The sequence below is a fragment of the Bombus bifarius genome, unplaced genomic scaffold, assembly GCF_011952205.1.
Source record: "Bombus bifarius isolate JDL3187 unplaced genomic scaffold, Bbif_JDL3187 scf7180000008014, whole genome shotgun sequence".
Taxonomy (NCBI): domain Eukaryota; kingdom Metazoa; phylum Arthropoda; class Insecta; order Hymenoptera; family Apidae; genus Bombus; species Bombus bifarius.
Genome location: NW_022884390.1, coordinates 1,209,032 through 1,458,103, shown reverse-complemented (window position 1 = coordinate 1,458,103; position 249,072 = coordinate 1,209,032). Strand labels below are relative to the sequence as shown.

The window sequence follows — 249,072 nt, the reverse complement described above, 5'->3', positions numbered from 1 at the left end:
TTACTATATTTTATATCTTTGAATCTTTTAAAATGCTAATTGTCGACTCATAGCTAGTTGATAATTAGCCAATTTCGATCATAATTATCTGTGAGTAGAGGAAAATTAAAAGACAGGAGTGTTACTGTATTTTATATCTTTGAATCTTTTAAAATGCTAATTGTTAACTCATAGTCAATTGATAATTAGCCAATTTCGATCATAATTATCTGTGAGTAGAGGAAGAAATTAGAAGACAGGAGTGTTACTATATTTTATATCTTTGAATCTTTTAAAATGCTAATTGTCGACTCATAGCTAGTTGATAATTAGCCAATTTCGATCATAATTATCTGTGAGTAGAGGAAATTTAAAAGATAGGAGTGTTACTGTATTTTATATCTTTGAATCTTTTAAAATGCTAATTGTTAACTCATAGTCAGTTAATAAATTAGCCAATTTCAATTTCATCAATCTATGAGTAAAGGAAGAAATTGAAAAACAGGAGTGTTCTTATATTTTATATCTTTGAATCTTCTAAAATGCTAATTGTTAACTCATAGTCAGTTGATAATTAGCCAATTTCGATCATAATTATCTGTGAGTAGAGGAAAATTAAAAGACAGGAATGTTACTGTATTTTGTATCTTTGAATCTTTTAAAATGTTAATTGTCGACTCATAACCAGTTGACAATTAGCCAATTTCAATAATCATTATCTATGAGCAAAGGAAGAAATTGAAAAACAGGAGTGTTACTATATTTTATATCTTTGAATCTTTCAAAATGCTAATTGTCGACTCATAACCAGTTGACAATTAGCCAATTTCAATTTCATTATCTATGAGCAAAGGAAGAAATTGAAAAACAGGAGTGTTACTATATTTTATATCTTTGAATCTTTCAAAATGCTAATTGTCGACTCATAACCAGTTGACAATTAGCCAATTTCAATTTCATTATCTATGAGCAAAGGAAGAAATTGAAAAACAGGAGTGTTACTATATTTTATATCTTTGAATCTTTCAAAATGCTAATTGTCGACTCATAACCAGTTGACAATTAGCCAATTTCAATAATCATTATCTATGAGCAAAGGAAGAAATTGAAAGACAGGAGTGTTACTATATTTTATATCGTTGAAAATGATGATTGAATGTGAGGTGTGAGTTTGTCAGAGATGTTGAGCACTAAGAGTGTTAATTTATGGCTGGAATATTGCATCATGGTTGCAGGTGAGGATATTGCTAGGAGGAAAGAACGGAGAAAAAGATTTCATAACGAGTAAGATTTGAATGGCAAAGAGATGAGAATATATTCATAGGGAATATGAATATTTAAATAGTAGCTTTTTTTATTATTCAGGAGACAAAGGTGTCCGTACCGGCCTTAAACTCTGCATGCATTTGTCTAGTTAAGCGAAATGAATTCTCTTTCGCGGATAACTTAAATTCCTCCCGCTCCAATTCTCTTCAAATTTTGTTTCATGTATACAAGATTCAATTTCTCCACTCTGAATCGAACAATTAAAAGCAAGCGCAATTTTTTTAATCTTTCGAATATATACAGACAGATGAAGCTTTATCTTTTAAAGGAGTTGAGTACCGGTTTTCAGAAAGTTCGAATCGCAGCAGATAAAATTTCAACAGCTGCGACTTAACTCTGACAACTCAGATTTCAAACAATCGAATTCCAAGCGTGGAAAATTCGAGCATTCTCAATTGTGAACACTCAAACTTCAAACATTGAAACTTTAGACATCCGACGTCTGAATTCCAAAACTTCGATCATACTACTTCAAACATACTTTTCTAGTAGTTCACTAGAATCTTCAAATATTCATATTTCATTTTATCTAACAGAATAAAAGATGCTTCACAGTTTCCTTTTCCAACTTTTGAGCAGTTAAACTTAAGATATCCGAGATTGAACCTTCCAAAACCTGAGTCTCACATTTAATGAGTATATTCTTATACTTCAATTTTTGAATCATTGTAGTACTGCAAATATACCAAAACAGGAACAAAAATGCTCAAACGTACCATTCTCATCAAACGAAGCAAAACCTCTCTACACAAAATCTAACAAACAATGAGAAAGACTTCCAATCTCTACTTCCTCAAATTTTCCCTGAAAAACGTTCTAAATACGCAAAGATTTGCAGAACTAGTATTAGTATCAGGTACAGTACACTTTTGAAAATATCTCAAGAACACTGTACCAAGCATTCTCAGCAGTATCATTGACTCTCACTCCTCAAACTTTCCAAGTCTCAACATATCAAAAACCAGAAACCTGCTCAAACAAGATCGTGTTCGAAATCCGAGGAGCCAAACAAACGCGTCATCCGTCTGCGATCATCGGCGCGAGTAAGCAATCTTCGAAAGGCTCTTTACCAAAAAAAAAAAAAAAAAAAAAATATAATCGACTTCGAAATGCGCTAAAAAGTATAAAATGATCTCAATTTTATTTCCATTATACTCAAACACATACGACGATTCAGATGATTCATTCGCTTACTGAACAGCATATCAAATTACATTGCAAGCTGGTCGAAGGCGGCGCGAAATTAAAAATACTAAAAATAAAAATAAAAATAAATTTTGTCGATACCATCTGACGACAAAATCCGTAACCACTTAGTTGTCAACCGAATATTTTCATTTCTAATTCAGATATGTTCCAACACTTCCAAAGCCGCTATAAAAATTCCAACCTTGTAAATCGAACAATGGGAAAAATCATCGATCTCAGCTCTTCTTTCTCAAATTTCTCCGCACTTCGCTTCCAACCCGTCTCCTCCTTTCCAGTCTTCTGCTCCGCCGTGGAAAAGCATTCTAAGTACGCGTCGAGTTTCTGCATGAGCGACGTTACCCTCGCGTTCCTCAAAAGAATCGTCTCGAAGGGAATGAAAGTATCGAGTGAAACTGCGAGGGTATCGTATCTCTGCTCTGCTGGCTGCTTTCCACCGCGTGTGTCCTTTTTATCGAGCGAATCGGAAGGCAGCAAGCCCTGAGGAATGGCGGGCATCGACGCTCGGCAAACACACCCACGTAAAAATTGGAAAAAAGGAAACTTTTTCGAAAGCGTGTTTCGTTCAAAGGGCTGAAGATTAATTGGCCCGCGAGCGAGGAAATTATGAAAGCCGACAGAAGTTTTAAAGGGAAGCTTGACCGCGATCAAAGAGAGATTTATCACGTTGTTAATACTTTTTTTTTTTTTTTTGTACCGTGCATGATGCTTCGTGCAGATGTGAAAGGTTCTGAAACGTTGGTAAAGCTTCGTGATTTTTCGTAACTTTCTTTCGTTCGTTTATACAGCACGAAGGTTTTTTATATTTTAGTTTAGATTTGATTTATTTTAGCATTGCTGGACACGGTTGGACTCGTGCAATTGTCGATAAAATAATCGAAAGCGTGTTTACTCGTGTTTTGATACGATATCTTATAATACAATGAAATTGTATTGCCACGTCTGGTTGTTTTAGTTTAGTTTCTAGTTTATTTGTTATGTCAATTTTAGACAGTTGAAGTTTTCTTTAATTTTTGGTAAATTTCAAAATTTCGTGTACTCTTATCTTTTATTTCATTCGTTGGAAATTAAATTGGCAAAATTCGCCGTAGAAAAACTATTTCTCGGTCGACATTCATTTCCAGGATGAAGCAAACGTTTCGAAACTTACAATTAGAAGTTTCAACGTAACGATAGAACAATTGGCAATAATTCACGTCGCCCGATAGAATTTCATCCCTTGCCATTAAAAGAAAAGCAGAGAGGGAAAGCGCGAGGAAAGGAAGAAAAAGGGGAAGAGAAAGGAAGGGAAATAAGAAAGAAAAGGAAACACGATCGACAAGTTTCTTGGTGCTAGATACTGGCAAAACGAAAAATCGAAGAAAAGAAGAAAGCGAAGAAAGAAGAAAAATAAGAAAAGGAAGCAAGATCTACGTGTCTTAGTCTTGGATTGTAGTTGGCAAAGAAAGAGATAGAAGGATGTAGAAAAGAAAAGGAAAGAGAGAAAGAAAGGGAAGAGCAACGTTTTTTAGCATTTTAGTAAAACAAAAGAAAAAGGAAAACAGCGAAACAGCAAAGCAGAAAAAGTCAAGTAAGACAGCAAAGAAAGATCGACGTGTCTTAGTCCTCCATTGTAAATGGCAAAGAAAGAAGAAAAAGAAGATAAAGAAATTTGTGCGTTTTGGTAAAACAAATAAAATGTAGAAATTTAAACAAATGTAGGCAAAATGTTTTTATCGCATATGCTCGATGTTATTATTACGTAATAATACAATATTATTAATTAACAATGCCTGAGTGGAAAAATTAGTTTCTTCTCTTTAGTACATATTTAAATAAGAATTATTTTTTCTATATTTTTTATATTTATATATCTAGTTCTTTACTTTTTAATCTTCAACTGGTATCCTACGATATAGTACATCGAATCCTGTTGCGGGATAGACAGATTTTTCAGATTTCTTCAGATTTCTTCAGATTTCACGTCAGCTAATCAGACGATTATTTCCCACGATAAAATCGTCGATTTTTTTCAAAATTACGTCGTATTTCATCGGAAATGAGCACGTGCCCCGGATTTCAGTTTTCTACCTGGCGGGGCAGTGGGTGAAATTTCGCTTAGAGATTTCCACGATCAGACAAACGGAAAAGCGAGTTTACATAAAAACTATCGACTAAAGAGGAGAAAAGGGAAGAAAGGGGAGAACGAAAAGAAAAATGAGAACGTTTCTTCTTCTGAATTCTAGTAGACAAAAGAAGAAAAAAGAAGAAAAAGAAAAAGTAGGATGAAAGAAAAGGAAAATCGACTGGTCTCGAATTCTACATAGTAAAACAAGACGGAAAAGGGAAAAAGAGGAGGAAGAAAAGAGGAAAAAGGGTAGATGAAGATTTCTTGGCTGCGGATGGTGGTTGTTGCAGGCACAACTGGAGCGTTCGCTCGCTCCCGTTTTCGCGTATGGGTGCCACGACGCATTCCTGACAAAGTAGTCATCACGCATTCCTGGGACGCAATCGTGAGCTTCCACCCTCGTTAACGAAAGATGGATTCGTGCGCGCCAGCCTGAAGAGGACGCGTTATTACATTTTATCCGGGGCCGACCAGCGTGGAATGTCCGCCTAAGACCGTCACGAGGGTTGAACAAGCCTGAGGACATGTGCCACGTTAGAATAGGTCGCTTTTGACTGTCAGACGTTGCTCCTCTAACTCAAAAACACTTTCATATTTCAATTCTTTACTTTTCATCTGAATCTTGATCTTTACCTTTTGTATCCCCATCTCTTACCTTCGACCTCGATACTTAGCTCTTCATCTTTATTCCGGACTGCGAGTGTTTTAGTCTACGTTAACCGATTACTAATCACGATAAGGGACAAATATATTTATATACCATTTGTAGTATCTAACGTACTTAGTACGCATGTTCCTACGTATGATAGTATAGAGATCAGAATTATAGTGATCTATTTATTTACTATATAGATTTATCTATTGTCACTGAAACAGAGAACTATAACTATTTAATTAGAACTTAATGTAGGAAAGTGTAAAAAGTAAATCTGTTTTACTACTCGACTTACAATTTACAGCTAACAACTTGCAACTCACAACGACTCAACAACTCATGAGCAACGACCAATTCGCAACTATTCGCAGCGTACTCGTAAGTGCAACTAGTTACAGCTTACTCGTAACTGCAATTAGTCACAGCCTGCTCGTAAGTGAAGCTAGTCGCAGCTTACTCGTAACTGCAATTAGTCGCAACTCAATCGTAAACTCCAACAACAACTATCGACTACTAACCACCTGCGACGTACCGCTTTTTCCACTATAAGACGTGCCCATTATACCAGAGTTCTCGGTACTCCTACGATGAATACGTGAATCGCAACTGTTGACTTAAAATGGTCACATACACCTTTTTCAATTGCCCAATGTTCTAAATGTGCATGACCCATCGGGATTTCGCGGCCTTCCCAACTCCTCATCGCTTTTCTCTTCTACCTATAGTTCACCGGGATTTTCTAATGATTCTTTCACGATACCACGATACCACAAGTGCGATGCCAAAGACCTCGACTATCTTTCGAAGAATATTTTCACAATTGTGTTCAAATTTCTCCGAGCGACCGATATTCTTCGCAATTCAATCACGCGTGCTGGAAAATTACGATCTTGAAGTTCTCTGACCTCGAAGGTAGTAAAGCACCGTATGGAAATTACAGTATGCAAATTAATAGGAAGATACGATCCGATAGACAAAGAGGAACGCGCGTTTCTTCTCATACGGAGTATCATACCGCGAATAAAGACAAAAGCAGGACGAATATACTACGCGTTAATGATGCGACCACTGAAACAACCCCTAACTGGAAATCATTCGCAACAAGTGTCCCACTGGTATATTCCACCCAACATAATATTCCTAATAATATGATTAATTTGAAAAAAGGCGGTATAATTTTAACAACCCTTTATCGATTTTTCTGTGATCGACCTGTACCATACTCGTCGCATAATTTATAACGAATGACGGTAATTTAAAATTCGATCCACCCTTTCGTGAATCCCGATGCCGCAACTGGGCCCAAGAATCTTCGACGCGTATTACGATGCGGGGCACCCTTTTGTGCGTAACCAAAGGGTGCTAGGACAGCCACGTGCAGAAAACTTGTGAAAAAGTTGATCGAGGGTGGTCCTCCACTTTCCATCTCTTTCCTCTTCAGCTTTGTCAGTACACTACACTTTTTTTTAAAGGAATTTATAATACACGTTCTACGCTCGCGTTATTAAAGCAAAATGATAAGCATCAGGAAAATATGCAAGCTGGAAATTTCCATTTTATTGAATCGATAAAGTCCATCTTTTCCCTCTTGGTTGACCTGTTTAATGGAAAATTGTCCCGAGAATTAACATTTTTCGCGGAGAGACAGCGGACAGTTTGGCTGGAAGTGTTTAAAATGAAATTTAATTCTTCAGTCTGTTATTAGCTTCATGATATTTGTAAATATTGCTTTCGTGCCGGTTTTATACTAATCGCAATTATTGATCAGCGAGGTTGAAATTTATTTATCGTTTATGATTCGTAATTATATCTTCCCTTGCAATTCGCAGTTAAAATTCTACATGAAGTTACTCAAAGGTTTGATCGTCGTTGCCACAGATTTCCAGGGTTTTACCTTATAACGAGAAACTAAAGAATGCAACGAAAAGAATTTTTATTTCAATTCGATAATAAAATTCGCTTAAGCGATAAAATCGTTTATACAGGGTGGTTGGTAACTGGTGGTACACAAGCGAAAAAAGAAGTCGAAAATATAGAATAAATATATTTTTTTTTAATTTTTACCAGCGAAAATTCAAAGTCGATTTTCTCGAAAACAAAGCCTCAAACGAAAAATTTTTATTCTATATTTTCGACTTCTTTTTTCTTGTACCACCAGTTACCAACCACCCTGTATATAGTTTGATAAAATAACACACATGATAAACGTCAAATATCTACGCAACTGCCTGAATCAACCGAGTTTCAATAAAAATTTATTAAAGAAATCACTAAACAAAAAGAATATAAACAGCGCAAGAAAAATATCTCCCAAGAAAGATATGTTACACGTAAGAGAAGAAGCCTGTCGAAGTAACGTTACCAGGCAGAAGAAAAGGGGTGAAACAAGAAACAAAACTCGAGCATCCCCAATAGCCGTGATAGTCGACATTTAGCACGGTCTTATGTGGAGCATAATAGAAATTAGGGAAACCTAGTGATCCTCGCGATTTCACGGCGCATAAAGGCACAAAAGTCGATGCTCCGCGTCCGGATGAAATATGGTTCCTTGCAGGTGCATCCACCCCATTCTAACATTCTCCTATTCTCTATCGTCCTCTCCCTGGTCATTGTTCAGGATATGTGACACTAACGCCGTCCGTGTAATTATGCCGATACGGTTCCAGCGTTGTTTCGTGACAGGGGGTGCAAACCATCCCCTAAGCACCCTTTGGTCACGCATCACGGGGGTGCTTTTGCATCGTAACACATCACCGCCGATTTTTCTTGGTATCCTGCAAACAGGGGATTTTGATATTGAGAAAATTTGGAATTTCCATTAGGAAGGATTGTTACGTTTAGTAAGCGAAAAATTTGGGATTGAAATTAGAAAGAGTTAAATTTTGTAAACAGGGCATTTTAAGGTGGGGTAAATTTGGAATTTAAATTAGGAAGAATTATTATGGTTCGTGAGCGGAAAATTTCGAACTGAATATAGAAAGAGTTAAATTTTGTAAACTGGTGATTTTGAGGTTTTGAAAATTTGGAATTCCAATTACGAGGAATTGTTACGTTTTGTAAGCGGAAAATTTGGAACTGAAAGTAGAAAGAGTCAAATGTTGTAAACAGGAGTTTTTGAGGTTGGGAAAATTTGGAATTTAAATTAGGAAGAATTATTATGGTTCGTAAGCGGAAAATTTCGAACTGAATATAGAAAGAGTTAAATTTTGTAAACAGGGGATTTTGAGGTTAGGAAAATTTGGAATTTAAATTAGGGAGGATTATTATGGTTCGTAAGCGGAAAATTTGGAACTGAAAGTAGAAAGAGTGAAATTTTGTAAACTGGTGATTTTGAGGTTTTGAAAATTTGGAATTCCAATTACGAGGAATTGTTACGTTTTGTAAGCGGAAAATTTGGAACTGAAAGTAGAAAGAGTCAAATGTTGTAAACAGGAGTTTTTGAGGTTGGGAAAATTTGGAATTTAAATTAGGAAGAATTATTATGGTTCGTAAGCGGAAAATTTCGAACTGAATATAGAAAGAGTTAAATTTTGTAAACAGGGGATTTTGAGGTTAGGAAAATTTGGAATTTAAATTAGGGAGGATTATTATGGTTCGTAAGCGGAAAATTTGGAACTGAAAGTAGAAAGAGTGAAATTTTGTAAACTGGTGATTTTGAGGTTTTGAAAATTTGGAATTCCAATTACGAGGAATTGTTACGTTTTGTAAGCGGAAAATTTGGAACTGAAAGTAGAAAGAGTCAAATGTTGTAAACAGGAGTTTTTGAGGTTGGGAAAATTTGGAATTTAAATTAGGAAGGATTATTATGGTTCGTAAGCGGAAAATTTGGAACTGAAAGTAGAAAGAGTCAAATGTCGATCGCAAAGTCATGATTGGATTTAGAAAATTAACTACTGAAGTAGAAGAGAAAAGGGAGAGGAAAGGACAAAGGAAATGGCTAAATTTCCAATTATCAAAACATTCTGAATTTTGCAGTTATTAACATTATCGTTATCATTAACGTAATAATGTAATTAACGTATTAACGTAATTATGATAAGCACATGTCGTTTCTCGAAATTTTTTTCCATTAATTACCAAGATAATAGAGTGATAGGTAAAAAAAATAGATTAAAATAATTATTGATTAATTTATTTAATATTCGTAATTTCATCTAATTATCATCTGCAATAAAATCTGCCTTCTTTGGTTAAAAGAGACTTTAAAATTTATACATCATAAATTTTAGTTCTCTTATTAAATGTAAATCCATTTTGCAAAATTATGATGTCTTTCGTACTTATCGTTTTATAAACTTCCTTCTGTCCATCACTGTAGCTCTGAGAAATGATATCTATGGAAATTTATGGTCATCGTAATGACATTATAATATACTTTTTACAGCTTTCCTGTTCTTTGTTATTTGAGCAGGGGCACGATTGCTTGTGGTAGGCTAATCGAGAATAGTTGGAAGCCAGACGGACCAGAACCTTGAAGAATTGGCATATTGACCGTAGAGAGGTGTTTGCCTGTTCATTGTCTATATAGAAATTATATTTGACAAATAAGCCACTGGGGGTTCCTTTTGTTTCTTCTTCCTGGATCGGGTAATCCCTCCTAAATCTTCTGACGTTTCTACGAAAGCTGGTGGCCAATTCGAAAATTGATTGATTGATTGATTTTCGATATCTCAAAAATGAATTCTGATTTAACGGAAGTCGTAACAGTGTTTTGGAATAGAAGAAGAACTATAAAAGTATTATGTATAGAATAATAGAAAGAAGAAGCCACTCTCGAAGACAGCATTTTATATCCAAAGATCAAGTTCTGTTGTAAATTAAAAAAAGAGTTTTTTTTAGAAGAAAATAAAACAACAAAAATTATGTTCCCGCTTCTGTTCTCAATAAAGAAAACTTCTATTCCGAGGAGCCACGAAACAAGAACTGAAATTAACTATATGTACACTACAAAACCAAAATGTCAAGCTAAGGAAACGAGAAACAATTATTCTTCTCAAGAAAAAAAGCACATGTATAAGATACATGTTCTTCAGAGAAGAACACCATGAAGAAAGAAAAGAAAACGTCGAGCCGCGCCAGGCAATATTGCTGCGTTAGAGATATACTTGCCAAGAAGAAGAAGAGAAAGAGCAAGATGCAAAAGTTACACGTCCTGTATCGAAAGAAGTACATCGTGGAGAAATCAAGTCCGTTGGTCAATCTGCCTAAGAAGACAACTACGCATATTAAAGCATTAGAAAAGGAAGAAAGTAGAAATAAAATCAACTTTCTCTTCTTCCTCCCCTCTTTTCAACCAACGATGCTTTCAAAAAACCAAAAACAGAGGAAAGGAAAAGACCGGAAGATAAACCTAATCCTGTTCTCTTCTATCAAGAAAATCTTCTGCCGAAGCAAGCAAAATAAGAAGAAGAAGAAAGAAGAGAAAATGCAAAACGATACAAGTCCGTCCCATCTTCTATCGAGAAAACTTTCGTTCGAAGAAACCGGAGAAGAGAAAATGCGAGAGACACGCGTCTAGCCTCGTCGATCCTCCTCGAAGAAAATTTCCATACGAATTGTACGAGAAAGAAAAGAGGAAAATGCAACGATCCAGAAGACACGTGTCATCCCTCGCAGAGGGAACATAACGAAGAAACGAAGAGCAGAATTGCCTGTGCAATATCGCCAGACTCGAAAGATGTGCCGTGTATTTTGAAAGTACGAGGCGACGTCGTATCGAGTATTTGGCCGTTTGTCAGTCCGCGTAAATACGCGACAATGCCCGCCCTTTGTGCGGCCCGTCTATCGTCGATGTTTGCCAAATAAAAGCCTATATACGAGAGCCCTCTTTGTCTCTGTGTGTTTCGGCTACGCTCTCTCCCCCATCGCCACGAATGATACGCCTTGTTGCCTATGAAACTGCCGGCCGTGACCCCTTCGTTCCTCGTTGCACTGCTACAAAAGGGCATCCAGTCGAAAGAGGGAGAGAGAAGCTAATGATGATGCAAAGTATTTCACGATGGAACACGTGCGTACGCAACGACGACGACGGCGACGACGACGGCGACGGCCACGATGATCAACTAGGGGGTTGAATCGAAACCGACAGCCAACATACGCTTATTTGGGGTGGCTGGTGCGTTTGCGGGACGAATTGCTTGGAATTGTTCGACTTGGAAATGTTCCTCTTGACCAGCAAGTGATCGTGCGCGAGAAGACACTCTGAATGCTATCTTTGTGCTACTTTTAGTCTTTTCTGATTTTTATGACTTTTGACAAGTACGTGAGAAAGAATACATTTCTGTTTTTTTTTTTTTTTTTTGGGGTGGTTTAGGTTGTTGGTTTTATTTTTATCATATTTTGCGTGAATTGAAAGTGACTACTTTAAACTGCAATGGCATGCTGTGGTTCTTTTTCGCAATGTGCAATACCATCGATCTCATCGATAAAGCCACCCTCGATTAGTCCAAGAATTCTGAAATGACAACTCGTAATCTTTAACTATCACTGGGATATCTAACTCGAAGCTTTATCATTTGATTCGAATCATTAATCGAATTCTATCTCGATGTTCTTAATACGATCGTCGATCAGCAAATCCTCAAAAGTTCTAAATTTCAAGATTCGATTAGGGGCGATTCTAAACGTTCAATCGACATTGTCGAGACAGGTAAATCTTAACAATATCGCCACAATAAACCACAAATTGAAGCTCATTTCAAACATTCTGGAAACCTCAAATTCTATCAAATTCCATCTAACGAAATGAAAATTACCAGTCGAATTCTACCTCGATATTCCTTATACTATCGATCACCAAACAAGGATTCCAAATTCAAGATAGCAAGTTCAAGATCGCTCAAATCCTAACAATGCCGCCTTTCTATAAAATACGAAAAACCACGGATCGAGTGCTTTCTCAGCATCTCGGGAACGACACCATCGCCACTTCTCAATTGAAAACAAATCGAAACCCTCAAACTAATAGAACGTACACCACCGATCGGACCTCGTCTCAATATTCCTCACATCGCTGTCAAATCATCGAATCCTCAGAAATTCCTAATTCTGGATAGCAACGCCGAACTCCCAACCAACATCCCCAAAACAGCTAAATTTTAACATTAGCACACCGCCGCTCTGTAAGTTACTCAAACCACCAATTCAACCCTCTCTAAACATCCTGAAAACCACGCTCATCGTCAAATTGCCTAATTGGAAATTGAAAATAAATTGAAAGTAACAACGCCGAACTAAGAGAATCTAAACAAGCGGTCGAGCCCTGTCTCGGCATCCTCGAAACAGCACTTGCCATCAAATGCTCGACTGGAAATTGAAAACAAATTCAAGGTAACCACCCCGTGTGTTGCACGAGCAGTGTACGTCACTGTCGTGCGATATTGATCTTCGGAAGCGTCACGCATCCGGTTGAGCACCACGGTCAACATTCACCCTTTCCACTTCTCTACGTTCAGAGGCGGGTCCAGCATGAACCAATCGTCTTTGTTCCTCGGTCTCCCTTAGTTTGCTCGAAACGTCCCGCCTTCGACCCTTACCCTTCAGTCGATGGTCTACGACCGATAGGTGGGGATGATTTTCACTGTCGATGCGGTGGCTGGAGTCAAAAAAGCCTGAGAGTCTGGCTCGTTAATACGTTGGAGCAGTCATCGCCTGAACGTGATAGCAACGAGTCTCGTCGACCTATTAATACAAGAAAACCACCCTTGAACACGGTGGTCTAAAAACAGGAAGATAACACAGAAGCCGAAGATGGTATCAGCCACGAAATCCAACTTCCATCGATGTTGCAAATCCGTGAGAATGTCTGGCATCGCTCACAGGATCTTTTCTTGAGACCTATCGCCGCGTCGAAGGACGGGAGAGGGTTGATCAATCGGACGATCGGACGACGTGAAGCTTTTGTGAATTTGGATTTTTCTCTTTGTGACTCGAGAACGTTCTTTTAGAGGGAACTATCAACTTCGACGGACGTGGAGTCCAAGGACTTAGAAGTTTGACATTGTTTTTAGACAGGACACGTTCGTTGTTTCGCGGTTTTTACGTAAAGTGACTGAATTTCGTTGGTTCTTCTTTCCGGAGAGTGATATCGAATGAAAAGAGGAATCGATAAGGAGGGATAATCGAAGGAAGAGAAGGAAAAAGAGATTGTCAGGAAGTGTTGCTTGTGAAAAAAGTGGTGGGGAGGGGTTGAGAAATTGACAGCTCGAGGGCACGAGGAACCATGTTGGAATTCTACCCTCCGCTTCCTAGTAGCTTGAACCGGCAGAGTGAGTCGGGCCCACCAACTATGGGCTCCGCTGCACCACCGATTCCCTTTCGACCTACCAACGACAATAACAATGCAGGTGAGAATGAACTTTCTTCCTCTATGTTTCCGTCTAACGACATTGATTTTCACAATGACAGTCGAAAGAGAGTATAGTATACACCTTACGAAAATCACTTTCGTGTAATGTTCACCTATCTACTCACTTACCTATGGATTTTCATTGTTAATTCGTATCTCTTAACGGGATCTCTATTCGTCGTGTCTTTCCAATCGATTTTTAGTTTTGTTGTAGGTGTAAGAATTTTTGTAGAAATTTCGTCGATTTGGGTATATACGTTTTTCTACACAGTGTCATCATACGTGTTTTTTTTTTTTTTTTTTTTTTTTTTGATAGAGCAGGGTCGTTTATAACGCGGGAAATCGTACGAATTTCACGTTAGACGAAACCCACGAAGCCAAAACTAAACTAAATTCTTTCTTGAAGCAACGCAGCTAATTCTCTATAGACAATACGTAAATTTTTCCTTATTTGAATTTCCTTTTATGAATTCAGAAACGATCGAGTCAAATTTGCACCGAAGCATAAGACAGCGAAACAATTGCAAATCTTATTTGTTTACCTGGCGTGTTTCAGGCAAACAGACGTTGCATCTGTGAAATTTATTGTCACACACGCTTATTTTTAAGCAACTTTTACTTTCTATATAATTCTGCGATATACAGGGTGGTTGGTAACTGGTGATACAAGTGGAAAGGAAGTGATTCTAAGCGAAAAAAGAAGTCGAAAATATAGAGTAAAATTTTTTTTTTTAATTTTTCCATCGAGATAACGATCTACAGTGAGATCCATTATAACGAGACGCGATAAAGTGCACGCGTACCGAGCCAAAATTCAAAGTCGATTTTCTCGAAAACAAAGCCTCGAACGAAAAATGTTTATTCTATATTTTCGACTTCTTTTTTCGCGTAGAATCACCCCCGTTCCGCTTGTACCACCAGTTACCAACCACCCTGTATATAGAATGCGGTGTAGCAAACTTTTGGTCTCGTTATACGGGTCCTATTGTGCAGTAATTAAAAGTAATTATCCTACGTATAGTAAGTAAGACGAGATTGATTATTTTATTAAAAAAATTTTCCCTCAAACTAATTTATTAATCCTCGTTTGGGATCGTAGGAATCCTTTGCGATTTTTATAAAATCGTCGTTAATGCAGATTATACTAATGCGATAGAGTAATCGAAGATACAGGAGGAAAAACGTACAGAACAATTTTTCTTGATTTTGTAATTTCGCTTTAGTGTCGCTTGGTAGCTGCACTGGTCATAGCAACAGCTTTCGAGAATATTCGTAGCGAATACACGAGGAAAATGTAACAAATTAATTTCTGTTGGTTTTTCCATTCTAATGTCACTGGATGCCCATGATCCAAAGATACGAGTCTCCTAATGAAAGAAAAATTTTAAGAACGTGGAATTGAATGTTGAAATCGCTCATCGTATGTAACGAGTCTAAGTTTTTGATTTTGAGTTACAGCTGAGTGGTAGTTGAGGTAAACAGCAAGTTATTGTACCGCGTTCTGCCCTGCTCTGGCTTTATCACTATCGACAATCGATAAGCGACGGGACAAATTTCATGGGACTCGCGATATTGCTCTGCTCCAGAACGCTATCACATTTCTCAGTCCGACAGCCATATCATTCGGCATAACTCCCTGCGTATTTATTTCTTTCGCGATAAAAACGATCCGCCAGAAAAATTTCATATTCTCACCTCGATTCCTACGATTCTGTATATTTGATTGACAGATCGAAATTCTCTCATCAGGAATACTAATTTACATCTAATCTGCGTAACGATGTATTTCAATTTATTATATGTTACGTTCAAGACGATAATTTATTGCATACAACATCCATTCGCAAAGATCTTATTCGATTTTACGTAAAATATATATATATAGATCCATTTAATGTTTTATAAAATACGTGTAAAATAATTCGTAAGAGTTCACTCTTTTAGTTGATTTATAAATATTAAAGATACTATAAATGCTATAAATAAATAAATTGATAGTTCGGTTTTGTGTAATCAGAATTTTATTTAGTTATGAAATTATGAAAAAAAGAGAAGATTAGTATAATAGATACATACCAATCATTTGATAGTAACATGGTGAAAATACGAATGTAGAAAAATGCGATAGCACGTTGATAAGCAAGTAAAGTAAGCTCCGAAACATATGGACGTATGGATATGTGACTTGTAAGTCCCTGTCGTTATCTAGGATTAACAACAAAGCACGGTGAATTTTCTAGATATCAAATTCATCTAACAATAAGTAGTTCTGGACTGTGTCAGTTCATAAACATTGTTGTTGCTCAATTATATAGCTATATATATCATTGTAGACAGCCATAAGTATTTAATAAACCGGCGATATTTAGTATAAATTGAACGCTCATTGTTTTATCGTAAATTTGTTATTCCAGTCACAGTACATTCGTATGTGTCTAAATTAAAATCTGTTAGAATTTTCTAATAAACGTAACCAATATAAATTTCTAATAATTGTGCATTGCAGTGTTAATTTCACAAGTTTGCTTTTTACTGGAAAATTAGTTACGTGGTAAAAGGAAAAAGGAAAGTTAGAAAAATTATTTGAAGAATGCAAAGACACGTGTATCTGTATTTCTCACGAAAGATATTATATATTTATTGTTAAATGTGATATATGATATGTTTATTAGTAAAAGAGGAGAAATAATTTACTCCTTGATTAGTTAAGATTTAATAATAATTTAATAATAATATTTATTGTCACAATGAATGTATTAAAATGATTTTATTAGAAATTATTTAAACAATGTTATGGTACATTCATCTGAATATTTTTATTAGACACATATATGTATAGTGAAACAGGATAAATAATTTAGTCCTTGACTCTCTCGATACATTTTACTTAATAACATTATGTAATAAAGGAGCCTTCAGGATCAATATTATCGTCAATATTTCAGAGCTGTCAACATTATACGGACTCTCGGACGATCAACATATCTTGTCAACATAATAACGTCAATATTATCGAACATTGAGAGAACAGATTGACGTATCAATGTTCGAAATGCTGACGAGGTGGTTTGATGAAAAATGTACTCTGTGTCTTACGAGCTTAGCTCATACCCTTTTCTTCTTGGGTCTTTTTTATTTATAATGTTCATATAATGGTTGCTCAAGCTTTTTATTTTTTGGTTAGACATCGTTGAACGAACGCTAACTCGAAGCTGATTGTGTCGTTAGTAACATAGAACGTATGAGGAAAATGCAGTTTGTCAATAAATACTGACAATTAGACGATCGATATACAGTGTGTAACAGAACATGTCGAACCCATTTTGGCAGCTGATTATACACCGAAAGCAATGAGGAAATTTCACGTAAACATACGCAGCACCTATCTTCGTGTGTGAGATACAATGAATTCCGTGTGTATGCAACGTCTATTAAAAATATCGAAATACTAAGCTTCAGAATAGAACAAGCTTTTATTGGGTTGGCAACTAAATGATTGCGGATTTTATCATTAGGTGGTATCGACAAAATCCGCAATCACTTAGTCGCCAACGCTATATACAGGGTGGTTGGTAACTGGTGGTACAAGCGGAAGGGGGGTGATTCTACGCGAAAAAAGAAGTCGAAAATATAGAATACAAATTTTTCGTTCGAGGCTTTGTTTTCGAGAAAATCGACTTTGAATTTTCGCTCGGTACGCGTGCGGTACGTTATAACGGATCTCACTGTAGATCGTTGTCTCGATGGAAAAATTAAAAAAAAAGGATTCTTTTTTATTCTATAATATTATAATATAATATAATGTAATATATAATATAATATAATATAATATAAATATAATACAGTGAGATCCGTTATAACATACTGCACGCGTACCGAGCGAATATTCAAAGTCGATTATCTCGAAAACAAAGCCTCAAACGAAAAATTTTTATTCTATATTTTCGACTTCTTTTTTCGCGTAGAATCATCCCCTTTCCGCTTGTACCACCAGTTACCAACCACCCTGTATACTAATACTAATACTAATAATAATAACCATCCAGAGTGTAAACGGATGCATAAAAAGATACGTAAGATTACAGGCTTGTCTTGAAATGCAAAATAATCATTTTAAGCATCTTCTGTGAAAACCTAATTATCTAATTAGACAACACAAAATCAAAACAGAAGGTTCGTTTATACGAAACTTTTTCATTGTTCTTAGGTGTATAATCAGTTGCCGAAGCGAGTTGCACGTGTTCTAATTGTATCCTGTGTATTGTGAATAGAATATTGAGAATTCTGAATATTATAAACAGAATGTAAGAACCCTATAATATTGGCGATACATACTGATCGTCTGGATGTTCCATAATGTTTATCCTATTACATTCTAAATCTTAGGATGTCCTCGGACGATCGGTAATATTGTTCTTAACATTGCGATTTATCAATAGACATTGACACAACACTGACAATACATATTCACATTTATTCAATATTTATTGGCAATTTGATAACAGTTTAGACGTAACGTTTGTTTAACGTTGTCTAGACAAAAGAAAGCCCGTGCAGCCATTCTTTTAGCGCTGTGAATAAAGAAACTAACGATACAGAGTGTGGGTTAAGCAGTAACATTTAAGAAGAGATATATTTTCACATGTAAATTCGTGGAACGAAACTTGGATATTCGCTGGGAAAGATTTTCAAATTTATTTTAATTAGAGTATCATATACTTCGAAGAATACCGACAATACGTATCGATCGACGTTAAAAATCTTGGAATATTGAATATTGATTCTGAGGGTTCCTGACGTTTCTCTAGTGTTAGAAGAAGAAGAAAAAGTGGCGATTGTGATGATTTCAGAGCCGTCAGTTTCAGTGAAAACGGAGTCCGGCCTGCTGGAGACGATATGTGCCGGTTGCGGTCGTACGATAGTCGACAAGTACGTTATGCAAGTTTCTGGAAGGAACTACCACGAGGAATGTCTTTCGTGTGCCGCGTGTGCGACACCGCTTACGCATTCATGTTTCATCCGTGAGCTAAAACTCTACTGTCGAAACGACTACGAGCGGATCTTCGGTGTGAAGTGTGCACGTTGCATGGAGAAGATCAGCTGCTCGGATTTCGTATTAAGGGCGCCGGGTTTGGTGTTTCACGTGGAGTGTTTCGCGTGTTGCATGTGCGGCCAACCATTACTTCCTGGCACCCAGTATTTCCTCCGCCAGGGACAACCCATCTGTCGAAGGGACTACGAACACGAGTTGTACCTGAACAGTCCTCAAGGTTAGTGACAATCGTCGTCTTTCAAGTTTCAGTCGATCTCTTTCGTTATTTTTCTTTTCTCAATATCTTTTTATAGCACGATAATCATCAGGTTCAACTATAACTTCGTTGAATTTTGGGTATTTCTTATAGGGGAGGATCCTGAGTAACATGCACCTCGTCGTGGTTCAAAAGTTACGACAAGATTATTCTTCTATGGGGTTACTTGTTACGTTACATTGTAAATTGAAATTGTTAAAAATGAAATTACAAATGCATTTTTATAGGATTGCGATCCTAATAGTGGGAAGGTACGGTTAGCCTAAATTCTTTCTTTTACGTTAAAGAAAGAAGAATCAGGTTCGATTGCGTGGGTTGCTGCGGGCCTAACTTTTGAACCACGATCGTCCTACACCTCGAGTAAAATGCTTATAAAAAGTTACTCCATTTTTTCAGCTTAATTAGCTTCTTTAATATTTGTTTTATTTTATTAAAATTTTTTTTTATAACTTTCCTTCTCTCTTCGATATTTTCGTTTGGCGAGTTATTCTCCAATTTTTGGATTAGAATCAAAGTCAAGATATTTAGTTTTATCGATGTCTTCTATTTCTTCGATGCCAATTTCACGTTCTCCAGCTGTTTAGTATTTTTCTTTGGAATCTTACTTCTCTAATTTTTCTCAATTAAAATAGGGATAAACGACGCCTTCCATTTCTTCAGTACTGTTCATTCTTTGTTGGGGGTGTGTTGTGGGTGTTGTTTATGGGGGTTGTTTATGTTTGTCTTATTAAAGCATATCAGCTTCTCCATCATCGCGTATATGCGCTTTTTTATATTTTTGTTTCATTTCGTTTCACAACTCTCAGTTTCAAATAGATAGATCGCAGCCAGTTGTTCTTAACGCTTTGATATTAACACTAGAACTACCATACCAGTCAAATTGGCTGGTTTTACAATTTTATTTTAAAATTCCTACTTCATGTTACATTTTCATTCCGCGATGATGTAATGACTTTCGCAACGATAACCAAAGGAATAATACGATGAATTTTATTTTGCTTTTTATGTATTCAAACTGAAAATAATTTTGCATCAAGGCTACTTATACCAATATCAGTCAAAATGACTGGTGCTTGTCAAAGTGTAAAAGGATCCTGCAATCTGTTTATCGAACCCCAATTAACCACGTTTTCTACAACTTCCCACAGGTTTTTCAAATTTTTACTGCCTATCATTCGATATCAGTTATCAGGAAAATTCCGGATCGATCGCTAGATCGCTAGATGCTAACACTAGAAATACCACAGCAGTGAAAATGACTGGTTCTACAATTTTATAAACGTTCCAACCCTCGTTTAGGGATCATGGTCGCAGATGGATTAATAATACCAAAAATGTACCACATAACATGGAACTGCTTCTGTAAGAAAGTGATAAATCAATAAATATAAAAATATTCTATTGTTAGGTATTTTTTAAAGACCAGTCAGTTTGACTGGTTTTGCTAGAAATAGTTTCGCGTTAACTATCGGTAGTTCTAGTGTTAAATCGTAAATCTTTAATTTCCTAGGACCCTAAGGAACTTTTATAATTCACTAAAAATATTATCTTATTCATGAAGATTCTTTCTGCATGCTCCTCTCCATACATGTGCGTGCCATTTTCTACGGCTAAATGTAAAAATTCTGGTCACCGTTTTCTAAATATTACCAAACGAAGCAAACTATGAAAATCCACCGTTTTGATACCGTATACGATAACGTGAATTTACAGGTGTAAAGCGATATAGTATCCCCGTGGAATCGGAACATTCGACAGCAAACTGCTCGACTATCACGATTTCTGTTTATTATCGATTTCGCTAGTACCGAGATTGGCGGTCCGTTCAGGACAATATATATCGACTGACGTTACTTTAAACGAAAAAATTGTCCAAATAATGGTTTTACGTAGTTTCGTTCATACAGATTTTATCTCAAACTCGCGCTTATATTCGACGAGTCGATTTGTCTTCCAAAAAAAAAAAAAAAAAAAAAATAGTAACAAAATAGTAAAAAGTACAAAATAGTAATGAACGAACGATAGAATGAAAAGCAGTAATAATAGACGAATAGATGGTAAAATTAGCGATAATAATAATAATAAAAGATGAGGAAAAGACGAATTAGACGGATCGTTAGAGAAATAAAAATAAGAACAGAAAAATTGACAAACGAGATGAAATAATCGACGAAACGTACGAGAACGTATTGTACATACCTTGTTGCATTGTTCGCAGGTTGTACTACTACTATCTAAAGACATCCAAAGTAAAAGCCTGCGGGAATTTTGAATCAAGGCTGTCTCTCTTTTCAAGGTAAATACACTTAAACCAAGCGTAATTAGAAACGATTCTTCCATGAATTGGACAGAGAAAAATAATGGAGAATAGAAGAACGTCAATCTAGAAACGAGAATAGAAGGATTAGTATTCATGATTTCTCTGACAGATCATTTTTTCAAGTTCTTTCGTAAATACGTGGGATTTGGTTTGCGATTGCTTTGAAGGAAACTTATGGTGAAATCGATGGAAGAGCAGTTTGTTAGTCACAACTTTGTTGGAATTATTTTTTAAATCTGTCTTTTGCGAAGAGTTTCGCGAGGAAAAGTTCGATTGCACTGCGATTGTGTTATTAACGTGATTTCATTCTTGGGAAATGTTCGAGTCTCTTTGATGTTTCTGTCTTTGTAATTGTAGTATTATCATGCGTTAAATAATCTCAGGTCAATCGAAACTTCTTAACATAATCCGTTGTTGCAAACAAACGTTATCAACATACTTTTTCCGACAGTGTCTCCTCTCAGTTCTAAATATATCTTAGCTATCGGTTTTTCTTCTTTTCTTCGTTTCCTCCACGTATATTTATATTCACGTGTAATTGTACGTACATTCAATAGCATAGACTTTTTAAAAGTTCAACTTCCATTCCATTATCAATTTTTCTCCTTTTTTTAAATACTATCAGTATACTCTTTTCCATATGTATACCTCTAAATCTGAATTTCTCGTCATTGAAATCTCTTCCCGTATAATTCTACCCTAGTCTTTTTCATTCAGTCGAAAGTTGCACTTCCACTGATCAGTTCTTTTTCTATCTTTTTCTATCATCGTCAACATCCACTTGTCACATCTTCGTTACATCACCGTCCTATGAAACTATTCTTGACGAATCTTCGATATCCAGATTCCATGTTACCAGAAAGTAATTCCACCTCTAACGAACGATAAATTTCAGGCAACAATTTTACTTCACCTACGCTTGTTACGTTTGATCCTCAGACGTATTCAAAATTCAATGAACTAATTAATTCAGAGAAAAATTTGAAGAAACCAACTTAATTTACAGACGATGATTTACTGGACGAAAATCGGCCCCGCGATGGTCGTCGGGGTCCCAAACGACCGCGGACGATCCTCACGTCGGCGCAGAGGCGCCAGTTCAAAGCGGCGTTCGAGGTCTCACCGAAACCCTGTCGAAAGGTTCGAGAGGCCCTAGCAAAAGAGACGGGCCTCAGCGTGCGCGTGGTTCAAGTCTGGTTCCAGAACCAGCGGGCGAAGATGAAGAAGTTGCAGAGGAAAGCGAAAACCGAGCCTGGATCCGACAAGGAGCCGAAGGAGGAACGTCGAACGGAGAGTCCTCATAGCGATCACAGTAAGGACTTTCTTATTCGTTATTCAATCTCCTTACTAAAGCTTCTTATTCTTTTTTTGAATCGTCCTCAATTTATTCTTATCGATTTATTATCACCGAGTTTTTACTCGAGTCGCTTCTTTGTTTTTGATAAAATATCTGTCATTATTATTATTATTATTATTATTATTGTTGTTATTATTATTGTGTTAAACTTTCGTCTATCAGAAGCTTAAGTAATACACGGGTTACGAATGTTTTCGATCGAATTATTTTTTATACGATCGCATGAAAATTTGTGCACGGTGATTCAAATAAAAACAGAAAGTGATCGATAGTTTAGCGAATAGAATTATTGGCATGGATTGGATCTGACTTAACGGGGATTCAGAATCTCAAAGAATTCTGCGAGTTGCAAAAATTATATGCATCGATATCTTTCTGATTGCCTGTGGTTTTCTATATTCCACGATATACAGGGTGGTTGGTAATTGGTGGTACACGCGGAAAGGGGGGGATTCTACGCGAAAAAAGAAGTCGAAAATATAGAATAAAAATGTTTTTTTTAATTTTTCTATCGAGACAACGATCTACAGTGAGATCCGTTATAACGAGACGCGATAAAGTGCACGCGTACCGAGCCAAAATTCAAAGTCGATTTTCTCGGAAACAAAGCCTCGAACGAAAAATTTTTACTCTATATTTTCGACTTCTTTTTTCGCGTAGAATCACCCCTTTTCCGCTTGTACCGCCAGTTACCAACTACCCTGTGTAATTCATTTTCTATGACATACAGCAGCGATTTATGCAAAAGGCCCGTTGCATCCTCCGAATCCATTTCAATAGCTCTATCGACTGCACTATCAAAGTTTAAAATAAAATGAAAGAGGAATAACTAAATTATATACAAGGTGTCCCACTTTTTTCCTGCCAAACTTTGTTAGTATATTCTATAGACCAAGATAGGAAAAAGGTATCATATGAACATACGTCATCGTATAATTTCATAGATGTATTTATCATGTAACGCTCTAACGTAACCAAAAATGTACTCAGAAAATATCGATGTGTTCTTTATTAATTTTGTACAGCCGTGTAAACCTCATCCGAAGGTTCGACTAAGATCAATTAAAAGACAAAGACATTGTTAAAGTGTTGCAGGAAAAAAGAAATATACGTACGAAATGAGCGATAACGAACGTGTATTACTACGGTTCAATGTATCAATAGATCAGGAAAACTTGAAGAAGTAATAAATTCAATCTTTTGCCGATCATTTTGAACATCATCTTGTTTTTATAAGTATTTAACAATGCTTGCAACGTCATATGTTTAGAATATACTGACAACGTATCACTGGAAAGATACTGGGACATTCTGTATGTTTCTGTTTAAATAGACTTAATTATTTATAAATATTATTACTGAATTATTTTATAAATAATTGAAAAATAAATATAGGGTGTGTTAAGTGACTGGAACAAACTATATCATAGCCCTGAAACAATAGAAGATAGAAAAGAAATTCATTAAGGAAAATTGATTTTGTCCTATTTCGCTCTAGTTTCGTCAATGTTTCTAATTTCTATCGTGACTTTCTATCGTTGTCTAACGTTTCGCGAAGACTGGTTAATGGGGCTTCGATAAATGTGTTGTCGGTACAATGCCAATCGTTTGATCTCGTTCGCAGGTCATTACTTGAACGCCATGAACATGCGCGACGGGGAATCTTCTAGCTTCCCCTCAAGCACCCAACCGCTCAACCCCAATAACCCGTACTCGCCTGACGGTAAGTCTCTTCTAGCCGTACAAAATCATTAAATAATCTACCACGGATAGTAATTGGATTGTTCAAATTTTTTGGAAATTCAAAGCGTCCAAAAGTCTACTTGAAAGAATTCTCTCTTACAAGCTTCAGAAACTTTCTTCTCCCAAATTTGCAAACGACATCTTTGAAGCTTCGTCGAAATTCTGTCAAAAGTATAATGTTTTTAACTATTACGATTAATTCTTCAAAAAAATTCGACAGCAATTCCAGGACTGTCAAACCATCGAACTTACAAAATTCTCAAAGTTTTCTTTTACAAAACAAAAGAACGAAAACTCGTGAACGTTCAAAGGACATCTTGGAAAGTCCATCAAAGCTCTCCATCAAAGAGTACATACTTTTAACTATTAGAAATAATTCCTCAAAATTTCCAAAACATTTCCACAACTGTCAAACCTCTTGGATAACCTAGATTGCGCTCATTAACCCTCTCTATGGTTCACCAATCTCTAATCAACGCGATCAACCGTTAATTTCAGACGCTTATCCAGGCCACTCAGGCGAGAGCTTCTGCAGCAGCGATCTGTCGTTGGATGGTACGGAGGCTGGCTTCGACATAGGCGAGAACGAGGGTGGCGGCGGCCAGGAGGGTGGCCATCAGGCTGGCAGCCACTCCCACCACGGGCCAACGTCCCACGAGGCGCCCCCGTTGTCCCAGAGTTTACACGCGACGATTCACAATCCCATCGACAAACTTTTTATGATGCAGAGTAGTTACTTCAGTGGTGACCACGCGTAATCCGCGAAAAAAAAAGAAGAAAAACGGAGAAGACGAGGAAAAAGGATGGAAAAGAAGAAATGAAACGATGTTCTGCTCTTTTTCTCGCGACTGGTTCTCTCCTGCCTCGTCGACATAGCTGGCACCTGTGCGATGTGTCCTTCTTGTCTTCTGGTTCGCCAATCGAAGTAAACGGAGAACGCCGTACAGTATCGTTCTCTGACAGTCATTACTTTCTTCCTCTTGTTTACTTATTTATTGTTTATAATTGCCTTTTTAAATTATTTGTTCAACGCAGTATTTATTTCATTTATTTATTTAAATATCGTCGGAAGTTTAGCTTTATTGGTATATTTTAATTAGGTTGTTTTCTCTGTCTAATTTTTTATCTTACAATGTTATATCGTCATATTTGTTGGATAGTATAATTCTACGTACGGTTGTTTAATTAATTCATTTATTTAACTGTGAGTGGACATTTAATTTATTGGGATTTCTCAATTCTTGTCTATTCCTTATTGTTCCTATTCAGCTTCTAATCTTTCTACGTTTAGGATTGAGAAGATTTTTCTATTTTTCAATAGTTGGACTTTTTAATCGTTTCTTTATTTCTGTTTTCGATAGGGTTTATTATTTTTACTTCTGTTCCGCGTTCCATTTATTAAATTTCATTTATGCTTTCATTGTTTTATTCTTGAAAGATTAAATATTTTGCTTCTCTTTTTGTTGCTTGCATTTTAATTTCTTCAACGATATTCGTATTTTCGCAAAGAAGAGAATTGTACAGAATATTCGATATTTTCAGATTACAAATTTCTGAATTTCTTTTTAAATTTCCAAGCATGTCTGCATTCTGAAAATCAATTTATCTTGTTATATTAACCTCTTTCCCTATTTTCTTTTTTTTTTTTTTTTTGACAATTGGAAGAAAATACTGTACGGCAGATTTTCCTTTATCATCGCTGCACGATTATCGTTCTCAGTGCTACCATTTAATTAAGATGATTCTCGTGGTGAGGACATTGAAGCGTAAGGAATATCGCAATTCGATTTAATATTAAACGATGACGATGTACCCCTCGGTTTCCAGCGAAATTATACAAATCTAAATTATATAAATCTAAATATCGACGTACGTTCGTTCCTCATTGCTGCCTCGGCAGATTGTTGTTAACAAACGTGATTCGTCGATTCCGAATTGAGATTTTTCTATGTCGGCGTTTTTTTGCAATGTGTCAAAGTAATTCCGTTGACCCTCTCTGAATAAAATGAAACCAAAAAAAAAACATTTAGGCATTTAAATTAAATCTTGAACTATCCAATGTTTGGATATTTTAATGGATTAATGTTCGAGGAATATTAAACAATTAGTTGAAATATTCGAGAAATTCATAATGAAATTTAAGAAAAGATTTAAACGAATGAATTAATTAGTAGGAATTAAGACGATAATAACATTAAGTAATGAAACTTGTCGTTAATTGTGGAAAGATTTCAGTACGCGTAATGATCAATTTCTGAAATAAATTTTACAAATTATTTGACTGCATTCTATTTTAAAGAAGAAGAAATATAGTAAGAAAGGTAAAATATTTCTCGATTTTTAAAAAGTAGGAAGAATATGACACATGTTTATATGAATTAAAATTGATTCAGAAAGGGTCGACTTGCAGATCGTAGCATTGCAGTATGAGTTACAAGAAAATTAATAGCCGAACTATTAGGTTCGACAAGAACCATTTACTAGGAATCATGTGAATTAGTTAAAATTACAATACATTGTATAAAAAAGAAAAGGTGTTTTCTTGGCTAAACAATCATTGCTTTATATCCTCTTTTCATCTTTTTTCTTATTTTTCACCGGTCGTATGATAACGACGATTATATTAAAAAGTTCGATATCCATTCAATTGGATATATTAGGTTATAAGTTTATTCATTTGATAATTATTATAATAAATCGATAAAGCAATTTATTGTAGCTGTTAGAAATAATCGAAGTGATAGAGAAAGAAGAAAAATATGAAGACAGAATTTTACAATATTTTATATGACAAATTATGTCGTTAAACATCAGACATCATTAAATAATTATTAATTGATGCAAGAGTAAGGATTATTAGTTACTAAGTATGTTTGAGAGAAATGAACATCGAGTCTCTGTTTGAATAATAAATGTTTAATTTTCCTTTACGGTCCGGAATATTTAAATATTATTTTAAATGAACTTAAAAGTAATTAGTTATAAGAAGTTTATTTGTTGTAATAGCTAATAGTTAAAACCACTTATTTCAAAAAGATTTGGAAAATTTATGTTTATACATATATTCTTCAGATTTTCTTGATTACCGTTTATATACACATTTAATTAGAAAATTCTTAAGGGTTAATTAGGTATTTCTTCAGTTCTTTTTTATTCATTTATGTATCTAAACAATTTATGTATTTCTTTTGGCTAAAAAATACTTTTTGTTCGAAATGGAAACTTTCATAAATCTCACTACATCTATCAAAAGTTCTTAACAATAAAAAAAATCTATATTAATGTTTCTTTTGTCCAAGCTAAAAAATATTTTACTATACCCAAGATATATAATAATCTTTTCAGCAAAAATTACTATTAAAGTTTTAAAATATATCTAATCATACACACGTATCTCGAAGGTCGCAGGAGAAAGGCTCGAAATAAGTCAGACAGGCCGGGTAAGAATAGAGAGTTTATTATATCAGAAATATAGTGACCAAAAACAAACAAAAAAAGAAAACTTCAGATTTAAAATATACGCGAAAAATGCAGATCTTTTAAGAAAAAATCTTTAGAAACATACAACTCTTGACGATCGTTTCCTGACTTAAAAGTCGGCGCAGTCGGCAAATAACGATTAAAAACGCTTCGTAGACGCGAAGTTAATTGCACCAATCGTTACCGTAATCGTGAGAAATCCATAAGTACGATTTTCGATTTTCATTTTTGCCCTTCGAAAATTTTCAACAGGAACCATTAACAATATACGTATTATAATACACGTCTAATGCAACGAGCAATATCGCCTTTGCAATTCTTTCTCAGTTTACTACAGTTCTCATTCCAACGTGCAACTCTATATACTATAATATCATTATTCCTAACCATTCAATATTTAATTAACATATGATTATTAACAACGATATTACAACATTTATTTATTACGAAATACTTAACAAAGCAACGAACGTTAAAATGCTACTGAAATGAGAGGGAAGTATTTCTAACCTCTTCGGTATGATAGTCATTTTAGTACAATTACTTTTTTGTAACACGTGTTTTTTTAATAAAACATAATTGTTCTGTGTAGAGTTTTCTATTTGTTTTGAATAAATAGAAAAATATATTAAAAACAGGAATAATGCAAAAGAAAATATTATCTTACTCATATAATTATGACACTATAGACGAGGTTAGTCATATTATTGTCACTATATAAGTATGATTATATCTGATAGCTAAAGTCAACGATCGCACCGAAGAGGTTAATATCAGACTGTTGCATAACAAATAAATGTCACTTTACTTTGAACTCTTATTTCGGCTATTTCGAAATCATAAAACATTCAACAACTGTTTTTGTGTACGTATTACCTTGTTCAAATGACTTCAGTCTGCTTTCCTCCACTGGTTTGACGATATTTTTAAAATAATTCATTTTAGTGTTTTCAAGAGTACTGTATGCAGTACAAAGATATGAATTTGTTTAAATTATCTTGAAACATCATTCACTATGCAACAACCTAATAGTAAAAGAATATTTAATATTTTTCTATTCTTTATAATTAAATAATTGAAAAGAATCTTTAATAATAATACTTAAAAAAACGTTTAATACCAGCAACAGTGTCATCTGTAACAGTTTCATCGATCAACGATATTGCCCAGAGTAATCGAAGAAAACGAATCGATAGTAGCTACCATCGACAATGGCGGATCGAGAGGTGAGCGATAGGGGCGTCCCCTAAGAGTAATAAAATGTAAGAATATTGTGTCAGATTCTGAAAATTTGTTAAGTATACAATTAATGTAAATTTAGTTATTTAGTTTATAGTATCAGATAGAGATATTAACATATAAATTACAAACAGATCTTAAACCTTGCAAAAGAAGATTCAAAAATATACTCGTGTACTTTTAAGCAATCCCTTCCCCCAGAAAAGTTTTTAGATCCGCCACTGACGATCGATTAATATCGAAAAGAAGCAAACCGAGCGAAATTTCGTTTTCGGTAAGCGTCCCAGAGGCGGCGAACGAAAATCGAACGGAAGGTCGTAAATACGATTGTGCGATCGTCGATTGTATGTAGCCCCGTCGAAAGCGCGAAGGAGTGGAGAGGATGATTCGAGCGAATCCGTGTGGCGTCGGGACTTTTCGTGTCGGTCCCGCGTGAATGTCGAACGAGATGTCGTTTCTCGCGGATCGTTCAACGAGGAGGTCGTGACCGGTCTTTCAATTTCACTCGTGTGTTATTTAACGTGTCATTGTGTGTGTATGTCATCACGACGCGCGATGACCCGAGCTAGTTCTCGGCAGTGACGGTGGTACAGAAGTAGCGGTGCGTCTCGTTTTCACGGTACGTTTGTTCATTATTAAACTTTGATCTTTGATTCAGCCTGCTTGGTTCGCAGCCGCAAGTATCATGCATTATACAAACGCCACGAACGAATAGAAAATAAGGCATTAACGATGAGCTACGGTTTTCATTGCTGGCGTCAGCCGGCTTATAGGTTAGACCTTCCTTCTTTTATTTATTATTGTTGGCCGTTTGTGTCTCGTTGTTTTTCTTCGTCCTAGCGTACGATCATGGCACACAAGTGATTCAAACGTTGACAGGATTCTCTGTCTCTATATTTCTGTAGAATAATTAGATTGCGAATTTTTATGTAATTTCACATATTTATAAAGAGAACTAAAGAAGCTCAAGGCATGGCAATTTGTTCGTCCACTGAAAATTATGACGCGTACTCAAATTTGAATACTTTATGTATATTATATGCATTCTGCGAATTTCTTCACTTAAAATTTATCATAAATGCATAAAAATCCGCAATCTAACGCAATTTGCGTGTAAAATCTTATTCTCAGTTATCGCTCAACAATTACTTAATCTTCTTTTTTGTTTGAAGAGAGTACATAATTGTTTATGGTTGGGCAAATTCGAGATGATTAGAATTTGCTAGTTTTTGGCTCGGATTGGAGATAATCGATTCGTGCAGTCGATATAGGTTAAACTTTGCTTTCACCGTGGAGAAAGATCATTATTTCACACGTGGTTTCAGACATGGTATTACTATCACTTTTCTCATCACAAAGAAAGTTTGTTTGAATCTCTACATATATGTTCATATGATGTCGATCCTTAGGAAGAGCAAGATACGATATCATAGTTTAACTACCTATTTTACACCCTGTTTATATAACAGATTATTATAAAATGATATAAAATGGAAACTTTTCTTCGTAATCAATAATTATAAGTCTTATAGTCGTAATTATAAATACCATTATTTCCAACAAAAATGTTTCTCTGGCCTAGATCGTATAGTCGATAAAAGTATAGGATTCCTCACTTTATAGTCGTGACTGTAAATTATTTTATATAAAAAATTAAATTTTTTGGCTCGGTTGACATAGACTTCGTGACTATACCAGTCTTTCTCCTATTTTCAACTTTGTCAACTTAAAACTCCTTTCGGTTAAAAATACGAATTTCGATAATGCCTATAGTCAGTGACTACACACTGTTTTCCTGATTTTTAGTTACCAGCATCCTCGTAAGTAATATCAACTCAAGTTCGTATGTTTTTTCTCGCCAATGTGTGTAATCAATGACTATACGTTACTTTCTCGATATTTATAGTCACTTCTTCGGTAATACTAGTACTAATTCTTGCACGTTTTCCCAATCTTGTGCTTTCTCAAATGAGAGATATAAGGAATCCAATTTTTTCGTCAACATTTGAATCACATTCGAATGAACGTAAGTACTCGTATCATCGAGAACGAAAGAAAAGCTCTTGAACGAAATACAAAAACATATCTCGGTTTCGTGGTTGAAGAACAATTAACACCCGTATGTACGTTTGTAAACTCGTTCAACGACGACAATCAACAATTCGGTAGAAATGCAACGTCCGTTCCTCTATAAAATCTTCGATCACAGGTTTTCGTTTATCGCGACGGTTCTTCCACATTTTTTTTTATAATTTTCCTATTTTTTTTTTTTTTTTTGTTTCTTTTTCCTCCGAAGAGCGCTCTATGTTCAGTGTTAGGCATCGTATGATTCTACCTAACAATCGCTTGATATTATGAAACTGTTCCAAAAGTAATCAAATTGCATGTGTAGTTCTTTTTAGAAATAACATTTTCAAGAGTTTGTGGAAAAGATTTTTTTTTTTAATACAGAGATGGAATACAATCTTACAGGATTTATTTCTTTAAAATAATTGGAAACATATTTCTCGAAGATATTTCTGTTTATAAATTTGAATTACAGATCAACGATCTTTTCTGAAAGTATAGTTACCGAAATTTCCGAGAAAAAGAATTTCCAAAAATACGGAAACAGATTACGTAGTTTATCAGACAAGGATTGATCTCTTTAAATGGTTAAAAAATTACCTTGAAAATATTTTTCTGCAAAAATTCGAATTAGGAACCAAATTAATTGTATTAGAAATAAAATGCAATGTTCTTGGAAATTTGTTTGAACTGGTTTGAAAAGTTCGAGATATTCTTCCAAAAGCAAATCTAAATTACGAATGAAGCAACGTCGTTACTTTTGAAACAGACCACGTATAAAATTGCACACAAAATGGAAGTCGAATGGTTGAACATTTCAAATTCAATTTCATAAACAATCGTTAATAATTGTACCTTTGAATTAGAATTGGCTTGTAAAATTACGCGTCTTAATCATCTACGACGTTAAATCTTACAGATCGTCTACTTGGCTTTCTACGTGTAATTAATTCAGATACTTTCGGATTATAAGAGCAATTGAAAGAACACGTTTGTTCTGTTTAATATGCTCTCAGGCAGTGCAACTAAAGTGTGCTAGGTATTAATCATTTACATAGGCACCGTGTTACTGGGGCACTCTTCTTTGTGTGTATTATTTAAATGGACGATATTCGTTTGACCTAATATACTTCTAATTCGAAAGGGAAGCTTTTCCATCGATATAGCTGTGAATACTATGATTTTGTTTATAACGATCAGATTTGTTGAAAACTTTGCATATAAGTCGTGTCCCTGTGTAAGGCTCTGTTCATTTTTTATATTTATGATTAGTTGATTATCTTGATCTTTGTTTCTGCGAGCAATTTTTTAATTGATAGATCAATACTTCTACGGTAATTTTTCGATCTGCATATGTGAAACATTCCTTCTCATTACTTATACAATTAATCGCCTTACAGAAGAATAGTAAGATAGTCGAAGTCTTGCTACTTTTATCAACAGATTTATAAATCAATGTTTGCTCGATAGTTTCATGATCTATATAAAAAATCCGATTATTATATCGGAAGCTTAGAAGCTGTTCAGAGGCCTTTTGAACAATAATGTGGAATTTTCAAATTCATCAACGACTATGTTTGACTGGAATGATATATCTGCGCTTTTCTCCATTCCAAACTAGGCCAAATTGCACGCGTTAAGAGCACACGGCTAAACTCTGAAACCTGAAATTCGATATACCCATTACGATATACCAATAATCCTGGTACCCGTTTCTTTGGAAGTTCGTAGCCTAATTGAAAACAAACATTTAAATATAGTATATTCTATAGAATATTCAGGGTGGTTGGTAACTGGTGGTACAAGCGAAAAGGGGGTGATTCTACGCGAAAAAAGAAGTCGAAAATATAGAATAAAATTCTTTTTTTTTTTAATTTTTCCATCGAGACAACGATCTACAGTGAGATCCGTTATAACGAGACGCGATAAAGTGCACGCGTACCGAGCGAAAATTCAAGGTCGATTTTCTCGAAAACAAAGCCTCGAACGAAAAATTGTTGTTCTATATTTTCGACTTCTTTTTTCGCGTAGAATCACCCCCTTTCCGCTTGTGCCAACAGTTACCCCTGTATATTAGAATTCTATCAAATTAGAGACTCGGACGAAAGGTTCTTCAAGTTACAAAATTTCCAACTCGAAAATATCATACGAGAGATAGAATGAAACATTAATATAAAAGAACCTTTTAAACAAAAGTAAGAATCTATAAATTACTTTCTATATTCATCTGATCATTTCTAGAGAATGTCTCTCGAACAATTCCCTTCCGATTTCGCTCCTCCCCCAATACACAATATACGTTATAGTAACATGAGAAATTCTACAAACATTCGCCACGATTCGAACCTAAAACCCTTAACAATCAGCTAAACGGAACGTGCGGTATAATCTCGCATTAAGTTGATAAATACGTAGATTAATGCTCCGCGAGATTCCATCAGCAACCGCCAATTCCAATTAAACTCGAAAGAACGTCGAAGAGCCCCATCGACTTCCACGATATTTCTTTAACCCAACACTGAACGACTCTTCGCCGTTAACTCTTAATAAAACATCTAAACTTGGCCTAAGTGCTCTAACAATGGCGGCGATCACGCGGGACGAGAAGCATTTCCGGAATGCATTGCTCGCGAATGTTTTCACTAAGAACGACTCCCAGCCGCATTGGAGATAACCTGTCTACCTAAAAGGCGCCGTTCATTAAGCTATAAAACTTGTAACGAAGCCGTGACTTCGTCCTCGATACTCGAGCAAGCTCGTTCCCAAACTCTTCGTCTCTTTGCCTCTCTTTCTCTTTTGCTTTTCCTACCTCTTCACCAAACTGTCTGCCTTCCTTCGATCGTTCCTGCCTAAATATCGCTCGCGAACTTCACTTGAATGACCTTATTATCTCGACGATGCTGACGTACGTGCCGATCACGAGGCCCAAGAGACCGAATACGATCAGAAATATGTTTTTGATGAACATGATCATGCAAGGCCCGAAGTCTCGGTTCGGCCAGAGCACGCAGATCTCGATGATCGCTGGGAACGCGATGCCAAGGGCGGACAGACAGAGAGCACCGAACAGGGAGATGAAGAGGGCCAATCTGGGAACTGTGATGGCCAAAGTGACTGCAAAAAGAATATTTTTGATTGTTAATTTTCACGATGATCGGATAACACACGCTCGCAAATTGATAAATGTCAGCACACCTTTCGTATAAAATATCGATGGCTTACTACGCGATCGTCGTATGTCCACTTTTAGCGTTTCAGCGAGGAAAATATTATAGTTGAAGGGTATGTTGCAATTAGATAATTTGCGTCGTATTATCTTTATCAAATTATAAAATTCAGTACGAATTGTACATTGATTTCTGGGAATATAAGATAAAGGTGAATTATGATTCTTGAAACGATACAATGTATAAAAACGTACTGCAAAATTGTACAACAAACTGTAAACCTCGCTCCTGTGTCGCTAATACGACAAGTGGCTTATGCGACGTTCAATAATTGAAACGAAACGAAGACAAAAAGGAACGGAAATATTATTTTCGACGAATTTGTGAAGTAGATATAAATGTGATTTTTATACGGCACAAAGAAACAGTCGAGAATTATTTGTTGCGTATAAAAGTTCTTTGCGCAGTAATCCATCGGCTTACGTATTTAGGGTATTTAGGGTTTTCATTAATGTTACTAATAAAAATTAATCTCGATATTAACCCCTTAACCTACAACTAGTACAATAATCGAGCCAAACGTAACCATTACGGGCGTAGCCCGTAGTACAAGGATCAGGTCAAATATAATATTTCATATAATATACAGGGTGGTTGGTAACTGGTGGTACAAGCGAAAAGGGGGTGATTCTACGCGAAAAAAGAAGTCGAAAATATAGAATAAAAATTTTTTTTTTAATTTTTCCATCGAAACAACGATCTACAGTGAGTCCGTTATAACGAGACGCGATAAAGTGCACGCGTACCGAGCTAAAATTCAAAGTCGATTTTCTCGAAAACAAAGTCTCGAACGAAAAACTTTTATTCTATATTTTCGACTTCTTTTTTCGCGTAGAATCACCCCCTTTCCGCTTGTACCACCAGTTACCAACCACCCTGTATAATAGCTTGTTTACGTTTTCGGCCCAAAATTCTCGAATATAAATCGTAGGTTAAGAGATTAAAATCTCGCCTGTTTTCTTACATTTTATATACGGAATAATTTTCCTTTTATAATTCTTCGAGCTCTGATCGTGTTTTTGTTAGTATTACTAATACTGTATATTAATTAATGAAAGTAACAGCGATAAAAATACGATTAAAACTCGAACCGCGGAATTCCCTTGGTAAACTTACACGTGGCTAAAGTGATAACAGTCCGACAGACGTACTCCCAGAAGATCTTCCTCTTCTGTATCTTTTGATCGAGATAAGTGTTCCAGATAATATCAACTGGAACGTATCCTTGAAGGGCGTGCGTGATAAAAATGGCGATGGCGAACATTATTTTGATACTTTGCGCCATCCTGTAAGAATGAAAATCAAATATCATGGTAACTTTAAAAAAATAGTAGTATCACGAAAGGTAACGTAAAACAAAATTCACTTACACTTCATCCGCGGGTAGATTAAAAGTAACGCTACCACTGGCGCTAGATCCGTATTTTATATAACCGAAAAACCCTATAAGAATATACAGGGCCACGATCACCGTCATTCCTATGTTCAAAACGCCAAAATATCCTCCGAAATATTGTGGAGTCTTCATATTGTTCTCCAGTGCGATTATCTGCAATGGAAAAGTATCTCTTACGTGGTTGTTTTCTTTTAAGAAAAATTCTAACTCTGAAAATACTCTATTCATGGTGTCACAGTAATTTGAACAATACACATTCAGTTTATTTTGTTCTTATTACGATATTCAACAGTTAAACAGGGATGCTTTGGAATTATCATTCTTTTTTAAAACGATTTTTTATTAGCACGTGCTTTTTTTACATCTAAATTATTCAAATAGTACTTAGTCGTACATTATTTGTCGAAAAATATCTCTAAACAATTCCTAGTCGACGTTAGATCATAAACGAATTCACGGTATTCATACTCCATGACTTATTTGTATGGAAATCTTGATTAAATTAAATTAATGTTTTAATTAAATGAGAAGATCTGCATTTTCGTAACTTTCATAAGCGAGTTTTCATAATCTTGGTAACTGAATTTTCATAATCCTCGCAGTCTGCATTTTCGTGATCAAAAACGATCTGAATGCGTCGAATAGAATCTGAGAGTCACTGTGATCCTCGCTAGAGGCTGAGAACATCTGAGAAATAATAGCAGGGATTGCATTGACGCACTGATGATCTGATCACGACAATCTCAAAGTTGTTCCATAAGTGGCCAGTTATTTGTTTATTAACGATACAGCGGCGCCGTTGATCTATTCTAAGCGCTGGCTACTCGTTTCTGCCCAACAGTCACAGGGAATGATCGACGAGGCCAAATGATAGATCGATCGAGGGTACGTATGGTAAAATTGAAAAAGCCACGCGTCGAGCGATATATTGTTCTAAATTGCGTGTCTTCGTCGTAGTAGAAAATATTCTATTCACGTTTCTTTCGATCACGTGTACGTGTTTCTATGAATGATTATTTAATGCTTAGGATTTTTAAAACGATCTTTCTGTTCTACGATTTGAGAAATTGAAAATCGAAAGAAGAGATTTCGAGGAAAATAGCTTCACTTAATCGTGGAATTTTTTAATGTCGATTTAGGGAAAGCTTTGTAAATTGTTCATAGGGGTGGTTTTAATAGTTGAATTATTCGATAAATTATAGCGTGATTTACGATAACAAGGAGACTATAAAATTAAATTTAAAACAAAAATTCTATACAATTTTCTAGATTACTATTCGATTTCAAGCTAAATTCTTTACGATATCGGTTAAAAAGAATTAGTCGACGTCCACTCCGTAACTTTCGAGAGAAAATAAATTTAAAAAGAGGAAGCTAACGAAGAAGCAAAATAAAAATCAATCGTACTGAAGAAAAATTTAATTTTACGTGTAGAAACGATCAAAACTTGGAACATCCGACAGACAATAAAAAAGGAAGACTTAAAAATGAATTTAAACTAAATGCTTTACGTAAAAACAACGAAACGATTAAACATCGATCGACATAGAAGAAGGGGAAGAAGACAGAGGGTAGGGAGAAACGAAACGCGAATTAAACTTACCACACCGACAGCTTCCAGAGCGAATAACGTGGTGCCGAAGTAAAGTGAGAAATTTTTCAGTGAACCGAACATTTCTCTTTCGCTGATCGACGGTAGATCGTCAAACATGTACACTAGGATCATCGCCAGTCCAACGAACGTGATTGCGTTCGCCAAGGTGGAGAACGGTGCCAGTAATTTGAGGTTCCTAACGTAATTGATCAAAATCAGCGGTAGCAATAAAATCAGCATATGGGTTTTAACATCCAAAGGTTCCCAGTACTGGTCTGCCACCTACATTTATCAACAGAAGAACGAAAGACAAGGATATCAATGAATTTCGAACGGTTATGCCAATCAAAGAATTATCTTTTTCCATTTTTCCTTTCTTTTTCTTATTAATTAACTCTTTCATTTTACATCACGATAAATTACATTTACGTGAATATATTATTCGATTATTTAATTATAGAGATTAATTTTTAACTTTTTTTTTTTTGTTTGTTTTATTATACGCTGGTTCGTTGTTTGGTTGGTCGGTTGGTATTTTTCCTTGTTTCTGCGATTTTTATTCTTCTTCTTTTCGTTATCTAGCTTCTTATTTTCTAAGAGGAAGGATTTATAAATTGCTACTCCGCCATCGTTTTGGCGAGCAGAGTTGTTCTATGGCACCAGCTATTTACCTGCTTGATATTCGACGCTACAAATACGATATAAACGCAGCATATTCCCAATTGATACACAATCATGAACCCGTCTACGAGTCCTCTGCAAATATAATAGCAACTTTCATGTTATAGTTGAAAAAAGATTGTCGTGCCGCTTGATGAGATGATTTTGTGCGTGCATCGTGTGCTTATGAGTGAAGGAAGAATTCTTTCTTTTTCCTTGATTGCAGATTAATAATGACGACTGTACATTGTTGATGCGATGTATTAATATTACAGATATCCCGCGTATAACACGGTAATAAGATATCGAAAAAATGCCGTGTTTTGCGAAAAATGTCAAAGTTATCAATAATTGACTTAACTTATTACATTCTAATACTATTTATCTTTATGAGAAAAGCTTCCCTATAGCGAAAAAAATGTCTTGTGCAGGAGTTTAATACTCGAAGAACTAAAAATGGATTAAAAATTTCAATGTTCAGAAATTCCGTACAATAATCTGAGACAATACACCACGATTGCTCGACTAAGAAACATCCGACAAAATTTTCATTACGTTCCCTTTTCTACAATTTCGCCGATTCTTAAACCGTGTTAGAGCGAGTTCATGTTGTGAGAATACCGTGTTTTATGCGGGGGATATCTGTATATGATATCAGTATATTATAATAATATTAGTACGAATTCACTGAAATTATAGTGTGTATTATAGAGATGTCGATCATTATATGAAAAATGGAACGAATTAATTTTGCATGCGAGCGAGAAAGGAATTTTAAATTCCTGAAGCATGGAATTACGCTATTCGAAGTCTTTTGTAAAACAATCTCCTTTCTTGTTTGTACACATAATACATTAAGAAAAATAAAGAATATATACAGGGTGGTTGGTAACTGGTGGTACAAGCGGAAAGGGGGTGATTCTACGCGAAAAAAGAAGTCGAAAATATAGAATAAACATTTTTCGTTCGAGGCTTTGTTCTCGAGAAAATCGACTTTAAATTTTGGCTCGGTACGCGTGCACTTTATCGCGTCTCGTTATAACGGATCTCACCGTAGATCGTTGTCTCGATGGAAAAATTAAAAAAAAAAATTTTATTCTATATTTTCGACTTCTCTTTTCGCGTAGAATCACCCCCTTTCCGCTTGTACCACCAATTACCAACCACCCTGTATATATATGTATTGTAGAATGAAATAATGTTCGTTATTTACTTCGAGAAATCTTTTAAATTGATTTTTGTTAAATTTAAATTTTACCTGTTCGGTCGTTAGACACACAAACAAAAATACAGTTTACAGAGTCGTCTTTTCCAAAATACGTCAATACTGCAATAAATTCCTTTGATTTATAATTATTATTCAATCGTTCGAGGTTGCCTGAAACTGCACGGAATACGCAGCAAGTAGAATCGATCGGCTATGATCAGACAAAGACTACGCCTCGGACTACGATCGGACTATCAAATTCTCTTTCCTATTTCGAAACACAATTTTGTTGAGTCGGCCAAAAAGATTCTTCACAATTTCCGAAGAATTATACCGGGTAACTACCCTTAGAAAATTCTCGAAACAATTAAACCGTTTTGTTATCCTAAATCCAATCAACAAATGCAAATATCAAAAACATGAAACCAATGACATTTTCTAATTGAAATGTTAATCCGTAGCAATCGGTGGATCGTAAATGAGAATCCACACCTCGTATTAATTTCATTCAGCAACCTAAGCAAATATCAATTATCATCTCTATGGAACCGGCTAAAAATTTGTCGCATCGAATGGAAACTTATTTCTTAACGCTATAAAGACCGGAACAGAGTAATCGGTTTTTACTCTTCCGTAAAAGTTTCCAACATTTTCGATGCACTTTTAGAAACACACAAATAATATTTCCTATATTAAAAACTGTTCTTCTCATTTATATATTTATTCCCATATACGTGTACATTTACCCTTCACTGTATATTTTTCATTTCGGTTACTTTGGTATAAGTCAATTGGCATCTCCAATGTTGACAAATTAAACTTTCAAAGGTTAGAAGTTGCATGATGAAGAAGATTCGTAAATGATAACTGTGCGTTATGTATATGGGTGAATGAGTATATGTATGAGTGTCTGCACACGTGAGTGAAACTAACGTGGGTACTTACGGCGCGTAGGGTGCGAACCATCGGACACACCAAGGCCCTTGGTCTAGAGCGTGCTTCATACTCAGTGGATAACTCAATATAGGAACTCTTAACCGTTTACACAGTCTGTACTGAGCTTTCACTAGTACGTGCAAACAATAAGTGCACAACACCCCTATGATCACTGTGGATATAACACCAGTCACGAGGCCGCTGTTGCAGAACGCGTTTGGCATCGCGAGTATTCCGGTGCCCAGGCTTCCTTTTAATAAATGTATCAAAGTCTCCGCGTTTCTAAAAATTAAAAAACATCCAAAGGATGCGATATTACCAATTTTGTATCTGGTCTTTTTTTTTTTAGAACAAAATCTGTCAAACTAATTCTAACCGAACCAATACATCACCAAACATGAATTGTGAATTATTTGAATTTAAGTTGTCACTTGCTTAAAGTCTGTGTTGAAATAAATTTAAGATCGAAAGGGTGTATTTTTTGTTTTGAAGAAAGGCAGATTGTTGCAAGCTAATTTTGGTAAATGTAAGCAATTGGAAACTTGAAATGCTGTGCATGTAATTTCTTAGCATGGTTATTAACTTGAAAGAGGTGAAATTCATTGGAATTTTCACGTAGCAGTGTGCTTGACGATGTTGAATCAGGTTTGAATGCGTTTGATATAAGAAGGTCGCAGATTGTGAGAGCATATTATGAATATTTAAAGATACTAAATTATGACTAAATGACTGATACGTATACGAAATATAAGGTAGCCTATTTTGTTCCGAAATGTTTGGAATAAAAAGCTGTATCTTCCTCGAAATTCCTGTACAAGGTAGACATTTGATAAAACTATTGGCAAATATTTGAAATACTCACGATGTCGGATTTGGCCTATTTCGATGTTTGTGAGGGTCGTAATCTTCTGGGCTTGTGGTCGGCGATATTGGAACTTCCGATGCATTTATACCACTTCCGGCGATTTCATTATTAACTCTGCAACCGTATCAATTCGCAAATGCAATCCACGTCCCCGTACTTTTATTTATCGAATTTTCAAACGTTACATGTCGCGAATTCTAAATACTATTTTCATAGCACACAATTAAATTAAAAGCAATAGAGAAGAGACACCGAATAACGTGAAAATATCATGCACTTTTGCAATACATTTTATTGTCAATTTGAATAAATTCTTCTGGGTTTTTGGTACAGAAACTTTGAAGTAGAATCAGACGTACTTGTACGGACTCTCGGAACCGATCAGCTGCATGTTTATCGTCTCCTCCTTGGCGTTCTCCATTTTCTCTTTGTCGATTAGTCTCTCGTGCCGCTTCTAAATTTTTCACAGAAAAATCACGGAAAATTTTATTAAATCAAATGTATATAGAAATCGATGAAAAGAAACGATAGTTATCAGAATTAAAAGTTACTATCTGTAAAGGTCAGCTGGTTATGTCTGGACACATTGACTTGAGAAGTTTCTCTATTTTTCTTTTAGAAATTTTTTATGTATATATTATACAAAACACTTTCAAGTATATGTATATGTATAATGAAATTTGATAAGTTCGTTCAGCGCTCAAAGATGGCATAGATGATGGTAAATTCTAAAGGAACGATACGATATTTAGCTGAGCTAATTTGGATAAAGAGTATCCTGTATTTTTTGCCCTTTAAATAGGTTGTTGTTAATAAACGACGAAATAGAAATTTCACGAAGCATGGTCGTCGTTAATGATCACGTATAAACAGATCATTCGCGTGTTATGCTTATGTGTTTGTCTACATTTTGTTATTTCTACTTATCGTCGTATATTATTTCAATAATAATAGTATTTTCATACGAGTCGTTAACTTCAGTTTCTGAAATTTTTGAAATTCTAGTGCCCAAGTATTTTGCGATTCATGCTGACTTCGTTATAATTTCATCAATTTTTTTATTTCTATTATTAAATTATACACAAAATACTTCTTTCTTGTTACGTGAATCTTTGATTGTTTGATTGATAAGATACAGGATCAGCATCCTGTTCACGGAAACTGATACATGAAACGCGTCAGGATGAAAGGTACGACCCAGATCTGCTGCATTAAAGCTCCTAATCAATTTGCCGATATGGAACAAGACGACGTACATATTTACATGCGATAAAAATGGCAATTCATCATCGCGAATCTGTTCGGATCCGCGGACGATGCGCGTAGCTTTAGCACATTCTTTCGCGAACTGATTGCTCTTAATTATTGCATTGAGGTCAAATGTGTAGTTAACTTACTGAAGGTTATATAGCAACCGCGCGTTCTCACTTCGCCGTTTGCTACGCGGACAATTGATCCACGTTCGGCACGAACGTCGTCTCAGACCAATATCAAAAGGTTTTCTACGCGATTGCACAGAATTTTTCGATGTGAACAGCTTACAGAGGATGGCTCTTATTTACACTGTATGAAAATCTTTTTTTAATGTTTCTTTCGCGACAACTCATCGTGCCCTGGTCCCTTGAACATTAAAAACAGTTATCTAATGAGTATCTTCTAAGTTATCGATTATGTCAAAAAACAAACGTCGAACAAAAGTTGTAGATCTGGACAAGAAGCAGCTTTTATCTTCTATTGCTTTTTTTCGTGCAATGAACGTTTCTCAAAAAAAATGGGAAGAAGGTCTGGAAGAAATTGTACAAATTTTAAAAATTCAAATGTACCTTAATCAGGTTTTTGGTGAAAGGATTATTTTTTAAAGATTCAGGAAATTTCTTGAAGAATTAGGAAACTGCACAATTTTTGCAAGTTATTCCGATGATGTTTGATAAATAACGCGTGATAGGAAAGAAGATGGTTTAATGGAGAATAAATAAATCGTTTATTTTTAATTTTGTCTGTTTGTAAACGTCATTTCCAGATTAAAGTCTCCTTTTTATAATTAATAAGAAAAGCATCGGTGGTAATCATCTAGAATTTCAAGAACATACACTTTCTGCTCCACTTGTTGTAAATAATTTATCGTAGTCTTGCGTTAATTTAACCCTCCTGACATCTATCGCAATAAAATATTCTTCTGCGTTGAATTTAAAATATTTACTCGTTGTTTCGTGTAATTTAACGTTACTTAAAAAGGGAAAGAAAAACTCGTATGGGTTTACGTCGATTTACATTAATCGAACTGGTTTCTAAATTAGAAATAAAATTTATATCTAGAAAATTATGAAAATAAATAATGATAAATAATGATATAATTTTATTTAAAAGGCAGATAGGAAACGCGAGCAACTTTTAGTATTTTCATTATAACATTAAATGGTAAATAAGACATTCTAATTGAAAACGAAAATGAAGTTATAAGAACAATTAGATTGTATTACATATGTTTTACATATTACGTACGAAATTTTGTATATTCTTGTTTTATACGTTACATTCGAAGATTTGAAGGATATGTTTGATGGTCTCCAATTGAAGAAGCTTGAAAATATTGTAAAATCAAAGCAATTAGATTGGTGCAAGCAGAGTCTGTGTCGTCGTAACGCTGAACTGATTCTTCGAAATGCGAAAACATGCAGAAATAAGGAAATCATTATCTAATTATCGTATGAAGCGTACAGAATAGAGGCTAGAATGCTTGAACCGGTGCACGATTTCCCTTTGATTGAATAATGATCAATCGTGGAAACACAATGGCGTGTTAAAATCAGAATGAACGGTCGTCCCTCGGATTGTATCCGATACAATCGTTAAAGAGTCTCTTAAGTTGGAGGAAAATATGGAAGAATCTTAAATATATGCGATTTCTCATTTCAATGTTATATTACGATTTTCTTCGTTAAAAGGAAATAAAATTGAGACTTGAAAATTCAGACGTAGTAATTCTTTTCATAATTATTAAATTTTGTTCTAGTTTGACTGACTTTAATTTAATTTTTATTATCTGCTTTTTCGGAAAAATTGTAATTACTATCATCTACCTTCGTGTGAAAAATTTGTCTAACTTTTCAACGTCAGAAATAGTCAAACTAATCAGACCAGAAACTAGTAGAACTGCCAAATTAGTTGCATCAACCATCAAATCTACAACTCTAATTCCAACTACCTGCATAAAGAGCGATCGGTATGTGAGATAGACTTTCCGATCGAGTTGAGTTTAATTTATTTAAATATCGCATTTAATCCTCTTGTTACGTAAATACAAATTGCAGAATGGAACATATCGTTTAACAATTCCTATATTTTTGATATTTAGCTAAAATTCTAGCAATAATTAGCTCATTCGAAACGATCATCTATCGACAGTAAATAGAAACGTTTCGATTTCTACAAATTGTTGAATAATCGACCGATTGTTTTACAAACCGAGTTTGTTAAAAGACTGAAAACTCTTGTTAATACGTTATATCTTGATTAATATTAAGACGTCAGAAAATCTATTAAATCTATACAAATATGCGATAATTCATTTATTTTATTATGACGAAATTTTCTCGGTAAATGTACAATTAGATTGTTAATAATTTAAAAATCCTCGGTTTGAAATTCCTACTGAATCAATGACACTTTTACTTTCGAATGCTTTAATAAATTAAAACCTACGAATATTTGTTAATAAGAACTATAATAAGCAATAACAAATTTCAACCCCGTTACGACTCCTATAATTCCATAAGAATGTGATAGAAATTTTATATCCTTAAATTTGTGATTATTATTTTATCATCAATTTATGCGTCTCTATTACTTAAAACGTTGATTAAAACCAATAAAGTGCATAAGCAATGCAGCTTTACTTACACCGGCTTCACACGCCGAACGAATCGTTGACATAGCCTGGTTCAATGCGACAAGTTAAATTCGGCGCTCATTTATCTGTGTCAGTGGTGCTTATTATCGCGTACAAAGCGGCGTTTAGCCCGATGTTGCAGCCACGACCGGCTGGTTAACAATTTCATTTGGTCATTGACATTGTGTTCCGACCATTAATACTCAACCTTTGAACGTTCATACCGAAAAACTTCCAATGAACTAAGCTAGAAACGATGTGCACATGCCATAAATAGCATTATATAATTAGCAGTAATTTTAACAAGGATGATTCTACGCGAAGAATTAAGTCAAAATCGTAGAACAGAATGGTGAAATAAATTTTCAGAAGACCCAGGAGTATTAATAGTTAAGCTCTGAACGCTATTCTGTATTCAGGTTGGATGGGAGTGTGAATGAGAAATGTATGTAAATCAACCTCGTCTTGTAACCAGCAGGCAAAAATTAATAAAATATGTATGTAGGTATATATAGTTGATCTTTGAATGTCCATATCGAAAAATATTCCGACGAACTAAGTTATGCTACAAACGTATATCACGTAACAGCCCGTAACTAGCAATCTCATAATTAGTAATATTTTAAATGAGGCGATTTCGCGTGAAAAATTAAATGGAAATCGTGAAACAGAATTTTGTCATTTGATGCTCCATTTTTTAGAAAATTAAGTTCGATACGGTGAAAATTCAATAGTTTCCTATTACGTGTAATATTTTGTCTGTTAATAAATTATATTTAGAATCTAATAGTATAATAATAATAATAATGCAATTACTAAACTGTGAATATTTTTGCAAATTTTTCTTTTTATGAATGTTATTTTTACGAAACAGTAATAAAAGGTATAATACACTATGCACTGTAGATATTTTGAGTGTTTCTAATTCTACATTTAAGTTTCCGAAAAATACATAAATATTCCTACTCTACTTATCATAATTTCTTACAACAAATGAACGAATAATATAATACAGGGTGATTGGTAACTGGTGGTACAAGCGGAAAGGGGGTGATTCTACGCGAAAAAAGAGATCGAAAATATAGAATAAAAATTTTTCGTTCGAGGCTTTGTTTTCGAGAAAATCGACTTTGAATTTTCGCTCGGTACGCGTGCACTTTATCGCGTCTCGTTATAACGGAACTCACTGTAGATCGTTGTCTCGATGGAAAAATTTAAAAAAAAGAAAAAACATTTTTATTCTATATTTTCGACTTCTTTTTTCGCGTAGAATCACCCTGTATAATAAATGAAACTAAGGTAAGAATATTTTCTCTACCATAGTAATTAGTACTAAATTGTGAACTTGATCGCGCTCACCTGTTACGCCGGAAATAAGGTTGCTTCTTTCTTAAAAAATTCTGTCGTCTGTGTTTACTGACTTCCTTGCTTCCTTGTCGCTGACTTCTCCTACAAAACGTGAAACTTGTTAGAACCAAACGACGTTATGAATTCGATTATTTCATATTCGATAATTAAATTCCCCTGAAGTAAATTAATAAAGTTGCAAGTTTACTATTCAATCGTAGATTCAGTAATTTGTTACTAACAACGAGTTGATTCTGCCTCTAGCTGGAAATTGCAATTTAAACGGCCATTACTGTAACAAAATATTCAAAACGATACAATATTCTTCCTGCCGTTGTAACGATCCAAGTATCGCTCAAAACTCATGCAAATATCCCCATAATTTATTCATGCCCAATTCCTTGCAATTACGTCGAGTGTTCGCATTAAGCGCAATTAAACTTCCTCGGGTTTCAAATCTCGAACTTCCTCCTTACGAAAAAGATCACATCTACGTATAATTCATCCACAGTCGATCGTTGTTGCACAGATTACTCGAACTAATAAAAAGATCATGCGCTTATTATACATTCGTCGCTTACATAAACGTTCACACGAACACGTGTCCTATTTAAGTTTCTTTCAAAGTTACAGCCACGTTTCTGTTGAAATAAATCCACAAATGCTTGACTTTCAGAATTTCCAGGCGCATGTCAAATGATACAAAGCCGGGGAAGGCCATTTCGAGGGCCTCTCATAAAAGTAAGCAATCGAGGATTGTTGTAACACAAAGATGGCTACAAGTTTGGAACAAGGTCAGACGGGCCACATGTCCGTATGAACATTTTCATTGTTTTCGTGTCTCGTGTTTACTCCTGAAGTAGGGTTCCACGTGTTATGGCACACCCTGTATTTTCTTTCCTTCTCGTTTAATATTCTCAATTTGCTCCGTGTACTTCGCGAGCTAACTTTCATCGTGGCGCTCGCAGCTCAAACTAGGAAAATAAATGAAAACACTCGCTCAAACCATTTACCACGTACATTCGTATGGAAAAAAAAGATAGATCGTTTCTTTCAGGTGAGATGTAGGTCAAGATTCATTTCGTCCTCTAGAATCGTGATCCTCGAATTGCGTATTTCGAACAGTATACTTTGGCTCAAATGTTTGTCCACGCTAGAGACGTCATGCGTAATTCACTGCCAGAAAATATTGACCGATCTTCGGTATACAATAAAATAAATAGAAAAAACACATAGGTAAATAAACGTGTGAGAAATAGAACAGGAAACAATATCTTCCTTTTTATAAAGATACACACCTTATTGTAACTATTATGATTTTTAGCCATTTGCGGCCATATATCAAACAAAGCTGTCGACCAAGCTTAATGTGCACCATGTGCACGACAAATGATACAACTAAGAATCTTGAAAATACATCTAAGCTACATTGTTACATACTTTATGCACTTGTACTTATGTATCGATGTCTCTCACTTGCAGATATTGCAATCTATCTTTTGTCAAAGAAACATTGACATTTTCTTGAAAAAGGAAACATTGCTTCTATATATCGAGCGAATGATACACGTGCCAGACATTTCGTATATTATGCGAGATGCCTCAGCTAAAAGAGGCCACCTAAATACCGTCATTGTTTTTATAACATAAAAAATATCTATGTCACGGTCTTAAGTATTTTCAAAAATGAAATACATACCACAAACCATTTATTTTCGGGTGGTTTTTTTTTATATTTGTATCATATCTGTTGCATACTAATTACAATGTTGAATTAAATTAGTTTGCTGTCATACTGAATCGTACGCATCACGTAACTATGAGCTTTTTAAGTGAAACCACATCTGTTTCTCTTCATTGTATTGCAGAGAACATTACGCAATACCAAGTTTATAGAAGAAACTATAATATATTATAAGTAGATAAACGCAAAAATAACGTATTATAGTGATATTATAATTCCATGTTTCGCAGATCACAAAAGTTTGGAAAAGAAAGTTTCGATTTGCAAATTTCGGTAGAGGAAGAGATAGAAAATGGCGTCACCTTTGACTACTTGAGCGACGCCCTCGCGTCGCACTGCGTTCGACGCAGCTTAAGTATAGTAATCGATCTCCTAATTCTTACTTCCTCAGAGTACATTAGGGGAACACGTCAACCGGCTCATGAACGCTCGGCACCGAAACAATGTCACCGGGAATATATTTACGCGTCAGCTAATTTTAGAACTGAAGAGTTGTGCCACCTGATAACCGAACCACCTGCCATCCGATAATTGTTACATGAAAATTCCACAATCATTGTTATTAGACAAAAACACATTGTTATTAGATAATTTGCTTCTGAAATTATTATTCAACCAATTCCTTTGTAAGGACACACTTCCAAAGTCGTGTTACAATTTTTCCCTTCGTACTGCTTCCTGTTTTTTTTAACTCGGTTGAGAATTTTGACAAGCTTCGTGCTCGTTTAAGTACGTTGGACCGAGCGATATTTTATCATATTCGTTTTCACATAGAGAAATTGGACTATGAAGTTTAAATTTAGATACCTTGAGCGATGTAGAAAATTTCTGTCAACTTTGGAGGAATAGACAGGTATGAGAAGAATTTTGTAGAAAATTTTTCATTATGCAAATTCAATATCTTTCGATTCGATATAATTATTCTGCTCTATTGTATTCTATATAAATAATGATATATAGTTTACAGTTATTGACATCTATATAGTCAGAAGCGCATGCGATACGATAGTTGAAATCATATTATTAGATCTTTGCGATGGTAAACAATTGTGAGTTGAATTATACTGTACGTTGAACATTTTGTCGAAAGTAAATGGAAATAGGAAATTGCATGAATAATCTAATTGTTTCTTCGACATTTTGCTACATCCAAATAATTAATTTAAATCCGGAATAAGATTTCTCTATTCTTAGTCGACTCCTGTCCTTCGTCCCAAATATAATGGTAAATAATTGTAGGTTGAATTATACTGTACGTTGAACATTTTGTCGAAAGTAAATGGAAGTAGGAAATTACACGAATAATCTAATTGTTTTTTCAATATTTTGTTACATCCAAAGAGATGAATAATTAACTTAAATCCGGAATAAGATTCCTCTGTCCTTAATCGACTCCTGTCCTTCGTCCTAAATGTAATGGTAAACAATTGTGAGTTGAATAATATTGCATGTTGAACATTTTGTCGAAAGTAAATGGAAGTAGGAAATTACACGAATAATCTAATTGTTTATTCAACATTTTGTTACATCCAAAGAGATGAATAATTAACTTAAATCCGGAATAAGATTTCTCTGTCCTTAATCGACTCCTGTCCTTCGTCCTAAATGTAATGGTAAACAATTGTCAGTTGAATAATATTGCATGTTGAACATTTTGTCGAAAGTAAATGGAAATAGGAAATTGCATGAATAATTTAATTGTTTCTTCAATATTTTGTTACATCCAAAGAAATGAATAATTAACTTAAATCCGGAATAAGATTTCTCTGTTCTTAATCGACTCCTGTTCTCTTCGTCCTAAGTGTAATAAAGTAAGGATATTACAATCGAAGAGATAGGGGGTGGGGGGAGACAAAGAGAGACTGAGAGAGACGACCGTTATGCAATAGTTTAACCATTTGTCTATTCCAATTGGCGTCATCATATCGACGACCGATTATCTTTCACAAAATAATCGATTAGAATAATCGATTAAAATAATCGTATCACAGTTAAAATCACGAGTATTCACATGAAAGTCATATTTGAAAGAACGACTCTCAAAATTGTTCAGAATTTACAACAAATTCTGTCTTATCTCTCATCTATGAGCAATAAATTAAAATAACAAATTTATAAAAATTGACTGCTTCATTGAAACGGAATGAGAATATTGAAAATAGAAGATTGCAAGAAATTACATTGCAAGAAATTTAATTTCTACAATTAATATCAGTATATGAATTTACGCTTTTCATTTTTCGTACGTTTCATATTAAATTAAAATAAAAATTGAACGTTGAAAGAAAGATTCTAAAAATATAGAATTCATACCGATAAACGATCTCACTTTTTATTTGTCCACAGTAAATTGTAATATATATATATGTGTGTGTGTATATATATATATTTTTTTTTCTATATTACAAGTTATAAAAAGAAAAAAAGAAGAAAGAGAGTTTAGCAACTTAACTTGATACAAGTTCGTATTTCACCAATCAATTACGGTTTATAGCGTTTTTATTAGGGTGCTAACACAGTCTATATTCGTACATGTATTTCACTCTACTAATTCTCTGTCATTGTACGATGCTATCGATACACAGTTCTATTCAAGATTCAATTTAATATCAGCGAATCTTTCCTCTGACCCTTTGTACAGTATTCCTATTCTTACTATACAATTTGTTTTATACGATCAATTTATAATATTAGAAGCGAAATGAAGAAACATACCTAACTCTATTAATAAAAATTCCAACAACCTTTAATCTTATACCAAGAGATTAAAAATTCCAGTCTTCTCAAATTGTGCACCACTCAAATTGTTTCAAACAATGACTAACGCACAAGTGCATACAAAATTTATTGAAAGAATCCAATTAAGCAGTGTTTGCAATTCAATGGCTTTGTTCTTGGATGATGAATTCAGCGTTTAACAAAATTCTTCAATCGTTGGAAAAATATAAAGAAATGATATCTCTTTCTTTTTCTATTTACATTAAGACATTTTCAAACTTTTAAGTTTCTTCTAAATTAACAAATTCCCGAATATTTGAATTTAGAATTCACAAATATAGAAGTTCTCAATTTGCGGGCTGTCGAACTTTCAACTTCATAATTTACAAACTTCAAATCCCCGAGTTCGGAAGTCTTCGATTTTCCAATTTACGAGCACCCAAACATTCAGATAAACTTGCAAATTCTCAAGTTTCAAACTCGCGAGCTCGCGAATTTCCAAACTACAAATTCACGAACTTCCAAATATCCTAATTTTTAAATTTCCAAACGTTAACCTCGCGATTCAACGCGATTCAGAGGCCACGATTTTGCTACGAGACTCGCAAAAATCTCTCTTCGCAATCCCTAAAATATAATACACAAACCACGACTCTGGAAGACTAACCGAAACTACGACGAAAGAAAGGGAAGGGATAAACGAGTACTCGTAAGACCTAACAAAGAAGAAGCAAATTAGCGTAGCAAAGAAGGAACACGTTCGTTAAGGGTGGACAATGACGGAGAACTCTGTTCGTCTAGACTCACCAGATTAAACACATCCGCAGCGGGGGAAAAACGAAAAATCGAGCCGCCAGACGGTGTACGCGATCTCTTCGTCACGATGGATCTCCTAACGCTAATGTGGACGGTCCAGAGGATGTCTAGCGACTGGGCCGCGTTAAACCGCGGAACATTTCAATTTCCAACGCGACAAACCGCGAGCGAACTCCATCGTCACGTGACGAGAGTTAGATACTACGCCTCCGGTGCAACCACGGGGAGCAGATGGATTTCAGACGCGTTTCACGATGAGCAGAGATCAGCAGTTTGTCATTTGCTCTAGCACAGAGAGCTCTCAGACCGGAGAGAAAGGTGTCGAATTTGGAATTTTGAGGATTCTCGAGATCCAGACAATTTGGAGATCTGGGAAATGGGATTGGAATTGGAATCGAGGTGAGATTTTGTTTCTTTTTTTTTTTTTTTTTTTTTTTGGAGATCTTGGAAGTTTTAGAGATCCAGGGAATTTGGAAATCTGAAAATTGCAATTGCAAAGTTTATTTGGAGATGTTGGAGATCCAAGGAATTTGAAGGTTTAGAAATTGAAATTAATTGAGACGAAGTTTGCGTGGGAATTTTTGGGATTCTGGAGATCCAGAGAATTTGGAGATCGGCAATTAGAATTAAAATTGAAATTCAGAATTTTTGACAGTTCAAGTCTGGGAGATCTGAAACGTATAGTGGATTTTGGGAATTTCGTTCGCGAGCAAGTTTTGACTTGATATTAGAAATTCGAATTTGATGTGAGATGAAGTTTCTAGATCTTGGAAGTTGAATTCTTCTTTGCTGAACACTTTTCGACGTCACCAGGGAGTAACATAACTCACGCAAACATGGTTTCTTCTTCGATTTACAAGGATGCCTATAAAAGAAGGCCAAACGACCCCATTTGGCCATGTGAATCATATAAATTATATGTACCTATTAGCGTCAAGTTTGGAGGAGAACACATCGATTGACCCACAAAGGGGATCACAGTCGTACGAACGCCAAAAGAACCAAAGGTTACCATTGATCAAGGTTAATAAGCATATCAAACCATTTTTTTAATTTTCTACATTGTACGTTCCACACCTATGCAAGTTTATCATCTTCCAAACTATGTTTTCAACCTCTGATGTTCTTTAAATTGTAAAATATAAACTACGAGATAAATTTAAACATAGAATACAAAGAAACATTAAATTTCTTAAAATCATATAAACCCAAACTTTAAGTATAAATTAAATATAATTAAATTATGATTAAATGTAAATTATAAATATTGTAAAATATAAATTACCAGATAAATTTTCTACATTGTACGTTCCACGCCTACGCAAGTTTATCATCTTCCAAACTATGTTGATAAATTTAAACACAGAATACAAAGAAACATTAAATTTCTTAAAATCATATAAACCCAAACTTTAAGTATAAATTAAATACAATTAAATTATGATTAAATGTAAATTATAAATATTGTAAAATATAAATTACCAGATAAATTTTCTACATTGTACGTTCCACGCCTACGCAAGTTTATCATCTTCCAAACTATGTTGATAAATTTAAACACAGAATACAAAGAAACATTAAATTTCTTAAAATCATATAAACCCAAACTTTAAGTATAAATTAAATACAATTAAATTATGATTAAATGTAAATTATAAATATTGTAAAATATAAATTACCAGATAAATTTTCTACATTGTACGTTCCACGCCTACGCAAGTTTATCATCTTCCAAACTATGTTGATAAATTTAAACATAGAATACAAAGAAACATTAAATTTCTTAAAATCATATAAACCCAAGCTTTAAGTATAAATTAAATATAATTAAATTATAATTAAATGTAAATTATAAATATTGTAAAATATAAATTACGAAATAAATTTTCTACATTGTACGTTCCTCGCTTACGCAAGTTTATCATCTTCTAAGCTACGTTCTCAACCCCTGACCTTCTTCAAATTGTAAAATATAAACTACGAGATAAATTTAAACATAGAATACAAAGAAACATTAAATTTCTTAAAATCATATAAACCCAAACTTTAAGTACCCACAACTCAATTTTGATACTAATTAATATTTAATAAGAATCATCAAAGTAACACGAGCACGTAATTAAACTATAAATGTAAATTGTGTTCATAAAGATATGAATTTGCACAAGCAGGAGATATCTGTCTTACAAAGTGCAAGAGTAACATTAATACAGTGTTATTAGTAAGCTCGTTGATAAAGCTGCTCCCTCTGATATTTATCCATGATCGATAACAATAGTGATACGAGACAGCTTGCCGTCGTTGCGGTTATTCGCATGGATAGACGATAAAGAAATTGAGCACAGTATGATGCACGGATCAGCCTACGAGTTCAAAGGGGATATATTGATCGTAGAAGGTGTGTATACGTATATGCTGAGGTATTACTCGGTCACTCGACCCACTATGATTTCCTCTGCATTATTAATAATCATTAGTTCGTTTGTAGTTCTTAAGATTAAGGAGAAATTTACTTTGTTTTTATTAAATGGGTATTCGGTATTTTGCAAAAATAGCGGCGTTTCTTTTTGTGAAATGTATTTAAATGTAAATTCTACAACAGCAAGTGATTATTCGTGTCTTTAAATATAATTTTTACTTTAGAAGAGAGAAAGTTTGTAATTCCTGCTTACGTGTTTTGGGGGGGGGGGAATGATACAAAATATAAGAGAAAATAATTTGATAAAACAGCAAAAGAGAAAAAAGTAAAAAAATGGTAATATTGTAATTTTTACAATAACGTACTTTAATGGAATAGTATAGATAGAAAAGATACAATGAGTCACTTATGATTTTCATAAAATGACGCAAAGTTTATTAAAAGGGTAATTATATATGCTTCGTGTATTTTGATAGAACTAAATTAACAAAGAAAGGTAAATCAGAGCTGATGCCAAAAAGCAACAAGGTACTTCGATCAGGCCTGAAAATAATACTACGATATTCAGCAATATTTTCAAAATTATATCACAGAATTTAGGAACTAATATTTACAAGGAACAAAAATTCCCTTCACTGACAAAGAACTATCAATTTCATCAGTTTTACGAGTTCTAGATCGTTTATTTTACAATTAATAAAAATATACAAATATTCCTAGTAACATTAATTCTATCAAAATAGGACTATTATTGCATATTATTTTTCTTCATCATCATCATATTATTATTATATTATATTCTATATTTGATTATTTCTATCATATCACTCAAATTGTAATCGTTTATCTCTGACATATTGAAGCACGCATTCAAGACCAGCAGCTGTAGCGTCAATACAAAAAGAATCTTTAAATAACACTTACTTTTCATCCCCTCGTCACACGAAGAAAGAAAATCGATGTTATAATTTCCAAGAAGAAGAAATAGGATTCAGGGTTACACTGAAAGTGTATCGCTTCTGCACCATCGACGACCCTTCTATAGCTGCACGTTACGTAACCTACCAACCCCCGAACATTGAACTAAAATCCAAAAGTGTTACGATCGAACCACGTTAATCAGCGTCTCATAAAATTTCCTCGTTCACACTCTTTCTATTAATCCCCACAGTCCAACTGCGTTACTTTTATGACGCCGAGAATAAACGGCTCGCTATACATGACTTTGCTACTCAAAGGACTAAATTTTTATTAGGTTTCTTTCTTCTTAACGCGTTTACCACTTTTTACATAGCAAATTCAATTTCAACTTATCCAATTTGCCGCTCAAAGAGCTACATTTCGTTCATATTTCAATTAACTTTGCATTAACAATTGATAATTTCCACGCACAAGCACCAACTTCGTCTTGACACTGCACAACGTAGCTTTCAATTAACTTAATTCTAGCTTATATTCCGCACGCTTCGACCTATAATTCAAAATCATCCAATGATTACCACACGCGAGCTTCAACCTTAATTCGACGCACCATAAATTATCTTCGAATTGGATTTAACTTAACTCTGGCTTATATTCCAGATACCTTCAACGATCATTCAAAAGCATTCAATAATTACAAACTTGCTTCGACCATAACTTAATGCACCGTGAATTAGCGTTGCATTAGGTTTAGCTTAGTTCCAGCTTCTATCTCAACTATTTATCCAAAGTCATTCACAGATTGTCACACGCAAGTCCACGTTTAAACTTCGAATTCATCACCGAAATAGCCAAGGAACTTCACGATTCTTTATATCTGGCCAAACTTATGTTAGACGGTCTTTTTTCAGGGAAAATAACTGTTGCCTCGTGCTAAGCCGCCGATGTGAAACACGAGGGTGCGTGTGCTGACCGCACACATCCGGACGAATGTCTTATCGACATGGGGTCGCGTGCACACGTGTGACGAGAAACTGTCTGCACCAGGTTCGCTTCCAGGTATGTGGGGGCAGCCACCCCAGTAGCGATCTATACGCCCTTTGCTGGAATAAAATCTCATGGCGTCTGCGCTGAAACCCACCACCGTCAACTTTCCCCACTGTACCCTGCTCTATAATCCTGGACAGTTTTGATTCCCTCTAAGGTCCAGCTTTGCATCATTTTACTTTGTGTAAGTACGGTGTAATAGAAAGTTTCTGTCTTATACTTTTTTCTTTTTTTTGTTTTTTAAATAATAGTTTGTTAGATGGAAAGAGAAATTACTGGGACTTTTTGTGAAAGTTTTTACAGGAAGCTTTTTGTAACGACGTTTAGATCAAAGAAAGAAATCTTTTACGTAAAAAGATCAGGAGTTTTGGACCAATTTTTCTGCGTCTAACACATCTTTATATTTGAATTAGAGTAAGTTCTATTATGTAAATAATAGAGGGATTTTATTATGTAAATTTGAAAGAAATTCGTAGAATAATACTTCAGGAGAATCTTTCAAATTTCCCTGTTCCCAAGTTCTTTTATAAAAGAAGCGCATAAAGTTCTACTATATTAAAAGTAGGCTAAGCTGCGTTATGTGAATAATGAAAGCTTCTGTTCAAAAGTTTTCTTCTATCTCATTTCCAGTAATAATACTACTTTTTGAAACATCTGATATATTCTGAAAACTGGGGTATAAGTTTTATTCTGTTTTCTGTGTCTCCTCTTGGGAAGTTCATTTGAAATCAGAGTAAAAGCATTGCATCAACAAAAGTTAGTCACACTAAAAGAATCTTGGCAAATAAATATTTAAAAATAATAATTCGTAATTTTTCCTGAAATTACTAGTACGTATATTGAAGAGTGAGTATCAGAGTAATGTGGTGGGTTTGTGTCCTTGAGTATCCATTACGTTGTTCCAAGCTATAGCTGGGCTATACGCACTCGTATGTACATATTAAGTTAGATTCATACGTAATCTATGTATTGCAGATTTTATATGGAAACTTTGGAAATAGTTTAAGGATTGTTGGTATATTTTCATAAAATAAACAATCACCTTGTAACTAGTCACAACAAATTTATTCATGGCTACAACTGATAATATTCTCAGCAATAAAATAGAGATTTCAAAAACAAAAAGGGATCCATTTTATAATCCACACAATAATCGATCATAATCTTCGACATTAATTTATTAATTGAACGAGCAAGGCGTAACAAGTACAGCCTGGCTTTATTAATATAAAAAAAAAGACATACTTGTTTTAAATTTACTTTACCTTAATACAATTAATAAATAATATAGTTACGTTGTACTTAAAAACCGAGGGATTTTGTTCTTTCGCGATCATCATCTGTTTCGTTTCTTATCCTACATAAATCGTCTGTATCAAATTCCGTGATCTAATCCACGATATTCATGAATTTTATTTCACATACATCGTCTGTATCGAAAATTCAACGAGATATCATTCCTTGTTTCGGTTAATTAGTTGCCAATTGTCTGTAGAAATAATTTGCACCGTGATTTCTTTGTCCAGAACACGGAAACAATGGCGAAATGATATTCCTACAAAGAGAAAAACACGAGTTTCGCTGGCAAAGCTAGTCGCTTGCTTTGGAGAAACGAATGTCTCTCGAATAAAAAAATGAAATGATGTTTCAAGCGGAGCTTTCTCATCATCGTCGATGAACACATTTCATTTTTCACTTATCAATCTTAAGCTTAGACGAGAATCATAGCGGTTAGAACACATTTACTCGATCATAATCGCGTTATAATCATCGGATAATTCTTAACCACTTAACGCGCAAACGCCTCACACCTTACGCAAGATGTGTTATTCAGTCGTTTGAATTCGACGTAACAATGAAAATATTATTTATGAATTTCTCTTTTAGAACAACAATCAACAAGCTGATAGATTTGTGCTTAACCCTGCTGCATTCTTTACGTTATCTCCGATCAAATATTTCTTTAACGTTACAAAATATATTAAGTTCGAACAAAATATAAAAGCACTTTTACTGCTGTAATGTAAAATTTACGATTCTTTTTTTTTTTCTTTTTTGTAAAATAATTTTCAGGCCTATAGTGTAAATATATCAAGCCTCTTAGCTGTGCAATAATAATAAAATAGTAAATAGACTGTTCATATTGAAACATTAAGCATCAATTACTGTAAAACTGATACGAAAATCGATTCGAGAAATTTGTGAAAATAATAACGTTCTGCAAACACATAATCCGGAAGTGATAAAAAAGACTGAATCGAGCAGAGGTTTCAGTTCTTTACGACAGTTACTCATAGCAGAGATTTATAACTGTTCTTATGTCTCCGTGATTGTTTTTCTTTTTTTTTTTTTTTATTTATTTGTACAAATCTTTTCACAGAAGCTTACAAGATAAGCTGGTCAGTGCCAATACTTTTGCTCATCATACGTATAAAAATTGATTTGTATCGTACGTATATACGTACACTGCCAGGCATAAGTATTAAGACACCTAATCGTTACAATTATTATAAGACTCTGACAAATCCTACCTCGTTTAGAATTTTGCTGCATAAAGCAATTCTAATTGAAATAAAAAATGAATTTAAATGAAGTAACAGATTTGTAGCAAAATAATCGAAAAATAAACCTAGTTAATATCTCGAAGTGTCCAAGTATTTATGGCTAGCACTGTACTTTCTTTTCTTCAGCAAATAAATATTCAAGACTTGCAACAGAGTTAAAAAAAAATTGCGAAAAATTAATTATTCTGTTTTGCTTCAAGTTACGAACAGCACGTCATGATAATCTACATGCACGTTAAATAGTTAAAGGTCGAACTGTGTGCAGCTCAATCTGCCTCCACGTTCATAAATAAACGTCTTTATTTTTCCTCGCGATCTAACCGACCAAGTATCAAAATATCACTGTTCGATTGAAATTCCATCCGCCATGCTGTCAGAGAAGACACGACGGCTTGGAAACGATAAAAAAAAAAAAAAAAAAAGAAACAGTTCCTTGTCAGGCGATACCATTCACAACCATATTTTATAATAAACCGCATTTCAAGCACGCTTGTACCATTAAATCAGACACGCCAGGCGTCGACCTTTTTCAATCTTCCTCGCTTATTTGCTATTCACGCGATCAACGCATATTTCTAAAAAAAATACATCAGAAAATACATCTTCTCCATCAAGAAAATGGAAGATCTTAAAATTAGTATTAGATGATCTTATACGCGGCCCAATCGAGCCGCTGGTTTTATTAAACAGCTAACTTATCACATTGGCCATAGTTCTTCTATTTTTTCTTTTTCCTCCCGTCACTCTATCTTCTTCTGATTCTTCCATTAATTCTTTTCTTCTACCGCTTCGTTCTACCTCGTTTTCTCATTCTTCTTTCCTAATGTACTCCTCACCGACCTGTTACTGTACCATTTCCAGGGCGCACAGTTCAAGAGAAGGTCTTGATGATGTCACGGAGACTCGTATAGGTTCCAACTATGAGACCAAGGACCGCGAAAAGTACGAGCGACATGTTCTTTGCTATCATTATCGCCTTTCCTGTGCGGTCGTGCACATGCCAGAATGTGCAGATTTGAATGAGGGCGGGGAACGCCAGGCCCAAACCAGAGAGACACAGAGCACCGAACAGGGATATAAACAGATCTAGTTCCGGAATCGCCACGGCTAACAGGACTGAAATATACGAAAGGAAAAGAGATTATAGCATTAATTCTTCTTAAATTTATTATCGTTTGGAAAAATTTTCTGAGATGTAGCAAGTGATTAGTCAAAGTTGAGATGGACGAAGGGATTGTAACTTCGATGTTCTTTTACGATTTATTATTTAGAGAAATTTGTAGAGAAGCGATTAGATAAAGTTAGGATTGCAGAGAGGGGATGATTACAGTTTTAGTATGATCAGACTAATGATTTTGTGGAGTGAGAGGATCGATAAGATTATTTTTATCGCTCAGGAGATTTTGTAGAACAATTCTAGTCGATTAGTCAAGATTACGATGGGAGTAGGGATAATTCAAGTTTTAGTGTGATCAGACTAATTATTTTGTGGAGTGAGAGGATCGATAGGATTATGTTTGTCGTTTAGAGGACTTTGTAGAGATACTTCAGTCGACTAATCAGTATTACGATGGGAGTAGGGATAATTAAAGTTATTGGTGTGATCGGAGTAATTGTTTTGTGAAGTTGAGAGGCTGATAACATTGTTTCTGTTATTTACAACATTTTGTAGAAACATCTGATCGGTTAGTCGACGACAGGGTGGGAAAAAGTACGATTAAAGTTTTAGTATACTCGGTCAGAGTAATTATTATCTCATTTTTATTAGAATTGAATTGTTAGGAAATTTTAAAGATAGAATAAGAAATAAAGTTTTAGTTTCGCATTTAGTCGATCGTTTCAGTTTCTAAATAAAACTTTGTTCTATAGGGAATTTGAATTATCAGAAGCAAGTAAGAGGCAAACAAGACCTTTAGCGAGTTAGATTTAGATTCGATTAAGCCTCTGGAATAATTACTCCGAGTTAGAAGAGACCGAGTCACAGGTCAGGGAGAATCTAAAGCAGTTGTGTATATTTGTGGAACAGTTAGTTTTAACCAGTTTGAATCAAACGCGACTAAGCCTGTACAATTAAAGCCAGGAAAAGCCCCAAGATATAAAATCAATTACTTCCATATCAATTCGTGCAGCTAAAATAACAAAGTTAATGATCAATAGATTACACAGATAGAGGCAAAACTACGTCACGTAAATTAGGATCAAAAATCAAGTTCCCTTCAATGAGAAATATTTCTTTACTTATTAGAAGAGCAAATTCAGCATTTAAATAGAATCAAATATAACACATTCCTCTATTATTAAAAGGAGAATTCGTGGAATAACCACAGAAAGCTTACCTACACCAAACTTAAATTTCCAATTCTAATTAATTCTCAATTCCAATAAATTGTAATCAATTCACTCTACAATTAATTAAATTCTCACTTAATCCTATTGCAAACTAAAACTCAAAATATAAGAAAACCGATCAATTCTAAATATAATAATAAACAAATACTAACAAACCAAACGACCAGAAGCAGAACGAAACTATGTATCTATTAATCGCTATCAAAAATCAAAGATCCTTTACGAAGGTATTACTCTCATCGCTACAGCAAACAATTCAAAACCTTTTCGCAGACTAATCGCGCGAAGGCTATTGAAGCATCGACGTCAACGTTACAAGGAATTATCGTACAGGGAAAAATGTTTTGGTACTTGAGCAATATACGATATGAGCAACTGAATACTATATCAACAACGGCCATCGTCCGACCTGGCTCGAATTGACGTCACGTTGGGTGAAGGACACGAAGCATTCACTTACACGTGAAAAGGACGAGCGAAGTCCTCAAGACGTACTCCCACAACAGCTTATGCGAATTCTTCTCAAGATTCGGTGCGAGGTAATCCTTCCAGATGATGTCGATCGCCACGTAGCATTGAATCGGATGAGTGAAGAAGATGGCTATAGCCAATAAGATTTGAACACTTTTGGCGAGGGCTAAAGGTTCGTCCAAGTTGAAGGTGATGCTACCCCTGATGCCACTGCCATAACGAACGTAACCAAAGAAACCTAGTCCTGTATAGAGAGCTACGATAACGCCCATTCCAATGTTTAGGACGCCGAACGTACGTATGAAAGTCTTTGGCTTCTTCATTTCGTTCTCCAATGGCATTACCTGCAACAAGAAGGTTCGACAATGTGGTTGCAGTTTAAAGTAGTTCGTAGATATAGCGTGAGATATGGAAATATTTGAGATTTGGAAAATTTAGCATTTGGCTAAGGAAATTTTGTAAGTTCTGTATATTGGAATGTTGAGAAGCATAGAGTTCTTAAGTACTAAAAATTTCTGAGCTGCCGAGTTTTCCAACTTGCATATTTTCAAATACGTAGACTTTCGAATTTTCTAAATTTTGTAATTATCTAAATGTCCGAATTGCTAAATTTTCGAGTATTCCAATTTCCAAATTATCGAACTTTCGAGCTTACACTTACATCCCAACGAACATTCAAGAATCTGGTTTTCCAAATCTGCGATAATATTCGAATTCTCTAAGCTTTGGAATTTTGTAATTCTTGGTCTCTCGAATTTCCAAATTTTTAAATCTCTAAGGTGTTCAGTTACGAATCTCGAAATTTTCAGATCTTCGGATTTCTCGTAATTTCGATCTCCAAACTTTCAGATATTGAAATACCGAACGAGTACTCACCACGCCAATAGCTTCAAGGGCGAATAGCACAGTGCCAAAATAAAGAGGGAAATTCTCAACATTTCCGATCACTTCTCGATTCTCGAACGACAAAGGCTCCCTGAAGATGTAGTATAATATTATGCCAAAGCTGACGAACGTAATGAAATTAGCGACCGTCGAACACGGCGCCAGGAACTTCAGGTTTCTGATCCAATTGACCAAAATTAAAGGTATCAAAATTGCCAACATATACAACCTGACATCAATGTCAGAAACGTATGTTTTCAATGCCTGAAAACAAAAAGAGAAACAATGTTGGTTAAGATAAAATATCAACGTATTAAAAATGGAATTAATTTGATATTAATGATAACATGAGAAATGTTGATACGAATATAAACAGTTAAAGATGCAATGGAAGTTAGTTGCATGTTGCCAGCGATGATAGAAATGATTTTTCAAATTTCTTCGTTCGCAAATTATATTTCACAACGCAGAGAAAATTTTCAATTTTTTCAATTTTATTTTACGTAGATGTCGTATAAAATTAAAAACAAAAATATCTGCCAATCGTCTATGTACAACGTATACGTATTTTGACTTGTTATCGATCTTTTACACGTAAATGGACAATCACAGACATTAAACTTTCAATCTTCTCTTTACTCTTTTTATACGTTTTAAGAACTGACGTAATTCATCTTGCTATTTTTCTGAAATCTCGGAAGCTGAATTGAAAAATCGATTTACAATCCAATATCACGAGGATTTTCATGTCATTTTGATTCAGGGTATTAACAACCAAGTAATTCAGTATGAAAATTAATCTACATCTATCTATGATAATTTCTTTCTGACAATAAATACCTTTGGTGTACCTTTTGGTACAAAAAGATCTCTCCAGTGTACAAACACGAATGACAACTATAAAATGAGATAGAAAAGGCAACAATTACATCTGGACAAGTTTTAAGGTGAATATTTAATAATTGTGATAACAAGTATCAGCAACGAAATCAACTTTCTTTCATTCAATAGGACAATCTTTTTAATGAAAGTGATATAATGAAATTGTTTATGCTATCCCTCCTTCCTTAAGAAGATTGTACTATGATTTGTATTATGATAATATTCTGAAGAAGATACGAACACAGACTCGAGGCGTTGCCAAGAAAATTCAAAAAGAAACTCCACTCTTCCTTAGAATTATCCTGTAAATTATCATCAATTTGAAAATCATTTCACAGTGCAATTGTAAAAGAATTCGTATACGAAACAAAAATGACAAGCGTCGCACGGTTGGCCATTTTACACCGTGTAATTTCTATGATTTAGAATATTTACAGCGTTACAATACAATAAATTCAGAAATAAAATACGTTGGTCGCGAGACTCGACGCGCACGGCTCAGATTCTATCTGTAGGAAGCGATTTCTTGGCTGTCCTATACTTTCTACGTTTCTACACTGACAAACAATTCAGAAACGAACAGATCGGCAATTTCGCGTCATAATATACCGATATTACCGCATTACCTTTATTCGAAAACTTGAAAAAAAGCAGAAGAAGAAAGGAAGAGAAGACTCCTCTAGCCAACTTGCACAACATGCTAGTTCTTCAACAACTTTACGAGAACTGTTTTTTTCCGTAATTAATCAGACGGACATTCTTGCAGCGACTTATTAAGGGAATTACGCGCTCAAACTTTCAACTTCGAAGATGAATAGCACCGTCTCGATAAGGCTGAGCTCTTTAGAACTTGCATCGTGTATAGATGATATAGGAGATAACGTATAGTGGGAATTTCAATTTCGATACAGCGGCCTTAACGCGTAAATGATCGTTTCACGCAACACGCTAGAATTCTGCAAGTGTAACGTCGACACAACGATCGTTATCGGTTCGCAGTGTCGTCGATATCGGGCGTAGTTGCGTTTCGAATTCAAGGGCGACCGGAAATGGGCCGCGACTCCGTTCTTAACACATACCATTTACCATCGGCTCAACCTTCGCCTTACGTAATAGAGAAACGTGACGCAACGAACGCGATTCTAATAGGAGTTTCATTTTTGCCACGATACATGGAGTTTCCCGGGACGAGTACAATTTCCCTAGCGTGTTCCGTGAAAGAAAGAGTTTCTTCCCAATGGTAAACTTACGTAAACGTCATTATAGCAACGAACGTATTTTATATAATTATTAGACTGCGCACGTTCCTGCATCTATGAAAAAACGTAAAGATGCATGAAAGATAAAAATGCATGATACGCAGAAATATGTGGAATATTCAAAGCACAGTGCTCGTTACAATATTTAATATTTTCTTGTAGAAAACACGAGGTTGCTTAAACATTCGCGATAGCAATTGTTGATAAATACGTGGCCAAGGTAGAACTATTTATTTCAGAGGATAATTTTGAAGGAATTTGAAAGATATTTTTTGCTATGCAAACGTGTAATTATATTTTAAAATCCAGCACTTTTCATTTGCACGTAATTGCAGAATTTTGATGGAACCACCGTCTGTTTTTGATGTTGGAGTGAAAAATCTGGTTAGAAATTTGATTATCGAGGGATTGATCGAGCTTATTATTGATAAGAAATTACAAATTTTTTAATAACTTCGCGCCTAATTTCAAATGTTACAGATACGTCGTTGTAAAAGTTACATTTTAATCTTTTTGATAAAAACTTATCGCGATTGATTTTAAATTTCTTGTAAAATCTTTAACCTGCCAGATTATTAAGAATATCTTCATCATATTCGCGCACGATATTCTCATCACAATTATTAGCAACACGAAAATGGAAAAAGAATTACATGTTAATATGTCTTCCTGTTATTTTTCATCTCCTTTAAAGTCGAATTCACACGTCCACTTATCAATATCAACTATCAACATGCAACCATGGCACTAAGGATACAAATATGACATCAGACAGTCTCCTTGTCGTAACAAAAACCAAGAATAAACTCATTAGAAAAAAAAGTAAACAGATCCTTTTGCGCAACCGAATTTGTTGAAGATTTCTTTCGTCGCTTAGCAAAAGAGATACAAATGCCTTTATAGTTCCAAATTTTTCAGAGAAGCTCTTCCGCCACTTTATTCGTATCGTTTCATAGAAAATTAGCATAGCAATGCGAAACGTATTCTCGACGAAAGGAAAAGAAAGAAATTCCACGTGTTTGTTGTGAACGTAGCTTAACGATCGTAGAAACATATTACGTTTCTGCCGATAAACTATATGTAGAATCGGAGAATCGCGTAACGCTTTTCACGATCGCTGATTTTATTGAGATCACGATAATTATGCGTGCTTCGGACGACGGAAGAACGTGATTGTTGTTCTTTATCGAACAAGTATGTCCACGTGTTCGCTGAGTAATATCTGAAAATCTGAATAGAATAAACATAACACGTAACGTAATTAATTAATGTAACGATGCTGAGATAAAATACGGTACGCGGACTGTAAAATCTTCGAACTGAACGTGTCTTTTCGGCGGTTATTTTCGTCGCTAAAGCGGAATAAGATGGCCATATCTCAGAGAAACGAACGATTTAAAAAATTCAACCTTATGAACATTTGTCCGGCCAAGGTCTCAACTGCAGTGACGAAACAAAACAAGTAATGGCACAGCCAATGCCAATTTTATCGCTTCCTGTGTGAACACATAGTAGTCTAACCGAAACTAAAAAGTAAACCAAACCTACTGCAATACTTACGATTCAAGCGCACGTAAATTAGCCCACACGGTAGTTTAAAAGAACGAAATTTGAAAAAAAGGTGTCGTCAAAATCTACGAGAACGTGACGCATCGACAAGTTTCGTCGTACGTGGAAATTTTGTGCGTGTTATTTCCGTGAAGAACGAACCTCATTTTCGACTTCAACGACCTCGAAAACGCCCAAAACTGTCATTCTAGACAAATATTTTTCCGTTCAGATGCTACAGTGTTACACGTACGATGCTACACTATGTTGCACGTGGAACGTGTAGTAAGTATAGTAACGGCACATGCTAGTTGATTACACGTGGGCATACAGCAAGTGTAGTAATACCAGTTACTACGTACTAGGTTACACGTGAAACGTGCAATAAGTACGGTTCAGTATAGATAGTTATGGCTATGTAGGTAATGATATGGTGAAGGTACCGGTTACTGTGAAACGTATTTACTACGTATAATGCATACTGCAATTAATGGTAACAGCATACGGAGAAGAAGAACGTGATACGCGTTCTTACTCTGGAAAAGATGATAGAGATAGTCGAATAAGGTAGTACTGCAATGTAGGCGAAAGAGTAAAAGCCAATAGTAAAAGTAATGACATTAGTACTTGAAGTAGTACCATAACTGTAGTAAAACTGGCGAAGAAAAGTAAATGGTAAGAGTCTTAGTACACAGTTACGTTACGGAGGAAATATATTGTTACACGAAATGTTCCAGCCGGACGAACGCATTTAAATGTCTAGACGTAAATATCTTTGAACATTTAATAACATAAACTGTAAATTTACATACCATGCTAACGCCGTTTTACAATTTCGTCATTCTTTTGGTGTTCAGAATGATCCGAAGGTCATGACTCAGGCATATTCATACGTATTCCCTTGTCTGCTACAAGATGCAATAGAAAAAAATACGCCTTTCATACATAAAAGATGACGATGACCTTGGAAAGACTGAGAAAAAAAGCGAGCAAACGAGAAACCTTGCTCCATGATATTTCCCTTTGGAAATCATTTAATTCGAGCTACGGATATTTTTCATCGCGTTAAAGGCGACAGAGATATTTAAGTGGCCTGGCTGGCCCTAGCTGGGACACCCTGTATGCATACTGTCATGTTAAACATAGTAATATCCAAAATAAACGCTCCACTACGTATAGATTACTATGCGGTATATAGTTCGATAAACCAAGGAATGATAGATAAAACGTAGTACCATGTTAAATATAGAAGTATCAGAAATAAGTATTCCATCATCGGCACACTGCTTTGTTAAATACATCAAATTAGAAATCGTAGAACAATCAAGGAGGAAAGATAAAAAGAGCACGAAATAGTATTATTGCAATAATATTGCAGTACAAATATTTCATTTTACTATAATATATTTTATTCTCAATGTAAGAATTTATTTCGCTATAGACGCGCACTACCATATCAAATATAATTTAAGAATCATAGTAATCTGCAAATAAATCGCTCGTTATATCCAAAACCTATAACGTCCCAGTTAATAAATTATAATATCCGTATAGAATAAATGAATGGTTCGCTATAAATAGCCAATTCTGTCAGACTCAGTATCACACAACATACCGCTGTCAACGTTTCTTTGCTCTCAACGTTTCACCAATTAATATACCGTATACAGAGTGTTACCAAACCGAAGGCACAAGCCAAAAGGAGGAGGATCTACATGAGAAAACAAGTAAAAAATATAGGATAGGATTTTTTCCTGTGACACCTTGTTCTGGCGAAAATCGAGCTTGGAAATTTATCAAGTATATTTAAAGTCGACTAATTACAGACTGGGTATAAGTAAATAATCAACAGGAAGTTATTTCACGTGCGAAAATATTATCAGAAATGCAGAATAAAGTCTTCCCGTTGCACACCTGGTTCTCAAGGAAATAGAGTTTAGACGTGTTTGGTTAAGGACTGATCTAGTACACGCGTATATTAAATTTGCATATTTATTCTTCTGCGAAAAGAAACTATCTCACGAAGAAACTTTATTCTGCACTTTTGACTTATTTTCAAATATAGAATTATCTCTTGTCAAGTCTTAATAACTTTCGTTCAGTCCGACGTAAGCCAAGTGAATATGTACTTGGCATATTTTCAAACTCGATTTTCTCGAAAACCAAACGTCGTATGAAAAAATTCCATTCTATATCTTCGACTTGTCTCTTCATTTGGAACACCAAAGTTCGGTAACATATTGCATTATAAAACGTACTTCACTCTGCTCAACGAAGCGAAATGTAAACCTCTTCGTTCCTGTCTCGAAACAAAAGTCCTCTAGACATCGCGAACGAGTCAGAGAAAAAGAAATCGTCGAATTGAAACGCCTTCTACATCGTGTAGATCGCCTTCAGGCGTACCATTTTGATTTATCTCGTTTTTTCGCGGTGACTCCACGACCGTGGCGGACAGCTCTCGCTATTCTAATTCTCTGACTTGATTCAGGATGTACGATTAAGAGGGCAGAACACCTTAATCAGATTACAAGGGCATCCACTGGATGGACAACGAGTTTAGAATCGTTGCTCGTACGTTAAGAAACTACAGCGGAATTTTAATCGTCCAAACTCGTTGAAAGGTAAATAGTTTACAATAAGGTTAAATTAATGTTAAAAAGAATTAATCTTACTCGTTGCTTAATAAATTATTAATTGATAGAACTTGGAACGAAATTGGTTCAACTTGTGTGATATTTAAATTCGGAATTTGAGATATACAGGGTGGTTGGTAACTGGTGGTACAAGCGGAAAGGGGGTGATTGTACGCGAAAAAAGAAGTCGAAAATATAGAATAAAATTTTTTTTTTAATTTTTCCATCGAGACAACGATCTACAGTGAGATCCGTTATAACGAGACGCGATAAAGTGCACGCGTACCGAGCGAAAATTCAAAGTCGATTTCCTCGAAAACAAAGCCTCGAACGAAAAATTGTTATTCTATATTTTCGACTTCTTTTTTCGCGTAGAATCACCCCCTTTCCGCTTGTACCGCCAGTTACCAACCGTCCCGTAGATAAATGGAGTTTTACTGGAATTCGATATCAATTAATCGGATTCTAAGGTTTTAAGATTTTAAGGCAGGAAAATTGCGAATCGCTTTACCAATCGCACTTATACGAATTTAAATTCAAATTTGTTAAATACACGTCTTCATTTCTATGCCTACAGATTTGAAATATTTCCGATCAAATTAATTGCACTTGAATAAACGCTTCTAATATATTCGAAATAATACAAAGCGACATAAAAATTTTCGAAAAGGACAAATAAATATATAAAAGTAATATTTATCATATTTATCTGACATATTGTGCAGAGGTGTTTTTAAACGAAAGAAAAGAACGAACTGAATGAAATATCGCTTGTTACGAACGGTACAATAGAAAATAATATGTTTTCTTGGACGGTTGACAATATGTGTAGCACACTACGGCGATTAATTAACGACGTTATTATTATTGTTATTATCGTTATTTCCAATTTGTTCCTCGTGCTTCGATTTTCTATATTTTTCAATTTAGAAGTGGTTTCTGATATCGAGGAACAATCGACTGCGTGTGTTCCCTGAGGGTTTCAGATATTAGCGAAACCGGTTCGATTTCATTTCAGAGCGCACGAATGGACATGTTCTGCCGTGAAAAAATTACCCTCGAACCGATAGAGAACTACACCCTATTTCCTGTTGCAGCCAGATTGAACCGATTCCGATTGGTTCACGTGCGTTACACAACAGATCGAACTATTACGTTTAATCAGTCCTCGAGTTCAGCTTGGAACTTCCGTTTAGAACGCAGTCCTTTAAATCCTGTTCCTTCTTTCTTACCCAGTCTTATCATTATTTTTAAAAAATTGAAAATTATAGAGTGGTGAGTTTAATTGGTTGATTGGGAAATTGAATGATAGCCTGTGGTTATTGATTTGGTCGCTTGTTCTGTTATATAACAAATGATCGGTGAGATTTTTTGCTGTTGCTGTAGTCCGATTAGATGTTAAATATTTTGCATCAAGTGGTATTTATTATCAATGAAAGTAAACTTGACTAAACTTCGTCAAACCACTTGCAACAAACAAAAGATCTACGAAATCCAATCGAAACCTATTCCAAAAGAATTGAGAATCGATTGGAAGAAACTCAAACAGACCGAAGTAAACCAAATTAAACTGAAACAAACTTCGTCAAACCATTCTCAACAGATTACCAATGCAACGTGTTCTCTGCGTCCAAAGACAAAGTATGCGTATGTACGGGAAAGAAAACGTTGCACAGTGAGGCGTTTGAATGAGAACTCGAGACAAAGGTTAAAAAATGCATATAACGTGCATTTTTCCTGAAACTTGATATTAAGTGATTCGACGTGAGTAAGAGTCTGTTTATCAGCTCTTTGTCAGCTACCTACTCTTTGACTCAGTTTAAATATTTGATGATCGAGTCGTGAATATTTATTATTCTTTGTATAATCACACACGGTGATGTTTAACTAAGCAAACCGCTGATGTGGAGAATAATCTTCCCATTTCTTTGCAAGTGTCATGCAGAAATCGTTTATCCTGTCTTCCGTTTCGTCAGATATTGCCTCGATATTTAGTAACGAACGAGATTTAAGATTTCAAAGACAGTTTTTGTACAGCTTCAAAAATTTCTTTCAGACAAGTGTGGTCAGAAATCCACTTTTTAACCAAGTCGATCATTATCAATGTATTTCGCTAAAAAGATACTGTAGCAAAGATTATGCAGCAATACAATACAGTACCTTCTGGGTACAAAACAATAAAAATTACAGAACAGCTGGAACCTTTTCTTTCTAAATCGATTTTTAAACAAAGAAAGAAACTGTTAAACTGGAAATTAAAATTAGACATATCTCGTACTCAGACTCTCCATATTTAAGATGTTCCAAACGCTATGTGACAGGAACTAACAAACGGGAATATACAACGAACCAATTTCCAAGCGATTAGATTTTCATGTACAAACGATTTTCACAAATTCCATATCGATGTTCGACGAAATTATTTTTTGCGTTAAATTTGCTTATTCACAGACCGACGAATATCATCGAATAATAAGATGAACATCGAACGACGATTATTTCGATTTTTGTCCACTGTCTGCCGCATTGTGCGTTGCCATGACCGTATCCCCTAGCCGATACTAGGGGCAAACGATTATCTTCAACGAAATTCCATCAACGGTGGAACTCGTTTAGAAACTGGACGAGGAATGAGAGGGCGGTGTACGTCGGTTTCGCCGTACACCAGTGCAAACTATACTACGCAATGTAATGGATAGTTAAGCGGCGTTACGACACACGTTATTACGGCAAGTGGCTTAGAACGTTGGATGAAACGTTCGCGAGAACTTAGAATCCTGCGCGCTACCGCGCGTGAATGTCGAAGAACACTGGTTTCTCCCAAGGGAAATAAGGAAGATCATGACCTATGCCTGCAACGATGTTGCTTGATTTATTGACTACCCGGTATTTGGTATTTATTTAATACCCGGCGGGCTTCGCAATTCTTTTTCAGAGAAGCACACCTGTTGGGATATAGAGTGACTCAGGAAGATATTTGAATATTTATTGTACGAGACTTTGCTGAATATATCGCAGAAGATATTCAAATTTGATTAACAGTTTAGTAAAAGGCAAGATGGTATGTTAATATTTGATAGATGTTGGAAAATGTACAGAGATATTTGTTACGAGATATTCAAATAGAGGCTTGTTTTATCTCCTAAATTACTATAAGCAATATTTTCTATACCTTTGTGTATCGTGTGCATTTTTTGCATTTTGAAATTTTATAGAAACGTATAAAAAAGTGCGGTCTACCTATAAACCTTCGTTGAAATATCTTCGGAGGCTTCGGAAAATTTTGTTTCAATAACGTTCATGATACATGTGGGTTTCCATAAATGTTTGATATGCCACGTGTTCAAATAGTTTCGTGAGTCACCGTAGCTGGTTTTGTTACGTGATGTGTCACAGCGAAAGGATTGTATTAGGACCGCACAGTTCCATATAGGAACACTGTATCGATGGAAGGTGTATCAGGTTCACTGAGTATGTTGAAATTGTGGCGTTGAAGTATTATCAATGTCTGTGATGAAATTGAATATATTAATATAATTGGACTAATATTTAAGTAATTTACATGGTAGTATTCAGTAATAATCCAATAATATCGACAATTGTAATGATACGTCAGCATTGAAGTAGTTACATTGAGCGAATATCATTGAAACGTTAACATTAACATCAACTAAATAGTAAATTATTTAATATCAGGTTGTTCGAAAAGTTCTCTTCACTTTGTAAGGAAACATTTCTTGTTTTATGTTATTTTATTGAATTACGTTTGATCCATTCCATTCCATTACTACAAAATGGCTCATACATAATTCAATAAAATTGTGATATGAATTATGTATGATGCATTTTATTCTGTTACTACAAAATGATAAATCCATAAAATAATATAAAATAAAAAATATCGTGCATCTATTATTTCACTTATAAAACGAAAGAAACTTTTGGGACAACCGGTAACATTTAGTATATAAACTGTCTTTATCAAAGAATTCATTTCAGATGAATTTTATTCTAATCAACATTTACCGCGATAAAATTCAACCGCGAAAATTTAAAATAAAATAAAATAAATCATTTCCATTTGCAAATCCTTAAAGACGAAAAAGGACATGTGATCGGAAATGATCCCACCCTCGACCGATATTTTTTTTATTCGTCGTACGATTTGCCAGTAGCTCGGATTAAATAATTTAGTAAAGAAAGAGAACACTCGGTTAACTCTGACAATTGCGCCAACCATAAAAGGTCTAGTTGCCTGTCACTGAACGAGGCTAATGAACTTCTGAAGAATTAGCAAACGAGTCGATTGAAATTTTCATTTCGTTCCCAAGCGTGAGGGGAATTCCCTCGCTAGGAGAATGCAACAAAGTTATATAGCAAAGTATCGAAGCGGAATCTAGTGGAGGCGACCCTTTTTACATAATTTATAACAGGTCAAGCTAGTCCTTTCGATTCGATACAACAATGTAACAAAGCGCATAATCGTTATACATTGTACGGTTCTTAGGAGAACGCGGTAAATCCTTGAATGCTTCGTGAAATATCTGTACAGTATATAAGTAGATAGTTGGTCCTTGAAAGTCCTTACTATCGACTGTATAATTTGCACCCATGCAAGTAGATATAAAAGTAGTAGGTCCGTTTTATTTGCATAGTTACGAGTGCGATAGAAAATTGTAACGTTAAGCGAACGTTACGCGTCGAATGTAGGAATTCCAATGTTAAAGAAGAAAGAGAAAAATTGCAGACGTTGTAAATGTCAGGATGATGACTTGTGGGTTTCTTTTAATGAAGTAATTTATCGCATAATCGCCTTCCAATGGCACTTTTCGATAATAATCAGCAGATTATGTTTGGAAGTATTTGTTAAGATGTAAGAAACATTGCATAACAATATGAGAAATATAATATGATATATCGGAAATGAATTGATATCAAGAGTCAGGAGCGTATATTGGAAAGATATTTATTCAAAAATGTTCATAGACGTGAAAAATTTGGTAAGGAAACGTAGGAAAAAATATTCTAAAAAGTTTATAAAACACGCCAGAAAACGATATTTAACAAATTCTATTTGCCATATTTCCTCCTCGATTCTCCAAGTCTAAAACAATTAACCAGAATTCAAGCTCTGAAACCTTTAAACGTAAAATTCAAATTTAGATTAGGATCACTAAGAATAGTCAATATTATATAGAAAATTGAAATTAAAGAATGACTGGAGAAATAAAAAAACAAACCATTAAGCTTGAGAAATGTTAAAAAGCAAAGACAGACGGTCGACAAACCCACACGTTACAGACTCTAAACAGATACAACCTTGCTAAAATATTATTCCAGATACCGAAAGCAAGTGTCCTACGCTGAAACCAAAAGCTAAATAAAAGGAAATGAGTACTTGAGGACGCCTTCTAAGTAACTTCACGGTCAACGCTATCATTACTCATTGTACACGATTTCTCGAGCTTCTTCCTAATTCCGGTGACCAAAACGAGACACGTGTCCTCGTAAACAGAAACTTGACTTCATCCTGTCGCCTGATGAAATGTCAACGAACCTGAACCACGTATTATCACCTTGACTCACGAGGTTCATAACGACGCGACGCGACGCGTCGACCGTCTAATCGTTTATTCCTCGCGGCGTGTTTCCCTGACCTACATGCTTCTTTTTCTCTGCCTACACATCGCGTACACGGTTCTAGTCGCGCCGCTCGAGAACGGGATTCCTCGCGGTAAAAGCTGGATCAGCGCGAGTTTAACGAGAGTAGCGAAATCTCGTGAGTCACCGTTGTGCCGACGTTGCTCGGAATGATAGAGAACAGTGGCAACGAAACAGGTGATGTCATTTGGTCAGTTGGTAGGGGAACTAGATTCAGAGTTCTCCTCGCGGTTAGTTTTGTTTGGAAAGCAGAGTTTAGAGTTACGTTAAATTTAGCTGGATTCTGGCTGAATATAATTAGTTTTAGATGGAATTTAATGGTAATGGGATTTTGTCGACGTCATATGGATTTTGATTAAATTCGAATCGAAGAGAATTCTAGTTTAATTTAGCTGGCATTAATCGGACGCCAATTAGAATTGCGAGGTTTAACGGAATTGACGTTTAATCCACGTTCAGTGGATTTTTATTAAGTTTGGTTGAATTTAAGAACATTCTAATTGGATTGAGAGTTCTCGCGATTAGATTGACGATGAGAGCTGGGTTTAGAGTTACGTTAAATTCAGCTGGATGGACTTAATTGGTTGCAACGAAATTGGAGTAGATTTGAATTACGTTTAATTAACATTAGGTGGATTTTTATTCAACTTAATCGAATTTATGAAGATTGTAATTGGACTGAGAGTTCGCGCGGTTGGTTTTGGTTGTCAGAAAGCTGCGCTTAGGGTTACATTAAATTTGGCTACATCCTGAGTGGATATAATTAGTTTTAGGCAAAGTTTGAGTAGGTTTAACGGAATTGGGTTTGATTAACGGTAGATCGATGTTGATTAAGTGTAACTGAATTTTAAAAAATTCTAATTGAGTTCAGTTGGCATTAGTATTAGTTAGTAGTGACAGTAACTAGGTTTAGGGGACTTTAGCTGAATTCTCAATGAATTTAGTTCAATTTAAGTGCATTCTATCTGACTTTAATCGGATTTAGATAGAGTGTGATTAGATTTGACTTGGATTTGGTTAATGTCGCGTAAGTTCAGATTGAATTTGGTTAAGTTGCGTTTGATTAAATTTCACTGAAGTTTAATTACGTTTAATTGACACTGCCTGAATTCAGATTGGGTTTAGTTAAGTTGGGTTTAATTAGGTTTTACTGAAATCTAATCGGATTTAATTGAACTGGATTTAATTAACTCTTATTGAACCATAATTGACTTTAGTTGAATTTGATTCGAGTTTTGAATTCAGTATAGTTAATTTCACACGCACTCTGATTAAATATAGCTAACATTAGCTAAGTCATAATTAAAATTCACTGATATTAATTACATCTAAATTTCCTGAATCTAAATATTCCAATTTGATATTTAAATCGGGTTTAGTGAACTTTAATTAAAATCTTCCCTTGTTCTCCGTTTCTTTGCTCGTAAAAATATTCATTAATTTATTTAACAATAAGTGAGGTTTGAATTCTTTTAGCGTTGATTTTTTTAGAAAAAATATATAAACATTTGTTGCTGTACTAAGAATGCTTGTTCAAGATTTTATAAATTGGAACATATTCAACGATTTCATCAGAAATTTTAAAAGCTGCCAGTCGATGGAGATGACAATAGTCAATGGCTCGTTTCAAAAAGTTGGAGTTTTTGAGTATTCTTCAAGTACGATTTGAAAATTCGAATTTTTATGACAAAGATCGCTGTATGATTCTATGAATGATTTTAATTCTACGATGAATTTTGCGTACGATTAATTAATAATTGTACTAACCAGTTGCAAATTCGTGGCGATGAATACAGTATAGACGCAGCAAGTTCCCAATTGATATACCATAAGGAATGCGTTTATCGTGTGACTGCAAAACAAAGGATTTATCTGCCTTGAAATTTCCGCAAGGTTCTCATTGTATACGCGATAATCTCGATCGCATGCTTACGCGCACGCAAACGCAGCTCTTTAGTTATTTTTGTTATCTACACTGTGATCCTGACACACTTAATACAATTTTGATATTTGATATTTAATAGTGAAATAATTTTCAGTATAACAATACCGTGTTTTCATAACATATTATAACGTATTATTATAATAATTATAATGGTAGTTGTTATAACGTATTATATAAAAATAATTATTTAAATATGAATAAATATTCAGTCATTCGCATAATAAAATAAAATATAACGTAAGGCAAATTGAAAATCCTACATATATATCTATACTAAAATATTTTTAATCTTTTATTTACAGAATTTCATTACATAGATCTGTTCAGTTATTAAAAGTTCGCTAGTAACTCTAAGAATCGTATCACAAATTTCCACTTATTTAGCTTTATTAATTACTAAGATGCTTTAACTATTAACGTAAATCTGAATTTGCCATATTAAAAACTTATTCGTATATTTATTCGATCATCAAATGACTATTTTAAATAAATGAAAATTATTTTATACAATCGTTAATTAGAGATACGCTTTCTGTGAAAAGTCAAGCTTTAACTTTAGCGTCTTTAGTATCATTCGACTTACTAAAATTTTCTTAATATAGTTAACAAATTAAATATAATATTTAATATCATACGTTAATACGTTTTATAACATGATCTCTATGTATTGACGAATGATTTCTAAAGTAACGTTTAGAATCTCTCGAAAATTAAATTCTAAGCTATTTATGAAGTAAAAAGTAAATATTTGATTAAAAATGAAAATTCTGTGTGTAAATACTCACGTGGAAGCCTTAGCAAACCGCCTGAACGGAGCAGGACCTTCCAACAACGCAGCTTCCGCTGTAGCAGGGTAACTTAACGAAGCTACCCTCTTCCTCTTGCAAAGCTCGTACTCACAAGTGACAAGAATCCGCATACAATAAGTACAGAATAGACCTATGATTATTGTTGCCACTATACCAATACCGAATCCAGAATGGTAGAAAGCCTTTGGCATAGCAAGGATTCCCGTACCCAAGCTGCCTTTCAGCAGATGTAGCAACGTCTCCCAGCTCCTAAAATATTCAATATTTTCTTCAGTTTATTTTCACGAAAATTAATAGGAAAGGAGAAATTCTTATTTTTTCATGAATGGTTTTCAAGGGAAATAATAAGGTAATTTTAAAGAGAGAAAGAAATCTCTAATAAAAAAGAAAGGATAAAAGATTCTGAAAGAAAAGGATTTTAGATAGAAAATGAAAACTTTGTACTGTCTCGTTAATAGGGTGAATGCAGATATCAAGAAAAATGTATACTTTATTAATTGATAATCCCTAAAACGAAGAAGATGGGTAAAATTAAATTTCAATTCCTCGACGCAGTGCTGGAAATTATCCATAGAAATAATTGACATATTTTAGTAGTATTTAAAAATGTACCGTCTTAATTACGTTAAAGCCGAATAGAATCAGATTAGATTAGATATAACTATAACTTTCCAGGAACTTAGATTCCAAGACAAAACGTCATCGACCTTTTTCCACGCGTGTCAGCGTTTCCAAGTTATTTCTCCGAGGGCAATCTTATTCTTCCGTTTCGTGACTAATCGCCGCAATAAATTACCGCGTAATTTGTATCCAGAGAAACGCGGTCAGAATAAACGAAACGTCGTCGTTTCGAATGCGCACCGCGTTCGACATTATGCAAATGCAGGCGATTGCGTTAATCTACCGAACGATATCGACTTACATTTTTCCTCTCCTCTATTTCCTCTTTCTTCGTTTAGAACCGATCTATCCGTCCTGATCAAGTTCGATTTGCGTGAATTTATTGGAAAGAAGAAGTACAAGAGTAAACCCAGTTTTATGAACTTTGTATGTGTTAAAACAAGCGCAAAAGAGACGAAGAAAGCGCGAGTTTGGAAAAATGTTATAAAGCCGATACCATTTCCGGGAATCTGCGAAGTTGAAATTAAATAAAATAATAATATTAGAAAGGAAGAAGAAAGAAATATACAAGGTGTCGATAAAATCAATAAAATCGACAATAAAATCAGTTCATATAAACATATTGCCTATTCGACTTTGTTTTCGAGTTATAACGAGTTTCCTCTCGAACGAACTGCATTTGCATATCTTCACGAGATGTGTTCAAAGTGACCTCTTTGCATCCCAGCACAAGATTAGTAGAGACGTTTCTTTATCATCTTATTCTCTCCTTTTTTTCTTCTTATTGCTGGAATTTTCTGGAAATCTTGTTTATGGATAGGAAGGTAAAATTAATCTGACTACTGTCGTCTTTCAATGGAATTACTGCAATATAAAATTCGCTATAATTCGCGAGGTTAAATAGGGCATATGTTTATATGAACCATTTTTATTGTTTTCGCGTGCAGAATCCATCGGTTCCCCGACATGCTGCAGCACACCCTGTATAGAAGGAACAGAAGAAGAAAATGAGATAGAACGTAAACGAATAAAGTGTATGGGTAAATAAATGGATAAAAAGAAGGGAAATTAACAGATACTTACGTAGTTGGATGGGTAACATTTCTGTGAACGTAAGGATCGTAGTCCTCTTCGTACTCCTGCACGCTTTTCTTCTTCTCCTCGAGCTCCATAACATAGATGTTGGACTTGTGGTCGTAACTGGAATCAACGAGGCTAATTGAATCAAATTGAATTGACTTCGCAAAGTATGAATTTACATGAAAATTTTGCAGTCTATTTGTCATTAATATTTCCTTCTAGCGTACAATATTTTCTACGATCAACAGTTCTTTTTAATATTTAACGTTCTTTAGAATCGGTATTTTAATCACTGATACGTTTTGCAATTAGAAGACCAACATTTTTTTTATTATTTTATCTGTCTATTTAAATTTGAAAGTAAATTTGTTATTTAATAATAATATCGTGAACATACCCATTTTGGTTGTTCTTGGATGACCATCCTTTAGTGTCCAAAGCATCCTAAAACACAAAGAAATTATTCATTAAGTATGGATTCTATGACGAATTATTATGATTAATATTCATGAGAATAATGTTAACGTAGAAAATTAAAAAATGTCTTTCCATCAGATCCTGTAATTTCGCCTTCGTAATATCAAGCCTTTGTAATCATATAAAAGTACATACATACATAGCTGCTATTAAATACGTATAATTTAACATAATTAACTATATGAATGCTACAATAAGCCACTGTTCTCGCGTACAGTGTGGCGCACATACTGGAACGATTACTGCGTAAATAATAATTTTAATTTGGTGTGATTAGCTTTTTTTTCAAGGAGGATAAAGAACATACGAAGATCAAATCAAATAAAAAATTTATTTTTTAAAATATAGTCTTTTTAAATATTCTTCAAAAAAAATATTAAGATACAATATATAAAAAACATGAATAAGTAGTGAGATATTTTAATTAAAAAAGCGAGATGTTTCATATAAAAATCGCACAAATTATTGATTTTACCTGACACAGAATATCTCGAAGAATCTATACACAAGAAAGCAAGTATGTTTTAAAAAAACAATCCCGATCTTCGTATATCCTCTACGCATCCTCCTATAAAAAAGTTAATCGCGATAAACTATGTTCCTCTGGAAATCATTTAACTTTTCTGTTCTGCAATATTTTTCGTTAACATCGTTATTTGCACAGTAATCGAAGCGATTCCAGTTACACGCCACACCCTGTAGAAATAACACCTCTAAGATTACCAACAAATTATCTGACCGTGCAACTGGCCGCAACGAAACAAATCTGCTGTCAACGGGGATTACATCTCGTCGATAAGAATCAAGAAACGTCGTTTTCCGGTGTTTACAATCCGAACACGGATTTACGCGGATTTTTACGAGAATCTTCGTCGTTTCGTAATTCACGGCCCATCACGATGAATAACGATTGCACGAAACGATAAACGTGACTTTCATACATTACAAATCGATCAACCTCAATATTCTTCGATAATAAGCACATCAAACGTGCATAATTTTGCGTTTAGTCTGCCTTCGTGGAACGCGCGGTGAGTCCTACGATGATATCTCTTTTTTTTTTTTTTTTTGCTCTCGTGAAAATAATATCTTGCACGTTTACGAGGAATAAACTTGATTTTATCGGAATTGCGAGTGACATAATACGTTGACATTTGCAATTGTTCGAGCGAATTAAAAGATCGATGCAGACGTTGTTTGATTATTGGAAGGACAATTTTTATAATATTCCTGGTACAATGCAAAAATATTCTGTTGATCGAGTTTTAAAATTCCAATTAGATACATTGTTGTAACTTTGTTATTTTTTAGTTGTATTATACAATTTTCCAAGGACGCTCTTACGCTTTCAAATTATATCTTCGGAGGAAAATTTTTCTGTCTGAAGAATCTGTCTTCTTTTTTCGCCTGAATTCGAATGTTACGGAAACAGAATAATGAAAAAGAGAATAATAAAGTTCATTGTTGAAACGATTAATTATTGCGCGAGTGAGAAGTAAAATTCTTGTCGCCAAAGTTGTTATTCGAAAGAAATATTATATCGATATGTTAATTTAATTCACTGCGGTAGTTACTTGGAAAAGTCAACAAAGTCATTTTCGAGGCAATTTGTGCCGATGTTCCAGACTGTCGAAAAACATTCGATATTCTGAAACAAATACTCCAGAAACTATTCCATTGTCTGATACATCTCAGATAGAAAACACAATAAGAGAAATGAAAGAATGTAGAAAATCAGGTGAAAATAAACGAAAAATATGATTGCAAAAGATCCACAAACTTTCCATTATCTAAGCCCTAAACAATACTCCATACGTATATTGGAAGAAAACACGACACATTGAAATCTGTATGTTTCTCACAACACTGAACCATAATCGACGTCTAACAGTATTATGTCACTGCTTCCTTTTTATTCCTAATCGACATATTAGTCAAGAAATAGATTGGTTAAAAAAAAAAAGAAGAGAAAAAGACAGCAATGCAGAAAATTGACAATTTATTATAGTAAGTTTGAAATTTAAAGAAATTTAAGAAATCAAAATTATTGACAAATTTTGAAAGCATTAAAAAGATTATTTCATAGTAGAATATCGTTTCATTAAAAATTAGTAAGAAAAAGGAATTATTGAAAAGTTTCAATAAATTTAAGAAACCGCGATATCAGGAAATTTCGAAGTTATTTAAAAAAAAAGAATCACGTATTATATTATTGACAGAATATTTTACATTTTTATCATTTCATAATAATAATAATAGAACACTATAACAATAAACGATGTAATAATAACGTATTGATTCATATTTCTCAAGTTATTAAGAAATTATAATAAACGAAAAATTTCGACAAGAGCTTTCGACAGATATCTTCGACTCGGACCTAATCGTACTATGCAAATTATTGCTGTTCAAGGTTACTCATTGTACGTCTCGAATAATGTCTCAACCAAGTGATGGTCGACTTCAAGAATGATCTATTATGAAAGAAGGTTATATAGATAGAGCTAAACGGCGTTACTGACATCGACCAAGATCATCTACCATCTTTGATGAATCACAGAAAATAGTTCTTTATAGTTGATCAGGATTCTTGATTATGCTTCTTGATAGTATGACGACATACGCTAACATGCAAAACATTTCAATCATACAGTGTTGACTATACAGGAGAAAAGAAAGTTTAAAATTCATATTATAATAAATACACTATAGTAATACTAACTTCAATGCACTGAACATTTCTTATTGTATGAATAACACTCGTCTATATTATATGCATACGTAATTCAATTGTTCGCGTCGATTATATCTCTTTTTTTTTCAACTACAGTGTATTTTATCTTATTATTGTCATTGTTATTGTTTAGACATTTTATCGTACTCCACTGTATATAACATTCATAATAATTTTATTTGCTATAAAAAATTGAAAAAAAAACGAAAATCCAAAGATTTATTTCTGCAAACATATAGAAATTGAAAATATACAAAATATGTACTATATAAAATATTTTGTCATTATCAGAGAATCAATTTTATTTTATAACTTCAAATAAAGCAGATGGATTATTGCAGCTTGTAATATTGTTACTTGAATTAACAAATATTGTTAGTATCCAATTTCGCAAATAGAAGAGGAATAATAAAAAAAATTGTAAAAGTAGGAAATGAAAAGGTAAGTCTCTAAAGAAAGGCAAATATCAAACATCAAACGAGAAGTTTCAAAGAAATGAGCAAAACCTCTTAATGTTTGCAAGACTAGAGAAACGATAAAGAAGATTAACAAAGTAGAAAATGGAGAAGCGAATCTAAGGAAAAATTAATATCAAAGGACACAAAGAAAAAAAATTGGAAAAGGAACGTAAAAACTAATAAATATTTAAAAATATTAAAAAATATAAAGAAGATCAGGCAAACAAGAAGTTGAAACAAAGTAAAATTAATTCCAAGTAGTGTCATTGCATTGTTTAAAACTTTTCCACCATGCTGTACATTTGCAAATGCATAATCGCGTTGTGTAACATAAGCACGATGGAAATGACCAAAAGGGTACCGCGAACTCGTACCAATAAATATTTCCGAGTTTCGCAGATGGCCACATTTCGCGGTCTCCCTAGTGGAAATTTCCGTTTACATCGATTGCTCGATGGTCCCTGATCCTAAACGATTATGACATGACTGCCCGTTATCGCTTATCCGGCAAAAAAAAACAGCAAGATATTCCTGCAAACAAACACCTTGCACTATCAATAACAGATTTTTCTTAATTTTACCTTGTCTCAAGTTGTTGTTTGTTTTGTTTCCCCTGTATTTTTTTAATATTTTAGTTTATAGATTTCTTGTTAAAAATTTTCCTTTTTTATATTTTCTTGTATGCTTTGATATTTAATATTTCTTTTTTACATAGTATACATGCTTATTTGCAATCTTGTTAATTACTTGTTTGATATTTGAATTTCTCGTTAATTTGTTCAGAATTTTCTTATTTTTATATCTCTTTATATTGATAGTTTGATATTTGCTTTCCTCTGAACTTACCCTTTTTATTTCCTAATTTTTTCATTTTCTTGATCTTCCTTTTTCCTTTCTTCTTTGACATATCGTTTACCTTTCATTTTATTATTCATTACCTTTCAATTCTCCGATATTTGACATTGCCGATACTACGCAATCTTAGGAAATTTTTAAGAAAGGAGTGTAATTTAATTGATAATAATCGGCTTGTTAGATAAATATTTTTCCTACTTCTTTACGTCACAGTTTCGATTAACGAATAGACAGTGAGACGCTGTAAGTATAGGATTATGGTCTTAAGATAAAAAGAGATTCCTCGATAATAGATTACCTACTTGTTGTTCATTGTGCAATCGAAATCTTTGCATGAATTCTGCTGAAGTGGAAACTACATGTAATCTTAATTACTGATAACATCCATAACATTCGAAATGGCAAGTTAACTCGATATCGGTATTATCAATATTTTGAAATTCATAATTTGTTGACGAATTCATCAATTAATATAAAATAAATTAAAATTAATACAAGAATTAATGTAAAAATTAATGTAAATATAATTTAACGCTGAATTCAATTAAATTACATATGTAAAAAACGTATTACTGTGTATTCAAAAATTGAAGAGAATGTTGAAATATGTTAAATAAGCTTTACTAGTTTCAATTATAATTATTTAATATAGATATTTCCAACTGACTCAGTCGAAGTGGCTATTTAACTATAATTGCTCATTATGTATATATATTTGATAAACAATTACTCTGCATGACAAAACGTCATTGTATCAGACTAACACGGTATCGATCAAACAAGACAAGATTTATGCTTTTCTTCCAATTTTGATGCATTATTATCATATATTATTATCTTATATTATATTCTTTTATTTTTATTTAACATAATTCCGACATACGATATTTGCAGATTATCTGATATTATATGTAATATTCTGTTGAAATATTTATGCGTTTTAAAAATCAAAATATTCTTCGCAAAATATTCCAAAGTAGTACTTTGCAATAAGAAACACTTGAAGAGATTCAACGATAAGAATGTAATTATGAAAAAAGTTTTATTACACTGAAGAATCACGGGATTCTTCTTTAAAAAAAAAAAAAAAAAAAGATATATTTTATAGATTAGACTAAGGGCTTAGGTCGTATTAACGATACGAAAAATCAAATTTTTCCTACGTAGATAGATATTCCTTGAACGTCAGATAGGAGATATTGTCGCATCACTGAAGTCACAAAAGATAGCTATACGTGTCTGACCAAGAACGTCCCTATTCACTGATTTGCTGACAAAGCAAGCTCGTTCTTAGCTTCTGATATATACTGTTGATCATAAATATCTGTCTGTTGTATTTAGCGAAGAATTCTAACAAATTTTACTTTATTTGCTTGATGTTAGAAGTCATATATAATACGATGGGAATAATAGATTTATAATAAAGTAAGTAAAAAAATAAAAGCAATGGGAAAAATGTTACTTATATCAAATTTCAGTAACTGTCCTAATACTTATGGTCGACAGTGTCATCTTTCTAGTATATATGATGCGTTCCTCTAAATTTTGCATTAATTTAAGGATGATTCGAAGAGAGACAAAAATCCGAACAAATATTCTGTTCTTCATAAAACGCTGATGAAAAATGATTTCGAAAGACGTAATAATGCAAATAAATATTCTATTTTTATATTAAGCGTAATTTCAAAGGATATAAATGTAATATAAAAATGAAAAATATATTAATATAAAAATTAGCGTATGTTCCTTCATATGAGATATAATCTGAAGAAATAAAAATTTGAATAAATATTCTATTCTTCGTACGACGTGTAATTTCAAGAAATACAATAACACAACTAATATCTTATTTATATTTACTTTGTCGAGGAAAAATAATGAACGACTCTGTCCCTCTGATTTTAATAAATTCGTCGCTAAATAGATTAATATCGTTTGATATTCTGATAGAAGGAACGTTCCCGAAACGATAACGTTTCAAGAAATATCACAAACCAGCTGAAATGTTCAAAGATATTAATTATTAAAAGATAATCGTTTACAATCAAATTAAAATTAATTACACACGTCATAAATACGTAGGATCGAATAAAGATACGCGAGATACTCGTATATTTACGACCAATCAAATTATACAGCTTTCTCAGAGTTGCTGCACGTCATATCGACTTTTCTCATGGTCGCTTCTACGAAAACCAGAAGCTGAATTTGATTAACGATCCGATCGTTCATCGACGTCGATACGAATGACGATACTGGCATCGCGGAAGAATTCGAGACGGATATTGTTCAAGGCACCGTTAAACTGACATAAGAATAAATCGATGGTGTTGTAAGAGGAAGCAGATAATACAGATATATCATTAAATAATCGTATGAAAAATGAATGGAACAAGTATTGATATAGTTGATCGGTGCTTTACCCGATACATAATGTAACTAGCGTTGCGCTTCGTCAATTAACGATTTCCAATGACATTTCAACGTCATTGAGAGCTGTTAACTACGAACGTGGCACGAATTAAGTTACCATTGTTCACATATTGACAATAAATAGATTGAGTATTAATTGTTACCATTCATTTTATTACCATTCGTTGACCTACTTTTAATAGGAACAATGGAAATGTTTCACCTCTTGTGTATGGAATTTTCTTGTTTGTTTTCTCAGCACAAATGTTTATTTCTCACTATTTTTATCGATTAACATTGGCACCTGAGCGATCAAGAGTTCGCAATATTTTTACCAAGATTATTCAAATTTAACTACGGTAGTTCGTTCTTTGGGAATCCCAATGATATTTTCGTACATATGTTGATTTACTGATTGAACCAAAAGAAAGAGATAGACCCCTACATATGTGACTACATTAAAGGAAATAAAGTTAAAGAGAAGCCTGTAGTTCGAGATATAAATAAATAGAGATAAAACTGTAATATGATTAAAATATCGAAATAAACAAAGGAAATATCAATATTGAAATACTTGAAAAATTCCACAGAAAATTTTCTAATCGTCAAATTGTTTGACGATCTGAATTTATATAAAAAAAATAACATCCATTTGTCAGATGACGATCAAGAAAACGGTGAATCTTCCCATGAAACACGAATAACCTACGTGAGTCTGTTTAAAATTAATCGCAGCTGTCGAAGTGATATACGTCCGAATCATTGAAATTACATGCTAATTACAAGAATATTTAATAAAGCAAAAAAAAGAAGAGGGAAAGAAGGAGGAAGTATCGAGGAAATCTTAGAAATCTTTTGATGACACAAACGACACGTGAATAATCCAGAGAACGTAAATTGCTCAACAACGATTTATGCTGTCGAATCAGAGAATTAGGATGTTATTACTTCAATAAACATACTGCTCGACTAAACTCTTAAAACAATTTGTCTTTAAAATCTGTAAATAAAAGGATTGTAACTTCAAAATTGCTCGAAGGTGTTCTTTTTTCTTTTTTTTTTTTTTTTTTTTTTTTTTTGTGATGTACTTACATAGAAGTACATCATACACGTTCTTGTGTTTGTACCAGTATAACATGCTGATGTAGAAGATGCCGATAAGATATTATTATTTGATTAATAGTTAATCGGTATTATCCTGATAAGGAAAGATACTGGTTACTTAAACAAAGAATTTTAACATATTTGTTTGAGATACTCTTATTTTTAATTGAATTTTATGTCTTTCTTATAGTTTTGCTGATAGCATCTCATTAGCTAGTTTTTCATAAAAATAAAGTGATATTTGCCACTTGAAATATCACTATTATTATGTACGACGTATTATAATCTTATGATATTACATACATATTTTTGATGACAATAACGTTTACTTTCATTGAAATAAAATTGTAATCACACACATATATGTATATATATATATATATACATATTTTAATTCTGATTAATTATAACATACTTATTAAAGTTTAATAGCTTTAATGTAAATAAACATAACTAAACATTCAGCAATAGTTTCACTGTCCCACATCACCAAATTATCATATCCATAAAATGAAACATTCGAGAACTAATACGTGGAACATGTTTTTCTACGGATTTAGTTCCTCCTAATTGCACGATAAAGATCGTTTACAAGATAATGTACGTTCCAACCGGTAATTAAAAAGAGTTTAATCAAAGTAAGCGAATGAAACTGGATCGATGAAGCCACGTTATCGTCATATTCGACCGGAATTAAGAATTTCATTAAACTTGGATCGATCTTTCTTTTCATTTGACAGCCGGCAATTAACACGAGTTAGTGAATAAATGAATCGCTTAAGCCTTTGATACCTGCTTTTTTCGTTTAAAGTCATCGAAAGCTGCATCGCCATTATCATTCTGTTGAAACAAGTCTCAAGTTGAAATAAGCTTGCTCGTCTCGTTGCTTTAAGCAGCCATTGTTAACTGGATTACGCTCAATTTCATCATTTGTAATTTATTTCCTAACAGGAGCAAAGTCTAATTGGATGAAAAATCGAATTTACAGCACGACGTTCCTTCTCACTGTTTCACGCTTCATATCGCGCAGAATTATCATTGTAGCTTCCGATAAATTACAATTTATGAAAAATCCCAAGGTGTACAAATTTACAATTTACAATTTACAAAATACGCGTGATACGAAAAAAAATACATAAAATATGCAGAGTAAAATGCACGTTACAATATTCAGTAGATGAAACAAGTTTCCTATTTCGATTCTATTTCTTTATTTCTGTTCATAAATATATCAATTGTACAGAAATACGAAGTTTAATAATAGTACTCATATGTTATATAATATAATATTATAGCGATATCATAATTAATAGACCGAGGATATTTATACAACTTCATATTTCCATTAGAGCTGTGCGCCTTTCTACAAGTCCAACTAAGGAAATGCAACTTGAATAGATATTTGTTCTTTCAGCTAGATATTTATTATAGCGAGCGTTTTATTTTGGATATTTTACATTTTTTTTTTTTTTTTTTTTATAACGTTTCATGTATTTTGTATGATGATCAACATCATAAATGCTCCATTTCTTCAGATAAAACGTTGCTCATACAAACATGAATTTCCACATTGTTTCTTTATAAAACTATCTGGAAAATATGTTCCTACTCTTGACGACTGATAAAAAAAAATTAGTTTTTCTCGAAATGTAAAAAGCTCGATAATAAAGCAATTAAGAACTACGGAAACAACGTTAAACATTTTGTTCGTATGATATAAAGTTATCTCGATGATATCTAATTTATTGGTATCGAAATCACAGTGTAGTAAATTTTAGAGATTAAACGTGAAACAATTTGATAAAATAATTAATTCTTGGATAAGAAAGAACTGGACTAGGAGATGTGATGGATGGATCGATCGAAAATCTGGTTATTAAAGATTAGGAAATTAATATCTGTAATGATTACAATTGTATAATTCCTGCATGACTCTGAGAAATATCAAGGAATAAAGTACAAACTATTAATTATTCAAAAATATAAGCTAATACGAGATTCTCGGCTGCTATATTCAGGCTGCTTTTTAATTAATTATCGTGTTTCAATGGAAACGATCATTCCTAATTTGAGATGATTCGAATTATGCAATTAATTAAGATAATTTTGAAATAAACATTAACACACAAATATTGATCGTTCATTTCTGTATTTAATATTAATAAACATTTGTCGTGTATGTGGAATATTACGTACGTAATTTGTAATTCAATTATCGTAAATAATGTCGTTTTATTTGTCTCTCATTACACGAATGTGTCAAAAGCCATTCTACTTGTAAATTTCTTAATTTTATTCTTCATTCTCAAAGAACAAACGAATTACTACTATAGATTTCATTTATTTATCACACAGAGGGAGAATAAATAATGAGAAATTTCTGAATAAATTTTAAAGAATAATAATGTGAAAAAATATCTAACGAAAAGAAAAGAAAATATAAATGTTTGTTTCGTTCAGGCGTCAACAGAAATTCTAAGATAAAAGTTCTAATAAAATAATACAACGGTGTGATGATATACATCTATAGGACGTTTAAATATCAGAATCGATGATCAATCTGATTCATGAGTTCGGTAAAAAATTCCATAGAAAATAGAGTCCCTCGTCTTTCGAATTAAATCACGATCGGGAGATATTCGCAGATTATCGACCTATCTCCAAGTAATCCATCTTGTGCCAAAGACAGGCATCGCATCGTTATGGCGCGTAAGATATCGTGTTGAAACTGACACGTTATGCCAGTTTTTAAGGAGATTAGCGAGAAATGCGGGAGGAGGATATCCAGCAATTTAGCACCGACTAATCGGTGGGACACGGAGTCGACCGGAAATCTCGTTACACCAATCACGCTGCTCCATACAATTTTACATTTAGGCTTGTATAGAATTCTACGAATAAAGAATAGAACCGACTTCCGTGTTTTTCACAGAGAACATTTCCTTGTTTACGAAAATAAAGCGTACGTTTCTTGACATAATTCGTTGTAGGAAACTTTGAACGATAATGAATGTTCCTTCTGAAACAATTTAAATGTCTTATCATTGAGTGAATCACTTCGTTTCTTTTTTTATGCAACTTAAAAAAATTGCTTGATTTTGCAATGTGGAACATCGTTTTCTACGTATTACACTTTTGCACACATGTAGATCATTGAAGTTACGTGTCCGTACTATTCTGGGCAATTCTACTTTCCTTGGTGCTCGCTATTTCGTTTAGTATCTATACGTATGTTAGTGGGCCGAACAATTTTCTCTGGAATTTAGTATTGAACATAAGGTTTTGTAAAATTTTAGTCTTTGAAATTTAATACTTTTATTTAATTCAATATCGAATGTTAAGTAGAAATGTTCTCTAATGAATTCCAAGAAACGTTTAAACTTGGAATTTACAAAATTCTACCCTTTAAAATTAAATATTACATTCAGTTTAACATTGAGAATTATATAGAATAACAAACTTCAGAAACTCTACATCTATCGATTCCTATACCATTTTAAAAAGATTCAAGTATTTTGCAATTCTATGAAATATTATCTAGAATAAAATGAAATAATCCCTATTGATTTATAGATACGTTAATCACAGTAATCAGTTGTTAAAGCGTTATTTGAAAAATATTTTAATAGTCTATTCGATTCTAAAACATATAATCTAAAATATAAACTAGTCCTTGAATCGCTGAATAAGGCTCGCGTATATGTTAATTATTTTAAGTATTGTAATTATCCTTAAAATGTATTGACGTATATGTACATTGATATTGTATGAACAATCAAGTGCCAATTACGTTTTCAAGGTAGAAAGATAGCAAAATAAAGTTATTTATCTGTCTATCTATAAAATAATCCTTGATAGCATACGGCGCCATCGCTAAAGTACTAAATTTTTCAATTTTTGAAACAATTAAGGAAAACTCTAACGTTTTCTTGTTCTGAGAAATATAATCTAAAATGAGATAAAAGAAAGTTCATATTGATTTATGATACCGTTTGTTTAAGTTATGTGGCCACAAGTTAAGCGACTTATTATCCAACAAAAACGTTATCGATGGCACCTTTTGCAAATAACTGTGTAAACCGTACGCGCATCGGGGAAACAGGTGAATTTATTGGCCAACTAAATAGAAAGTTATTTCACGGTTGCTGATCGACCAGTTACGCCGTTCCTTTTTAGGAAAATACGATGAAGCCAAACGCACATGTTCCTCATTAATTTCTATATCGATTAACATCTTTCGAAGCTGCGCGAATATTGGATGATTCTCAGCCAAAAAGATACTTACGTCTCACAGAAACGTGACTAGAAATTTACTGATAATAATTTTTGTTTATTGCATCGTCGCCGATGTGCTGTTGAAGATCGTGTAATATGTCACATAAGGCTCAAGAAATAATGTTAAGTACAATAGACCATCGATCATAATTAGCTCTTTAAATTATCAAGTTATTAAAGTCTGATGCCTTGGAATTTGTTAGTTTTCAAATTTTTGCGATACCGAACGTTTAAACCGATCAAATTTTCGAACCATCAAACTTTCAAAAGTTGAGTTTATAAAATCCCGAAATGTGAAATTCTCGATATTCTTAAATTTCAAATTTCTACATTTTCATATTTTCTTACCCGACTTATCGAATCTTCAAAATTTATTAAACATCGGGTCTCGTTACTTTTAATCCGTTGCTTAAATACACTGCCTCAGTTGAACTCTCGTCAAATCTTCTGTTTAGTATGCTACGTGATACGCTACCTAAATGCGAACACCTTGTTAATTCCTAATCAACTACCCACGCTAATAACTACGTATTTGCCTAATCGCAGAATCAACATTTGCCTTTAAAACAATCCTTCATTTCTCTTAAAACCGTGTACTCCGATAATTACGCAACAATTATCAAATAAATATTACATTCTACAATAAGTGAACTTGTGAAACTCGCAACGTAAAGTAAACCAAAATAAATTCAAGCTTATTAATATCCTGTTATAATGCGACAGAAATCATAATACGAATAAACACACGCGCATAGACAGATGAGTCGTATAAACTTTTTACCTGTTATCACGCGTAGATAATAATTCCTGTTATTTACACAAAACAATTGAATTATTAAGCGTGTAGGAATGTAAGGACATTCTCAAATACAAGGTCGTCTTTGTTTATCAATGAATGATTTTAATCCTATTACTTTTTCTTATCATTTAGAATTTCTATTCAGATAGAATTCATTAACCGGTGTATAAAAAATTATTGCATAACGCTAGAATGAAATAAAAAATGAAACAATTAATAGATTATAAGGGAACCTTTCTCAATAAAGAAATTATTTTCCTTAATATTAGTAATTATATTTTATATAGAAATTTTATATACAAATCATCGTAATTAATAGATTGCAGATGTTTGTGCAATTTTATATTTTTGGGACTAGATGGAACTAAATGGAATCACGTTTGATCCATCCGCTAGATTTTAAATGGAACTAAAAATAACTAAATAAAAATATAGTCCACTCGTTAAATATTAAATAGAACTAAATACAACTAAATAAAAATTGTGCTCTACTCGCTAAATATTACAATGAGCGACTTACTTTGAATATTTTGCGAATTTCTACATATTACGTGCATCCTGCACATTTGTCAATCTTTTACAAATAAATGTTTAAATATTCGTTATCTAGTAATTGAGTATTTGGAATCTTAAAGGTTCGATTCTTTCTGCGCAATCCAATGATAATTGGAGACATCTCGTTGAAATTAAAATAAGCGTATAAATTCCTCCATTACGAAATCATCGAGTCTAACCTCCTGAATGTAAAACAAACATTACACCAGAACAAAATATGTATTAAATCGACGAAACGAGAAGCTGCCATGTACAAATATTGACAGTGCTATGATAAAATTTGTTACTTGTACATTTCCATGACTAACATCAATCCGTTCGAAAACTAGCGGAATATTTTCAATCATGTGCTCATACTTGGTATAGGTTAGGAAACATCTACGCAATATGTAATTTGAATCTCATTGGCGGATAGATCGACTTCGAGATCGATAACTAAGTGGGGTAGGCGAAATAAATAGACCAAGCTCTTCAAATAACTTTAATGCTTTTCGCCATACTTCGGTATTCGTGGAACCTAAGTTAATATCTATTATAATTACCTTGGCGCCAATCATATTGTTATACTGTTATATCATTGAGAATATTGATAAATACATCGTTCACTGTTCCTCTTACACGTGCGTAAAGTTATGTATAGACATAGTCATTCTAGAATCACTGCTTCTATTAAATATGTACATCTTGGTTGCAGTTAGATTTGTTGGTTCGATTCAACTACTTGAAATAATTTATATCGACAAATTAAATTAACGCAGCATCGAATCTTCAGAATTCCAAAGTACCAGACTTTCGAATTTTCAAAGTCCTGAATTTTCAGACTTTCGAATTCGTTTTTACGCTTTATCCCTCTGCTTGGTCCTTAATGGATTGTCGTTTAATAAATTTATATATACTGTGTGAAATGATAATTATTATAGCATCTACGAACAGTATTATTATATATAGTATCTGCATAATAAAATTTATTAGCTTTATAACATGGAATCACATTCGTAACATGAATTATACATTATATTTCGATGCAACAGAAGCACAGGCCACATTGTTATGTAAACGTTAATTTCAATTCTTCATAAGGATCACTGAATACAAATTATCAATGTGTCGCATCTGACAAGAATGTCAATAAAATAGTTACAGAAACGATCATGAAGCAACGAGTTAGCCGCCTATCCGGTGTTCAATTGTCTTACATATATACAAACATACAGAAGTAAATAGCTACTATCAATTCCTGTGTGTATAACCTTTAACAAGTTCACTTAAGTTTCACTTAAAGTTTAAGGCGTCAATTCCTTTGGAAGTTCAGTTCATAAAACTTTGATCAATGGAAGCATGCAAATAGACCACGACTCTACTTGAAATCGCTATCATTTATTTTTATTCTCTCATAACGACATAGTGTCGCTATGTGTGTACTTTTCATTAGAAAATCCAAGACAAATATTTGAATTCTGGCAAATAATAATCGTGTCATCGATGATCGATGGTAATATTTAGACGGCCAATTTTTATGCAAATTTATATTTAGTTGTGGGCACAACCAAAAAGATGGAACTTACGTGAAGATTCGTTTTGTCTTACCCTACTTTTGATATTTCGTATATTTTTATTTATTATACGCATTCTCTGCATTCTTTTTTTTTTATCTCTAAATTTACATAAATGCATAAAAATCCGCATTCAAAATTTGCTATCAAAATTTCATTTCTCTTCTAATAAATCACTATTATTACGATAGGCGAAATTTGATGTCCTCTCGTCGTCGTAGCGAACCTAATCGAATGAAAAATTGCGTTTAAAACGCCTACTATCGAATATTAACGCCTCGACAAAATTCACATGCAATCTGTAATAATCGTTTGATCAACTGCTTTACCTCGGCGAGAAAATTTCTAAGTTTCTCACGTAACTGTTATTATCATAGGAACATTCCCTAAAAAAGTTCCATTCGAACGATCTCCCCCTTATCAGGTAATACGATCTACGAAAACAAGACGAACAAGTCCAAATGACGGAGCTGAGTAATCAGTGTAACAAACATTTGATATCGCGGCCAGTATTGTTATTGAGGGCAATAATTTTTTTTCTCTCTCAGAGATACGGTACTAAGGTCGATTCCCAGAGGACAGAAACCATTTTTCCTCGATTCTCCTGCTAAAAGCTGTCGAATCGCTTCAAGGAAAACGACACGTCAAGTACATAAGTATACGATTTGCAGGCTATGAATCAGATAGAGGTAAGCAAAATTCTAACGAGGGAATGATACAATGACATTTGTCGGTTCGTAGATTAACCTCAATTTTGATTCTTAGATAATGTCTTTCGATTTTCGAGCCCCCGATCTTCTCATATTAAGAGCTTCCAGATTACGAAATTACACGAATTATCAGTTTTTTTCATTTTCAGATGTTCCAACATTAGACATTTTTCTTATTATGAAATTACTTGAACTATTCTATCTCTAGGTGTTCATATATTTAATTTTTTATCATTAATTAGAATTTTACGGTATTAAGCGAAATAGTATGATAATCGGATGATTCGTAATTTGAAAGATTTATTTACATATTGGTTGAATTGCGCAAAAGTGCCCTGATATTTGAATTCCACAAATTATATGTATATATATATATATTACAGTTATTAGAACGAATTCAAATATCACAAACGTCTTATTGTCAATGATTCCAATTGCTCACATTAATACCTAAATCCACAATATCAACACGGGGATTATCGATTCTTAACATAAATTTTTTTATTCACGCGTCTATGTGTGCAACAATGTAACGACCTCTGTTTGGATAAGGTTCACTGATCTATTTACGGGATTACCGAATTTTTACTTATCATCCTAACGATTACCTGTGATAACGTGAATTGTTGAATCGAAGAAATTGGTTCGACGTGAATAAGCATATTTCCGATCAATAAATAATATTCATTTCATTTTTGTCTGTCTAATAGTATTCATTTGTTTCGTCATATTTGAGTTAAAAACTTTTCCCTTTTTTATTATCAGAAGAAATATCGGTAACATCGTGTAATTGGTTAATTAATTAAGTAATAATTAATTCACAATTTTACTTGGATAAAGAAATCTTAAATTTTCAACATTTTTAGAAGAAAGATTCTTTTTATATTTAGAAACCTTTCTTAGTCTTAGTCGTAATTTTTTATTTTAGAACATCAAAATGTTACTAAATTAATAACAAATAAATTCGGGATCTTTAGACATAATTTAAACAAAAATTCGATCTTCAAACAGTAAAACCGATTACAATCATAGAAAGAAAGTGAAAGTAATACTAAAAAAGGTTCCTCGACAATATGGTATCAACCACCAACTGTTGCAAATGGAGAAGTTATAAGTCACGATGAGATCGGTCGATTTCAGGCTGAAATTATTTAATTTTTTCTCGTTCAGGAACTACAAATCTAATAAATCGCAAAAAGAAGATTGGAACTCGCAAAAAAAAAAGGAATAAAAAAGTATAGTAATCTCGATACGAAGGACACAGTTTCACTGACCGTTCGACAAAAGCGGTTCACAGTTCCAATCGAATTTCACATCCTAATGACTGAAATCTCGGAAGAAAAAAACTTGTCGAGGAATTCGATCCGATCTCGAGCATAAAAAACTTGCTTCAATTTAAATCACGAATTTCCTCTGCGTATTGCGAGCATTGACGTCACATAGTTCTGGTCAATATTGTCCTTCGATGTGGATAATTTTTCATTCAGACAAGAACTTTCCCTTTTCGATGATATTCGAGATCATTCGATTAATAGCAACCGCGGAATCGAATACGCAGTGGCTCATAATGAATATTTTAATAGTTTCACTAATTTTGTCTAACGATATACTATATTAATACGAAACATTTTTAACTTCATGTATAGTAACATTTCGTTAGTATTATTGCTTGTTTGTATGTGAAAGATGAAAAATTTCGTCAAAAAGTCTACAATATTTGGTGAATTTTGAATATTCAATTGATGTTAATCTTTTTTTGTATAACCTTCTTTCACATATTTTTGCATATTTTAGATGTATTTGAAGAAACAGAATCTTGAAATACTACAGCAGAAGCGCATAAATTAGTCAATTTTCATTATATTCGAGATAGATTAAAACGTGAAATTGCAAAAATTATCATAGAATTGTATAATAAAATATTTGGCACGAAATACAAAATAAATGGTGTTTTTATTAATGAACGATAATTTTAATACTTGTGGAGAAGAAAAATATTATAGTGACAAATTATGATGAAAATATCACGTTTTTCCTAAAGTATTTATTTACGATTGAAAATTCTGACAAGTATACCTATATAATTTTAAAATAATTCAACAAACATATTTCCTTGTACATTACGAATTTACTATTGTGCTTCTTCGTATTTTATAAAATGACAAATTTCGTTATGTAAAACGTATTCCAATTTTCTTCTCCCAAAGAAATGTTTTATTAAAGAGGAAGAGAAGAAATAAACATGAAACACGTCACTCATATTGACCACAGTATATCGTACAATTTTTAAACAATTAGATTGACGAGACGAAAACAATCTTCATACTCCATAGAAAAATAAAATTTCCCAAACTGAAACGAAAGTAATCGAACTACAATCGAATTACATGTGTCATATTAATATATCTATAGCGAATACGTCCATTTCTACTCACCTAGACATTAATTAACACAGATATACAAGTGATAAAAGGATCGAATGAAACAAGAATTGAATCATACCGCCAATTCACCCAGCGGATAACAGATCTCTGTTCTATCCCTACCCACGATTTAAATATCAATTGTCTCGAAAAAATGTACATCACATGGCATAGTTAAAAGTAATGCCAATTCGCCTAATCGACCTTTAACAATTCCCTATACTATATATCGATACAATCTGAATATAAATCCCCGCTAAAAAAGAACGATCCATATATCGTGGAGGACAAAGCATATCAGTGCGTAATCGATGTATTTAGTGCGAGCATCCTACGTAAACAAGATAAACATAAGCAAGGAGAGCAAAGTAAATATAAATAGTGTCACTCACCGTACTCGAGGTAAATCCGAAATTGTCGTGCGACATTCTGGTGGGTCACTTCTTCTGTACACACCGAGAAATAAGGTGAAGAGACAAAGAGGGAAAGAGAGACACACGAAGTATATCACCTGGATGCGGTGCGTCAAAAAGAATAAAATAGAAATATATGTATATATATATATATAAGAGTCGCACGACGCAAGTACGGAACAAGGTTAAGGTAAATGAGAACGCGAAGCAGCGAAAGATGTGAAAAAGGACAACCGGTTTCAGTTTGTTATGGTACGATGCATTATTGTGTGTTGCGACAGGTACGGCCGCCGCAACTCGACTGATCAGGGTTCGCGCCAAGTATTATTTATATAGCATCATACCACGTACACGGCACACAGAGTACTCGTTGCCATTTCGTTTACTGGTCACTCACGGCATGATTCGGACGAGCGACGATGCGGCTCGAGTATGTACCTTTACCAAGCCTACTCAACACCGGCATCTACAAAGTGAAACGTGCCGGTTTACCTTAAAAAACACTTTACCTTTCGTAATTCTTTGCTACGTTAATGCAGCCACGTTTTAGGCGCCCAACGATTGATTACCGTGAATTTTCCCGCTCGATAACACAAGCCATCGGCAAAAATCAAAGAACTTGAAGATACTCTTCTCAGATTCTTTAACCCTGCTGTTCTCCTCGCTTCTTTTTCACGTTCGTGTCTCAGATCTTCCTTCCTTTTTTTTTTTTTTTTTTTTTTGGATACTTTATTTATAAGAAGCGTGGAGTACGCAGATATTGAATACTAAGAATATTTAAGAACAATCCATATTTTTATAATATGCTTTATTGGAATGTCTAATATCTAATCTGGTTTGGGTCACATAGACACGAAAAGAGTAGAACTAATCTTGTTGCGTTCTGTCGATCGTAATCGTGTGTTTCTAGTAAAAAAAAATGATTCAAGTTTGGGCGAAGTATGAGAAAATCGTTATTGACGTGCGCGATTTCCTCGTTTCAACTTTGTACGAAATATTTTCTTGAAACAGTAGAAGTTTGTTTGTTAAAATAAGAGCAAGATTGTAGTATAAAAATTCTTCGATCATGTTTTATACTTGAATTAATTTTTTATTGCAATTTTTGTTATAGTCTTACCATCGATAAAACGGTACAATTTAATTTAATTCAATTCAACCACGGTCGATAGTAACGCAGTCAAATTTATCGCCGTAAATACTGATGGTATTAAAAATTGATGTGTGCACCTGGTGATTCGATTCGTGTGTAACGTAGAAAGATTAATAGAGAATCAATGTTTATCTGGATGGTTTAATTATGCAGTGAGTCGAACGATATATGACCGTTTACTTGTGATTGCAAACATTAATCAGTTAATCATGGAAGTTACAATGATTTACTTGCAGTTGTAAATCAATTAAATGGAAGTTTTCCTTTCGCGTGTTTCAAAAGATAAATAATAGTACGAATGATAAATAATTATAATCTGTAGGTATAAGTACACGTTAAAACATCATTAATCAGTTTATCATACCATACACGATAATAATTTATAAACATGAGGATATAAATCGTAAAATAAGGATAAAGAACGTAAATCATCTGTGGAAGTTAGGAATACTGTTATTGTGGGATAAAATGGATATTGAGATTATTATTCGACGTTGTCCTAGAACTTTCAAGAAAAACACTCGATAAATGTGTCAACAAGCGCTGCTTGAACAATTAAATAACAAGTTCCATAAAGTAACCTCGATCATTATGTGCTCTAATGAACCGCCCTTCGTTCATTCTTATTTCCTTAGATTCGCAAACCAAATAAATAGAACGCAAGATATCAGAAGAAGAACAGTGAAATTGCTAGATCCGGGTAGGCATTTCCTTTAATCTTATCGCCTGATGAGCGACTTCTACAGAGACTACATATACATATGTGTTGTATATTTTTCTTTGTTAGTTGCCTGGTGAGCTTTAGTTTGACAAATCAGATGCCCGATACCCACGCCACCTACTACTGCTTTAAAAATAAATAAAACTGGATGCTGTCGCTATACAACACGAAAGAAGAGGTTAATCGCTGATTTGGCCAATGATAATCTTTCGAAAAGAATTAAAAAAGAATAGATTTACGACTATGACCAATCGTGTCAATGAAATAAGGGAATTAAACGTTATGCTCTTTATCTTTCTGCTCTGCGATGTATCCTTTATTAGAAATGTGAAGAACAACCAATGTGTTTATTAATAATCTACTGCAAATATGCGTGCTTTATTTTTAACTGTTTCAAGACGTTAGATACCACGTGGGTTTCATTCTGCTTCGGCATCGGTTCTATTACTTTAGTTTCTGTCTTTCGCTCTCTTTTTCTATCTTTTATTCGCCTCTCTATCTCTATCCTTCGCGTCTCCATCCCCACCACGAGCTTCATCCTCCACTACTCGGACCTCTACCTCTCACTGATAATGAAGGATGTTTCAATTGTCTCAGCCGAAGATTTTCAAATAATACAATTTTGAAAAGTTAGAATTATCTCATATGCCAAATTGTAGGTCCATAAATGGAAGAGACTAATTGCAAATGACAGAATTCCCAGTGAAAGTTTTCATCCGGATGATTAGCAATAGAATCGTAACAAAATTATGGAAACTTATCGACGTAATGTCACAGAAAAGAATAATTTGTCACGAGCATCATAGTGTTATTCTACGTCTCTGGATCGATAAAGATCTGCAAAAAAAAAATAGCCACAAGAATGGCCCTCGTCTTAAAATTCAAGGTCACAATTTTTCTTATTGCATCGTATTCTTCTGATGAGGATAACAAATTTCAGAGGAACACGGTTCGTAACTCAACTGTCCTCTTGGAAAAAAAATGTTAAAGTTCCATTAGCTTTCGAACTTATTTTATATGTAATAATAATATTTACATTTTGCAGTCAAATACAAAGGAAATAGCATTTAGTGTCGCACGTAAATGCCCCAAAACCACGATTATAAATCCCATATCTTCTATTCTTCCTTTCTTGCTATTTAAGCAACCGGACTCACATTTCTATATCCCGGCCAAGTTTCTGAGCAAAATTGCGCCTTAAATTTAGATGATGAAAAAATTGGTAGGTCGGTCGATGATAATTCTCCATCTCACACTAGTCAACCAATCTATCAATTTTTGAATGAAATGATTGGATCATGGTGAATAGGATGCAGACTTGCTTCTCATCTGTGGCTTGCTCGTTCGCCAGTTCTGACACAAATGGCTTTTAGAAGTCGTGAAAGATATCGTTCATAGTTTGGGTAGATGAGTTACATCCGTTAAATAATTAGAACATCGGATTAAATATAGTTTTTATTGCCTAAAGTCAATGCGTAATATTGGGTAGAAAATTGGCCGAAATATAGAATGTAAATAACGAGAAGAAAAGAAAGAGAAAAAGAAAGGAAGATATAGGATATGTAAAGATGCATCTGGCGTATGTACGTGCGATAACAGGTGCTATTCCTACATGTGACTGCAAAATGTAAACGCATTACAAATAAAGTTGAGTTGCGATCGATGGTTCCTTTGAGGCTTTGATCTCCGTGATGAGTACAATACGATGCAATAAGAACAAAAATTTGGCTTTGAATTACAAGACAAAGTTTAATTTTGCAGTTACTTTTTTGCAAATCAATACCGATCCAAAGTCGTAGAATAACATTGTGATGATCGTGATAGATTATTTTCAAATACCCCGTGTAACTGTAGATTCCGATCGTGGAAGTATACGATTTTCAATGTACGTCATAGATTATCGACATAGAAAGGTATTAGATGAACGCAAGATTTACTGCGACACCTATTGACTTCTTGAAGATGTTTGTATCGTATCCTGATAATATAATTATTGTGCAAATGTGTAAATTGTCCAACGATTTGACATCTTGTATAAAAAATATTAAATAATTTGTATCTCTATGCATCTGAATGTATTTGCATACCTATAACATCCTAAGAATTTTTCTTCCTCTATACAATTTGGGCAGTTACATTCTATAAGACTATTCGAAGAAGATCGATTTATTAAATATGAATGTATTTTAAGGATTGTCAATACATTTTTGGAATTGAGTTTTTGTGTATTTAATAATACACAAGAATAGAATTCATTTTTGACACTCTATAATACTCTATATTAATAGTGGTATTAAAATTTATGATGGATGTTATAATCGATCTTCAAGTAAAAAGACTCGATAGCTTCGTAATTTGAAAGATCAATGTGCGTCAAGATTAGAAAGATTAAAGTATCATTTATACATTATAATATAGACTATAATAACTCATTGTTTCTTAAAAATTGTAAATTATTTAATTTTCGTAATTAAAAAAGATAAATAAAAGTAAATGAATGAATTGTATTTATTACTTTAAGTTTAAGGATAATTCTCTAATTAGTTAGTCGCGTAATTTAATAGTTATAATAGCTACAAAGCATCTTGAAAATCCATATTTTGAAATATTTGCTTTTATTACCTTTAACATCTGATCGTAAATTCTTAATTTGTTTAACTATGTAATTTTACTAAGTTCTAGATTTTCGTTAAATTCGCTCAAGTATTAACGCGTGTATTGCAAGATAATAAATTAAGTCTAAGAAAAGGTGTATAATATCTTTAATGATTTTGTACAAAGATCAAGTTCTTCATTCAGGAATGTGTGTACAGTAATATCAATTAGTCTGACACCGTTTACATTATATCCCCTTTTTCTTACATCAACTTCTCTTTTATTCATTTTCTTCGGCTATTCACCATCAACTTGTGTTATTAGTAAATATTGTGCAGTCTTAACGATTCTCTTAAAGTTTACGCACAAAATATACCATTAAATATCAAAACATATCAGACAAAATATGTAAAAGTCACGAATGAATCTAAATACGTATATGCTCATATAAATAGAAGAATAATACATGCGATGTACCAATAAGGTTTCACAATTTACAAATAATGTCACTCAAAATCATGTATGCATATTCAAATGTGCAATAATTAAATTTAAGAAATACGTACGGTACATAACTGCAAGGCTGACTTTTAATTTCCTTTTTTATCTGTTTTTTTTTTCTTTCTATCCTCTGTGCAATCACAAAGACATATCATGTATATAAAAATGATGTTAAATTTTCTGCTAATACAAAATAGGTTCAAACAAAAGATTCTTTAAAATTCTATATGACAATTTTCTTCATTGTCCAATAACCCATTACTTGTTCTCCCGTTCTTCATTGGAGACAGCGATAACGATTTATTGTGATCCAGCCCTAACGTCATCTTAAGTAACTTTAATACACTCTTTTTGTCCGTGCTTTCATTCTCTGTGAACAAATTCCATGCTTAATATTGGATTATAAAGTGGGCAAAATTCATAGCACTTACCTTCTTCACCAGTAATCTGTTGTTCAAGATGTAATTTATCTTGAGCTATTTCGTATATGCCTTCTTCTATAGTAGCTTCGCTTAATAATCTAATTATACTAACTGGTCTAAAAATAGTGTCAGATATATTTATAGAGCATACATTTATTTATATTTTTTCAAAGGACATAAATTAGTGATAAAAAGCATACCTTTTCTGACCTACTCTATGACAGCGATCCTCCGCTTGCTTATCATTATAAGGATTAAAGTCAATATCGTGAATTATAACAGTATCGGCAGCAGTTAAATTGATCCCCAAGCCTCCAGCTTTCGTAGATAGTAAAAATATGAATATACTTTCATCCTCCATATACTGATTTATTAAATACTGTCTATCTGTTACTGGTGTACTTCCATCTAATCTGTTTCCATATTCACGTAAAAGAGTAATAATAATGAAAAATATAAAAGATAAAAAGTACGTAACACAAACCTTAAGTACGTTCGTCCTCTAATAGTTAAATATTCTTCTAAAATATCTAATATCATGGTGAACTGACTGAAAATTAATACTCGGTGCCCTTCTTCCTTCAGCTTTGGTAGTAACTCGTCCAATATCTTTAACTTTCCAGCTTCTGAAATTAGTTCTTGAGGTAAGCCCAATCCAGCTAAGCTTTTGTACGTTCTTGTTAATTGATTTATTTGATAATCTGACATCCACTGTAAATCTTCAAATACGTAATCTGGGTTTTTCTGCTTATATGAATGTTCCTTTGCTAATCTATTTGATATTACCTAACACAAAATTGTGAATTATTAAAATTACATGTTATAAATTCATTCGTAATAAATGTAAGAAAGGTAACTGCAAAAATACTTTTAATTTGGACTCGTTGTAATAGTCTCGTACTAAAAGAGGATGATTAGCTAATTTTCTCAGCTGCATCATCATTCCAATACCATTAACCTCAGTGCTTTGATCAGCCTCAGCTGAAAATTCAGCAACTAAATTAGTATACATCTTTCGCTGCTTCTCTATCATTGGACACTTAATCACGCGCTCGGTTTTTTCTGGTAAATCTCGAAGGACTTCGGCTTTCAATCGGCGAAGTACAAACGGTCTCATGATTTGCTTCGCATTTTTCACTTGTTCTTGTTCAAACAATGGCTGTTCACTATTTTTCTTAACTGATGGAACTTTCTATAATGTAATACTCATTGTTACATAGTATTTAACTTTCTTTAAAATTATTATTATCATTAGCTATTACTATTACCATATTGAACTTACGGGATTCTTTGAAAATAAACTCTTCAGATCAGCTTGTTTGCCAGCAAACAGTGAAGGCATCACAAATATTAAAAGCGACATCAATTCCAATAAATTGTTTTGCAAAGGGGTACCCGTTAACAAAATTCGATGTTTAGCCTACGAAATAATCGATAATTTGGTTCATGTAAAAAAGAGTACATGTAAAAAAAATGTAAAAAAGTGTTATGTAAAAATGCGATGAGGGAACACATACATTAATTCTAACTAGGTTTTCGTATCTGATAGTACCCATATTCTTCAACATATGAGCTTCATCGAAAACAACATAATGAATAGGCATAACACGAAACAATCTTCGTTCTTCCGGTGTACTGCTAATTAAATTATATGTAGTTAGTAATACGTCAACATCATCCAAATCACCATTTCGCCAACCTAATCTCATCTCTTTTCGTTCTTCCTGAGAACCATAATATTGTACAACTTTCAAACCGGGCGACCATCTCTCCAACTCATTGTTCCAATTTTCTACAAGGATAAAATAAAAACGGATTACAAACAAAATAATATAGGCCAAAGCAACCTATAATGTGTATCTACCCATCGTAGAACTAGGAACGACGATTAAATGTGGTCCATCTTTCTCATCTCTGAGGCCAGCCTCTTTCAAATATGTAAGAAAAGCTATTACTTGCACTGTTTTTCCCAAACCCATTTCATCCGCAAGTATACCGTTAACATTTTGAGTGTGCATCACAGCAAGCCAATTTAATCCAACCATCTGATATGGAGCTAATTTTAAATTTGAGGATAATCTCTTGGGTTGACTTGTGATAGCCGATGCTCTTGCAGCCACAGCTCTTTCAATATTTGTAGACAAACGGAGGCATTTCTTCATGAGAGCTTCTACTGCATGTCTGGTAGCTAGCAATTCCTGTTTCATTATAATATATAATTTATCTTAATAACATTGCAAATGAAAACTAAAAATTTTACAATTTTATTTTTGAGCTGCTTACCTGAGCTGAATTCAAAAGCTCTGTATCTAGATATTTATTGTTCTGGAACTTTTGAACTAAGTCTCTCCAATCTTCAAATGGCCTTGCTTCTTTGATAGCATTTGCTTTCTTTTGAGAACATTGAGACATTAACAGTAATTCTGATATAAGAGCATTTTGCATAAATTCTAAGACTGCTTTCTTATCAGCTGTAAGCTCATTAGATATTTCCATATCTGAATCTTCATCACTATAAACATTTGAAAAGAAATGCTAAAATTAATCTCTACACACACCAAATCTCTAGATGCATACCTATCAAACACTTTATCTTTAAAGGTTGCTTCATCTGAATCGATGTCTACATCTTCTTCGTTATTCAATTTTCGTTTTTTTTTCTTATTGGTTCTAGAAGGTTCTTTAACAGTCCTCTTCCTACTATTTCTAGTATCTTCATCACCTTCGTCACTATTCCAATTTATGTTATTGGATATGTCCTACATAATAATGGAAAATTAAATTCTCATTCAGCATAAGATGATTTGCTACTAGAATAAAAAAATACCCATATACTTCGAACAAAATTAATTTCATTATCATCAACACTTTATAATTGAGCAAATACTTTATTATAAAACATTAGTAATATAAAGCTATCATATGATATATATATACCTTATCTGTATGATCTAAAGAGCTTATTTTTTTAACAGGACTCCCTGCATCGCTGTCACTGTCTTCAATTACATTGACTGCCTTACGCCGAAATTGTATCTTAGATCCCATCAAATTACTGTCATCATCCGCTAAATAAAAACACTGTGATTATTTACTCACAGTTACATTGGAATACAAATATTAATAACATTGTCATCATCAATTAATATGTGTAAAGTGTATTTTTCTAATTTCTTAATTTTTACATTCAAATAAAATTATTATTAATTAAAAATAATGATTAAAAACATATAATAATCATATATAGGAAATTATTCTTCAATAACATAACAACAAAAGATGGACACCGACTGTATTGACCTAAAAATTGAAATTCGTGAATAAATAGACTCTTACACATGTTCAACGGTTTCAGTTGTTTCTTCTGGAATCGAAATTGTCGTAAGTTTCCCGAAAGGCTTGGACTACTCGCATCTGTTTTCGGTGAATTCGAATCCGACATCTCGTTAAACGAATGAGAGACGCTGGCGAAAACACATTTTTGTAAAGGCAGCTTTTAAACTTGTTTGACAGGTGCATTCGTAAAAGCTCCGAGAGATAGATGCCCAACAGGTTAATATAATTACCTATTTACCTGTAATTCCTCTTATTTCGCTTCCGAATTTCTTAATGACTATATAATTTCCTTCATACCCTTTTATTATTTCTTATCTTTCAGAAATCAAAACGGAAAGAATACAAAAAGAGAATAATTATGCTTACTAGAACTTATAAAAAGTGTAATTCATAAATCAGAATACTGTATAAATGAAATTAATTTTGATTAAAAGTTAATGTAATGATGATCGATCGCGTGATATTTTTCTACGAAATAATACAATATCCTTTTAGAAAATATGCAACAGTTGAAATCAAAATGAGATTTATAATTACTCTGAAAATTCTATATCACGGCGGTAAGAACTTGTTCAACGAAAATTACACATAGGTCCAATTTCTCTATACTCTTTGGATAATGAAATAAGAGAAAAAAGAAATTTGATATTACATCATTTTATGTATGTGGAAATTTTAATAAAAAATTACTCAAAACGATGGTCAATTACGCAATATATTTCTATTAAATATTAATACAATTTCTTTTGGGAAAATATAACATATAAATATTAAAATTAATTTTATAATTATACCAAAAGTTCTCTATTTCACGAGAGATTCCTCTATTTACAAGAATTTATTCAACAAAAAATAAATCTACACTTTGTTTCTAGTTTTATACTCATTAAATGAAAAAATAGAATGAAACAAGAATTTGATAATATATAGCTTTATTTGTATATATAACTAAAAAAAAAGGAAGGTATAACTAACGTGGAAATTTTTCATATAATTTCACCCAAAGGATTTTATAATTACAACGTTTACAATTGTCAAGTATGCAGTAAAGGCTATGATATAGCAGAATTGATTATGGAATTCTCATTTGACTTCTGTTGGTGACTTGTCACTTGAAACGTTCATTTACATGTTAATCACAACATTACATGTTAATAGCGACATGCTCCGATATGCTACACGAATAAAAAATAATAGACAAATATAAAATGTTGTTGTATACGTTGGTAGGAGGTTATATGTTAACGTCAATAATACTTTTTAAATATCCAACGTTATTACATAAAAAGAAACAAGTGAAATTTATGTGCCAGCATATCAGTCACAGAGGGGGTGTGTTTTGAAATTTTTGGTGATTAGATAATTAAGATCATTACATACATAGGAAAGATATATATATACTAATAAAAAAATAATTTTGCAGGGGCAGGTGAAGGCTATGAAAACACGATGCATGCTTTTAAACGGTTAGTTAAAATTCTTACTCACTACTAGACTGTGGTTTTTTATGTATTTATGATAAATTTTAATGTGCATTAAAAATCCAGTACATGTCATATACAAAAGTATGTAAAATATTCAAAATAAAGTGCTCATCATAATTTTTAGTGGGCGAAACAAATTATTATCTAAGTTCCAATTCTTTAATTCTTTTCATAAAAATATGAAATTACATAAAAATCCACAGTCTACAAATCTACTCATCATCTTAAGTGTGCAGCTCAAAGAATTATTAAATTAACAGATATTTATCTAAAAATAGTTCTTTAAATTATTTTTTCTGGTTATACAAAAATTCACAAAAATATTTGTACACTTATGGAAACTTTTTATGAATGTATTATGTTTTGTATATTATATAAAACATTTGAAATGTCATTTTTATTTACATTGTTAAATTGGTTTCAAATTTTGTCAATACAATTATCATAGCCATGTCTTGTTATGAATGTTACTAATGAAATTTCAACACGTTTCATATAACACATATAATATACATATAAAACTTTTCTATGGTAAATGTTCAAATAATTCCATGAGTTACTGCATATAACACTTTATGAAAATGTAATTTTATTCCAGAGCTGTAGCAATTGGTACACAAATGTTAGAATTGGATTGTCATTTAACAAAAGATGGAGAAGTAGTTGTATGTCATGACCATAATCTTTTACGTAGTACAGGCACAAATAAAAGTATTTCAGAAGTAAATTACAAAGATCTACCTCTATTGAAACCACGTCTTCCAATAGATTTTGATCCAGGTATGCTTAAACAGTTTTTAAAAAAATTACATTTTTGAATAAAATGATTTAGAAACTGTAGTTTAACAGATGTAGAATATATTGGCACAGAAAAGGAGGAAGATAGAAGATTTGCTTTATTGAAAGAAGTATTTGAAGCATTCCCTAATATACCAATTAATATTGATATTAAAGTTAACAGTGATGAACTTATAACCAAAGTATCTAATTTAATAAAGGAATATAATCGGGAGGAGTATACTGTATGGGGAAACTTTAATGATGACATAACACAGAAATGTTATAAGACGGTACCTAGTTTTTATAGTACAATATTTGTATACTAACATAATGATATTAATTTCAATTATTTTTTCTACAGAATCCTAATATAAATTTGTTATTTTCCATGAGACGTGTAACTCTGTTGATAGTTTTCTTATACACTGGTTTATTACCATTTATACCTCTAAAGGAAACACATTTAGAGATATTTCTACCTTCCATTTATTTAAGGTATTCTAAACATTTTATTCAGTATTGAATCTAATCTAGTTTCTCTCAATATTACATTATTATAGATGCAAAGGAAGTCCAAGTATAAAATTCTTACCCTTGGAAAAAATAATTATAAGGACTATTAATGTATTACTAATGAGGAAGTGCTTATTTAATCATTTAAGAACTCGAGGAATACATGTAAGTTAACGACTGTTTAGTTTAAATCTGGAAATATAATTCAGATTAAAAACAGTGCTGTTAGTAATAAGTATATGTTGAAAAAATTTTTATTTATAGCATATAAAAATATTTAAATACATTTTTATAGATCTATTTTTGGGTCTTAAATGAAGAAGAAGAATTTAAGAAAGCTTTTGATCTTGGAGCTACTGGTGTAATGACAGATTATCCTACAAAATTAAAATTATTTTTAAATAATTGTTCTATCGAATAAGACGCTAAATGCAATGAATGAGAATGATACTAATATATAAGATATATATAATATATAAGATATTTATTGATGTACTTCTGAGAAGTACATGTACATGCTGTTATAAGTGAAGAATGTGTTGAACTTTTATTTGATAGACATGTATTACTTACAGATTATGAAAAAAGATATTTCTATTGCTTATTGTATACTAACAAAAGGAAGTAAGAGCAGCTTGTTTCAAAAACTTGTACATACATAAGGCAGATAAAAATAAGTTTCAAGAAAATGAATAGTGACATATTAGTAAAATATAATGAGAAAAATAACTATAAAATGTGTGGACAAAGACACTTTTCGAAAAAAACATTCTAAAAATATTTTCTGACGCATTCAAATATATTCGATATTTCGATTATATTCAAAATAGAAAGTTCACAAAGTTCGATAATCTAGTCTAAAAAAGTATTTTATAAAACCATTATCATAGATTTTTATATATTGAAAACTGATACACAAAACATGTTTGATTATTACAGCTACGTTAAGTCGCATTTATTATATAATTGTATTATTATAGTATTTTGTATGTACTAAAGCAAACAAATTGCAATTCACAGTCATTAGTAATAGGGATGCAAATATTATTAATAATATCGCACACATAAAGTTTAATTATTTATATAAGCTTTACTGCAACATATCTTTGAGTATAAAGATCAAGAAACTGATAAATAACTTACATACTTCTATATAAAATACTCCTTTAATTCGCTCACGTATTTATATTCATTACGAAGCTGATAGAAAATTAAAAAAGGATATATTTACATGCATGAGGGTACATAAATAATATACTCTATACATATATGCATTACAGGTACATTAATGGAATATAACATTGAGTATGATCTGCAATGCTAGACAATTATAAAATGTAAAAGGAATCATATTCGTTATTTGATCACGAATGAGTGATAACCAGTTTAACAGAACTAATTACATTTCATCATATTTATTTGTTATATAATTACTCAAATTATGCGTTTTTCTCTATTAGTATTACTAGTATCATATAACTGTCTTAATTATGGTTTCAAAAATACTGCAAACAGTTCTTAATCACAACTTGTATAGAGAGCAAATTTATATTATGCATAAATACGTGTACTTTTATATTTGGAATAAATTCTAACAATATTTGTAAGTTGCAATCTTATAATTCTTACTGGTACATAAATGTTATTTATTTGTCATGTTATTTGATCGATAATTATATCATATATTTTTGCACTTGTCATTATGAAATTTTGTAATTTCAAATATTTTTTCATACTTGTATATTTATGTTGTATATACTTGTATATACTGTTTTTTCTGTTATATATCACACAAATTAATATGATATAATTCTATAATATATTTTATTTAAATATATAAATTTTTTTTTAATGACTCCTTTATATTCTTTTCCTAAACACTTCTAATTAGTAATTATACTCAAGAGTTATTACTACACTTATGGTAAACAATTTGCTTTGGTTTTTGAGTACAATCATCGATAGGCATTTGTACATAAGTGAACACTTTGCCTTTACAGTAACAACAAAATTCCTTAGAAGGATGAGAATTATTAAAATGCTTTTCTATAGCAGAGTGATTTCCAATAATACTCATGTTGCAAATATTACAATATACGTTTGAGGATCGAAACCGTGAGTGTACTGAATCTGTAACAACTCGATCTGAATACTTATGATTTGAGTTGGTTGCTTGAGTATCTTGTGAGGACATTTTACTTCTGCAATACATATACAATGAATCACTATTACAATAGATGATACTTGTAACATAATTTTTATCTTAAAATGATTGCACTAAATTTTTACATGTATTTGTGAATATATTTAAACATCTAAAATGTTTAAACATACTAAATAAAATTAAAAAATGTAAGATATTAATGTTTTACTCTAATAACGTTAAAAAATACGCATCTTGTAGCAAAAAAAGTTTTAAAAAATAGGAGTAATAAAAACAAACTACTGTTCAGAATACAATTTAGATAAATATTGTATTAATTAAGAAACATATGTATTTTAAAATTTCTTCAAATTTTTAATATTTAGGTTAGAAAATTATAACCTAAAAGTCACATACTTACATGAGATTTCTTTTGATTAATTATAATAGTCGGCCAACATTGAACAATGTGCTTACTTTCTACTATCACATATACAAGATGTCTGCATTATTTATAATCACTTCTTATCTTTTATTAATACTTTTTTTACTATAATACAATGTACATTGTATACTAGTTTTTCATCCAGGCATTCATGTACAAATAATAAGGAGTATGATTAATGATTTACAGACATGAATAATCAGCTAAGTTATGACTCAAATTATTTAATGTATCTTAATATATAAATATCTGTGACTTTTATCTGATAAGAGTTAATATCACAATCAATTAAATAAAATACATAAAATTAATTAAAAATTATCATATATTTTCTTACACAATGAAGTAGTTAAAGATACTTAAACTTGTAATACATTGTATGATAATTATATATATTTATATAGGTTTTATTTTAAAGTGTAGTCCAATGAGAGAAAACACTAAGCATTTCAAATCTTGTACAAGATAATAAAAGCATCTTAGTCCTTCTGGATCCCGTGATTGATTTACGTCTAATAAAGAACCAGTTTTTGAAGTCGTAAACGAAATATGTTCATCGCCAATTACAATCTCTAATTCTTGCCGTCCAACGCGATCTGGTTGTGGCCACAAAGAATCGTCCTCCTGCATAATTTCAGAGTCTTGAATAATCCTCTTTAGTTCTTCCATCACGCACTGATGTACATACGCTTCTTTTCGAATCATTGTATCATTCTTGTAATTTGAATTATTCGCATATCGTAGTTTACCATCAGGTCTAAATTCAAACTCGAGAAATTCATGACCGAATTTTCCTTTATGACCTACATAATATCGTATATAAAAATCCGTCGACATCCTATTATGATGATTTGTTGAAATGTAACCTAAAATGATGAATTCATACTAGATTTGCGTTTCAAAATACTAAAGCCGCATAAATTAGAGAGGTTATTTCACGTACCTTAAGATCTCTCTTTTTATAGTTAATTGATATTACTTATTTTTATCGTGAGAATATATGCACAATTCTGTAACGATTTCAGCAATAAAAGCTATTAATACTGAATATATTAAACATTAAAGGAATTACTTAGACAATGTTGTTATACGCGGCAATACCACAAACATTCCCTTAAGCGAAAGACACATTAAGGCGATTCATATGTAATTGCGACGTTCACATAAAATAAGATGATTCTCTTTTCTCATCCATTATACCTCATATTTATAAATTTAATAATCTAATTATTACTTTATCGATAATTAATTGGCATATTTCATTTGTTATTTTTTAGATTTATATTCTTTGACGGTAATAAATTTGTTAAAAGGAGACTTAGGAAGCACTTATGGCCTAGAAAAAATATTGACTAAATCAGCAAAGTATTAATAAATCATATTTTTACATAAAGAATATTCCAAAATGTGTTTTGTTTTATCTTACATTCAACAAATATCATACTAAAAATGAAGATCATTGTACATCGTTATTTGTAGTGTGAATCATCTCAAACTTGAAATTTGAATAAACTCCATCACACAGAATCGCACTTGTCGCTTGTCGCGGATCTACCTTCGTAACAGAACGTCGTCCAGTGATCATCCGGTGACATCTGAATTGTTAATTCTTGTTTGCCACGCAGTTGTCTCTATTTATATATTATTATTATCTCGAATTTATAATTCTGATCTAATCGAGAAACGACGTTACTCTTCGTACATCCTTTGCAATGGAAACGATCTATGAAAAATGTAACACAAGTGACATGTGGAAATATAATTTCAAATAGATCGTGTGAATCGAGTGAGATGTTTATAGTGTTAACTTTGATGTATGTACCAGGGTAGTAAGCTGAAGGATGAAATTATACTACTCGACGAGTTCACGTAATTTAAGCTCGTCATAGCGAAAGCTCGGTCGAACATCAGTTTATTAATAATGAACAAGACTCACATGGATAAAAGACTGAATCAATTGCCAACTTGGCTGTGGACTAATTCCACTACTTTACCACCAATCTATAAGATGGTATGGGAAGCGGTGAGAGAGGACAAACTCAGAACCAATGGAATGCAAACCGAGCTATTGGTCGATACAAACAAAGTCTTTCCTTTATTGCTCACTAGTCAGCTTCCTACAGAAGTCCTTGGACACATATGGAATTTGGCAAATCAAAAGTATGCTGGACAACTCACAGAGCAAGAATTATATATTGTTCTTGCTCTTGTTGCTGCAGCACAGGCTTCTTACACGTTCAATAGCCTAGATATATTACATCTACTTCCATTTCCACCTACTCCTTATTTGAACATTGAATGTTTAATGAATCTACAGCCTGTAACTCAGTTAAATTCTGCAGCTAAGTTTCAAAACCTTCAAGAAAGTTCTGAAATCGGGTTTATTAGCTCTGATGAAAGATATTCCTTGGAAGTTAAGGGAAAAATGAAATTGCATCAACAAGGAGTCATATCTTCAGACTTAAATGTGCAAATGACGAACAATGTACCTGGAAAAATTTCATGTTTTGATAATAAGTCTTATGTCTCTTCTACTACCATATGGGATTCAAATAATGTATCAAAGGATATGAAGCAAACTTCCCGCCCTCAATTAGATTCTAAACATCAACCAACAGCAGATCTGTGTGATGACTTTTCTGAATTTCAAAGTGCTCCAATTCCTAACATTCCTAGTATTCCAATTTGGGATACAAAACAGGGCTCAGCCATTGGAAGTAGACTTGCAAATCATAATTTAGGTATTAAAAAACCAATGGAGAAGTCAAAGAAGAATAATATAAATGCTAAATCTGCTCATGGCACTACTCAAACACGTATTACATCTTTACCATTAACTACAATGTCTCAGAGTAAAGATCAATCAACATTGGATTGTTTATCAGAATTATTTCCTAAGTGTGCAATAAAAAATCAATCTAAAACAGTAATTCTTAAGGATACAGTGATAAGAAATAATGATCCGCCCAAGGACCATAGTGAGAATGTAAAAGATTATACAAGTACAGAAATTATAAATTTACCTAATGACAAAGATGTGTTGAATAAATTAGAATGGATGGATAAGGTAATTTAATCTTCATAAATTATATTAAAAAAATAGTAAAAAAGAAATTAGTTATAGCTAGAAAAATGACTAAAAATACTTTGTTATTTTTCAATAGTATTTATTAATAATTAAAAATTCATAATTAGGTTTCATCAACAACAATGGAATCCACTCAACAGGATCTTATGAATCTACAACTTGTTGAAGATAAATATAGTGCCTTGCGTGCATTGGTTCAAGAAACAACTGTGTCAACTGAACCAGAGGCAAACGCAAGTTACAGCAATCAATCAACTGATGAATTTGGAGAATTTGTGTCTGCAGAACAACCTGCTAGTAATACTCCTGCCACAAATGCTTTAGATACTGACAGTTTTGCCGATATTTTTACAGATTTTGAGTTTAAATCTACTAACAATAATAATGCAAACGCAGCAGATTTTAATCTTATGCCAGATATTTCTGAATCATTTGACAATCTTAAGCTTGAGGATAATGTAGAAGAACGCTCCTTAGAGATAGGTAATTGATGTTGTATATTATTTCTGATATTTAATTTTTTTTTTTTTTATCATAGACAGTATCATTATAATTACATTTTACCTTAAGGGAAAGCTCTTCAGAAGGAAGATGCCATATCAATTAATAGTATAGAATTCATGAATGGTGCATCGAATGCATTAACTCGATCAGGATCTGTGCCTAGTTTAGATCTTAAGTCTTTCTTACCGTCAAATACTGAAGATGAGCAAATAGTAGATACTACACATCAGGTTATTGCGATATTATACATTACATATTGCAAATATTTTTTATATATTCAGCATATATACAAAGAATATAAAAGAGGATTTATAATCTACTTGGTTTTACAGTCAGAATATTGGGAATGGAAGCAATACATGGAGAGCTGTGTATTATTATTACAAGTAGCTGCAAATATATTTACAAACATTAGTTCAGAACTTGTATTACATGAAGTTTTAAATTCAGTACAAGGATACAACTTTCTATGCAGTAAGTAATACTTCAAGAATTTATGTGAATCAATTAATTTCGGAAAATTATCGAATTACTTTCTTGTAGTGGTCTAAAATATATACCGCTATTATCGTGTGTTTCTTTTTTAAATCAGATTTAGCCGAAGTCGCAGCTGTTTGTAGACGGGTTAATTTTTCATATAAGGAAATGGATATCAATATAATAGGTTTTGATGAGCTATTAATGGATATTGATCGAATTTGGGCAGAAATGGAACCATTTTATGCAAACATACCAGTAAGAAATATTACTATCTTATATAATTTTTATTAATTTAGAGTCTTAAGTTTATAATATATATAATACATGTACATATCTTATATACAAATACATGTCTCTATATCTTCGCATAAAACATTTCAGATTGTTACGGAATTACCAGCTTGGCCTTTACATCAAGGTGAAGCCATTTGTTGTTCACTTTGTTTAACAGTTATTACTAGTGGCAGGGTAGTTTATAATGAAAATAATTATCACGTTACTTGTGCTAATCTATGGCTTAATTGTGTAAACAATAATTTGCCCGTGATGCGGCATCCAGTCTGTTCTCATTTGAATATGTGTCCAGGTAACAATCATATTTGATATTGATCTGTATTAGAAAGAAAAAAACAGAAACTTACATTCGTAAATTTTTAATGTACACACATTAACTTATTACATGAGAATTTGTAGAAAATCAGAGCAAACTAACTTTGTATTTAGCTATAATAATTAGAAAATCAAATATTACCATTTTTTAAAATTTATCGAATAACACGAACATGATTTGAAAAAGTGATGTGGAACGTGTTTATGATAAGAGAAAATGGATTCCACACAAGTTGTATATATTCTTTAAATTCAAATGTTTTCAAGATATTACTAACTAGTCTGTTCAAAAATCTGTACAGATATTGAGAGATTTAGAGGAAATATTAATATATTGTAATCTTTTGGAATTAGAGAAAATGTAAAGAGTTGCGAGCAAATCTTACAAAAATCTTAATTATAGTCAAAAAGGTTGAAGGAATTAGAAGAGAATTCTTGGAACCTGAACAAAAGTTCATATCAATCAAATCAATATAATATTTTCATGAAAATCTTATAAAATTCTTAGTGCAAATACTAGATAAATAATTACAATATTCTAATAAATAATATTACAAGAAAATATGGTAGTAATAATACAAACTTTGAAATTATCTTTGGCTTGTATCACGTGGTCTGTACGCTATTCCTCTGCTTTTCATCTCTCTTATAACACCTGCTGGTAATCGTCCTGATACTGATATTGCATATACACCTTTGCAAAACCGATCTAAAAGGAGAAAAAAAGATTGAATCTCACTTATTTTACAGCAAATATTTATAATTATTAGCAAGAGATTTTGTCCACTTATTTTGTTTTAAGTTAAATGGAAAAGACAGCATGTAAAAAATTAATGCAAAATATACATGAAATTAAAATATGTTAAAATAGAATCTTGTGTACGCACATAAGCATGTTCCTTAATAATTATACATACTGTCATACATATTAGTGAAAATTCTGTATAAATGTATAATAATATATAATATTAAGAATCTCAGATACACAAACTTATTAAATTGCAATATATATATATGTCTGAGATGAAAGAACATCGGGATTTCCCATCCGGAATGTTGGGAAAAATCCCAATACCCTAGTCCAGACTTTTACTATAGCTGCACTTAAGATTGACCCGAGAAGTGGGGACAGGAGTATATAAGGGCCGTGACCATGGCTACGTCTAGTGACCCGCTATGTCACTTCGAGCCCGAACCCATCGTCATAAAATCGGATTGGAACATTAAAACTATTTCTTACTTTTATTACTTAAGTGCAGCTATAGTAAAAGTCTGGATTAGGGTATTGGGGTTTTTCCCAACATTCCGAACGGGAAATCCCGATGTTTTTTCATCTCCGACATATATATATATATATATATTGCATTGTTTTATATTAGTTGCATTTTTTGTATTGAAATATTGGCTTAAAAAACTTGTACAAAGTCCTGCCTTTCAATACATTTACAATATGATATAAAACATGATATAGATTATTGTTATTTGCACTGCCAAAAATAATTATTAAAGAGAAAAAAAAGGAAAGGTTAATACATTAGAAATTTGAAGCAGCATTAATAAAATGTAAGATGTCAAAATAATGTAGAATAAAGGATAACAGTTTATAGTATGATTTACTATGAGATAATGTAACTGTTATAATTTTGTAAAAGTGTACAAGAATAAAATAACGATATTTCTCTTGCTTAATCTTAACTTATTGTGTCTAGGTACAAATTTCTTACTTACTTATTCTTTGCCATTTGCAAACCCAGCTATCCTCAGGACTCATTGCAGCAATCATACTAAACATATAATATCAATTTTAGTAATTTGATTTCACAACAGGAAAATCAAATATTGTACCAGAAAACTGTTTATTATTTATATGACTTACCCATCGAAATTGGAGCTTGTACAATCAAAAACATTATCCTTATTATTCTTCATTCGTAAAAATTCATCGCAATTATCGCATCCATCAAATTCAAATTGATCAAATGTCTGTAAGATTAAAATTTTTAGTCATATAATTGTATGATGATAATTATAGCATATATTATAGTTAGAAATAGAAAAAGGTATACCTTGATCAAGGAACATACTAAACAAGCTCTTAGGCCCCGTAAATCTTTAGCCACGGTTTCCATTATTGCGTATTTTTCCACCTATAATTTTAATTTAATCTTTTAATAACAGGTATTTTTGGCAATATAGATAATGATAATATTAATGTAATGTAAATAAATATATGATTTTCTACAAGTAATTTCTTCACTACAAGACAGTTTAATTATTACTTTTATAGTCTGTAGTTTATAGTACAGTATACACAGTATAACATAACAAAATGCAATTTACAGCTACTTCGTAATATCCATTATTTACAGTATCAAAATAAAATCAAAATCTAGAGGAACGAGAATGTATATTCACAATTCAGAAGTATTCTAAGTTATTCTAAAATATTGATTTACTTTTTTGACTATAACCTCTCAAATGAGACCGAAAAATCGGATATGTTTATCAAACTACTTTAAGCAATTATATCTGTTGCTGTTTAATCAAATGTATCTGGTTTAGAAGTTCAATTTAACTAATTCAAAATCACTTTTATAGATTATAATACACTAATAATTATCACTACCACTTTTGCTTACCTCTTTGATACAATTTACGTCTTCTCTTCTTAATAAGTACAACTTTTTAACAAGTTACTTCTCACCACGCCCAGCAATGGTCATGTACACACAAAGGTCTGGTTACGACTGAATAAAATGGATCCGAAACACAGTTATTTGTCTGAAACAAGGATACATCTGTCGCACACCATCTCTTTGTTTACGGCAAGTAGTGTGTTGCCATCTATCCTAATGCGATCCAAGTTACTGATCCTTCTATATTGAATAGATGGCAGCACGCGACTAGTTTTTAGACAAGGAGAGAGATAGTATGCGGCAAGGATAGCAATAACGATTAGTGTTACTCTTTCGCCGCTACGTGGTGATAGTGTGGATGATTCGAAAAAATGTATATTAGTGAAAATAGCTAATTATGAGGATTAATTTAGGAACATTTATAATTTCATCTTCCGAAATAAACTGCTGTAGTAATTCCTTTTTTTAAATTTCTTTGTTTATAAATTAATTTGTTAATTAATTTAGTTTAAAATACTTCATGTTTATAAACCTATTTAAATTTTTTGTACCAATAAATATCTGATGCTTTCTTTCACGCCAAACATTTTTATTTTGATAAAAATAAAATAGTTCTGCTTTTTTAGGGAATTATTAAGTGGTATAAAATAATTTTTCATTTATATATCCACGTTATTTGTCATAGAAACTATCCTTTATCCTTAACAGTGTTATCATTGCGTTACAAAAGCAGCAATTTAAGGACCAATAAGTAACGTACTAAATGCGGGAAAATCTTACATTCTGCGTTGAAGCATTTGTCGTTTGTCGTGCACATAGGATGAAGGTGGGTTAGTTCTTCCGAATTTGTACATAAGAAATATTTGTTTTGGAAATATTGTAGTTCGGATATATTATTGAATTCTATCATTCTCCGTCTATGCACGTGTATAGTTTGTATTTATTCTAAATTATTTAACTGACTCGCGTTTCTAACGGCCACTATCATGAAACCTGGAGGTGGCACAAAGGTTTCTACCGCCAAAACTGTTGCTTCTAAGGTTAGTGATACATGTAACGACGTTTTTCGTCACTTTTCATTTATAATAATCATTGCAAAGTAAACTATCGCTTACATTACAATTTTGCAAAAATTCCATCATTTCGTGGAATTTTATATATTAGAAATTATAAACATTTTAATTTATGAAACTCTTATCTTACCCATCTTCTTTTATTTACAAACTTTGATTATTAATTAACCGCCGTTTTAAATGTTGAGTAACGATCTTAAGTTGCATGTGGATCATACTATTTATTTTGGAAATTTATCAGGGAACAAACACGTCAAAGTAATTGAAAATAAGTGAATTTATACAATTTTTATGGGAATCCATTTAATAGAGCATTAACCAAAATTTTGTTTCCATAGATGGAGTTCTATTGTATTACAAGTTCATTTTGCATGTCATATTTAGAATATCTTCTCTTACTATCCTTATTTTGTACTTCCTAATTTCTTTTATATCTTTAGCATGGCACATGATCCAGGTAACATAATTAGAGGCTTCATCATATGTCATATTTTTTATCTTTTATTGAAACAGGATAAGGTCAGAAAGTCTTTGCACGTTTTGCAGCCGACAGCCACTAACAAAGAAAATCTAGTTGGTGGTAGGAGGATGCTGAGATCTTCCCTATCAGGAAAAGAAACACATAAAGGGTAAATAAGTTTTACAATTTGCTTGTTTTATATTTTTTAAATGTCATATTTAAATTATATTTTATTTTTTAGCGAAGTAAATGAAAAATCTAAAAATGAAGAGAAACCAAAACGTAAGAAAGTAATTTTAAAAGATAAAGCAGTTCAAACCGTAAGAGGAGGAAAAATAAAAATTGAAGTTGAAGACTTAACATCTGAAGGTATGCTTTTATTCAAAAGAAAAAATTAGGGGAAACTATGATCCTTCATGTAATTATCGAATTATTGATTTTGGAAATATTTGTTTCATGCTTGCAATAGCTGGACCTAGTGAAAATTACTGGGAAGTCTTGGCTGAAAGGCGACGGATAGCGCTTGAGGATGCGTTAGAAGATAACAAAGAATTGACTGAGCGTGTTGAGAAATTAGAAGAAGAAAATCGCATATATAAAGAAATGTTGGAAGAATCGAGATCACTAGTTGAAGTTTTACAGGTATTGTAACCAATCCTTCTTCTGTAATGTTCAAATTCTCTGCAATTAAATATAACATTGTTTTGCAGGAAATGCTTGGAGAAGATAGAAATGATATAAATAATTCTTTAGAAGATACCATTTAATCCAGCGTTCTGCACTCACGTACTAATTAGTGCCTTATGATTAAAATACAGTGCTTTAAATTAGGCACAATGTGTAATCTACTCGTTAATAATAAATATTGACGGGTTGCGTGATTAACAAGAAAGTCTGACTGAGTAAAGATCCGATAAACTAAAAATGGAGACATTTGTTGGTGTTTCTAAATTCATTTTAATTGTCTTTGGTTACTTATTTATATTACTTTGTCATTTAATTAATCAACTAAAACCATAGCTGCAACTACAGATGTATTTATCTCATAGAGTATCACTTAATATAGTATAAATGTTAGATATTTTTGATTATAATTAATAAATTGATTTTCTAATACGAGTTGAAATTTTCTTTCATTACCTTCTATCTGAAAAATTCGTGGTTCGTGTTACATCGTCGTTAACAAAAAATAACGATACTAATCGAGCAGATTGCTAGCATCACATGTTTATTTCATAAATCTTTGGCGTAGAAGACCTTGAATTCCATCGATAACATCAATGCTATAACATCAGTTCCCTTTTTTGTTATGACTGGTATGTTTTGTTCACGCATCAGTCACAGCACTACATGTTCGAGGAAGCCGTTTTATTTATTGCATCGTTTTTCGGTAAAAATAATTATACATTCATTGGAAGGCTGCCAGGAAAGTCGTGCGTAAAAATGTTGCTGAACGCGTTGCTGAATGCCAGATGCGCAAAAGCGAACTTTTTCTATTTCTTCACTGTTCTCCGCCCGAGGATTTCGCCTGAGCTTGTTTCGTTTTTCTCATTTCATATTTGGAGAATGCGCCGTTTCCTTGATGATCTATTCAAATGAACAGCAGACGGACTCGCGATCCGCGAATCGTATTAGGCGGTTGAATGTCGGGTTTGCACTGCGGAACGCCATTAAGAAGCGTCAAAGTAAGTCCTTAATCCTCGTCTTTGAAGCGGCGATAGATGGACTGTACGTAGGTGAAGACGCACTTCCAGTCTGGTCGGCGCATCATCACCATGTCCTCGACATCAAGTAACGGTGCTATCCCGGCGAGTTCACTACAAACATTTAATCACTCTTTAACATTGGTGATACTTAAAGAATTTTTCAGAAATCATAAAGATCTAAGTTACATTTCTAAGATCTAACATACAATTTAATATGTTAAAGTATTTATAAGTTTGAGTAAAATCAATTGTCTATCCAAAGTCATACACTACGCGTACTAAATTTCTTCCACTACATTTTCATTTATTTTACAGATATAAATGCCTATTTTATTTCAAATTCAACAAATATTTTTTAGAGGGACACGTCAGAACCATGGAACAATAAATAATTTATATAAAAACTATAGAACATCAGGAAAGTAGCTCTTAGATGATACAAAAAAGAAAGTCCGAAGAAAGACTGAAAATGAAAGAAGAAGAAAGAAATTGAAGTTTACTCGGCTTTCGTAAACGCCAACTCGAAGTTCATTTTGCGGTTCTCCGGCCGTAGCGAGTGATAGTCGAAAGCGTCTGGTCTAAAGTGATGAAGCAAAGCGCAAAACGCCAATCCATTGTTCCAGCTCGTCGAGAAATTATCCAGTTGCACGTTCTGCAATAGAAAACGCAGCTATGCAACGCGATTCACTAATTTTCCGAACATCGTAATTTTCTCGCGGCTATCGATGTGTGATTATTCGCGTGTTTTCTGCAAATAACATAGACGCTCTCGCGTGTGAAGCTCCATTTACAAGGCGGATTTACCTCGTACTCTTTGGTTTTGGAACGGCACCACGCCAGTAGCCGCTCTTTTATTTGCACCGCGTTGTCCCGCACCGCTGGCTCGGTAAACTTGAATCGAAACTCTGTTGCCGGTGACTTTACGGGACTAAATATAGAAGGAAAAGCCTTCGGTTAAGCTTTCGAAGAAATGGAAGGTGCATATAAATATAAAATGTACGGCGGATTAAGTCAATTAGCGAAGATTGCGCTTGAACGATTGCTTATGACTTAATTTTCAACTTTATTTAACAGTAGTAGAGTGCAAAGTTTTATGCAAAATTATATTTTAATCAGCACAACTAGGGAAATAGAATTTAAATCGAGTTTAGTTTCAACCATGGAAAATTATGTCTGTAAAGATATATTTTATACAGATTTTAGAATATTGATCTAAAAATTCCAAATTATAGTTAGAAATTGTTAAGTCCGTATTTAATTTCTAATCTACAATTTTTCGAATATTTGTTTTCTAATTTTTACAAGCTTTTTCTATTATTCATTTTATAATTTAAATAAACCTACTATCCTAAATTATATCTAATACTCTGGTCGTCGTTACAGTTAAGTAACAATAATTATTCCAAGGAATATAAGTTTCATATATTTTTGTGGCACTACTGAAATAGAGAAACCAGTTGTCTAATAATATCCATTCTTTCACCGATAGTAAAAACGAAAATACCTATTATATAAATAAAGAACTCTCGTAAACGATTACCTGGGTGACGAGGCGGCGCTATTTTGTCTGTCGAGTTCACGAAACTTGGCAAACGGCGATAGCGGCTTCTTACGAGCTGAAAAACGAATAAAACGATTTAAATTGAAGACGTATTATAAAAAAAAAAAAAAAAAAATGAATCATAAAACGTTAGGGTTCATTGAAATGCATTCTGTCATCCCATCTTATGTTAATTTCTCTATCATCTAATTAAAAAAGTTTGTCAATGAAAATCGCTACATTTGTGAGAATTATTATTAGGACTGGGCAAAATTCAAAACTAAAAAAATAATTTAAAAATTAAATTAAAAAAAAATAAAACAACTAAAACTTTCGTTTCTCAACCTCGTCGCTGTTCCTCGATTCGAGGTTGCTGTTTTCCTTTTTCCAATCTATTTAACGATTTAAACGATAGATTACAACATTTTGTTATAACACACGGTCGTTACAAAATCATCTTTCGTTCCCGATTTCGTGATTCGAGTCGCAACGAGGCGATGACGAAATCGCTCCAATAACAAGGAACACGTGGAGCTGAATGTAAAACTAAAAGACTTCTAATCTAAATTGTGTACTCTCTGTGTTCGTGTGAGGATAGTTAGCAGCGAGACTCTTAAATAAAATGCAAATAGGAGCCGAGGTTCATTCTGGGTCACAGTAAATTTGTCACTTTCTTTTATAATAGATGAAAATTACAGAGGAAGCACTCGACAAGCCACATTTGCTACTCTTTTAAATGGAAATTTCAGTTTTTTTTAGCGAATTCATCTTTTATTTATTTATTTTAACAATTATTTAGAGATAATATTATAATACTATTATTATAAAATTGCGTTTTTATCGGCCTTGCAGCTAAACGATATGTTCAAAATATTGCCTGTCATAATATTAGAATATCGAAGATATTAAACTATTGCTTGTCTTAATCATACCGTTGAATTGTACCAAACTTTCTCAACTCGTCGTTATTATTAGAACGTTTACATATTTGAACCTGGCGGATGTTTTGCGTTGTCAATTATTTTTAATCGTAAAGTGAAAATAAAATAAACAAATCTACAATAATATAATTTTCATGTTATCCTCCTGTGAATCTTCATATAATTATCAACGAGCAGAATAAAACATATATATGTTCGAATAAAATGTACGATATGCATACATTTTATGTATACGCATAATTTTTAAAATAACGATCTCCGCGCCATAGAATTGAAATTTTTCATTCTATTTGCCAAAAGCTATTATATGACAACCAAAATAGGTCACAAATTCGATATAGGTAGCTGGAAACAAAGTTCAACCGAAATGGGTATTCGTGCGTAAATTTCACACACTCGTACCTTTTTGAGTAGGTGTATGCGTGCGTTTTGAACACACGGAAAACATGTGGCGATTTATATATATGCGCATATGTAATGGTATATATTTTTCCGGCGCGAAAATGCAAAGATTGAAATCGCCAGAAGCAATTCCTCATTGATTCCGCGAACGAAGACTTGGAAACTTGGCTGGCGCGTCTCCCGATTCTCTTTCTCTCTCTGTATTTACAATCTGCAAATAAATGCACGTGTACGGGGCACGCTATTTTTGTGTCGATAGAGGACCAATTGCTTCTCCGTTAATCGAAGAGCCATTCGTTATTTATTGGAACTTTCTGATCGAAGATCCATCGGGAGAGCACTTTTTGATTCTATTTTAAATTCCATTTTAAAAACTTGAAATCTTATTTTAGAATTTTACTTTCAATCTTATTTTAAACGTTTGTATTTGATAATTGTTAAATACTCATTTTTCTTTTCGTTATTTGAAATATTTTAAAAGTAAAACGAGAACCCGATACTGTGTTTCTTGATCTGTCAATGTTTATTTTATTAATTTTTATTATTTTTTATTAATTTTGTAATTTCCAGTCAGTCCTTTTCGTAACGTCTTCGTAAAAGAAGTATTTTTTCTAAGAATCTTTCTTAGAGTACTGTACATTTTTGTTGATCTATTCTACAGTAGCTTTAACTATTTTCTCAGTCCTTTCACTTTACTGTAAGCTTTACGATGTTTTTCTTCGTCGTGATTATTGTCAGTTGACACACGCAGTAGAATCTTAGTTTATTCCGGATTTAACGAATTTATAATTAGTAGTTATCATTTCTTGTTTAAATCAATTCATGTAAATTATATTAGTAAGTGAGAAAGGAAAGCATGTCGAGTCACGAGTGTTAATAGAGTGAATGTCAATTTATCTATTTAGTAATATTCCTCGTGATTCTGTGATCTGCTAATGCAGCAATCAATGTGACATCATTCTCCATTTCCGCCAAGAATCCAAGCGTCGAGTGTAGGATATAAATCGTGCGTAAATTAAAGATCATCAAGCTTCCGGTATTTTTTTCCATCATCGTTTAATTTTTAAGATTGAACTGTTTTAAGGCTTCTAAGTGCATATTTGATCCTTTAAAATGTTCTCTGACTGTATTGCAATTAGATTCGTTAGTTTCAAACAGCTTCAGGATTGTGTGTGTTGTCGCTTGTTTTATGGGGGGACATTGTCCAAGTATTTAAAATTGAATTTTCACGTAATTAAATTCTTTAGCTACTATATAAAGATATATATACTGAAGAAATGGGACACAAAATATTGTATAAAATTTAATAAAAGAAAACTGGTACAAAATCTAATAATAAATTGTACGGAAGCATTGACTTAATAAATAATAATTCTTTTGCCAAATAAAAGTATTCTTCTGTACATAATTACTGTATACATTTTTTGGGAATTTAATTATTAGACTATGGATGTTTATCCATTTATAGAAAATTTATAGAAACTACTAAACGTTCGAATATTTCATTGTAATATTTATATTATAGTACTTAAGACCAGATCTCTATTTAGGTTCTACTACTTTAGTTCAATTTAGTTGATAAAAGTATGCATAAAGATCCACTGTCTATCAATTATCTCAACTAAAATAGTAACACGGTGATACTTGGCAGTTATTAATACTCGACGAAGAAGTAAGTGGGATATAAGAAACAAAAATCTGTCAAAGGAAGTAAAACTGGACGTGAATAGTCAGACAAGGTCCCCCTCTTGCATTCTACTGCACCTAGATGTACTAATATACAGTAATGAACAAAAATATCACCACAAACCAGATTTTCTTGTAAAATTCTGTGTAAACTTATAAAATTCACGGTTCCTTTTTTCAATTCTCTTTTGTTGCATCGTCAAAATTCATTAAGCAGCTGTGCTATAAAAATAAATAGCGAAAAATAATAAAATAATAAAAAATGTGTAACGAGTTGCCTTTACAAATTATATCAATGACATTAGTTATGCAAACTAATATTATCAAATAAGTTGAAGAAACGTAACAATCAAATATTTTTCAAAAATCTTGTATCTTCAAATCTACAGCTATTTTATATTGAAATACTTCTGACATGAAAATACTTCTTCTAAATTGACCAACCGTTTCCAAACTCTACTTCTCATATAGTGCATTTCGTAATTATAAAACCATTTAATAACATTCAATTTTTGTATACTGCGTTACATATTCTTATACGTTGACGTGATAAAGAAAGAAGTACAGATTTCGTATTTAGAAACAATTTATTCTTTTTCCTGCAAAAGCAATGGATTAAACTGGACATAAAAGAATATTTGATTTTATAAAAATTGAGCTCAGGATACAATAAAATGAAATTGTTGTAAGTCTAACTATAATTTTGCACGACTTTGGTCAGATTTTACCCTGTTCTACCTTCCATCTCGTACTGAACGATTTAAGTATTCAAGATTTTGGTTCTATAGTTACGCAAGGTATTTCACAAGAACGTTGAGCAAAGAATCGTGTTTTCCCAAATTCACACATAAGTTTATAGAAAATAGGATGTTATGTGCCAACAATTTTGTTCATCACTGTATGCTACTATTCAAACTTCGTGCACAGTCCGGCTGGTGCAAGCTACACGCTACTGCGCGTCAAAAAAGGATCAACAAAAGAAGGGCTGTGACTCACTGCTTTATTCGGGCTTTGGCACGACCTTCTAGCGACTCTGAACGTCCGTCCGCAAAACGTGTTCGCGCGCAGAGCGCGACTCGAGGCTTATTAAAAGAAGAAGAACAAAAAAAGAAAAAGAAAAGAAGAAAAGAAAATTAAGAAAAAAATGAAACATGAAACAAACAAGAGTGAAAAGCGCACATGGGGCGTTTCTTCGACGCGAAACAAGAGAGGAAACTTTCTCCATGAGAAAACGCGCGCCCCTTTTCGTGCTGAACACGCGAGCAATAATCATTTTAGCATTCAGTCTTGTTTCCTCGACGAACGACCTTTGACGTTGGCTCATCTTTTCTCTGTTCAAATTCGTGCAGATCCACTGCTTTTCTTTTTTTTTTTTTGTTCTTTTTTAAGTTTCTATATGAAGATTTATTATTTTTATTTTTCACTTCACTTGAACTCCCTTTTGGTAGCTTCGAAGCTTCACTTAATGTCTTCTCTGTATTATAAGTCGCGTCATACACAACAAATAATGTTGTTAATTAGTTGTGTATAATTCTCGTCGTTAGTTGATCTCCTCTGTCGAAATGCACATAGATCAACTGGTTTCGGTAACTCCTCTTTCTGATTTTATTTCTATACGAATATTTATTATTTTTTATGCTCACTTCACTTTAACGTATGTATGGCTTTCGACGTTGGCTTGATCTCCTCTGTTAAAATCCACGCAGATCCACTGCCTTCAGTAATTTTTCTTTTTTTTTTTTGTTTTGTTTTGTTGTTGTTTCCTTTTTAAGTTTCTATATGAAGATCTCTTATTTTTATTTGTCACTTCACTTAAACTTCCTTTTGGTAGCTTCGAAGCTTCACTTAATGTCTTCTCCGCATCACAACAAGCAACGCTGCCAATTAAATATTACAACGTTATCTAACACTTGTTCCTCCTCACACAGTTTTATATCCATTTTTTCTACTCGTTCCCTTTGATTTCTTAATTTATGAAAGACACTCTGCAACGTCGCGAGCAGATCGATAATTGTCCAAGACGTACCTCAGATATGGACACGATACTAGAGATCTTCTCCTAAGACAGGAGGATAATTACAATTATCGACGACTAGAAATCGTGAATTTTTTCCACAACCAGAATCGTTAGTATAAAACAAATCATCCAGCTGCACCAAGAAATAGCAGATCCAAGAAGATCCAATATGACGTCCTGTATTCCTCAAATACACGTCACGCTAAATAAACGAAGAGATTCAAACCAGTTTTATTACTGATTATCCGTCCTCGTAGCTTCCTCGAACAGATCGTCGAACACTTTGTCAACATCTGCGGTGTTCACGTTTAATAATGGCATTTGTTGAGGGGTGGTTATCGAAAGACACAATTTTTCATCAGATAAACCAGGCATAGTACGACTACGAGACAGTCCAACCATCCCTTTAGACGCAAATCTAGGAGATCTTCTGTGTTTCAAAGAATCTTTCGATTCTACATGATCACCTGGTTGATCGAAATACTGTCTGATCTTATCTTCCATCTTCTTGACGCTGTCCGCCATTGACGACGCTTCAAATTGTTTGGACCTCAATTTCTGAGAAGATGGAGACTTTGGTTTCGGTGGTTTTGGATGAGAGCTTTGAAACGAAGATGTCGATGCTGGTGTGTTTATTTTAGGTGCTCGAGGATAACGATTGGAGAGAGCCAATTGGTGCCAGGACTCTGATTTCGAGAGCACTATAGATCTAGAGGTTTTATTCGCACAAGATACCAAATATTCGTCACTGGAGTCGATTGGCACCGCTCCGTTTGGAACTGGAGAACGTTCCTTGTGAATTGATTTCGATTGAGGGTTTGGCACCTGTTCGTAAGCTTCCCGTAAAGCAACCACCCTGTTCACGGTCACTGGACCTGGTGAACGAGCTCGAGGTGGCTCTGGCTTCTTCTGAGGAACTGGTGTTAGATATTTAAATCGACTTGGTCCTTGGGAACCTGTCGGTCGATCGAAGTTTGCTGGTTGATTGTATCTTTGTTCCTGCTGAATTATATTCGATTGCTGATGGTGAATATTTTGATTAAAAGTCGATTGTGGATGGTGCACATTCTGAGTCACGTTTACAGGTTGTTGATGACTTAATGGAATATTTGGTTGCTTGTAATTTTGCTGTTGATGACTTGATGCGATATTTGATTGATCGAAACTCTGTTGCTGGTAACTGGATGCAATATTCGGTTGATTAAAACTCTGTTGCTGATGATTCAACACAGTGTTTGATTGATTACAACTTTGCTGTTGAGGAACTAAATTAGGAGATTGACTCGAGGATTTAGTTTGAGCTTGACTGACAGTCAGGTGTTGTCCAAAATTAGAAGATTGATGAGGTTGATCATTCAAAGAAGTGATTTCATTCTGCAGGCGACGAACCAAGCTCTGTTGCAGCAAGTTATGTCGACGAATTTCATCCTCTGAAGCAATAGTCTCGTTAGTTGGTGGTCTAGACCTGGACCAAGAAAACTGTGAAGGAGAAGGTGACGAAGACGTCCTGGAATCCACTGCCACTTCTTCTGATCGAGGTTCAGGACTATCCACGGACGATGCAACCGTTGCAATAGCACACGTGTACCTTGTAACCACTCCAATATCTGGGCTGATATCTTGATTTTGAATATTTTCATCATCCGGAAAAGTCGAACTTTCTATAGGCCAATCTGGTGTCTTCTGAAGATCCTCCTTTTCTTCTGTTGCATTTGATATTTCGTCAGATGGATTGTTACCATTAAACAAAACAGAAGGAACCAAAGCGGAAGAATATTTTTGGTTATCTTCAGACTCGTAACTATTCACAGGATTTCCAGATAATTGTTTCTCATAATTCTGCGTTTCTTGAAAAGGCAAGGATTCTCTGAAACCTTGCTCACTAGGAATCTGACGTATACCAGGAACCACTACAGGATTATTATACTCAGAACCACTGGATACAGTATGATAATTCTGATTGTGATCCAGAATAAATCTCTGACGATTTTCAGACACCTGATCAGAGTCCGACTGTTCACAAAATAAAGGTCTCCATTGTTTTTCACTTTCTACATCACTTACTGATATCGTTGGTCTATCCAATTTGTTAGAAGTCTGTACAGCAGCGTTACTACAAACCAAGGTCTGACCTTTTGAAATTTTAGGCGTCACTCTGAAAGATCTACCTTCGTTCTGATGCTCTTCGTTTATTCCAGTTTGCACGGCCACAGACGAACTACCTCTCAATGTAGTATCTGCAAAATTATTCTCACCAAATCGATTCTCACGATCTTTTCCAGTTTTTATCGCTTCGAATATGTCTTTAGATCCTCGATGCTCCATAGGAGGATACTCATGAGTCTGAACACGTTTGTCTGGAACTACTTTGAAAGAAATCTTGCCATCCACCACTCCAGTAACGTTGTCTCGTTGAGCCAGTTCTCTTTGGCGCTGTTCTTCGAGTTTTATCGTTTCCATGGAAGTTTTTCCAACGAATGGCGCGAACTGTTTGCAAAAAGATCGATAATCCAGTTTACCGTTCTCTGTAACCGTGTTATTAGCTCTGTTCTCGTTTTTCTCGTGTTCTATCCACGGTGGTCGAGGAAAACTAGGTTTCTCTACATTGGCTCTAGAAAATTTCGGAGATTGTTGCGTTGTTTCCTTATCAAACATCATTCTAGCTTTTTCTTTCAGCGTGTTTGTTGGTACTGGAGCGTTCTTTGACCAATGATAGGATGGAGGAACCTTGGATGGAGATCCTGGCGAAGGTCTTTCTATTTTACGAAAAGGAGAGGAAGGGGCATGCCTGAAACCTGTTGACTCCATCTTTATCTGAGGATTTGGCGCAGAATAGTTAGAATAATTTGGAGTAGAATTAGAGTAAACTTGTGCCTGAGTCGGTCCAGGGAACATTTTATTAGCTCGAAACTTTAAAGAAGGTTTATTATCCTTCTCTTCGCTCATCGTTGGTTTATCAAAGGTTGTTTTAATGTTGGAAAATTTACTGTTCCAGTTTTCATTAGTCAGTGACGACATATCCATGGTGCGTCCAAACGTCTTGAAGGGAACTACTGGCGCAACTGATGGTGTTTCGTTATTTTTAGTAATTAAAGCCAGGAATTTTCTATCGTTTTCTGTCTTAGGTTGAAAAGTAGGAACGGTAACATTGCTAGAATTGAACGATTTGTCTCCGACATTAATTGGCTTTCTTAATGACAAACAGCCTGTAGCTTCATGCCCAAGAGTCTCAGCTTGAAGCTTCAAGTAACTAGGAATATCAATAGTGTTCGCACGTTTGATCTTCGACTTTTTTGCACTAAATTTGTTACTATTCCCGTATTTTCCACTACTTGAAGCTAACTCAGCCCGTTGCCGAAGAATAGCCGCCAATTTGCTTACGCGACTCCTTTCATCGCTATCTTCAATAATATTCTCGTTATTCTCTTTCTCTTGATAATTGTTAGCTCTATACGGAGCCTGGTACATATTTAGCTCTCCAACAGTCTTAGTATCAGCTGCATCCACCTGTTGAATCCCACGACACACACAATTGTTGTCCCTAATTTCTTTATTCTTATCCTCTAGTAACTGTCTTTGATTTATCGCGTCTTTCGTGCATTTATCGCGAACTTCTTCCGGCTTTCTGTCAATCGCACTAACTGTAGATATATTCTGCTCCTTCTGTTCCTTTATAACAGGCGAAATCTCTCCCAAAGGGAGACTATTTCTCTCCTCTTCTAACCACTTCCTAGCTTTCGCCAATTCTTCCGTAGAAACACCGATAGTGTGTCTCGTTCCTCTTCGTCTCCTGCTCAAAGACGTCGAAGGAAGCACAGGAATCTTCACCGTGGTCTCCTCAGGCATCTGTAGTCTAGACAACAAACTAGATACCAACCTTAATAACTGCAATTTACTCGTAGGATCAGAAGCTGCGCCGTGTTTCGCCAGCGCATTCACGTCGATTTTCTCTAAAGTCTCTCGAAGACGGGACAAAGCGGTCTGTATATCCGATAGTAACAAATCTTCGAGGAATTTCAAGTCTTTCTTCAATTCTGGTTCCTTGCAGTTGCCCAGAACTTGTTCCATGGAAGTACGAATCCGGAAGTCCTCTTCGGAGTCGACGCCAGAGTCTTCGGGAAGCGCTGGTGGTTCGTCCTCGCGGCGACCCCCTAGGGTGAGCTCGAGAGCCGCGCGTAGACGTTCTACCAGTAGCGGCAATGAATTCCACTCACCGACTGGCTGGTTCTCGTTTCGTCCATCGATGGTACCTGTCACAGTCCCTTCTTTTCTTGTCGAGGTTTCCTCTCGTTTGATTTTCTCGTCGTTGTCCACGGTGCTCGAACTCGCTGAAAAAGAAACGACACGAGACGAGGGTTGAACCCAGAGACGACCTGAGGACACACAGCGCAGAGACGGCACACGAGGAAGCACGATACACGAAGGATCTATTTTTCTCATCTTTGATTCCCTTTTTTTTTTTTTTTTTTTTTTTTTGACAGTATACGAAGGAAGATCTATTTTTCTCATCTTCGTGTCCTTTTTATATTCTACGTTTATTTGACGATACACAAGGAAGCACGAAAGACGAGAGGAGATGTACTTTTTTCATCTTTGAATCTTTTCTATCGTTTAGAGATGTTAACTGGTTTTAAAGGTACACGAGGAAGTACGATACACGAAGGGATATCTACCTCTCTCGTCTCTGATACCTTTTTATTTTTCTGTTATACCTTTTACGTACGTTGTCTTTCGTTACTATGATTTTTTTTTTTTTTTTTTTTTTGGTCACACTAGAAAGGGTATTTGATATTTCTTATTTGTTGATTTTTCTAGCGAGACCAGAGAGAATCAAGAGTCGTGTGGAAGTAGAATAAGTCGGTGTGTGTTGGCTCGAGACGCAAAAGGAACGCGTGAAACGCGTTTTCGCGAGGAGGAGCCGCTTAGCTTGACCGGCAGTCGCGCTCGCTTTATTTAAAAGCCACGGGATTCTCCGCGGGGATTTATTTTCGGTCGCTCGTTCAACGCCTCGCGGAGCTGCCCACCGGAGGAGAGAGAGCCCTGACGAATCGCGAACGACGCCGCGCAGCGAGACGAGAGATCGGCCCCATATGAGCAGCTAATTCGAAATTCAAACCAGTTCGATACTCCATCATTCGTTCCTTTTCACGTTTTTCTTCTTTAAAAAGAAGACGTTTCTTTGGGTTGATTTGTAAAAGTTGATACGAAGACGATATTGTAGATATATGTAAGGAGAGTAGGTTTTTACTTATGGGTCTTATTGGTGGTTAGCTTCTTTGGTAAGGAGCCAGATGGATCAACCTCTTCGTTATTACACCAATTTTATAGATAACGTTGGGATTGGTTGAGATTCTTCTTAACCGATAACTAAGAAAGTAGAATTATATCTTCGTTTTGATAAGAGGACTTTTTACATTTCTATTCTGTGCTGTTTCATTTTGAAGTTGTAAATTCTTCTTGTAGATTCTAATTGTGTCCATGGTACAGTGATTGACATAATTAAAATAACAGCGATTCTAGTTTGCATGAAATGTACGGTACTATTCAAAAGTAAATGGACAACTGTTTATTTTTGACAAGATCTAATTTATAATTACTAGATTATAGATAAATCAAACTGCAATAATTTCATTCCTTTTATCATAGTTCCTGACACGAAAATTTTCATTTATATTCTAAATTCTATAAGAAGATAAGAAATACTACTTTTAATTGTTAATTTCTTATTAACTTTTACAGTTTAGTAAAATTCACGTACTACTTCGTTCAAGAAATAAGCAACTGGTTGAACGCGAACGAGTGTAAAAACTTGAGAATCAAGTCAAGTAAATACCAGGTTACATTGATCAAGATATTTCAAGTTTCTTGAATTCATACATTTAGATTAATCTGAAAGAGCTTAAAAATCAAAGTGTTCGGATTGCTATAAAAAGCTAGTGCATTTAATTTATATTAAACAACATTTAGCTCCTTAACGTATAAATCTTTCTTCGATTTACGAATTTTTTATAATAATTAACTGACACTTTATAATAGCCAATTGACACTGGAACACAGAAAATAAATGTATAATATATCTCTTATATTATACATATTAAAATATCTTAGTATAAGATACCTTAAGTTCGTGAAAATGAGCGAATAAAATAATCGATAGACTAAAAACAATCTATCACACATAGATCCACATATATCAGAGGCATGTGCATTAAGTGGTGAAACAAAGTCACGAATTTTTCCAGTAGAGTTAGCCTAATTTATCCAGGTCATAGCATAGTGCTCTTTATACCATAAAGATCGATAGAAAATAACAATTATATAGGTCTGTTAAATCGAAGTTAGGTGATTGTTTAGTCAGAAGATAACAGACTAAAACACAAGGATTTAACAATCCTTGAAATTGCTTCGCGTTTCATTTCGCACGCAACTAACAACCACGGAATGCGTTGAGCTAGATTCGTTCGATTCGAAACAGGTGATCCATCTATCCTCGAATTACCGTGCGTCACGAACCTGGTTGTGCGGCCTCTTTCTTCTCTATTTCCATCGATTTCCTCTCGTTCTCCACGTACGTCTCCTTCTCTTTTTCCTCTTTGAATAATTCCTCCTTGGTCTCTTCTGGATATTCTTTTACGGTTTCCTTTGGGATATCCTCACAGGTGTCTAAATATTCCACGGTATTTGATTTTCCACTTTCTCCCTCGACGATGTTCTGGAGATTATGGTTCTCCACGACGTTTTGAATATCTGGAAAAATTTAATGGCATTAAAATGGAACGTGTCGGATGAAGAGAATGAAGCAGTTTTTTTTATCAACAATGGATCTGCACACCTTTCATTTGTATCAAGATATAGTGGTTACAAAAAAGTATTGGCACATGGTTTTATTTTCCAGTAAAGAGTTCATTTTTTTTTTCATTAGGCTCTACATTTTGTTCTTAAGCAGTCAAATTTTTGTAGTTACACGAAAGTACTGGCAAATAATATGAAATTTAATAAACCTGAACCTGAATGTTATAATAGACACAATAATGTGCTAATACTTTTTGCAGCTTTAAATAACGACAGATTACTAATATATTATAAATGTGGTATTGTATTCGATGATTCTCTCGAACCTTTTTGAGGCTACACTGTTAAAGGGTTAACGTAGCAGAAAACACAGCAATGGTTACATCGCAGAAAGATGTACGTACTTCATTTTATTTTCTTTCTTTCGGTTTTTTAATCCTTCCTTTTTTAGTAGTCAGTCACGTGCAAAGAATGTCCTTCGATAGTTCAATGTGATGAATTGAAAAAAGAATGTCAGGATTGAAAGATGAGAGAAAAGAGAAGAAGTAACGTTTCGTTAATGATGTTACGTTTTGCAGACAATCGTACGCCCTATCGTATTTATTCAGAAGCCGCGATCATCGTACATTTTTCCCTGAGTTAACGTAGACCAATTTCGCTCGTTCATTATCTATCATACGATACTCGAATAATCGTAGGCCAAAGATATTCAAAGAAGATCGTGACGCCAGCTCGTAAAGAAGACCTCACCTTCCGCCTCCGACATTTTGATCCTCTGGATCTTCGACTGGCTGCCTGGAACCCAAAGCAAACATCGTTCTTCAAGCGAGCTGTCGATATTCGTAAGGTATTACAAGCGTAGTAAAAATAAATCGATGAAATAACAAACCAACTCGAACGAACAGTATGATTCTTCATTTCTTTTTCTTTTTATAACGTTCATTTTACATCTGTTACATATTACAAAAAGATTTGTATATTGCTTTTTATTTGCTATTTCACGTTTATTCTGTTATCGATTTGAAGTATTTTTTCGGTTAAATATTATTTTTTTATCTTTATTTAATTGCAATAACAATCTGTCCTTAGTTTCCTTTGTTTGTTAGTTCTGTTTCAACTTTCTCATATTAGAAAAAAATCTTTCTTTATTTCTCTGTTGAAACTTTTTCATTCAACTAAAATCTCAATTTATCTTGTCTTGTTTCTTGATCTTTATCCGAATTCTAAAAATAATAGTGATTTATTGTTTCGAATTTTGTTATTAGCTCCGTTCGAACTTTCTCGCATTAGAACAGAATGCTGTTCACTTTTGCTCTTGAAATTTTTATTCAACTACGATATTAATTTATTTCTACTTTAATCAATTTCTTTTGCTTGTGTTTTATTAGTTATTTACTTTCGAACTTCTCCACGCGAATAAAAGAAATTTTCTTCTTTTCTTTACCAATCGCACTATTCAATTATGATCTTAATCTATTTTTGCCTAATTCCCCCATTACCTCGTTCCGCTCTAACTTTTCCAAGATAAAGACAGAAATTTTCACTTTATTCTTGTTTCAAATCCTATTCGATATCAATCTAGTTTACCTAAATACGTAATTTCTAATTACCTTGTTCTTCTTCAACATTTAAATTACGTTCAAGCAGAACGAATGTTCACTTTTCCTCTCTCAAACCCTATTCAAAAGCAGAAATTTCGACGTTTCCTGTCCCAATTTCACAATATCGAACGAAGTAATCTATTTTTACTTTAATACTCTTTCGCAATTATCTCGTTCTTCTCCAAATTCTCCACATTAAAAACAGAAATTTTCATCTTTTCTTCTTCAATGCCTAATTAATCACGATATTGTCCTATATCTTTGCTCAAACAAATTTTTCAAAAATAAGAGTTTCCTTATTCTTCTGTCCCATTTTCACGATATCGACCTACTTCTGCTAAAGAAAATTTCCCTAATTACCTTTTTCTTCTCCACGTGAAAATTAATACCTCTTTCCTGTCGATTTCCAGTTAGTCGCAATATTATCCCATATTTTTGCTCGAACAAATTTTTCAAAAACAAAAGTTTCCTTATTCTTCTGTCCCATTTTCGCGATATCAACCTACTTTTGCTAAAGAAAATTTCCCTAATTACCTTTTTCTTCTCCACGTGAAAATTAATACCTCTTTCCTGTCGATTTCCAGTTAGTCACAATATTATCCCATATTTTTGCTCGAACAAATTTTTCAAAAACAAAAGTTTCCTTATTCTTCTGTCCCATTTTCACGATATCAACCTACTTCTGCTAAAGAAAATTTCCCTAATTACCTTTCTCTTCTCCACGTGAAAATTAATACCTCTTTCCTGTCGATTTCCAGTTAGTCACAATATTATCCCATATTTTTGTTCGAACAAATTTTTCAAAAACAAAAGTTTCCTTATTCTTCTGTCCCATTTTCGCGATATCAACCTACTTCTGCTAAAGAAAATTTCCCTAATTACCTTTTTCTTCTCCACGTGAAAATTAATACCTCTTTCCTGTCGATTTCCAGTTAGTCACAATATTATCCCATACTTTTGCTCGAACAATTTTTTCAAAGCAACAATTTTCACATTCTTCTGTCCCAATTTCACAATGTTAATCTACCTTTGTCACAAAAAGTTTCTGTAATCACCTTATTCTTCTCCGATTATTTCACGATAAAAGAAAGAAAAAAGACGAGGAATTCGTCACTTTTCGTCTCTCAGTTCTTATTTAACCGCGACATTGAGCCACTTTCATTGGACGTGAGTATAGTAACCGGCGCGTTTTCAGGATTCCCGATCCAGCGTTTCCGCGAAAATGAACCGCATGCGATCGCGTCCAGGTCGAGAACGTTAAATGAACGACTCTAGGTCTAGTCTGGTGCATTTCTCGATGGCAGAGAAGCGTTGGCGGCTGTTTCGAACACGACAGGCCTCGCGCGAAAATAGCTTTGACCCGTTTTCGCGAATACGGAAATTAGGAAGTCCTCTGCGGCCGATTCTATGCAAGCTATGCTCCCGATACAGTATACCGATTACATATTTGGAATCGTGATTCGTAAATTATTCCGCTGTCTCGATCGTTTCTAGAACGTTTTTCGTCTCGTTTAATGCCGCACGAAATAGTTTCATAGCATTCGAAGTTTAAACCTTGCGCTGAATTAGTTTCAATTAATTGTTTCACTTATACCAACTATTCAGAAGTGGCGCTGGTTAGTTACGCAAATTAAAAGGTATAGAGGTATGACGTTAATGTTTCGCATTTATTATTATTCGTGTCATATCCTTGCGATGAATAAACTTATGGAAGGAGATCACTGGTTTCTCGAGAATCGAACATTAATTATATTATCTATTAATAATATCGAGAAATTTACAAAAAGTGAAATTGATTACTTTGGATTTTGAGAGGCTCGTATTACGAACATACGTTCGACTATTATTCGCTGTATATCGTTCGAAAAATGTTGACGTAATAAAATATCTTATAGAATGGAAGAGAACGAGCGAATTATAAATAAGGCGAAAAATAAATAAACATAAATAGAAATGAATAAAACAAGTCGAAATTTACAAATAGAAATTAATATTTATAAAAATGCAGCAACGAGAAACGATACGTACACTGTATCAGGATGCTTAAGAATTCTTTAATCGATGGTAATAAAAGTGTTTCGGTCTTCGGTTATGCTCGTATCACTGTTGACTGCGAATCTTTTGGAAATAGAGTTAAACAAACACAGTTGTTGCTTTGTGTACTATAATAAACGTTTCCGTGAACGTTGCGCAATCCAAAAGCGTTTACTCATTCACTTCTTTCGCTGAGAAATCAACGCAAAAGCTGCAAAACCGCGTGTTATTCCTAAACGTGTTTCCGGCATTATTCCAATCTCTTGAGAAGTGTTTTTTAGTTACTCGGAAAAGATGCTCGTGTTGATACCTTAGAATAGCAACAAAGGGACAGAGAACGAACACTAAACGTTCACACAACGTGATCATAAAGAGTATTTTAAGGAACGTGCAAGTTTCTGTGTTTTCTGTACCTATCGTTGTTTCGTATGACAAATTTCTAACTATAGACTTTGTGAAAGCCCATTGCAATTGCGTATAATTGTGGATAGCTATGATAAAAGAAAAAACAAGTAGAAATAATAATATTAACGTGATAATTAATATGATAAAATTAATATGATAAGAAGAATAAGTAGTAATGATAATAATGGAGGATTCAATTTTTAGATAAGAGATTGAGAAACTGCAAAATATTCGTTTCAAGCATTTAAGAAATATCCATCGAGTATAATGAATTTTTGGGTAATATCCAACCACCGAAGGCTAATTTTGCCAATAACAAGAAACCTACGCACAAACGTCGACTTTCAATAATTGTGCACTATAAAAGGATACATCAGGGAAAATCTAAGAAAATCTAACACCACGATGTTATTTATTATAGATTAAACAGTGTAATGCACTTCCTATTCGGAAGAGCCGATATCGTAACTTTAATATTTAGAAAGTACCACGAATATTAAAATAAATTGGAATATTAACGAAACCTTAAAACCTGTTTATGGATTGTTAAATGTTCATTTTCTTGCAAAGAAAGCTTCTTATCCATAAAAATCAACTAACCGTCTAACAATAAGTCTAATACTTAGAACGATCGATTAAAAGCAAACTAGACTAGGATATTAAATCAAACAAACTTAAATCCTTCTTCGTATAAATTGCCAATCTTCTTGCCATAAGAAAAGTATATTATCTATTTACAGAAGACAACAAACTTTTCAGGTAACGAAAAACCTACTTACGTAGAACTTGCCATTCGTCTCGTCCAGCTTTCAGCATTTTAATACGTCCATACGTACATTCATAAATACGTTCCTAACAGCAGAAGCCCAGAAAAAAGGTCGTGTCAATGACTCTTAAAGCGAGACGTTACTCAGCAAGAATCCTCTATCATCTACGAAACGCACATCATTTACTTATGCAAAGATCAAGTTTGCAAAGCCTCTGCAAGATCGAGGGTGAGAAAGCGGGCGAAAGTTCCGGTCAGTTTGCTTTGCACGCGGGACGACCATGATAGGCAACCGCGTTCTACCACGAGGCCGTGTGCTTTATAAATAGTTCTGAGAAGTTTCACCGTGGTAGACGTCTCCTTGCCTTCAGTTTTTTTCAAAATATTTTCCTACTTAATTCATGTCTGTTTCATTTATTAACGTAGAAAGGTATAATAGACGATGCAGTAAGGTCATAAAACATAGTTAAACCCATTAAAGGTTTTTCTGTGGTTTGTCGCGTTAGCGAAAGTATCTATCGTTTATCATTTTTTCTTCGATTAATTGAAATATATTGTCGAATCTTTTTAATGTTATTACGAAAAGAAATTCCAAGGATTCGCTTAGTATTCTTTTAAATAAAAGAAAACGAAGTAACATTGCGGTATGATAAATAGATTGCGGATGATTGACGCGTTCGTGGAAAATTAAAAGACGCACAGACATACAGAAATACAGAAAATATCGAAAGTGTAGCATAATCATTATGACATCTAACAAATTTCCACTTAGGTTTCATTTCTCTTAGATATACCGCAAAGAAAGAATTGATTGTGAGTTAACATCAAGCTGCTTATGAAACCTATTATGTCTCGAATTAATTGTCACAGTCGTCGAGAGTTGTAAACTTTAATTACTAAGCGATTTTATGATTCATACATTCGCTATATCGCCTGCATCTATTATAAGTTCATCGAAACAACTGCTATTCGTTGGTAAGAGAGTATCAAGATCCTAGAGATTAGAAAGCCACTGAATTTCAGCCACTCGAAATAAATAATTTTTTAATGTCCACCTCAAGAAAGCTTGATTGGTCTTCGTTGAGCTTTAGCGAACGATTTTACATTTATGCAAAATATGCGTCTTACGACCTTCTGTTCCAAAACGCGCGAGATACCAGGCGATCAAATTCGAGGCGATCGCGGTCCACACGTTCCTCGTGGACGTCTGCCAAGCGAGCAGTTTGTTGCTTGAAAGCTGGCCGATTTTGGCGACGTACATGAATCGAGTCAACTTAAGGGGCATACGTCCAACAATCTTCGATCGTTGTAGCACAACTTAATCATTATCAATGCTATGACGAGTCTCTCTTGGCAGTTCTTCGTTCGCGTTAAAACTCTGTTTTTCAAACACGAATTCTCTATTCAAATTCCCTGTCTTCCTGCTCATCTTCGTTTTACGATTCTCTTTTACAACCAACTATTATTTATTCTTAATACTTCATTCCCTAACAGCGAGTAAATAGAGGGAAGGAAGCTTGACGGTTTAAGAAGATCGACGACGAAGAGCGAATAAGGCTATAGTTACAATAAACGCGTGTTCTGACAAATGAAACGTTCGAAGGCCGGAATGCATACATTCGTAAAAATCATTGCATATGCATACAGTAGCCGCTAAAAGTATCTGAACACTGACCACAGGAAACTTTCATGTATATGTTATGTATGTTACGTAACACATTTTGAAATTTCATTGACACTGTAATGACACACGACTATCGTGATTATAAAATTGAAATCAATCTGAAACTGTACATATATATATATATAAGTTACAAGATATTTATTATAAGCATATATTTAGTAAAAAAATCAGTATACACTATGAATAGCCATATTAAATATATGTATAATAAGCGTTAAGTGATGTTCCCTTTGAATATTCGGGCTTATTAATATAACGAATAATTCATTTGCACTAAATATACAGTGGTTACAAAAAAATTGTGTCTCCTAATAAAGCAATTTTTCATCAAGTTCTACGTTTCATTTTCATGGTATCAAACTTTTGCGATCACATGTAAGTGTTGTTAAGTATGCTTGCACCTAACTAATTAACGTGTAAATGCTATAATAAACACAATGATGCGCAGTTTTTCTAGTCAGGTACATATACATGAAAGTTTTCTACGATAACTATGAGCGTTTGTAAAAATCTTATTTCAGAAAACAACACGTGGTTCATATGCACCAGGCTATTAAAAACCTTTTCTAAATATATTATGAGTTATCCTAAACATTCTAAATTGCTATTTCATTGCTCTGGTGTATCCAAATACTTTCACGAGCCGCAAAACGTTAAAATCTTATTCGAAAAAGCGACACATGGTTTGTATGTATCGAGTGACTAGAAATCCTCTCCAAATATGTTACGCGCGTTATACGAGACATTCTGAATTTCAGTTTTCTGACATGTCCATCGAAACTACAGTTCATCGGAACACCCCACCGTAACCATAGCTTAATCGATGCGATTTAATTAAAAAACGATGAAATATATGATTTACCTTGAAGGATCAGAGGAACAGTGTCGGTGTATTGAGGAACTGCGCGCACGGGAGACTGCGCGAGCACCAGCCTCTCTGCCACCAGACTCTTCGTTCCGGTGGTTATCGTCGTCTTTGGCGGTGGTGGTGGTGGTGGAGGTGCCATAGGTGGTGGTGGTGGTGGTGGTGGCACTGGCGACGACGGTGGATGATGCTAGCAGCGCTGCTGTTAAAAGCTTACCGTCACCCGGCTCGAATTAGATCTCCTGAAATAGCAGCCGAGTTATTGCCGGCACTATGGACCAGCCTGGACGCATACCTCGCTATCGTGTACGTCGTGACGATTGGATCGAGGTGTACGCTTCCGGTACCGGACGCGGACACACGCTCACCAGTGGTCCACCTTCTTGGCACAGACTAGAGGATCCTCCTCTTTGCTTCTAAACGAACGTCGCGCGTGATAATCAAGCTACGTGTGCGAGTACCAGTCGAGTGGACACCTGGCCGTGGCCGTATGAATGAAAAACGGTAGCTCGTATCCGGGATTTTACGTTCCAGTAACTCCGTTGACCAGTATTCTGTGGGTTGCTTTTATTGCGGAGCGGAGGATGTGAGTCAGGTGAGAGTTCGGTTCGAGAGCTTGTCCGCGTTGACGAGTTTCTATGGCTCGATTAGAAATATTACTCTGGTGATCGGTTAGTGTGTTGGATTTAGGCTTTTCGTTGTTGTTATAGATATGTGGCTTTTTAATGCTTAAAAGCTGTCGTTAAACGAAATTACAGTTAATTAAATTAATTGTGTCATGGGTGTTGTTTCGTGTAAGATTATTCTTTTTAGTTTAGAAATCAATGATGTTGAGCGAATACAGGTTCTATTACTATTAGATAAAAATGTAAAACGTGAATTAGAATATTAGTATTAGATGAGAAGCAAAAAGATATTGTTTGCAATATTATGATGTGCCATCGCGAGACGATCAGATTAAAATGAAATTCGTATGGGGTGAAATTTTATTCCATGACAGTACCTGTTAGGATAGAATAGTTTTCAGATTGTAGGAGAGATCTTTGTTTTATGAGTTAAGTCGCTTAAAAGTCTCGTACGTAGCCATGAAAAGTAATTACTTTTACAAATAAAGTACAAAGAAAGATGACGATTACAGATGTTATTTTTAATATATACCTTGAAATTTAGGATTATCTATGCCATGTTCTTGTGATAAATAAATTTATCAATATAAATCATTGTTTTTTAAGCTGTTATTAATTATGTATCTGAATAAAGAAGACATAATGCAACATATTTCTAAAGAATTAGTAAACCAGGAGAAGTAATAAATAAAGAGAATAATATATACTAACTAATAATATAGTGTAGACAAATAAGTAAAGTTGTAACTAATTACGTAAAAATCATAAATAGACACTACCGTAATTGCTTACGAATTTTATTAAACGTTCCATATTATTACTTTAACAAGCGCTATCTATTATAATTTCAGGATAATAAGAATGAGCCTGAAATAGAACATAAATTAGTGGAAGATATAAGACGAAGGATAGTGGGTTTGAACGAGTTTGATGAAGTGAATGATACTGACCTTCCGTTGGATAATGAGTATGTAGTTTTGGAATGTAGTCTCCTTTAATAGTTAAATGCTGCTAGTTGGACGTCTACGATGCTGATTCTTAGCTTTAATTGCACCTGAAATCCAGTTACATATATATTTATGTATATGACACCGTTTATCTTCATTTTTTATAATTATAAAGTAATTAGAGTGCCTGTTTCCTCCTGAACTAATTGAACTTGAAGCATGAACGTTACTTAATTGACGTGCAGGATGAGACTAAATCCACGTTGCTTTATTTCTGTTTAATCATCATAGTCTCATGCAGATCATCTAGCAACATCATTACACATTCTCAACTACCCCAGAAACTCGATTAACTGTTGCATGTCTTATCGCTGTTTTTGTTCTTTGGCTTTTAATATTACTTTCCTATACTCACTTGTCTCATTATTCCAGGTTTATAAGAACTTTCAAAAATTTGTGGAATAATGCTATTATATTTTCTTTTAGACGTTTCTTTTACATTTATGCATTAAAAAATCGTTTAAGGAGAATAGATTACATCTTTAATTCTCTACAGAGATACAAAATTTTTTTCCAGTAACTTTCATGGCACTTTTTCTACATTTAAACTTCTACAAGAAAACCATGTTCATGTTTTGATTAGTCATAACATGTGATAACAAATTTTTAATATTATCATTGATAGTAAGATTATGATCAATTAATAAACATATATTCTCTTTAAATTAACAACCTAAAAATCCAATGCATCAACTAATGATACGTCTCCAAGTAAATCCACTCAAATACTCCTCTTTTTAACCAGAACTTATTTTAAGCGTACATGTGACGAAACACGAAATAATAATAAATTTTTAGTATTATTGTTGATGATAAATACTCATACGTTAAACGAACAACCATGCAATCCATTACATTATCCATTATAGTCTCATCTTCAAGTTCACTTAAATATTCCTCTTCCTAATCAGAACTTATTTTAAGCATACATGTGACGAAACACAAAGTAGTAATAGATTTTTAACGTTATTCTTAATAATAAACAATCATACCTTAGATATACAACCATGCAATCCATTACATAATCCATTATATTCACATCTCCGAATAAATTCATTTAAATATTCTTCTTCTTAACCAGAATTTATTTCAGGTGTACGTGTGACGAAGCACGAAAAAAATTCCCCGGGAATCGAGGTGCAAGCGTCATCGTCTGTGCAGGCGTCGAAGTCGCCCGCGTGCCATCAAGCATGCCACGCGATCCACGCTCACGTGTCACGTCTCGTGTCGTCATCCGGGATCATCGATCGCCGATCCGCCGAAATAAAACGCGCCAGACACGCACCTCTCGCTCTGAGCCGCGTTTTCCTGGCTCAGCTGATCGAGAACACCTTTTGTCTCTCTTCGCCTCCTCTATTTGGACTAGGTGGTGGCTGACTCCTTCGAGAGTTAGCCAGCCCCACCTGGTCCGTTTTTTCTCTTTCATGCTCCCCTCTTAAACACATTAAGACTCTCAGTCCCCTCTACTCCATGCCTGGAGATCGCTTTCGAAGACCCGTTAACCTACTGTGGCTCTTAGTGTTCGAGCTGCCTTCGAACCTTCCATGTTCGCAGTGCAGGTGCCCGTATCGTGCATCGTTCTTTCACAATAATCGTCCTTGGGTGCTGGTAGCCAGAGCGTGGCGACCTAAGGTACACAAATTCTTAGAAACTTTGACTTTATACCGTTTCCTATTACTTATACTGTGATCCTAATTTCGCTTTGGTTTGAACTGAAAGAAAGGATTTTGTGTGTTTTAAGAAAATCTGTCAGAAAAATTTGAGACGAGAAGTCACACGTGATTGTTTCATACTTTAAGAAATTTTCCGAAGAGAAACTCGAATATAAGAGATTTTCCAAGAATAGAGACGTTTGATTTGAAAATAAAGAGCGCAGAAGGGTAAAATTCACCGTGATTTGCTCTCTGTTACATTTATACTCGATGGATGCTCAGGGAAAGCCACTGATGCCAAGTGGTCTGCAAGGAGAACCGGAACTGGCCGGTTCCCTGAAGGTCGAAGGGAACTCGAAGATTCGATTAAAAGGATGAAGGGATGGTTCGACGCTTTCCGTATAGACGGAGGACCCACGTTGTATAGCTATAGTAATCGTACGCCTGTCACGGGAGATGTTCCTCTAGTGATTGTGTTTGTTATATTCGGCACCATCTTTACCGCGTTCCTTGTCATATTTCCTGGAATACGAAAGGAGGTCAGTACTTCCTTCTTCCTTTTACCCCTTATTCATCCCAAATTTGAAGTTTAATCCCATTTTAGCCCTAATTTAAAGTTTAATTCTCTAGTTAATGATATAATTATGAGTATAATTTTTAGTTATTTGGTTACTGATATAATTACAAATTTTTATGGTTGACAGCGTATTAGCACGTTTCTCACGGTGACATTGAGCCTTTTCGTTGGAGCGTCGATCCAAGGTTTGTGTAGTCCACTTTGCTCGCAATTAACTGACTTTTTTCCATTGAACTATATGTATATCTATGTATGCGATTCCTTTTATATGATTACAGTCGCTCAATATGGATCATCCTGGCACACCAGTTCCGCGACCATTGTTAGCACATACAGTGCATTCTCGAGACAGAAAACTGCTGCGGAAATCGGAGGATATATCGGTCTGATGCATATAAACATCACCTACAGGCGTAAGTTGCTATAATAAACCTGCCGCCAGTCGCCTATTGTGCGTCCAAAATCAATTGTCTGCTCGAGGTCACTTTCTCAATTATGAAACAGTATTACAAATGACTTGCTTCAGCTGTTAGAAAATGGGTTCAAACACAATTTGATGCATCTTAAATTAATGCTCTTATATAACGCTATTTAATATTTCAGTTATTCTCTTTTCATTATTTTAATAATTTCCACATAAAGTGCTACCAAGTAGCGAAAATCCAATGGACGACGTGGAGTATAACGAAAGATTCTGGTGGAGGAGTACAGGAGAGATGACGAGTGCCTTTAAGCAAGCATTGAACCAGGGTGCACCGTTTCCTATAGTTTCTCTAGCCGAATACTTCAGCCTTCATCAAGAAGGCTTTTCCTGGGGAAGCAAATATCGACAGGCTGGCTACTACGCGTCGCTAATGCTCTGGTATGCCTCGAGAAAATACCTTTGCCATTGAGTCACTCTTAATTCATTCTTCTGTCCTGACTGTATCTTTCGTTTTTATTTATACGTTGACTAATTGCTTCTTTCTAGGACGTCCTTTACTTCTTGGGCCATGATGAACCTGTTATTAATAATAGTGCCACGGTATGGCGCTTACGGCATGATCTTCACCGGGATATGTATGCTTCTGACCAATTTAATCTACTGGGCACTTTTACCTTGCGAGCCTCTCATTGCACATATCGATGGTTCCATTCTTGCTTTTAATTTGGGATGGAATTATTGGCTTGTATTGTTAGCTGGTTAGTACTTTTGTCTTCAGCTCTAAAGCCTAAAGTCTAAAATCTAAGTTAAGAAGATCTACGGTTTTATATCTAAATGCCTGAAAATGAAATGTTGTTTGAATTGAATGTATGATAGAATACATGATTGATGAAAAAGGAAAAATTGGATCCTCAGGAAGTGAATTCTTCTAGGTATCGGATGTATGTTCACTGGAGTGGTGATTACGGCGATAGAAATGATTTTTCCTCATCAGTTCTCTACGATATTGGAAGTTGATTACGATACGCCGTACGACAGACATGTTATCATAGAAGAGAGTTTCGATACGAGGAACGTCAGGCGAAGATTACCTAAAATCGAGGATTCATTTGGTGATCGTATAATAAGGTTCTATTTTAATTCATGTTTGCTTAATTATATGATATGTTGGATTAATCAGCAGCAGGCTTGAGTATGGCGATTTAGAACTTATTACATAGATCTGGAATTTTTATCCTTTCAGTCAATTGTCTTCCAAGCTACAAAATAGACACGATATCAAGGAAGAGACACAAGGTGTGATAAATCGAGGATATACGTCACACGAGCCTTCAGAATTTCATCATGACTCTAATGAAGACTCATCAAAGAACAACTGGTCTTATCCGTTTCCATCGTCTTCACGTAGACCTATCAATACCTGATTATAAATGCTACATAATCTTTTAGTGTTAACAAATTCCTCAATATGTTTTAACAGAAGTTTTTGTTCATTTAAAACTGTAAGTTTAGCCCTAGAACTCCTATGGAGAAAGGAAGGGAATAAACAGTAACTACAGTGAAATATGCTTTTCTACTTTTTTTGATAAACTTAATTGTTTGACCGCTTAAGGACATAAGCTAAATTAACTCTTTTATTTACTTAATTACCATCGGATGTCTCTTTAAATTAATTAATTAATTAATTGAGAAATTAACATAGGTGATAAATTCTCACTGAACCTTTTGACATTTCCAGAAGGAAAATTTTCTTAAATTTAGAATCATTTCGTAATTCAAATTATATTTAATAAAATGAATTAATAGAAGAAGAGATACAGATTTTCGATACAATTTAAATAAAAATTCAATCCTTAAGCGGTTAAGAAGATATTTAATTTAAAGAGATATGTAGGAGTTCCAGGATAATGAGCTTGAAAATCTTCTCACTCAGTTTGATCAGTCCTGTTTATCAATGTCATATCACGCAATAGGGCTGACATTAATAATACTGACTTTATCATAAGTAAATTGAAGAAACAAATATTCTTTCATTCTTTTGTAATCATAAATAAGAAATATAATATTTGTTATATAAATAAGGCATGCGCGTACGCGCATAAATATGTACACTCGATAGAATTGCACGAGATTCACGATAGAGTCCATCGTTTTTCTTCTTCTACTCTTTTCTTGAAATGATATCAACTAGACTAGCCGAAGTTTTCGAAGTGGTGAATGAAGTACGGCAGGCGTCGACCTTTATTCACTTCGTCGCAGGATGACATCACACTCTTTGTCAGAGGACGCGGTCCGCAGCTAAATACTCCTATCTTACTAACCTACGGCAACATTTTAATTAAAACAAGCATTTAGATTAGTATATTTAATTTTTTAAATAATATTCATAACGTTTCATTTTAATTCGTGATAATTTATTTAATTTTAAGATTAAATATTCCAATGTGTATTAATTAAGCGAAAGTAATTCTAACACTTACGTAGCTATGCTTTTTCTGAACAAATTTTAGAAACGACGTCATATCGGGTCTACCAAAATGATTTATCGCTTTTAACCCAGTGAATATACTTTTCTTGGATAGCCTTTGGAAATGGTTCTCACAAATATACTGTAACGAAGAAATTTAATTCGATTCGTGTTCATATAATAAAAATGGAATTTCCCAAATTATAACTGCACAATAACCTACCAACATGGTTGTGCGTAAATCGAATTTGTGGAAAAATTGCGTAATAAATATGTGAATTTCTAACACGTCCGTAACATCCTTCCTCTCGACATCTCTTAGTACATCGATGAACCATTCGAAATGTTTATGAGAAGGGCAAATCCAAAGGAAATAAACCTAAATTTAATAAAATATAATAACATAAACATTATTAAATATTTATATTATGCAAAAATATCATTTTTTTTTTATCTGAATACGATAAAATTCAGTTATAATTACCTTCTTACAGGCAACTCCAGAGTATCTATTGGTAGAAGTTCCAAACACGAGATCGTTCAACATGGAGGCGTAGGGAGTGACACCAATGCCACCGCCAACCATCACAGCGACCTCGAACTTGTACCAATCTTGATTGCCACCACCGAACGGTCCTTCTATTCTTATTTTCGGGTGCTCGTCTTCCGGGTTATAATTACAGGGATCGAAGTAATTGCGCAATTTCCACGTCCACGGTCCCTGCGCCTTAATGTGACACGAGAGAAAGTTCTCGTGTGGCGCAGAAGTCAAGGTGAACGAATGAAATTCGTTCGACCTAAATGCGGTACAAGAAAGACGAACCCATTGACCGGATAAATATTTCAAATTTGGTGGCCTGTAGAATTTGATTTTAATCACGTCTGAAGGTAGCAGTTCCGTTTCGATGATGTCCAGTGCCATGCATTTGGTACGGAGACTCACCATCTTAAAAATAATAGTGTAATAATTAATAGGGAATTTATTAATTTAAAAAATATAAGATAATAATATAATAATTAATAGCAGTAATTATTATGTATGGAAATTGAAAAATAAATTATCACAAAGCACAGCTAGTTAATAGAAAAATTAGATGATAAAATTATAAATCTAAATAATAAAGTCAATAAAATACAATAGAACAATCACTCAATTTACCTTGTCTAGAGAATAAATAATGGCAGGGCCAACAAAGAAAATCCAAAATCGCGGAGAGCCAGTCAAACGAGCCAAACCGTGTATCAAACACAATGCATATAGAACTACGTATAAGCTATGCGTGGACCAGAAAAATTTATACGCTTTTTGACGAATAGTTGGGTGAGCAAAGACAAAAATGATCGTCATTACAACGAATAGCAAGATCCCAGTTAAACCTGTAAAAATAATTTAGTGTTACTTAAAACATTTATATGATTATTAAGTAATTTGTAGTAAATGAAAATTAAGCTAAATATCTACCTGTTACTGTTCTAAAAAGCCAAAAGGATATTGTCAACCGAGCATCGCTTGGGAAACTAAGTTCGCTGGTCAAACATCGAAGATGAGCTAATGGTTGAGTCGAGATATGATAAAAGTTCACCATGTGTCCCACTGTGTGCAAAACGGAGAAAAATAACGCAGTGCACGCAGCAATTTTATGAAATTGTATATGAGAATCAAGAGGAATGTATTGTTGAATAGAAAATTCTTTCAGCTTAGTCAAAAGATTGCGTGACATCGTTAGAAGGAGTAGGCAGTAACAAAAAGACAAGGCTGCTGCAGATCCTCTAGTTATGGCGATTCCGACTCCCATAATATGTCTCAAATCCGTGTGTTCAGCCATAAAGGAATAGTCTAAAATTTAGAACGACTCAATTATTTCCCTAGAAAATATATTCAGTACCTATGCATGTATTTATTATAGTTCCTTTTTTCAGAAAGCTGTTCAATTGCAAAGAAAAGTGCAAGTTAAAAAAAGAACTTATTACATGTTTGGACAGATTTGGTAGTCCTAGGTTTAAAATAACCAAAAAGGAACTTACAAATGAATCTTTCGACGAATAGAGCGATGGTTGTGACATAGAAAACAAATAAATAGAAAATATTTTGGCGATTTTCCTCGAGAAATGTCGAAACAGCGTCCCACTGTTTTTTAGCCCAGGTTTTCGAATCCTCTGGTGGAAGCTGATCTATATGGAAACTTGTCATACGAGCTACATTCGTCGATGTGTCGAGGAAATTCTGCTTCGCGCCTTTGCAATCGAGACCGATCGCAACGAAATCGCCTTTATACTCTTTCATCATCAGCTTGAAATCGTTGTACGTGAGGTAATCCTTTCTCTCGAGTCCGGCATCCTGAAAGAAACCATATTGGAGATGCAATCGATGTTCTGGATACGGATACTTTAACGATAGACATTTTGGAGCTGAAAGTTTACTTGAAACATTCCATCGATTAATTCTGTAACATGATCGTCTGATAGACTAGTTGTGCGTGCAATTTCTACCAAAGATCTGAGCATTTCTGATAACTCTTCTTTGTCAATGACTCCGTTACTGTCTTTGTCACACATGTCAAAGATTATTCTTAATTTGTCCTCGGTTTTCCCGCGTGAAAATAATAAAACAGTGTCCAAAAATTCCTAAAATGGATATATATGTTTTAGTTCCTTGATATATTATTAAAATAGATGAATTCTTAGCTTTTGGTTATTGCTTTTTAACTAATTAATATACTATTTTTAATCTTTAACGCTTAATCTTGAATACAAGTCTAAGTTAAAACTTTTTAATCTAAATTTTAATTAAATAATTGGTATAATTTAATAACATTATGTTTTCCTTAAACGAAAATGAGAAATTTATCAACCGAAAGCGCTAATTAGTCAAAGAAACTGTAGCTTAAAATACATACAAAATATGTCGCACAAATATGTCGTACAAAGGTGCGAAACTTAAAAATTCCACTTCTAAAATTCAACACCTTTTACCTGAAACGAGATACGACCGTCCCTGTCTTTATCGACTATATTAAACATTTTCTTTACGAATACAGCGTCTGCACGCATTCCAAGCGCGCTCGCAAATTCGCTTTTAGAAAGCGACGTCCTCATCACGGTAACGACCTCACCGCTGTCGCTATCTTCGGATCGTCGTCGCCTTTCACCAGGTCGTAAACCGAACGTCAGGGCGTAAGCTTCCCTAAAGAACTGTCAGAAAAGGGAAAAACTAGCCTTACATAGTTTACAAAGCGGGAAGTGATACGTTGAAAGCTTTAAAAGGCGAAATAGGAGTCGATTTGAACTAAGAATACAAAAAAAGTACCTGCTCGAGTTTCTTTTGGCGGCGTTCCTTCGTTTCCGCTTTTGCAAGCATAATGTCCCTGCTTACTTGGGACAGAGTGAAGTGCTTCTTATGGGACGCCAGAAATGCCTCCAATTTCGCAATGAACTTTCTACGCGAGGCCAGCGAATCCAGTTCAAGGACAAGGTCGTAGTCTCGCGGTATCCGCAATAGAACCAACGCCTTACGATGACCATTCTCGTTTTCCTAAATAAATATCAATTAATATGTTGTACAGAAGATTGTGCGAAGAACGCAAAATGTTAAGAACATTTTTAACATTAATTTTTGTTTGCCTAACGAAAAGAAAATGATAAGAAGGAGAATCCCTTGATTCTACGTAATAATAATATATAGAATGCTCTCTATTTCAAGCACGCTAGACCATTGTTAGTAAAATTATTTTTAATGAAACATATTTTATGCATAACTTAGAAAGTGTAGAAAAATAAATAGAATTTACAAATATTTTATTAATAACTACTTGAATATCAACATGTTGACTGAAACTCAACATAATAAATTGATTACTCTCATGATATTTAAGTTTTGTAAAATACTATATTGTAGAAAAATGATTAATTCCTGAATAAACGTACTTTCTACTATACAATATTTGAATTCTTCAGTCAACTACATTCTTCTTATATTAATTATTTTAAAAAATTTAGCAATCTAATTCATTAATGAATCACGGTAATGACACTACACTACAGTAAGACATTGCCCTAATCATACTAACAATAACCAGCGTAATTCCATCTTATGAAGCAAGAAACATTTTTAAACGCACGAAAGCGTGGAATTACATGGGTTTCGCATATCAACTCGGCCCGTTGAAATCGGTGAGCCAAACCAGAGAACCAGTCTCTACAAATTTTCATGTGTTTAATTCACCTGTTCCCTTTGTAAAACTCTATACAATATTACACAATTACGAAGTTTCAGCCAAGATTTCTTGATTGGATTCTCCTTCCAAAAGTAAAACGTAAAAGTTTGCTGCAATCACCTGCGATTCTTCTATCGTGACCGTGTTCACGTCGCAGAAATCGAATGTGCGCAGTTTCTCTCCCTTGCGATCGACGATGTGCAGAGCCGCTTCCGGCCCGAATTTCACCTTGACCAGACGACGATGGTTCGCGTGTAACCACTCTCGTACGATCATTTTGTCCACACAGATTTTGCCATCTTTCCTTTTTTGTATCGCTTCTTGGAGAATTTTTAGACGTCTTCTTCGTCGGTTTTGCAGCTTGACCAGACCATAACCGGCGCCAGCGCAAAGAATCGGAACGAAACCGAGAAAAACACAGGCGTATATGTACACCAGCTCACTTCCCTGTAATGGAGTAGATGTACATAGTTTTCAGAGTTTGTACATATAGGGTAACATGAGGAAAACGTGAAGTTCCAGGAAGATAGTTTGTTACGTAATGTTGTATAATAGACCGCCGCTGGAAGAGATATCGTGAGGTTTTGAAATTGGTTAAACTGGTTATCGTTTCAAGAAATGCGATTTGAGATACATATGTAACAGAAGGACTATACGATGTCGATTTGGCATTGTCTCTTCTTTGTAGTACTGCCTACTCATTTGACTTATTTTAATTTAGCTCATTCAACACCGCCTACGCTCTTTGAGTTCTTGTGTTTCAATTACATTTTTGGTTCAAAAAATAAAAGACTCTTTCTTTTTAAAAGACATACTTTTAAAAGCGGATTTTAGAAATGACTTTTGTAACATGAAATTCAAAATGCTTCTATATTTAGGGTGCATACGGTTGTACGTGCAGTTATATCGATTAACACTTTAATTATCTCTTCCACCAATGATAATGAATAATAATTACTTCGAAATAGTCGTAACGTTGCAGTGGAACACAGGGTTCCAGCATTGTCGAGTTGAGTTGGTAAGGCTGAGGACATGGATCTCCTTCTTCCCAGTTGAACACACTTCTTTGAATGGCGTCTGCTGGTATTCCTGTCGCGTTTACTATTACGTCCCACAGAGTTACCCGACGAATATCTGCTATTTCACTTTTTGTGAAGATTCTAAAAAATAAAATATAATATAAATGTTAGCGCACAATATTACTTTTGAAATTTATTTTAGAAATTTTTATATAAGCAACTAATTAATAATTTGGGATCGTTATCTTACTACTATTAATTTTTTCTTTCAATAAATTGTAAATGGAACAAAATTTTATTATATACTTTTTAAACTTCCTGAATTTTAAAAATTTGATGCCACGTATGATGCTACACCTTTAAATTCAATATAATACCTATCAATGCTAGCATCACCACTTACCCATTTTCTTCATTTTCGAACCAAAATCTATCAGAATCTCTCAAGCGAAGAAACTGTTCTTTAATTACAGCTGAAAAGAGTTCTCCAGGGCCGGCACTGGATTCCAACATTCCACCAACGTAAACGTCCACGTTGTTTAGATTATTCGAATGAATTTCTACTAACGTACGCAGTAGCGAAGGGTTTTTATTGAATAATTCCGGATTGATTTCGTTCCAAGTTTTCTTACGAGGTAGCTTGAAATGTGCCCTGGCTGTATTGTAATCTGGAAGCCCGTTGTCCCTTCCTCGCATGATGTTCAAAGCACCTAAATCGCGTCTTGAGAATTCCATAGGTCCGAATAAATTATTTCTAATGTCAGTGCCAAGGAGATTATCCTCTTTCTCTGCTATTTGCGATGTCATGCCCATGAGGAGTTCTTCGATCGTGCTGTTAGTTAAAATTTCCTAAGAATATAGAAACATAACTTTATCTAAGTTAAATGGAATTACATTTAAATTAATTAAAACATAAGAATAAGATATTAAAAACTGGAATATTAGAATTATTAGAAGATATCTAGAATATATTAGGTTATATCAAAAGCTTCTTTCGTTTTATAAGGAAATAATAGATGCACAACATTTTTTATTTTATATTATTTTGTTGTATTATGTATGATCCGTTTTGTTCTAACTGTAGAACAAAAAATAGAATAAAAAGATACGTAGAACTAACTGTAGAACAAAATAGATCAGACATCATTCAGTAAAATAATGTAAAATAAAAAATGTTGTGGAAAACCTAATATATTTGAAATTATTAGAAATATAAATTTATCAATTATTGGAAGTTATTGAATATTTACTGGAAATTGAAATTATATTCACAATTAATATATAGAAATATAATCTATATCTAATATAAACTATTTGTTTTTAAACACCACTTGCATTGGAGTCCCACCAAGTGGAGCAAAGTCTAATCGCAGGTTGATCGGTATTAGTTCTTCTATATTCGCAATTTTCATTTCGACGATATAATCCTGGCGGTATCAACGTGTGTCCATATCGAAAAGCTGCGCTCTGGAATATGTGACTGATTCCAGGATGTAAATCTGGCTTGTATCCTGTATACGTTGGAGGATCTTCATTAAGAAGTATTGGAATATATTCGTATAAGATGATATTCTGCAATTTAAAAAGAAAAAATTAATATCTGTTCGTGACAAATTCTCTATTTAGTCTACAAATTCAAATTGCAGAAAATCAGGATTACTTCCGAATTTTATTATATTCGTAAAAAGTAACAAGTAATGAAGTAAATAAACAGTATAGTATAATATGGTTAAACGATATAAAGACGATACTCGTAGATTTCATAAAGGATTACAGTTGGTAAGTTCGTATTAATTCTTCAAGTAGTATGAAATTAGTACATCGTGTATACCGAGTTACAGTAACGGTGTACAATTACACGACAATGATATAGCATTACTTGTAACGACGACAACGGAGTGACAATTTATGGATAGAAAGTATATGTTACATCTGTATTTTGCTGTAATTAAGTTAGATGCTTAATATGTAATCGAATTAATTAATGTGTATATCGAATATGGAGATGCTGATCATCTTTATGAATTTATGTTGAATAGCAATCCGTGTAATTATGAGAAAATTCCATTAGATTGTAGATAATACAACAGATATAAGATGATACGAGTTGCTTTAAGTAAATGAATTCATCGTTATATAAAATAATATTTCTAATTTGTATGTATATTAAAGTTTGAAAAATATGTATCTTATTTTTCAATAATAATCTATAATAAAACGATAGGTCAGTCGACAGTTTGCGATTTATATCAAAGTTATCCAACTAGATAAATCTATAATAAATAGGTGGCCACACAAATTTAATAATTATTTAAATACAATAAACAAACCTGAAGCGTTCCTATAACAACACGTCTCGCCTTCTGAAAAATATCTTCGTCAGACATATTTGGATTCTCCAGTTGTATTCGTGCAGCAATCACATTATGCCACCGATAAAACAATATTCCAAGAGCCAGTAACGGAGGATGCTGATTCGTTCGTGGATCTCCGAGAACTGAATACGATTTGTCAGAATGAAACAAATTTTTGAAATCGTCACGTACAATGATAAAAGATATTGAACTCACGATAAAGACGTTCCGGACTGAGCATTCTCATAACGTGTGGAACAGCATGATTAAAAAGTGGAGCACGCATTGTATTCCTCACAGGAAATTTCCTGGTAGGCTCCATAAGGAGGCTGCCGTTTTTGAAAGACCTCATGGTGTTCGCCCATGCTTCGCTGCTCGAATAAATGAAGCTACCGTCGATCCAACTCGTCACTTTGTTTATCTGCAACCTCACGTATTCAGAGCTACTTTTCACGATTTATTTCCCAATATCTGAATAATCTTTGGTAATAGAAATCCGTTCTATATTTCAAGCTCCGAAAGTTTTATGTTACGCAAATGTTTATTTTCGACATATTTTATATATGGGAATTATATATTTTATATTTGAAAATTACATATTTTATAAAATTTTACCAATTTTTTAATATTTCTAAACCCCGAAAATCATATGTCGGAAGATTACATATTTCCGTTAAACTTTATATTCGGAAATGATATATTTTACGAAAATTTTATATTTAAATATTATTAAATTATAAATAATGCCATTTTTCGGTACGTTTATATACGCCTTTTCGTGACAAAATCCATTAATTTAAGTTTAATCGTCGAAAAAATAGCATTAGTTATAGAATTATCTAATATATACGTATATGAATTTACGCGTAAAAAGTAATGAAATAAATGAGAAATTATGGTAGGTATACAAGTTTTCTGTGTCTCGTACGTGACACGGTTTCTCGTGAAAAATGTTCAATACGCTTTACCCGGTGGCGCAATAATAAGATACGCTGAAAAGAAGCGCAAGAAACAACTTGCGGAGCTCTTAATGACCACTACTTTCTCTATCATTATGAATAAAGTTTATATCCATCAAAAATATGCTGTCTGGATATTTTAATATTTCTTTTTTACTTTTATTAAAACGATCGAACTTTCTCAAATATAAATTTAAATTTTCGAATACAATTCAACTTCCGAAACTCGAGTCTAAATTAAATTCAGATCCTACTACGTTCAAATTAAATTCAAATACAATTTAAGTCAAATTCAAATTAGATCCAAACGTTCCACCTAAATTGAAATTCGAAACTATTTCTATATTACTAGTCGAAAATCCCTCAAAATACACAACGTATTCTTATATTTGGTAATTATTATATATAGTTAAATATCATTACATTTATTCTATATTATACTATACGTTCCCAAGAATACCACAAGGCAACCTCGCCTTCCAATGTTCAACCAAAGTTCAACGACGCAGATCATTCACATATTCCCATCTATCAATATACAAATCAGGTGAATAAATAAAATCGGGTAAAGCAAGAAATTACCTGTTCACGTGGACTATTAGGGCTGTGTCCGGTTTGCCGATCATAATCCGCCCGACGGAAGGGAATGTACTTGTTACCTTGGCACTCCTTGTCGAAAACCGGATCGCATTTGTCCACGTCGATTCGATGGTACTCTATGGGGCAGCCACTTTCGCTGGCCATGATTATCTCCGACGTGACCAGTTGCCCTGAAATGGTTCCATACGCAGGTTCGATGAAGAGCGATCGAGGTTCTACTTCTCAAGGAAGCGGTTGCAACGCGCAACCGGTTCTCGAAGGATCACTTTTTCCCCTTTGGTCGCTTCCGTTGTCGAGTTTCGCCGCAAATACCAATCGACACGGATGGAATTCAGGAGAGTGTTCCAGTTTTTGCATTTCGCCTCTTTCAAGAATCCACAGCACTTTCCTTTGCTCTGGTTCCACGACGTTTGTTAATTCCGGTTTAAGCAACGGTTTTTGGGACAAAATTGAGAACGTGAGACCGAACACGTTCGCTTCAAATTATTGGCCAATTGACTGCTTCGGATTTGGAATTTTTAAGTTTAATCTAATCAGAATTCCGACTTTGCTTCATTCGAATTAAATCAATTGAATTCAGATCGAATTATTGGGGAACCTAAAGCATTTTGTAATTCTGGTTTTCTATTGAAAATAACGAACCAGAAGACACCGGACGAAAAGAGAAATCGAGTCGCTTGGATACCAGCTCGTTACAGGAAATAGAAGACAGCAACATATGTACGATGATTCGTAATAGAAGATATTTCCAAAAGCTGTGACACGACGATGGAAACAGAGCAACAAACTTCGTACATACAGCGAGACGAACAAAAGAATTAAGGATATAACAGCAATAGGACCATTAAATGTACCATTGTCGATAGAAAGAATTATCGTATAGGTAAGATTAGCTGGCAAACTAGGTTGGACAACGACGATAAGACAAGGAATGAAATATAAAATAGAAGAGAACCTACCGTGTTAACTGTATAACACCAGAAGTAGAAAATCGAAAACACATACTAAACGAGTACACAATAAGATATATAGAAATCAGACTAATTACGCTAAGAAATAAGGGACGGAGAGAAATATAATAATACTAATTCTGGTTTTCTTCGCTTAAATTCGCTTCCCTTTGAATTCTAATTTTCTTAATTTAATTTAATTATAATGCTGAATTTCCTAATTCGATTTGCTTCAATTCATTTTTCTTCGAACTTTTGAGGAATCGTTTCTCTTAACATTAAGCGTGTTTGTTGTAACGAAATTTGATTTAATGAAACACACATTGGATCGTCTGGAAATTTTCCTGGATGTTTCTTTTGAGTGCTGATTTTCTTAATTTAATTCAATTGGCTATCCAAGGTTCATCTCTGCAATATATACTACGTTCGTTGCGTACTAATTTAGTATTCTATATACACTTTACTTAATTTCCTTTATCGTTAGACATATCCTTTATTATTTTCCTTCATCTGTAACTGATAATTCTACACGCGTAACTAATTTAGAAAAATTACTTTCGCTACGGTTTCATAAATGTACATATACATAATAAGATACTGAAATATAGAAAAATTTGTTATTTTTGCTACTTCTACGTATTTGAGCTTTAGGTTATTATGTAAATATATTGAAGGATAATTCCATGTAAGTACATATGCCGATAAATTATAATGCGGCAAGTTTCTAAGAAAAACGTCTGGTACTTGTATGCCATTATTAATCTGTCTGTTCATTAATAGTTCCATACTGAATTGATACTTAATTGATAAGAGAAACAATGAACATAATAACGACATGATGCATGCGCATATCGCTATATAATTTTTCACAGAGAAATCTAAGTGAAATGGAAATTTAAATGCACGTGTGCTTGATGAATTTCAGAAATTCATATCATCGAAAGTCTTTTACGAATACATTTTTATATTTTTTACAGTATCATTAAACATTCAACAAAACCTTTTCACACATATTGCAAAAGCCCTACTAAAATTTGACTCAAATTTAATAAAATTACTACTTTTATTAGTAGACTACGAACGTGTATACATTTCTGATAAAAATTAAACTTGAAAAAATGTATAGGATGCACGTAATATACAAAACTGTACGAAATATCCAAAATATGGTGTCTATAACATTATTTGCATGGAACAGGAGAAACAAATTTTTATTTAAGCTCCATTTCTCCAAAACATCTGTAATTTCTAATTTGATTTAATGAAAATAATTGCCAGTTTTATTTATTAGTTGTAACAATCCTTAAAACTAAATTAAATACGAATCAATTATTCAATACCTATTTTCAATAATTCCCGGTTCAACGTGAACCACACTTCATTATACGTTACACAGAATATTTTACCGTGAAAAGTGGATCAAAAAGTTCTCTGCACCTCGTGATACTCGTTTCTATTCCGACACCCGGACACCTTACTGTTTGCGCAACAACGTGCACAGATATTCGAATGCGTGCACCGTCAGCCATGGTAATTCTACATGCTATTCTATCATTACCTGATTCATTCGAAATATCTCCGAGTGACAATTTTCTTGTATGACGACATTATTATTAAATCGTGTTGATCTTTCCGATACTTGGAATTAAAGAGAAATAATTCAAAATTTCTTTAGAAATTGTTGGGATTTCTCTTCGAAAGAGATAAACGAAAGATACTTTACATTTTGTTCTTTTTTGAAATACTAGCAATTTGATCATTTTCGTGAGATCGAAGAGAAATAAATTTACAATTTCTATAAAGACCTTTGAAATTTTTTTTCACGATAGGTAAACGAAAAAAGATACTTTAAATGCCGTAATTTTGGTTCTTTGTTAGAATGCTAATAATGTAATAATTTTCTCGTAAATTTGTCTACGTTTATCCTGATTGAGTCATCGATGCTAATGCAGTAAATGTAAAACGATCTTATTGGATTGTTTAGTCTACAGACTTCGCTACTATGATGAAATTCTTGTTAATTTCTTTGATTAGGCAAAGAAGATCGAGGAATAGATAGCGTGAAATAATAAATAAACCGTTTCCTTTTATCGAATCTATTATAGAATTATTTTCTGGTGAATGAATATTTTTTTGCGTTTTTTTTTTTTGGACGTTAATTATAATTTAGCTTTTACGTTTATCTGTACTTATTTCGCCTCAATCGATGAACAATGATTAATACACTTCGTGAAATTAAATGACAATTAATATGCACTGTTTAAAATGATCAAAAACATTGACATGTTCTTACCGAAGAAGGCAAATAATGCTGTCCTATTTTTGACGGATGGCAGACCATCGTCACCTTGCATGAAAAGCTGACTGAGCTTCCTCGGAGATGGCCTATCCTGGCCAGCCAACATGTAAACCCCATCGGAATATGCTGCTGGCATCTTTCGTATCAGCCTGCTGTCTACGGATGTACAAACCGTGTTAAGAGCGACATGATCTGATAATCAATTCCTTTCTTTTTCTAATTATTTATTACAAAGCATCGTCGTTCAGCACTTTCGCTAAATCTTTTCTCTTTTGGAATAATATTTCCCCTGTTATCTGGGATTATTTAAAAAGTCTTCGATATCGATGGATCATAGTTATAGCCATGGACAATTGCATCATTTAATTTGTATTTTCACTCAATATTTCACAGGCAAAGTGTTATTAATGGCATCTTTTACATAAAACACAGAACAATGATTAAAGTGAAATACTTAAAAATTGAAAGACTAAATGCCATTTTTATAGTAACTTTTGATTACGAATTGAATTCATTACAACGTTGCCTGAGGAAATTATCTTTCCTAAAACTCATAATTTCTCAGCTCAACTTACAATACGATGCGTATTTTTCTTCCTCTGAGCTTCCTCAACTCTCTATTAGGTAAATAGCTTAATCCAAACTAGTATAACTTATTTACGATCTAAAGATAACTATTGAAAGTTAAATAAGCGTATACCTTATATTTTAATTATTTTAATGTTGTGAAAGAACTGTAAAACCGAATCAAAAATCCACTATTCCGTTATTCTTTTCTTACTCTATTAGCACAAACGATGAACCCCGTACGACATTATACGTTTGACTAAATCATTAGCGTTCTGTAAGGAAGTACATAGATAGTTAACACGCAGGAAAGAACACTTTATAAGATATGGTGTCATTTAAACAAGGCAGAAAATTAGCGTAAAAAACGTAACAAACATTTAAAGCGTAAAATGAAAGATTCTGTTGGTATAAAAAAACAAATGTCGCTGACAGGATTCATTCGTAACTTAATTATTCCTTTTTCTAGACAGATAAAAAAAGAATGATCTCGTAGATTTTAGTCTTTTTAATGGATATGTATTATTTTCAAAGTATCGTTAGTAGCAATGTCGTTCGTGTTGAATAGAATACATCAATGTTAGTATAATAATCGAGGGGCGGCGATTTTCATGTTTAAAGAACCATAACATTTCTGTCGGCAGAGCTGATTACGTCTTTCACGGTGCTAAAGTTTTTGCTGGCCATTTTATACCAGCCTATATTGAAACAAAATAGCGACTTTTTTCGCCTTTCACTCTACGCGCCATTGGCTTTGCACGCCATTGCAATTCGAGCCGCATCACAATGTCAACAAAAAATATTTGCAACTACAATTCTCTTCTTTCTCTGTTTAAATTATAACAATTTCCATGTTGTAATGCAAATTTAATAATCGTACAAATGTAACAACGTACAGGTAAATATTAACGAAAAGCTAGGGAAAATTACTGAAAATTTGTTCCATCTCACTATCCCCGATTTCTTTCGAATATTAAATTGTATCATTTAATTATAACAAAACAATATATAATCATAAAGCAGTTTCTTTACATTCCAAATCTCCTATCTTCCTCGCAGTTTACAAATATTTCTCAATATTCCATTATCAATATTTTATCAATATCTTCTTAAAAGTATTCTCACAATATTCTTCTAAAAGACAATTTTTCCCTAATTTGAGCCTGTCCTACTGCATAATAACGATCTGATCCTATTCTACTGTGAATGCAACTTGTTTACAGAGAAACAGATTTAAACAGAGTAACAAGACAACGAAGCAATAGTATTTGAACTACTTGCCGATCGATCCCCAATCAGGATGAGCCAGATTGTTGTACCATCCATCGTACCTTTGTTTATCCGCATAGCTATGCGCAACTCCTGTAAGAAACAACAAGAAAACATTTTCTAAGATCATAATGAACAAGAAAGCGTCGAATTGCATCGAGAAATGCAGTCTTCTTTCGACGAAATGAAAGTTTTCTAATGTTAAAAGTAAGTGTCACGAGGGGGTCCAAGAACAGACATCAATAAAGTGGAAATCTTTAACTACTCGTAGATGGATCGGATCATGTACGATGAATTCAAAGGCATGCATTGCGTTATACATCTATGGATCGTTTCTTGGAATTATGAATATATTTTTTCAAAACTAAATGAAACAGATATCGAGCGAGTTCTGTTTCGATTACTTTTTTAATACTTCGGGGCATGATCATTCAGTTCATTTATTGAAATCGTGAACTTTTTTTTAGGAAAGATTCAGAATCTTTCAAGCGAGATCTGCTTCGATTATTTTTGTGATCGTTCAGTTCATTTTTTGGAATAATGAACTTATTTAGAAATATTGAAAATTCTTTGGAGGCGTTCGATCGTCTTTGCCTGTTATTGTTTATAAAGTTCCTAATTTAGAATCGTTTTTGAAATCTTTTAGGAAAGAAACAAAATTTTTCAAACAAGATCTGGCTCCCTCGACCATTTTTAGGATTGCTCGTGGAGTGGTTCGATTAGGTGTATCACGGATAAAAGATAATCGATCAGTCAGTCAACTATGCACGTAAATTATTCGTTAGAGATTAGGAGGAGATTTAATTTATGATCAACCAAGTTGTACATTTATCGAGAAACGAATGTAGAATTAATTTTAAAGGTCTTTCATAGAGGGAATAAGCCAATTAAATTGTAATGACCTTAAGAAACAAAAAAGAGTAGAATTAACAAGGTGAAGTAAGACTCAGATCTAATTTGGTTGAGGCTTCTGTTACACAGTACTCAAATTAACTAAATTAACGTGATTTGATTACTAAATTATTAAAATCACAAGGGAGGCACTTGTTTACAAAACTATATACAATTTGCATTTTTCTTTGAAAACCATCAATTCTTTACGCCTTAAAAATTATTTAGTCACGTGATACTTTATCCAAAGTCATACTCATCCATAAATTCCATTCTCAAAGTTACCATAATCATCCATAACCATTTATGTACCTCATTAAACCCACTATTTATATCATTTTCAGACAATCTTAATTATGAATCAGTTTCAGCAATCAATTCAAAACTCTCAGCTACCTCTATGGATCAATATTTATACCTTACTTTAAAACAAACTCATTCCTGATATCGGAGATCAAGAAACACTCCACTGGTTCTCGCAACTATAAAATAGCAAAATGAAATCTCCTCGATTGGAACATCATTGCTCCACATTTTCACTTTCGGTACACTTTCGTCGCTCCAAGTTCGCTCGAGCGGATAAAGGAATCGCGCGCGTGCAGCGATCTAGCATCATAAGGTAAGAGTCGTACCGGTTCCAGCAGGCAGGATGATCAAAAGCAGCCAGACTAGCAGGTCGATCCATGTCGAATCTGGTGGTCGTCGTCGTGTCATCGTCAGCGTAACAACACGCACCCGTGCATTTCTTTCAACGATTGATCACCACTTTGTTTCTCTCTTGGCGCACAAAAACTGCCGCACTACTCGATGCTTTCTGTTCAGAGTCGACTGCGGGAATGCATGCTTCGTATGAAATATCCTCCGGCTCTGTATAACGAACCGCTTGTGTACTTACTATCTATTCAAAGGAGGAATGGCTACAAGGAAGGCGTGCAAGGTGACACACACTTCGGTACGCGACAAGCTGACTCGAACGTTATCCAATTTTTGGCCATATACTGTACAAAAAAAGAAAGAGATATCAAAACAACGGAGATCAACGAAAAGACACTTTCTGTATGAAGGATGGAGGCACAGTGAGGTCGTAGCCGGGCCACCACGGAGAATAGAGACAACACGTGCGACACACGGGCGAAAGAAAAAGAATCGAGGTCCGTTCTCTGGCTCTCAGGGTATGCCTCGTGTCTGGCGGCTTCGAAGCAGGATTCCCCCCACCCTCGAGGACGTTGGTGAGCGAGGGTATACCTCATACTCGAGTGGTTTGGGCCAAGAGCGCTCAGCCTGTGTTCGCTGTATGTCGTGTTGCCGTTCTTGGATACGCGGTGAAAGTCGCCGGCCTATTTGTTTCGTTACCGCGAACGCGCCTCTGTCTTTCTTTCTCTTTCCTTCTCCGTATACATTGTGCATATCTTTCTTTCCCTCTTTCTCTCTCTCCTTCGTTCACCAACACGTTCTGTCTTATTGCTCTCCTCACTGCTCCTCCACGCTCGCTTCGCGTCTCTTTCGTCCTCGTCGTCTCCACGCCTCTCGTCACCGTTCGTTCACCGTATACAACATCGGGACGTATAACGAAGACGACGTCACCGCAGGCACAGGCCTAGTTTTCGAGTCCGCGGCACCGATTACCCAAGGCGAAACCTCTCTCGGTTCTCCGACCTGAAGTTTCAAGGTCGATGACGGGACGTCTCAGGCTACGGACACCGGCAGAGAACATCCTGGCAGCCGGTGATGGCAACGTTTAGCAGGAATTCGTTCGCGTTCCGCGTTCTGTTCCTCTGATTCCGGACGCTGAAAATTGAGAACGGGTAGAGGGCATCATGCGTGACCTTGACACGAGGATATTGCTCGATTATGAAGTAAGTGGTTTGACGTAGTGGTATCTCTATGATACAGACATAATATAGTAGTTCCAGTGTTAAGTAGTTTAAAGTATTTTGCAATTAGACTTCTATAATACACAGTATAGTATAGTAGTTTGGTATTCGTAGATATATACTGTATTACAAGATCTGAAGCGTCTTGAAATATATAGTACTTCTATAGTATATAGTGTAATATAGTAGTTCTGGTATTAATATATAAAGTACTAAGGTGTTGGAAGTGTTTTTAAATATTATGTAGTAGATTAAAGTGTCGGGTACCTTTAGAATTTCATTCTTTATGGATGTTTTGGAACTCTTGTATATTGGGTTGGCAATTAAATGATTGCGGATTTGTCAATACCATCTAATGACAAAATCCCCAATCACTTAGTTGCCAACCCAATAGTATGTGTTAATAATCAATCAACAGAGTGAATTGAAGATAATTCATATCCATGTAATCCACGATCTTTTAGAAATTATTTAAATTTTCTATGTAAAATATGAAAAGTATGATATTTTTTGCATAAAAATATGAATCTCTGATCAGACAAATTTTTGATTCTCTTTCTCAAAAGTAAAAATTAAAGAAATTTATTTTAGAATTAATTATAAAGACGTACCTCTCATACATATTATTATTTATTATACTAGTTAAAATACTTTCGATTATTCCTTCTAGAAAAAATTATGAGAAATATGGTCGGAGACCTAGCTAGAGACTCTTGCATGTCGATAAATATTATTCTATTAGTCGTATTTCAATTTCCTTGGAAATAACGTCATCTATGAAGAATCACATTCTTTATAAAACATTCTATAAATCTTGGCACATTTACAATACTACTGAAGTGAAATACTGAGTTATCAACAATATTCTTCAAGAAGTAGAAGATATAGAATCACATGTCAAACCAAGCCTGTATTTAATTCCTATTCTTTACATCAGATCAAATATAATGTAACAGGTGTTTCGTTTTACCAATGAAGGAACAGTTGCAATATCTCGATAATATTACAGATTCTTTGTCTGCTTATGGGAACAGTCGCACAGGTGTGTTCTTTTTTCCTATTTTACACCACCTAAAGTAAAAGTTAGACTAGAAAAGTAAATAGTTAAGCAACGCTATTCCTCGACATTAGACTTGCTTTGAGATTTTGTAACTTCTATGATACTCATCCTTAAGTAATAGATTATATATAGACCATGTATTTCAAAATTGAAAAATTGCAGAGTAGTCCTAATAACACATTTTTGTTAAGTATTTAAACAGAAAAAGAATTTAAGATATTGAAAAATTGGAAAAATATTTTTAAGTAATGTTAATGGGATAAAATTAAATAAAAATTGAGGGTAATTCTAATGAAGAGAAGTTAAGCTTCTCGAAGAAGACACGCACAGAGTGAGTCAACTTGCGAAGAGATCTTGCACTCCTGCAACCGGGCGATTTTTATCGCCCTTGGCACGAATCAGCAAAGGCGATTGCATTTCGAGAAGGAGATCAGGCAGGCATATTCCTTATTAAGAGTATATGTCATGCTAAGCACCGTTCTTCTCTGCTTGACCGCTCCCTTCCAGAAAGCTTCTTCATCTTTTCTATGATGAATCACAGACCGTTTACCAATAGTCTTCAAATTATACGCAATCGCACAGAGAAATACATGTCTTCGTGTCTACGGTTCAGTATATCCTTTGTTCTACTACCTGAAATTAAAACCGTCATTACTATACAAACAAGGCTGAAAAGCGATTAACGAGTTGAAACAAAAAAGAATCGTGCACCTGTATTTTAATTTAAGTAATTCACATGCGCTACTTTGCTCAAGTGTCGTGTGATCGATATTGTGTAATATGTACAGAAACAAAATCATTCGATTTCGAATTTTAATGCACCCAGGACACACCGTTAGGTACAATAACATTTTACATTTTTTTATTCATCATTTACTCCACAAGCTTAAGAACAGAAAACTATATAACGATCATCATTATCGCAAACGTTCAGATCGTTCCACGTAAGGGTCGTTTTTTGTAAATTGTATCGTTCGACAAGTTCGACGGTAATTTTTATCATTTTTTGATTCGATTCGTCTCTTCTTATTCTTCATTTTTACTTTTTTTAAGGTACTTCGTGTATAGCATCGTATTCACGGAAAAAGTTGAGGAAAATTCGAAATAGAATATGTCTATCAAAGATCGTGATCATCCATGTTCTTCGTTTCTCCAAAGATGACGTACTCTCTGCAAATATCGGCCCCGTAAAATCATTCGTCGCTTCGTTACGCATATACATGCCTAATTCTTAAGGTCCCCGTTCAACCGTGAACCTTAATCTGTCCTTTGAATCCCTCAGATCTTGCGATGTTCGCGGGATAATTCGGATAAACAACGCACTGGTTTCGACTGACCCTGATTTCCTAACCCATTGACTTACTAACGCAGTAATTTCTAATTCGAACCGTTAGAAAACGCGTCTATCGTCGCGTCGATGGATTATGGACATCCAAGAATTCGTTCGAACAAAACGACTGTGAATATCATCGACCGCGAATTGCAACATCTCTCACAGAGAAGCGCAATACCGATCATCGTAAATCATTTTTTGCAAAATCGCACGAGGCACAATCATTCTTTGTGGCAACAACGAGATCACGGTCATTCGCATCTTGCAAAGCTGACGCATTAGCCATCTATAATCGCCTGAACATTAACAAAGATTTTGCAAGAACGCGTCACAGACAGCTTCCTAGTTGCATTTTGGAACCATTTATTACGCATTCAAGACGCTACGTTACAATCGTGTAAATAAACTAATGTTCTTAACCACTTGCACTGGTAATTAATCGATAGACGTTCTTAACACAGCCAACCATAACAATCGACAGCGAGCTAGTACTTAGTATAAAATCTTATAATGTGTGCACGTAATATGGTTGTAATACGATTGATTGATAACATTATTTTCGTTGTGAATTTCAATTTTGAAATATAAATAGAGAAAAATCGAACAACGTGTTATGTATATCCTTTTCCCATTTAAGATATTTAAGTAGTGATGTGCATAACACATTATTCTAGCGCAAATGGTTAATAGGACTTAAAATTATTAGAGGGTTATCAACATTGCATAAGTTACTATACGAACTAAATATTGAAAATGAATCTATAATATCAAATATTATAGCGTCTCACAATATCCCAACTTCTCCTTTAATTGTAAGATCCTCTAATAAATTTAAGCGATATAATTGTTTTAAAAAAACAACCAACATTCAAAAGCTATGCCACTATCCATAAATTAATATTTCCATGATAATGGGACATGTAAAACCAATAAACGAGCGACGTTGCTCCAGGCTGTCACCTTCAAATAGCTTCTTACGCCCTGCAGCCTCCACTGACAGCATTCGTTTCCTTTTTATTCACGTGGTCCATACAGTTTGCATGTGTTCAATTACAAGTAATTCTGTTAACGGACTCACACGCACGTTACAAGTCTACACGTATCCACACAGAAAACCAACGAACGGACGGAAGGATCAAGAGGGCGAGAACATCATTTCGAGGTCGATCCAGGATAATAATAAACGACTGCCGGTGCTGGGAGCTGCCAATGCGCGGCGTGAAGTTCGATCAGTTGTAAAAGGGTCTTCCTGACTGAAGGTAGTATTGTATCTTCCGCGAGAAAAGCGTCTCTTAAACTTCCAAGCAATTGCTGCAACTGGGCAGGTAATTCAGTGTCCAGGTCTTTACCGATGCAGGTTAGGATGAAGAACAGACAGTCAGTCTTTAACACGAAAAGAAATAATTACTTTCTTGTCATTTTATTTAGTATAACTATGTTAATGTAAATCTAATATATGTCGTAGGTCATTCCATAAGTATGTAATTACATGTCATGTAAGGCAAGATTTTGAGAATCTATTTAATTATATATTTCAACTTTTAAAAGTGTTGTCCCTTTAATTTCATAATCACAATTCATATGATTAAACATTAATTTAATTTCAAAATTCAGTTATATCTTTAATACGTTTTTATGAAAAAGTATAATGATGATTCTTTATAAAAAAACAATAATGAACTGATCTACATTATTACGAATCTTACTTCATATGTACTTACATTCGAAACATGAAATTTATTTTTCTAGACAATTTTTTAATGTAAGAATTATTTTTAAAAAATCTGTAAATAAAGAATCTGTAACAACTTCATCTAAAGATTTTCTATACATAATTAATCTATTGAGGAAGTACGCTAAATCGTATATAAATTATTTTGAGTAAATATAATATGATGTTTCAAGGAAGTTACATAGATCTTAGAGTTTTATATAAAAAAGCAAGAATTCATACGCATCGATCTAATATTTGTATTGGTGCTATGTTGAACCTACCTCAGCCAAAGAATTTACAACTGGAGGCTGTAAGCAATCTTGGCAACACTTCCAAAGCAGTGTGAGAAGAACACGTCCGGGAGGAACGCCCTCCTGTTGTGTCTTTAACTGAAGTTGCCTCCGTTTTAGCTGTAACCGAAATCATGCATATGTACGAGGATACATAGGTATGTGTGTGCGCCAATCATTTTGAGTCACGATATGGCAAAAAGTAAGTTTGGTTCGACATAGATAGTATTGCAGAACATAATTATCAGTTGCACGATCACTTAAAGATCATCCCATTGTATTATAGACTTCGATGAGTCAAGTATTTATCACAGATTGTTTTACGAGACAAATTGATTCTACCTGACAATACATCTCGTTCAAAAACGTCATGAAGGCGGAGTAACGATGATAGTTGGAGCCGTCGTAGAGTATCTTAACTCGGTCTTGATACCATTGCTGACACGTGTTTAATAAGGATTCCAAAAAAGTTTCCTTTGTTTCTTTCTGCATCACAAAATGTTCCATCATGAGTTTTTTTTCATAATTTTATCGTTTCACGACATAATAATAATAGAGATATAAATAATAAATATTTCACGCAAATTATGAAAATAGAATGTTGCAATTTATATGCTCGACACTGTACGCATTCTAATATTAAATTATAATTCAACGAATAATGACCTCTATAATAGTGATGCAAATCTTCGCTGCTGGTTCAGCATACTTTCGGTTCTCGACCACCCTCTCCAGTATATGTCGCACGAGTTCCATTAGAGTTCGAGCATTTAATAGATTTGGATCTAAATAAAAAGAAATTATAATTAACCAGTGTCTAAATTGTAATTAACAAATATTGTTCCTCGCCCTCGAAACATAAAGTTATTATATTTAATATTTATCGTTACCTTCTATAGCTCTCAGAAGCGTGTCCTGAATCACAGGTGGAAATTTTCCCAATTCAGACGCGTCTGAAATATTCACCGCCTTCGCGGCCAACACGTCGGCTGCATTCAAGCTTTTCGATCGTTTCAGTCCATAAGTAGAAACAAAGGATAACGATTTTGTGAGCCTAGCAGGTTTTGCTGCATTCGCTTTGACATCGTTTTGATCTACGTTGAAGTGGACCCTACCCGAGCCCTGTTTTACAAAATGTATTTAGTACGCGATACTTTCACGTTCATCCTACGCGCGCTTGCATTCCATTCTACAAGGTTTTTCACAGGTTTTAAAACACGCAAAGCTAAACAGCTTAGATCATAATATAAAATAAAATGATTTTGAATAATACATTACATCTATATTAAAATTAATCTTTTTATAACAAGAAAATACTGAAAAATAAATGCTTAATACTTGTCGTCTTCCGTAGTAGTTCTGTTTTTCTAATATTTTTCATTTCACCTTTGCTAATAGGTGTTTATTTTTATATAACTTCATTTCTTTCATATCTCTTCTAATATTTTGAGTATTTTCTTTTTTTTTTTATATCTTATCCATGTTCTATCAATCGATGATTGATATAATTTTATAAATAGATGATTACATGTAATATACTTCCATTACATGTAATATATTTCCACTTGATGCTGAGGTATCGAGCGGATGTGACTGTCGTAATGCAGATCCCGTCGAATGGTGACCGCTCTGAGAGTGACGAGATGTCTGATGATGATGTTGCTGAAAGGTATGTTGTATTTGTTGTTGCTGCTGAGCATAAAGATACCGATGCACGTTGCCACTCGACTTGCTGTGTTGCAAATAATACGGAGATCGCTCTGAAGCATTTGTCCGAGACCTGAATCAAGATCATTAATCGCCGATCATTTAAATAGATAGCAAAACGCTGAACTGAAATTATTGTTTTTTTTATTAAGCACACATAGGTCGCAATAAGACAGTGCAACACTTGTCTATATTTCTGACGTAATATCGTTTAACATTATAAGTATTATCAAAATGCCATTACAACACGCTGAAACAATCCTGCACTCTATCTTTCACTTCGAACGTTGATCCGAATACTAATCTACAATATTTAGATTTCGCAAGACGCTTCGAAAAATGAATCTGGTTTCGAAATTACTTTCAACTCTTTTTACTTCTCTGTTAGAAAGGTATTTTGTTTAAAACATACACAATGCACGTATCTTTTCTTTCTTTTTAGATAAAATGTCAATATTTAATAATCAGATTACAATTTATTATTTTCTTTATGTCAAGATAAAATCTATTTCTAATGGATATCTTTTAATTGATCTTTTCTCTAGAAATTGCTTTAATAATAAATCTACTTGCAAGAAATTCGTCTTGGCTTTCTACACATTCTTCAAGCATTCTCGATACGTCGACCTAGTCTTAGGTATTCCATAAGTAGTTTATACTCACTTAGAAGGATGCGAATCGTTCTGCTTCATAGTGAACTCCTTGGCATGCACGTTTAATCGTGGATTAGTCGTGTTCGCCGTAGTTCCTTCCGTTCTTCCTCCTAAAAAAATATGTCAGAGCTTAGAAAAATTCTTTGACTTTCTTAAAAATAAAATGATATTTAAAGGGTGATATAATAAAATAAAAACTGTAAAATATGAACCTGGAGGACGATAAATTTCCAAGGAAGGTTTACTTTTTAACGTGGTTACGTTATTATTGTTGTTGTTATTATTGTTATTATTACTGCTATGATTATTATTGTTAGTTCCTTTCTGTGGAACCGCATCCCTCATCTGCAAGATTAAACAACAAATTAATTTCAAGTAGCTGTGCAAAAGAACGTGACAATGATTGTTTACAGACAACTGTATATAGCGTTCTAAATTGATTTCTCTAATAATAGAAGGACAGCCGTACTTTATATTAAAATTTTTCTAATCCTGTCGATACCATTATATCTATGCATTGCTATATCGTTTTTTATCCCCTATGAAAATTTAATTAGAGGCAAACGAACTATAGTGATGGTTAATCCCAACTTGTAAACAATTTATTCTAACAAATGTTCAAACAAATGTAACTCTCAAAATCTATCACAAAATATTCTCAATAAATTAACATACAGATTAAATATAAAAACAGCAATTATTCTAAAGAATTTCTTCGCATTATATTTATTACCTAATTCGTTCAAACATCTAATTCCTATACATAAATAATTATAATAAAATCGAAAACATAGAAGAATACGATTCTGCCTCGGAAATAAAGCAATCTCTAGAAACACTTCAGAATGTTCTCTACTTCTCAAAACGTGTAGATTAAAAAAGAAAACGTGCTTGCAACAAAGAGACTCTGATTGTACATGTCGTTTCGGTGGACGAAAAGACGCAGTACCGAAACAAACAGGGGAAACTCACAGTGGAAAGCGTGTGAGAATCATCATCGTTTCCAAGGGCGTCGAGAGAGCGTCGGATGGATATCCTTGTCGCGGTAGGGTGGCAGTGACTGCGGGAACGGCGAACTTGCCGGCAACACGAGCAGTAACTACTGGCCGTCTATCAATTGACACGTGACATGCGAAAAATCACGCGGTTTTCTCGCGTTTTCTCGTCGAATTTTCTTCCAGCTTTTTCCGCGTTGTCGTTCGACCGCGCGTTGATACAGCCGACTCTGATGACTGTCGACTAATAATAGACAGCACGGCCACGAGCGAGCGAGCGAAACGAACCAGCGAATATACAGCCACACGATACGAGCTTACATACGTATTAATGCGCGCTGCACCGCGCTAACAGTGGACTGAAATATCCGACGAGAGTCATCCTCGGCTTCGTGTCGACGAAACACGCTTTTAGGGTGGATCCGAAAATTGTCGAACGCGGACGTCCACGGTTCTTCTCGATGAACTACCGCGTGTTCTCTCGCCTCTTCGAAGTAGAAAGTGATGGAAGTCGCTCTGAAGAGTATGAGTGAAGATAAACGAATATGAAGTCTGAATTAATGATAATGATTAGACTTTATGTTATATTTTAATGTGCACATCGATGAAGTTGTCATATAATTTATATTAAAACTTACTGTGTTTAATGTCTCATTTATGTTTTCTGGACCGTCGAATACAGTAAAATATCAGTTATCCGATTGATTGTTTGGATTTTAGATCCATTAGATTTCATATTATATTTTTATGTGCATAAGGAAGTTATCGTCTAATTTGTACCAAAGTTTACCGTGTTTAATATCTCATTTGCTTTATGTTTCCCTTTGTGTAAAAGTTTTATCTAATGATTTTGTAAACATTTCAGTTGTTTATTGTAATGAGAAGATCTTGGAGACCTGACGCGATTGGAATGTTGGTATTACAGGAATTTAGGAATCCTCGTGTTCTGTATGTCGTAGTGAACCCAAAGTAGCTCGAGTGGTGAATTTCTTAGAATTAGATTACACTCTATTCGCGCCAAGAATTTTTTTACTTAAGTGTACGCAGAGTGTGTTTTCTCGTGACAGTGATTAGAACAAAAATATAAATCAGTACAAAACTATAAATCGGCAATCATCGGAACATCATAGGAATATTATTAAAAATTCATTTTAATAATCTTAAACTGATTCTATAATCTTAAAAAGAAACTTTTTTATTCGTATTATTCATCGGTTATCGTATAATTCAGTGTGTAAAATTACATAGAGTAATGGTGAATCAAGAGTTCAGTGGTTATAACGAAAATAGTAATAGTAGATTATATATCTGTAAAATTTATGATAATGCTACTAGCAATATAATTGGACACTGTTTTAATGAAAAATGGAATGAATGAATAATGAATGGCGCGAACTAGATAATACATAAGTGAAGATATATTATATCCAAGTTTATTCAAACCTGCTAATTTTTTCTCAATTAATCATAATTTTTTTATTGCAGTGCATTAACATATGCAAATACATAGCAATGCATTACATTTTGTCTCCTTTATTTTTCGCTGACAGTTATTATTATCAAGGATTGTATAACAGAAAATTAATGTAAACGTAATTAACTTCGATTAAAAATTGAATCGAAAACGTGCGACACGTTTTGGCATCGGTTCTATTTCCGTTTGCGTCTGAAATATCTATGACTAACGCAGTATGCTGCAAATGTATTCACCATTCTTAGGCAAACAACATATACACTAGGCTGTCCTCCGTTTTCCACGAATCTTCATCTTAGTTCCGCTTCCATTAATTAACTTACCTTTGACGCTTCTTCTTTCGTGTGGGACAAACGTGCAACGCGTACCATCTTCGACAGCAATTATTTGATTACAACGGTTGAGAAGATCAACGAGCTTCTGCACCAATTACACTATACGTTTCAACAAATACTTTATTATTAAACCTTCTTCTATACTCAATTCCTATTATGGTATTAAAATTTTAAAAAAGAGAACAACAATTGATTGTAAAATAATTATTAAATAATAAAATAAGATAATCATTCATAAAGTAATAAAAATCTAAAGTTTAATAAAAATGTAACTTTAATAGTAATCTAACCTTAATAAAAACCTAAAAATTTTTTAATGCCTATTTTTCGGTTAAATTAATGAAGTAAAATTTCAAGATTTCAAAATTCACAATTTTTGTAATCAAGATACATCGTACTTTCGAAATAGATAGCCGATGATGTAGTCAATGAAAATTTATGAATTGAGTTTAAGATTTTTACTAACCTGTATTATAATACATCGCAAAACAAGGAAGACTTGTTGTAATTACTTCAAATTTGAAAAAACTGCTTCGAAGTATTGAATGATTCGTTGAAAAGTTTCGAGATAATCGTTCGTTCGGTTAGAATTTCGTTTTACCGGCGCAGAGGACCGGAAGTGAGCCGCGGCACTGACGTCGTTCTCGATGCTGGCACTCGATCAACCGATTCGAGACCGCGAACCTGTATTCAAATTATCGTGATGAATCATCCTTGTTTCTTTGCAATTATACCATCACCCTGAGCACGCCTTTATATTTATTTATGACGTAATTAAATCAATTTAGTGCTTTATTGTTTTTTTCAAATTTTACTAGAATTCTGATTTGATTAACAATATAAATAAAATAACAATATAGGTAATAATAGACAAAAAGTAAATAGAAAATAATATAAATAAAACAGAAAAAATAATATAAAATTTTTCGATATCTATATATATATTCGGTATCTAAATTTAATATATCTAATTAAGTTTCTCTAGAACTTTTCAGATACTAAACCCATCACTCTTCATTCATTAAAAAAATACTTCCTCTTTTTGTAATCCGACTTCTGCGCAGTTAGCTTATTTCAATAGGCATTCAATTTATTTTCTTTTCATTAGAGCCGTAATTCAGTTCAGTGTAAGTAAAGAGAGGAAACACAAACCTCTAATTCAGATAATAGACGCTTCATATATACACCAAATAAGAACCATTATTTCACACTGTGTACACTATAATAATTATATTTCTCTTTTTACAGTTTGACTTCGTTTGGGAAGATTCGAGTTTAAAAATTGTATTTTAAAAAATTCAGGCTAGACCCACACTCGAATAAAATTATGAATCGTTAATTTAACCTACCAATAGATTTAACGATTTATGTTTAATGTTTAAAAACACTTGGGACATTTTATAGAGATCACTAATACGAATTTTTTTATTCAACGATTTTCGAGACCAACATCGATGCGAATATGCTCGGCGACTAGAATTGCGACGTATGTACACCATCGATCTTTAACGCACGTTTGTGTGTCGCGTGTTCACGCCTTTCGGATCGTCATAGTTCGCCGAGGACGGAAGGATGAGCGTTTCGAGGCAATGCCATTTACGCGTGCACATGTTGCGACGATTGAGCTGGATCATCTGCGATCCGTAAGGCCGTCCGTGAATCTTCGACCACGCATGGTCGCACCCACGCAAGTGATGCTAGTTCTCCATTCTCGTTGCATACACGCATATGCAATACGACATTAGTATGGTACACGTCGTACCTAGTCTGAACATCCTTTAAACGCAATCAGCTGTTCGGGGATAACACTTTCAGTTTGACAATGGATATAACATGTAACTACAATTATAGTTTATCTATACTCTATATCCTATTATTATTATTCCTATATCCTATATTAACTATATTATATTCATATATCAACTATAGGAATCTAGACACATTAGTTGACTTTTGGTATCAATATGTGAATTCTGTCAAAATTTGTAAATTAATCAATAATTAGAAGTAACACATACTACCTTCATTAAATTGAAATTATTTAATACTTTTAATTTGACAATGGTTACAATTACAGCTATAATAATTTATCTATACTATCCAGAAGAATCCAGGTACTTTGATTGACTGCAAAATATAGCAAGACCACAGGTGGAAAACATGATAAGTCACATTTTCTGTCTTTCATTGAACAGTAAGTTTAAAATTCAATATCTTGTCAAACAATTCTAAGTCAGAACTATATATATATATATACATTTGGTTTTAGAATTAAATATGTATTTTTGTCACTTAAATCCAAACAATCAGTAAAAATGGACTTATCATATTTTTCTTGCATGATCTTCATATAAATTGACAGCAAATGAATAATTAGAAATAGTTGTAAATATATATAGTTATATTCAGTAGAATAATTATAAATTAAAATTATATATTAGCTTTAACAATAATAATATTTTACTATTTACTATACACATTTACTGTTTAAATATCACTGGTTACATTCCAATAGGAACTTTTTCTATTAATTTAGAAAAATCTTGTTAATCTGACTTATAATTTAAAAATTGAACAATCTGTGTTTGTGTACTATTATGTATTTTTATTTTATTTTATGTATTTTTGTGTACTATGTTTTGCATTTTCCATAAATGTAGAAACATCTGTTTAATCATAAATAACAAAATAACTGTAGAAAGTTTACATATAAGTTTCTAAAAATTAATTCGATTGTTATATTATGCTTAAATTAATAAGTTAATCTTAAGTACCTATAATGATTACAAGTAATCTTTTGCCCAGAAAAATAAGTGTCAGTAGTAGCAATATCATAATAATGAAATAATAGCAAAATTAATGTTACAATTGTGTTACTCATGAAATATTTAAATAGTAACAAATTCAAAATAAAGATTTCTTATTCCACTTCTTCCAAGAATAAGAACAAATTGATGAGATATAATATGACAAAAGTATTTCACAAATCATTATATTTATTCATATATATGATTTAGAGGATTACAAACCATGGTAGCAATAAGTCAATTGAAGAATCTATATTTCTTTTAATTGGAAGCATTAAACCATTTATCACTTGATCCGGCCAATGGCTAGTGTTTCGTTTGCACATCATTCGATGATATCTCCTTTTTTTCTTATTTTTTTTAAGCGCTTAACTAATATATATCTTGTGCTTCGTGGGTAACCATAACACGCTTCTTCGTTATTATTATTGTTATTATTATTACATTGAAAATAATATTATGAAAAATAAATCTTAAATTTCTACTAAATTCGTTTTCGTAATCGTTTTGAATGGCTACGAAAGAACGTAATGTACAAGATTTAAATAGAGTAGTATGTACTACGATAATCGATATTCATTTAAGGTATAAAAATTAGTTATGGTATTCAGGCCGCTTAGAATCCAATCAAATTAAAGGGTATCGAGCACCAAAATCGGTTGTTGCAAAGCATATTTTGTAGAATCTACCTACAAAGTTTCTTATTTTAAACGAGTAATGAAATGTGTTATCATCTTGTTTCGTTTTTCTCTTCGTAAATGTTCTAATACATTCCAAAACGAGATTTCAACCTTATATAATGTTCTTTGTTATCAAAAAACGCATAAAAAATTATAGTACATTATATATGTAGATATGATAATACATTGTGACGCCGTTACTGACGTAATGCTGGTTTTTTTACAGTTATCAATTAAATGCTAATACCTCACTTTATAAATCCGACAGAACGATGCAACGAAACATCAACATCGTTTACACATTTTGTTCTGGTATTTTCTACTACAGAAAAATCCGTAAACATTAAACACGATGATCAGCTTATTCGAGCAACTCTGTAGACAGATTCTCGCTTCAACATCGAAAATACATCATTCGATACGTACAGAAAAAGTAGCTTATAAATTATTCTTCGAATACACGCTTTTCTTGTAATACAATACAATTGCGAATAGTATAATCATATATATACGGTATATATATACATTCAATATATATATATATATATACACAATATATATATGCGTTTGTTTGTGTGTATGCATAGTCGAAATGTAATATTCGCAGTGGGAATTTTCTAACATTTCGACCATGTGTGTATATTCGCTATAGTAAATATAGATAAAATTGTAATGCCAAATAGTATGGCCTGTGAACACTTGGGTAGTTTGAAGTTTCTCGGTGAGCGGCCAACAAGTCACTCTAAACACTTATTCTTTACACTATCTCTTTCGAATCTTTACTATTGTGTATCGTGTGTACGTCAAAACCAATATATTAGCTTTCGATAATATATAAATATTTCCGTAACAAATAGATATTTAAATAAATTGCAGTACAATGTCACACTGAACAGCATATAAACACGAGCATTAAATACGAAATATGTTTTGGTAGCGGAAAATCAACATTTCGCAGTAACATTGTTACCATGGTAACTTGCTTTTGTGTTACATTTTTTCGTTAATTACACAAAACTATACAGGAGTTTACTTCCTCCCTTTTTTCTCTAAGGCATTCAAGTGTTTAAATTAACTTTCGTAGAATGAAGAAACAAGGGCTTCTACAAATGGTATTTGTATGTTCAAAGTCTGGAATATAAGTTGCAGAGTTTCAAACTCACACTTTAGGAACTTTCAATTGTACAAATACAATTCCGTTGCAGTATTACGTAAACGTTTTCTTTCTATGACTATCGTGCAGATGCGTTATTGTTTACATTATTGCCATGGAAACGTTATTACTGCTGAAAATATTTTTGTAAATGAACAATCGGATATAGAATTTTGAGCGGCGGAGCGGTTGTGGCAGCTATGAACCTTCGTTATTTAAATCTATCTGTCTTTTATATGTTCTTTCTTTCTTTCCTTTTTTTTTTTCTTGAATTAATTACACTTAAGCATGCGTACACCGCAATATTATTACACTTTTAAATATACAAGTATTACAGGATGGTTGAACGTCAAACTTTTGTATTAACAGTATAATTTATGAATCTCTAAAAGTGCTGGAATTTTTCAGTCTGTCGCACTTTGCATAAATGACGTTTGTATGTGCATCTTTTTTTCTCTTTCTATACATATATATATATCTGTATATGAATATCCAACCAACCTGCTAATCATATGTACAAAAAACACAATAAAGTGATTACGTATTAACGGATTAATGAAAGGTATGCAGTACTTTGCCTATAATGTATGCGAATAATGCATCTTGTTATAACGTTCAGTACATAGCTAGTAACGACAAAATAAGTAAATAAAACTCTTTCTCTCTTGATTATTTCGTGTCTCAAGAGCTTCTTCACTCATAAATATATATATTTTTTATTACATGCTACCAAATAACTACTGCGTCGCTGCTCTTAAAGCATAATCTTAATTAGTACCTGTACTATAATTAAATTTGATTAAAAAAAAAAATTAGCTACATTTAACTACTGAACATCCAATGAAGCACTGGATATTGGACCTATCCTTTTGCTACTCCATCTATGTTTTATAAAATCCCTCCCTGAGACACAAGGATTGGTCATGGATATTCAGCAGTTAGGCCGAAATGCTAAGCATTTTTTCACTATAAAAAAGTGGCAGTTAGCCGATTTCGATCATTTCTGTATCTTCTACATTGCCATGTCCAACTCCATTGTGTCTACAAATTGTCACAATCACGGTCATCGAATTGCAATACATAAAAAATTATTTTTAATGAAGTAGATTACAATAAACATAGATAATAATGTATACGCTTACCTATGATTTTGTACATGATTATTATGTAAATGAAAATGCGTGCCTCTAGGAGAAAAACCACGCATATTGCCCCTACGTGGACTTCTAGCATTTATTACCCGTGGCTGTGAATACATATCCTCTAGTATACTAGGTGCCACATAAGTGAATCCCTGAAAAAAATATAAAAAACTTGTTTGATAATTAAATAAATATCTTTAAAAAGTACTGATATAGAAAATGTCTGAAAACGCACTTGAAATACTCTATTGGCAGATTCACTTAACGTGTATTCCGCGGGAGAATCAATTGGTGCGGATGTTGTAAATTTTTTATCAAACTGTGACACATCATCCTCACTTGTCAATGTTGGTCGAAAAGGCGGTTCTAATTTTCGAGAAATTACGTCATTCCAGTTGATATGCTTGAAGAATTGATGACTTTTTATTTGTTCCGCATCAGACGGTCCAGATCCTAATCTTTGTGCAACTTGCCTCTATAAATATAAAATTACATCTTACTAAATAATATTTCTAATGTAATTACATGTTACTAAATAATTTAGAATAAAGCAATTTTTGTAATTAAAGAAATTAACCTTCAATAATTTTCGTATGAGATCTCTGGAATCAGGCGTTAGATATTGTGGTAGATTTAGTTTACCACGTAAAATTTTTTCAATGGTCTTCTTTCTATTATCAGATGTGAATGGTGGCTAGACATTGAACATACAAATGTTAGAAAGTTTGCTGATTCATTTCAATATCTCTAATAATACTTACTGAACCTGTGAGCATATCATACATCAAAGTTCCAAGACTCCACCAATCTACTGCTTTACCATGTCCACTTCTTGTTAGTATTTCTGGAGCCCTTTTATTAAAGTATATATATATCAATATTAGTGTCACCTGATTGCAAAATTCCATTTGTATCAATAGCTACAAAAATTTTCTTACATATATTCTATAGTACCACAGAATGTGTGTGTGACAGTGCCATCTTGTATATGTTCTTTACATAAACCAAAATCAGTTAGTTTTATGTGTCCCTCTGCATCTAATAATATATTTTCTGGTTTTAAATCTCTGAAAATTTATTAAAAGCACAATTAAGTCATAGAAATAATGATACATCATAAAATACATTTAACTACTCTATTTAATTTGACATGCACAGAAACTTTGAAATACCTATAAATAATTCCCTGTAAATGAAGATGCTGCAGGGCCAATATTATTTCAGATAGATAAAAGCTATAAAAATAAGATTTGCTTAGTTTTCCTCTAAAACTAGATCACAATCAAAGTATGATTATTAAAATGTTATTGTTTCACTTACCAAGCAGTTTCTTCAAGAAAAATGCCTTCATCATTTAAGTGTCTAAATAGTTCACCACCACACATATATTCCAGAATCAGATACAATTTGCCACCAGTTTGAAAAGCATACATAAGGTCTACGATGAAAGGATGCTGCCAGATACAAAGCATATACATATTTTAATGAATTTTTCACATTGTGGTTTATTAAAAATATAATTAGTATTTATGTATTAAAATAATTATAATGTGATGAATATTGATTAAACATTATTTTTATCTCACAGTATTAACAGATAGCAAATATACAAAAATTGTCTGAATTTTTAAAATACATGGAGCTCTGACCTACCTTTACAGCTTCCAAAATATTTCTTTCAGCCTTAGTATGTGCAGTATCTTTTTGATTCCTTATAATTGAAGCTTTACGCAGGACCTATTTTTTAAATAAATGTGTTTAAAATGAAGTAGAGGTAAAATTAACACTGAACATATACATAATATTGAATAAAAAATCAATATATATGAACTATAGTTTTTTTTTAACTTCATAAAATAAACAACAATTACGTATAAGCTATTACTTTATATTTAAACATAACTATTTCTAGAATAGATATACATTTCCAATAAATAGACATTTTTCTTAATAAAATTCATAAAAATTCAAAAATACAAATTCAATTATTTATCATAACTCTACTCTTTCAAAGCAATTCATACTTGAAAAAAATACATATATAAAAAAAGATTATAATTATGCAAAAATCTCATGGAAAACAGGGGAAGACAAAGAACTTATATAAGTGGAAGAAAAACAATGAATTAAAATTTTTCGCGAAACAAGATCGATATCTTAATAAAAATATTATTCCATGCGTATCGTATGACATCGATAAGATATCCAATACATAAACAGGAAAGGGAGAAACCAAAATTTTCCTACCTTCATCGCGAAAATTGTCCCACTGTCATTACCCGTAATTTTACGCACTTGAAAGACCTTGCCATAACCACCCTTCCCGATAACTTTACAAAGTTCGAAATCCTGCGGTCCAGCTCTTTCCCGTCCACGATTTACATTCTGTTCCGATATAGGTACTGTTTCGACACCCTCCGATCTAGCAGGCAATGTGAAAAAAAAATTGTCAGCACCATGAGAAAAACTTTCAGGCACGATAGATAGATATATAATGCATATATACGAAGCGTAAAGGACAAGCTTACTTACTCGGTTATCTCATTTACGTTTGGATTCGCATCGTACTCTTCCTACGTGAAAAGAAAAACGTATAGGACAATGTTATGGTACGTGAAAAGAAAATGACGATAAGAAAATCTGGAGTGCTCGTGTGCAGATGGAGAATTACCTCGCCAATCTCGATAACATCATCATCAGACTCGTCCCTATTTACCGTGTCCGCATCGTGCAATTCGATATCAAAAACTGCTGCCATTCTATGCGCGGCTAAATTAAATTCAACAAGATTTCGCGGCCGTCGAAGGCGAATTATTTCTTTTGTAACAGACAACGATAGCACAACAATATTGTTAGACGATCAAAACCTTGAATTACTACGAACAAGCTGCCCTGTCCTGAGAGCATACCAAACACCCTCGGCCTTACGTGCACTCCGATTGGTTGTGGAACCTCGTCATCGGCATGTTATCGGAGTGGGAGTGTGTATGGTTCGACCAATCGGGCGATCACGTTCAAAATTCTGCAAGGAATTGACAACTACGGAATTCTACAACACTATTGCCAAATCTTCACGGTGGAATCTTCCGCGGTTCATTTAAATATCGTTGTGTTACTAATTATAAAAGTCGACAATCTACAACAGATTTTTAAAGTTGTACGTTATTCGAATTACAAATACACATAGAACATAGGAAGTGATGAAACATTCAATGCATGAATATATGAACATATTAGTGTACGTATAGAAGATACAGTTGTTTACGAAAGTATTCAAACGCTTATAAGGAACTTTGATAAATATATTGTTTGTTAATTTGTCTGTTTTCAAACATTTTAAAATTTTTATTATTAAATTAGCTTCGTAATATGATTATGAATGAAATTTTAAATGAATTTGAAGATAAAATTATATGGTATTATAAGATTAAATTATATATATAAATTAGATGGTATTTAGTATATATATATTTAGTTTACAAAAATATATCAAGTGTAAATATGTAATGTAAAAGTATGTAAAGGTATTTAAACAGTCAATTATGTATATATTATGTATATAATAAGTGTGTACGATAGTATAGGCATAAGGCATAGAATATTGACATTATGACTTATTGGAAAGATACTTGTTGAATTAATATTTATCTTTTAATTACAAAATTTTATAAATCATAATATAACTTGAAGATAAATGTGTATTGATTGAAATATTAATTACTTTCATTTTTATTAATCGGAACGAACCGTCTCTTATCAATTGGATTAATATCAACTGAAAATATCTCGTGCAAAAGGTGTCACCTTTTTACAATTGATAAGAGGCTGCTGCGCAGTAACATATTGCAATCCATAGAATACAAAAATACTCGTTAAGTTTTAATATCATTGTGTTTTGCCATTTAAAAAGAAAAAATAGAAGATGGTTTTACGGCACCACGTAGAGGGATACGAGAATTTTTTCAAATTTATGAAAAATTTCAAATCTAATGAATCAGTATACGTACTTTATAGTGGTAAAAAACTTCCTAATGGCAAAAGTTGGTGCCCAGACTGCGTAGAAGGTATAATTGCTGTACCATAGTCATTTATTTTATATATAACCTTAATTTTATGACACATTGCTTCCTTTCCATAAAACCACTTAGAATCAGTATCTTTCCATGTTACATGTTTGTTTTAATATAATTACATGATAGACTAAGAAACGCCTTTTTTAAATACTACAAAATATATAGCTTATAATATACCATATTAATAAGTTAGTAATCTATATAAATATAAAACATTTTATTCTTATTACAGCGGAACCTTTCATAGAAGATGGGTTTAAAACAGCTCCAGAATCAGTACACTTGGTTGAAGTTGAAGTTGGAGATCGACCATTGTAGGTGATTTAATAGAATAAAATGTATATGTTAGTCTATACTTCTATTTTAAATTTAGTCTGAAATATTTCTATCTTCTAGTTGGAAGGATTTGAATTGTCCATTTCGAACAAACTCTGTTACAAAGTTAAGAGTACTGCCAACCTTAGCAAAATGGAATACACAAAAACGTCTAGAAGGTGATCAATGTCAAAAGATTGACTTGATTGAAATGTTACTTACCGATGAAGATGACTAAATTCAATTTCGTATGCTACAGCAGTGAAACTTAAGATGAGCAGTTTTGTAAGTCACTAAACAATGAATTTTTTACTAAATGTTATTTCGTTATAAGTAATATAGTAAACAATCAATTTTGTACTCAGAGTGATCTCTTACAAGATTAGGAGATATAGAACTATCTTATAATCGTATTGTAATAGTATCTTACTTTAGTCGAATTACTTACATATGTCTTCTTATAAGAATTCCCTTTTTTTTACAAATTATTTCAACATATACAATTACCACAAATATATATATACCATAAATATATATAATAATATCATTATAATTATCACAAATAAAACAAGAACTACATTTTGTAATGTGCAACTAAGCATGTAGATAAATTTTTAAACAATTAAAAAAGAAAAAGATTAGCGATAACATAAAAGCATTGACTTCTTTTAATATTAATTACACTGTATAGAATGTATTTTTCAGAGAGAATATTTTCTATAATATATTATTATTCTAAGTACATTAATTATAAAGTTGTTGGTGTTATTTCTTGTGATTCTGTCGGTGGTATAACTTTCACGGAGTAATGGATTTTTTTATTTCTTATTATGCTATAAGTGTTATCAAAAATAATGGAATCTACAACAGATAAAGTTATTGATGAAGTATCTGATATTTTTATGATGCAAATATTTACACAATGCCTACTCACATGTAGAAGGTACTTCACAGGTCAAAATTCCAATCTCATCTAATTGATGGGCAGCCACTCGTCGCATTGGTATCACTTCTTTCTGTGTTCCATTATAATCTTTCTTCACAATACCAAATCTAATGTCATGGTTCTCTGTACGAAATTCCCAGCTATACAATTCCCAACCATTCACGATTAATAAATATAGAATTATATCATATCATAATTAGTTTATGAATTTTTTATACCTTAACAGAGATCCCATTTCAGATGCTGGGATATCAAGCTCTAGTTTCCCACCTTTCTTAATTGTAACTGTTGTAAAGTTCTCCATATCTTTCTCTGTGTTATTTACATACATTTCTTTAGGGACTTTGCCTCCAAGACAAATCTGAACATAAAGAAAAATTTTAATATTTTTAATATCATCGCATTCATTTATCAAGAAATTTGTCCAAATTTTGAAACAATATAAATTTCTTTTTCTTAGTTTCCTTTTTCTTTACCTTGGTACCAAGCTTTGGGTTGCCATCAGGATCTTTAAGGGTGCCTCCAAAGAAAGCAGGCACTTGATCTCTGTCAATGTTACTGAATATCGCTGTCTGCCATCTCGCAGGATCCGATTTGTATATTTGAATCTTTGATAAGGTATACTCGTTCATAAACTTTTTCGTCACGGAAAATGCGAAAGCAAATACCTTTGGAGCTACAAAAGAATACGAGATATAAACCATCAATCATTTTATTATATGATTATCTGTAATATAAAAAGTGTACCATTAATTATGTAACAGGTCTTTAAAATCTCTGGGTAATTAGCCTCATACATTTGGATTAAAGTAATGACAACTTCTCCAGCTGGAAAATAGAATTATGAATTAATGTTTATCGCAATTGTTTCTTCGACCAATCGCGGGGAGACGTAATCGCAAGGAGAGACGTCAACGGGGGTCGTAAATCCCCGTTACGATTATAACAATCGACACCACGAATTGATCGATCCCCTGATTTCCGTTGAGATAATAGGGGTGATTGAGGTTGTATAACCCTGTGATTCACAGAATTATAAATTATATGTTTCCAGCACTTAGATTACACTGACGTAGAGAAATAAGTAATTAACAACTTGTCGCACGAAGCTAAGATAGATATGTGCGTTAGAGCAGGGCTCTTATAATTAGATTTAGTGTATTAGTGGACGTAGCACTATGAGATTTAGGAGAGGAAATGTATGCTCGACAATACCGAGACCGACTCTCGCGTTATGCTTAGACTGCCCCGTTGGGCATTAGCGTATACTTAGTAGTTGACTTTTCCAACGATGTAGAAGAAGTGAAGCTGAGTGACGATGCTGTGTCCGAGGAAGGCTAAGGATGGGTGTGTCTAGCGCACGGGACCGATGTTATTTAGGAGAGTGAGGGAATAGGCTTCGTTTTTAATTGGTTAAACGAAGGGTCTTAACTGCCCTCGACAGAAAGTGGTTAGTGGGAGGAAAGTTGCAGCGTGCGTGAGAAAAACCAACTTTCCCTTGTCCAGCCGTGGTAGACAATAGTGTTTAGAAATTCCTCGGAACCAGATGTTTGTTTTGTTTAAAGGACCTTTGCAGGCAAGTGACTCGGGTTTATGACGGATGCTTAAGGCTATTGAGGGTACGCCGTACGGAAGAGCGGACATCTGGTGTCCGTCTGGCCCGCGGTGTGTGACCTGGGCCAGGTAGAGAGTCGCCCGGCGTAACAGCAATAAAGTAATTTAATTGGGTGATAAAAAAAGCAGCTTCATTTTAGGAAAAATTACATCACTAATCGATCGTTTCTTACAAATTCATTGAACAGATGACTCTTTCAATTTATATAAGCACATATAACTAACGAAATATAATTTATATACGTATATAATTTATATACGAGCACATATAACTAACGAAAAAACGCTACGAAACAACTAGCAATGATACTTTAAAGAGTCGAACAAAATATACTCTGAGGAAGTTATGTAATCATGGTCGATATACATAAATTTTACCTGGTCTCCAGAGATATTGTTTCAAGTTAAAACCCTGCATGTCAAAAATTACGACCACTTGACCAGCTGCTGGACCGTGTTTTAACATTTGTTCTCTACATAATTTTAAGTATTCTTCTAGACGTTTTATGGTCACCTTTATCATATCCCTTCTCGAGACTACATGCAAAATACCATAAATATCTAATGCGTCGAAATACACTACAATCACTGCAAAAATATTGGAATTATTGATTTCATCGTGTTTCATCCTCAATTACGGCTATGGTGAGCATATATTCTACAATTTACCTGGGGCACCATCTTTATCGAAACCACATAAACCGTGAGGTAGATAGTCATTCAAAATTTGAGGAGGATCCCATTCGGTTAATTTGTCAACTTCCCATTGTTTTCGCCACTCCATAGACTAAAAAGTAATACATTTTTAGTTTGAAAGTATTATAAATATAATGTACATGCATTAATAATAAAGTAGGTAAAAAATGTTCATATAAATAATATATTCATACTTTGTGAATTTCAAATCCTAAAGACTATTAAGCTGTATATAGTACTGTGTATAATGATATAATGTAATTTAATGCACAATATTATGACAAAAAAAATCTATAAGTTTAAAAGTATAATTTTCAATATATACTTCGAAAATATAATTTTAGACTAAAAACACTACAACTAGAATTATCAAAATAATGTCTTGCAAGAAACACTAAATATGACATATGTTCGTATGAATTTTTTCTTTTTATTAATTTTATAGAGAATTGAAGATAATCGAATTGATGACTTTCTACGTACATAGAAATAAAAGATTTAGAGAATGATTGAAGTTTTAGAGAACATCAGTACCATGAGCGATTATTACCAGAGATACACAGATACATACATCCTGTATAGTTCAAAGAAAATTTCTGTTTTTATAAACGTTCTCTTAATACCTAAGAATTAAGTGGAATTGAGAAATTTAATTTCTAGTTTGCCTTAAGGGGAGAAAGGGATTATAGTTGCAGCTAACATATTGCAATATCCGGAATTCTATTCGAAAGAAGAAAGTGGTACGCATCGCGATATTAGGATCGTTTCGCATTTTTCAACGTCGTTAATTATGGAAATCGATAATGGCACAATATGGGTAGCGTTACAAGCATCGAATCGTGTATCAAGCTCTCCAACGTTTTATTTTCCGCTTTTATTTATCGGTTTTATAAACCGACGCAGGCACAAAACAAAAAATTACAATCACCATCTTCGCGTAAGAGAATTTAAGTTATTACATTTGCTATTAATAACGTTAAACTTTAATTTAATTATCAAATGAAATATGCTTTCTTCGTTAATTTGTTAATGATAATTTTATATTTTCTAACTATAATTTTGCAACGAAATATATGAATGTAAAAAGAAATGTGTACAAAAGTAGGTTGATCAATATACACGCAGGTATGAAATATTGCAGTTGTTTGCATTACAAACAGTTATTCTGCTCTCTCTTTGCTCATCAGCTTGAAGTGTGAGCTGTAGAACTTACTGATTTTTCCCGGTTTTATGAACAAGTATTCTTTTCATATATACATATATATATCAAATATAGATAAATATATATATATATGAATATAAGTTTAAATATGGTACAAGTTCAATTTAAAGAAAATGGATAAAGCTACTTTCAAGTATTAAATTTCATAATTAATCGGTCTCTTTTCGTATATTTTTCACGGTAAGATAATAAAATTTTTTAATATTTTAATAGTTATAAAATATAAAAATCCTATAATAATATAAGAAATAAATTAATATAAATAAATTCAAACGTTTCTTTAATAAATAACGTACCGCTCGTACTTCGCTCATTAATTAAACTAATTGTAATAATTAATTAACTGCGAATACAGCGGAAAGAATTCGGAAGTACTATACTGCGAAGCATCTGAAGCGATAAAAAGTGCATATTGTGTAGAAGAATTGTTTTTTTTTCCTTCTGTTGGCCACTAGACCATAGAGAGAGTATACTTCGTTAACGCTTCGTAGACGATCTACAAGTCAGTGAAAATTCAAAAGATCGTGAAACGTGTTTCTTCAGACTTTCTCGGTTAAATTCATGGCTAGAGCTATAGAGCATCAAGCGCGAAAGGTGATGACTGATTAACGTGATAGTCGATGCTAACATTGAGCGTGCAACTTATCGCAATTATGCCCCAAGACGTAGATTTCTAGATAACAGTATGCCAAGGAATGCGTATGAATTCGAAACTATATATCCTTATTTTTAGTATGAAAAGGTTTGTGCTCTCTGAGGCAAATGATTCTTTCTTCGTTCATTTTTGTTAATTGTTTGTGGCTCGAACAACCTTTAATATTTTGCTTCGACTGGTTTATACTCAATAAGCTATTTTTAAGAGCAATTCATGGATAGAATATATATTTCCATATTTTCATAAATAACAACATTTTGTTCGATCTGATTCATATTGAATAAACTATTTTCAGAAGTGATCTATTATTTGGATATATTTCTGTATCTTTGTTGCCAATAACAACGTATGTTTATACTTTTTACTTTGATTTGTTTCTATTAATACCAGTACTATCAAATGTATCTAAAGCAGAAGTTATATTTAGTCAGTATGTTTCAATACTAAATACTAAATAATTGATGTTGACCTCAACTGTATTACAGTTTGAAATAAGACTACAAGCAGTTAATGAATTCATTAGGACCGGTGTCATTAGTGTCTAACATATTGCTAGTCGGTCAACAAGATTGATTTTCCACTGTATATACCTTGCAAAGTAAATGGTGGCCTGGTCTTACATTCTCTTCTGCACAATTTTACATGGCAATACCGTTAGGCAGTCGCGAGGAACTTCATTTTTATATATGCTATTAGGATTTTTCTTCGTGTAATACCTTTCACAGTTTTTCTTTAATCAAGCAAAAATTTATCGAAATATTTATATATCAGTGTGAGTCAATCCGATTGACAATATGTATTACATTTCATTATAAAGAAGAGATATACGATAATAGGAATACAATAAAATAGGAAAAATGCAATTGATATATGGATAATGGAATTTTGAAATTAATTAAATAAAGTCCTATAAATCTGTTAGTTATACGATTAATAATAATATGGTTACATTGTATAATTCGTACGTATAATGCAACCGACGCAATATGAGATATGTGAAAGTTCAATATAAGTTTGAACGAAGTTGTCCCCCTTTCGAAAAGATTTTTTCTACAGCGAAGGAATTTATTTATTTTTCGGTTTTTATGAAACTAAATAATAAAAAAAAAAAAGGGAGAAGTAGGGAAGTGAATAGATGGGTTTGTGTCAGTAATTATAGGTGAAAACCTGCATACCTCACGTAGCATCTTCTCCGCAGCAACCGGGTCCCATTTTCTTGCTAAAAATCACATATATTTTTTAATGTCTATTTTAGAGTCAAGAAATATTTAATTCTACATTACATATTTATAATACGAATGAAATTGGAAAATTAACAAATTTAATACTAATTAAAATCTTATGTTCATTTATTATATATTTTTTTATACGATTAAAATTAAATTTCCTAATTTCGCAGAAAATAGTTAAACAAGAAACTTTTTGCTCTCCGTTGTAAATTTTCTAATGTCTAATTTTATTCAATGATCTCATGAAAATACATTTCTTTCGCTGTACTGAATGGATATTAAAGAATCTTTATATATCAATTTATATTTATTTATAATTTTTTCTTTTTTAAATTATTTTATATAACAATCTTTTGAGTAGTATACGAAGTATATTCCATTTGTGTTATTAGTGTTCAACCAGTTATTAATTTCTCATCACGTGTATTTCATTGCAAGTTGCACTTAATTTGAAGATACTAGTGAATGTTAGATTCTTTCTTTTACGAGGTTCAGAGACCAAAACAGAAGAAAATTCACATCTACTGAATTATGATTTACAATTACACACAGTGACTCGTGAAAATATTTGAATAGTCAATTACTCATCATATTAATAAACCACGTTATTCAGTGGGACCATCTTTAGCACTAATTACATGTTTAAGACTAGTATTTATGTTATATACTAATTCTTTATCAAATGAATGGTTACAGTATCGAAATATCTTGTAACTTCCATATACATTCTCCGATTTGTTTCAAATTTGAGTGTCCAGTGTAATCATAACGATCCAAATGAAACTTTCAAATTTTGTATACATATAATACATACAATATACAGGGTGGTTGGTAACTGGTGGTACAAGCGGAAAGGGGGTGATTCTATGCGAAAAAAGAAGTCGAAAATATAGAATACAAATTTTTCGTTCGAGGCTTTGTTTTCGAGAAAATCGACTTTGAATTTTCGCTCGGTACGCGTGCGGTACGTTATAGCGGATTTCACTGTAGATCGTTGTCTCGATGGAAAAATTAAAAAAAAAAAGAAAAAAATTAAAAAAAAATTTTTATTCTATATTTTCGACTTCCTTTTTCGCGTAGAATCACCCCCTTTCCGCTTGTACCACCAGTTACCAACTACCCTGTATATACTGTGGCTAAAAAGAGTATTTGTACATCACTGTATTTATTATAACATTTACATATTAATTAATTGAGATCAAGTATATTTCGAACCATTTAGCAATTTTTTCTTATGATTAGAAAAATTTAATACCAGGAAAATAGATCGTAGGGTCTGATGAGAAAATGCTTCACTGGAAAATAAGGGCATTTGCAAATACTTTTGGAGCCATTGTACATAAAAATTCTTTACGATAAGTGTTTAAATATTTTCATGAGACACTGTACATAAGGATTTCCAAACACTGTCTTATTTTGCATAATTTAAGGGATTATGTTCTCTGATGATTGTGCCTGGCGTCTTTGAACCAGCCATTCAGATGGGACATTAAAGACGACTGTGTATGGTGTACATATCATAAAAGCAATAATCGCCAGGAAACGTCGCCGATTATAATGAAATAAATGAACATAAAGGTCCAAGTTGCGATTTGTCGTGAGATTGATAAATTTTCTTCGGGGCACGTTTGACGCATGCAATGTTGAGAAACCGTACGGACGGTTACAACAAATTACAAGAATTCATACCTCGAAGCCAACGTAGTAGAAAGTTATCGTCATGATGCGGTTGTTTCAGAATATCTTGAACTGTCCGCCTAAACTGAAATCAGAAGTTTGTATAAATTAGCCGGTTATGTAATAAAATTTAGAATTCACGTATCATACATGAAATAACAAAAAAAAAGAAGATTTAAGACTACGCGAGTTTATGGTTGTCACAGAAAGAAGCGAAGAAATAATTCAGAATTATTATATCAAAATATAAGGGCGAGGTAACAGAATGACGCGTGAAAGCAATAAACTTGTAAATATATTCGCGATATTAATAGATGTAAATGCAAATAATTTACACGGGTGTCTTATCAAAAGATGCATTAAAATAATAGATATTTTTAAAGAAATGTGAGATATAAAAAAGATATTTATGGTTTTAAAAAACAAATAGCTTTCGTAATGCTATAAATACTTCAATTTTTCCAAATTTCATAGAATCCAAATGAAAACAGAAATGATTATGAGAAATTAATTAATTTTTTATGTATTTCGTGATAAAATTTTTATGTAGCTAGGTTTAGCAAAATTATCGTCTTTTTACATAGTTGTATAACAAAAGTATAATGACACAGTGTTAGGAAACTGAAATAGCATAGTACTTATATAAATTGGAGCGAAAAACATTAAAAGCTATGCCACGCAATTATGCCATTGCTTATATCATACTATAATCTTACATTATAACTTATAAAATACGTATTTCTATAACATTTATAGCCATACTGCATCTATCTTTTAGCAGGAGGGATTGGTTATATTGAAAATTTGCTAGCACGCCTTTCATCCATGATTTGCAGTGAAAGCAAATCGTTTTTCTGGGAAGTGCACCAACAATTTTACGGTCAGCGCAAAAATCTTAGACAACTTTGTTTCACACAAAATCACCTGCACTTATTTACTTTCACGTAGATTTTTCAGCAGGTTAACTCAATCCTGTTACCAAGAATCAAAATACGGGTCACCGATACACGACGTGTATGGAATCTGTGCTTGTAATTGAAACTCTATTTTGCATGCTGCATTTATTTTAAAACATTCGAATGAATTTTGCAATGTTAATTATTCTAATTCTATTCCAAATATATATTTTTTCTGTCATATTGAAAATTGCATCATTTGGAATTCTATTTTTTAATTAAGTTTAATTCTATTTGCAAATACTTATAGAGTAAATTTTAGAAAAATTTCTCCTAATGTCGATTATGATAAAAATTCGACTTCTATTCTGATTATTCTTTTTTCTCGAACACATTGTAAATTGTATCACTTCCGCTTGAAAATGAATTAATGTAATAATATTACGATTAATCGAATGTATCACAGAAGGACGTATATGCTTTCTGCTTCCTCGTTAATCAATGACAATCAAAAAAAAAAAAAATAAAAGTAAAAAATATATAGGTGAGTATATGTATTACGTTGATTACTTCTATGTTAATTTAGCTGTTTTCTAAAAACTTCTTCCGCGCATAACAGACTCATGCACGTTTTATAGAGACCGCGTAGCTCAATTGCCATAATTGCAAGATTTTCCAAGATCTTCGTATGTCGGTCACGATTCGCGAAATTGCTTAGTTCCGAACATCAGCTTAAATCAGTCAGCTTAAATCGAACATCAGGCAAAACTCTATCTAACGCTTGATATTGGCAGGTACTTGTTAAGTAAAATTGAATTGGAGTTATTCTTTCACAAAAGTTAACTAAGGAGTTACAAAGTATGCTTGTATAACTTATCATCCAATAATAATAACTATACGAATATTTACGAAAATACATATTTTTCTGTACACAGATTTATGTATTTAACCTTTTAAATATTATAACGAATATCTTATTTTGAATATCTGCATATATCAAATTTCAACGTAAAATTATCGCTATAATATTTAAAAATTGAAATAAATTATATTCAGTTTTTATCTTAGTAGTATTTATAGAAATATGACTTTGCGTGAATGACAAAAATCCGCTGTTACTATTACAAAAAGTGAAAAATGATTATACGAAATTTAATGGCCACCGATATATTAATATCATTCATCTTTTCTCTCTCTCCCACTATCTTCATTAAAATTTCTTATATGAAATAAAATACACGAAGGAACTATCACCTAACTTAATTGACCGACGAAAAAATATTATCCAACAATTTATTAATACTGGTTAATCTTTAATTATTATACTATCTATAGGTATTAACCGTTTTCCTTATACTACATAATATCTTTTGCAAAATTCCCTTGTTCATTAACTAAACAGAATTTGTAGCAACTATCGTGTAGTCTAACCGATCGATGAAACATCAAACTTAGTACGCTAGTCACATCCTCAATGTAGCACAATTCGTGTACCTGATGAAACCGATTTATGCGCACAGAATCGTGTATAAGGAGGCTAATGGACATGCGGAGATGTACAAATGTGTGCGTTTAATCTTCAATAGTATCAGCGTCACGTTGTAAGACCATGTGTCAGTCTGTATGGGTGAACAGCAGGGTAAAGAAAGTGCCGTTTTACGCGAGGGAACCGTTCACTCTCGATCATCTTGACGTTCGTTTACAAAAAACATTATATACATAAGAAACAGGTATAGGAAGAACTGTCTTTCACAAGGAAGAGTTATTTAAACTCTACGGATGGATTTAGCGACTCTCAAAAAAGAAATCGACGAACAAAGACAGAGGAGGTGTATGCACGGTCCACGTCTCGCGATAAAGTAGTTTTCATCGGGTGAAATCCATCGCATAATGACACGTTTGCGAGCGACGAAAGCGATGATAAAAAGCGTGCTCACTGCCGGCAGCGTGAAATGAAAGTTTTAAAGGGATAGGAAGTAAATGTTCATCGTCGACTACGATGATGATCCACTGATAGAACGATACTTCCATGTCGAACAGGTTTGCATGATAGCAAGTGTCATTGCGTGAATGACTGGAAAAAAGAAAAATAAATCATGTCAGAAAGTAGAATGGTCAGAATATGTGAATGAAAATATCGTAGACATAGAATGAAGTCAGTAGAGATTTGTAAAATTTAACAATATAATTAGTGTTGGTATATACACTGATTCGTGAAAGTATTTGGATGCTTTTATGTAGTATGTGTGTTACATAAAACATTTTGAAATTTTATTTAATGAAGCACAGCTATCATCGTTATCGGTATTTGAAGCCAATCTTAAAAATCTATATAGAAGTTATAAGACATTTTGGTGAATAATGGTCTATGAATAGTCATATGGATAATGGTCTTAAACATATAATTAGTGCTAACGATGATTAAATACTGTTGCCTGTTAATGTAATGGCTATTCAAATACTTTGAAAAACCTCTGCTAAATATCTTTGTTTACATATTATGTTTATAAGAAATATCTTGTATTATAATTTCTATGGATATACATTTCCTGATTCCTTTCAAATTTTACCAACATAATCATGGCAATCGTGTCTCACTGTAATGTTCAGGAAACTTCAAATAGTTCTGTGTGATACGTATAATGAATTTATACAACTTTTCTGTAGTACGTGTTCAACTTTCATGACCTATTCTACATAGATACATAAATATATTCTTTATAGAATCATTGTAGAAGATGAACATTAAAAAATGTATGCATCTGTTAACGTCACGTCTTTTATAGAAGTAACGATACGTGTCAAGTTTATCAAGGCTTCTTCAGAGTTATCGCGTTCGGCTATCGATAGCTATAAATTTAGGCTATGACGAATTCTAGAAGTTGCGAATGTTACGCTATGGTTTCGCACGTTATCTAGGTGAACGTACCTTCGAGATTTCCAGGTGACTTGCTTCTTTAAATTCTTTTCTTCTTCTTTTTTAAATGGAACCATATGTTTTTGTTTATATGGACGTGTAGTCCGTTTCATGACGAATTCATTGACCTAGATATGTTTGCACGCCAAGCTCATTCAAGGTAGTTTACTGCCGTTCAAAGCTTGCCTTCCTTAAACGTCCAGAAATTGTTATTTATTGTCGGTATTCGAAATGACCACGAATATCAATGCACCGATTTGCTCTATCTCTAAAAGATAGTTTCACCCTCTCCAATGTTGCAGAAATAATTCGAACATTCTCACTCGACATTCTCTAACAAACCAAATCACATCGACAATTTCGTTGTATGTATAACGAGCCATCGTAAATTGAATAGATAAGTGAAGTTTGTTAGTCACAATAATATTGATTTCTTCGAAGCAACTGTAACAGTAACTGAGGATATCTAAGTATCAGGCGTAGCAGCAGATATTCTCTGTTCGTAAGTAAAAGTAATGATAATTTACGATCATTAGTGTGATTTAGAATTGTGTTCACGGCTGAATCGATGAAATACTCTGGTGAGTAAAGATAAATTTTGAACAACAGTAAGTGACCTTGAATGACCTTGAAACGTCAACATGTGTGAGTTGAGTTCGTCACGAAATGGGGCACACGCTTATCTGAATAAAAACGTATACATAGTACTATATACAAAAGCTTGAAATCTCAAAGGCACGTCCGTCTAGATAAGATTTATGATCATCAGGAGATGTAGAAATAGAGTATGTTTTAGTTGAAACATTTGTTTGCATGACGAATGGTCTAGGAAATAATTATATCGCTCCAAATGAATCATCCTGTATATACTTACACTAATTATATTGCTAAATGTTATAACTGTTTAGTAGCTTCATTTTAAATAAATCTTTACAGTATAAAGTATCATACTTTATATTTCCGAGTTTCTTCATAAAAATGACGAGGTCGGATTAAATTTACTACGTTTCTGATGTTTATTGCATATCAATGAAGGATACATTATTTCAACATTAAGTATTTCCTGTGTACTGAATAATCTCATTTTCTCTAGTCAAGAATTTACATGTGTAATGATTGTCTTTTTTTATTCTTTCATCTATAGAATGTTTCTGAAGTATAAAAATTTTATCACGTGAATCGTGTGATTTTTTATTACTTCTGATTGTCTATTCAAATTAGTTGTTTATTAATAGTATATTCTGTGGTCGTGTATGTAATTTAACACTTCTCTGTTTATTCGGTTTCAAGTTTGCATACGGTATCAGCTGTATTTAAAATAGCCGTGATAATTGCTCGTTATTTCAATCTTTTTTATTTGAATCACAATAAGGACTGAACCGACATTTGCTTCCCGTCTTTGTATCTGTTTCATATGTAGAGCGATCTTGCAGAAAATTCTCGCTGCCAGTTAACAACGTAACATTTAAATAATTAAGACACTCTAATCATTTTAGTTTAAAGCTGTAGTTTGTCATTAATTTTCCTTATTATTGTAACTTTCTACCAGTGTATCCGATTTGAGTGTACGTACGCTGTTATTTCTTTGACTATCAGAAACGCGAAAAAATATTCAGATGAAAGTTATTTGATTTGATGGAAGAAACTTAACAGAATGTTAGAATTTTTTCTTGCACTTTTACTTATGGAAGTTTCAGCATCCACACATTTTTTGAACTCAATTATATACCTTTATTATTATGAATTTATTGTGCATTTCAAGAAGCATTCAATAATATGTGCGAAGTATCTAGGCAATAATTTGTTTGGAGAATAATAACTCGACAAAAGCAAGACTTGATTCTACCTGTAATCGGATAAATTATTGTTGAAATATACGCTTCATATATTTCGTTGGTTCGTTTCGAAATACGTAAAAGTTTGACAGATAATTGATAGCGATGATGAAATGAACAAACAAAAATTAAATTAAATAAAGCTCAATCACAAGATCCCAGAACGTTAGTGAAATATTCGCCGGACACGTTCATAATGTTCTTTTCAAGAGTGACATATTATTAACCTCGACCCTGTGGTCGTACCTTCTTTCCAATTGAATGGTTGACTTACTTTCATCAATGCAAATCGCTGGTTATCCTCCAATCCCACTACTTTCAACATCCTTGTGTCTCTTTTGTACGTCTTTTGGCGGTTTTTGAAACTTCCGTTCTAGCTCTTTCACTCTGATTTGCGATAATGCGTTCTCTGCCTCCTGCTACCGTTACCTGTCGTTTACCTCGTTTATTTCTGCCTCAGCAACAAAATACATAGAGTTTGAGTCACAAGGTGTCACGCAAGACTTTCTTCTATTGAGCTTTAATCTCTGTTAGGAACAGGCAATGGTCAGATACGAAATTTTTGATAGCATGTATGATGTACAGTGATTCACAAATTACCTTGATTTACACTTCTAAAAACATTTTATGAATATATTGCGTTTATCATATAATCTATATATGTACATATGTAGAAGTTATATATATGTTGGTATTTATTGCAAGTATATAGTAAAGATTACCATAGTATTGGAACGATCAATTATTCATTACATTAATAATCTACAATATTTACAACTAATTATATATTTCTATGAAACTCTTATATTCTATTTTTTTACTAGATATATGTTTGCAGTAAATGTTCTCCGACTTCTATATACATTTTTAGATTAACTTCTAATTCCATCAATATAATCATGATAGTCGTGCTTTATTAGAATGCCAATGGAATTTCAAAATGTGTTACGTAACATGCATAATGCATAAAAGTTTTCTGTAATAAATGTTCAAATATTTTGAACTATAGCCACTATAGAAGCTAGAATAAGAGTGAATCATATCGATTTAATGTAATAGATATCACGTTCATTACTACATGGTAATCGATTCATTATTATGCGCATGACGACGGAATTGCATTTCAGCAAGAATGTGTCTCCAAGGTGTTATAGAGTTGTGGTTGTTAAGGTCGAATGTGTATAACTTTTCTGTCTTTTTCATAAAGTCCATGTAAAGTGATAAAAATCTATATAAATAGACGTCCAAAATTTATACATGTATATGGTTATTTCAGAGGTACTTAAATTTGTATTATGTGTTATGTAAGCAATGTTTGAGTTATTTGAGTTATGGTTTGAGTTATTCTTCTTTGTAGACACAAAGTGCAAATGAAATGAATTGTTAATATAATCGATAGTGTTTGCAAATAAAACATGACCTGATCGGATATGACTTGTTTTATAAAAATGAAAAATTATACTTGTCCCTTTCGTACCATAACATATTCTTTAATTAAATTAGTATGTTGCTTAATATAATTGGAATTCAAAAAAGAGAAAGAAGTAGAGAAGTGAAAAAAGGTTCACCCGAATTTGCAACTCGATTGCGTTACACATTTAATTGTGGGCGGTGAAAAATTACTGTTACATTGGGGGAATAACCGCATAATGTTACTAGCCAAAACTCGAAATGAACTACAAGCGGTTCATGTAAGATATTTAATATAATACTTCAATAACACAGTTGTATATTAATTTTTCATATTAATTTATAATTTTATCTTGTTCTCATATATAATTTATATACCAATAAAAACAGTATTAAAAAGATATTACATAACAAGTGTCCTTTAAGAAATATAATCGATGCAACAGCCACAAAACTTCAACTCTCTCCTCAGGTGCAAATCGGTGTTGCAATTAAATAAATTCTCTTCAAACGGTTTGATCTCACAGCCACCATTAAAATGCACCTCAAAATATTGAAAGAAAAAGAGGAACGTTACCGAGATAAGTAAACAATGTATACCTCTTCTTTGAAAAAACCTTTCTCTTCAAAACATAGAACAAAAATCGTCAACAAATCACGTTGTCACTTGGCGCGCAAACACATTCGAATAGAGCGCATCGTTATTGCGTTCGTGTTTCGCGGCTGCCGGCTTACTTAGTGGCGCAACAGGTGTCTCTTGCGGTCGTTGCGACCGCGCTCCAGTTCGAGAGCCAATTCCCTACTAAAAATGAATGTTGCGCGCTGACTGGCACCCAAAGAATGGTACCGTTCTGTTCTACGCTGTGTTCACGATGACCGGTATTACCTTGTCACGGGATACCCCACCCCTTACAAACCATTGCTTTAACCTACCGGGATTTTGCTTCGTTAATCGGCCGTCGCTATCCCCTCCATTTCTCGAAACTGATTTCGTAAGGCGTACGTTTGATATTACCTATATAAAATAAATAAATATATACAGTGACTCACGGAAGTATTTGAACACTTACAATAGAAAATTTATAATATATTGCATATGTTGTATTTACTGTAAACATAAATTAACTATACAATATGAACAGCGATTTTGAACATATAATAAATTGTTGAACACATAAAAGATAACCCTACTGAATATTAATTCTTACTAAAACATTTCAAAATGTTTTATATAATGCATACAATATACAATACATAAATGTTTTCTATGGTAAATGTTAAAATACTTTCGTGAGCCACTGTATATCTATATATATCTATCTATATATATCTATCTATATATATCTATCTATCTATCTATATATATCTCATTCGCATTTAATATTTGAAATTTTCTAAAAATATACCTCTCTCAATAATTGGTCAGATGAGACCCGACATATGGCCAGTTATATTATCGAAGCAATAGTCTATCTTGTGTGCGTTCATATACAACGTAAAGAAACGTGAAACAATCAAAAGTCATTTCGATTGTCTTTGTTGAAGTAAAAGAATAATCAACTACGTGCTGAAATATGAGCTCTTCCTCCACTGCAGATTACAGCTTACATTGGGAACAATGCAACATTGAGTTAGACAGTCTCAAATGCGCACGAGTTTGTGAGTAACTCTGCATTATAATATTGATTAACAGCTTTGTAATACTTTGTAGTACATCCTTCTTATATCAAAAACCATGAATGTGCAAATTTTCATCTATTCGGTAAAAAGATTGGCTAAAATGCCATTTTTCTGTGCTCTTAACTATACAGATTAAAACAACGAATGTAACATAACAATTGTACTATGAGTGTGTTTATGAATTTGAACCTAACCTCTTAATGCTCGGATTTGATAAACATATATTAATACAGATATTTGAACAATAATAAACATGTATTATACTACTTCGATTAGGGTGTTTCTATCATATATTAATATACAGAGGTTACAAAAATTTACTTTCTAATGAAGTATTTTGGTTATTAGATTCTACATTTCATTTTCATAGCATTAAATTTGTATAGTCATATGAAATATATTACTAAAGTATTACTAAATAATACAGAATTTAATATAGAGGATTATCCACTTAAGAAACCGCGCTCGCGAGAACTTGGAAAATAGCAATATGTAGATTTACTACTACAATTAAAACATGGCATGCGCCATCTGTGAGCTGCTACTAGAGCTAGTTAGTTATAGGTTATAACACAGGGGGAGTTTGGTGTCACCGATATTTTTTATACCTAACGATCTGAACATTTTTTCACGATGTAATTTAAAATTTGGATAATAGATGATAGATAACCCTGTACTTAGATCTAATTGATTAGCATGTAAATATTAGTAATAATACAGTGCTGTGCAAATACTTCTTGCAGCCACTGTATATTAACATCATAAGCAAATTGTCGATCGTGGAGAGGAGAATGAAATTAAATTTTATGCCGTCATTTTAAAGCACTGTTCGCACCATCTGTCGAAGGGTTCTGAAGTTACCTGTCGGAAATATTGACTATCACCGGCATTCAACCTCGATCGATCTCTCGCGTTCGACCAGAGACAAGGTATACAGATTCGACTCATCGTATCGGATTCGTCCGGTTATTATGGCGTAGAATGTTAAGTGATATACCATTTCCTACGAGGATTTTCATCAATTAAATGTAATATTATCAATCTGAAATATCTGTAGTCTTGTTAATTAGCGTGAAGGAAGTGATTCATGCAATTGTAGCTATTCGGTCGCGCCTGCATCAAAGAATGCAGATTCGTTTCAAACGATACATTATCGGCGTCTCGTGCCGGCATAAATTTCGACGGGGAAACACACCGTATAATAGAACACATTCACCAGTATCGAGGTTAAACATTTTCGATCGCTGTCCTGTCAAGTAAGTGATTTCTTAAAATTATATTATACTGTTGATTATACTCTGAAGCTTCTTACACAATAATGTCATTTGTGAAATTTTACAGGTTACAAGTTACAAGTTATTAGTAGTAATTAACTTTCTTTACAACAAATACGATAAATACATATAGTAAACATATGTATACGTGCAATACTATACATATAATACATGTACTACAATTAAATTCTATCAATTACAAGTTAGCTGTCATATTCGATTATATTTTAAGTATTACACTATTTTTATTAATGAATAGTTTTCTAAATAATTGTTTATGACAGTCATTTCCTTTAATCTATATAATATATAAATACATCAAATAGATAACATTTGTACAACTTTATTTGTTTTATTGCTAGTAAGATAATTTATCAGTACCAGTAACTTGTAGCTTATAATTTCTAACAATAAGAATTATATAAACGTAGTTATGTTTATATTGTATAAAATGCTAATATAGTATAATAAAATTATATTATGTATGTATTTTATTATTATGTATATAAATATTTCCATGTCTCAGAAATAGTAAAGGAAATACGTATTTCACGTATAAGAAAGATAAATCGCAAATATAAAAAAAAATTTTGTTCAACTAGTTTTTCGAGAAAATAGAAATTTTCAAAGTATTACTTAATACAAATTTTTTTGATATTTTAATATTATAAAAAATAAACTGACACCTTAAATGAATGTATAGTAATATATTGGAATCTAATAAAATTTCAGTTTTCGATGCGTTCATTTTATATTCGATTAGTTTCATTTATTTACGTCACTTGCACTACTGATGTATCATGTTTATTCAGGATATTAATATGTTAATCTATTCACTTGTCCAATCGAATATTTCGTTACATTATTTCAGAAGTAGTGAATGAACATTCCCACATTCTTTACGTTTATATAAGAAATAATATCATAATATGTGTTTTTTTCAATTTCTTCATTTATAATAGATATAAGTATAGAATATTATCATTACAATTTATTATTACATATATGCTATTAGAAAAATTCATTATTATGAAAAGGATTATAATTTTACCTTTTTTCGACTGTTCAAATAACTGATGGCATAATTATTTTTATCGGGAAATTTACCAAGCAGAAAATTAGTCTGAAAGGAAGTCGTACCTTCTTGACTTTGAATTACATAAGGAATCCGTGTGTACATACCATTCAATGTAGAAAATTAAGTCAAGGTTCTACACGGAAATAAATCTGAGAACGTTTGTGTTTATACCTTGAAAGCCAATGACCCGAAGCAGTGGCGCTTATTCTAAATTTGGATACATTTTTTGATCTTGTTAAAATTGTAATAATATTGTTAAAAAATTTAATATATTTTAAAGTTTGAATGAAATGGATTTATTCTTCGCATCTCTTTATTATAAATATGATATCTTTCTCTAGAATTGATCAATCAATAGTCATATTCATTTCCTTTTTGATCCACGTTTCGTCTAAAATTGATAAATATCAATATCGACAATAGCTTCTCATCGTATAATTTCGTTCAATATATCTTACATATTAAATATAATTATAATATCATATACATAATATAACAAGTTCGGCGTCTATAAACAATGAATTATTTAGTAATTTAGAAAACATCAAATATAATTCTAAAGTCACAAACACAACTAATCCTCTAGTCAGTAACCTGTCCATACCTCTTTATCCAAGATCTACATATCAACATATTACATAACAAGCATAAACAAGAAGTACATATTTAGTAATTTAAAAGACACAAAATACAGTTATAAGACCAAAACTAACACCTCGCATTATTTCAGCTATGTTTCCAGCAACATCTCCACACTATTCCATCCAACATCTACACATCAGCATATCACATAACACAGTCATACCATATCTCAAAGTTTGTCACGCGAAAATTATTAGTAAAAATGGTATTGGGAAAACTAAACGTTGGGCGACATTGTTCCGGAGGAAATATCGAAAGGTAGGAAAGTCTAGTTGTTACGTCGGGCGACCCTCTACCTAGACCAGGCCATACACCGCGGGCCAGACGGACACCAGATGTCCGCTCATCCTTACCGCATACTCTCAATAGTCTTAAGGAAATCTAAGGAATTTTCTACCTAAGGTCCTTCAGACCCAACAAATATCTTTTTTCTAAATCGCTTCTTTAAGAATATCGACACGGGAAAGTTAGTTTTTCTCACGTACGATGCTTCCCATTAGCAGCTTTCTATCGAGGGCGGTTAAGGCCCTTCCTAGTCCACCAACCCTCGTTTATCCAATCAGAAGCAATGTATACTGCCCTCGCTTTCCTGACCAAAAAATGTCATGAACAAATCCGATGACACACCCATTACCAGCTTTCCTACGACACAGCATCGTCACTGTACCTTACTTCCCCTACGCCATCAGGAGGGTCAAGTCAACTACTTCTTCTACACCGCTAGAAAAGTCAACTACTTGTTCTACAACGCTAGAAAAGTCAACAGGTCAGTAACGGGTTAATCAACTATAACAAAACTCTAAGAGCCTTGCTCTATCCTCAACGAATATTGTGCCAGTGTATCGCGTCTCTATACGCTAACTCATTGTCGACGATATATATTACAAGCAACGGTGTAACTTAAGTGGAAAAAATATATAATTTATAATTCTGTGAATCACAGTGTTATACAAACTGAATCGCCCCTATTATCTTAACGGAAATCAGGGGATCGATCAACTCGTGGCGTCGGTTATTATGATCGTAACGGGAATGTACGACTCCCGTTGACGTCTCTCCCCGCGATTGGTCGAAAATACACTAGTTCTTAAAAGGTATACCTTTCTCTCGAACTCTCTGAAACGAGATATCCCACATCGTAGCGTGATTAGTTAAGTACTACATATGCACAATAACATCCAACGACATTGGGCACATCTGGCATTCCTCTCGTTCAATCCTTTTATTCTTCCGTGATTTTCCATCGTTCATCCCATCTTCGGGTGAAAGGGTGTGTCCATGTTATATTCCCGTTGCCGAGTGGGGACACATTGTCGTCTAAACCGAGGAGGATAAATATAATTTATCGAAGCGATCCAGTGATACAGTTAGCGCCGTCTCACGCACGCAATCAGTTTTCGTTCATATTCCATAGTTGTCTGCCGAGGAACATGAATGCACGATTCAGTTTCGTAAAATTACAGAGTTATTGTAATTGCAGAAACAAATGATATTAAGCCAAGGAAAATAAACAAACAGATATCTACCGGCTTACTAATGTCATGATAAAGTCGAGTCGCGAGTGGGAATTTAGATAAAGATCTGGACAAGTGACGAAGAAAGTGCTTCTTCGTTCGCTCGAAGAGCAGAAACAATTTTCTTGTGTCGGTTGTATGTGCTTTCTGGTAAGAAATTCTAAAGAGCTATCGGTGCTAAATTATTGGAATTCCTATATCAAATAGTGTGCTGCTTATTAACATGGAAACCCGTCGACGAGCTGAGTACGGTTCTTGTAAGTGATTCGGCGAATTCATCATTTTTTTATTCTTCTATTTTTGCACATTCTTTGGAACAAATATTGATGTTTTGTATATAACGAATTCAGTATTAGGAAGTTATAGGTACATACGCACGTGATCGACTTAGTTTTTTACTTTCACACGTACATATTCATTTCGAATATCTGGAATATTACAGATTGTTCAATAAAACATTAAATTATAGTAAGGATCTTAAGTTTTTTTTTTTTTATTTATTTGTTGAAATTACAATCAATTCTCGCGTTGAGAACGGATCTTAAGTTGAAATAAAACTCGAATGGGATTTTTGATGCTTTATTTTGCAAGTTTGTTATATTTTATTCAGGCTACATGTTTCATGATTTAAAATCTACCTTGGAAAATATATTGTTACGAAACTTTCTTCGCTCTCCTTATTTCGACGATAACAACATGATATTATGTATTTGCGATGATGTTACGCACACCTATTTGCTGCTGTTCGTTTTGTTCTTTAACAATTACGAAAGTTGTACAAATTATTGATCATACGCTCATCTCCCTTATCACCTGAGATAGCTTAGAATTGATATACATCAGTATGAACAGTACTTATTTTTATTTAACGATTTCATGATTACGATGTTACATGTATGATATTATTAATATTTCATTAGTGAAATCTATAATATTCTTCTGTAATTAATTCTTCTATTTTGTTCTTCTAATTCTACCATATTACAATTTTTTATCATTCCGTGATAAAAATACTATCCAAAATAAAGTGTAGAATTTCCTAGATCCAATCATCCGACATTGCTATATTTATACATTTGTATAGAAACCGGCGTGCAGTCAATGATTTCCAGGTAATAACAGGATACCGTGAATAATCTGTTATGAACACGAAGAATGCAATAATAAGAAAATAAGAACTTCCCATTGAAAACTCGCAGAAATTCTATAACGAAAAGGCGGCGCACAAACGAATGACGTTATTAATTGAGATTCTAGGACATTCGTATCTCGAGGTAATGGGCTTAACAACTCGGTACGATTTCTTGAAATTAATCTTTACGCGCATCACACTTCTTCAATGTGCATTGCCGACTAATTAATTGTTTCAACTATATTATGAAACCCTTTTGCTCCTGCGGAATATTCTCTTTGTTGGCTTATTTAATTTGTAATCAATATAATAATCCTCTAAGATGTTGGGTAAAATAGTAGAGAAGAAAAGCGGATAAATTACGTGAAACTTTATGACTGCTATATTTAGCTAAGTAAATTTTATATCTAGGTATTAAAATATTTTTCCATGGTTATTATTGGATATCTTTAAAACGGTACAAGAATCAATTCTAAAATTGTCGTTCCCTCGGGGCGATTGATTTTTCAGGCGGAATTCCTGCGAACTGCGGTAAATCAAGCTTAGGTACCTTATATTGGAACGGTTTCTTGTAAATCAATCTCGCAGTTAAGAGTTTTTGTTTCGATCAAGGACAGGTTCGCCAAAATCTCTGTAGGCAAATTTTTAGGTAATGTTTACTTCTATGAGTAATTAAATAATAGTAGCGATAGATAATAAATAAGTTTATAAATAATCATCCAGATAATTTTCTAGACAATTATATAAAAGAAAGGTATTATAAATATGACGTAAAATTCTCATACTTCATAAAGAGAATAGAAACCATTCTGAGCATGCTATATTTGCTTATGATCAGTAATTTATCAACATGTTAGTCACACGCCTGATATCGGTCGAAGCGAGGGTAATATCAAAACAAGTGAACAGTTTCATTTCAAAGTGAATTTTCACTGTAGGGATCAGGTTTTAAATAGATCAGTCGGTAGCAATACAAGTAGGTTAGGGATACCCTGACCATGACTGCGGGCGACGCGTTTCTCTTCGATGGAAATGATCCTGGACGCTTGCCATGAGAAGCCCATAAGTAAAATTACCTACCAGCTATATTGCTCCCCAGTTTTCTTTAGCGGAAATTATTTCGCGCCTATAACTTCTTTACGAGTCTTGTGTTTCAGAATGAAGCTTTCCAACATTTCTATATCATAAATTAACTTTCTGTTGCAACTTAGAGGTACTGTATATGTTTTCCTATTATCCGCTTGATGAGCCTTTTATACGTAGTTACAAAATTTAAGGTGTTAAAAATGTTTACAAATCGTTAAAAGGACGATAAATTTGTTTGAACATCGGTCAAATATTAGTTTACATTTTCATCCGTTCTTTGATGTAGATGTATCATATGATGTAAACGAAGCTGTTGCAATTGCTGTTGCAAGAAGACACGTGATTGCTTTCGGTTTATCTTCGAAAATCCATAAAAATTCCGGAAATACATTTAAGAAAAGTTAAGTGAAACTAATAGATATTGTATTTATATATAATAAAAAATTAACGTTTAAATTTAAAAGAACTTTATTTATGATATCTAATGAAAATCCTGTTCCTGATTTATTGTACTGATTTATTCACTGCATTGAAAATAATAATCTTTTCATTCCTTCAAAGTGCGTCTCTTTATTCCTCAAATCAAATACACGCGATCCTTGTAATATATCTTCATTTGAAAGTAATTGATCTAAATGGAAAGGAAATCATAAGTATAGAATTTTTAGCATAGAAAAGAATGTTTTATTATAACGCTATAAAAACCTGTTTAAAGTCATCAATAACTTATGTAAGCAAATTTCATTCACATTCATCATTTGGATATCGTATAAGATATATATAACATATAATCATCTTAAAATCATAGTTTTGAGAATCTGACAAAAAAAATTTTATTTATGTATTAATAATATTAAAATGTTTATTAATATAATGTTAATTATATATAGTATATAATTGAAAAAAAGAATTTAATTAAATAGTAATATTTAGATAGATATATATTGTGATTTATTAATAATCATTCGCAATAAGGAATTTGCATCTAATTTACATATGTTATTCAATTATAAGTTCATTCGGGTAGTTAATCTAACTTACCCACAGATGACCGAAAATGTTCGGCGATCGTCGGCTAACTTCGTGGTTTGTCGTTGATGTTTGTCGATGCCGTTTCGCGGCGTTCTTATTCAGTATACTGGTGTCTTTCACTGCTGTCATTTAACGTAATTTAGTTGTATGCCAAGTACATATTTCGTTATTCAATCTTTTCATTGTCGTAATATTAGACTAAATACTGGTGTCTTCAACTCGAAAAGTGCTTTTTCATCTGATTCCTTTTATTTTTTTCCTTTATTCCGTGAAGAGTGTAGATTGTTGATCTTCGTTATGAGTTCGCGCGTTCAACCGCACACTCCTCCAAACTGCTCCAAAATGGTAAATACAGTTGCACATTTATAATTATTCATCGGCATATGTCTGCTGCTTCGTATACGAATGTGAATGAATTAAATTCATTTAATTTCACCTAACGATTATTTATATTTATGCGGTTTTCTTTTCCTTGTTTTCAGTTCAACTTGTTGACCTGAACTATATATAAAGAAATAATCTCAATTTCCTCTTTTTCTTATTTTATGTCACAATAGACTCTATATTTTATGATGATATCATATTTTTAAACTTTTGCTTAATACTTGTCCTGTGTTTCATTTTGACAAAATGTACAGTCAGTAACAAAAGTACACATACATCTTTTACATTAAAATGAAGACATTAGCTCCAGTAATTTTGTTTCAAATTAAATTTTGTATTAATAGAGCCAAATACATATTTGGAAAAATAACACAATCCTTCAGGAAGTAAAAAAATAATACAAAATCTCACAAAAGAGTATATACGCCTGTTATTTTTACATGAAATCATAAAGACAGATATTAAATATTAAATTAATCTCGTAGGTATATCTTCTTGATATACATTACTAACCGCCTGCAATCTTATCGATCCTGTATTGATAAAATTTAAGGTTGTAGTTTCTTACATGGCGTCCTAGAACTTTTACAAGTTACAATACTTTTATATCTCTTTAATTCTTTCTAGAAATACATCAATATACCAAAAAAATTTCACCTTATATTAAGATATAAGTATAAATTCTTTTAATCTTTTCTGAAAAACGGCGAAGAGTGCTTTTGCTGTATATAAATGTTTGTGACTGACTGTATCTATTCTTTATCATATGGGTATTCATAACTCACACGAACATGTTAGCGCGAAGTTCTCGGCAATTTGTTAATCTCGTGCATATTCGTGCATAATGACGTGATGTAGATATTCGTCGGGCGTATCAGATTATGTTAGTCATTTTTTGCAAGTAACAACTTACATATCACTCTGATTTAGCAACGTGAATATTTAATTTCGTGTGTGAGCCGTAACAGCAAGCTCTCTATGCGTTCTACGGTCCCTGTATTTTTAGTGATATTGGCACGTATCTCTGAACTATATTAGTTGCAACATACCCAATGGCATTGTAGGCAATTCGTTATGGTCTTTTTACGGAAAATTTCATTGCAAGTGTTTCCAATAGACATTCGTAGGAAACTATACCTAAAGGAATTTCTCTTTATTTTCTATACCTAAAACAACTTTTCTTTTTATATTTATCACAATCTATGAATTAATTTCAAGAGTGTTATTAGAATTCATTTGATTTTCTCGCTGCCTCTGAAACAGACAATGAGAATAGTATAAAACAAATATAAATGTATAATTAGAATCAGTATAGCATCTGGTTTAATCTTATTTTTAAATATTTGAAATCCACGGTTTTTATCCAGTTTACCTAATCAATGCCATACACTTTTTCATACGATGCAGTTACACTTTGCACCCATTGATAGACCTCTGATGATTAATGTACACTATACTACATTTGTAATTCAGATATGAAAGGATCTAAACATTGTAGTATGTATATAATTCGTTGCTGAAGTTATCTTTCGATATTTATAAAGAGGAACGTAGTTCGAATACCTTTGAGCATGTGTATAATTCGAAAAAAAATAACATTGTCGAAGTGCTTGGAGAAGAATCTCTTTTTCTCTCGTTGTTTATCTTGGTCCAATCTCCACAAACTTTTTCTTTTTTTTTTTTGTTCAACAACACCACAGTCAAGGTTAAATTAGCGGGAATAGTTACGCGAAAAAAACTGGTTTCATATGCAAGTACATAATTGGTCTCTGAAACTCACTAAAATAAATCACCAGTCAAATTGTATATGAAAGCATATACAATTTAAAAAAATGGAGATTACTTTGAAATCTTCGAAACACATGACGCACTACGCGAAGACATTTAATTTTGCTCAATGAAAATTTCGTGTATTGCTTATTACATATTTTAAAATTATGGCTTGGTCCAGTTACGAGAAGCATCCTATCTATTAAGTAACTGTCTCTTTGTTTCTCGTTTTCAATAGATAATTTTAGTTTCAGTTATTTTTACCCGAAATGCTACTTATCTTTTTAAGTACCAACGTATTTTTAGCTACGATATATGTGTGACGATTTTACTTGGTACAATGACCCAGCAAAACGAAAATATATCAATTGCTGAATCAGTTCGATTGATAACTATGAGACGGAAAAAAGAAAACATTACCTTTGTATCTCAATACTCGGGCCTTTATGTGGCGTTTGGATAAAAGAGATTGCGGGAAATGTATCGTTTGCGTAATAGCGCGTAAATGAAAGAGAACGTTGTGCGTGCAGCGCCCCCATCATTCGATTGCTATTAACGACCGTTGGAAATGATACAGACGAGATTCAAAATCTCTTTAAATTAAATCTCATTCTTTCCTCGTTCCATGTCTCCTACGTGTTGCACGGTCACCGTGAACGTAAAGTTAAAGTGAGAACTTCATTTCTCGAAGGCGTTAATTGACCGTCCAACAGTGAAGGTTATACACACTATCGTATAATAGTTCACGAAGTTGTCTGAACTAAGTATGTATGTATTTGCGAAACTTCTATGTTCATATCGTATATGTTATATAAAATATTTTGCAATTTCATTAACACTGTAATGATATACAACTGTCATGATTGTATCGATCATATTTAGAATCAATCTGAAAATTTATATGCAAGTACATGCATTTTCTGCGTAAATATCACATACTTAGTAAAAGATTAATAAAGTAGCATAAGTAGCTGATAAATGTTCAAAATGATCCTATTAAATATTTAGGCTTACCAATATGCCTCAATATTAGGTATATTAATAGATAATTGACTATGTAAATATTTTTGTGATCTCTGCAAGATATATATATATATATATCTTATATATCGTGTATATATATATATATATATCGTATATATATATATACACGATAACATTTTGTAACTTCTATGTATTTTTTCAGATTTGTTTCAAACTTTAGCAACATAATCATCATAATCGACTCTTGTTACAATGCTAATGAAATTTCAAAATTTTTCGTATAACACACATAGTATATCTATAAAAAGTCTCGATAAGTGTTTGAATACTTTTGTGAGCTACTGTATGAAAGGAAGATTAGCATTATTTTCTATAGACTTAGCACAATCATAAAGATAAGCACGCGTATTGCCCGAAAGTGTTACATATATTAGGTTGTCCGAAAAGTGTCTTTCTTTTACAGACACGTCTTTTACAACGACGCATCTTTATACAAACATGAAAACTAATCTGTCGAACGTGTTGTGATCTTTATTTTGATAGAACGAAATGGATCATACGTAATTCGATAAAGTAATATGAAACGGAAAATGTGCATCCATTATTTCCTTATAAAACGAAAGAAACTTTTTGGACGACCTAATACAAGTAAAACAATACAATAACGCGTGACGGTAAACAATACAGCGCAGTAGCTCCCTTGCCCCTGTGCCGCCCCGCTAGTCTTTTTCCCAACAATGCGCAGTACAAATAGCCGACTAAAAGAAGCAATGAATATAGTAATAAAATGAAAGAAGCATAAATGTAAAGAGTGAAAACGATTGGGTCAACGTTATCACGGGTCAAGAAATAATTGTCCCGCCAAAACCAGTTTCTCCATTCACTTTCTCTCTTTAGAAACATGCCATTCACTGCATTAAGGTGTGTTCTCGCATGTAGAATGTTATACAGAAAATATGCACGTGTCATGAAAAGTTGATTCTTAGTTGACATAATTCCTCGCCAAGTGCATTGAAATAAATTTAATCTATGCATATTGTTCATATATAAAGATATTTTTTAATCTTTCCAAAGTTAAATTTCAGGTACAAATAATTACCATAAAATAAATTTACACAATGTAAACAATTAGATTTAAATTAAATTACACAATGTAACATAGCATTTATTAAATTTTGTTCCTATAGCTGATTAAAATCATATTATAATTTTTGATACAGACCTATATTTAATACGTTATAATTTTATACAGATATTATATTTTTCTAAATTTACAATGTAGTATAGACTTTATTTGAAATATTCAACAACTTACAAAATTCGTGAAATACTTTGGAATCCTATAAAAGCTATTTGAATGAATTGATACGTAAGAAGACAAGTAGTTTGTCAGGAAAAAGATGATAGAAAGTCTAATTCTAGTTAAATGTTTCTTAACACTCGTTACGAATTTTTCTAACAATCCAATATTTTATATACTTTTGTACATTCTATACGTTCTGTGTATACATTTTGCACTATTAAATTTCTCATAAATGTATAAATGTCCGCAGTTTAATAATTAGTTACCGTTATTTCAAAATCTACATATAATCTAATGTAACGCTCTTTTTTTGTTTTAGCTTTTATCAGAGCTACGCAAGAAACAAGCCTGATGTCCATATGGTCGACAAGCACTGGACGCAATTCAGTGTTTGGCGCGGAGGACGGAGCAGTACTCCCCTCCTCGCACTTACCCATCCACGTACACGTGGCACGCACACATCTGCGCAACGCTGACGGTCACTGCTTCCATAAGCGGTTTCACAACTGTCAGGTCGGTAATTCTCCCCTTGTCTCTTTGATCTCGCAGTTCGTTTCCTTTTTATCTCTCTCCGGGTATTACGCTAGATATTATACGGTTATCTCGTAGTCTTCTTCCATAACACCTTATATGTACGTTTTGACATATACAGTTTTCACCTGCGACAACTTTTTCGTTTATTTTCTCGTTTATTAGGATTATATCGTTCACCCGCATGTGCATTGGCAGATGCTTGGTCATTTTGAACCGGCTTTGATACTACAAGCAACTCCAGCGAATCTTATCGCTGAAATATAAATATTGATACTTTTGATGTGCTGTAGAAGATACTTCAAACGTTCCGCATGGTAGTCAAATAACGTATTCCGGGTATTACAGATGTTATGATTATGTTATGAATATTTGCGTTTGTAAATAATTTTAAGATAGAACAAAATTGTTTATATATTACAATTGCATAGAAGAAAGATGCAGAATTATCTGAAGAGTTCTATGTTAGTATTAATGTGTATAACGTATGGACAACTAGCTCGCTGATAAAGTACACATTCACAATTTAAGAAAATTAAAAAAGCATGTTGAGGTGATAATAAATGTACAATACAATCATATGAATTTATGGTAATTATCGATATCTCATCAACATATCTTATCAATGATTCCGATGAATTTTTAACACCTTGTAGGAATCAACGCTTGAACTTTTTCCTATACATATAACCGCCGCTCAGGCTTAGTTTTCTAGATATTCGTAATAAACTGTCGGTACCGCTACAGCTAATTCTGCCTATATTTGGTGACGATATATGTACTAGTATTAATTGCCGATATTAATGCTTAGATAGTACGAAACCGTTATTAATATATTAGATATAATATTGGTCGTTTGGAACCTTTTTATATATATAATATGCTTGTCAGAGTAGTCGGTCCTCAAAGTATTAAATTGTGAATCTTCTTAATAGGATAAACGTCCATGTATTATACGTATATAATAATATTAACATATCCATGAAAGCAATTCGCTTTGGATAATTCTACGTCTGTCTCCATATCCTATTCGTCAGAATTGCCAAGCGTCTACTATCTCACTAAGAATTAATAAAAACTCCTTAGAATCTCCAATATTGAAATATAAAATTCAGTCGACTTTATGATTACAAACAATAACGTATATTGAATACTCCATGTGTTTGCTATTCAATTGAACTCCAACTCCAAGAGATCATTTTGTTTGTTGCCCGCCTTGATTCGATAAATCATGCTCTCTTGATATCATTGTTTAAAACTCAATTCCGTTGACGATTTACGATCTGGTGAACAAAGTACTACGTGTTAAAACTCATGAGAGTCGTTGATGATCTTTACCTGGAAGATATTCATGTTGTCGACAGAGAAGCAGAAAATTGAATATTATCTAACGTTCATGGAATCCTTGTAAATACCGATAAGATCAATCGAAACTGTTTCTTAAATTATATCGCTACCAATCGCTTCCTTAGTTTGTAATGAAACATAATCATTTATATCGCATAATTATTCTCGCGTTAACGATCGTGTTCTCGGCAACGAATTCACTTACATAAAATACAGACATACACGAAATACGTATAAACAACTTTGCGTTAGCGGAAGCTTGATGTATAAAGTATTATGTGTATACTAACTGTGGATGTGCGTGAATCGATGTTCAGAGGAATTGATTTATTACATGTTGTGTACAAGACTAACCGTAATCTCAATTCATAAATTTACTCCACTGATTTAAATGAACAAGAATTATATATAGTTATAAATTATTTATATAAATATAGAAGTTAAATGTAAAAAGAATATATCTTTCCGTTCTCTAGATTTATTTTATATAGATTAAAAATGTTCATTTTCTAACAATTTACTACAATTACTAATTAGTTGAAAGATTGTATTATTCTGTTTTTTCTTTCATTGGTGTATTGTACTTGATTATATCGTGCTGTCGCTTGCCAGATTTCCCACAGATTCAATCTATCAGTATTTAGATGAATCTCTCTCTCTCTCTCTTGCGTTGTATCTAGAGGCTTTCCATTAATTTTCCTTGTTATTTGTTTGGTTCAGCACCCGTTGGTTTTTTGTCCTACACAGGACTTTTGGCAAGCTCTCCTGTTGGCACCGACGTTGCCATCTACTTTCGGTACGTGCCTTTCTTTCTTACGTGTTTGTACAGTTGAACGCCAATTATCCAAACGCTGATTACCTCTAGATGTACAATTATCTTAGATGTATTTTTAACAACGATTTTACTATACGGACGGTGTACCACGATTCTGAAATGCCGAATGGATACCACCGTTGTTGGTCTCCCGCTATTTCAAAACGGCAAACATAGTTAGGATACTTACGTGTAAGTTTCATGATTGTGATTCAAATTTAAAAATAATTTATTCTAATACTCAAGATACAGGCTTTCCATGAATCAACTTTTATATTTATAACTTCCTAAACATTTTGTAGAAATCAGTATGCCATATAACAATTTTCTGATTTTCCCAAAGATGTGAAATTTCTTAATGAAATTTTAAAGGGGAAAAAATTGACTGATACAAAATTTAATAGACAAACGGCAATACAATATAATATATATTGTATATTATATATAATATATGTACCAATAATTGTATAATATATAATATAATTATTAATTATAATATTATAGTATAAATCAGTGAAGTTTCAATTGAATCATATAATTGGTCACTATACTCACGCGATACTTGAGACACAAGTTAGCGTACTGTTTTCGATTAAGCATATTATGCAACCATTCGCTTCCATTCAATTCTATTTTACAAACGTTGTGTTAATAATCCCTCTATATTGTCTGTCATTCTTTTCTGTCAACCAGTCAAAGATGTCGCAGTCGGGAGATGGCCTTCACACGCCGGGTTATCTCTCTTGGAGAAAACTGCAGCTCAGTCGAGCGAAACTTAAAGCGTCGAGCAAGACGTCTGCTCTACTTTCCGGCTTTGCCATGGTACATAACTGGATATTTTAATAAATCTCTTTTTCGGTAATCTAAAATACCTCTGAATCATCAAAACTTTAGAACAATACTTTTTTTTAGGTTTTAGCTCTTTGTTCTCCATTTTAAAAAATAACAGACTTAATAAATTCACATTGTGATAATAACAGTACAATAGTAAAGGGAACAAAGGGAACAGACAAGGGAGGAATATTGATAACAGTAACGTAGATTATAATTTGTTAAAAATGAGTTCAGGAACAAGAAAAGATATATCCCCGCAATATTATTTCAGCATTAATAGAATTTCTTAAAACTTAGTGGTACAGTAAAGTTAATATTTATTTTTTAATTTATATAGAAATAGTTAGTCTAGAATTGAATTAATTCTGCATAAAAATATTGTAAAATTATTTTAAAAAGGACGATTACATATAACAATAAAGGAAATAACTCTGAGCAATTGATTTCATTACACAGATTATAAACTCACTGTTAAATATTTCATACACATTTTAATATATGTTAATAGATATTAATAAATAAATATTTTTCCTTTACAGGTAGCTATGGTGGAAGTACAGTTGAATTCCGATACGAAAGTACCTTCAGAGATGTTAATCGCCTTCGCCGTGTGTACTACGTTGTTGGTTGCGGTTCACATGTTAGCTTTAATGATATCAACGTGTATTTTGCCGAACATCGAGGCTGTATGCAATCTGCATAGCATAAGCTTAGTACACGAATCTCCACACGAACGTCTACACTGGTACATCGAAGTGGCATGGGCGTTTTCTACTCTTCTAGGACTTTTACTATTTTTATTGGAAATTGCTATACTTTGTTGGGTGAAGTTCTATGACTTTTCACAAGTGGCTGCTTGGTCTGCTTGTATCGTGTTAATACCAGTACTAATAATCTTCCTCGCATTTGCGATACATTTTTATCGGAGCTTAGTGGCCCACAAATACGAAGTCACTGTGTCCGGTATAAGAGAACTGGAGTTACTTAAAGAACAAATAGAGTCAACCGATGTTGAAGGTAGAAATGGTGTGAATTTACTACAGACCGCTGGCATGACGCACGTAGTCTGAACATGGTAAAGCACAATCCATGATCTGTGTTACTTTTACAATGTGATAACCTCTCTGAGTGGAGGATAATGAATCTCTAATTATCTGCATATGCTGCATTGTTTAGCTTATACATGTTATTACGTATTAAAACAATTCAAACGATAGATTAGAATGGGTTATGAAGATGAGGATTGGTACTGTATTGAAAGCATCAAAAATGACTGTCTATAATATTTCTCAACACTTTTATTCGCCTACATGCGACAAGTTTGAAAGGGAACACCTGTTTTTTTCAGCGAGCGAAGCGATATATTGCTACCGATGTTCAATTATATCGCAATGAATTTGTACACGTACTGAAAAGTAATTTTTGGTAAAAGGATATATGTATGTATAAACGTGAAACATTCCCCTTCTCGCGTAGCGACTTAACCTATAAGAGCAATGATACGCGATAAGATTTATTGTATAACGTATCCTTAGCTATGGCTCAAAAAGCAACAGTCTTGAATGGGGGTTTATATCTTCCATTGACAATGCGTGACTAGCTCGCATTGAATGTACTTATTATTAATTTGTTCGAAAACATGCCTCTCGTGCGGTATTATTCACAGTTCTTTTTATGTTGTTCGTTTATTTCTTTTCACATAAGTCCCGTGCTCAAGTAACGTTTGAAAAGCTTTTTACGCGGAGACAAAATAATTTTCAGTCTTATTGTCTCTGTCTGTACAAAATTACTGCCGCCGCTAAAGAAGCGGCAATTAAATTATTGTACATAGCTTTTATTGCAAACAAACGGTTTATACGTGTATACATATGTTGATAGAAAGAAATATATGCAAAATTGAAGTACTTTTGCTAGAATAAATTATACAAATAACATCGACTCATTCTGTATTACGTGTTATTTTAAACTGTAAGAATATATGTTCATAAAACGGAATTTAAACAAGGGCACGTGTTTATGGACACGCATATATTCGGAACTATACGCTTCGATGCTCTCTTACAAAAAGGTTCAGTGAAAAAGGATTCCCCCTTTTTGTTATCATATATAGTTTCCGAAGTATCTTGAGCATTGTTAATATCCGTTATCACTTTCAGCTTTGAACCAAATAAAAATTATCATCAATGAATAAAAATTTTACAATAATGTTGATAATTTACTTATAATCGTTACGTACTTCCGGAATAGGATATGGTGTTGGACGAGTTGCGGATTGTCGAAAATCTGCATCTGACATGGTTCCGTTTATGAACCAATCATTTGTCCAGAAACCACGCTGCTCTTGACCGGTAATTATGTGATAAAATGTGCCGTAACCTTCTTTCTTGCCCTTAATAAACTGACCCTCATATTTGTTGCCATTTTCTGCAAAAGTTAAACATCTCACCCACTTTTAATTAGTGTATTGGAAAATAACGATAAGTTATTCGTTATTTATAGCCGAAACATTATTAAGGTCGGTTGTAAAAAGAACAGATGACATCAATTAGGAAACCTTTAACGAGCAATCCCATGCCATGGTAAAAATCATCCTTCCAAGCGCCCTCGTAATAATCTCCATTACAATGCCACATACGGCCATAACCATGTCGTTTATTTCGACAGAAGTCACCTTCATAGTAAGAACCATCTTCGAACCAGTTATGTCCGAATCCTTGCTTTTTTCCAGCCACCCATTGGCCAATATAATATCGATGAATAGTATGGTCTTCTTTTGAAATTTTGCTCAAAATACCGCAACCATGTTTTTTATCATTGAGCCAGCTACCATTGTACATCCATCCATCTCTATGAAATTTCAAACGAAATTGAAATTGTTTTCGAATATGTGAAAAATATCAGAAGACTGTACAAATATTAAATAATATTAATTAATAATAAAAATAAATATTTCAAATGATTATCCTTATTCAGAATTACTTACAGCAGTTGTTCTAATTCATTGACTGTAACACAAATTTTATATATTTTGAAAGCCGCAATAGATTGAAATATATTATACCATAACATTTAATTGTTGCAAAATACAATATTATATTTGCGTAATTTTTTCTGACAATGTTATCTGAATTATTTACATTGAACAAATTTTATTTTGATCATTCTAAAATATTTAGTTCATATCATAATTAATATACCTGTCCACTTCTTTACCTATGCCTTCTCTTATGTCGTCCTTCCATTCGCCAATGTAATGACTTTTGAAAAGTCCTTTGCTTTGAGGGCTAAAAATGGCATGACGCAAACCATTTCTTTTCGAGCTCCCTATTCTCTGCTTAATGTATGAAGTTTTAACGAGTTCTAAAAAAGGCATTGTAACATTTATCAGAGATTTCATTTAAATTTTGAAAACATAATTTTTTTAACAATCATGTTAAAATGGTTAATCTTTCATTTTAAAGTATAATTGATCATTCATTTTGACAACGGCACCACTTTATGATCGAACAAACGAATACGAATAAAATTGAAATATGCAATAAAATATTCGATTTGCAAATGTAAGAATAATATATCAATGTCATGTATTATTAATAATTTTTTATACTTTATGATAAAAAAATTTCGAATAATATACAGTGATTAACCACCTTGAAATGTGCGAACGAAATATTCTTTTCTACTAAGTAATGATGAAAGATATTAATATAAGACCGCTAAAATTCATTGGAAAACTTATACCTTTTATGATTTTATGTCATGCTTAAAATTATTGTATGACAAATAATTATCAATAAAAAGATTGCTCGTTTAAAAAAATTTGTCATACCGAATAATGAAATTTGTGAAAATCTACTCCACGCTTATTTGCACACGAATGAGAGCGCCCCTACAGTTAAGTTTTATTGCGTTTAGAAAACTTGATAAGATTGAAGCGTCGTGTTTTCATTGAGGCAGAAGAGGGAAACTAGCTTCACATAACAAAAGATCATACGTCCATAATATAAAATAGTTCTATCTATGTTTTCGTATCAGTATCGATAGTATTTCCATGAATTCAACGATTACCATCAACGACACCGAGGAAGAGGTGATTGATTTAGACTCAAGCCAAGATATCAATATTACTGACAATGACCAAAGTGAATGTTCAATTGAGAAAGATTCATTACCGAACAACAATGCGGATAAGATGAACGTAACCAATAATTATATGGATAATAATAAAAATGCATCTACAATGGAAACTGGCGATAGTGAGAGTTCATCGACACCACTTTTGAAGGTTATGTTTCGAGATGAAAACATTGCATGGTAAAAAATTATTATTTGCTATTGATATATAATATATGTACATATGGACGTATATATATATATATATTATTCTTTATAAATTTTCGGGTAGAACGGGTAAATTTAATACTTGTTTATATAACCTAAAACGACATAAGCTGAATAATGGCTGAATAAACATACATATATCAGTGTCGTTCTTTATTTCAATTTGTTATATATAAAATAATCATTCTAATTATATATGATAAAATAAGTTATTTTGGTCCTAAGTGAGTTGCATCACTTAGTAAATATATTAAAATAATAGTATGTAACTAGTTTTTAATGTAATTAATTGTTTTTTATCGAGGTAACTTTTAATTCCATTTCCTTTATTGAATTTTTTAGGCAATATAGTAAAAGAATAAAAGTGTTTCTAGAGGAGTTAGTATCTTCCAAGATTAAATGTCAAGAAAATGATAATGGTTTAACGTTAGAAGTTTGGGATAATGATACTGACTCTACAAGTCAATCTATCGATATTACGACAGGGAGTGATGATAGTCAGGATATAATATGTGATACATTATTTACTGTAGATAAACAGCCAAGACCTGGAGATGAATTTGATGTTCCATCTTATAGTAGGGTCTGTTTTTTTATTGTATTGTTCAATATTTACATATAAGAAAAAACTATTTAATACTGATTGCTCCGAATAGCTAAATTGTTAATTATTCTTATTGTTTTAATGTTATTATTATTTTAGAAATATATATTATGTGATAATGTGTTTGATGATACAAAATTGAAATCAAGTAAATATCCAGAGGGTAACTCACAAAGGTTTATGTGTTTTAATTGTTCGGGAAATCATAATTTACGAGATTGTACAGAACCACGAAATTATACTGCTATAGAAGCAAATCGAAAAAATTTCAATATGAAAGGAAATTCAAAAGGTGTTAGATATCATTTGGAAAATAATCATAGATTTGATCATATAATCCCTGGTCAATTAAGTAACAATTTACGTAATGCACTAGGTCTCAGAAGTAATGAATTACCTAGACATATATATAGGTAATTAATTAAATTTCATGTTATAATTTTTAAAAAATCATAGGTAATAGAATAAAATTAAAAAAAGTATTCAATTTGTTAAATGTAAACAGATTACAAATATGGATTGTATGATGTTTATTAATCTAAATTGTATATAAAAATAATTTTCTTAGAATGAGGAAGCTTGGCTATCCTCCAGGATGGTTAGAGGAAGCACGTTTGCAACACTCTGGTTTGTCCCTATTCAATTCTGATGGCATTGCAGAAGAAGATCCTAATGATGAACCAGGACATATCGTTGAAGAAAGAGACAGAGATCAATATGATATAAAAAAAATATATGACTTTCCTGGTTTTAATGTACCAGCTCCACCTGGTACTTGGGATGTAAGCAACAGTAAATTTTATAAAAGTAATAGATTTTTACAAAATCAAATATACTAAACATTTATTATGAACAATAGGAGGATGGGAAATATTCTGTATCAACAATGTTGACTTTTCATAGCAAACAAAGAATGTTGTCAAACTTAAAAGGAAGAATGGCAGACGATGGATATAAGAGAAAAAAACTCAAAGTTTTTAGTAATACATCAAAAGACAGTCCAGTTCCAGAACCTACTGAAATGGAAATTGAGGATGTGGAAGGTATAGAAACTGTATATTCACACACAACAATTCTTTCAAAATTCACGTATTCTACTAATTAAATGCATATGTTATAAAAACATTTTTATTTTGTATTAAGTAGATAGTCCGGTAGAGTGCGTACCTACTAATGGGCTGTTTATACCGCCGCTGCCTCTGGACGACCCTGTAAAACCGCCAGAACCACTATTACCACAAGAATCTTGTGCAAAACCATCAGAACCACTATTATTAAAATCAACAACAATATCTGAGGATTCAGATTATCATTCTCAAGAATTACAATTTTCTGAAGCATTAGTATGTATAAAAGATATTACATACATTTAGCATTTCGTCCAGTATTAATTGTAGAAGGATAAGGAGAAGGATAAAATATTTTCGTAGCGTGTATTAAAAGATGAGATAAACATTTTTGTACAAAACATTTCAGGAAGACACTACATCGCCTTCTTTACGAGCGAATTCTCCGTCGTTATCCGAATTGGAGAATATGAAAAAGCAACTGCTTGTAGAACTCCAGAAATCAAACTCGGATATTTCATCAAAAAGCAATTCTTCGAATTCAGTATCAAAATCTGATATGCCACCACCTAGTAATGAGATTACTCCAGAATTAAATCGTATCCGTCAAAATGGAATTAATACAAGTCATGGAAGTGTGAAGTCTATTGACTTTGGTACGCCTGTATTACAGAGTACGTCTCCGTATAACAAATTGCCACCATCTGAAAAATTTTCAAAGAATATTTGCAATTTAATTAATTTTGAGAACTTACCTGATTCGACAGGTAAGTATGAACAAATGACCGGGGTTTTGCAGAAAGTAAGACATACATTAGCAAAGCTTCATCAAGAATAGTTGTATCTCATTATAATTCATGATTGAAAAAATTATCATATTTTATAAATGAGCAATAATTCCATTTTCTGGGAAGGTACAGAGATATAAATTTCATTTGATATATTATATTTCTAATTAAAAAAATGACATATATTTTTATCTGTAGTTAGTCCAAAATATATGGCATTTTTTAACATAAATCTTATGTTAGGAAACGTACAAACAACAGATTTATTCTCTATTGTTATACTTATCTTTCGGAACAAAAAATACACCTAGTATATTTTATGCAATCTTCGATTTCCCCTTTTAATCCTCAATAATTAATGAACAAATTCAAAGTTTCATTGGTCTTTAATCATTATAGAAGGCACATTAAAATTTTTCACATAATGAATTTATGTAGGAGGGTGGGCCTTGGAGTAAAATCCAATGGTCCTTTTAATTGATCTTTCTACTTATGTCTGGAAAACGAAAAAGCTTATAATTTTAAACAAAATTTCATAATGTCTTACTTATGAAAAGTACAAATACATACTATTTTTCTATTAATTAGTGGCATTTTCTCACGTGATACATTGTGACTGAACATAAACCATTTCATATTCATCAAAAAACATTTCAAACTTTATTTTCTTGTGAATTATACTTATCACCATACATTGCACATTTCTTCTGCATGTCCAGTTCGTTTTAAAATTGGTAAATATTTTTATCCATTTATGAAAATATATAAATTCAATATATGCATTTAAAACATTTGTTCTATTATCGTAACTGTCTATGCATAATTATTTTCTTTAACATGTTCGCTACCACGCGGCATGTGAAACATCTATCTATTTTAGCTTCACTAGTCTTACACACTATGCCACACATTTTCATTTATGCACATACACAATATGCTAAACTAAATAGACAGAGCAAACATTATATGATATGACACAGACGTGATACTAGTTTCTAGCTATAAAATTCAGAATTTATACATTTTACTTATTTATGTAATTTGAAAATAAAAAATCATATCTGTCACAGTGGTCTCTTAGAATAATATATACATCATACATACATACATATGCACACACACACATATATTATGATGGTAACAAACGTGTTAATAAATAATTGAATAATTAATTTTTTTTACTTATCAATATCTGTTGCGTGTTTTATACACACACACAGATTCTATAAACATAGAATTGAAATTGAAATTATTGTTAATTAATGAATTTATTTTTGCTATTTTTATATGGAAATTTTCATTCATGTTTTCTAATTAAAAGGTTAATAATAGCAAAAAGTTTATCAGTTCTAAAAGATACTGTGTACATATGTAAATAAGGAAAAGAATGTCTTGTGTTTTGTAATAATTATAACAAAATACTAACAGAAGCACGCCAATGCTATATTTAATGTGTATGTCATTTATTTTCCTCTCTAAAATATTCGATTATTTCTAACATATTTGCATAGTACAAAACGTAAATGACGTGAGAACAGAATTTGATTTAAAAACAAAAATTGAAAAATATTACTAAAACTATAATTTTTAAAGCTAATCTCTTATATTCTCGATGTACACGGTGTCTGAAAATAATTTGTCACGAGCATCGTAGGGTTATTCTATTGTGAAACTCTAGCTCGGTGAAGATTTACGAAAAAGGTAGCGGCAAGGTAGCGGTATTGACTTTGATCTTGAATTTCAATTTCGAATTTTTGTACTGCATCATATTTCACTCGTTATAAGGATTAACCCTTTGCACTCGAGAGATGATTCTCAGTCGCTATGGCGTTCCGTGTAGCAACTCGAAAGGAGAGTGAGAGGCGACAGTCCCTGTTTATGCTAGATTTCGACCTCTCCAATTGATGAGAACACAGTATTGGTTCGTAAATAGATTCCTTAGCTCTTTATATTGTTTGTTACGAAGTGTAAAGTGTTACACTTTAAGATGGAGATGAAATACTTATGCTCAAATCCTTCCAAAACTATGGTTCTGGTAACGTCTCCGACGTTAGTTCAGATTCGACGATCGTGCCAGAAGTATTATAGTTTTGTAAATCTAGAAGCTCTAAAAAAATGGATTTGGAAATTTCTTTAATTAATTCATATATTCTATAAAAAAGCAAAAGAACGAAAGGCCGCTGAACCACCTGCGATTTATAAAAACTTTAGTAGACCAGTTGAGAGGAGATATTCGACTACCGTGAGATCAAGCTTCAACGTCGGCTGCTAATTGTGATGAAATTCGGTTAAATGGAGAGCTCCATGTAATTTTAAAAAAGGATTGTAAGGTGTGTTCTTACGGAAACAAAGCAGAAAAAGACACGAAACAACTTATTATTGCGATACTTTTGCCGATAAGCCAAGGATGCATCTTGACACATGTTTTGTAAATTATCGTAAAAAAAATACAGAAAAAGTATTAAAAAATGATATGTTTAAAGATGTAAATATATATAGATTATTAAAATATAATGTTTTGTAAGTTAATTTTTGTATAAAATCATTTTATATTACCTACAAGACACTCGTCACATACGTGCAAAATCACCTCGAGTTGATGCTATGCTCGACCGAAAAGGCCGTCGAGTGCAAAGGCTCAAAGAAACTATGGATCGCAAATCATCTTCTCAGTCCTCTTGGAAAAAAATGTTAAAGTTTTATAAATTTTCGAATTCACATTGTTTGTAATGTACTTATATTTTGAAATCAGATGCATTAATCTATTACATTAGAATTACAGATTAATCTATAACAAAAAGAAGCAAGAGTCGAAAGTATGAACCAGAGACGGTTTACGAATATTTGCAACGCAACAGTGACCTTCGCTGCGATCATGTTTTGCTTAGAATCGATGCCACGATATAGTAAGGCAATATGATTCCCCCTCCAAGCAATGTCTTTTTCTTACCGGCCTGCGTTATGTCAGACACTTTACAAAATCGACAGCTATATATCAGATATATATTGGGTATAACAGATAATTACAAATAAAGTGAATTCTAAAGTTAATTAACATCTTTTTTTAAGAGAACGGTCGAATGCGACCCATGGTTCCTTTAAGACTTTCGATCCTCGCGATATAGTATAGAATAGAAGTATAGAATATGATGCAATTAAAGAATGACCCTGAATTTCAAGGTCCAGGTCAATTTTACAGCTACTTTTTTGTAGATCTTCACTGATCCAGTGGTGTAGAATGCTATGATGCACGTAATAAATATTTTCTTAAACAAATAGTACGTGTTGTAGCATTTAATATACGTACATTAAATATCCATAAATATGTAATTAGAAAATAGTGTATTGATTCAATAAGATTACTTACCATTACACATATTTTATCTTTTTTGTGAAATACACGTATATTTATAATAATTTTTTGTGATAATTGAGTCATGATGAAATATTATATAATTACAATACACATTTTCTTCAAACGATATAAATTACTAATTTTAAGCAAATGGAAATATATATTGTTATTCAGTTGGAAAATAATAATACTGTATTTTTCAAGAAACAAACTTACCAATATTCCACATTGTTATGACACCTTAATCTGTTCTTTTGTTACAAAATAAAGTAAACAATGAAAACAAATATAAAATACAATGCATGTTTATTGTTACAAATAAGACGGAGGAATGTACAACAAATAAAAAAGAAATATTTCATTTTTCATATTCACTATGTGAACATGGATTACATTAAATTTTATTTTTAAATCATTTTGTGTATAGTAAAACCATTAGGATTCAAATAGGGCTCCAACGTCCCTGTATAGATCATACAGAATAGCACAAATAATGTAATTCAACAGAAATTATTGGGGATACTGTTTCCAATGTTTAATTTTTGTACTGAGCAGCATGAAACTGTAATACTATTATATTTAGTTTTTCAATCCTATTACAAAAGAAAAAAGATTGCCTCAATTCATTGTATTGTTTTTAATGTGTATTGTACGCCTATATTCTCAGAATCCCTCAAAACTAACATAAAAAGCATAAATAAACGGCAATATATTTTAGTTCATCGTTACATTGTTTTTTAATTCATCAACAAATTTTAGTCTACAAAGTTCAATTACATCTCCTATAAAACTTTATCGAATTTAATATAAATACTAGAATACAATACCCTTATCGAATTACAGGTACTCAGGCTATTTACAATAATGAATATCAAAATACATTTTTAACAGTTTTTCCCCTATGATATACAATATGTGCAATCACAGTAACAACATGATGAAAAAGTTCTTATTATTCCAATTTAAAAATCGCAATTTCAATGTTAAAAGTGCCACGTGTTCGTAAAAGACTATTTCCAACAATCTGTGGCACGACATCGATGATTCGATTACGTATTATATTTAACGAAAATAATCTCGTTAAATTATATTTTTCTCTTTTGCACAGGTCCCCTGACATGTGATAGATTTTAATAAGTAAAACTGCAGAAAATAAAATGGGTATGTATATACTCGTTAAAGTGTATAAATATAATGATTCTCAAACCTGTGAAAGGAAGTTATAGTTCTTATTTGGTTAGATTAAATATATACTAGTTATATTTTATAAATCGAACGAATGAATTAATTATTCTCTCTCTAGTTCTTCTGTTATCATAAGTTTGGCAGATTCTACTATGAAAATCCAGTGTTTGTCATATTACATTTCTTATTGCGCTGTCGATGGAGGTACGGGAGGGTCGCCGTTTGAATCCTAAAAAAGAAGTTGTATAAATATTACGATAAAAATCTAAAGTAAAATAAAAACAGAGTTAATTATACTGCAAGTAATGTGCCACTTACGCGTTCGTTATCTCGATCTTTAGCTGTGTTGTTGGTTAATTGACGAAAAGAGTTTGGTCTAAGAACATACATAAGAACAGCGAATCCAATAATTAACAAAGTGGTCATGAAAAAGTTTGAGGACGACGAAGTATCGCGTGGTCCTGGCACTAGAAAATAAATGACGAAGATTATGAATTATGTCGATTCACAAAATTTACATTAACTTCACTAGTAAAATATAGAAAAAATACTTACATCGCGACATGCTAAAGCATTCATTATCCGTGCAATAATTTTGATTTTGTCGCAACTGAAATGAAAAAATATTGACGAAGGTCTATAAACATGACTAGGGAAATATTTTTTAGTTATTTTGATAATATGCATCTTACATACTATTTTTACCAGGTTTTTATCTACTTGTTCATATTTATTTATGTTAAGTAACGTTTGCGAAATAATCAGTAAAACAAACTCGTAAAACTTATCGCTTATCGCGACAAATTCTTACAAATCGGACAAAAATAATGTATTCGCTATTACGTACAGGAAACACACCTTACCTTAACCAACGTTGCATTCATTTATATGCTATATTGCGAATTTACTGATTGTTGTAAATAAGTCGGATAAAAATGTTATAAAACATACACATCGTAATAATAAAAGCAAACGATGATGATATAATTTTTCTTGTATATAGCTTAAGAAACTTATGGACATATGTAATACCTTTTTTTACTGTACGATCTTGGAATTTTTATGTCTTAGTCTTTCCATCATTTTGTTTTGACAATCAAACACATCTTTGATATGTTAAGAAAAATTTTTATGTAAAACTATATTGATAATGATCGTTTATGTTTTCTTAAAATTTAAGAAATTTTTTAACAATAGAAAAACACGCTTGGATCGGCGATGACCCAAAAGACGTAAGAATTAAAAATAATTAAATTAAAAGTAATAACGAAAATTACAGTCAATCATTGCCACTTACGATCAAAAGCAGACGCTGCATAGCAAATTCGCTCCACATATATTCGCACATATCAAATCCCTCGTCAGCCATTGCAGTATCTGTACTTCAAATCAAAGCAAGGGTTAATTATCATGTATTAAACTCCAAGTCTAGAATTACACGTTATTATAATCCATATTAATAATTAGGCTATATAATCATATTATGCAGTTATAATAACTATTCTAAAGCATCGTGTGTACAATATACTTTATCATTCGAATAATGAGTTCGCAATACACATATTACATATTCGCAATATACGTATGTAACTGACCATTACCATTCTCACCACTCCTTGCAAGTTCCAGCCTTATAAGCAGTGTTTTATTTGATTTACAGTAGATTGAGACCTAACCTGGTCAATTATCGGGGAAGATAAATTTTTAATATCCAAAGTATTTCTTTTCTTCATAAAATGCGAGTAAAATATGAAGTTAACAATACCTTCCTATAATAATACACCCAAGACTTATTCCACGTAGATTGGGTTAAGCTATAATAAGTACAAGTCAATAATCTTTTAAATGATGAAAATACTTTCTTTTTATAAAACATATATAAATAAATTTAAACTAATTTCTTTGGCAGATTTTGAACATTTTAACATCGTAAAGACATTAAATTTCTAAAATTTGTTCTTATATTGTAAAAGGAAAGAAAATAATAAAAATTCAAAGTCACTAAACTGCATAATTACCATACTAGGAACTTATTGCGTGGGTGTATTATCCTACAGAAACATGTAAAGTATTCGCACCTTACTTCCACTTAATGAAAAGGAGAGATATTCTGAGTGTTAGAGATATAAATATCTATCCAGATAATTGACTAAATAAGATTTCGACCTATGATCAATTAATAAAACAAAAAAAAGCACTACTTACAAAACTGGAACTATAAAAATATAAAAAGTTGAAACTTAAGGAATGGTAGGGATAATAGCGGTCAATTAACAAAATAACAGGCCAGTTAATAACACAATACGTATATTACGAAACTCACCACCAATCCATAATTACCAATAAATCCACATATTCAGCAAGACTATTTTTAACATATATTATAATATGTCCATGTATTACAATATAATATATATAATGTATGTTGGCTATTCATGCCGTATATTAATTTTGTACTAAATATATGTTTGCAATAAATACTATATATATATATTTTGTAACTTATATATATATTTTCCTATTGGTTTCAAAATTTACCAAGATAATTACGATTGTCGTATTTTATTAAACGGCCAAGAAATTCTCAAAATGTTTTATACACATACGATATAGGTACCATGAAAATGTTCTATGGTAAATATTCAAACACTTTCATGAGCCATTCTATATCAATTCTATGTAACATTATTATTTAGTTTTTGTGTTTTGCATTGTGTTTATATCATAATATATGTATATATATCTGAATAACCGTTGTAAATGAACTCATTTAGATGGCGATTATCAGAAACGAAAGGAAATACTCTAAATCGCGCGCGTGAAATCGTATCTTATACTATGTCACTTATAAGGTGGAATTATTCAATGTAATTTCGTCCCACGATAATGCTACAGTTTACAAATGAAATAAGTAAAGAAAGAAAATGTAAAAATATTACAATCATTGTTGTATGAAAATTATCACTAAGTTATCGTAATATTAGATTAATATTAGATTATTACATATAATAGCGCCGTTTTCTCCGTTTTTATAATAAATATAAAAATAAAACAAATTTATGTTTGTACTCAATACATTTCTGCGAGATTTATTTTAAGGCATTTTACATCCATTTATCCATTTATTTATATCTTCGAATTTTGATGTCCCAATCTTATTCTCTCATTATCGACAAACGGAAAAACGATTAATATATTAAGAAAAATTTCAAGAGAAGAAAAACGTGGTTTATTTTATTAATAACTAGACTGCGAATTAGTATGTACTTATGGTAAATTTAAAGATGTTAAAATGTACAAAATGCACATAATATGCAAAAATATAGAAAATGTTCAAAGTAAAATTCTTGTTACAAGATTTAATGGGTAATATTATGGTGGTTATGGTTATTAAAATTTCTAATTCAAATTTCTTGCATATGTTGACAAAACACTGTATGAAACTCGGCGCATTTCAGCGTGTGATTTTATTTATACAAATGACACGTGGAATGTGCCTCTGTTGTTGCTATGTATATGTTTATCAAACCTCTTTCTGTCATTCTTTTTTTCAGCATTTTAATTGTCGAATAGATTTTACACAAATACTAGAATTAGGTACATCTTGAAAAATATAATATTAAAAATGATAGATTAAATGAATATGTAGAAGAATATTTATATTCGATGTATAGAATAATTTTTACAGAGAATAGTACAAATTAAAGAAAAAGTACAAATGGAATATGATGAAAAAAATTTAACGTACAATGATCAAACAATTATCGAACAAAATAATGACTGTTTAACAACTGACAGTTCAACAGCTTGCTCATAGTCCATTAATATTAGCGTCAAATGAAGACAAAAAAAGTACATCAAACAAATAACGATCGTGAAGGAAAAAATGATAAAACCCTTACATACCTTAGTCGCTTTAGCAAAATAAGTATAATGCGAATAACCTTCGCGATAAAGTAGAATTTAACACTGTATAAAAAATAAGGACGTGCATATATTTACATCCAATACGTGTCAGCCATTACACTCGTCTTGTTGTATCTCTAATGTCTCAGTCGAGTACTGACGAATACCCAAGCTGAACTTTCATTGGTGCATTTTATGGTTGTGTGTCGTACAGTGTGAGTTGGAATTTAACAATTGGTTGTCTGTATCGAATAATTGCATGTTGCATAACAAATAACTTTCGAGAATTTTAAATAAATTATGTTTTCTAAATATTATATTTTAAACATTACATTATAATTTCATTTTGCACACGATACGCATATTTGGTTATTTATAGAAAACAATGAAAACAATTTGTATTTTATTTAACACTCTATATTTTGTATACATTTTATGTACATGTTAAAGACGTGTAAAATAAAAAAAAAGTATAATTGTATACAAATAATTACATATTGTGTATATACATATATTAGATTTTTATTAATTAAAAGAAAATGGAAAGTAACGAAATACAATAGATAGATTTGGCCTTTTATTGCAAGGAACTTCACAAATGTAAATAGATATTTTGATTATAATATTTAATTTATTCTAATTATATGTATATCAACATTATCCTTACTCTAAGTCTTGAATCTGAAACATAATAATTATATAATATATAATATAGAAATAATACATTAAAAGTACTAATTGAATAATAGTATTGCGCACCTCTTGAACCTTTTGCATTTCTTGCGTTAATAAATTATCCAATATTTCTTGAAGTCTTTGCCTCAATTTAACATTTTCAATGTTGGCTATTGCAAGCTCTTGTTGTTGCCTTCTTTGACGCAGTTCAGCTAATTCGGCGTGTAAAGTCGCCAGACGTGTTTGCAATGAATCTACAATATTTAAAAACGAATTGTTTGTTCATATACACATTTGTAATACAAATTTAATACATATGTAAATATAACAATACCTTTTAATGCTGAAACACAAGGTAATTCTGAAAAATTATCTGAAATGATATATTCTGAATGGAATTGTTCAACTTTAGGTACTTTTGATATAGATGTATCCTCTGTTTTTTCTACGTCTGTTTCCATATTATTGTCACTTTGGAACATTTCTTTGCTGAATACTGTGCAAAGTCTATTATTTGCTTCAATATTGTTAGGCCTCTCTGAATATGCAGCTTGCATAGAATTAGAATCTGATACTCTACTGTCTGCAGAAAGTCGACTATTCTCATCCAATTCCATTACATTTATATTTGCTTCCTCATCATCTTCCTCACTATCACTTACAGGTTCGCCAAATATATCATGTTCCGCTATACAATATAAACAATAATATTTTATTTATCTTATATCATAATTGTTGTATTTCTGCTTATATCCTACCAACTTACCAACATCAAAACTTTGAGATGTATTGCCATTGATACTTTCTCTCTTAGTTTTCACTGTACCAGATGACGACACTTTGCTCGGTTTTGATTGATCTTCATCTTCACATATCACCTCCCACTTAACATTAACTGCATCATTATCCACTCTTAACAAACGTTTAACTTCTTTCTCAATTTCTGGAGCTTCCACATATTTCTTCTTCAAGGTTTTTCTAAATCTTCTACGTCTTACATTTTTAGTAGGTGGAGTTATACCATGTGGCCACAGAAATTTTTTATCTACTTTATTAGGATCTTTTTTCTTTTGCCTAACTGGAGACTCTTCATCCGTGGTAGTATGATCATCTTCTTCTTTGCAAATTAACATCTATGAACATTAAAATATAATGAATTATGATAGAAATAAAAATTATATACGTGAACAATATAAAACTGATTACAAATAACTTTACCTGACATATATCAGCAGTTTTATAGAAACTCTTGTTATCAATAGTTTTTAAAGATTCTACAATCGTTGGTAAATCAACAACCTAGAGTTAGAATTTCCTTTAGAGTTTCCTTTATTACTTTTTCGTATTATTATATTTATATATAAATAAAAGAAAACCTATTGCAATTTTACCTTCCCATGAAGAAGCCAATGATCGAATCTAGCCTCACCATAACGCATATCATTTTCCAGTTTTATACTTAATCTATCTTTTAAAGACAATCCATTCCGTAGTGTTTCTCGTAAAACTCGCGCCGGTTCCTTAAAAAAATTAAAACATTTGTTATAGTTATACAAAATTTCATATTATTCGCTTTACTATTTTAAATGACTGAGATTAAATATTAAAATGAACTCACTGGTGGTAAACGCAAAATAAATTGACTTTCCAATTCTACTTGAGGCTCACAATTTTTTTGGAAATCTGTATTTGGATGACGACTCATATTCCTTCAAAATTAAAGTACTGTAACTTATAATAAGTCTTTCTAGAATATTTTATAAATAAATCGAAACTATATTCTGTCCAATTCACAAGTGACTGTGATCTGTACTCCAACTGCACGATCATATAAACATATCTCGACGTCGATACTCAAATACCGAAGCCTGCCGAAGCCAAGGGAAAACTGGAAATTGAATAGTGAAAAAATCAACATGGACGAAAAGAAGGTTTCCGTTTTGCGCATGCCTGACATGCTATGCATGTTCATACAGAGATAAAGACACTACTCATTTGTGTCTGTCTCGCAGAACGAGAACTTCGTTGTCTTCCATTTTGATCTTTCACAACTCAATTTTCGGACGGTTTCCCCTAACAAGTGTCGATACTTGTTTATATGATCATGGTGTGTCAGTTAATCGAGTCAGAAAAATAAACATAACTAGTCACGTTACACTACACTATACTCTGTCTAGCGCATGGACATATTCCTATGTTTATGATTCAACGAGACAAGACAGTAAACGTAAACAAAAAAACGTGATTGCAACCGCAGCAATCACGAAGAGATTATGGATGGACTATAAGTATTGGCTTTTAATTGCGAACGAATTATGATATAAAGGGATAACTATATTACTACAGAAAATGTTTAGATTGAGCTGTTTGATACATTTGTTTAAATGAAATAGATATATTTGCTTAATTTATATCATCCGTGATTTATATTAATATTACATCTTCCTGTGGTTTTCTCATATAAGGGTTATGTTCGTAAAACTAGTTTCCTATTTTATACCTCAGAATCGTGAATCCCCGAGCCTATTTTCCCTAGTAATTTTATTTAACTCTGCTTACTCGGTTCTTTGGATAGAGATAGAGATACATACTAAAACTAGAACTGCTCGAATGTTCAAAATTTGTATTTTTTCATAGAAATTTTATCAATTTGTATTAATGCACTTTTAGATATTTGAATGATTTTTTAATAAAAGATATGGGTAGAAGCTTATTTCTCTTGCATTGTATATTTTTTCATGCACCTTTCATTTTGATTCCTTTAGTACAAGTTTTATATCTTAGTCATTGGTACTTTTAATGTTAAACAAAATGTAAAAAACTAGTTTTTTTTATTATGTCTAATTTCCAACAACATTATCTTTATTATAAATAAATAAAATAAATAATATAATGATAATATATATATTAATAATATATTAAAGTGATATATAAAAATAATGCTAATAAATATAATGAAATATAATAAATATAAATAATATAGTGATTACATATAAAGAATTGAATATAAATAAAGTAAGGTACACAAGAAATATATCTCTGAAATAATTCATTCAATTTATTAAATTATCTTCTATACATACGGATAAAAGGTTCTTATTTATTATGACTCAGTTATATGACGTAATGATAGCCGCTGTCCGGTTTGTTTAATGTAAAAGAATATATAGATAGCGTTTCTTTTAGATTGCGCTTAGTGTTGTTTTGAAGACGAATTAGATTTAAGTGTGTTCTTTAGATATTTCAGTTATAATTCACACCTTACACAATTATATCATATTTTATACAAAATCAGTTTCTATATTGCACATTTTTACTTGTGCAACGTAATATGTGAAGATACGCATGGGCATCAATAAATTCCGGTAAATAATTTGCAAAAAAATTCTTCATATAAGTTTCTGACAAACAATTGACACAATCAATCTATTCACAACACCGAGCAAGATGTTTCTTTCACTATTTTTTTCGGACGATATCGATGATACGTGTATGTATATATTTATTGCAAACTATTCACAATTTCTATCCATAAAAGCATTATTTTTAAAATTTTATTGATTTATATCATACACGACAAGAAAATATTTATCGTATGATTTTCGTGCGATTATTTAGTCCTATTATATATTTCATTCATTGAATAATGATTTTATTGATTGAATAATGAATTCAATTGGAGATCGTATTAACGTACTTAATTGTTTCGTTACTCTACGAATACAGTGGTTCATGAAAGTACTTGAACACTTACTATAGAAAAATTTAAAGTTTATATTATATATGTTATATAAAATATTTTGAAACATTAGCACTGTAATGAAATGCGACTATCCTGATTATATTAATCAGATTTGGAATTAATCTTAAAATGTATATGGAAGCTATACGAGATATTTATTGCAGGCATATGTATATTTAGTAAAAGACTAAAATTATAGCATGAATAGCTACCTTAAACATACATATGTACATATGATACATATAATGAGTGTTAAAAGTGGTTGTACTGAATATTTGGGTTTATTAATATAATGAAACTTGATTGGATATTAATACATAATATAATGGATTATTTAAATATTTTTGTGATCTTTGTGAAATATATACTTATACTAAATATACCTATTATAATTCCTATACCTATACAGATGCTGCAGAAAATATTTGTACATCACTGTATTTATTATAGCTTTATATACTAATTAATTAGGTATTACGATATTAAATTTCATATCATTCAATAGTATTTTTATATGACCATGAAAATTTAATACTATGAAAATGAAATATAGGACCTGGTAAAAAGATGCTTTATTGGAAAATAATAAAGGCAAATATTTTTTGTTTGTACATTTTCAGATTTGTCTCAAATTTTATAAATATAATCATGATAGTCATTTACACTCTGTATAGTGCAAATGAAATTTTAAAATGTTTTATATAACACACGTAATATATTCGTAAAAGTTTTTATAAATGTTCCAATGCTGAGTAACTGTAGATCGTGTGTGTCGTTCCTGGGAGCAATTTTCGTTCGTTAAAATGTTTACGCTTTATTGAATCTGCATCAATAATAAGGCATATAATAGCGACGTTTTATGCGTCGTACATCTTCATTCTGAATAACTTACTAGGCCCATATGTTTATAGTTAAGCTATAACAGTAAGTGATCAATGGAACATCGGACTTTGCGCTCGCGCCGTCGTACTTCACTCGTCGGTGTATGTATATTCCCTTTTCCTTGCTTCGAATGTTTCTACCTAAATCACTAAAAAAGTCAGTTAATTTTGAAATCGTAATTGAAATTTTAATTCTGTATATAATGGTGAATATGTAATATTCATGTCGTCGTCTTTTACACTTTGATACACTTCTATAAGTGTAATTAATCATTATCTGTTATAACATATATAAGTATTGACTGGACAAACAATTGTTCGAAATCAGGTAAGTTGTGATTACTTTATTTAATACCTTTTTCAGATATTCATTTTGTAAATAATTTATTTTAATAGTAATATTATTTCTATAACTTTAGATGTATGATGTTATAATGAATGGGATATCTAACACATTTCAGGCATATTATTCAGAATTTTTGCTTTGTTATTCTTGTTGGAGTAATTGCTATTCGTTATAGTGCTTATTTTGCAAAGAAATGCATCACTTAAAGTTGCATAGTTATTTAATTATCATTACATAGCATTTTATAATGACATACATTATGTACTGTGACCATTATTACGATCTATACCATTCTTTTAATCTTGAAAATTACTTGATAATAGTTGGTGTACCTATAATCATTCTTCATTTTGCAATATTCACTTTTATTTTTTGTTTTTGTTATTGTTATTGTTGTTATATATGAATATTTTTATATTACACTCCACTGTAAAATTATATAGTAAGATCATGTATGTTTTTGATGTAATAGATCCATCATGATTTCCCAACCAATTGTGGTACCTGGAGGTGAACATCGAACATCACAATCAGAAACCCACTCTATGTCTGTTGGAAGTACATCTGATTGCTTTAAGACCATGACACCGCCGAATGTAAGCAGATCACTTAGTAACCGTAAGTATCATATAAATATTATAACATTTATATTGTTAAAAGATATTTTAAAAGTCATTTTTATACTCTTAAGAGCAAATGTACCATGAAAGGGAAAGTTATGGATGGATAATAGATGAATATAAATATCAATTTACTTGTATATATAATTATATATTATGTATGTGGGAATTACATATTTATAGCAAAGAAATACAAACTATAGAACAACTTTCTTTTATTATAATTTAGGTAATGATTAGTTTTTAGTGATTTAAATGAATAGTTTTGCCTTGATACATATACATATACTATTTTTACTATATTATATTATACTTTTTTTTATTACTAACATATATTTGTAATTTGTTATATTTTTTCAAGAAGTAAGTTTTGAAATTATGTATGTATATCTATATTAGTGGCTATATTGTCTATATAATTTTAGTGGCTAAGGATATTATTTTAATAATTTATTGAGTATTATTTGAAATGAATATAGCAATTATCATTTAAAGGTGTTAGTGACAGTGGATATGGTACATTACCAAGTAAGCTAGGTAGGCTTATTAATATATAATGTGTGCATATAGTAGCAAGCCTCAGTATTAGAATCATAAAGATAAATTAGTAGATGTGTGTATACACATATGTATAATATTCTATTTTCAGATTACACATATTATTAGCATTCTCTCATTTCCAATAACTTATTGCATCATCATTTTATGTTATCAAATAAACTATAAATAAAATTTACAATACACAAATTAACTTCACTTATTGTTTAAATATGACCTCCTTTAACATTATCACATTAAACAAAAGGATAACTTGTATTATTAGAACTATTAAAACGCCATGCTATTGAATGTATAAGATTAACATAATACATTCATGCTGTTAGCACATTTTTCACTTTTTAGTATGTCATAGTATATTATATAACATGAACATTTATTCATAAGTTTATATAAGGAATATTATATGTAAGCTAGAAAATAATGTTCTTCGTGTCTTCAAAAGTTCTGATGCATGAACCAATTTTATGTTACTCAGTGTAGTATAATAGATGCATGTGTTAGTATTAAAAATTTATTATTATTCCTGTCTTATAGTTTTCAATAGTATGTAAACAATATTTTTATTTAGAGACATATTTCTCAATTTTTAGAACATATATAACGTAATGTACATTGTGACAACAATATGTAACTTGTTGTGCATGTAACCTTTTCTGGTGCATTTATGGACCTTTGCATGTTGTAATAGATGTATACATTTTATTTAGTACTAAAGTTTCTTTGCTTTTGCAATTTAATAAATTTAATTAAAATTTGGAGCTACATTTTATATAATTATGTTTACTGCAAATTCTGTCTTTAAAATTTAATGTTATTAGCAATTCATAACTAGCGTTGCTGAAATGGATTTATACTTTAGAATGTGATATGATGTAATTTAATCTTAGTATCTTTATTGTTAAGTAGCTTATAGCTCAAAAATTTTTAGAGTTTGTGATTTTAAAGGATAGATATTTATATAAGATTGAAAAATACATATTTACATGAAACAGTTGTAAAAATATTGATAAATAGTAATTGTAATTGTGAACAAAACTAAATATATAGAACCAGTGGATCAACAACTTCGACGAAGCAGTGTTCAAGTTCAATCTGCAACATTACCTAAACTTCCATCAACAGAGTCCCTATCAACAAGTGTAAATTTTGCAACTGCTGCACCTCCACTATCTCCAGGTATAAACACAAAGCTATGTTAATATCATAATGGACAATTATTCGAAATTTGTCAGGTGCTTTTTTGACTTTTGTGTAAATTATTACTATTTCTTGTACAAGTAGTTGATTAGCTGTAAAGAACTGCATATTTTTTATTTCTTGTTTGGCTTATATTTTCCTTTCATACTATGCATATTATTATTCAGATTTTTAAGCTCTGAAATGTAATTTTTGTATATTGTATAATCTTCTTTGGCTGATAAATTATTAAATATGTATATTAAATAAATTACTATTATGAATATAAGTTTTAAATAAATAATATTTCTGTATAATAATTACATATAAAACTTATAGTTTATAAGTATTACATAAGTCTAACTTATGCCTAAGATAAATACAATCAAATTTTGTTAAATGTGATCTTTAACACAGATAAAAAAAAATGTGATTAAAAGGTCTAATACGAAGATGCTAACTGCATAATGCGTTATGTTAATGAAGCTATTATATGAAATAATTTTATTTGTATAACATACTGTACTCTGTAATAAATAAGGAACTGTAAACTATTCTTTTTCCAGTTCTATAAATTTTTCAATGAAACTTGTGAACTTTTTTATAGAACAATGAGTTTTTATTTCTGTATTATTGGAATTCTATTTGCCAAGCTTGTTATGTGAATGTTTTAAGTTTTATTGTTTTTAAGGCTTCCGGTTTTAATTAATTGTAAATAAAAAGAAGTTATATTAAAATTACTAGAGTGATAATCATAATATTTTATATAATTCATTAAATCATTTATCAACTTTTAGTAAATATTATCGTTTGCATATTTTCCTCATTTTAAAAAACATATCTAATATGAAAATTAAAAAAATATTCATAAAAGTTATTAAAGATTTTAGTTCATAATTGTATTTAATAATTTATTTATATATAACATACATTGTTTTAAATCATATAATTCACATACTAAAATTATGATAAATATAGATATATTCTAAATAAGAACTGTTTAATATTTTTGTTTGTAACTATTTTTGGACATTAATATTTATTGCTAAGTTAGTATTTAATGAATGTAACTGTATTTTTATGTTGTTATAATATCAGTGTTAAATTAATATTTAAAAAAATAATTTGTGAATAATTTAATTGTTATAGGTTTAACAACTACAATGGGAGAAACAAATCAAAAAACAGATAACGCATCTGATAAGGTATAAAATATTTAATGCACCGTTTTAAGACATTGAAAAGGTATTTATATTTTATTTTTGTATAATTTTTAGTCTTTAGATTCTTGTAAGTTAACAAGAAAAGAATCATATAAGGCTCAAAGAAAGAATTACCGGATGGAGAAGAAAAGAGTTGCCAATGAACTCTTAAGTTCGTTTAAAGATCCAACTGTTATTGTTATGAGCGATTGGCTTAAAGTTCGTGGTACATTAAAGAGTTGGACAAAATTGTGGTGCATCCTGAAGCCTGGTTTACTATTGCTATACAAAAGTCCAAAAACAAAAGTGCTCATTTATATTACTTTTAAATAAAGTATTTATTTGCTTCATATATAATTATATTCATATACCTATTACAGAGTAATCACTGGGTGGGAACGGTTTTACTTAATACATGTCAAGTAATAGAACGTCCAAGCAAGAAAGATGGATTTTGTTTTAAATTGTTTCATCCCTTGGAACAGTCAATATGGGCTCCAAGAGGCCCAGAAAAAGAAGCTATTGGTAAATAATGAATTTTCTACAAATGAAAAAATATATTTCTACTTAATCATTTTTATAGGTGCGGTTGTACAACCTTTGCCAACATCTTATTTAATATTTAGAGCACCTTCACAGGCAGCTGGTAAATGTTGGTTGGATGCACTTGAATTATCTTTACGTTGTTCATCTTTAATAGTACGCTCAACAAGTGCATTACCGCGTGCTTTACCACATGATACTACAACAACTCATGAAACTCAGTGGAGTGAAGCAGATTATGAAAAACACTTTGATGAACATGGTAGGTATAACAGAACAATATTTTTTATAACGTATCAAGATGTATGTTATATTACATAAAATGTTAACTTTTATTCTACTATTCCTTTTCTTTTAAGAAATTTACTTGATATAAGAAGTAACATTTCTCTTTTATACATTAATACATTACAATTGACTTTAGTACAAGGACAGCACTCAGAAAAATACTTAATTAAGCTTCATTCATGGAAGTTATTGGTACTAATTATGTTGTTATTGTCATTCCTTTCCTGACTTTTGTCACCTTAAACACTTGCTTTAATATCCACAGTATGCTTGTCTAATTATGCTCCTCAATCACCTACAACACCTCAAAGACGTTTGTTATCATGTCCTCAGCCTTTAACACCTTCTATGTCAAATAATCCTAAAAGTGTTTGTCCTTCACCAACTCCAATGTTTCAGCAGTTATATCATGCAGTAGCATATTGGGAGAAACAATTTTGCGATAAATCTCCACCTGTCGCTGCAGATACAGATATTATTTTGTCTTCGAATACTGTAGACATGTTAGGTGATGGAGATACTTATCCCCATTTTGAATCTTCTATCTCCAAGCCTATTACGTCTTGCACTCGACGCATGACTGTTCCTTCTGTACATGTCCTGGAGTATGATACTCCAACAGTAGTAACGCTAGATCCTATGCACTCCTCACATATAGACCTGGACGACATTAGCCAGCCAGAGAACGGAGTAGCAGCTGATGCAGAAATTAGTGCATCAGACAGTGAATCTGAAGGGTCAGCTAAAGAAGATCAACAAGAAACAATTAACGAAACTCTATATGTTGCGAATGAGCAAGAAGTCCTTGGAGCGGTAAAATAAATTATATTGTATTGAGTCTTATCCATAATTGATACTAGAGTTTTTATATTTGTGTTTGATACAGGCTGGAGAAGTAGTTACAGAATTACAGGAAGAACAAAAATCTTTAATATGGTTCTTGATGAAACAAGTTCGACCAGGCATGGATTTATCAAAAGTAGTCTTGCCGACTTTTATTTTAGAACCTCGTTCGTTCCTAGAAAAACTGGCTGATTCTTATTACCATGCAGATTTATTGTCCCAGTAAGTATAAATTTGTAGATTTTGAGAAATATTTGAATAAAATTATTATATATATATGCTTTGTTTCTTGTTCTTACAGAGCAGTAGTGGAAGATGATGCATTTACACGTATGAAAGGTGTTGTTAAATGGTATTTATCTGGATTTTATAAAAAACCTCAGGGTTTGAAGAAACCATACAACCCGCTTTTGGGTGAAACTTTCCGCTGTTATTGGCAGCATTCTAATGGTTCAAGGACTTTCTATATTGCTGAACAGGTGTACAATTATTAAAATTTTTTAATTTTTTATAATTATATGTACTTGCTCCATCTTTATTACTACTACATACTTATACGAAACATTTCAATGTTAATAGTTATCTCATCATCCACCTATATCGGGCTTCTATGTTACAAATCGACAAGATGGATTTACTATTAGTGCTACAATTATTGCTAAATCTAAATTTTATGGTAAATATATATATTTTTTCGTTAAAAAAAGTGAAACGTTTTGCTAAGACAGTCATTATATGAAAATATACATTCCATTTTTCAGGAAATTCAACATCAGCAGTTTTAGATGGTGTTGCAATACTGACAATGTTGCCCAGAGGAGAAGATTATACAATGACGATACCTTACGCCCATTGTAAAGGTATTCTTATGGGAACATTATCTATGGAATTAGGTGGGAAAGTTCATATAAATTGTGAAAAGACAGGTTATCATACTGAACTAGAATTCAAACTCAAGGTAATATGGAATGTTACATAAACTTAAAATAATAGTCATAAAATTAATTATATGTGTTTGTGTGATTACTCATTCAATAGCCATTTCTTGGAGGTGCAGAACAAATGAATCAAGTTACAGGAGGAATACGTCTAGGAAAAGAAACTCTTGCTATTATATCAGGCTATTGGGATGGTCAAATATTAATTACAGATAAAAGAACTGGGGTATGTTGCTTATTTAGGATTCTATACACAGTAATTAATGGTTAAATTAAACTATGTCAACTAATCTTGCAGCAAGAAAGTGTGTTTTTCAATCCTACTCCAGAAATACGTAAAAAGAGATTGAAAAAGTACACTGTACCTCTAGAACATCAAGGTCCATGGGAAAGTGAGAAATTATGGTACGATGTTACTCAGGCAATTAATGGCGATGATCAAGTTGCTGCTACTGACGCAAAAACTCAATTGGAAGAAGCACAAAGAGAGCGTGCTAAAGAACGAAAACTTAAAGGACAGGAATGGATTCCTAAGCATTTTGTTCAGGTATTAAATAATAATAAAAGAAACTGCTTTCATAAGCTCCTATTGATATTCTGAACAGTATAATTTTTTTAATATTATCAGGATATTATAACGGGTAACTGGGTTTATCGACATGCGGATGTTCGACCATGGGATCCTAGAAATGATGTTGTACAATATGAACAAGATTACATAGTGCGTACGAAAACTAGACACAAAACACCAATTATGCGTACTGGAAGTATCGTATCAACTGAACCACAGACACAGGTATAGGAATTAAATAATGTAAATAATACTTTTATTTTGTAAATAAACAAATGTTTGATGAAAACAAAATAATTTATTAGTTTTATTGATGATTACTAATTATAATACAATTGTAATAATCATTCAAATCAAGATTTTGATTATTTATATCAATTATGCTCTGAAAAAACAAAAAATAATCGTGAACTATAAATACATTTTCTTTTTTTCATTTTTTCAAAACGAAATAACTAATTTAAAAGTTTATCACTCATGTTTCAGGTTCCACTTCTTCAAGCTGAGTCACGTTCTTCGCTTTCTGTATTAAAATCTTCCAAAAGACAGTTGTCTAATAATTTACCATTAACAGAGACCGCTCATGATTCTGGGAGTTCCTCTGCAGAGGTACACTCAGATTCTAGTCAGTCAGTAGGTAAAAGAAAACGTTCTACAGCTAGGTAAGTTTTTCTATTATTTCTCGATTATAGAATGACGACTAACAATACTTTCCTTAATTTTAAACATGGAAATATTTTTTAAGGATAATGGATCTTATAAAGGACATAGAAAGACAAATGTTAGAACATAGTGATAGACTTAATCATATAAAACACATATTAGAACAACTTGCTATAATACAAAGAGAACAAGTTTATCAACACCATAGTATAAATATGTTGAAAAGCTTCATTGATACGATTCTTGTTATTATAATAGTTTTCTCTGTACAATACTTTGTAAAAATATGGACCGATGAACCTAGCGGAGGTTGAAGAGTATGATAACAGAATCGTAGTATAAATTGTATATATTATTTATCTTCTCTCAATTCGGATCATCAGCTTTTGCGTCAGGAACAAGCTTTAAAAAGAAAAATCTTAAAATTTGAAGTACCTAATTTACACGTGTTTTTATGGGAGATAATAAAACACGCCGTTTTTAATAGAATACCGCTAAATGGATAGAGTAAAATAATTTAGAACTATTAAAGATATACTTATTCAGGTAATCGTAGTGCAATGTTATTTTATTTATAGCTTTTGGATAGTTTAATTTTTGATTTGTAAGATGGTACGTTATGGCTATATAAATGTAAGCTACATTCTCTAGTGATTAATATAACACTTATAGTTTTTGTTAAACGCTCCTCACGCCAGCAATGAACTATACAAGGTAAAAGGAATTTTTTTGAGCTTATCAATAGTAATATTTTGAGCTTATATATAATATTTTATGTGCTAATGCACAAGAAAATAATTATATATTTATTCAGAAATTTTAATGATGTTGTAGTATTTACTGCAGGCGCTCAATAGTAAAATGTATCGATGATAATAATAAGATAATTGTAAAGATATAACGACATATATTATTATAAATTTTATTATCTTGGAATTATGGCGACTATAAAATAGGAAAAGCTAATTGCAGTTTAAAGTAATATATAGAATTAATTTTATAGTGCATCAGTATTATTATTTTGATTAATACAATGAAATTCCTAATAAAATAAGTATCAAATATTAAAATTGTGCACATGATATGAAACAAGAGTTACATCCAAATTTTTGCTACATAACTTAAATCATGAATTTATTTTGTGTCATTTGCATCTTCCTGTTAATAAACATATTATGATGCATTTAATATTAGAGCAATACTATGCTTTTATATTTAGAATGAGTTTTATTGATGATTGTTTTATACTTATATAATTTAAAGCATATTTCTAAATATGTTTACAAATGATTGAAAAGTTCTTGTAATTTTATTAGACATACTTAAATGTTTACTTTAAAAATAAAGATGAACTTGAAATAAAGATGAAAGAATATATTTAGTAAAATAAAAACAATTTAGACCACAGTAATGCCATTGTTGAAATATCAATTTGTGATGGATAATTTTTTAATTTAACAATATATCATATAAAATTAAAAATATTGACAATATACATACACTTCTCGTCAAAAAGATAGTCCAGGTGTGCTATCTTTAATTTTTAAAGTTTTTCGTCTGTAACGCATAATATCGAAACATTATGAGCTCAGAATATGCGGTTCGTTGAAAATAATTAAAAATATTATAAGATTTATTCTGAGCTCATAATGTTTTGATATTATATTATATTACAGACGAGAAACTTTACACGCGTCATTGAGAAATTAAAGATAGCACACCTGGGTTATCTTTTTGGCGAGAAGTGCATATAATAAATACATTAATAATTCTGTATCAGTTCAAAGCTTCGAATTGACTTTTTAGCTAAGTATAACAAAATAAAACTTTTAAATGGTAGTCAATGTCCTTGTTTATGAAAAAATTACATAAAAATAAAATTTAATTGATGTTTTAATATCTTTACTTTAATTAATATGTAGTGTACATACTTCAATAAAACAAAAGACAGATAAACCTTTGTATAAATAATAATTCATTTATTATTAGTATAAATTAATTTCGTTTATAAAAATAAATT

At 32.7% G+C, this 249,072-nt stretch overlaps 23 protein-coding genes and 3 long non-coding RNA genes across 57 annotated transcripts; 11 read left to right on the top strand and 15 right to left on the bottom strand.

The window, feature by feature from the left end:
- Positions 1-12,724: 12,724 nt before the first annotated feature.
- LOC117206984 (LIM/homeobox protein LMX-1.2-like) lies at positions 12,725-25,317 on the top strand. 2 transcript variants are annotated; one of them, XM_033446745.1, is made up of 5 exons: positions 12,727-13,618; positions 18,471-18,890; positions 22,256-22,561; positions 24,231-24,329; positions 24,848-25,316. In XM_033446745.1, the coding sequence occupies exons 1-5, from the start codon at positions 13,495-13,497 to the stop codon at positions 25,105-25,107; spliced, it is 1,209 nt and encodes a 402-aa protein (XP_033302636.1). In that variant the 5' UTR covers positions 12,727-13,494; the 3' UTR covers positions 25,108-25,316. The 2 variants fall into 2 exon arrangements, with proteins under 2 accessions (XP_033302637.1, XP_033302636.1); XM_033446746.1 differs by lacking the exon at positions 24,231-24,329 and having other exon boundaries at positions 12,725-13,618; positions 24,848-25,317.
- An 8,196-nt stretch (positions 25,318-33,513) lies between these two features.
- LOC117206998 (proton-coupled amino acid transporter-like protein CG1139) lies at positions 33,514-55,117 on the bottom strand. Of its 2 annotated transcripts, none has more exons than XM_033446781.1 (10): positions 54,878-55,117; positions 46,269-46,358; positions 41,380-41,474; positions 41,018-41,134; positions 40,165-40,437; positions 38,024-38,108; positions 37,362-37,634; positions 35,733-35,911; positions 35,479-35,648; positions 33,514-34,249 (listed from the first exon to the last, which is right to left on the bottom strand). In XM_033446781.1, the coding sequence occupies exons 3-10, from the start codon at positions 41,439-41,441 to the stop codon at positions 34,005-34,007; spliced, it is 1,404 nt and encodes a 467-aa protein (XP_033302672.1). In that variant the 5' UTR covers positions 41,442-41,474; positions 46,269-46,358; positions 54,878-55,117; the 3' UTR covers positions 33,514-34,004. The 2 variants fall into 2 exon arrangements, with proteins under 2 accessions (XP_033302672.1, XP_033302671.1); XM_033446780.1 differs by lacking the exon at positions 54,878-55,117 and adding an exon at positions 51,526-51,673.
- On the top strand, positions 51,658-59,509 carry LOC117207006. Of its 3 annotated transcripts, none has more exons than XR_004487455.1 (3): positions 51,658-51,933; positions 55,786-55,933; positions 59,347-59,509. It is a non-coding gene; the product is annotated as an uncharacterized LOC117207006 (long non-coding RNA). The 3 variants fall into 3 exon arrangements; XR_004487457.1 differs by lacking the exon at positions 51,658-51,933 and adding an exon at positions 52,214-52,557; XR_004487456.1 differs by lacking the exon at positions 51,658-51,933 and adding an exon at positions 53,429-53,932.
- LOC117206997 (proton-coupled amino acid transporter-like protein CG1139) lies at positions 56,968-97,724 on the bottom strand. Its single transcript, XM_033446779.1, has 8 exons — positions 97,376-97,724; positions 79,026-79,072; positions 78,632-78,748; positions 76,904-77,176; positions 75,941-76,025; positions 62,182-62,454; positions 61,295-61,649; positions 56,968-59,601 (listed from the first exon to the last, which is right to left on the bottom strand). The coding sequence occupies exons 1-8, from the start codon at positions 97,409-97,411 to the stop codon at positions 59,357-59,359; spliced, it is 1,431 nt and encodes a 476-aa protein (XP_033302670.1). The 5' UTR covers positions 97,412-97,724; the 3' UTR covers positions 56,968-59,356.
- Positions 89,643-110,512, top strand: LOC117207001 (lysophospholipase D GDPD1-like). 3 transcript variants are annotated; one of them, XM_033446786.1, is made up of 9 exons: positions 89,643-89,654; positions 91,618-91,622; positions 107,275-107,453; positions 107,545-107,587; positions 108,204-108,385; positions 108,455-108,675; positions 108,747-108,880; positions 108,946-109,063; positions 109,194-110,512. In XM_033446786.1, the coding sequence occupies exons 3-9, from the start codon at positions 107,330-107,332 to the stop codon at positions 109,317-109,319; spliced, it is 948 nt and encodes a 315-aa protein (XP_033302677.1). In that variant the 5' UTR covers positions 89,643-89,654; positions 91,618-91,622; positions 107,275-107,329; the 3' UTR covers positions 109,320-110,512. The 3 variants fall into 3 exon arrangements, with proteins under 3 accessions (XP_033302677.1, XP_033302680.1, XP_033302678.1); XM_033446789.1 differs by lacking the exons at positions 89,643-89,654; positions 91,618-91,622; positions 107,275-107,453 and adding an exon at positions 106,201-106,337; XM_033446787.1 differs by lacking the exons at positions 89,643-89,654; positions 91,618-91,622 and having other exon boundaries at positions 107,336-107,472.
- On the bottom strand, positions 96,571-97,199 carry LOC117207008. Its single transcript, XR_004487459.1, has 2 exons — positions 96,996-97,199; positions 96,571-96,912 (listed from the first exon to the last, which is right to left on the bottom strand). It is a non-coding gene; the product is annotated as an uncharacterized LOC117207008 (long non-coding RNA).
- On the bottom strand, positions 102,012-106,635 carry LOC117206995 (SWI/SNF-related matrix-associated actin-dependent regulator of chromatin subfamily A containing DEAD/H box 1 homolog). Of its 3 annotated transcripts, none has more exons than XM_033446774.1 (13): positions 106,352-106,635; positions 106,122-106,249; positions 105,723-105,853; positions 105,363-105,544; positions 105,069-105,297; positions 104,650-104,983; positions 104,303-104,577; positions 104,068-104,205; positions 103,654-103,977; positions 103,270-103,571; positions 102,986-103,198; positions 102,795-102,901; positions 102,579-102,733 (listed from the first exon to the last, which is right to left on the bottom strand). In XM_033446774.1, exons 2-13 carry the CDS (start codon positions 106,225-106,227, stop codon positions 102,579-102,581), a joined length of 2,496 nt encoding a protein of 831 aa, XP_033302665.1. In that variant the 5' UTR covers positions 106,228-106,249; positions 106,352-106,635. The 3 variants fall into 3 exon arrangements, with proteins under 3 accessions (XP_033302666.1, XP_033302665.1, XP_033302664.1); XM_033446773.1 differs by having other exon boundaries at positions 106,360-106,635; XM_033446775.1 differs by lacking the exon at positions 106,352-106,635 and having other exon boundaries at positions 102,012-102,733; positions 106,122-106,227.
- Positions 110,513-111,549: 1,037 nt separating the features above from the next.
- On the bottom strand, positions 111,550-113,053 carry LOC117207004 (protein mago nashi homolog). 2 transcript variants are annotated; one of them, XM_033446796.1, is made up of 3 exons: positions 112,913-113,053; positions 112,430-112,822; positions 111,550-112,352 (listed from the first exon to the last, which is right to left on the bottom strand). In XM_033446796.1, the coding sequence occupies exon 3, from the start codon at positions 112,321-112,323 to the stop codon at positions 111,883-111,885; it is 441 nt and encodes a 146-aa protein (XP_033302687.1). In that variant the 5' UTR covers positions 112,324-112,352; positions 112,430-112,822; positions 112,913-113,053; the 3' UTR covers positions 111,550-111,882. The 2 variants fall into 2 exon arrangements, with proteins under 2 accessions (XP_033302687.1, XP_033302688.1); XM_033446797.1 differs by having other exon boundaries at positions 112,430-112,838; positions 112,913-113,052.
- Positions 113,054-113,368: 315 nt separating this feature from the next.
- On the top strand, positions 113,369-116,976 carry LOC117206996 (synergin gamma-like). Of its 2 annotated transcripts, none has more exons than XM_033446776.1 (6): positions 113,369-114,553; positions 114,682-115,057; positions 115,145-115,308; positions 115,411-115,552; positions 115,671-115,813; positions 115,940-116,976. In XM_033446776.1, the coding sequence occupies exons 1-6, from the start codon at positions 113,408-113,410 to the stop codon at positions 116,159-116,161; spliced, it is 2,193 nt and encodes a 730-aa protein (XP_033302667.1). In that variant the 5' UTR covers positions 113,369-113,407; the 3' UTR covers positions 116,162-116,976. The 2 variants fall into 2 exon arrangements, with proteins under 2 accessions (XP_033302667.1, XP_033302668.1); XM_033446777.1 differs by having other exon boundaries at positions 115,671-115,868; positions 115,902-116,078.
- Positions 116,616-118,924, bottom strand: LOC117207005 (transcription elongation factor SPT4-A). The gene is made up of 5 exons (XM_033446798.1): positions 118,807-118,924; positions 118,234-118,314; positions 118,044-118,150; positions 117,896-117,951; positions 116,616-116,876 (listed from the first exon to the last, which is right to left on the bottom strand). Exons 2-5 carry the CDS (start codon positions 118,294-118,296, stop codon positions 116,758-116,760), a joined length of 345 nt encoding a protein of 114 aa, XP_033302689.1. The 5' UTR covers positions 118,297-118,314; positions 118,807-118,924; the 3' UTR covers positions 116,616-116,757.
- Positions 118,925-119,510: 586 nt separating this feature from the next.
- Positions 119,511-121,452, top strand: LOC117207003 (geminin). 4 transcript variants are annotated; one of them, XM_033446794.1, is made up of 5 exons: positions 119,511-119,629; positions 120,423-120,505; positions 120,578-120,705; positions 120,806-120,978; positions 121,047-121,452. In XM_033446794.1, exons 1-5 carry the CDS (start codon positions 119,567-119,569, stop codon positions 121,101-121,103), a joined length of 504 nt encoding a protein of 167 aa, XP_033302685.1. In that variant the 5' UTR covers positions 119,511-119,566; the 3' UTR covers positions 121,104-121,452. The 4 variants fall into 4 exon arrangements, with proteins under 4 accessions (XP_033302685.1, XP_033302683.1, XP_033302686.1 ...); XM_033446792.1 differs by having other exon boundaries at positions 119,514-119,629; positions 120,390-120,505; XM_033446795.1 differs by having other exon boundaries at positions 119,534-119,843.
- A 91-nt stretch (positions 121,453-121,543) lies between these two features.
- On the bottom strand, positions 121,544-126,833 carry LOC117207002 (smoothelin-like protein 2). 2 transcript variants are annotated; one of them, XM_033446790.1, is made up of 5 exons: positions 126,736-126,833; positions 123,583-123,658; positions 122,847-122,970; positions 122,543-122,694; positions 121,544-122,153 (listed from the first exon to the last, which is right to left on the bottom strand). In XM_033446790.1, exons 1-5 carry the CDS (start codon positions 126,806-126,808, stop codon positions 122,030-122,032), a joined length of 549 nt encoding a protein of 182 aa, XP_033302681.1. In that variant the 5' UTR covers positions 126,809-126,833; the 3' UTR covers positions 121,544-122,029. The 2 variants fall into 2 exon arrangements, with proteins under 2 accessions (XP_033302681.1, XP_033302682.1); XM_033446791.1 differs by lacking the exon at positions 126,736-126,833 and adding an exon at positions 124,926-125,248.
- A 1,136-nt stretch (positions 126,834-127,969) lies between these two features.
- On the bottom strand, positions 127,970-142,980 carry LOC117206994. Of its 7 annotated transcripts, none has more exons than XM_033446765.1 (4): positions 142,773-142,977; positions 136,171-136,215; positions 135,142-135,375; positions 127,970-132,956 (listed from the first exon to the last, which is right to left on the bottom strand). In XM_033446765.1, exons 1-4 carry the CDS (start codon positions 142,915-142,917, stop codon positions 128,863-128,865), a joined length of 4,518 nt encoding a protein of 1,505 aa, XP_033302656.1. In that variant the 5' UTR covers positions 142,918-142,977; the 3' UTR covers positions 127,970-128,862. The 7 variants fall into 7 exon arrangements, with proteins under 7 accessions (XP_033302656.1, XP_033302662.1, XP_033302658.1 ...); XM_033446771.1 differs by having other exon boundaries at positions 136,047-136,215; positions 142,773-142,876; XM_033446767.1 differs by lacking the exon at positions 142,773-142,977 and adding an exon at positions 139,050-139,171.
- Positions 142,981-143,100: 120 nt separating this feature from the next.
- LOC117207000 (dual oxidase maturation factor 1) lies at positions 143,101-148,625 on the top strand. The gene is made up of 10 exons (XM_033446785.1): positions 143,101-143,370; positions 144,253-144,368; positions 145,502-146,040; positions 146,343-146,599; positions 146,765-146,822; positions 146,916-147,050; positions 147,280-147,499; positions 147,608-147,819; positions 147,994-148,189; positions 148,305-148,625. Exons 4-10 carry the CDS (start codon positions 146,435-146,437, stop codon positions 148,483-148,485), a joined length of 1,167 nt encoding a protein of 388 aa, XP_033302676.1. The 5' UTR covers positions 143,101-143,370; positions 144,253-144,368; positions 145,502-146,040; positions 146,343-146,434; the 3' UTR covers positions 148,486-148,625.
- Positions 148,626-149,067: 442 nt separating this feature from the next.
- Positions 149,068-165,665, bottom strand: LOC117206993 (dual oxidase). 3 transcript variants are annotated; one of them, XM_033446762.1, is made up of 21 exons: positions 165,546-165,665; positions 165,283-165,478; positions 163,772-163,852; positions 161,918-162,079; positions 158,657-158,844; positions 157,332-157,536; positions 157,092-157,258; positions 156,097-156,333; positions 155,165-155,610; positions 154,701-154,902; positions 153,863-154,189; positions 152,836-153,060; positions 152,502-152,720; positions 151,950-152,153; positions 151,554-151,866; positions 150,991-151,365; positions 150,688-150,905; positions 150,013-150,474; positions 149,752-149,907; positions 149,542-149,670; positions 149,068-149,382 (listed from the first exon to the last, which is right to left on the bottom strand). In XM_033446762.1, the coding sequence occupies exons 2-21, from the start codon at positions 165,362-165,364 to the stop codon at positions 149,254-149,256; spliced, it is 4,527 nt and encodes a 1,508-aa protein (XP_033302653.1). In that variant the 5' UTR covers positions 165,365-165,478; positions 165,546-165,665; the 3' UTR covers positions 149,068-149,253. The 3 variants fall into 3 exon arrangements, with proteins under 3 accessions (XP_033302653.1, XP_033302654.1, XP_033302655.1); XM_033446763.1 differs by lacking the exons at positions 165,283-165,478; positions 165,546-165,665 and having other exon boundaries at positions 161,918-162,075; XM_033446764.1 differs by lacking the exons at positions 161,918-162,079; positions 163,772-163,852; positions 165,283-165,478; positions 165,546-165,665 and having other exon boundaries at positions 157,332-157,543; positions 158,657-158,836.
- A 2,619-nt stretch (positions 165,666-168,284) lies between these two features.
- Positions 168,285-177,629, bottom strand: LOC117206999 (CBP80/20-dependent translation initiation factor). 2 transcript variants are annotated; one of them, XM_033446782.1, is made up of 11 exons: positions 177,238-177,629; positions 176,552-176,769; positions 176,074-176,184; positions 173,494-173,626; positions 173,292-173,391; positions 172,470-172,701; positions 171,812-172,043; positions 171,588-171,706; positions 171,264-171,407; positions 170,913-171,041; positions 168,288-170,300 (listed from the first exon to the last, which is right to left on the bottom strand). In XM_033446782.1, exons 3-11 carry the CDS (start codon positions 176,119-176,121, stop codon positions 170,070-170,072), a joined length of 1,368 nt encoding a protein of 455 aa, XP_033302673.1. In that variant the 5' UTR covers positions 176,122-176,184; positions 176,552-176,769; positions 177,238-177,629; the 3' UTR covers positions 168,288-170,069. The 2 variants fall into 2 exon arrangements, with proteins under 2 accessions (XP_033302675.1, XP_033302673.1); XM_033446784.1 differs by lacking the exons at positions 176,074-176,184; positions 176,552-176,769; positions 177,238-177,629 and adding an exon at positions 174,254-174,639 and having other exon boundaries at positions 168,285-170,300.
- On the top strand, positions 176,987-177,951 carry LOC117207007. Its single transcript, XR_004487458.1, has 2 exons — positions 176,987-177,212; positions 177,334-177,951. It is a non-coding gene; the product is annotated as an uncharacterized LOC117207007 (long non-coding RNA).
- A 1,112-nt stretch (positions 177,952-179,063) lies between these two features.
- Positions 179,064-184,820, bottom strand: LOC117206953 (ribosomal protein S6 kinase beta-1-like). The gene is made up of 12 exons (XM_033446693.1): positions 184,539-184,820; positions 184,400-184,440; positions 184,115-184,289; positions 183,521-183,604; positions 183,188-183,321; positions 183,040-183,102; positions 182,806-182,934; positions 182,629-182,719; positions 182,445-182,561; positions 182,103-182,342; positions 181,868-182,019; positions 179,064-181,766 (listed from the first exon to the last, which is right to left on the bottom strand). The coding sequence occupies exons 1-12, from the start codon at positions 184,623-184,625 to the stop codon at positions 181,709-181,711; spliced, it is 1,371 nt and encodes a 456-aa protein (XP_033302584.1). The 5' UTR covers positions 184,626-184,820; the 3' UTR covers positions 179,064-181,708.
- Positions 184,821-185,492: 672 nt separating this feature from the next.
- On the top strand, positions 185,493-186,621 carry LOC117207046 (thioredoxin domain-containing protein 17-like). Its single transcript, XM_033446865.1, has 3 exons — positions 185,493-185,931; positions 186,173-186,254; positions 186,337-186,621. Exons 1-3 carry the CDS (start codon positions 185,790-185,792, stop codon positions 186,491-186,493), a joined length of 381 nt encoding a protein of 126 aa, XP_033302756.1. The 5' UTR covers positions 185,493-185,789; the 3' UTR covers positions 186,494-186,621.
- Positions 186,622-186,893: 272 nt separating this feature from the next.
- LOC117207042 (SEC14-like protein 2) lies at positions 186,894-202,329 on the bottom strand. 2 transcript variants are annotated; one of them, XM_033446859.1, is made up of 11 exons: positions 201,953-202,329; positions 200,217-200,393; positions 194,307-194,379; positions 192,564-192,607; positions 189,485-189,602; positions 189,194-189,403; positions 187,949-188,029; positions 187,678-187,877; positions 187,420-187,562; positions 187,190-187,341; positions 186,894-187,116 (listed from the first exon to the last, which is right to left on the bottom strand). In XM_033446859.1, exons 2-11 carry the CDS (start codon positions 200,265-200,267, stop codon positions 187,004-187,006), a joined length of 1,185 nt encoding a protein of 394 aa, XP_033302750.1. In that variant the 5' UTR covers positions 200,268-200,393; positions 201,953-202,329; the 3' UTR covers positions 186,894-187,003. The 2 variants fall into 2 exon arrangements, with proteins under 2 accessions (XP_033302750.1, XP_033302751.1); XM_033446860.1 differs by lacking the exons at positions 200,217-200,393; positions 201,953-202,329 and adding an exon at positions 198,120-198,492.
- Positions 202,330-202,757: 428 nt separating this feature from the next.
- Positions 202,758-220,695, top strand: LOC117207043 (calcium release-activated calcium channel protein 1-like). The gene is given in 6 exon segments (XM_033446861.1): positions 202,758-203,011; positions 215,551-215,744; positions 217,830-217,841; positions 217,843-217,905; positions 218,617-218,745; positions 219,297-220,695. Coding segments are annotated over 6 exon segments (1,014 nt in total). The 5' UTR covers positions 202,758-202,926; the 3' UTR covers positions 219,828-220,695.
- LOC117207044 (MORN repeat-containing protein 3-like) lies at positions 220,657-222,319 on the bottom strand. 2 transcript variants are annotated; one of them, XM_033446862.1, is made up of 4 exons: positions 221,955-222,319; positions 221,312-221,604; positions 220,994-221,181; positions 220,657-220,913 (listed from the first exon to the last, which is right to left on the bottom strand). In XM_033446862.1, exons 1-4 carry the CDS (start codon positions 222,152-222,154, stop codon positions 220,740-220,742), a joined length of 855 nt encoding a protein of 284 aa, XP_033302753.1. In that variant the 5' UTR covers positions 222,155-222,319; the 3' UTR covers positions 220,657-220,739. The 2 variants fall into 2 exon arrangements, with proteins under 2 accessions (XP_033302753.1, XP_033302754.1); XM_033446863.1 differs by lacking the exon at positions 221,955-222,319 and adding an exon at positions 221,741-221,911.
- Positions 222,320-222,808: 489 nt separating this feature from the next.
- Positions 222,809-226,141, top strand: LOC117207041 (zinc finger CCHC domain-containing protein 8 homolog). Its single transcript, XM_033446858.1, has 7 exons — positions 222,809-223,071; positions 223,441-223,681; positions 223,802-224,115; positions 224,271-224,484; positions 224,562-224,745; positions 224,849-225,045; positions 225,179-226,141. Exons 1-7 carry the CDS (start codon positions 222,809-222,811, stop codon positions 225,605-225,607), a joined length of 1,842 nt encoding a protein of 613 aa, XP_033302749.1. The 3' UTR covers positions 225,608-226,141.
- Positions 226,142-229,201: 3,060 nt separating this feature from the next.
- Positions 229,202-234,163, bottom strand: LOC117206966 (small integral membrane protein 14). 3 transcript variants are annotated; one of them, XR_004487453.1, is made up of 6 exons: positions 234,004-234,162; positions 231,395-231,479; positions 230,653-230,707; positions 230,416-230,564; positions 230,120-230,326; positions 229,202-230,025 (listed from the first exon to the last, which is right to left on the bottom strand). XR_004487453.1 is itself a non-coding variant. In XM_033446715.1 (5 exons), the coding sequence occupies exons 2-5, from the start codon at positions 231,464-231,466 to the stop codon at positions 230,282-230,284; spliced, it is 321 nt and encodes a 106-aa protein (XP_033302606.1). In that variant the 5' UTR covers positions 231,467-231,474; positions 234,004-234,163; the 3' UTR covers positions 229,202-230,281. The 3 variants fall into 3 exon arrangements, 2 of the variants coding, with proteins under 2 accessions (XP_033302606.1, XP_033302607.1); XM_033446715.1 differs by having other exon boundaries at positions 229,202-230,326; positions 231,395-231,474; positions 234,004-234,163; XM_033446716.1 differs by having other exon boundaries at positions 229,202-230,326; positions 231,395-231,478; positions 234,003-234,162.
- Positions 234,164-234,562: 399 nt separating this feature from the next.
- On the bottom strand, positions 234,563-236,574 carry LOC117206976 (transcription initiation factor TFIID subunit 7). Its single transcript, XM_033446732.1, has 7 exons — positions 236,297-236,574; positions 236,070-236,198; positions 235,897-235,977; positions 235,445-235,811; positions 235,013-235,366; positions 234,763-234,932; positions 234,563-234,684 (listed from the first exon to the last, which is right to left on the bottom strand). Exons 1-7 carry the CDS (start codon positions 236,381-236,383, stop codon positions 234,667-234,669), a joined length of 1,206 nt encoding a protein of 401 aa, XP_033302623.1. The 5' UTR covers positions 236,384-236,574; the 3' UTR covers positions 234,563-234,666.
- Positions 236,575-237,895: 1,321 nt separating this feature from the next.
- LOC117207037 (oxysterol-binding protein-related protein 8) lies at positions 237,896-248,122 on the top strand. 5 transcript variants are annotated; one of them, XM_033446849.1, is made up of 18 exons: positions 237,896-238,043; positions 240,120-240,265; positions 240,763-240,804; positions 241,876-242,004; positions 243,154-243,209; positions 243,282-243,512; positions 243,587-243,731; positions 243,790-244,011; positions 244,696-244,850; positions 244,924-245,102; positions 245,182-245,359; positions 245,460-245,556; positions 245,642-245,838; positions 245,919-246,044; positions 246,117-246,365; positions 246,447-246,614; positions 246,876-247,051; positions 247,135-248,122. In XM_033446849.1, exons 1-18 carry the CDS (start codon positions 238,024-238,026, stop codon positions 247,364-247,366), a joined length of 2,748 nt encoding a protein of 915 aa, XP_033302740.1. In that variant the 5' UTR covers positions 237,896-238,023; the 3' UTR covers positions 247,367-248,122. The 5 variants fall into 5 exon arrangements, with proteins under 5 accessions (XP_033302740.1, XP_033302743.1, XP_033302744.1 ...); XM_033446851.1 differs by lacking the exon at positions 237,896-238,043 and adding an exon at positions 239,170-239,403 and having other exon boundaries at positions 247,135-247,366; XM_033446850.1 differs by lacking the exon at positions 237,896-238,043 and adding an exon at positions 239,171-239,629 and having other exon boundaries at positions 247,135-247,366.
- Positions 248,123-249,072: the final 950 nt, after the last annotated feature.

What these genes read in the sequence shown, in the direction of transcription:
- LOC117207037 (XM_033446849.1), top strand. Translation starts at nt 238,024, where the DNA reads ATGGGCATCAATAAATTCCG. An exon ending in TACATTACCAAGTAAGCTAG is followed by an intron (nt 240,805 to 241,875) that starts GTAGGCTTATTA and finishes CTAAATATATAG; the next exon opens with AACCAGTGGATCAACAACTT. An exon ending in AGAAAACGTTCTACAGCTAG is followed by an intron (nt 247,052 to 247,134) that starts GTAAGTTTTTCT and finishes ATATTTTTTAAG; the next exon opens with GATAATGGATCTTATAAAGG.
- LOC117206976 (XM_033446732.1), bottom strand. Translation starts at nt 236,383, where the DNA reads ATGAGTCGTCATCCAAATACAGATTTCCAAAAAAATTGTGAGCCTCAA. An exon ending in ATTGGCTTCTTCATGGGAAG is followed by an intron (nt 235,978 to 236,069) that starts GTAAAATTGCAA and finishes TTCTAACTCTAG; the next exon opens with GTTGTTGATTTACCAACGAT. An exon ending in AAACTGCTGATATATGTCAG is followed by an intron (nt 235,812 to 235,896) that starts GTAAAGTTATTT and finishes TAATGTTCATAG; the next exon opens with ATGTTAATTTGCAAAGAAGA.
- LOC117207005 (XM_033446798.1), bottom strand. Translation starts at nt 118,296, where the DNA reads ATGGAAACCGTGGCTAAAGATTTACGGGGCCTAAGAGCTTGTTTAGTA. An exon ending in ACAAGCTCCAATTTCGATGG is followed by an intron (nt 117,952 to 118,043) that starts GTAAGTCATATA and finishes TTATATGTTTAG; the next exon opens with TATGATTGCTGCAATGAGTC. An exon ending in TTGCAAATGGCAAAGAATAA is followed by an intron (nt 116,877 to 117,895) that starts GTAAGTAAGAAA and finishes TTCTCCTTTTAG; the next exon opens with ATCGGTTTTGCAAAGGTGTA.
- LOC117206984 (XM_033446745.1), top strand. Translation starts at nt 13,495, where the DNA reads ATGTTGGAATTCTACCCTCCGCTTCCTAGTAGCTTGAACCGGCAGAGT. An exon ending in GTACCTGAACAGTCCTCAAG is followed by an intron (nt 18,891 to 22,255) that starts GTTAGTGACAAT and finishes CTTAATTTACAG; the next exon opens with ACGATGATTTACTGGACGAA. An exon ending in TAACCCGTACTCGCCTGACG is followed by an intron (nt 24,330 to 24,847) that starts GTAAGTCTCTTC and finishes CGTTAATTTCAG; the next exon opens with ACGCTTATCCAGGCCACTCA.
- LOC117206953 (XM_033446693.1), bottom strand. Translation starts at nt 184,625, where the DNA reads ATGGCAGCAGTTTTTGATATCGAATTGCACGATGCGGACACGGTAAAT. An exon ending in TGTGGTACTATAGAATATAT is followed by an intron (nt 182,720 to 182,805) that starts GTAAGAAAATTT and finishes CTTTAATAAAAG; the next exon opens with GGCTCCAGAAATACTAACAA. An exon ending in AATCATGTACAAAATCATAG is followed by an intron (nt 181,767 to 181,867) that starts GTAAGCGTATAC and finishes GACAATTTGTAG; the next exon opens with ACACAATGGAGTTGGACATG.
- LOC117206997 (XM_033446779.1), bottom strand. Translation starts at nt 97,411, where the DNA reads ATGTCGCACGACAATTTCGGATTTACCTCGAGTACG. An exon ending in TCGGATTTACCTCGAGTACG is followed by an intron (nt 79,073 to 97,375) that starts GTGAGTGACACT and finishes TTTGTGTTTTAG; the next exon opens with GATGCTTTGGACACTAAAGG. An exon ending in CCCTTGAAGCTATTGGCGTG is followed by an intron (nt 61,650 to 62,181) that starts GTGAGTACTCGT and finishes TTCTTGTTGCAG; the next exon opens with GTAATGCCATTGGAGAACGA.
- LOC117206966 (XM_033446715.1), bottom strand. Translation starts at nt 231,466, where the DNA reads ATGGCTGACGAGGGATTTGATATGTGCGAATATATGTGGAGCGAATTT. An exon ending in ATGCTTTAGCATGTCGCGAT is followed by an intron (nt 230,565 to 230,652) that starts GTAAGTATTTTT and finishes TTTATTTTCTAG; the next exon opens with TGCCAGGACCACGCGATACT. An exon ending in AAGATCGAGATAACGAACGC is followed by an intron (nt 230,327 to 230,415) that starts GTAAGTGGCACA and finishes CTTCTTTTTTAG; the next exon opens with GATTCAAACGGCGACCCTCC.
- LOC117206998 (XM_033446781.1), bottom strand. Translation starts at nt 41,441, where the DNA reads ATGGAGAACGCCAAGGAGGAGACGATAAACATGCAGCTGATCGGTTCC. An exon ending in GGTTCCGAGAGTCCGTACAA is followed by an intron (nt 41,135 to 41,379) that starts GTACGTCTGATT and finishes ATACGGTTGCAG; the next exon opens with AGTTAATAATGAAATCGCCG. An exon ending in TGGTTCGCACCCTACGCGCC is followed by an intron (nt 38,109 to 40,164) that starts GTAAGTACCCAC and finishes TTATATTTGCAG; the next exon opens with AGGACTCGTAGACGGGTTCA.
- LOC117207042 (XM_033446859.1), bottom strand. Translation starts at nt 200,267, where the DNA reads ATGTTGAAAGTAGTGGGATTGGAGGATAACCAGCGATTTGCATTGATG. An exon ending in CGATAAAGATGGTGCCCCAG is followed by an intron (nt 189,404 to 189,484) that starts GTAAATTGTAGA and finishes ATATTTTTGCAG; the next exon opens with TGATTGTAGTGTATTTCGAC. An exon ending in CTGTGAAGTACCTTCTACAT is followed by an intron (nt 187,117 to 187,189) that starts GTGAGTAGGCAT and finishes TATCTGTTGTAG; the next exon opens with ATTCCATTATTTTTGATAAC.
- LOC117207046 (XM_033446865.1), top strand. Translation starts at nt 185,790, where the DNA reads ATGGTTTTACGGCACCACGTAGAGGGATACGAGAATTTTTTCAAATTT. An exon ending in GTGCCCAGACTGCGTAGAAG is followed by an intron (nt 185,932 to 186,172) that starts GTATAATTGCTG and finishes TTCTTATTACAG; the next exon opens with CGGAACCTTTCATAGAAGAT. An exon ending in GAAGTTGGAGATCGACCATT is followed by an intron (nt 186,255 to 186,336) that starts GTAGGTGATTTA and finishes TCTATCTTCTAG; the next exon opens with TTGGAAGGATTTGAATTGTC.
- LOC117207041 (XM_033446858.1), top strand. Translation starts at nt 222,809, where the DNA reads ATGAATTCAACGATTACCATCAACGACACCGAGGAAGAGGTGATTGAT. An exon ending in CTCCACCTGGTACTTGGGAT is followed by an intron (nt 224,485 to 224,561) that starts GTAAGCAACAGT and finishes TATGAACAATAG; the next exon opens with GAGGATGGGAAATATTCTGT. An exon ending in GGAAATTGAGGATGTGGAAG is followed by an intron (nt 224,746 to 224,848) that starts GTATAGAAACTG and finishes TGTATTAAGTAG; the next exon opens with ATAGTCCGGTAGAGTGCGTA.
- LOC117206994 (XM_033446765.1), bottom strand. Translation starts at nt 142,917, where the DNA reads ATGGCACCTCCACCACCACCACCACCGCCAAAGACGACGATAACCACC. An exon ending in TGTTCCTCTGATCCTTCAAG is followed by an intron (nt 136,216 to 142,772) that starts GTAAATCATATA and finishes TTTGGGTTCCAG; the next exon opens with GCAGCCAGTCGAAGATCCAG. An exon ending in GAAAGAGGCCGCACAACCAG is followed by an intron (nt 132,957 to 135,141) that starts GTTCGTGACGCA and finishes TTTCTTTTTCAG; the next exon opens with CGAGTTCGAGCACCGTGGAC.
- LOC117207004 (XM_033446796.1), bottom strand. Translation starts at nt 112,323, where the DNA reads ATGTCGACGGATTTTTATATACGATATTATGTAGGTCATAAAGGAAAA.
- LOC117206996 (XM_033446776.1), top strand. Translation starts at nt 113,408, where the DNA reads ATGAACAAGACTCACATGGATAAAAGACTGAATCAATTGCCAACTTGG. An exon ending in AATTAGAATGGATGGATAAG is followed by an intron (nt 114,554 to 114,681) that starts GTAATTTAATCT and finishes ATTCATAATTAG; the next exon opens with GTTTCATCAACAACAATGGA. An exon ending in CATTTTATGCAAACATACCA is followed by an intron (nt 115,814 to 115,939) that starts GTAAGAAATATT and finishes AAAACATTTCAG; the next exon opens with ATTGTTACGGAATTACCAGC.
- LOC117207000 (XM_033446785.1), top strand. Translation starts at nt 146,435, where the DNA reads ATGAAGGGATGGTTCGACGCTTTCCGTATAGACGGAGGACCCACGTTG. An exon ending in CGTTGGAGCGTCGATCCAAG is followed by an intron (nt 146,823 to 146,915) that starts GTTTGTGTAGTC and finishes ATATGATTACAG; the next exon opens with TCGCTCAATATGGATCATCC. An exon ending in TACGCGTCGCTAATGCTCTG is followed by an intron (nt 147,500 to 147,607) that starts GTATGCCTCGAG and finishes GCTTCTTTCTAG; the next exon opens with GACGTCCTTTACTTCTTGGG.
- LOC117206993 (XM_033446762.1), bottom strand. Translation starts at nt 165,364, where the DNA reads ATGACACGACGACGACCACCAGATTCGACATGGATCGACCTGCTAGTC. An exon ending in AGCATTATTTGCCTTCTTCG is followed by an intron (nt 158,845 to 161,917) that starts GTAAGAACATGT and finishes GAACCATTTCAG; the next exon opens with GGCAACTGGTCACGTCGGAG. An exon ending in CTGGAGTTGCCTGTAAGAAG is followed by an intron (nt 149,908 to 150,012) that starts GTAATTATAACT and finishes TATTAAATTTAG; the next exon opens with GTTTATTTCCTTTGGATTTG.
- LOC117207003 (XM_033446792.1), top strand. Translation starts at nt 119,567, where the DNA reads ATGCGGGAAAATCTTACATTCTGCGTTGAAGCATTTGTCGTTTGTCGT. An exon ending in GTCGTGCACATAGGATGAAG is followed by an intron (nt 119,630 to 120,389) that starts GTGGGTTAGTTC and finishes TTATTGAAACAG; the next exon opens with GATAAGGTCAGAAAGTCTTT. An exon ending in TGAAGACTTAACATCTGAAG is followed by an intron (nt 120,706 to 120,805) that starts GTATGCTTTTAT and finishes TGCTTGCAATAG; the next exon opens with CTGGACCTAGTGAAAATTAC.
- LOC117207044 (XM_033446862.1), bottom strand. Translation starts at nt 222,154, where the DNA reads ATGAAATCTCTGATAAATGTTACAATGCCTTTTTTAGAACTCGTTAAA. An exon ending in ATAGGTAAAGAAGTGGACAG is followed by an intron (nt 221,605 to 221,954) that starts GTATATTAATTA and finishes GAAATTTCATAG; the next exon opens with AGATGGATGGATGTACAATG. An exon ending in CATGGGATTGCTCGTTAAAG is followed by an intron (nt 221,182 to 221,311) that starts GTTTCCTAATTG and finishes TAACTTTTGCAG; the next exon opens with AAAATGGCAACAAATATGAG.
- LOC117206999 (XM_033446782.1), bottom strand. Translation starts at nt 176,121, where the DNA reads ATGGTACGCGTTGCACGTTTGTCCCACACGAAAGAAGAAGCGTCAAAG. An exon ending in CAAGTGGAAATATATTACAT is followed by an intron (nt 172,044 to 172,469) that starts GTAATGGAAGTA and finishes TTTGTAAAACAG; the next exon opens with GGCTCGGGTAGGGTCCACTT. An exon ending in TTTGCATCACTATTATAGAG is followed by an intron (nt 171,408 to 171,587) that starts GTCATTATTCGT and finishes TTTGTGATGCAG; the next exon opens with AAAGAAACAAAGGAAACTTT.
- LOC117206995 (XM_033446774.1), bottom strand. Translation starts at nt 106,227, where the DNA reads ATGTCGGATTCGAATTCACCGAAAACAGATGCGAGTAGTCCAAGCCTT. An exon ending in AGAGGACGAACGTACTTAAG is followed by an intron (nt 103,199 to 103,269) that starts GTTTGTGTTACG and finishes ATATGGAAACAG; the next exon opens with ATTAGATGGAAGTACACCAG. An exon ending in ACAGATTACTGGTGAAGAAG is followed by an intron (nt 102,734 to 102,794) that starts GTAAGTGCTATG and finishes ATTTGTTCACAG; the next exon opens with AGAATGAAAGCACGGACAAA.
- LOC117207001 (XM_033446786.1), top strand. Translation starts at nt 107,330, where the DNA reads ATGTTGTTGTATACGTTGGTAGGAGGTTATATGTTAACGTCAATAATA. An exon ending in CACAGAAATGTTATAAGACG is followed by an intron (nt 108,676 to 108,746) that starts GTACCTAGTTTT and finishes TTTTTTCTACAG; the next exon opens with AATCCTAATATAAATTTGTT. An exon ending in TAAGAACTCGAGGAATACAT is followed by an intron (nt 109,064 to 109,193) that starts GTAAGTTAACGA and finishes ACATTTTTATAG; the next exon opens with ATCTATTTTTGGGTCTTAAA.
- LOC117207002 (XM_033446790.1), bottom strand. Translation starts at nt 126,808, where the DNA reads ATGCAACAAAAGAGAATTGAAAAAAGGAACCGTGAATTTTATAAGTTT. An exon ending in AGCGCCGCCTCGTCACCCAG is followed by an intron (nt 122,971 to 123,582) that starts GTAATCGTTTAC and finishes TTCTATATTTAG; the next exon opens with TCCCGTAAAGTCACCGGCAA. An exon ending in TTGGCGTTTACGAAAGCCGA is followed by an intron (nt 122,154 to 122,542) that starts GTAAACTTCAAT and finishes AAATGTTTGTAG; the next exon opens with TGAACTCGCCGGGATAGCAC.